This window comes from Pseudopipra pipra, chromosome 21 (assembly GCF_036250125.1).
Source record: "Pseudopipra pipra isolate bDixPip1 chromosome 21, bDixPip1.hap1, whole genome shotgun sequence".
NCBI lineage: Eukaryota > Metazoa > Chordata > Aves > Passeriformes > Pipridae > Pseudopipra > Pseudopipra pipra.
Window position 1 is genome coordinate 10,969,794 of NC_087569.1, and position 279,685 is coordinate 11,249,478.

The 279,685-nt window shown below is 48.8% G+C and overlaps 10 protein-coding genes and 3 long non-coding RNA genes across 35 annotated transcripts in view; 7 read left to right on the forward strand and 6 right to left on the reverse strand.

Annotated features, from left to right (window-relative positions):
• Positions 1–1,687: 1,687 nt before the first annotated feature.
• Positions 1,688–31,438, reverse strand: LYRM9 (LYR motif containing 9). 5 transcript variants are annotated; one of them, XM_064678167.1, is made up of 6 exons: positions 28,775–29,127; positions 17,588–17,660; positions 5,758–5,889; positions 5,008–5,100; positions 3,787–3,829; positions 1,688–1,767 (listed from the first exon to the last, which is right to left on the reverse strand). In XM_064678167.1, the coding sequence occupies exons 3-6, from the start codon at positions 5,881–5,883 to the stop codon at positions 1,688–1,690; spliced, it is 342 nt and encodes a 113-aa protein (XP_064534237.1). In that variant the 5' UTR covers positions 5,884–5,889; positions 17,588–17,660; positions 28,775–29,127. The 5 variants fall into 5 exon arrangements, with proteins under 5 accessions (XP_064534237.1, XP_064534236.1, XP_064534231.1 ...); XM_064678166.1 differs by lacking the exons at positions 1,688–1,767; positions 28,775–29,127 and adding an exon at positions 31,326–31,438 and having other exon boundaries at positions 2,884–3,829; XM_064678161.1 differs by lacking the exons at positions 1,688–1,767; positions 28,775–29,127 and adding an exon at positions 29,179–29,356 and having other exon boundaries at positions 2,884–3,829.
• NLK (nemo like kinase) lies at positions 29,504–67,033 on the forward strand. 4 transcript variants are annotated; one of them, XM_064678155.1, is made up of 12 exons: positions 29,504–29,599; positions 30,226–31,221; positions 52,071–52,200; positions 52,727–52,782; positions 56,612–56,718; positions 57,415–57,532; positions 58,391–58,577; positions 59,383–59,484; positions 62,389–62,475; positions 63,529–63,727; positions 64,347–64,440; positions 65,315–67,033. In XM_064678155.1, exons 2-12 carry the CDS (start codon positions 30,776–30,778, stop codon positions 65,367–65,369), a joined length of 1,581 nt encoding a protein of 526 aa, XP_064534225.1. In that variant the 5' UTR covers positions 29,504–29,599; positions 30,226–30,775; the 3' UTR covers positions 65,370–67,033. The 4 variants fall into 4 exon arrangements, with proteins under 4 accessions (XP_064534225.1, XP_064534223.1, XP_064534227.1 ...); XM_064678153.1 differs by lacking the exon at positions 29,504–29,599 and adding an exon at positions 29,791–29,875; XM_064678157.1 differs by lacking the exon at positions 29,504–29,599 and having other exon boundaries at positions 30,022–30,658; positions 30,798–31,221.
• Positions 67,034–68,902: 1,869 nt separating this feature from the next.
• TMEM97 (transmembrane protein 97) lies at positions 68,903–72,183 on the forward strand. Its single transcript, XM_064678159.1, has 3 exons — positions 68,903–69,061; positions 70,514–70,658; positions 71,225–72,183. Exons 1-3 carry the CDS (start codon positions 68,942–68,944, stop codon positions 71,473–71,475), a joined length of 516 nt encoding a protein of 171 aa, XP_064534229.1. The 5' UTR covers positions 68,903–68,941; the 3' UTR covers positions 71,476–72,183.
• Positions 72,184–72,916: 733 nt separating this feature from the next.
• Positions 72,917–75,230, reverse strand: IFT20 (intraflagellar transport 20). Its single transcript, XM_064678160.1, has 5 exons — positions 75,149–75,230; positions 74,885–75,072; positions 74,591–74,676; positions 73,951–74,054; positions 72,917–73,346 (listed from the first exon to the last, which is right to left on the reverse strand). Exons 2-5 carry the CDS (start codon positions 75,009–75,011, stop codon positions 73,265–73,267), a joined length of 399 nt encoding a protein of 132 aa, XP_064534230.1. The 5' UTR covers positions 75,012–75,072; positions 75,149–75,230; the 3' UTR covers positions 72,917–73,264.
• Positions 75,212–86,299, forward strand: TNFAIP1 (TNF alpha induced protein 1). The gene is made up of 7 exons (XM_064678158.1): positions 75,212–75,294; positions 77,158–77,477; positions 78,928–79,097; positions 80,411–80,500; positions 80,587–80,639; positions 81,150–81,345; positions 81,788–86,299. The coding sequence occupies exons 2-7, from the start codon at positions 77,267–77,269 to the stop codon at positions 82,004–82,006; spliced, it is 939 nt and encodes a 312-aa protein (XP_064534228.1). The 5' UTR covers positions 75,212–75,294; positions 77,158–77,266; the 3' UTR covers positions 82,007–86,299.
• Positions 86,300–87,255: 956 nt separating this feature from the next.
• SGSM2 (small G protein signaling modulator 2) lies at positions 87,256–128,459 on the forward strand. 10 transcript variants are annotated; one of them, XM_064678168.1, is made up of 24 exons: positions 87,256–87,394; positions 93,558–93,633; positions 103,988–104,150; positions 106,184–106,345; positions 108,527–108,594; positions 109,087–109,232; positions 109,851–109,985; positions 110,409–110,533; positions 111,140–111,207; positions 112,185–112,348; positions 112,856–112,985; positions 114,330–114,464; positions 117,286–117,436; positions 117,973–118,037; positions 118,433–118,578; positions 118,996–119,124; positions 120,079–120,261; positions 120,619–121,005; positions 121,680–121,804; positions 122,633–122,715; positions 123,156–123,265; positions 123,761–123,857; positions 124,634–124,801; positions 126,066–128,459. In XM_064678168.1, the coding sequence occupies exons 1-24, from the start codon at positions 87,338–87,340 to the stop codon at positions 126,152–126,154; spliced, it is 3,162 nt and encodes a 1,053-aa protein (XP_064534238.1). In that variant the 5' UTR covers positions 87,256–87,337; the 3' UTR covers positions 126,155–128,459. The 10 variants fall into 10 exon arrangements, with proteins under 10 accessions (XP_064534238.1, XP_064534242.1, XP_064534240.1 ...); XM_064678172.1 differs by having other exon boundaries at positions 124,727–124,801; XM_064678170.1 differs by having other exon boundaries at positions 114,354–114,464.
• On the reverse strand, positions 127,550–164,758 carry MNT (MAX network transcriptional repressor). Of its 2 annotated transcripts, XM_064678180.1 has the most exons (8): positions 164,640–164,758; positions 156,282–156,843; positions 154,154–154,195; positions 153,387–153,498; positions 137,981–138,173; positions 129,730–136,508; positions 129,478–129,556; positions 127,550–128,537 (listed from the first exon to the last, which is right to left on the reverse strand). In XM_064678180.1, the coding sequence occupies exons 1-6, from the start codon at positions 164,710–164,712 to the stop codon at positions 135,802–135,804; spliced, it is 1,689 nt and encodes a 562-aa protein (XP_064534250.1). In that variant the 5' UTR covers positions 164,713–164,758; the 3' UTR covers positions 127,550–128,537; positions 129,478–129,556; positions 129,730–135,801. The 2 variants fall into 2 exon arrangements, with proteins under 2 accessions (XP_064534250.1, XP_064534248.1); XM_064678178.1 differs by having other exon boundaries at positions 129,478–136,508.
• Positions 164,759–165,156: 398 nt separating this feature from the next.
• LOC135425659 (uncharacterized) lies at positions 165,157–172,817 on the forward strand. The gene is made up of 2 exons (XR_010435685.1): positions 165,157–167,377; positions 168,720–172,817. It is a non-coding gene; the product is annotated as an uncharacterized LOC135425659 (long non-coding RNA).
• A 5,493-nt stretch (positions 172,818–178,310) lies between these two features.
• Positions 178,311–184,744, forward strand: LOC135425660 (uncharacterized). Of its 2 annotated transcripts, none has more exons than XR_010435686.1 (3): positions 178,311–178,400; positions 180,124–180,243; positions 184,516–184,744. It is a non-coding gene; the product is annotated as an uncharacterized LOC135425660 (long non-coding RNA). The 2 variants fall into 2 exon arrangements; XR_010435687.1 differs by lacking the exon at positions 184,516–184,744 and adding an exon at positions 183,552–184,116.
• Positions 184,745–193,283: 8,539 nt separating this feature from the next.
• LOC135425661 (uncharacterized) lies at positions 193,284–204,614 on the reverse strand. The gene is made up of 2 exons (XR_010435688.1): positions 203,762–204,614; positions 193,284–199,451 (listed from the first exon to the last, which is right to left on the reverse strand). It is a non-coding gene; the product is annotated as an uncharacterized LOC135425661 (long non-coding RNA).
• A 115-nt stretch (positions 204,615–204,729) lies between these two features.
• Positions 204,730–234,095, forward strand: PAFAH1B1 (platelet activating factor acetylhydrolase 1b regulatory subunit 1). Its single transcript, XM_064678186.1, has 11 exons — positions 204,730–204,884; positions 220,349–220,559; positions 220,970–221,054; positions 222,547–222,621; positions 223,626–223,832; positions 225,083–225,251; positions 226,118–226,220; positions 226,925–227,153; positions 228,536–228,637; positions 229,253–229,409; positions 230,626–234,095. Exons 2-11 carry the CDS (start codon positions 220,528–220,530, stop codon positions 230,697–230,699), a joined length of 1,233 nt encoding a protein of 410 aa, XP_064534256.1. The 5' UTR covers positions 204,730–204,884; positions 220,349–220,527; the 3' UTR covers positions 230,700–234,095.
• A 1,927-nt stretch (positions 234,096–236,022) lies between these two features.
• On the reverse strand, positions 236,023–269,931 carry CLUH (clustered mitochondria homolog). Of its 5 annotated transcripts, XM_064678184.1 has the most exons (27): positions 269,773–269,856; positions 263,436–264,264; positions 258,364–258,560; positions 256,718–256,889; positions 256,414–256,557; positions 256,073–256,200; positions 255,298–255,452; positions 254,353–254,478; positions 252,822–252,969; positions 252,051–252,143; positions 251,115–251,809; positions 249,764–249,981; positions 249,066–249,170; positions 248,163–248,263; positions 246,643–246,795; positions 245,983–246,045; positions 245,050–245,294; positions 244,477–244,561; positions 243,741–243,894; positions 243,261–243,400; positions 243,075–243,155; positions 242,375–242,500; positions 241,748–241,869; positions 240,553–240,646; positions 239,627–239,761; positions 238,377–238,450; positions 236,023–237,824 (listed from the first exon to the last, which is right to left on the reverse strand). In XM_064678184.1, exons 2-27 carry the CDS (start codon positions 264,184–264,186, stop codon positions 237,656–237,658), a joined length of 4,674 nt encoding a protein of 1,557 aa, XP_064534254.1. In that variant the 5' UTR covers positions 264,187–264,264; positions 269,773–269,856; the 3' UTR covers positions 236,023–237,655. The 5 variants fall into 5 exon arrangements, with proteins under 5 accessions (XP_064534254.1, XP_064534255.1, XP_064534252.1 ...); XM_064678185.1 differs by lacking the exon at positions 263,436–264,264 and having other exon boundaries at positions 269,773–269,931; XM_064678182.1 differs by lacking the exon at positions 269,773–269,856 and having other exon boundaries at positions 256,414–256,549; positions 256,710–256,889; positions 263,436–264,966.
• A 520-nt stretch (positions 269,932–270,451) lies between these two features.
• Positions 270,452–279,685, reverse strand: part of CCDC92B (coiled-coil domain containing 92B) — a 14,966-nt gene continuing 5,732 nt past the window's right edge. The window contains exons 3-4 of the mRNA XM_064678187.1: positions 278,645–278,692; positions 270,452–277,031 (exon numbers count right to left, since the gene is read on the reverse strand). Coding sequence (XP_064534257.1) covers positions 276,382–277,031; positions 278,645–278,692 — 698 coding nt within the window. The 3' untranslated portion in view covers positions 270,452–276,381. The remainder of the gene's footprint in view (positions 277,032–278,644; positions 278,693–279,685) is intronic.

Below are 279,685 nucleotides of genomic sequence, written 5' to 3' on the forward strand. Positions count from 1 at the left end.
CAGGTTATTTCCACATAATTTCAGCTTTAGGTTCCCAAGGTCATGTATACACAGAACAGAAAGTGTAGCACCAGCTTTGGTTCTGGCCTTAGACTGGATGTTGATAAGTCTGTAACATGATCTAAATTATTTGTTTCTCCATACTGCAAGAATGTAAAGCATGATTTCCCCCTGTTAAACATGTCTCCCAACTGTCTTTCCTTGTTCTAATGTTTGTCTTGTATAACAAGCCTCCTGTGAAACTCTCTCTACCTCCTTAACCAAGAGTTGCCTGTACACAACCCTTGAAGAGTTAAGTCCACTCAACTCTGAATTGTAGAGTACTTAGGAGAAGTTATTGACTCAAGATCTTACTGTAACCAGCTGCAGAAGTGTTGTTAGCAGAATGTAGTTATTACATTTGTGTAAACACAATGCAAACCCTGGGCTAGGCAGGGGCACGGGATCCTATTCCACACTGAAACCGATGCTGGCATCACTCACTGCAGGAGCAGTCACCAGGGGGGCCACAAAAACGGGGCTTGGACACAAGACACAACCTTCTGACCAGCCCTTAATCATCCAGCTTCTGCAATCACCTATCAGCAGGCCATCACTTACCAGAACTCGGGCAGAAATGGGTTCCTCATTTCAGTAAGAGAAACTAAAGCTTCCAAATGGGTTTGTCTCCTTTTCCTGACATTATGCCTTGCCTTGTCAGCTTAATGAACACCAGGAGCTGGTTTAGCCTCTGCAATAGCAATTTCAGGGCACAACACAGTCTCTTTGATCCGCCAGCTTTATGCTCAGAGATTCTGGATGACTGAAAATGGAACCACAGATGCACCAATGTATTTGGGACTGATGTTTTGATCCCCATTGCCATGAGAGAAGCCAGGAGCAGCTGCCTGTGGCCACGTTCTGTCTCCCAGTGGGCCCCATTAGAGCCGCTGGCAGTGATCGCTGGCACTGGGAACAGGGAACATTCCTGAGGCTCAGCAGGGCTGGGTGGCAAAGAGGCAGAAAGCTGCTCAAACAAAGGTGAGGAGAACTCCAGTCACACAGGTCAGTGAGTGGTAAATTTGGCCAAGTCCAGGATTCAATGACTTCTGAGCAGAAGTTTTCTGAATAATAATTCTGGTCCAAAGTATTGAAGCTCTGCCCAAATCTCCTCTCAGAGTTCAGGTTCTCATCTACATCTGGGACATAACATCTTGGGACTCAACTTATGCTGCTGGAGAATGGAATTTGTATAATGTCTTGAAAACACAAAAGCCTGAGCTCTGCAGCTGAATGACTCTTCAGCCCAGTCATTACAGAGACATGTCTGAGACACGGGCATTACTTTCACTTTCAGGGAAGTAAATAGTTGTTTGCATCATTTCTCCTCACCACCAAGAAAATTATTTGTATATTGAGTAAGTAAAGTTATCTCCACACTTTCGCTCTATTAAAAGGTTACTATTTTGAAAACCAGATTATATTTGTACGAAAAAACCCCCAACAAAAATCCCTCAGACATATCCTCATGCCCTCCAGCTGAATCACTCCTATCAAAATATTTAGTCATGATGTCTCCTGCTCACCAACCATGTCCCTCCTCTGTGCCCTACCGAAACTGAAAGCTCCACCACTTTCCAAAACCTAAAATTCCCAGATCCTGGTCCTCCCATACCAGTTCTTCTATCATACCTTTGGTCTGATGTTCTCAGCTGGCACCTCGGACATTTGGAGCTGCAGACATGTCCCAGTTGCATCTTCTAGCTCCTTGGTGCTTTCCCTCTTGAACTAGCCATAAATTAAATAACAAGCATGTAAGAGTGATTTAAACACATGCAATTATCCTATTTTGTAACTGAACAAAATATTACGTCTCACACTACCAAAACTCAGGCAATTAAAGCCATAGAGGGTTGCTGAGCACTCTACATTTAAAGTTCAGGAAACTGCCATGTTTCCATACACTGCTAATCCCACTAAGGCTGTAATTTTCACTGTTGCAGTGATACAAAGTTCAATGCATCTCCAAGCTACAGACCAAACCCACAGCACAGACCTGGAGTACAGCAGGGGTCACCTGTGTGCTGTTCTGATCAGAGGCAGCACACTCAGACAGCTGCTATCAAAAATGCTGGAGCTTTTTTATTAGTGTTCAGTATCATACTGGATATTCCTTGTCGGGCAAGCTCTCTGTGCCTTGCCAAGGTTGAAGCTTTCTGTGTTCTACCTTGCACCAAATTATTTTTAAAGTTTAAACTAAAATGACTGCACTTTCAAAAAAAGTTACTTAAGAGGCTTTCCTAACATAAACACCTGCTCTGCTGAGAAACTCAGCAGAAACCTTCCTGCTTTACCTGAAATGCAGAAGGCCGGCCCCAGCATAACACCTGAGTATGTTCTGATGCACTTGACAGAAAAGGATTTGAAGAGAAGAAATAAGTGGGGTAGAGAGACAAGATGAGAACAGAATTGAGGACAAGGACAATAACAGTTAAGAGTGTATAAGGTGATGTGAAAGAAGTGGGAGCAGAGAGAGGAACAATAGTGGTGATGGCAGAGGGAAGAATAAGAGGACAGGAACTCTTGGAGAGGGGGGTTTAGTGCTAGCAGAGACAAAGGGTTTTTTGATACAACACAAACGTTCCCTTGCAGCCCCATTTCTGATACAGCGCTCCTCAGGCTCTGCTGCGCTGCCTGAGCCGCATTTACCTGTTTGCTGCCGGCCGAAGGACGAACCAGCGGCAGAGCCGTGCGGACACCGCCACCCGCCGGCGGAGCGCGGAACTGCAGCGGAGCGTGGCACTGCGGCGGGACCGGCCCGAGCTCCGCCCGGGGTACCGGGCTCTCACCCCAAAACACACCTGGCAGCGGAGAGACGGCCTTTGAAACGCACAGGGACTCCCATTTTGAAAGGACATTTATTCTGTGTTGCAAAGAGCCGTGCAGGCCTCTGAGCTGTACAGCATCGCACGGGCAGTGACTGCCCCGAGCACGAACCCGGGGGAGCAGGGGCTGTTCCCGACAGAGCAGGGGATGTTCCTGACCCTTCAGGGGCTGTTCCCGACAGAGCAGGGGATGTTCCTGACCCTTCAGGGGCTGTTCCCGACCCAGCAGGGGCTGTTCCCGTGGCAGCTCAGAGAGCAGTGACAGCCCCTGACTTTACTGAGACAGCCAGCAGTCCAACAGCCCCCAGAGCAGAGGGAAGATGTGGCCATAGCATGGACAGGCAAGTGGAAATTACTGTGGTTCAGCCTTCAGAAGGGGTGAAAGTTCTCGTGGCATGTTCTCCCCTCGGCAGCCCAGGCTTTTGAGTTTGCTGTTGGATCAAACCCAGCCCTGTGCTCTGGTCATACCTCTCTTCACTGTGAACACACCTCTGGTCCCCAGAGAGGATGATGTGACCTCTCAGAGTGACAGTGCCATCAGTGTCACACACACACAGCTGAACTGCTCAGCCACCAAAACCCACAGTGGCTGATGCAGGGGAGCCTTGTCACCAAAGAACCTGCAAAATGTGCCTCACACACTGCCAGGGTTGATCCAGGCCTAACATACAATGGAGGAAGTTACTCAAAGCTTAGACAAGTTTGGGCTTTAACTTAAAATTTGTGATTATACAAGGCAAGAGTTTTAACCTCGACTGTGCCTTTTCATTTACACACTTAAATAGCTTCAGAAATATTAATTTAGCTTCATGACATTCCAGTGAGATATAAATTACTGCATTTGTAGTATCTAAGAGAAAACTTCAGGCAATAATTCTAATACAGCACTGGGCTTGACTGCAAGTCCTCTAAGGATGTTTACCAGTGTCCTTGTCTTCATCCTTCCTCTTCTTCTGTTTTTCATACTGAAAAAAAAAATAACAAACCAAAATTTTTTTGTGGGAAAAAGCACATAACTAAGTAACAGTTCATGCTGACAAAGATTTACAACTCTCTTCATGATCCACATAAATTTACCTTCGTCTCCTTTAAGTTAGATTGAAATTTGACAGGTTTTCTCTCTGCAGTATAAAACAATGCTCCTTGGCAGGCACTGTGAGTGTGCCCCTCCTCTCACACCAGTCCATTACCAGTTCTCCCCAGAACCAGACTATAGCCTCTGTGGCTGAAGCAGAATGAGCCTATTCTCTTTCTTTCAGAATGAGCCTACAATTCTAATTGCAGGAGAATAAAATCAGATTCAGGCAGTTATTGACTAGGCTGTTACTGCTGGGATTTGGCTACTGCTATAATTTCATAATCTGTGACTAATCTCTGCTTGCTCCTGTAACAATTCTCATTTGGATTTCATGGACTGGCAGAGAGAAGGACTTAACAGTCACTTGGTAAATTAAAATCAATAGATATCTAGAGGAAGCTGAACTTTTGACTTGTTTCCTATACTCAATGTTAACATATCACACTCCCCAGCCAGACTCAAATCCCAGGAAGCACAGGAGACTCTCAGCTGTCTAACATAAACAATCCTCATTCTTTTATCTGACAAGCCAGCCTGAGTGGCATCTTCCAGTGCTGTGACAGCACAGGGGCAGATCCACTGGGTGAGAATTATGGCACAGGGGAGCCCAGCACCACAGCTTTGCCCCTGACCTCTGCAGCCACAGGCAAGATCTGAGAAAAAACAACAACAGTTCTGGAAGTTCATACAAAGTGCCTATGAGGAGTGAATCTGTTAGGAAGGCAGATGCTGCATATCAATTTATGGCTTTCAAAATGCTGTATTTGGGGGTTTTTTCCTCCTATAATAGGGTTATACAAGCCACCATTGCTGAAATTTAATAGAATTCTTCATGGAAACAAAGACTGACACAGGGACCAACTTAAATTGTTATTTGTTCTGAAAAAAACAATCTTTAGTTTATATTGATGAAGAGATTTTTTTAAACAAGAGCTGTCACAATCACAGATCCCTATTAGCATCCCAGGTTAACACAAAAATTGCCTGTTCAGAACTCACTTTCCAACGTTTTCTTCTTGTTTTGAACTGGGAGAAACCAAAACACAGACAATCTGAGGCACTTACTTTATTCATCACCCAGTCAGCATCTTCAATGGCTCTTTTAATGATCTGCTGGATTCGCTCAGGGTCATCTTCATCAGCATGAACTTTGAAACTCTGCAACATTCCAAGTGTCACAGGGACCAAGCAACACAACAGTTGTCAAAATAAGGATTGCTTTTAAATCTCAGAAAAATATTTGATGCTAAATAAACTGCTGGTCTGGAAAGGTAAAGATACACATTGTAGCACCTAGCCATGCTATTCCATAGCAAATCTGGTCATATGGAATTTCATGTGAAGTATTTTACTCTTTTCATACATCATCAACAAAAACTGAAATTGTCTGGTAGGTTAAAACTGGAGAGACATGGGACAACAGGTACAATCAAAGGCATGAAATCACTTCCATATGAAGTATGGAATATGAACAGTCAGATGAGATTTACCCAGCCAGAGGGGAAGGAGATATATATATATATATATATTAAAAAATGACTGACAAGGAACCAGTAAGTTTGGCCCTAAAAGATGAGTTTATGGAGTAAGGAATGATTGTTCATCCTCTTGACTAACAAAAGAATTAGAGATGAAAGCCAATAAAAATAGAAGGTTTCAGAAGTAGCAAACAAAGTAATGCTCCTTCACATACTCCCACTATAACCCTTGAAATCCACTCATGTCTCAAGCTTACAAAAGAATAGTCGGGTTTATTTTTGTCAAGCCCTACAAGGTTGGTGCAAGGAGCAGGAGAACCCCCAGCCCGTGACTGACCTGCCGGACGGTGTGCCGGTAGTGCTGGCGGACGCTCCCCTCGGGCAGGCGGCGGCAGCAGCGCAGCAGGTACCGGTAGAGCTGCACCGCGCTCCGCACCCGCTCGGCGCCCGGCAGCGGCGGCATCCTGGGCTGCGGGACAGACACAGCACCTCAGGGAGGCATCAAAGGCACGCGGGGACAGCGTAAATAACATTAAACGGCGAAAACAGGGCCGGGGGATCGAGGACCAGCAGCGGGACTCGCAGAAGCCTTTGAGGGGGGTTGGTTGTCACTGCCCAAGGGATTAAACACAGAGTGGAGCTCCTGCACTCAGACCACCTGTGATGGGAACAGTAACATCTATCCCAGCATTTTACAAACAGACCCCCCTGTAATTTTCTGCAGGCACACAGAGCTGTGTGACAGCCCACAGGAAGTTTCCAGGATCCTTTGAGTCCTTCAAATGCTTTCCTTGAGCATCCCTAAGAGTTCACCCACATGGTGACTTTCCAGAATGAGAACGCTCATAATTGCTACAAATGGTGCTGGAATTTAACAATATTTCCTATTATTGTCCTTCTGTAAAGAATGTCAAGGCTTCAGCTTGAAATAACATAGATAAGTAAAGGAGAAGACAGGCAAAAACATTGTCAGGTTTGAAATTTTCCGTTTTTTTGGTCACAGCAACAGGAAAAGAACAAATCTACCAAGTTTCACCTCCATAACTATACTTAAATATTGTAACAATAAGTTCATCCAAGCTCTATAAAGTGCTAATCAAAGACTGTAAATGCCTTGTCATTTAACAGATGGTTGCCATCTGCAGAGAACTAAATTAACATTTGGAAAAAAGCATTTTATATCATTACTTTTAAGAATAAAGATAATAAATAAGCAACTGAATAATGAAGTAGGTGTGTGGCATTATTTTAGTACCTGTTATGATACTTACTCATTATTTGGAACATTTTTTTCCTTTTTCTTAAGTAATTTAAGTTCTTCAGCCAAATTTATTTCAGAGTAGAACACCACAGCTATCACATGCCTGGGCTGTATATTTGCACAGACCAGATCTTGTTGCAGTGGATAAAATCTCCTCATTATGCCCCTATAAATACCCATTGCAATGGGATATGTACCACTGTAACCTGTATTCTCAGTAAATGCAATGTGCCTCGAGGAGGTCGCTTTGCTCCTGGCACAGACCCCCAGCAGTCACATCTGAGCACCCCTGTGCAGTTCATTTGTGCCTTCTCAAAATCCATTTAGCAACACCCTGAATAACCAAAGCCCTTTGCCAAAGAACCCGTGTGCAGCAGCCCCTGAGAGGTGAGTGATGTGCCAGCAAAGCTCCCTCATCCCACCTTGCTCTGGGACCTACACCTGACCACCACTCTGCACCTGGAGCTTCGGGAGGTGTGTCTGCTTTGGAACACTTGAGATGTTCTACCAGGAAAGTGTGAGGAATGAGGTAAGACTCCACAATGATCCCTCCTGAGAATTATTCACAGCCTAAATACGGTTTCCATTAGCTTTCATGAACAATTAGCAAACCAATCTTCCATCCTGAGGGCAATAAGTTGGCTCTATGATGCTGCTGCTGCTGCAATCTTCTCATTCTGCTTGTTTGATTCCAGTTCTGTTTTTCCTTATTTGTTTAATAAAAGCCATTTGGCTTCACACACTACAGGAATTGGATACTGTTCTAAAAAAAGCCCCATATGTAGGACAGAAAGATACTACAAAAATTGAGAAATACAGACCAAGAGCTGACTTTTCAAAATGGCTTCAGTCTGCCTACTTTGATGCTCCCTCACTTTCCAAGCACACAGGATGTGCTAATTGTGGCTTTAGCTAAAAAGTTCAGCTTAGAATACAGATCGAGATACCCCCAGGCTTTAACATGTTCATCTCTTGTTTTCTCCCCATGTTTTTTTCTCTGAAATATAATTTTCTCTCTGCAGTGAAACCTATGCTGGGTGTCAGCTCCATGCATTTTTGGTTTGGATTCATTTCACTTTGGCATTCAAGTACAGGAGGTGATTACACACCCAGTAGTCAGCAGAGATCCCTGCATTCCCCTCCAAGCAGCAGAAAGATAAGCAACTCCAAAATGTGACTCATAACACAGAGACTGAATTAATCCCTGCCCTTCTCTCCATCAAACACAGAAGGAGCAGCAAAACTAGATTCTGCAGTTACAAGCCTAAATTAGCTAGGATGATTCCAAGTCTGTGTCCTAGTTTGAAAATAGAAATGCAATCATGGAATGGTTTGGGTTGGGAGGGACCTTTAAAGTGGGTATTTGAAAATAATGTAGATTAATAACAATAAGACAAAAATAGACCCATTCCATAATCTGGAGTGTAGAAAAAGTTGGGATCTGGATACTATATCTCAAATTAAGCTTGCCTAAAATAAATAAAATATATGAGAAACATCAAAATCCACTCTTTTTTTAAATGAAAAGCATTTATGGAAGGAGAAAATTGCCCCAGTGGTAAGTCCTGCTGCTTGAAATGACAAAGCCACGTGCACATTAGAGACAGGAGGTGAAGAGATCCCTTGTGGAAGCTCAGGGCATTACCATCACCAACCAGGACTTACAGCATGGAAGGAGAGCTCCAAGTGAGCAGAACCCACAGCCCACCCGTGCACCTGGGGCTGAGTTAAGCCCTCACTCCACTCTGGCAGCTTAAAAGATGCCTCGGGTCCACATTCAACTCTGACCCCAGTGCAAATTAGGACTGGGCACAGGGTTCAACCAGCTACTTGCACAGGGAGTTCCTATGGGAACAGGGTGTTTATCATCCAACACAGAAATCTGGAATATACAGCTGGATTCGAGTTGACCTGAACCTCAATGTGACTTTACACACAGGTTTTCTGGGCTAGATGCTTAGCTGGTAAGAATGGCTATAGTCCCACCGACCCTAAGAACCTGACCCTGCATTTCACACATTCCCACTAAATGCAGTGAAACACCCCAAAATTCAATACAGATCCCAAAATACACTTTGGCACTAGAGCCAATTTGTGGACTTGTTTCTAGGCTTTGATGTGTAGACTCCTCATATGTCACTGTGCTCTAATTAAACCTAAGTGGTCCAATAGATTTCCTGTCACAAATGCAGAGATCCCTCATGTGCTGGGACTGCCCAGGACAGCTTGGCCCAGCAGAAAGAAAAGCAGCTCTGGGAGAGAGCAGTGAGCCAGGCACGGAAACATATGAATATGGAAAGATTAAACTGATCAATGGAATTGAAAATGTTGTTTCACTATAGATAACTGGGAATTTTCCACTGCAGTAATTTTTCACAGGAAAATGATGAGCTGTTGAATCCACATCACCTGACAAATACACTTGCAACGATGAATTTTGGGGGGAAAAAAATCCTTCACCTTCCCATAAGTACTGGACTTTCTAACAGATTTGAAGATGGAAATTTTCACCTCGTCTATTATCAAACCTAAACTGCATGAGACTCCCATACTCAAATTGAAAAAAATAAACCCTGAGTTCTGACAGATTCTCAGCTCCAAAAATGCTCCAAATGCTGTGAAATGGACAAGCTTCCTGGGGAAGTTTATCACCAAAGATCTATGTTTTGCTGAGAATGTCATTTCACTCCTGGCGATATCATACCACAGCACACAGAAAATTGATGGCTATTTTGGTAAAATGGCTGTTTAATAAGAAATGATCTCATGACCTGCCCCAGTTCTAGGATACTGGGGCCCTGCATGAGCTCCCCACAACAGAGACTAGACCCTGACAACAGGTAAGGCTCCACTCTGCCCTTGTACATCCCAAAGCACGGGAGAATTTGCACAGTTACTGCCGTAATTTGCCCCTTGCTTGACACAATGAAGCACTGTAAAAATCTGTACTGTTGCCTTTTGTTCTAAAAACATCGCCCCTTGAATCCCACAAATGTTACCATTTTTATCTGCCAAGTAAAAACCCTCGACCTCACAAAATCTGGCTATAATCCTGACTAATAATGTAAATCTCCTTCTGATAACTTAAATATCATGCACAGCACAACAAACAAACTATCTAAACCAAGAACTGTTGAGTCAGAAATAAAATAATCCGCTAATTGTGCTTTTCTGGAATGGATGACTGTATAATGTCCTAATCAGAAGGCTGAAATCACATTTGCATTTAGATAAAGCCCTGTTCAAAAAGAGACAAGTATAAAAGGAGACACTGAGACTATTGTGGCATTTCTCTGCATTGCATAATCATTTACATTCCTGATAATGATATTCAGATAGTGAAGCAAAGGCTGACCAAAGCCAATTAATCTTCACTCTGCATTAGCAGCTTGGCAATTGACCCTGTGCACAGCTGAACCTCAGTGATGCAGAGATGCTACCATGCCACTGCTCTCATTTCATTTCTTTTCTCTGCTATTGTGACTGTTTTTCAAGCAATTCCCCACAGTTCAACAGTTAGAGTCCTAATCCCTCCAGACTAGTTAAACAGCCACCTAAGCTGGGCTCCAGAGACTGGAAGCGTTAATTAAAGGACTGCCAGAGTTACCTGAGCTGTTGCTATTCACAGGTTGGCTCCCTCTTCCCTCTCTTCCTCCCTACACAGGCTGGAGATGTGTTTTATTACTTCGAAGTATTTCACTAGAAGCCTAACCCAGGACTTTAGGATTTCCTATCCTAGTCAGACTTCATGATCCCAGGAAAGTAATAATCAAACCACCAAAATAAGACCAAAATTGGAAGCCTCTTGAAACCTCTTTAACCACAAAACATCCTGGTTCATGTTTTGACATCAGCCCAGGAACACCCAAGTGAACTGCTGCTACCCAGAAGGATTCTTACTCTTTCCTCCCTTCCAGGTTTCCCAGGTTCCCAGCTGGTAAATGCAGTACAGGCCTGTGAGTGCAGGCTCTGACTGCCCTGAGCACAGCCAGCCCTCCCTGTGGCTCTGCCTCCTGTTCCCTCATTCCCCAGTAGGTCACGGAGCGTCTGGCGCGATGGGCTCTGCTGCCCCCGGCCAAGCAGCCCCGTCCTCCCACCCGGCACAGCCACTGGAGCCTCTGCACAGCCCTGGGCCAGGCCTGCCCTGCAGCTCAGCCCCCTCGTGTGTGGGTGAGCACGGACAATGCTGCAGTCACTTCCCCACAACCACGTCTCTCCGGCACGCTGGGCTTTTATTACGAGCTGCTGGTTTGATGTGATCGCTTCTGACGAGCTGTGGCCGGTCATTGTTGTGGATTCTGTCCTTTCTAAATATGATCTGCAAAGTCCCATTGCCTGAGTGATGATAGCCAGTCCTGTTCTGCTCACTTCTATTTCTGTTCTTCCCCCTTTATGCTTTGCTGGATGCATGAGGCAGGAGCAGTGTCAGGTGACAGTGCCAGGGCAGCACAGTCTGGGGGCACAGCCCTGCAGTATAGAGTTTGCTTTCCACAACATTCATAGAGCACACAGGGGATTAAGAACTGGCTAATGACATATCCCAAAGATCTGTTTGTTAACAAGGAATCACCACTGCTTGGACACTTCTACAGCATCAGAATCAGGCCTAATGCTATTCAACACTCACCAGTTGTCTCCCTGCAAATATGAAGCTGTAATTGGTAAAACTTGAGGATGGCAAAGATTGCTGGAGCTGGCCATAATGACCACTTGTATAAATTAACCAAAGCCACAGGGCAGATGTCTTCCCTTACACCCTGGTTTGGTATCACACAGCACAGACATGCAATACATCAAACTGCACATAAAACACAGGCTCCTGCAACCCAACACCAGTGAGGGAACACACTGCCCACACTGAGGCCAGATTACCCTGTTCTGGGTAATTAATAGGCATGTTCAGACTAATTAGAGTAATATTCTTTGGAGCATGCTCACTAGTGGGAGGATAGAAATCTCCCTCCTTTAGGTGCAATCCAAACTTCTCTACTTTTTTCTCCTGACAATTCCCATTATCCTTCACAGCAGCATCAGGAACAACTTGCTGTCTCATTATTCCAAATCCACACCTGCTAAAATTTACCATCTCCCAATCCTTCAGTCTCAGTCATAACAGTAATCTGAGCCAACCTCTTCCCTGGCATAAACCCTGTCTGTGGTTTACAACATTAAACCAGGGATGAATCTGACCCACCACTCTTGAGCAAGATCCATGTTGTTCCTGGGAGCAAGTTTATAGCAGCAGTATTACAGGCCATGTAAGCCTGGGAGCCTTTAGCCTCTTAGGGGGATTGTAACTGGCCCAGCTCCCTAAGCAGGGATTGTTTCCATACCAACAGCTCATGGGCCATGTCTCAGGGACAGGTCTGAGCTCTTAAAGCCATAGCTCAAGTTTGCCCAAAAACTTCACTGCCACTCTCCATGGCCTAGTCTAGCTTAAAGAGAGAGAAGACATCTTTTTCATAAGAAAAACAAAGGAAAAGTCTGGCTGGCAACCCCAGCAACCTACTGCAAATCTACACACACCTCCAGAACTCTGCAGAACCTTTGTTTTTGGCAGTACAGGGCTTGCTTTTAATGGATTAGACACAACACACCAACTCTACCGAGGACCTAAACTAATTTGTAGCTCCAGCTGAGATGAAGTTAAGGGGGAAAAAGTTTCTTTTATTGTCTATAGAGTTAAGTTCAAACCATATTCCCTCTTGATCCCAGTGTCCAGCTCAGAACTCTTGCTGTAAGAGATAAAAAAAAAGCGCAGCACAAGCAGAAAGAGACAATCCAGGGCTTTTGGTTTCCAAGAGAAAAAATATCTGAGAAAAGAAACTGTGCTCCAGAAAATGACGCAGCTTGTGCAAAGTCACACAGCAGCAGAGCTGGGAACAGGAACCTTCCGGTTCTCAAACTACCCCCTCACACCAGGAATCGTGCTGCTGACTGTATCTTACAGTGATCACAATTGCACCCCTGTTCAGAAAATCACCCTCAGAACCCTTGGAACCTAGGTCTTAATTCTTTCTGATGTATGTCAGCTAAATGAGGTTCAACATCCTCTCTACATATGAATTTTTATTCATGATTACTCTACATTTCTGGCTCTGGGATGATTAAAATATTTCCTTTGTTTCTAAAGCATTGGACACTGACACAGAATGCCAGAGTATTCTTTTCCCTTTGCAGCTCGTTTATCAACACCCCTCTGAGAGAAGGAGTGAGGCAGGACAGTTCTGAGTGGCAAAAACACTGGATGGAAAGGGAGCTGCCTTAAGTTTCACCCATGATTCAGATTTGTTTACATTTGGTGAAACCTCAGGAAAAGTGGGATAAAAGCTTTGGTTCAATTGAAGTCATGTTGATAACCCCCAGTGCTAATAATTAACTCAATTATGCTGAATTAATTTGATGTAATTACTGGTGATGGTGCAAAGGCAGCAGCCCAGAGAAAGTTTGAGAGACAGGAGGAACAGAAGTCTTAACAATACAAAATACCCCATAAATAGCATCTTTTTTTTTCCAGAATGAGTCAAAGACACAAAGTGAGTTCATTACAGTCATCTGGCTTCACTCAACCCTCCAAATTACCCCAGTACCCAGACAAATAGCTGTGAAATCCAGCAAGTGCACTAGAATTAGAGCAGGCCCTGACAAATTTGACACAGCACTCAGCACCAGTGTCTGTCCCCATCCTATTATCTAAACAATGCAGATTTAATAACATATCTAAGAGATCCACAATGCATTTCTTTTAACTGAAGACATTAATTAAGAACATTTTCCTGTTGTACTGTTGTCAGTTGAGTGGTTTTTTGAGGAACAATCTGGAGGATGCTTACGGAGTCTTTTCATTTGATCTGCAGTTTTTATCTAGTATTTTCAGACTTATTCAGCTCAAAACAAACAAACCCCAACTATAAAAACCAAACAACTACCTCTCTCCTTCCCCATTTAATATTTCTGTGATTTGCTTTGAAAAAGTATGACAGAAATGCTTTCCTGCTACAAAAATACACACATTTTACCGAGGCTTTTTTAATGCTTATATACAAAAAGGAAAAAGTAATTGGAGGCATAAATCAGATGTGGTTCTCTTAAGTCTTGGGAAGTTAAACAATGATGAAATAGAAGGAATTCTATTAATATCTATTAATGCTTGAAGAACCTACAGGACTGTGCCCTCCTCTCCTCACCCTGGAGGGAGCACACCCTGTCACACAGCCCTGAGGGGCAGGCCAGGGGATGCCCTTACCCACCCAAAGCCAGAGCAGGCAGAGCCCCAAACCCTGCAGCAGAGCAGAGCCCGGGCTCTCCGTGCTCCCTGTGCCCCCTGGACCCCTGCAGCCCCAGCACAGACCCCACACACTGCAGGTGGGGCCACAAAGCCTGGGGAGACCTGTCCTTGTCTGCATCCAGCTGCACTGAGGGCATGGATTCAGCACCACGGCTGTTGGGTGCCTGTTGTAAAGAATTCAACAACTGACAGCATCACCATATTCAGTGTTTTACAGCCCTGAAGGACTGGTGACACCTAACCATGGAGACCTGGGTGCCCCTGCTCTCTGGCTTCTGTCTGAAATGCTGCTCAACTTACATCTGTCAGTGCTCTAAATACACCAGCTTCTAAGCCTCTACTGCATTGTTATTGTCCTTGATGACAAGAACAAAAATATTACCTCTAACATCACCAACTGCTTCTGAGGAGAGATTCCAAGTGCTTAGCTGTAAGAAAGGAATAGTATTTTTCCAATTTGCTAAGTAGGTGCTGCTCGCATGCCCCCGGATCACATCCACACCAAGTTCTGCTGGTTCTCAAACACAGCTGATCTTTCAGAACTCAGTTTAACTGCCACCAGGCTCTGATCAGACTCATCAGTTCCAAGGAGGCTCCATTACATGCATAATTTATGCATTTGATTTCAACAGATCATTTTGTGCCCAGTTCCAAGAGGGCAAAAAGTGTTTTCCATGGGGAAGCTGCTAACACTTTCTGAAGAACAATTTTTAAAAAATATTATTTCTGAAGAGACACTACATTTTGAAGCAGTGCGAGGGATTGTTTGAAGTCTCCTACATTTGTCTGGACAGCTACTCAAATTTTCTCTGTGCCTACTTACCACAATCTCTGGTTTAGTGAGCTGAGTTACTGCTGGAAGGGGAGCCAAGGGGAGCCAAGCTCAGGGAAGGGGCAGGCCCAGGTACTTCAGCCTGCACAGGGGAACAAGGTGTGGGCTGACACATCCCAAACCCACTGCACAAGGATCTGACAGGGCAAGGGTGTTCATCAGCCTCTCCCTTCCACCGCCCCCTCCTCCCCCAGAACTCCCTCTGCCCACAGCCCGGCCCTCCTTTGCCATTCTGCCATCACTGCCTTGATTTTCCCTTTCATGGATTTTTGCTTGAAAAAGCATCACTGCCTCGATTGTCTATTTTCAGCCTATATTTAAGAAAACCCTTTGGTTCCATTTGTAGCCACATCCTGTCTCAGCCTCCCCCTCTTTTTGTTCCTAAATATAAGGCTGATGCAATTTGATGTGACATGACAAAATAGCACATTTGCATTGGCAGAAACTTTCTCTCAGCAGCAGTAATTAAAGGGAGTAGATGAGACATTGCTGAAATTGGTGTTTATTTAGCCTAGAAATAAAAGGCTTAAAGATGTCTTGAGAGGGATGTTCGAGTGTGTCATGACCATGAAAAGTCATCGATGAGTGTTGCCTTCTATGGGCTTCTTTTCTGCCGAGCAAACGGTCGCTCAAGCAATGGAATCGATTTAAAGAGAGTAAAAAAATAGATCACAGTTCTGTAGACCAGAGTCCTAACCAGGGAAAATGATTTAATGCGTTTCTTGGGATTATAAATAGTACCAGGACTCTTGTGGTTACACGTAAGACAAGGTCAGTCTACCTCCAACTTGAGAGCACAGGCTCTCTCAAAATGAGGAGAACTAAGTTCTCATTGAGAACCAGGTGCTTAAGCACTAGGTGCCACAGTGAGAATTAGGTGCTTCAGCACCTGAATTTTTGATCTGAGATGCAGCAGCAGAGGATGGGTACTCACCTCCACCTACAGCACAGATTTTGGTTAATTGTCAGACAGGAATCCAGAAATGGCAACCTGAATGCTGTGACTCCAACAGGATTCACACGACATTAAAACTCCCCATAGCTACAAAACTCCTGAAATAATTGCCTGTGCCTGGTTTTGCTGAGCGGATGCACTGCAAACACCTGACAGGATTTTGAAGCTGCCAGCTCCCCACACTCTGTTCCATTAGGCATGGCAGCAGGAGAAGGCAGTGGTGGAGGAAGAGCACTGTTTGGAAGCCGAAGGGTTTTTCTTGACTTTTAGAATGCAAGTTTAGAATTCAGTTAAAGGTCTGGTGGATGTTCCATAGCCCACAGGATTTAGCAGACATAATATGGTTCCAAGTGAAACTTCCTGCTCTCAGGAGCATCTCCCCTCTTTCCTTGTGCACACGAGGCTATTCTTCAACACCCATCTGTGAGCAGCTCAAACCGGCAGCCCACGTTTCGAGCAGGCTCGTTTCCATCCGAACACAGATGGCACCAAGAACAGGGTAGGCCAGAAAAAAATCAGTTTGCATATTATGCTTCAGCTTTTATGGGTCAGATTACCATTCAAAGCCATCAAAATGGCAACCCATATGGGATGTGTCTGCCATTGGAACTGAAGTGATACACCATCATAATCTTAACGGGGTTGGTTAGAAAAGGTTTGATTGACCGTTAATTAACCTCTGATATTTAAAAGGAAAGACATTTTCCTTCCCAACAAATTTTTGACTTTGACATATCAATAAAATAGCTTTAGTGAGTCAAAAAGGAAAAGACATTATCCCATCCCTACCCCTGAACAACTGCATGGACACGGCTCTTTGGCAGAAGGGAGTTCAGCCTCTGTGCCAAGCATTCGCCTCCTCAGTGAGCCAGGTGCAGATGTTGGCTCTGTCATCTGTTCAACTTCTTTGTTCTACAAGCCAGAAAATTGTTCCCACAGCTTTGGGGGGAAAATGGGGATATGAAGAGCTCTTTGCATGTTTTCACTGATGGAAGAATATCAGCTGTTTTAAAGGCAGTCTTGTAGAAATAAGAAACGTGTTGTTAACACCTGTAACTATTAACCAGCAGAGAGCTGTGTCCTAAGGACCCTCAAGGGATGCTGCCACAAGATCAGAGCCATGGCATTGTTTCCAGCCTCCTACCCACCCTGTCTCCCTGCAGTGCCAGCTACAGCTGACTCCCTGTTCCAGGAGCATTATCCCAGATGCTGCAGAAGCCACGGGGCTGCAGGGACAGACTTTCAGGTTGGCAGGTCTTTCCTGGGAGAGTCTGTTGAACAGTAAAAGGGATTTCACACCTCCTTTTATGCTATTGTGGCAGCCAGAACTCAAACAACTGCCATGCTAACTAAGAGCCAGGGCCACTGCCCTGTGTCATTGCCAATGGCAACATTCTTCAGTCACAAGTTTTTCCCCCCCTCTGACCTCTCCACGTGATACTTTGGTCAATGCTGATACCTGAGGTGTTTATTCTCAACCAGATACAATACACACAGCAACAGAGATTCCTTCCACCCTTCCAAGATTCCTGATCTAGTTGTAGTCCTGACAGAATACAAAAATATTGTTTCCCCTGGTATCTTTACTGGCAATTTGCAATTTGGGTTCTGCTACTGGATTCATCAGCATGGCTGGACTGCAGACAGGGTGTTCCTGAATACAGAAGGCTGTTCAGAAATATTTCCTGCAAACATGTATGGTCACATATATCAATTTTGCACCAACTTCATTTGTACCGTTTCTTTATGATTTGGCATTTTCACCTTTTTCCCTGTGTGAGGCAAATAGGCTCCTAATGATTTCCATAAAGCAAACAAAAAAATCACTTACAGCATCCAGAGCACAGGAACTTTAATTATCTTCACAGATTAGGTCTGTCCAAGTCCAAAAGTAAGCGAGAGACCTGTAGAGAAGAATCAATTTTCATTATCTGCTTCTCCTCAAATCACTACTTAAAGTGCCATCAATAAAGAAGTGCCAAGAAGCCCATCCAAAGCCCATTTTATCCCCATGGAAGCTTTCACTTTTGTCTGACCAGTTACCTCAGACATCAGTGCACTGCCTCGACACAAACAGGTTATTGCTTTCAGTCATCTACTCAGAGAAACTTTAATAATGATCCACTACAAAAAGATTAAAGTAGAGAGAAATTCCAAAGCACTGCAACTGAACCTTCAATATTTCCTGATAAGAGTTGCTAGAGGTAAAGCATTTCCCTCATTTAGAAAGGTAGTTATGGTTTCTAGCACTCAGAACTCTGTACAATGACACAGTAATTACTTTACAGTATTCTTTTGAACACATTTTAACTGCATGCCCACATTGTTTCAGAGTTGCACCCTGGTGTGGTTTTGGGAGGACTCTCATTTGGCTCATAACAGGAGAATTCAGGCTTCTGTTTCCCACCTGTCTGACCTTTCAGTGATCTGCACGAGTTTACCCCCTTTCCATTGGGTTTGGCCCAGAAAAAAACCTGCTTCAGACCCAGGAGACACCTGAGTGCACACAAGGAGCTCCTCTTTATGGAGCACTGACTGCACAGTGAGCAAAGGAAATCAGCCATTCTCTAAAGTCAACACTGATTTGTTTATTTAGAACCTCTCCTAAGTTTGTTGTAGTCAAGAGAACGGATTGCTCTGACTGTCCAAAGACATCTGGATCAGGTTTTTATCTCAACTCATCTTGCACAGACTTTGAAAAACTACTTGAAACAAAATCCTGGAAGATAACAATGACAGAGACTCCAAACTGATCTGTTCTGCCTCCCTTTAAAGATGCAAGTCTTTGAAAAATCCAAGGCAAAACTCCAAACTCCATTTACAAACACTGGATCAAAGGTAACTGTTGTCATGGGTGACATTTTTTTCTCCAGGTATTAATAGTATCATAACTTGGTGACACGTGATGACTGACAACAGCCTGGGATGTTCAAGTTTTGGATTCTAATTCCAGCACCTTTATTTGCCCTCTGAAGGCCATATCAAGATGCACACAGGCAGATTTCCTGTAACAGGCAATGTGAAACAAAGACCCAGAAGAACAGATGCAGCTTTAAAAGCTCATCCTGAGTCTACTGATGCTTTCTAGCTCTGGTACAAGAACTGAACACCAAAAGCTGCTTTATTTTCATCCATTGCCTAAATTTTCTTTTCTGAGAGCAGATAGGACACCTAGTAACTGCCTTGGCTCAGTCCTGCAGAAAACACCTCTTATTGAGCATTGTTAATTAACATTTAGCAGATCCACATTTAGCTCTCCCACCAGGACACTCAGGTGCCCTTTCAGAAGTGCCCTGTCCTTCACTGTTAACTTTTAGCCAATGTAATACCCAAAGAGCAATGCAATTAACTTCTCCTTAGGCTGATATTCAAACCAGCAGTTACTTTCATAATTCACTTAGCAGAGCATCAGGCACCTTGGCTCAGAAAGCTTTCCAAGTCTACTCCAAATATGCCCAGCTGAGCTTTGGGAATACCATAAAATGGTTGCTCTATTTCATTGTTCAGTGATAAACTGCTTAAGGTCTAACTTGAATTTCCACTTTGGAAGTAGAAAAGTCTTTTAAAGAAAAATTAGTTCAAACTGGAGGTTCCTTTGCACTGTCAAAGGGTATAAAGAGCACTGATGTAAATGTGAATTACACTCCTAACACAGTTACTAGCTGGTATAAGTTAGTTAAAGCCAATAATCCCCAACTTGCTGTGCTATTTTTATCTACTCAAAGCCCAGTGCCTTCTCTTGATCCCACAGTACAAAGCTGACCTGCACTCAATCCCTTCTGTGCATCAGCCTGGTGACAAGATTTCTGGATGTTTGTACACCACCACCCAACAGCTGCAGCCTGGAACAATGTCTGCACACTATGGTTTATTTAAGAATATAACCTTTACAAACAAACAATACATTTCTAGTGTGCCCCTAAAACACGTTGGAGAAAACCCAGGCCTGCTCACCATGTGCAGATGGACTTCCAAGCCAAATTTGGAGCCCTTCCTGTCTGTGATGGAACAACAGCATTGCTGTGCAACTTCATATTTATCCTTTATCACACATACTTGCCATATCCAAAAGGAATACACAAATGCTATATGTAAAATTTTAATAAAGGGATTGGTTATCATTTACTAAAGGTAAACAGGTATAAATCTGCTGTTCCTAACATGCCAAAACTTACTGATCAGTTCATCTTTATGGAAATCTGCTTCAGAGGGCAGACAGAGATCAAAGCCACACACACGTTATTTTTCAGAGGGTTGCCAGTGTTTGTTTGTGGAATGATGAGTTCCATGAATTGCAACATGCCCTTGTCTCTGTGTGCCACAACTCTGCTTCCCACTGGTGTGAGAAGAGGATCAGGGGCAGAATGGACTGACCTCCTGACACCTTTCTTCCCCAGCACGACCTGGTCAGCTTTTACAGGGAGAAACATTTCCATAATAATCTGGCCAGACTTCTCCCTCATTTGTTTGCAATGAAAGAGTTAATATCTGTGACCCAAATATAGAGACCCATTTTAAACTTGCTGAAAATTGCTTTTTAATCCTAGCTCTCGAGGATTTCCTTTGAAACCATCTGCCATGCACGCTGGGTACTCTTTGCCTGTATATGTGCAGGATTACTATAATATGGATTCTTTTGTGTAACTTAATACATTTCAGCATATTAAAAAATTAGTTGAAATTTCCATTCTTTTCTGATTTCAACTGTATGCCATAAAAATGACTGTAAAAGTCAAAACCACTGGCAAGTTCACGGCAAAGCCAACACCCATATTTATCTTATTTCCTGCAGTATTTACCTTGCAATTCTAATATTTAGTCAGTCTAACACTGTCTGGATTTAAGCAAGTAGTTATGGGTTATTTAACTAATGCAACTCATTCACGTGCTTAAAATTAAGCTCAAGCATTTTGCTGGACAGGAATGGATTTAAGCATGTGCTTTCCCATGCTTAAATTTCCCATCCTTACTTATAAGACTGGAAGACACAATTAACATCATAATAATAGGAGATCAGAAAATATTTCCAAATATTATTTCAAATCTATTGCCCAGCTTTTTCTATTTTCTTGCTATGAACCTTTATGCAACTATTTTTTTATAGCACAAATACTGAAGAGAAGGAAACAAGTCACGCTCCTAAAAAAATGAATCTTAAGCTTGGTACATACAACCATATCTATTTTAGCAAACACCCAAAACTTAAACCAAGGCAAGTAGATTGCTTCCTATCACAATAATCACAGCCAGAGTGATTGAAATAGCAAACATTCAGCAAACTGCATTTAGAATCAATTTACTGGATCAACCTATAAAGTAAAAAAAAATTAAATCCCAGCACAATTACGGAGCATCTTCGATGTGAAATACTTTTTAAAATTGTGATTTGCCTACAAATATTCGGAGAACAGAAAATAAGGAAAATTACCTATTTACACAGTTTTAATCACATACTGTGACACAAATATTTCGGGAGACAGACAGGCCACAGCCTGTGATCATCTTTGTTCCCTACAAACACACCTGAGTGCCCCAAACCTGTGCATTGGCTTCATGAGCCCCCCGAGCCCTCACTCACTTACACGACTCATTTCACAGCCAGTCACCCAATATCTGACACAAGGGAATGGCAGTGCAGGATCCCCCACCAAAACATTCCCCTCCCAGCCAAAGGGAGGATCCCATTCCCTCTGATGCCTTTTCCCTGGAAAGGAGCAGTGTTAGATGTGATTAATATACAGGACAGATCTGCACATGCAGATGTTGGAAGAATGTAGAGAGGAAAAAACAAGCAAATAATTTTGTTTCAGCAGTAACAGACGTTGAAGCATCATCCTGCAGACACTTTTAATACAATACTGCTCATAAAGTGAGGGGAGAGGACAGAATCAATGCCCAATTACCCAGTTCTTCCAGGTTTCCATTTTAATGAGCTTCCTGGATGATTTTGTTCTTTTAATTTTCCTCCTCTAATAACCCTATCAAATTAGTTTTGTTGAAAACATCAGCAAAAGGAAAATCAGCTGTCTAAAAAATCCTAGAACTGCAGGTTGCAGGTTCTTAAAAACGACACGTTACATGTCACTTCCTTCTGCACAAAGGCAGAGCACCCCCAAGATCCCACAGCACTGCTGGGATCAGACTGGAGTGACTGAAAACAGCTTCATGTCCCCACACATCTGCTAATGGCAAATGGACAGGAACAGACTAACAGGGCCATGGCCTTTGCAGTAGAGCAGTGCTGGAAAAACAACCACATGCAGAATAAATAGATTAAAGCCACCTTTCTGTGGCCAAGGGAGGGATTAGGAGAAGCCTGGCCCACATTCCAGCTGTGAAGTAACCTGCTTTCCTGCTGGACTGAATTTGCCACTCATGTAATGGACAGTGCCACAGTGACTCCCCACCTTCAGTTTGGTCAGGGATGTGAGGAGCTGGTGACACCAGGGATGGCAGTGGGGCCACTGCTGGAGCCACAGAGCTCAGCCCTCCCCAGATGTGCCTCTTGGCACACACAGGCCCCACCCCAGCCCAAAGCCAAAGGAGCCCTGCACAGCCCTGCAGGGAAGCAGTGCCAGGGCTGGCACCAAGGCAGGGCTGGCACCAAGGCAGGGCTGGCACCAAGGCAGGGCCAGCACGGGGGGAAGGCCAGCAGGCACTGCAGTGAGGACACCCCAGGGTCTCTGAACAGCAGGGACCCAGGACTGGCCACCTACAGAGCAGCAGCAATTCAGAGAGGCTGCCAGGAGATGGATGGGAAGATTTGGACACTGTACAGATCCTCCAGGATCTGCTGAGCAGCACAACATCACACTGCAAAACCAAGGCTTAGGGCACGTTGGAACAAGAGCCACCTCCTCTCCATCACTTACACTGGCACATAATGCTGCTACAGTGGCTTCTGAAAGGCTCCTGTCACCTCCTGCTCGCTCTCTCTGCAGACTGCACCCCCTTCTCCTCAATGCCAGGCTGCCACTAGGGCACCCCAGAGTCCCATGTACAGAATATTTACATCTCACTTCCCTTTACAGTGAATTAAACTGAATAGCACTAAGACCATAGGGCAAAAGAAAAGTTAGCAGCAGCCTTCAGGATGCCTGGAATTCTAACACACATTTGAGAGTGCTGTGACACACCACCAACAGCCACCAGAGTGATGCCCCAGCTCCAAGGCAGGGAGCCCTCAGAGCCCTGCACCTCTCACGTGACATCCTCCACCCCCAGTATTTTCTGAACCAATTTGCTCAGCTCTGTCTAACGTGGCCCCTCAATTAGCACTACGTGAAATCCATACACAATTAATATCCCAAAAGGAGCTAAAGCTGCCCACAGCTCTGCATGCCCATGTAAATCTGCAGGATTTCAATAACTGCCATGTAAAAAACATCTTTCACCACAAACAAAAATCCTCACCAAAAAAAGTAAAGACAAAACCCCAACAGCCATAACTGTTTACAGAGCAGCTTTCTTACAACTCACTGGTCCCCCAATACCACAGGAATTAGTGATGCAGAACTAATTGATACACATCTCCTGAGGGGAGTGTTGCTGCTGGTTATCTCGAGATGAGAAATTTAGTCCAGAAGGATAAATTGGACAGACAGCTGAAAAGCTTTAGTTCTCCTAGTAGAAAAGGAATTGATCTGGTAAAGAAAGCCCTTAAAGGGATATTATCATGTCAAAAAGCAGGACTAGGAAAAACATTAATAGCCTTAAAAAAACTGAGAGTACTCTGAAAACTTTGTGTTTCTATCAGTACAACTAATTATTTCCACCTTCACACAAAAGATGAAAAACTCAAGATGTTAAAATTTTAACATTTCTCCTAGTTAAACTTGTGATATGAATATACTTATGAAACTGTTTGCTATAAAAATCCCTGTTCCATAATTAGCATTTTCATTTTTTGCATCTAGCACTTATCAATTCCCCTTCCACCAAGAAAAATAAAAGTAGATATTCAGATATTTACAGACCTGTAGAAGATTCTCTTCGTGATTAGTTTTACTGCCCAATTCCTCTACTCCACTCATTACAATAATTTTTTGATAAACACAATAACAGCAGTTATCTCTGTCAAGAGATTTGTCCTCCCTGAGAACCCTTCTGACCTTTATCTCCGTGCCCCACGTGACACCCACACTTCAGAGCACAATAAACCAATAACTGTGCACGTGCACTCTGCACATCAAGCCACCCACTAATGTTCCAGGTATGCTGCACAAAACAAGTGACTGAAGCCCCCAGAGAATGCCCCCAGCCTGGCTCTCCCATCACATGTGCCAGAGGGGTCTGGTATCCAGGTGTGCCACATCCCACCAGCTGGCAATCTCTGCTCTCCAGAGAGGCTGCCCAGATCCTCAGCCAGGGTCATTCAGAGCATCTCTACTCATCTTGTGGCTTGGCATCACTTTTAGCTACTAGTTTATCCAGAAACAGTGGATCTTGGAGAAGAACAAGGTCACTCAACACGTGACATGTTTAAACAAGCAGCAAACAGTGATGCAACTCTTGGAAAATACATAAATGTACTGTCATACACAGATTAAAATCATGCAGTGCGTTTTGGAGAGGAGGAAAAGGAAGTATCCTCTCCCCACTCCTAAACCCATCATTTAGGGATGCTGCTCGCACAAGGACAAGTGGCTCATGGTGGTGTTTTCAATTCTCCACCTTCTAGGGAAGATAACACACTGCAGAGCTATTTTAAGAACATCTCATTCACAAAGGTCTCCAATTCAGTCTTCAGAGAGAGAGATGATTTTCTTGCTGCTTCAACATCTTTACTGGCATGACATTTGCTTCAGAGGGAATTCATTTGCTGTTCCAACATCAGAATGAAGCAAGAGCAGCTGCCAGGAGGGGGATAAAAGGAAACACTGGTGACAAAGAGCAGCAGGGTCATTTCTGGTGCAAAGAAATACAGAACAGAGAGGACTGCAGAACTGTCACTTTCTCCAGAAAGCAGTGGGGGATAAAGACTTCCCCTCTGTCTCCTGCAACTGGTGTTTAGCAGCAAGGAGGAAAACGAGACAGAAAGGACTAAACAATCCGGCTGAAGTCTTTAAATGACTAATTATTACAAACCAGCTGTAAGCACCTGAGCACTCCCAAGCTCATGTGTAAGTGCTGCAGGGAGCAAAGAATCCACTAGTCAGTCAGGACTCCCAAAAGAAAAGCCTTCTGGCTACAAAGCTGTGCAGAGCAGGAGCTGCTGTCTGGGAGCTGACAGCGCTGGGGCCGGTCTCAGGGCGCAGTGCCAATCCCGACCGTCACACGAGTCTGTGCAGCACACTGGACAGGCCCGGGGCAGGGCTGCCAGCCACCACAGCCACCTCAGACACTGCCCTGGAGAGCCACGGAGGGCTGACAGGGCAGGGGAGGAACAGAAGTGCCTGTAGAGTCTGATGTTCAACCTCAGAGAGATGCACGATCTTCCCTGACACCGCCTGTCACTCGGCAGCTGGCCCTGCCCCATCCCAGCAGTGCTGCCCTGCTGCAGGAGCACCGTTCCACCCTCTGACCCTGGCCAAGGCACAGTCCCACACTGCTGCTCAAAGGCTCTCTTGGCCAACGTGCCTTTGGGCCTGACCAACAACCTTACACTGGGCCACCTGCTTGCTTGGACTACTGGATTTTTGTCCCTCTATCTTATTAAAACATTGCCCTGAGAGGGCAGGGATTTATCCCTCATTCCACAAGATGAGCAGATCCTTGCCCTCTTCCTAGATGAAGACATACTGCCATCCTTGCAAGCATTAAGACAGAAACCTTTATAAATAACCAAAGTTAAATGAAAATATTCTTTCCCCTGCTCCTCACTGCATTTATTAATGGAGTAATTTATTCTTTTCCAGTTTCATAGAGAAAAGGCTTTAAAGACAAAAACTCTGGGAAATTATTCTTTGCAAAGAAAAGGAATAATAACATACTCCAACAGGAATTTTAATCCCATGATATTTTGTGTATATGTTTATTCTGCTGCATATTAGGATCACAGTTTATTTAGAGCATGGTATTTATCTGACTAACCAAACTCCCTCAGATTCACAGCCATCAGCACCATGCTTATGACACCTTAAGGGCTTCAGCATTAGGATTTATGAATTAAATATTTCCAGGGTGTTACAGAACACTGAGGACTGTATCTGCAGAGTGGTATATCAGGGTATGTGTGGGCTTGTCAAACACCCACATGATAAATTATCAATAGTGCAGCTCAGAGCACCCCCTTTTTGGATCAGAGACAAATCCATGCCTTTTATTATGCTTTGTTCCACTTGATGTAACTTTTTCTGCATTAAAGGATCACAAAAAGCCTACATGCCTAAATGCTGAAGGACATTCATACACAACTCACAATCAAAAGACTTATTCTAATATTCCAACTTCTGTTTTCACAGCTAGTTTGTGTGTGACAAGGGAAAAAAGCCCACAAGGTATGTCTGGAACTGAACCATTACATTTTATACTGTGCAAGATAATACAATCTTTCGTGGAGAATTTTAAGGTTACAACACTGCTAAGGACCAGAAACAGGACTGGCTGATTATGAACTGTCCTCCATCCCCGTGCACAGAGAGCTGTCAGAAAGATTATATCCCTGCAAAGCAAGTGTCAAATCCAAGGGGAAAACAAATCTCTCAAGAGTCAGAAAAGACTACACTTGATGCCGTGGATTTTTGAAAATGAACAAGTCTGTGCCCTGTGTTTCTCATGCACAGTATTGACTTTTCTATATAATTTTTACCTGAGTTTAGCACAGACAACCCCAGCCACAGCAGCATTCCCTCTCAGACAGCAGACTTGTACTGGTTACAGCACTTACTGTGAGCACAATGCTAAGAGACAGATGCATGTCCCCATGAATAACTGTCTTCAGCAGCAAGAGATTAGAATTGATCTGTCATGTTTCAGCAGCAGCAGTCACCAATCCTGTATCTCCAGGCCTCACTGGGGATGACAAATGAGCTGCCCTCAAACCAGGCTTTGGCAGGACCTCATGCAGTGTTTCTGCCTGCCCAGTTCCAATTACCAAGGTTGGCTTTTGCCAACTCGCCCATCAAGCAGCTCAGGCTCACTGAACTACTCCCAGAACACTCCTGCTCCAAGTTCCAGGAGCCAGCTCAGTGCTGAGCCCCCTCAGCAGCCTTCAGGGGCAGGAGTGACGAGGAAGGCCAGACTTACACCACTACACCCTTAATTCCCTCTGCTCTCACAGGGAACACGCTCCTGCACTGAGGAAACAAATGGTCTATCAGGTGAGCACTTTGTCAGCAAGTTCTGTGTTTCCTTAATATCCTTTCAAAAGCTTTTTCCTTACACATACCTCCGTACGAATCAACTGGATCTCCTCCTCCTTAAATTTCAGAGCATGAAGAGCCTAAAAAGCAGCTGAACTGACAGTGTTAAGCTTCACAGCTTGGTAGAGGCCAGGGACAACAATTAAAAGTGTTTATGGACCCAGTGTGGCAGGAAGATACACTGGTCAGGGTGGGTCACTCCAACGTTGGCACCTGACAGAGCTCCATATGGAGCCCGAGACAGCACAGTCCTCCTGCTGCCTCTCACCTCTCTGAGGGGCAAAGAAAACATGGGGAATATGGCTGTAGCATTTAGTCCAACCCAAATTAATAAAGTGGGTCCCAGATTTCACCCACACTTTCCAGAAGGAAGCTGGAAGGCACGGTTTGGAGTGTGGGGAAAACAGGTGCCAGTGCCAGGACTGCAACCCTGCTCTTCTGCTCACTGCTGAAAACCCAGGGACATGGCAGGGTCTGACCACACCTCAGGGTACTGCTAGGGCACTCACTGACCCAGTAAAGTACCCAACTGAACAAATATTTAAGATGACACTGTATTTGGACTTGAATAATGGCACTGACACAATGATCTGCAGGTACACCAAGAATCCAAGTTCCCACACAAGGATTATTAGGCCTCTGCTCCATTTTACTACTTGGAAAGGTATTGCAATAGCAGAGAAAGAAAAAAGTCCATAATGAAAAGGTGTGGGAGAGCTTTAAAAGCCTTCCAGTCCTGCCAACACAGCCCTATGGCCTTTGGTCCCTGCTTCCTTCTTCAGTCCCCCACCCACACCACCCCAGAGACCAGGAGAACCCTTGGTCTCTCCATATCCATACACACATTACCAGCCTGTTATCAACTCCAAGGAAAACGTCAACCAGACAGCTACAAATACAAGTTCTAAAGAAGTATTCTGTTTCTTCCAATAGGTAATACTAGAAAATGCCTGTAAACCAAGCCTAGTCTTGCCTGCTTTTCTTTTTTTTTTTTTAAGTAAAATCTCTGTTTTTAGAGACATGATGGCAAAAAAATCTCTGCTATCATGCTGGAATACAAGTAACAACATTTCAAAATGCAGCAGGAACAGCCTTAGCAAAGAAACCCATCTTCAGTCCTGCAAGGCTTTTCTTGTTCACATTGTTAAAGAGCAGGCAAAAAGGACCCAAACCCATTCTTACAAAGGTTTTGCACTCGAGTTTCAGGAACTGCAACAGGCTGTCGCATTTACGCTCTGCCCGCCGATGTCCAGAGACAGCGAGGGTGGGCGGCAGGGGCGATGCTGCAGCACCGGGGATGTGCCGGCACAGCCCAGCAGCGCAGCCGGCCCGTCCCAGCTCTGAGGCTCCTTCCCTCGCCCCAGCGGGGGCAGGGGCAGGTTCCCTGCCGGTCCCTCCCCTCCTCCGGAACCGCTCCCCGCGTTCCGTCACCCGAGGGAACCTCCTTGTCACCGCCACAGGTAATTTAGCTCTGCCCCACGGGCAAGGCTCTGATAAGCAGGGGGTTTTCTGAGGCAAAACTATTCATCAGGTATGATCAATATTCACATGCGAAAAACGGAAAGTGTTCGGACTGCGGGGTGTTCCCTCGCCCTGTGCCGGAGGGAACGCCGACGCCTCACACAAGGACACCGCGTTCCCCAGGCCGGCGGGTTCGTGGCGTGAGTGAACTGAAACAACGCACAGAGGGTGTTTTGGTGCTGGTTCACACGTACCTCGCACGGGGCCCCCTGAGCGTGTCCTGGGCACGCTGCGGGGGCCGGGAAGACACTGCTGGGAACGGCTGGAACCCGCCGTGAGCGGGGGATTTGCCTTGGTGAGAGCCGGTGCCACAGCCGTGCCACAGCCCCGGGCCCCGCTGCAGCCCCGCTCTGCAGCTCTGAGAGACTTGAGAAAAGACCCCTCAGCAGGCCCCACACCCCCCACCGGCCGCCCCCGGGCTCCAGGGAGCGGGGTCAGCGCGCATCGGGCGGGGGGAGAGCGGGCAGGGAGGGAGCCGCCGGCGGGCGAGCTCCCGAAGGCGAAGGAGGGCCCCACCCCGGCGCTGCCCCCTCAGCGCGGCCCCCGCCCCGCCGCCCCCTCAGAGCCCACAGCGGCCCCGCGCGCGCCGCGTCCTCACCTCACCCCGCCCCGCGCCGCCATTGGCCCCGCCCGCTGCCCGTCAGCGGAACCCCGCCGCCCATTGGCCGCCTGCCGCCTGTGGGCGGGCGCACCGGCCACTTCCGCGTCCGTCCCCCGGCGCCGCGCTCTGCGATTGGTGGAACGGCGGCTCCTTCACCGCCCATCGGCGCCGGCCACTGGCGAGGGGAGTTGTCAGTCATGCGGCCGCCCCGCCTCCCGGTGCCATTGGCCCAGTAACCCCTTTTCGGGCTCTCGTTTCTCTCCATTGGCTCATCGGATCGGACGGGCGGTCGCGATTGGGCGAGTGGCGGGTGCCGGGGGCGGGACTGCGCTCGGGAGCAGCGCCGATTGGCCGGCGGGCCCCCGTGATTGGCAGGAGGGCGCGGGGGCGGGGCCGCCCGGGGCGAGGGTTGTGTGAGGTGAGGGAATCTCGCGGGGTCTCGGCGGCTCCGGGCGCGGCGGCGCGCGCTGATTGGCCGGCGGGGTCACGGGGGCGGGGCCGCGCCGGGGGCGGGGGGGGGCTCCGCACGGCCGCGCGCGGGGGGCGGGGCGCGCCGGGCGCCGCGCACCGATTGGTCGGGGGCGGCTCTCGCGCAGCCCGGCGGGCCGGGCGCGATTGGCTGCGGGCGGCGTCGGGCGCGCGCCCCGCGGGGGGGTTGCGCGTGCCCGCGGCGCGGCGCGGGCGGCGGGACCAGGTGAGAGCGGGGCCGGGGCCGCGCGGGGGCACCGCCGCCCCCCGCGCCCCCGCAGCCCCGGCCGCGGGCCCCCTGCCCTCCGCCCCCGACCCACCCCCCCGGCCCCGCCCCGCCGCGGCCCGCGCTGTCAGGGGCCGCCGCGTCCTGCCCCGCGCCCCCTCCGCGGCCCCGGCCGCCCCGTCATTCATTTGCCGCTTTCCCCCCCTCCCTCGCCCCCTCTCCCACCCCGCCGCGGTTCCTGTCCTGCCCCGACCCTTCCCTTCCTCCCTCTGTTTTTATCTTCTTTTCGCCCCCCTCTCCTCGCCCCGCCGCCCCCCTTCACTTTCTTTTGGTCCTTGTGTGTGTTTCAGGCCTTCAAGGAAAAGTTACAAACTCCCGAGTTGTTGGTGCCGTGAGGGAGCAGGTGCCTGGAAGGAGGGAGCGATGTAGGAGGTGGCCGGGCTCAGGGAGGTTCGGGGGATCCATGGAGAGGGTGTGGGAATGGCAGGGCTAGGCTGGCCGGCCCTCGCGGGGTGTTCAGGGCAGAGGCTCCGAGCCCTCCCTCCGGAGGGAAGGGGGATTGATCACGGTGTTTAATTTCTATAACAAGAAAAACGACAAAAAAACCCAAAGTGAAGGAGAAAGCCCAGGCCGGCCCCAAGGCAGCTGCCCAAGGATGGAGTTGGAGTAGCCAAGCCCGGCCGGACGCTGGGGCAGGGGTTGGCGCTCGCACACATGAAGAGACTCCCCGAGTGGTTTGGCTTCGCCAGGAGATAAGGCCAGTGGAGCTCCATGTTTTTAAAGGTGGGCCGTGTACGATGAAACCCAACTTTTAAAGTGTAGCAGATTTTAATTTTTATGGCCAAACGACAGCTTGACCCAGTTGTCATCCAATCAAAGGGCATTTTTCTTTTTTGTTGAATGTCTCTTTGTGGCACAACAGCCAACGCAAAAATGATGGCGGCTTACAATGGCGGCACGTCTGCGGCAGCAGCGGGTCACCACCACCACCACCACCACCACCTTCCTCACCTCCCTCCTCCTCACCTGCACCACCACCACCACGCGCAGCACCACCTGCACGCGGGCTCGGCCGTGCACCCGGTGCAGCAGCAGCATGCCTCCTCTGCCGCCGCCGCCGCCGCCGCCGCCGCCGCCATGCTCAACCCGGGCCAGCAGCAGCCCTACTTCCCATCGCCGGCCCCGGGCCAGGCCCCCGGCCCGGCCGCCGCAGCCCCAGCTCAGGTACAGGCTGCAGCAGCCGCTGCGGTCAAAGCGCACCATCATCAGCACTCCCAGCACCCTCAGCAGCAGCTGGACGTGGAGCCGGACAGACCCATCGGATACGGAGCCTTTGGTGTTGTCTGGTGAGTAGAGGCAAGAACGGACCGATTCCTCCTTGTCCTTCTTTACCTGGTCATAACTCGTCCCTGGTCTTGTCACTGGAGTCAGAATACCAGAAAGCTGTTACCACTTCTTCTCCGTTCTTAGAAAGTTGCTTTGCCTGTTTGTGTTCGCAGAAGGAGGCTCGGAGTGGTGAGGAGCCACCTCTGACCAACAGCCCACCCCACTGTTCTCCTCTGAGACAAAGCAGCTTGTTTATGCCCTCTCTGTACCTTTAATCAGAGCGTGCATCTGTGCAGCTAAGCCGTGCTGCCTAAAATTTCAGGTTAACAGCTGAGTATCAGAATATTCATTTTGACCTGACTTAAGAGTCAGAAATGAAAAGCGTATGAAAATGTCTTCCTTGTGCAGTCACCTGTCAAGATCTTTGTCTCGGCGGCGGTTTGACCCGCGGTGGTGCTGGGTGCTACCAGAAACAGCACAGCTGAACTTTGCTCCCCTCTCAAAAATGGAAATGGGATTTCCTGCCTCGCTGGAGCGCTGCCTCCGGCCCTTTTATCCCCCAGCTGCGATTCAGAGGAGTCTGTCAGCAGAGTGGAATTCCTTCTCGTGCGTTTTGTGACCACCTTAGTGCCATGTATGTAATTACTGCCCTTCAGGAGCACCGACACAAAGCTGGCAGGAGTCTTTTATAGATGTGTGGTTTTGTTTCTAGCTGTTTGTCGGCTGGCCGTGCTCTGAGCTGTCCTTGGCAGCACGAAGGCACGGGGGTGTTCTGGGGAGCAGGCGCCCTGCGCTTCCTGCAGCACTGCGAAGTTTGCAGCTGTGTGTGTGTGGTGCCCGCGGGGCTGAGCCCCCGCCGTGCCCCGGGAGCTGGGCTGCGGGCACTGCCTGTGCTGCAGCTGCACGGGGCAGCCTCTCCTCGGCCAGGCCGGGCTGGGCAGGGCTGGGCAGGGCTCAGCAGGACAGGCCTCGGGAGAGCAAAGCCCGGGTCCCCATGGCACAGCCCTGCCAGCTGCCCACACACAGCCTGCCCAGCGTGGCACTGAGCTGGGGCTCTCCGGGGAGGCTGCAGGAGCTGCAGGTCAGTGCTGGGGCTGGGCTCGTGTCCCTCCCCTCGGAGCTGGGCAGTTCATCTGAACCCAGTGCTCCCGGTCCGAGGGGAGCTGTTGTGCAGTCGGTGCTGCCGTGCCCTGGCTGTGCTACAGCCTTAGAAAGTGGATGTAAAAGAATGAAAATTGACAAGGAATCTGCTGTAAAAAATTGCCTAAAAATATTTCCATCCGGTTTTTTTGTTTTTTATAAAGTCTGGAGTTTTTTAACTTAATTGTTAGAGGCTTTGCTTAAATTTGGGTTGTTATGTAAGATAAGACTTTATTACTGTTTAGTACCAGTGTTCTGTTTACCTCTGTGTTTCCCAGGGCTGTATTTTCTCAGTTCTGTTTGCTGAAAAATAAGGTGCAGAGAGAGATCTGCTTCTGTAATATTCAGTAGAATGAAAGGTCACGCTTGCATATTTAAATATAATATCATTAAGTGTGCCGAGGGGAAAAAGGAAGTGTAGAGAGAAGGGTCTGACTGGCACCAGGTAGGACAGTGCCATCCCAAGCCCCTGGCCAGGCACCTGCTGCCACCCAACAGGAACTGCCCCTGGGGGACCGTGCCTGCAGAGCTGCAACTACAGCTTTAATTTAAAGTAACAACAGCTTGGGAAAAAAAAAACCCAAAGGGGGAGGGTGTTTAATAAAAGCAGAAGCTGGGAGCTCAGATCCCTCTGGCAGAGCTGGGGCTGCACTGGCTCACTCATTGGTGCAAGTGAGTTCCTCTTTGCTCACGTGTGTTTAAATTCAGTGGTCACTACTTGGCTTTTGGCATTTCATGTTAACTTCTGCCAGTGAGTGCAGGCTGACTTTAGGAGTGTGTGAGCAATAATTAGACTGAATTTTAGTTTTGTTCCAAATGCAGAAGAATGCCCGTGTAATTGAATTTTAGCTATGTGAGATAATGCAGCTGAATGTAAACATTGACTTGGGAATTTGTCATTTGAGGTGACTTGGACACGAGAAGTGTACACTTGGGTCCAAGTGTGACACGGAATTCGTAAGGCCTGAGCTACTTTGGAATGAGGATTCTGTTGTTTGTTGGTATCTCTGAGTGTGTATTGGTGCTAATGGGCAACTTAAAAGTTCCTGTCAGTACTTCTGAGGGAAATGGATGTTATTCCACAGTTGGAGTATTTGCAAAAGTCTTTGGTCTTCTGGTCTGATGTGTCATTGCAGTGTCTGGAAGGCACAGGTGACCCTGCAGCTCAGTTCCAGGTCAGAGGAGCGATCAGTGTGTGTTGTTGTGCTTCCCGTTACCTCACCCAGGGAGATTTTCTCTTGGCAGTTGAATTAGCATTTGTCATTAGTTCATTTGTCTGCTACTCGATGATGTTTCAGGGGAGCTAATGTGCTGTTGGGGTTTTTCACTCGTGAAGAGCCAAAGCCTGGTGCTTCAGCACTTTCATTATTAACTCCTGGGGGCGGGTGCTGCTGTCGCTGTGTCTGTGCACAGGCCGTGTCCTCGCTCAGCTGGGCACCCTTTCCTTGCATGTCAGCTGCCCCTGGCATGGCATCTGTGGATTTTCAAGTGAATCTAACCCCAGCTGGCAAAGTAGAGAAGAATCTCTTGAACACTTGGCCTTGCCCCGCTGTGTTTGTCTGTCCCTCTCAGCTCTCCCTGTGCTGTGACGTGGTGCAAAGGTGTGCAGTGAGGGCAGTGCTGAGCTCGGGGTCCTGAGCTGGGCTGGGGGGCAGTTGCTGAAGCAGGGACAGGTGTGCAGGGACCTTCCCCCAGGTCCTGCAGCTTTGCCTCACCACACTCTGGTTTGGCAAATTGCCACAAACCAAGTCACGTTCCTCATTTGCCAAAACCAGATCAATTTGCTCTTGGAGTATTCCCTGCACACATGTTCCTAAGGTGCTGAAAAACTCTGGATGTTAGAGCCCGTGACAAGCTCTGTCTGCATCCCGTGTTTCAGACTGCAGGGCTGAGTTTGGGAAGTCTCGTGTCTGTTCCAAGAATAAGGAGCTGTCCTTTGGAGAAGTGCTCCCAGTTCTGCTGGGGAGACATGCTGCTGCCATCTGGTGGGATTCCTAAAAAAATGATAATAATGGTAATAGAAAAATATATCTGTGGAAGCTGTGAAGGCTGGTGGGTTTGGAGTGAGGGTAAAGCCTTGGTCCCTCTGCAAGAGGTGCTCCTGCTGTTCCCACGCAGGGTTCTGGGCCAGGGAAGAGGAACCCAGTTCTGGGCAGGGAGACACGAGTAATGACTGTTGTTGCTGATTCAAGCTGGTAACTGCTGCTGAGATGTTATGGAAGTGTCCTGTTGGTTGGGATATGTCCACTGCCTGGGACAGGAAACAGTGATCCCCTAAGGTGTGGGGAGGGTTCTATTTGTCTTACATGTGTGTCCTGCCTTTAAAAAGTTACTGTTGTTCATCAAAGACTGGAACTGAGCAATCTGTCTTAATGTCAAATCTGTGTTAAAAGGCATCTCTAAAGTAAAGCTGTTGCAAGTGACAACAGAAAAAAGTATCTGAATTTTTTTTTTTTAAATTCCTAGTTTACCCAGTTTTAAATTGCAGTGGAGTCTTTAATGTACTTGCTTCTAATCCTTTTTATTCGGGAAGTCACACAGCAGTACAATGTTTCAAACAGTTTGGCTGTTGGTGTTGCAACAGGACATTATGGACAGGCTGCTGTAACATTAAAATTCAAAAATAATTTAGCCTAAATCTGCTGTTCAGTCCTGGCCTTCAAAGGCCTGAAAACACTAAAGTCATTGCTCAGTAAAATCCAAAAGACTGTTGCATACAATGGATTGTTGCCTGGACCCTGGAACTATTTTAAGAGGGTTTTATCCCAGCACTGATACTAAGCACAGCAGCAGGAAAGACGTTTCCAGGATAAACCGATAATCTCCTGTTCCTTTAAAGGAACGTGTCCTGCTGAGCAAGGATGCAGGGGGGGTAATGTGTTTGGGACAAAACTGCTAGAATGTACACTGGGGGAAAAAAAGATGTTACGTGTTCAGAAAAGTCTGAGTAGTGGCAGGAGAAGTTCCCCTTCTGCTCTCTCAAACTGCTGCCAACCACAACGATGTTTTGCATAGTTAATGCAAATAAAGATGCAAAAGCCCAGGCTGGTAAAAAAGAAAAGTTTAGCAAAAGCTGAATTATGGGAATGTGTTCTGTGAGACCCATTAAGACTTTTGGTGGGAGAGGTTTTTTTCCTAAGTTAAAGCTGTTTGTATCGGGATCTTTTTCCAGTCCCTCAAACCTCACCTGTTAGCAGAAGACAGTACTTAACCATCAGGAAATGTCCCCTGTTAATTAACATTTAGGTGGGCAGTTGTTTGCTTTAAAGTATTTAATGTGATATTTTGTGACAGCCTGAAGTTACAAAAGTACTCAAGTCTATCCCAGAACTCTGGTTGTGAGACTGAGCAGAAATGGGGAACTGAGAGCAGGACTGGTACCTCCCATGGGTGGGACAGAATATCCACCAGAACTGGATAAAGAGGCTCTGGGAGGAGTAATCCATGCCAAGATCCCTACAAACATTCAAACTAAAGACCAATCAAAGAGCCTTTTGAAATACTGATGTTACAGCTGGCTAAGATGCAGCAAAAGTGTGAACCAGGAATATAACTCAGGGTTTTGCTTAGGAGTGGAAAACATCTACTGTTTGATGTGTTGATTTTTGGTGTGGAATTTGCTTTCAGTAATGGACAACAAAAATGGTAAGAAGTATTAAATAAAATGAACAGAAATAGTTTAAAAAAAAATCATTTGAGGTTATTTGGGGGAATTCAGCTGTCAGTATTGCTGTTGTGTTTAGTGCTGCTGGGAACCTTCACTGATCCAGGTAAATATGAAGCTTTCCCATTCAAATGACAAGTCTGCTTTGTGTACATAGACTGTAACAGAAAATGGGAGCAGAGATTTCCAGCTGGAAAGGATTCCCCCTGGGTGGTTGTTCTAGTCCAGCATGCAAACGTGGTCAGTAGGAGCTGTGGTAGGAATGTTGTTCTCACTGCTGTGGCACCACTCAGCAGCACTGCTCTCCCCACTGGCTTCTGGGGGTTTGTGCTGGTTTTGGTGGGGTGGAGTTAATTTTCTTCCTAGGATCTGGTATGGGGCTGTGTTTTGGATCTGTGCTGAAAACAGGGTTCCTAACCCGGGGCTGTTTTCGTTATTGCTGAGACTGCTGCTGCTGTTCTGCTCCTCAGCCCACCGTGAGGAGGCTGGGGAGGGGATCCCTCAGGCCCCAGGGGTGTTCCAGGCCATGGTCCATCCTGCTCAGTGTGTACAGCTGGGGAAGCAGGAGGAAGGGGACGTTTGGGGTGTTTGTCTCCCCGTTGCCGCTGTGCAGCTCTGTGGGGCTGAGCTGCTGGCTGGGGTTAAACCACAACAGTTTTTCACTTCTTGTGTTCTACTTCAGTGAGTTTTTCTGTTGTCTTGGGTGTCTGATGCAGATAGACAGTGATTTCATAAGAAAGAGACTGAGTCGTTTTTATCCAGTTACTTCTTGGAGGAAACCACGAGGATGCCCCAGGCAAAGGAGGCAGCAGTGGCCTTGGGCTGGCTCAGAGCAGAGCAGGGATTGGGTTTCACACTCAGCAGCACAGTGGAAGGAGCTGCAGGTGATTATCTTGGATCGCCATGTCAGTAGTTTTTACAGGATTGCTTTATCTAAATTGGTTTCTGACTCTATTTGTGAAGAAATGTAGTAGAACAATGACCTGATTCAATTTTTTTTTTAATATGGGAAATTTTGCAAAGCTTATATGTTTATGTTGGGTGGGTGTTTTTTTCAAATTTCCTGAAAAGAAAAATTCTGTTAACATTTAAATGGCCGTTCCCCAAATGGAGTGAATTAAATGAAATGGATATAATAACTCCTTGCACTGAAATTAGACGTTGGGATTAGGTGAAATTCTACCCAAGTTATATACAAGGTTGTTCATTTTTGTCTTGTAAGATGATGCAAGAAGGAAGGAATGTGGATAACTTTTTTTTTTTTCCTCAAAGTTGGGCAAGGACCATTTGGGATAAATTAGTTCACTGTAAATTATGCCAAGGTCAGCATTTCACAGGTCACTTGAAATGCAAGTTGCTTTGCAGCACCTGCAGACCTTGATGTTGTTTGTATCCACACGGGACTGGGTGCTGATAATCCAGTTAGATCCTGGTAGCATTTGCTGGTTTCTCCTTTTGCCTCTGAATTCTGCAAATGTAGCAGCTTGTGACTGGCTCTCAGTCTAATATTGATTTTCCAGAAGACATATTTCAGATGTTCTTTCCCTCCCCCCCCCTTCATCTCTCTGTAGAGGGGGTTTAAGTTGTGGGTTTCCCTGATCCAAACACGGAACCCTTGGTGTCTGTGGAGGGCTGGAGGTGTGAGGTGGGGTGTGATGGAAGGTGTGAGGTGGGCTGTGATGGGGGGTGTGATGGGAGGTGCAGCCCAGCCTGGGGATCCCCCTGAGCAGGAGATAAGGCAGGAACAGGGGAGTGTGAGGAGGCTGCTGGATGTGCCTGGGCTGCTTCATTTCTTGGGGAACAACGGCATTGAAAGAGAAAATAGCTTTGGGCAGGTGAAGTAGAGGAGCTTTGGGCAGGTAAAGCAGAGGAAGCCTCTGGGATATGTTTGTTTTTTGATGATGTAATGGTTGTTTATGGTTGTAATTTATGTTTGTAATGGTTGTATATGGGTCTCATGTATCTTTAATCCTCCAGAAAGTTCTGCCTTCTGGTCTGGAGTAGGTAACGTGCAGCTGTTCTTGTGGGAGAAGCTGGCTCAAAGGTGTGGAGAGCTTGCTTAAGCAGAGTTTGTGTGCATTAATATAATCAGTAATTGTTTTTAAAAGGCATATTAAAAATCCACAAAGAACTTTATTTGAGTGCTATAAAATCCCGTGGTAGATGCTGTAAGTTTTGCTGTGTGGGGACTCAGAGTAACTGTTGCACCCAGCTTTGTGAAAGCAGACCTCTGAGTGAGGTAGAGATGCTGACATGGAAGTGGCTTGTGACAGGCAGTACAAACATGTATGGAAAGAACAGAGCCTTCTGGGGTTAATGCATTTATTTATTGGTAATAGTATTTGACCAAACCCAGCAGAAAACTGCAGGGGAGGGGCTACAGACAGAGACCAAAATGCTGCTCAAACACCAAACCCACCAGAATAATCTGGACTTCATTTTAGTATTTAAAGCTGCATCTTCTGTTATATGAGAGTGATGGATAAATGAAGGCAGACTTATACCATCAGCCCTGATATGAAACAACTTCCATGGCTACAGCTGGCTCTGGAATATGGCCATGTCTTTAAAAGTGCTTAGTAAGAATCTGAGCCTTAGTCTTGAGGGCTGTGGCAGAATCAGGGTGTCCTGGTACTATTGTTCTTTAATTTCCTGATATGGTGGGTTTTTATAAAGGCTTGGAAGCATTTGTGTGTGAGTGGAATTTTTATGCTCTTTATGCTGTTGGATAGAACACCAGAATGGTTATAGCAGAATCATTTTGTAGAACACATCTTCTCTTATTTCTTTAATTGTCTTAGAACATGTTATGATGGTATTTATTGGGGAAAAAAAATTAAAAAATCAGAGCTTTCTGTTCAAGAACTCTTACAGGAAATTTTTGTGGAAAAGTAGAATATACTGGGAACTGTAGGAATCCTTGGACTCAAGAGAAGGATTTTCCTTCCCCATTCTCTTTCATATGCAAATACATTTTAATAGGTGAAAAAAATTGCTCCCCAGAGAAACCAATGCAATTTCCTTGTCATTTTGGAATGATGCTATTCCAAATTTTAATCCTAAATCTGTTCCTGGTTCCTGGCAGTTTGTCTCCATTATCTGGGTACCACCAGGAGGTGCTCTCAGAGTTTTCTTCATTGCACAACGTGAAAGTGGTGTCAGGACAGAGCCTTTGCTAAATGGCACCAGTAAAGCTGGGCATGGTATTTAACTGGTGGCCAAGTAGTTATTCAGGCTTTGATCTAAATTATTATGTTTTCTCTGAAGAGCACCTGGCTCTCCCTTCTCCCTTGGCAGTGTGCATGGGGTTTGTTACTGCAGATAATGCATGTTACTGTTTTATTTAATATAAATTCCTGTGACTATTGAAGAGTATTTGTCTATGAATAGCAAAACTTGTTGCATAAAGGCAGTAACAATTTTCAGCCCTGAGCAATGTTCTTCCCCTGCAGCATTGCTGGGGTCTGTGCTGGCACTCGTGTAGGTGAGGGAGCAGAGTCTGGTGGTGCTCTGGGGCAGGGGGCTTTGCTGCACTGAAAACCATTTTAGTCACCTTTAGCTGTTTTGGTTCCTAATTGATGGGTTACAGTATATTAGAGGAAATACAGAAAAGTCCATTTTGAAGCCTTTGATTGATGTAGGGCACTTCTGTGTGGAGTAGAGCTCACAGGTCACTGACTTCTGAGCACAAGAGTGTGTCTCTGCCTTTTCACTGAGTACGTATTTGGCTTCCTCCTGCCTTTGTTTTTGAAGGCCCTTGGAGGCCCATGCAAGACTATTTGAAAGCCCTAAATATGAGCTTTTTCCCCCCAGAGACTGGACAGTGACAGAACAAAGGCATTGTTCTAAAGGCTGTTTCCATCCAGCAATACAAGTTCTCTTTGGGTGTTTCTGTGAGCTCTCCTTGGCTCATGTACTCCAGAGCATTGCTTTGGAGTGAGGAGTTCTTGCAGGGAGGGTTTTTGGGACAAGGAATAGGATGTATCATTATTCCCAGACTGTTGGCAATCCATCTTCCTTAATTTTATCCATTCCTAGGCTAGTGTTTTTTGGTTAAGTGAAGAAGAGAATTTCCATTCCTAGGCTAGTGTTTTTTGGTTAAATGAAGAAGAGAATTTCCTGAATCTCCCAGTGCTTTGTGACTCTCCTGTGTTCTCCCTGGTGTGTTTGAAGTCCTTTAGGCCAGACCTCCTTGGTGCTGATTTGTAGCTTGTGGGTATGTTGATGAAGCAAGATTATTCTTTTTGTTATTGTTCTGACTGAGGGAAAGGACGTGGATCAAGTAGGTCATGGAAAACTGTGATATTCCTCAGATGGATGTGGATAATGCAGGACTGCCCAGGGTCACACACGGATTGTCCTCAGTCACTGCTGTGGGCAAGGCTTGGAAAGGGGCAGCTGCAAACCTGCTCTGGACTCTTCATGGACATAAAAAAAATAAAAGAGTCAAAACAATGTGAGAAGATTTGAGATGCTATTTTTGTTTGTTTGTTTGTTTGTTTGTTTTAAACAAGAGTGGGGAGTCTCCTGTTCAATTCACGTTTTTCAAGTCAGGAGTCCTGTTTCTGTGGCAAGGACATATCAGAACAAACAGGAACAGACCTGAAAATGAACATCTGCCAATAGTTTTGTTGAGGGCACGTGTCCTCCAAGCCAGCATTCTCAAAGCTGCTGCTGTTCACAGGATGTGCAGGCAGAGGACAGTGGAGGTTAGTGGGTTATGTTTTCCTCTAGTTCAGCATATGGAAATGAAAAAAACACCCCAACTACCAAACACAGAACCAACCAAGGGCTGTTTAAAAAAACCTACTCAGCCCTTAAAGTGAAATAGCCAGAGTGAGTAATAACTAGCATCTACTTTATTTTTATGTCTAAATTCAAATTGTGGTAATTGCTGTTAAAGGGACAGTGTCCTGTGTCATTACTGCTCTGGCTGCACCAGGGAATGTTCATATCATCAACTGCAGCAAAGGAGTGGGAAATGAAGACCTGCTAGAATCCTTTCCAGGTTTAAATCTTAAAGCCATTAAAAGTTGCCATTTATGATTTGCCAGAGCAAGAAGTTTATGTAGCTCTGGACTATCTGTGGAGAGGGAGAGTCTGTGTGTGCTGGGAAATCCTTCTGTGTCAGTGGCTAAAGCAAGACCAGCCCAGATCCCTTGTGCTGCCAGTCTTTGTGCACCACTGTTCTAACAGAGAATGTCCTACAGCAGCACTGAGAGGCAAAAATAAATTAAAAAAAAATCTATTTTACCCTGGGTCACCTGATTTAATTGAAGAGAGTAAGAGTTCAGCCTAACAGCTTAACTAAAAGCAGTTTTTAATTATGAAGTGGAAAGCAGCTTTTATTTGTTTTTTCAATTATTATAGATACCTCAAGGTATCAAAGTGCTTTTCTGAACATATTTGCTCATTGATTGCACTTGAAAAATCAGGATTAAGGACTTCCACTGGGCTTTTGCTGGCAGGGCACTGACATCCTCACCCAGGCCCATAAGCTGAGCTGCAGCTTCCCTTCTGCTCCTGCTGAAGGAGCAGAGCATTTATGTTCTTTAGGTTTGGATTGCTTATTGTTTTCTGAAGCAGTTGAAGAAAAGTAGGTGAATGTTGACAGAATCAGGACCAGCTTTGACCTACTTGTGGCTTTTTCTCTGATCTCTGTCTTGGGCATGTCACCTTATAATTTTTAAACTACTGTTTATTCATCTGAAACTTCATCTGAAACATTGAGAACTGACAGGTGTTTGGTAATTTGAATATTAAATGTATATATCATCACTCCCACAGTTGTTCCCAAGGAGATTTTGTCACCTATCATATGACCCAATAAAGGGAATCCTTCTGTAATCATTTTTATTTCATCCTGAACTCCTGTTTAAACTTTGGGTTTGAAGTGTTTTAGAGCCATTAATGTCATTTACCTGGAATTTCACCCATGGTAGTGATTCCATCTGTTATCACAAGGTTTTTGGCAGACTTGGAATAGAGAAGCATATATTAGGATTTTCAGGTCAGTTCATGGAGATGACAGAATCCAGCTGTGGAATGAGGGGGTCAGACAGGAGCCCTGCAGGTCAGACCTCAGCATTTCTCTGGGTGGGATTGTGAGACCAAGTCAGTGGCATTGTAGGATGTCAGTGGGTTTGGCTTGTAACAACTCAGGTTGGGTTTTGTTGGGGTTTTTTGGGGAGGGAAGAGGGAGAAACACACTTTCCTTGAAGATCTCGTAGTGTTTTAAAGAGGTCTCTGAGGTGGCCCATTGTGGGTGAGTTTTAAAGGAGAGGGAAGGGCCGAGGAGCCCTGACCCTGTGCTGCCTCCTCGGGTGCTCCAGGGCTGCTCCAGCACCTCGGGTCCCCTGGCCCTGGCACCACCACAGGAACAGTGTTGGGTCGTTTGCCTGAGGTGTAAATGTGCAGATTTTACAGTATTTCAGGTGTTTGAGTAGTAACCAAAGGACCTCATGGAAATCCATTGGTTACACGCTCTGCTCCTACAGACATGAGGGAGTTTTAAACATCTCTCCTGCCCTCAGCAGGCTGGTCACTCAGGGGTGCTGCTCACCCTCACTTGGGGGTGTCACTGATGTCCTCGTGCTGGTCACTCAGGGGTGCTGCTCACCCTCACTTGGGGGTGTCACTGATGTCCTCGTGCTGGTCACTCAGGGGTGCTGCTCACCCTCACTTGGGGGTGTCACTCTGATGTCCTCCTGCTTCTCAAACTGCCTTTGAGAAGGAGTGGCTGTGGCTCCCGTGGAATTGAGACTGTCAAGGAGATAGGTGGAATTTTCCCAGCCCGGTGAGATTTGATGGGATGTGACAGGGTTGTTCACTGGCCCGTGGCAGTGGGGAGCTGCTGTGTCTTTAAACTCCCCGGGAATAATGAGAAGCCTGATTTTGTAAAAATTTTTTTACCTCTTCTTTGTGATGTTGTGGGTCTTTCTTAAATCCTCGTTACCATTAACTGAGATAAAAAGCACTTCTTTCATGTTCCAAAAGTATCCTGTAACCCTAGAGCATCTTGTAGACTTTTGGGCTGTAAAGGTTATGGATTTATTTATTTCACACCTATGTTTTGACTTGTCCATTCTGTTCCACTGTAATTCAGAGAACAAATGACTGGGCAGGGTTGATTACATAGAAATCTTTCCATAGGAAAAAAAATGAGGGAATTGAGACATCTCTAGTTAGTGTTTACTTTGGCCATTGGGAAGTGTTGGGGTTGGGAATTACAGTATCTGATAGGCTTAATGTGTATTTTAAATATTTTAAAGTTCTGTGGTTCTAATATCCGTTCCTGTGCAAGACAGATAAATGAAATACTGTTGTCTAAAGTAATTCCTGGCAAAGGAGATGGAAGAGAGAGTGTCAGTTATGAAGCATTCTGAGTTGCAATTCTGTGTTCTGTATTATTGCATTTAACAGAATAAAGAATGGGCAGGATAAATTGAAACTTTAAAGATCAGTAAATAAGATTTGCCTCTTCCAGGTAAAAATCTTGATGAATGTTCCTAGATTTATCATCACTACAGAATTTGGAGAGATGAATATGAATAGCAGTAATTCATGAAATTAAAAGGTACTATGGGCCTCAAACATATATACCTATATATTTGTGCATATACAGATCCATCAAAGTCCTGAGGCTTAGTCCTGAACCAGCAGATGCAGCTGTTGCCCTTGGTGGGAGCACTGGAGTGGGATTACTGAAGTGCTGGTTTTCTGTGTGCTGGGAAAGGCCCCAGTGACTGTGGGAGAAAGGAATGGCTGGAGTAGGACAGGTGTCACTGGGGGGAGTGGGGGGATCCCCTGCGGGGCTGAGCTGCTCCAGGGGGTGATTGTGGGGGGGTTATTGGGGGGCTTCACTGCAGCCAGGGGGCAAAAAGGAGTTCAGTGCCTGTTCTGTGGGTTTCTGTGTCCGTGTCCCCCACACTGGGGAGGGGGTGGTGGGAGGATGGGGGGGGAGGGAAAGCTGCTGGTGGAACCTCAGGGGCTGGGGGGGGTTCCTGCAGGAAACGAGGTGTCTGAGAGGATGTGACCAGAGACCTTATTAACCTACTTTGCTCTGGAGGTGCAGAAATACTCCAGGAACTGTGCCAAGGCCTGGAGGCTTGTTGGACGTGGAGAAGAAGGTTTCTCATTTGGGTTTCTCTGGGTTTGCTGGTGGGAATGGGAATAGAGGTCAGGGAATGGGGGCAGGAGTGTGCATGTAACTGTGGTATATGCTTTAAAAATGAAGAAGTACAAAAATACATGGAGCTTTATGTGTTTATTGGGCATATTATTTATTTATGAACACTGCAGACCTTACAGAGCTATGCCATTGACTGAAAAAAAAAAAAGAATTGTTTTTATGGAATTAAAAAATGTATCTGAATAAATGTCATATGTGGTGTAGTAACCTACTGTAACTGTGGCTCATAAAGGCAGTTGAGAAGTGATAAAAAGGTCTCAAGCATAGCCAGAAAATTTTGTGTAAATGGTGAAATAAACTTGAATTGGAAAGCAGGTTCAATTTTAAGCTTCCATGAAGGAAGACAAATTAAACATTTTAAAAGATATTAACCATAACAGTATCCCTCTAATTTTCTCTCCTTTCTTTTAAGTAAGATACTCTGAATCACTTTTTGTTCAAGGAGACAGATTTCTTGCAGTAATCAGTTTTGCTTTTAGCTCTGATTTGTAAAGAATAAGTGATAATGGTGCACATGCTGGAGGGTGTGATTAGACCAGACATTAAAAGGCTTTTTTAGGACATGGATGGTTGGAAAAGGAGCTCTGGAGGGGTCTGGTTTGGCAGCTGAGCAGGAGTGGATGAAGCATACCTTTGAAGTGTGCTGGGGAAAACAAGGTGCTTAACCCTTTCCCATAAAATACCTTTTAGTGGAAATGGAATCTGGATGTTTTCTTCAGTGTCCATGAGAGTTCTCTGTGAGATCTGTGAGCTTACATTCAGGCAGCTCTTTCCCTGGACAGATCCTGTACCTCTAAAAAGCCCAGCTCTCGAGAGCATGTGTTAGAAAGACTTGAATATTTGGAGTAACTTACAGGTTTTTTGAAGTGCTTTTGGGTATTTTTTGATTACTTTACAGTATTCCATGGAGTGTGTTGAGAAAACTTAATGAAATGCTGAGAATGCACATTGGTAGTAGTTAATTAAATTGCCTTTTTTTGTAATCTTCTTAAGTAACATATTTTCTGTTCAGTATCTTTACAACACACACGAACTGTTCAAACACAAATTCCTGCATGCAAAACCTACTTTACTTCCCTAAATATTAAGAAAATATTTAGCAGGTGGAATATATTTTTATAGATTCCAGATGTCTAAAAGCTTAAGAAGTTTTTACTTTTGTCTGTGAACACCTTCACCCAACTTTTATCAATCCATATCAGTTTGCCAGTGACTTCTTGTGTGTTTAATATCAAGTGGTCAGTTGTGGGAGCGAGTGCTGGAGCTGGAGCCAAACTCCTGCAGCTGATCCCCAAGGGTGGGTGAAATGGGGGAGATGATCTGTTGAGCTCTCCCCTCTGTCCCTACACTCTGTGTCACCCCAACTCAACTTGGCTGTCTGTGCCTCAAAGTTAAATCCAAGTGAAATCAAAGTTTTGCTCAGTAGTATCTCTTCAGCTCTCTTCTTCAGTTTGCTTTCATATCCTATCTCTCAAAATAAAGATTTTTTTTTTTTTTACCCACTGTTAATATTTCTTTTTAGGATCTTTGAAGTATTGCCAGCTGGAGGCTGCTGCAGAGCAGTAGTGACCTGAAAATCATTAACAGCACATCCAGTGCTTAAATAGCTTGAAAAATAACAGCTGTTCTTTTTGATAATGTCTTCTAACAATGAAACCTTATTTTCCCATGCTTGTGTGCTAAAAATTCTGCTGTCAATACCAACTCTGCCCCAGTGGTTCATACTCTTCTATGGTGCAGCTACTGGGGCTTTTTGTAGGCAGTGGTTTGATGCAGTGGTTTGGAATTGAAGTCCCCAGACTGCTGGTGTGAATAGGTGGTTACTCTTTGTCCATGCCAGTGTTTGTGTTACATGTGCCTCCTGGGCCCGGAATAGCTCCCTGGGGGAGGCAGATATTTAATGTAGCTCACAGGGAAGATAAGAAGAAATATCCCTAAAGTTGTGTCTCTGGCCACTGGGTGGGTGCAGGATCCACCTTTGGTCAGTGCTGTTCCTCACTTGGGTGGGGAGTCATCCTTGGATTTGGTGCTCATCCTTGGGTTTGGTGCTCATCCTTGGATTCAGTGTTCATCCTTGGATCCAGTGTTCATCCTTGGATCCAGTGTTCATCCTTGGATCCAGTGTTCATCCTTGGATTTGGTGTTATCCTTGGATTCAGTGTTCATCCTTGGATCCAGTGTGCTTCTCTGACTCCTGCTTCTCCTTCAGCACCCATGATGCTGTGAATATCTGAGCTGTTATTCCCATTTTTATTCTTCCTCAGTGGGGAAAGGCCTTGTGCTGTAAGTTTAGAGCAGCTTTCCAGAGAGCAATAAAGTGAAGAGGCCTGGGCACTACTTTACTGTAATATTTTCCTCCTTTTAGTAAGGTATCTGTGGGTGGCTTTTCCTTTAAAAATTATAGCTGAAGTGACTATGAATATCTCCCTTAAATGGGATTGTATCAGCTTTTGCATCTCTCAGACAATGCATGTACAGCCAGAGGGTAAAACCCATTATAATGCCAGGCTAATTGCATGAGTGTGTGTGCTAAAACTCTGTTGTTGAGAGAAATCCAACCAAAACAAAGCCTCACTCCCTCCTGATGATCCAGTTCTGATGCTCCTGGAGGGGAGCCCAGGTCAGCTCCCTGCCAGGACAGGGCACAGTGGGCTCTGCCACACGGTGGGCTCTGACACACAGTGGGCTCTGGCACACAGTGGGCTCTGCCACACGGTGGGCTCTGACACACAGTGGGCTCTGGCACACAGTGGGCTCTGCCACACGGTGGGCTCTGGCAGACAGTGGGCTCTGACACACAGCACACTCTGGCTGGGCACAGGGAGGGAAGCCTGGAGTGACATTCCAAAGACAGGGTCCTCAAATCAGGACACTGGTTGTGTGCAGGGAGGCTCCACTTTGAGCTGGTTCTCTGCATTCACTGCTGGGGTGAGGCACCTCTAGAGAAGCAGTTCATGTGTTATCCAAAAGCCCTTGAAAAGAGATTAATTCCACCTCTCCCTCTCCTTATTCACTCTGCAGAGCTGGTGGGGCTGACTTAGATCCTCTTTGACATATGCTTAGGCTGCCATTGTTCCTGAACAAGCATCTGTCTGTCCTCCCTTTGTCTCAGGGCCTTGTTCCCTGCTCCCTGTGTCCCTGTGCCAGCCCAGCTGTTTGCAGGCTGGAGCTGGCAGCAGCCATTCTCCAGGTCAGGGAGCCACACTTGGAGCTTTGGGCTGGAAAACTGACAGGCTGCTGAAGTCAGACAAAACCATTTAGCATTTGAATAATTTAACTTCCATTAGGAATTGCCACAGAGCCTTAAAATGTGTTTTATGTGTGCTGGTGAACACTAGTGGGTCACGAACCAGTGTGGGATGGTTCCAGATGGACTGTCCAGTCTGTGATCTGACACAGTGCTGCTGTTAATAGGCAGGGTCATTGGAGAGTCTGGAACATCACCTTTGTCCTGTCTCAGTGGTGTGTGAGTCTCTATAATAGCAAACTGGTAAAGCAGCTGCTTTCCTTTGCTTAAAAATTCAGTCTATGTGCTTTTTCCCTTCAGTAAGAAATCCACTGTTAAATTGTATACATACACTCTTTTATTTTCTTAATGATTTCACACTTGTGTGCTTGCTTTCCTCACCTCTGCCTCTGCTACCCAATAGCCCACTAAATGTTGTAGATCAGTTTTTGTCATGTTCTGGTAGGGCTCAGTGCCTGGCAGTGATTCTACAGAGAATAAGGTTCTGGGTGTCATGGCCTATTCCATGTGCAAATTTTATGTACCCAATCAAGCATTTCCCAGATAAGAGATTTGATAACTGCACACCCTTTCTGTGCCTTTCTGCTTTAGCCTTGGGAGTCTTTTGGGTTTGTGAATGTTCCTAAGATTTTTAATGTCATCCCATATTTTGAGATATGCCAAGCTGTGATTGATTGCAGCACCGTGTACTGAAGAAATGCTGTGTTGGTGTCACATGCCCTTGAGTATGAGCTGTGTTATTTGTTCAGAAGTGGTGTGTCAAACATGCCTGGGTGAGCAGCTGAAATGCTGGTGGGACCAGGGCGGTTACATATCTCAGAGTAAGGCTTTCTGGAAAAGCCTGGCTGATTAAGAGTCAAGCAACTGAGGAAAAAAGTTCACTGACTAATAAGAAAAACTTGCAGAGTAATCCTGTTAAATCCCCCTCCTTCTGGTAAGTCCTGATGTAAGTTTATAGGTGTTCCATATGTGAAGGCAGGCTCGCTTCCCCTGCAGAACAAACTCCCAGCAGTTTCCCACACCGCCCCTGAGAACATTCTTTCATTATCTCACTCCTGTGTAATAATTGCATGGAGCAGTCACAAACTTGTTTTTCTACCAGTTGAAACTACAGAACAATGTGTATGCCTTGACCTGGATTCGGGGAGAGAAAAAGTCACTGTTGGCGAAGTCTCCACCTTGAAAATTTGCCATCAGCAGGGCAGAGAGTTGCTAAAGGCTTGTAATGCGTAATTGAAACGCCTGAATGCCCACAAGGACTCTCTGAGATAAGGATTGTCTTTGAAAACATTTAACTAGAGGTCTGGATTGTGTCATTAATCCCTTCTATAGTCCTATTACTTTTTAAAATTGTATTATTTCTGGCACGATTAGCCTGCAATGTAGGTAGAAGCTGCAGGTTTTGTAAAGCATCTTTTTCCCTGGTATGTTTCATGTCAGACTATTTTATAAACTTTTACTGTAGTTCTTAGATAAGACATGTATATGTATATTATGTATAATCAGCAAAACAAGAGGTTTCTGATGGCAGAAGAGAGGCCCTTCTGCACAGGGCACCCAGCTGCAGTTCAGGGGCTGCATTGGCAGGACCCAGGGCCTGCTCTGCTGCTGTGCTTGTGACCTGCTCCCCAGAGCTCTCCGTGTGGCCCTTTGCCCCAGCCCTGTGCTGGCCCAGCCCTGTCACCTCGAGGATGGGGGGCTCTCAGGGGGCTCTGGGGTGACTCCACTCGTGGTGTTTGGTGCCAGATCTGCCAGCTCTGGGTCGCTGTTCTGTGTCACTCCTAAAGGCTTGGTGACAGCTGAACTGTCTGCCTTCATATTCCCCCACGCTTCCAAATTCTATTTGTTAACTTATTTTTTGCCCCGTATCTATATATAATTTTTGCTAAGTTATTTTTGGTTCAAATCTTGGTCTCTGATCTCCTTATCCCCAGCTACAGTTGGTGCTTAATAAGCAAACCCTTTGAGCCTTCAGCAGTACCTTGAAAGGCCAGGCTGTGCTGGGTGATGGCTCACTCCTGCCTGCTGGGCCCTCTGCTGCAGGATTCACCCGGGCTGGACTGTCCTCACAGAGCAGAGGAGGGAATTGAAATGTGTTCTTCTGAGAGCAGCAGTAAGTAAAGCTGCCTTTCTAGCTGTTCTCTCAATTAGCTCCTGGGAGATTTTCCTGCTTTTCTAGTTTCTCTTGGGGATGTGTGACCCGATAGCATATTGCTATAAATAATGATTTTGCTGGTATCAAAGTAAGTACTGTACACAAACACAAAGCAACGTTTTCAGCATCTTTTTTTGGATGCTGTAAATACCAGGTTTTCAAACAGGCTATTTTCTTTCTTCCTTTCTTGTTTCTGTTTTTGGAATTCAGGCCTGACAGTTCTGATCTTCAGAACTTGGGCTGTTAGTTTTGTGCTGCCCCTTGAAGTGAAATTGCTGGTGAATGGTACAAAGCTCCCAAGGCAGGGAGGTGAGGGGCAGGGTGACATTGCTGCAGCTACTGGGGGAAAGAGGAGAGGAATTTCTTCTCAGCTGGATACTGCAGGTGAGCATCACTTGTCTGTAGAAGTGGGTTATTTAAGAGAAAGAGAAATTGGCCTTAAATGCAAATAATGTATTAAGTTTCGGACCCTGCCTGGAAATGCAGATTGTGCCCGAAACATGCCATAATACAGCATAAAATAAATGCTGAAGAGTTTGAGTGTCGTGTTTTTATAGCCAAGATAGTCCTTCAGCTCTTGTGACTGTGCTGTCAAATAGAACATGCTGGTGTTCTGCCTGGGCATTACCAGTCCTTTGTGAGGAAGTGTCATGTTGTCAAAGGCCTCGGGCCTCACACCTGTGTGATACCTCAGTGTGTGATCACTGGGATCCTCTCCTGGAATTCTGCCCATCCAGGAATATCCTCCTGGCAGCAGCTGTGTGTGTGTGTGTGGTCAGCAACAGTGTGAGAGCTCCAATGGGAAAGAGAGTAAATCAGTGCCATCTGCAGTGTCTTCAGGGAGGAGCTTTATGGATGAAATTTTACACCTTTGATTTTGGAGCAAATATATCTATTTAATGATATCTTGTTTAATTCCCAGGACTCAGCACCTTTTACCTTGACTTTAGCAGGTTAGAGGTTTGATGTCTTGCTGCCCTTTTTTTTTTCCCTTTAAAGCTGGTAAAACTTGGTGGGGGCCAGAAATCCTACCTCCTAAAGAGAAAATGCCACTAATTAGCTGATCAGTGGTGCCTGACCTTGTGAGCTGTGGGAGCTCTGAGCTCCTGCTGGGATCACATTGATGTGAATTTGTGAGCCACTGCCTGGCCTGGCCCCTGTGTGTGTGTGTCCTTCAGACTCTGCCTCTGCTGGACCCTGAAGCCACAGGCCAGCCCAGAGTGTGCTAAATGGTGCTGAATAATAACCTGGTTTGCAGGTGTGTTCCCGAGGTCCCTGTGCCCTCTGGCTGCAGTCCCTGGGTGGTGTGAGGGGTGTTTCAGTGTGGCCTGTGGGAGTGCAGAGCTGTGTGAGCAGAGGCAAAGGTCCTGGAGAACATAGGGAATATATCATGGAATAGAAGACCTTTTCAGATTCCTTTTAGCCATTTCCCACCGTACAAATAGTCTGACACCACCTTTCCCAAGTCCCCTCTGCCCCTTGGTTAAAACAGGAATGTTAACATCTAACAGGTTAACAGGTGTCTGGACGAGGTGTTGGGACTGAGCTGGTTTGTGGTTTGGAATCAGATGTGGCACTGGGAGCCAAGGGGACTGGTTGAACACTCCAGTCTCATTTTTTACTGAGATATTTAAGACAACACGGATGTGAGACAGAAGAAGCCGCCTTGGGTGTCCACTGTAGAGGAACTGCATGAGAGAGAAAAGCCAGGAACTTTTTGAGGACAGTGTAGTCATCAGGATACACAGCTGGGTGTAGATTCTTCTGTGGGTTCAGCATTGCACTGAGATTAAAGTTATTTTGGTCATCCCAGTAAAAATATGCATATACTTTGTTCTGTAGTGAGGTTTGAGAAGCTCACCTTAAAAACTGGGATTGGGAATTGAGGCACCATAATCTCCTTGCTCTAGTTTTATGGTTCTTATTATAAAATTCTATTTTCAGAATCTAATTATTTTAAATTAAAATACTTGCCATGTGCAAAGCACCTTATAATTTCTGAGCTACTATACTTGCATCCCATAAGTTCTGTGGGAGAAAGACCAGTATTACACCTGTTTTACATGTGTGAAAACTTAGATACCATGTGCTGTTGCTTCTCCAGATGTGAGGTGATTTGGTGATAACTAGTCTTCCACTTGCCAATGTTCTGTCAGAATGGGATTGTTACGTGTTTTTCCCTTGTAGGAGAGGAAGAATAAAGCAATGGACACTGGTGTGTGACCACTGGAGAGCCTCTGGGGTGGCTGGGGGGTGTGGGCTCTGAGCAAGGAGGGATCCCAGTGGTGGCACACAGGCTCTGGGGACAGTGCTTAATGCCCTTGGATTAATGCTTTTTTCTCTAGACTTGTCTTCACCCTGTTTTGACTCCCCGTCTGAGTTGAGAATGACAAGAACTCTAAAATATTCTTTTCTTATTTAGAAAAATTGTCTAGCAGGAGTATGTGATGTTCTAAATCTTTTATTCTGTAGGTCAGTAACAGATCCACGGGATGGAAAGAGAGTTGCACTCAAAAAGATGCCCAACGTCTTCCAAAATTTGGTCTCTTGTAAAAGGGTCTTCCGGGAGTTGAAGATGTTGTGTTTTTTTAAGCATGACAATGTAAGTAAATTCAAAGTGATTTTAAAATCTTTGATAAAACCTGAATGTAAAATGGAGCTCTCTGTAACTGAAATGTGTTTTCTTTTAAGTTGCAGAGTATCTAAAATGCTTTAAGAGCTCTCTAATTTTACAGTTATCAGCTTTTCTGGAAACTCAGATGTTACTGTTACTGTAAAAATGAAATTATAAAGAATCGAAGGATATTCATAATTACCCTTCCAAAATGTTTGCAAATGGACTGAATACAATTCTGCCCAATCTTATTTCAGGCCTTAGATAACAGTCAGGCTGCCCAGAGCTGTGCCAGCTGGGCACACTTTCAGTGCTGAGCTTTTTTATACTCCATCGCCCTCTGCCCTGTGTTGGAGTTTATTGCTCTCTCACACCTGGTGAGACAGAACGTTGGTCTGTCTGTGGGGCAGAATAAAGCAAAGTCATGTCAGGAAGGTGCAGTCTGACTGTCTTTTTGAAAGGGATTTATTTTGTTTGACTGGAATAGGCCTTGACCTTGTGTGGTGTTTCCTAGGTACTCTCTGCCCTCGACATCCTCCAGCCTCCACACATTGACTATTTTGAAGAAATGTATCCTAAATATAAAAATAGAGCATCTTATTGAGGTACGTGTGATTTTCATTAGCTCAGAAACTGCCAGGGGTTGGTGGAACCTGTGGAGTGGAACTGCAACCCCCCTGAGCCTGTATCTGAACAGGTTTGTGTGAAGAGGTGAACCTGTATGGTGCAGAACTCTGAGCTACTGTTGATTTTGGGGGTGAAATGGGGCAGGGCTGAACCCAAAGCTTTGACTCTGGAGGAGCCAGTCCATGCAGGGACTGTGGGATTTACAGCAGCTCCTGCTGCTCCCAGTGGGGATTCCCCCCAAATGTTTTTTGAGAACGATATCCAGTAATTAACCTCCTGTCAGTTATTAGTACCTTAAAATACTCTGTGGTGTTTTCAGAGAGCCCCACCTCCCCAGGCTTTGGAACCAGGACTTTTCAGAGAGGTTTCAGGGGCCAGCAGGGCTGTGGCTCCTCTGGGTCAGCCCCTGCCCTGGCCAAGGAAAGCTGTCCCAGAGCTGTCTGTGCTGTGTGACGTGTCCTGTGCACATGGACCTGCTGCCTGGGGGGAACTGTATTCCAACACTGAACTTGGGTAAAAAGCTTGACACGGGAACGTCACGTTTTGGTTTGGTTTTTTTCCTTTTTCAAACTTTGGGTTGTTTTCTATTTGTGGGGGTGGGAATTTCTGCTTTCTAAAATACTGAAAAGCGAGTGCTTGAGCTGGGTGGGCTCTGACTCTGGTGGGAAGAGAAGTTCTCTCCTACTCCTGTGGTTAGACTTGGGCATGTTGGTTTTAATTACTTGTGGGTCTTACCTCCTTTTTTGTATGACCTACTTTAAAATTAATGGGTGGGAAATTGTCATTATTTTTAGATAACCTGAACTTTGTGAAATATGGTTTGATCTATTTATATAATACCTTGAATTGATTGGTGAAGAAAGTAGGTATAATCAACCTGATGATTTTAACCAAAGTACAGCATGATTTACTGGTGGAGAAACACATCAATTGGTTGAAAGTATTACTGTGCTGTACAGGGGCTTTTTCATATGAATTTAGGTAAAGCTTTTAAATTTTTCTTTGATATTTCTTTCACGTGAAGAGCACATAAGTAGTGTTCAAAAACTGGAGTTTGGTTATGTGCACTAGTTCAATGCCCTCATTTAGAACAAGTCATATGAGTTATAAATCAGATCTAGGTTAAGGATTACTCCTTCCGTGTAATTGTACAATCAAGAATATTTAACTGGGATAAGCTTCCACAGATTGTAATACTGAATTTAGCAACTGCAGATCCATGGATGTTATTCAAAATTTCCATAGTAACTTTTGGAAAACTTTTCCCAATAAAGTGAGTATCAGAAGCAGCTGAAAAGACACCCCTTTTATCAGTCTGTTAGACTGACTGGGAAAGATTTTAATACCAGTAAGAGCAAAGATGTGCAGCAATTCCTGCCCATTGATCTCGTGAAGAGGTGAAAGAACTATTTTCTGATGGATTAGGGAGTAAATCCCTTATATTTGTAGGGTGGAGGAGGGCAGAGAGGAACAGGGAGGGTTTGGTTCCTCCAGGCAGTGACAGGGACAGGGACAGCACTGCTCAGCCTGGGGAGGTTCCCCTGCTCCAGCACAGACCAGCTGAACAGGGTTAGTTTGTGAGGCTGGAGAATTGAGTTCTGAGGTGTGCAGAGGTGGAACAAAGAGGGGTCCAAGCCATGCAGAGAGCATCCCATCACCGAGGGCACTTCATCCCTTTCCAGAATGGTTCTGTGGCTTTATAACATTTACCAACTCAGCAGGTCCCAGCCAGCAGAGCAGGTGAAGTCCTTTTGTGCCATGCTTTGATAATCACTCTGAAGCAAACCGGTACCTTTGTAGTTCTAATTTTATGCAGCCACTTAACTAATTACTGCTGTCAGGAGCAATCTCTCCCTGGCAGTGACACCTGTGTGTCCCAGCTCCAGGGGCCACCCCAGCGCTGGTGTTGGGTGGGTGGGCTGAGCACAGGGACCTGTGGGAGCAGGGGCTGGAGCCCCACTGGGGCTGGGGGTTTGTGCTGCAGCAGGGGCTGGGTGAAACCCCACCAGGGTTGGTGGTTTGTGCTGCAGCAGGGGCTGGGTGAAGCCCCCCTGGGGTTGGTGGGTTTTGCTGCAGCAGGGGCTGGGTGAAGCCCCCCTGGGGTTGGTGGGTTTTGCTGCAGCAGGGGCTGGAGTCCCACTGGGGTTGGTGGTTTGTGCTGCAGCAGGGGCTGGGTGAAGCCCCCTGGGGTTGGTGGTTTGTGCTGCAGCAGGGGCTGGGTGAAGCCCCCTGGGGTTGGTGGTTTGTGCTGCAGCAGGGGCTGGGTGAAGCCCCCTGGGGTTGGTGGTTTGTGCTGCAGCAGGGGCTGGGTGAAGCCCCCTGGGGTTGGTGGGTTTTGCTGCAGCAGGGGCTGGGTGAAGCCCCGGCCCCCTCTGTCACAGCAGAACATCCCGGGCGCTGCTCAGGCAGCTCCTCAGAGCCCTCATCAAATTATCCCCAGACAATAATCAGGTCGCTGCTCGGGGTTAATGGCACCTCGGAGCCCTGTCAAGGGCTTTATTTAATGCGCCCCAGACCTGGAGTGGTGCAGGTGCCATTTCAGGCCCTCATTTAATTTAAGCTGCTTTAGTTGGCATGGCAACTAGTTGAGACATCTGGGAGACATTATGCTCGGGATTGAGATTTAGGAGGATTTGTGGCGTGGCAAAACAAAAATCTTATCGTCATAAAGTGCAGAGTAATGCTTTTGGGTTTTTTAAAATATTTTGCATTAAATTGAATGTAAGGATTTGTTGCAGCTGTAAGGTAAACCCCGAATTTTAAAAGCCTGGTATAAATATTTAAGAGGGTCTTTGCTACAGGAAAAGAAAAATTAGAGGATTACAAATTATGGCGCTGCAGGGATGGTTTTTTTCTTTATGAATTCTTTATGAATGCAATTTTAATTTTTTCTCCCTCAAAAAGTTGGCAATATTTAATTTATAAAATGAATTTTTGTGTGGTGTGCTGATGGCAGCTGAACTGTTTGGCCAATGGGGATTTGGCTGGAGAGGGTTGGCAGAGCAACAGATGGAAGTGGAACATTGACTAGGTAGAAATGAAAGAAAATTTGATACCTTGCTGTAGAGTTTAACACTTTACCTCCTTCAGCCACAAATGTAATAATATCAGAGACTCTTGTTTGAAATATGACTGCTGAACTAAGCTTTTAAAGCAGGAATTATTTTAATTAATGCATGTAGTGCCCCAGTATTTATTGTGATGATTTCTGTTACAACTCCCAGCAGTTCTGGTTGGGATTTGTGGGCAGGTGTGTACAATGCTTGGGCAGTGACAGGGTGGGCACTGAGTACATGTAGGGAAGGGGGTGGATTTTCAAAACTCCACATTCCTGCCTGGGACCCTCCTGAAGGTGCTTGGGATGAGGACTGGCACCTGCTCCTTGGGCTGCTGGAACTGTGTCCACTGTGAGGATGGTCCTGCAGTTGTGTGGAATTTGTGGCTTACCAACCTTAAGGAAAAATTTAAAGGTTTCCAGATGCCATTAATTATATTAACTTCTTTTGTTCTGTTTTCTGAGCTGTAGTTTGGCTTTGGAATAACTTTGTACAACCACCTTAATGCAAACACTGTGACTGACTAACCTGTCTTCTTCCACAACTCCTTTTTTATTTTCGTTCTTGTAAGAGTTTGGAGGCTTGAGCTCTGAAGCAGCTTTTATTCTCTTTAACTCAATAGTTCTGACCTGTAAGAGCTCAAATAAGTAGGAGTCAGTAAATGTTTCAGGAGCTTCTGTGCTGGATGTTCTGCTTTCCTTGACCAATGGCTGCAGATATGTTGTCACTGAGTTGATGCAGAGCGACCTCCATAAGATTATCGTCTCTCCTCAGCCACTCAGCTCGGATCATGTCAAAGTTTTTCTTTACCAGATTTTAAGAGGTAACTTTTCTTCTTGTAAATGTAAAGAAAAGTCCATAGTAGTAGTATCTTTTCTGTTTCTTAATGTTTATTCTCAAGGCATCCTCGTCTTGAATGAGTTTCCCGTGGAAACTTCTTTTAATTTCATATTTGAATAAATAGCAAGCATGCATCACTGTAGCTACAAGAGCATGGCAGCCCTGCTGCTTTCCAGCATAGTCAGGGGGAAAGAATCAAGGCTTTTAGAATCAAGGCACAGAAAGGACACCTGGGCTGAGCCAAGTCAGTAAATATGTGTGACTGTACCCACCTAAGGTCAAAATTGTTTCTGAAAACCAGAGCAGTAAGAGGTGTGTGCCAAAATTCCAGTGTGAGGATTAGCAGAGTATTCATGCCACCACCAGGGAGATGATGTTTTGCTTTTGATTTGTTTTTTGTTGGGGTTTTTTTGGGGGGGGAGGAGGTGGTTTGGGTTTGAGTTTTTTTTTTAAAAAAAGGATACATAAATTCCTTGCTCTATCTAGTTTATATACTCCAAAATTTTACCCTCTCATTGAGTGACTGAGTGTGCACTAGAGACTAGAAGTTAGAGTCATATAAAAACTGAGCCACAGGCAAAGTCTTTGCTGATGAGGAGTTGCCAGGAAACTGTTGGCAGCCTTAAACTTCTTTTAAAAGGAAAATAATTATTTATGTTAATTTGCTTTAATATTTCAGGTCTGAAATATCTACATTCTGCTGGCATTTTACATCGAGACATTAAACCAGGGAACCTACTTGTGAACAGCAACTGTGTCCTTAAGGTGCTACTTACGTTTATTGAAGATGTCCCTGTGTATGTGCTGGTTGTTAGGGAGCAGTTGTTAATTTTTGAACAAAAACATTCGATGTGAACACTTACCCTGAAAGTCAATTTAAAAGGAAAAAATCCCACAGATTCTTAAAAAATTCTAAGCAAACATCTTCCTTTCTGCCTTTCTCCGTAAATCTCTGAAAGCAGGAGAGGCTTGTGTGGGATCTCCTGTGCTGGTGGCTGGGAGGGGCAGGGGCTCTGGGGGTGTTTGTGTCCGTGTTCTCCTCAGAGGAAGATGACACTGAAAGCCCGAGACACTTCCATTAACTTCTCAGGCATAAGGAATTTTGGAGGACTCAGGTGTGTTGTACAGCTGTGCCAAACGGAAAAATTCAGTGTTGTTCACAGGGATTTGCTCAGCATTCTAATTGGGGAATTTTGGTCTCTTTTCTTAACCACTCTGGTTCAAGGAATTTTTTACAATTCTCCAAGCCAGAGTCAGTAGAAGGCTGAATCTTTAACATTTAGAGGCATATCATGAACAAATGAAGTTTGTTTGGGTTGAAATGCTCTGTAGCCAGAGGTTGGTATTTTATAGTGCAAAAACACTATTATAAATAGTATTTATAAATACTGTATGCCAACCTAAAATGAACTGTGATTTCACATCAAACTGTAGGCAGGTTAAATGGCTGTGGAATAAAGTGAGATCATGTCCTGCTGTCCCCCTGTCCCCTGGCTCGTGCAGTGACAGCAGGTTATCTGCTGGGTGTGAGTGCTGCTTGGGATTCCCTGCCTCGTCCCCAGAAGGTTGCCTATTTGAACTGCAGAAAGTGTTTTGGTTATTTTAATTTTTTTATTTGCCTTCTCAATTTAGATTTGTGATTTTGGATTGGCCAGGGTGGAAGAATTAGACGAATCCCGGCACATGACTCAGGAAGTTGTCACTCAGTATTACCGCGCTCCGGAGATCCTGATGGGCAGCCGCCACTACAGCAATGCCATCGACATCTGGTCTGTTGGCTGCATCTTTGCAGAGTTGCTTGGCCGAAGGATATTGTTCCAGGCACAGAGTCCCATCCAGCAGGTATCCTCGTGTTCCCTTCCAGCGTTTTTCCACTGTCATTTCCTGGAGTCAGCTGGGCTGATGCTCTTCAGGGAAGGCACTGAGGGGCTGGAGCGAGTGCAGAGAAGGGCAGTGGAGCTGGGGAAGGGGCTGGAGCACAAGTCTGGTGAGAGGGAACTGGGGGGGCTCAGCCTGGAGAAAAGGAGGCTCAGGGGGAACCTTCTGGCTCTGCAACTCCCTGACAGGAGGGGGGGTCGGGCTCTGCTCCCAGGGAACAAGGGACAGGAGGAGAGGGAACGGCCTCCAGCTGTGCCATGGCACGGCCATGCACTGACATGTGTCCTGTGTTACCTGAGCAGTGTGCCATGGCAGGGCCATGCACTGACATGTGTCCTGTGTTACCTGAGCAGTGTGCCATGGCAGGGCCATGCACTGACATGTGTGTCCTGTGTTACCTGAGCAGTGTGCCATGGCAGGGCCATGCACTGACATGTGTCCTGTGTTACCTGAGCAGTGTGCCATGGCAGGGCCATGCACTGACATGTGTGTCCTGTGTTACCTGGGCAGTGTGCAGTGGCAGGGCCATGCACTGACATGTGTGTCCTGTGTTACCTGGGCAGTGTGCAGTGGCAGGGCCATGCACTGACATGTGTGTCCTGTGTTACCTGAGCAGTGTTCAGTGGTAGGACCATGCACTGACATGTGTGTCCTGTGTTACCTGGGCAGTGTGCCATGGTGGGCAGTGCACTGACATGTGTGTCCTGTGTTACCTGGGCAGTGTGCCATGGCAGGACCATGCACTGACCCCCGTGTCTCTGCCCTGCAGCTGGACCTGATCACAGACCTGCTGGGCACGCCGTCGCTGGAGGCCATGAGGACGGCGTGTGAAGGCGCCAAGGCACACATACTCAGGGGTCCTCATAAACAGGTACCTGGAGGGGCTGGGCACTGGGCCAGGGCACCCTTCACCAGCCCCACGAGTCACATTCCCTGTGGGCAGGGCTCCTGCTGCAGCATCACAGCGTTTCACAGCTTGGTTAAATTCTCAGGGCCCGTTTGCTGTAAATGCTTCGTTTGGACATTCAGTCCCAGAGCTGTCTCTGCCTGTTAACCAGGGTTAAACTACCAGCAGTGGTTGTGGTGCTGCAGTGACGGGGGTTAGTGGTGTAATTGGTCCAACTGCTGTGAAGACAGGGTGGGTTTTCACTAGTGAAGTGCATTTCTGGGTTCTGCCTTCAGTGTATTGTTTGACACAGGTGAAAGTCTCCCTTTCTGAAGTGACAGTGTTTTGATAGCTATTTTGAATGAAGATGTTAAATTTAAGTGATAGTATTGTCAAGAGATGTAAATGAAAATAAATGAAAATTGACAGCATAACCAGAAAGCCCTGAGGGGTCCTGCACTGCCAGGATCAGGAGTGTTAGAGCTGGAACTTGTCCGTGTCCCAGAGCTGAGGGCAGAACCCCAACCCCAGAGGGTCCCTGCACACCTGTGTGCTGACCTGAGCTGCTCAGGAAGGGTCAACAAGAGACTGAAAGCTGAGATAGAGCATACAACACAACTGAAGTAAAAGTTAGTTTAAAAAAAGACAATAAGCAAACCAGGGAAAAAAAGGCAGGATGGTGTCATTGTTCTGACTGGGCAATAAAAAGTGCAAATGCTGTTACTATAACAAAGAAATGCTTGTGCAGGCATCCCTGGTGCAGAAATAGAGCTGTGTGGCCATCCAATATGGTCATTTTTATGATTGTTAGTAAAAATTACAAAATCATTGACCTGTACATCAGATCTTTCCAGTGGTTAAGTTTGCATGTTTATTTTCTGCATGTTGAAGTAATTTCTCACATGTCTGTTCACCACAATAGTAGTTACCATAGAAATGATCATTGCATGTATATTCTCCTTTATTATTGACATGTGGGAGTTCTGCCTCCTTGGCAGTTTGCATTCATTACATCGAGTTGTCTCTATTCCATTTCATGACAGGATTTTTTTCTTTGAGCATTAATAATAGGAGGATTTCCTACAGGCTTTCTCTACCAGTTTTAAAACAAATCAAGTATGTTTTTCTGCTACCATGTGCTAGAAGAGTTGTACCTCTGAAACCCAGTGTCTCATGACCCACAGAATGATGGGAATACTAAAAAGCAAGTGAGGTGAAATGGTATAAAAAGCTTCCAGTACAGACATAATGTCCTTTAGGCACGAAGTTGTAGGAAATTCACTCTAAGAGTTAGTTCTGTGTCAGCTGGGGAAAACAAGGTTCATTTTCCATGGATTGCCACAGGAGCTGAGCAGTCTCTGGAGCTGGTGTGCTCATTGCAACTTGGAACTAGGGGATACAGAGCATCCAGGTGATTAATGGTATTTCTCTGGTTTCAGCTTGAAGCAAACTTCATGTTGGAATGCAAATTCCTGGCTTTTCATATTCTGAAATGGACCTTTCTGTGGTTATAAACAGTTAAAGTTACCAGTTTCTTAATTGGACTAATAGGGAGAGAAACCAAGTTAGATACAGGCGATTACTTTGTCACACCAACTATTTTTACTCGCCGTAGGTGAGTGCAGTGGGAGGGGAGGGTGAAGCATTTTGCTGCTCTGTGTAAAAATAGATTAATGCAGGAAGGTTCTGATTAACCCCCCAGCACTGTGTGCTGGCAGAGTGGGCACTGCCATGCTCCAGAGGCCTCTTTGTCACCTGGTGTTTGGAAGTTTCCCTTCAGGCTCAGTTCCAGTGAGTTGATGCAGCAGCCCCAGGGTGACGGGCTGTCCCCCCCGGCTCCGCTCACCCCCTTCCCAAGGAAAGCCTTTGGAATCCATGGAGTCTGTCGTGCTCCTGCCCTCTGGGAGAAGCCAGGAGGAGGGTGCTCCTTCCTTGCTGACAGGCTGACCACTGATTCCATGGCAATCAAATCCCAGTGCAATTCCATTTTCCCAGTTCCCAATGCCCGGGCAGTGCTCCTGCAGGACTGCTCCCAGCTCTGGCTGAGGGAGTGCTGTCCCCAAGAACTGTCTCTAGCCAGGTGCTTCTGAGGTGGCAGGACAAGCTGCTGTCAAGGGCCATAAATGTAGCCAAAAAAAAGGGAGTCCTTCATTTCTGTTGGATGCAACAGCTTCCATAAGTAAGGAATGTAATACTGTTTTTCTGCTCCGGCATAGGGATGAAACCTGTGTAATCACAGTGCTTGGCCCACAGTGCTTTTGTGTGTGGATGGTACTTAGGAGTTAGAAAAATGAGATGAAGTTACCGAATATTACAGCTTCATATTCCATAGGCTGCCCTGAGAAACCAAGTCTGAGAAGTGCTCAGGGCTGCATGTGGTAGTTCAGGGTTAACTTGGGCTGATGTCACTGTGGAGGTGTAATTCTTATTTATACTGGGAAATTTACAGCAACTGTGACATCCAGTACAGTCCTTCTGTCACTGTCAGTCAGCTGTGGATTGCCTGGGCAAGGAAAAGCAAAGTAATTTATAATTTGGGAGTGATTGGGATCAGAGGAATGAACTGGAAATGAAGGGTTAATCAAACCCCTGAGCAGCTACAGCTGGGAGTGATGAGTGGTGTCTGTGTAGAAAAATAAATAAAATATAAGTTTGTCCAGGGATTACATCTGAACTAAGGGAAAAAATGATCCATTAGATCTTTATTGCAGTTGCTGAGTTCTGTAATGGTGGTTATTGTCGGGCTGGGAAGGGTTGGGTACCCTGTGTCCTCTTTAACAAGGAGTTTGTCCTTGATGACTGCGGAATAGCGTGTGCTGGAACAGGGTTTTCCTGCTGATGGATCTGACAGGACACTCTGTGCTTCTCTTCCTCCCATTCCCCCTACAGCCATCCCTTCCTGTCCTATATACACTCTCCAGTCAAGCTACACATGAAGCAGTTCATCTCCTTTGCAGGATGTTGGTCTTTGATCCAGTAAGTATGACTGAAAATTATCTCAAGTACTTTTGGTTTGAACAGTTTTTGTTGTCTGGTATCTAAATGAGTGTCTTAAGTCAATTCTACATGGCATTGCAGTACTTTGGGTCTGTAAAAGACGTAAAAATGTCATAATGGGCCAATGAATTCCCCCTGGAGTGGGGGTTCCACATTTAAAGCTGAGTGTGGTCTTGTGAAGGAAGCTGCTGACGGGGGAGGGGGTGTGACTCATGCTCTTTTCCGAGCTGGGTGTAGGTAGCAGAACATCAGCTACTTTGATGCAGTTCTAATTAGGGACACGGGGGTGTTCCCGGTCTTGCGACACACAGAAAATTCCTCCTGCATCCCCAGTCACAGAACAGGATCATTTTTCCACTGTTTTTATAATAAAAATGTGGTTCTGTGAATTTTGGATTTCATCTCTAGGGACACTATAGAGAACTGTCATTAGAAAATCTGATACCAGAATTGATAATTTTAATTATTTCATTCTCACAGACCTCCCCCCAGTATTGCAAATAAAAACCAGGCAGTGACTGCAGTGCAAAGGAGGAGGCCAGGGGCTGATGAAGCACTCAGAAGGCACTGGCTTTGGGGTTTATTTTTTTAAAACCTTAAGATTGCTTTGCTGAACAGAACCATGGAAATGTTAAATTATAACTTCCGTATAAAAAACCTTAAAGTTTTCCTTTCTGACTCCCTCAACACTTAGAATGCTGTTATTCCCGGCTTGGTTTGATTTATTGTAGGGGTCATAATCGTGAGGTTATCTGCAGAAAGTAGCTATTGGAAAAGGTTTCCAGCCCTCCCTTAGCAGCCGTTCCGGTGGCTGTGGCACAGGAGGGTCGGTGCCGTCCCAGCCGGGCTGGTTCCTGAGCCACAGCTCCCCTCTAGTGGCAGCTCCTGCAGCTCCCAGGCAGCGGGACATGAACTGGCTCCTTCACAGGACTGGGGGTTAAGAAACCACTGGCAATGAATCGATGAGTAGTTTCACTACCCCTGGCAGTGTCCTCACTGTTCCTTTCCTTTCCTGTCCCGTGTTCTCTGCAGTCCAAGAGGATATCTGCTAAGGATGCCTTAGCTCACCCCTATCTCGACGAGGGGCGGTTGCGGTACCACACCTGTATGTGTAAATGTTGTTTTTCCACATCCACTGGAAGAGTTTATACGAGTGATTTTGAACCCATCACTAATCCCAAATTTGATGACACTTTTGAAAAGAACCTCAGTTCTGTTCGGCAGGTCAAAGGTGAGTAGGGGTTAGGGTTGGATGTGCAGTTGTCCTGCTGCTCCCCCCTCAGCAGGGTGGAACTGGGATGGAGCTGGGATGTGTGCTCTGGGTCTGTGTGGTGGTTTGAGACCCCCAGAAATCCAATTTCCGAGTCCAAGCCCCCCTCCCACAACTTACCCCAGTGTGCACTAACCCCAGGGCTGGTTTCTTTCAAGTATTTTTCCATAGTAGACACTGGAAACAATTTCTTTTCACTAAAAGAACAGAATTGTCAATGTTCTGACATAACAGTGGCACAAGCACAGGCTGACATGCAGAGGTCTGTGGGTTTCAGACCTTACCAGCACTGTCCCCAGTGCCCTGTTCCTCGTCCTTTTCCTGAGTGGTGGCACTGGGGGAAGGGGAATCAGTGGTGTGGCCTTTTTGGGGTACAAGCTGTGACCTCCACAGCTGTGCTGCAGAAAGAGGCAGCAGCTTCCAGGAGCTGAAGCTGAGATTTAGGGAAGCTGGAGCTCTTTTATCCTCACTAAAATGCGCTCTCAGTAAGGAAACCTTTATTCCCCCCCATCTTCATTGCATTTTACTGAAGCCAGAAATGTTAATGCTGTGGTGTTTTGTATTTTTCTCCTGTGTACAGAAATAATTCATCAGTTCATTTTGGAACAGCAGAAAGGAAACAGAGTGCCTCTCTGCATCAACCCTCAGTCTGCTGCTTTTAAGAGCTTTATTAGGTAACTGTATGTAATCACATCTGATATTAATTCCCATTTATTAGTAGTACAGAATTTGCACATCCAGAATGTTTTACATTTTCAGTTTTCCCTGAGAGTAGGAAAGACCCGTGGATAAAACCCTGGTACACTATTTATATGAACTCTTCTAGAATTTAAATAAAACGTGCAAAAGTTTCAAATACTATTATTGTGTAAAAGAAGAGAAGTCAGACTGAAAATGAGAATAGGAAGGTCAGCCAGTTGGGTCCTGATTGCAGAATTAGCAGTAGAAGGAATGCTAAAGGCAGATAGAGGGTGGGGCAGGGTTTGCTGTGGGTGTTGGTCACTGGTGCAGGGTTTGCTGTGTTGGTCACTGGTGCAGGGTTTGCTGTGGGTGTAGGTCACTGTTGCAGGGTTTGCTGTGGGTGTAGGTCACTGTTGCAGGGTTTGCTGTGGGTGTAGGTCACTGATGCAGGGTTTGCTGTGGGTGTTGGTCACTGGTGCAGGGTTTGCTGTGGGTGTAGGTCACTGGTGCAGGGTTTGCTGTGTTGGTCACTGGTGCAGGGTTTGCTGTGGGTGTTGGTCACTGGTGCAGGGTTTGCTGTGGGTGTTGGTCACTGGTGCAGGGTTTGCTGTGTTGGTCACTGGTGCAGGGTTTGCTGTGTTGGTCACTGGTGCAGGGTTTGCTGTGGGTGTTGGTCACTGGTGCAGGGTTTGCTGTGGGTGTAGGTCACTGGTGCAGGGTTTGCTGTGGGTGTAGGTCACTGGTGCAGGGTTTGCTGTGGGTGTTGGTCACTGTTGCTCTGGGGGGTCTGTTCTGGCTGGCCTCCAGCCCAGCCCTGGGGTTCTGGCTGTGGGCTCCTGCCAATGCCCTGTCTGTCCTGCCCTGCAGCTCCACGGTCGCCCAGCCCTCCGAGATGCCGCCGTCTCCGCTGGTGTGGGAGTGACGTGGGGCTCACCTACTACTGAAGATGTAATGTAGCTTTCCACTGGAGCCTGGGATTTGCAATTCTGGAGGTTAATCATGCTTGTACTGTAATTTTACTAATGAAGTTTTAAAATAACAACCACTACTTGTACAATATGAATAATATTTAGAAATGTACTAGACTTTTAATCTTGTAAAGTGGTTGTGCTTTTAGAAGAAAATATTTTACCCAGAGTTGCACGTGTTTTATGAATTCTAGTGCAGCTGTGATGGCTCAGCTCAGAACAAACAGAATTGAACCAAATTCGGGGAGGTTTTTTCTTTTTTTCTTTTTCCTTTTTCTTTTTTTTTTTTTAATTGAAGTGAGATTGTACAAACAGATAGACATACATTTTGATATTGAGCCATTCCTGGAGATTTTGGGTTTTCTAAAACTAAGGAATACAGAAAACTTGACTGCGACCAATCATGAAGTCCCTTTGGGGGGCTGTGACCACGGGAAGTGGCCACGTCCCCTGATGCCCAAACCCTATAAATAGCTTCTCACTAGAGCTGTGATGGTGATGTGTGCTGTTCTAAAATCAAATGTTGTGAGTAGAGAGAATGAGTTTGTGACTAGGAGAGATGAAACTTCTGTTTCCTTACCCAGTATAAATATATATATATATTTAATCTATTTTTATTAGAAGTTTTTCTGCTCTTTCTTACATAAAACCCCCCAGCATGCATCTTCTATGTGTGTAAATAATTCCATTTATGAGCTAATTTCAGAGATCCCTGACATCATTGCTGTATAGAGAGAAACTAGCTTGCACATTTTAGGTCTGTGAAATTTTGTGAGAACTTTTTCCTGCACTGGACAGTTGAGAGAAAAAAAAAAGAGAAAAGGACAAAAAAAAGCACATAGGGAATTCTGTTAATTGTGTTTGTGTCTTTAGGCAAAGCTGTGGAAGTCTTGAAATGTCACAGTAGTAAATAACTTTTATTACTTTTTGGCTAATTCTTTTTCTGTTGGAACACTGAATTCTGTGCATATGTATATATGAACACAAATTGAAGGCCTCTACCTCCTGGAGTATACAACTTGGTTTGTTTACCTCCACATGATTTTTTTTTTTTTAAGTTCAGTGTGGAGACTTGAAACTTGAATGTCCCTTCCAACTTTTGTATTTAAAACAAGACTAGAAAATTGAAGACTGTTTTTCACCTGTACAAAGGAATACTAAAGGGTGGTCTTAAAATTTGAGCCTTGGTCTGGAGAGAAACCGTGGTGTTTGTTATGGACAATTAACTGTTAAAGTTATTGTAAGTTATCTGTATTTAGCAGAGTATTTTCAACAAGAGTGATCTGAGCTGGAATTGGAGACTATTAGTAAGTTATGTTTGGAAGTTTTAACTTCAATGAAGTAATTATTTGCTGTGAAAGAGACAAACATTGAATAACTGAACAAAGATGGTGCAATATCTTTGTTTTTTATGAGGCTCCTGAGAATAAAACCAACAGAAGCATTTCAATTCACTTGAATGAGAAACGTGTTTAATTAACGAGCCCCAGAAGACACTGGTATGAAAGGTAAAATCTCAGAGGTTGGTCAGTTAATGTGGCACACTTGCTGGTCACTTTGTAAAATGTAGATTTGGAGTACAGTGGTGAAAACATTAAATGTGACATTTGAAACCGCAGCGGTGGCTGTTGTTATTTCTGCCTGATCCCCCCCTGCATTTGAGAGTAGATTGTTACAATCTTGATTTAAGAATACCAGTAAAAAGACTTTGTAACATCATGGTTTGGGCATGGTGCTCACTTTTACACCCAGGTGCACACCCACGTGTATGTGTACACATATATGGCTTACTAGACACAAGACTCACCTGCTCTCTCAGCCTGATCCTGGGTAAGGGCTGAACTTGCTGATAAATCAAATTAGTGATTGGCTTGAACTGTCCTGGGAGGGGGTCAGACCTCCAGGCAGCTCTGGGTTTGTTTAATTTGCAAAGCACCAGTTACTTTTTGAGCACAACCCCCTTTCCCTGTTCTCTGCAGTGCTGCTGCACAGGGTGCAGTGCAGTGGAGCTGCAGAACACAGCTGCAGTCCCTGGGCCGTGGTGTGTCAGGGCAGGGACAAGCTGGGGCTGGCAGGCTGTGAGCACCTGCCACACGTGGCACAGACACTTTGGGCAGAGGGGATTTTTTGGAGCCAATTGCTTGAGGTCTCTGGGTGAATCTTGCCCATAAACATAAAAAGAATAAAAGGTCTTTGGGACCTTTACCTTGCAAGGTGTCTGGGCAGGATGTGGAATAACACTGGCACAAGGTGTAACTTAAACTGTATGTACAAATATATGCAAACCACAATGCTGGGAGTGTTTTCTGTAGCCTGACCTGCCTTTGCTGTGCTTGCTGTGAGTCAGTGACAGTGGAGGGAGTGCTCCCTGAGCCCTTGGATGGACACAGTTCCATTGCCAGGGAGCACACAGGGCAACACGATGGCCATGGGAGGCATCCCGAGAGCTGCTTTCCTTCCCAGCCGGGGTAAAACCTGCCCTGAGGTTTATCAGAGTTGCATTTTAATCAGTTTTAAGCTTTGCTGATCTCAATGTCAAACGAATTACAGTTGTCATCAGACGTTTTAAGCTCTGTCACTCCAGTGCTGTGTCTCCTTGTATGGCCTGTGCCTTGGGAAGGGACCAGGCGTGCTGAGGGCAAAGGAGAGCTCGGAGCTGCTCACAGACTGTCAGAGGAACATTGGAGGGGGAGAAGGCCCAACCCTGTGTGTGCACTGGGACACCGAGCAAAGGAGCTGTCGAGGCCAGTCCTGGAACAGTAAGTGGCTAAAATCCATCTCCTGGTGAAGTGTCAGTGACTGATCCGAAGCAATCTGTGGAAGCTGTTTTCTCCTCCAGCCTGTTCATCAGCAGGGATGTGGGATCTGCTGTTTCCCGGGGGGAGGGAGCCCCAAGTGGTCGTTTGGGGATTTCCTGGGGGGCAAGTTTTCTAATTGTTTTACCCTGGATTTTTTTCAGTAACGGAATCGCGAGACCTGGGACCGTTTGGTCTCCGTAATCTTAAATATTCTTCTGTCAGGTATAACCTGACGGGAGCTTCTGTTCCATGTGCTCCACATCCTCCAGAGCCGTGTGATCCATGGGCACCGGCAGTGCAGGCAGGTGATTGATCCCCGATCCGCGTGTGCTGCGGGACCCGGCTGGGCTGTGACGGGACGGGGGGAGCGTGTGAGCTCTGTAGGGCGAGAGCGCGGGGAAGGATGCGTTGGATGCGGGAAGAAGTGGTTTTATCTCTGGCTTGGCCCGAGGTGCGGGGGCACGAGGAACAGCCTCTGGATCCGGCCCCGGGGGGCGGCGGGGGCACGGTGAGGGGTGGGGGGTGTCGGTACCGGCAGCGCTGCGATCCCGCCCCGGGAAACCGGGGAAATGGGAAACGGGGAAACGGGGAGGGGAAGCCGGGGGGCGTGGGCGTGGCCCGGGGGCGTGGCCCGGTAAAGACGGGCGTGTCCCTGCATCAAGGGGCGTGTCCCCAGCCGTGGGCGTGCCCCTGTCTCCAGGGGGCGTGTCCGCGGGCGTGTCCCGGCGATGGCGGCGGCTCCGCGGTGGCGGGAGCGGCTCTTCGCCCTTTACTTCCTCTCGCACATCCCGATCACGGCCCTGATCGACCTCCAGCCGCTGCTGCCCGCCGGGATCCCCCCGCGGGCCGTGAGTGGGGCCGGGGGGCCGCGCCGGGGCTCGTTCCGCGAACGCGCGCGGAGCATCCGCGGGTTTGGTGGGGCCGGGGGCGGCTTTGGGCGAACCGCGTCTGTGGAGACGCGAGGGGGGAGAGGAACTGCAGTAAATGTGCGTGAGGGAGCGGCTGGAACGCGGCGGGGCTGCTGCCCACGGGATGAATCACAGCCGGGTCATCCATGGGGAGGAGCGGGAGCACGGGCGGGAGCGGCGGCGGGGACGGGGCGCTCCATCGGCGCCTCGGGCGCTGCGAGCGGGGCCGCTGCCCGGAGCTGGGCCCGGGACGTGTCCGCAGGGCCGGGGGTCACTGATCCCCCCGGGAACCGGCGCTGGGAACGTTCCTCTCCCCAGGCGGGCGGGGGGTGTCTTACAGCTGCCAGCACCCGTCCTGTCCCCGCAGTGCCCCCCTGGCCCCGCAGTGCCCCCCTGGCCCCGCAGTGCCCCCCTGGCCCCGCAGTGCCCCCCTGGCCCCGGCGCTGCTGCCACGTGCCCGGGCGGGGCTGATGCCGGGCGCTCTCTGATCCTGAGCATTCCCTACCAGGGAGTTGTTGCCGCTGCAGCAGCGGGTATCCCAGCGACACCGAATTTATTAGTTAAAATCTCTGGTTTGCTGGATTTTGAGCAAAATCGTAAAAGACAATAAGCATCATTTAGTTAATTCAAACCACAGCTGGATGGCTGATAATTAGCTCAGCCCTCATGTCAGGGTGAAGTCGGCTGTCACCTGCTGTTTGAGCCTCACAATTGGTTGACGTGGTTTTTGCCATCAGAATTGCTGGAGAATTACTCCAATGTAGAGGCACCACTTTCAATTAATATTTAACCAGCAGATCCCAATGCATATCCCCCTGTTCAAAGTCCAGCATAGAGCCATGATGGAGTTTACATTTCTGTGGTGGAAACTCGTTGCAACTCCCTGAGCCAAATCCTTGGATGGAGCTGTTCCATGGCAGCAGCCAGGCTCCAGCCCTGGGGGAGCAGCCCCCAGAACCCACTGGGCTGGGCAGGACCTGAGGGGGGCTGGGGGCTCACCCCTCACTCAGACAGAGAGCCCCCCTGGGCTGGCACCAGCAGAGCTCGGCAGAGAGAGGGAAATCATAGCTATGAGTGTCAAGGGGCAGATTTTTGTGGTTTGGGTTTTTTCTGATAGGAAATCATATTTCAGGAGTAGTTTTTGGAAACTGTACTTAGTGCAGAAGTAATCCTAAAATTGCCTGTAGTGCAAATTTAATACAGACTTAATGCAAAGGGTTCATTGCCATAAACATAGTCCCTGTTTAAACTACAGTACAAATCCTCAAGTGCCAAGGTTGGATCACTCTGTTTTCCCATTGCACTGGTGGCTTCATGCAGTTGAGAATCACAGTCTTTGCCGTGCTGAGGTTGCTGTTCAGTGACAGAATGTGTTGGTTTGGTTTCCCTAAGCTGACAGACCTGTTGCAGCAGTATGCAACTTCCTTCAGGGACCCCATGATGCTGCAGCCCCCGGAGTGGTTCAAGGCCTTCATCTACTGTGAAGCCTTTCTCCAGCTGCCGTTCTTCCCCGTCGCCGCCTACGCCTTCCTCAAGGGTGGGTATGAAACAGAGCAGGGGCACGTCCTGGGAGCTCTTCTGCACAACTCCTGCTTTTGGAACAGCAGAGAAGGTTTCTGCATCAGTCTCAGCAGTCTGAGGGACGTACCCTGTGGAGGGCTGGGCTGTCACAGCCCTCACAAGGAGTGTGCCACGAGCACTGGGCCACTCTCATGGTGGATTTTACCTGGGAAAGCAGCACAGAATAAAGTCTGTTAGACACAAAACTTTGTGACTACAGGCCCTTGTCAGGTGCAGCCATTTGTGTAATCAGTATTTGACATCTGGCACACTTCCAGGGTAGATAAAAGTCTGGGTCAAGCCTGTGTACTCGTTTTGTTACTTTAAAATTTTCAGGATCACCCCTTTGTTCTGAATTTCCATCAAGGGAGAGAAATTTCTGGGTTCTACTAGTACTTAGGTTTTTTTGTGCTACCTATTCAGTCTGACTGATGGCTGACCCTGGCAGAGAGGCAGCAGTCAATGTTCTGTTAAGTTAAAAGCCTCGGAATTCTGCTTGTTTCAAAAATACTTCAATACATTTTCCTTTCTGTTTCTGTGCAGGTGGTTGCAGATGGATCAGGACTCCTGCCATTATCTACTCCACCCACGTAGCCACCACTCTGTTTGCCATCCTGGCCCATATCCTATTCCACGACTTCTCCAAGTCCGAGCACGTGGGCCCTCAGACGCTGCGTGAGCGCCTCGTTCTGCTCTCCATATACCTGCCCTACCTGCTGATCCCCCTCCTCATCCTGTTCACCATGCTCTGCAACCCCCACTACAAACACGTGGAGAAGAGAAAAAGGAAGTAGCCCCCTCTGGAAGTCGTACCCACCACTCCTGTCCTGGATTTGGTTCCAACCCTGTGCTCACAGAGTCCTCTGGGACAAACATCCCTCTCGTGTTGGCTGCAACAGCTCCTGCCAGGGCACTGCAAGGAAAAATGGAATTGGTTTGAGTGCACAGCTCTGCTTCCACACAAACAGCTCTGCCAGAGGCTGGGCCAGCAACCCCCGGGGCCTCTGGGCTCGGGTCTGTGCGGGGCCTCTCCAACAGGAAAATGGACTCGTAACCCTTGATGTGTAACTGTGAGGGCACACACTCACACTGCAGCTGGTATTGTTCTTCCAAGTTCCCTTTTTCCAAGATGACTGTTTGGAAACCACTTAAGTAGGAAATCTGTCTTCCAACAGCATATTCTGCAGACTCCCCAAGTGATTACACCCAGATTTGCAAAGCTGTGCTTCTGAAACGTTTCCAATCATATCCTGATTCTTAACTTCCTCACCCCTTCCTTTGAAATTTCCCTGCCTTTGCTTTGCTTCATTTTGATTAATTAATGTCTGATCAGTGGTAAATGTGCCAAACTCTGGATTTATGATACTTAAAGTTACCTTTGAAAATGAGGAATATTGCCTAGAGGATTTTGAGGTACTTCAGGAATTGTAAACAAGGAATTGCAAATTTCTTGCTTCCCTGAAATCATTTATAGTATGGAAATAAATAACTACCTGCAATAATCTGCATTTAATCTTCTTCATGGAAAGGCTGAGAGGAACTTATAGTGACCATGAGATGGTAGAGAATTCAAAGAGTAAATCTATGCATAAAATACAACAACTGATAGAAATTCTGGGGTGGTTGGGGGTTTTTTAAGTTTTCCATTGATCTGCAAGAACACTTGGAGCCTGGTGAGAGGTGACAGGGCCCTGTGAAGCTGCTCAGGTGCTGCCCTTGTATTTCAGGACTTCACTCTGTAAGGTAAGCCTTCCCCAGGCTTTGGAACGAGCCACATTTCCATTCTGGGTTCCCTAAAGACAGACACAAAACACATCTGTTTGCACTTCCAGCAGGAGGCCTGAGTTCACATTTGTGTTTGTAGTTTATAGTTATGTACTCCTGGTGTCACTGACACTTGGAATGGTTCCCATCCTAATAATGCCCATGAAAGGATTCAGCTCTCATGTTATGACATTCCTGAATGGACATTCCTCAGGAACAGTTCAAAGTTCTTAATTCTCACGTAATTTCTGGTTTTTTGTGTGTCTGTAATTGATGTGTTCTGGCAATCATAAATTTCTGTAGGTTTTTTATAATTCTACAGAGAGTAATGTGGGCAACGTAGATCCAAGTTACTGCTGCTTGTGTGTGGTGTCTTTACAGACACAAAGAAAGTGGAAAACCACTCAGAGTGCCCAGGGAGTTGTAAAGCTTTAAGCTGAAAAATAACAGAGCAGGAGCAACTACTTCTGGTACAGCCAGAAAGTCTGAGAACAATAATTTATTTCCCAATTTCTTTGAAAGAGCTGTAAAGTTCAAAAAGAGACACAACAGAGCACCAGTAGCATTAATTCAACTGTAATTTGAATTTGAACTACTGACTGTACAAAACTGGTATAAAATCAAAGGCCAGAGCAGTGTGTGCAGCTGTGAGCTGTCAGCCCTCCTTATTGCCACGGCTGGGACATTCACACCAAGGTAAAGCCCCTCATTGCACAAACCATCTGCACTCCTGCACAGTGGAAATTGCATATTTCTGAAATTCTCAAGATTCTGGAATGGTCAAGTTTCCAAGTGAGCTGGTTTTTATCTTAAAATCCTCTATTTCTGGAAAATGAACTGGTCAATGAATTCATTCTGGTCCGCTTCGATTTTGCAAAGAGTCTCGTACTCGATCCGGTACCTGCAAGAGAAAAATGGTCAAAGGCCCCCAGCTGTGGGAGGGGGGTCAGTGCAGCCCCCCAGGCTGTGGGAGGGGGGTCAGTGCAGCCCCCCAGGCTGTGGGAGGGGGGTCAGTGCAGCCCCCCAGGCTGTGGGAGGGGGGTCAGTGCAGCCCCCCAGGCTGTGGGAGGGGGGTCAGTGCAGCCCCCCAGGCTGTGGGAGGGGGGTCAGTGCAGCCCCCCAGGCTGTGGGAGGGCAGCTGGGCTACCTGTGTGACCTGTCACTGGAAGCAGCAGCTGCACTGTCACACTGTGCAGCTCTCAAGGCCCTTCAGCAGCCAGACACAAGGCTGTTACAGATGTGCTGGGTTCTGCACTGCCCACCTCGTGCTGCCTCCCCTTGTTCAGCCCCCAAGGCCCCAGGGAGGAACCTGCTTTGGTTCCCTGCAGGGCCTGAAGGTGAGTCCAGGCCTGTGGCACATTTCCAGGCGTGCTCTGGGCAGGACACACCTTCGCTGCAGGTGGGACTGTCTGAACCAACTGAGGGTCCCACGGGGGTCAGCCCTGGGTCAGCCCTGAGCCCTCCCAGCCTGCACAGCTCCCCACAGTGCTGAGCACAAACCTCACCTTTCCAGCTGCATCTTTTTCTCGGCTATCAAAGCCTGGAGCTGCTGCTCCTGAGCCTCTCTCTGCTTTGCGATCGACTTCAGCAGGTTCCGTGCCCCGATGGCCTGGCAGGACAGGGTGGGATGTGCTGAGGGGGTTTTGTTAATTTTTTTAGCTCCTTTCCCTCCCAGCAGGTTGATTCTGAGGTGTTTCAGCCGTGCCAGCAATAAGGGAGGGTGACACTGTGATCCTGGGCAGGTGAGGCCTTTGGGGCCTCCCTCAGACACAGGGAACAAAGTCCCTGACTCCTCTGGACACACAGGGGCACTGGTCCAGACAAGCTCTGGCTACCAGAGGCTTCTCCTGCCTCCTGAGGACTAAGTTCTACCAGTAAAAGGAGCGATTTAAAAATACAGGTTCTGTTTAAGTGCAGAAATATTGACAAGCAGGAAGAGCAGAACTGTGACATGCAGGAGTAATGTGACAATGTCACAGGCTTCTAGACATTAATGTCAACTAAAAAGGCCCAGTTAGTCCCACGGGAATGCCAGCAGGACGCTGACAGGGAAACGCTGCTTCTGCTGTAAAGGGAGGGAGGGACAGAGCTGGTTTTTTACACAGGGCAGAGCACACGAGAACCCAGGAACTGACTGCACAGTACCTTCATCTTCTCACTTTCTGCAGCTTTGGCCAGTTGGTCAACGAGCTCGATCAAGCTGCCCACTATTTTCTGAAATTCTGCTGTTTCTGCAAAGAAGAAGAGATTGGCAAGTGATACCCACAACAGCCCTAAAGAGGAGCAACGCTCCTGCTTCGTGGTATAGCTTTTAGATGCAGCTTTATGTTTATAGAGTTTACTGTAAACAGCCACGTTTTAAGATTTTCCTCGGGGTCAGATAAAAGGGGCAAGAGAAGAGGGAAGCCCTGGAGGGCCCGGGGGCCGTGCGGGACTCACTGTCCACGAAGGCCCGACACTCCTCGCGGAGCTGCGCCGTCTGCGCCGCCACCTCGGGCTCCAGCACCCGCAGCTTGTTCAGCTCGTCGAAGTGCAGCCCCGCCGAGCCCAGCGCCGCCTGCGCCATCGGGGCCGAGCGGCCCGAGCCCCGCACCGCCGGGCGCGGCCCCTCCGAGCGGCCCAGGACGGTCCTCCCGACACCTCCCGACACCTCCCGGCCCCTCCGAGCGGCCCAGGACAGCTCAGGGCAGCTCCTCAGGACAGCTCCTCAGGACAGACCCTCCACCACCCCGGCCCGGCCCCGCCTCCGCCGCGCGGGGCCCGCCGGGAGCCGCGGAAGCGCTTCCGGGCCGGCGCTTCCCGGGGCGGGACGGGGCTCGGCCGGGCCGGGGCTGAGGGGCGGCCGCGGGGTGAGCGCGGGGCCGGGGCTGAGGGGCGGGTGCGGGTGCGGGTGCGGGTGCGGGTGCGGGTGCGGGTGCGGGTGCGGGGGCCGGGCTGGGGCCGGGGCCGGGCCGGGCTCCCGCTGCCGGGCCCTGCCGTGTTCCCCGCCCGGCCGGGCGGGTGAGCGGCCCCGGTGCGAGCGGCCCCGCTGTGCCCAGCCGGGTTCGGGGTGTTCCTCTCCCGGCGGTGCCGAGCGGGGGCTGTTCCCTGTTCCCTGTTTTAAAAACCAAGGGTGGTTTTTAAAAGGAGGGAGGGACGTGGGGAGCTTTCCGTCGTGTCCGAGCGGGTAATGAAAGGTCTCGCGGCTGTTCGCAGCCAAGGCCCCACAGCTCACTAACAGACATCACTTGTAGCGTTTGCTTAGTTGTAATAAGGGAGTTATTAATTAGGAACTGCGGAATAACGTTGTGTTTTAGGTCTAAGTGCAGCAGTTCTTCCAGTCTCGGGCAGTTTTAAGACACTATTGTAGCTGCCAGGTAATTAACTGTACTGATGGGTGGTTGTGGGGCTTTTCTCTGTTGAAAGCTGAGGTGGAAGTTAACAGGTGGTGTATTTGTTTATAAAGGTCACTCATGTGCCATAAGCACAGAACAGAGAGAGGGAGGTATTTGTAGTCTGAAAGAGTTTAAGAAAAAACAATAAAGAAAAAACAACAGAAAAAAAAACCAAAGAAAAGCAACAGCAAAAACCTTTTGAGACAATAAGTACTAGCGGAAAGATAGGTGAGAAACTTGTATTTGCACTTTTCTGGTTAGAGAACTTCAGGTGTGGCCTGGCAGAGTTTCATTCTTTTATTTGTTTCCATTTTGAGCTTATTGTGGATGAGAAGGTAAATGTGAGACTGGGGAGAGGAAGAGGTGATATGTGGCTGGCTGTTTATTTGAGGCAGGTACTCCAGAGAGTGGATGTACTTGATGGGGAGTGGTGTTAATTTTTTTTTTTTTTTTAATTAAAACTACATTGACTGTTCAGGGTTTCAGGATGGAGGAAGGAGAGTTTTGAATGAAAGGAGTTACTGGGAAGTGGAATGTTAATGATCCAGCCTTTCAGTGTTGAGGCATTTGAAGAGACATTTGTGTCTCCAGTTAAAAGTCAAACCAACATCAGCAAACCCTGCTCAGGGAGATGCACACACAGCCCAGCTGAAGGAGGGGCAGGAAGCTCTTCCAGCGTTTCAGCTCTGCCCAGAGAGTTGTGTTCTTTTGGGAAGCTGGGGGGAGCTGGATTCCAGCAGGGTTTAGGCCTGGCCTCCAGTGGTGTGTGGTGTTTGCAGTGTTGGTGAAGAGGAAGTTGCAGGAAGTCGGGGGAGTTTCACGTGGCTCAGAAATGTGGCACAGCCATGACTTGGCTGGTTATGTCACTGCAGGAATTGTCTGGAAAGTGGCTCGATGTTGTTTTGTCACAGCGTGTGTGGCTGTGTCCTCGGCAGTCTCTGGCTGTGCCCGTGGGTTGTGTGCCCACCCCGCTGACTGCCCGCAGGTGATGAGTGCTCTGTGCCCACCCTGTGATGAGTGCTCCGTGCCCACCCCACTGACCGCCCGCTCTGCCCACAGGTGATGAGTGCTCTGTGCCCACCCTGTGGCAGTGCTGACCGCCCGCTCTGCCCACAGGTGATGAGTGCTCTGTGCCCACCCCACTGACTGCCTGCTCTGCCCACAGGTGATGAGTGCTCTGTGCCCACCCCACTGACTGCCTGCTCTGCCCGCAGGTGATGAGTGCTCTGTGCCCACCCTGTGATGAGTGCTCTGTGCCCACCCTGTGATGAGTGCTCTGTGCCCACCCTGTGATGAGTGCTCTGTGCCCACCCCGCTGACTGCCCGCTCTGCCCGCAGGTGATGAGCGCTCCGTGCCCGTCCCCGCCGGGACACGCGTGACCGCAGCACCACGGCGGGGCCCGCCCGGCCCACGCGCTGCAGGGTCGTCATCTACCTCCAGAAGGACATGTCTGGGGACACGTGCCTCGCCCTGTGCCCCGGCACGGGGCCCAAGCCCAAGGCTGGCAGCTTCAAGGGGGGCAGCCTGGGCAACAAGTACGTGCGGCTCAACGTGGGCGGCTCCCTGTACTACACCACGGTGCAGGTGCTCACCAGGCACGACACCATGCTCAAGGCCATGTTCAGCGGCAGGATGGAGGTGCTCACGGACAAGGAAGGTAAGGGAGGGGCTGCTGCTGTTGACAGTTTTGTAGAACAACTGGGTTTTGGTGGTGGTTTTTAAAATATCTTGACTACACTCTGTTTAGGATGTAGGGAAAGATGTGTTCCAAAAATGACTTGGAACACTAGGCAGCCAGCTCCCATTGATGCCAGCAGTCCTCTGGCTTTATAGAAATGTGCTCTTTTGTTACCAAAATTAACCAGGGAAGGACTGGGCCTCTTTCCTGCCCTCACAGCGTCTGAGCAGATTGGTGGTGGTGTTGTAAACACCGAACAGACAGTCTGTGGGTTGTCATTTCTGTCAGTGGCATCATTCAAACTGCGCACATGGGGAGGGATGTCAGTTTTCAGCTTTAAGGCTCAGAATAACCTGGCTTGCTGTGTTGAAAATTCCTTTTTTCCTCCTGCCAGCAGCATGTCTCACTCGTGGCTCATGGTGCTGTGACGGTGTTTGGGGGTCAGTCAGGCAGTGTGTCACCTCCAGCTGGACACAGGATATTGGCATCACAGGTCCCAGATACATTATAGAGAGCAGAACAAGCAGTTTTGTATAAGAGCCTCAGCCTGAATGGAAAACAGGGGTCATATTCTCCAGTTGGAGCTGTGAGAATCCAGCAGGGGTTTAGCTTACTTTCCTAGGTTGTTTTCTGTACCTAGATCCCAAAATAACACTTTTTTTATCTGCTTTCCACATGATGGGAAAGGGTTTGGCACTGCATTAAGTCCTCTGCCTGCGTGCATTCTGCGTTTGGCAGCAGTCAGACATCCTGTTTCCTGGGGAATGTGACTTCAGGGATGTAAAATTGCAAGAACTGTCTGTCTGCTACTGTTTCCTGTGCTGCATCCCCTCCGTGCTCCCTCCTGATGTGTCTGTCGTGTTCTTTGCTCCTCTTTGGGGACCAGAACAGCTTTTTTCCTACACTGTGTTTTCTGGGCTGGTCTGCCTTTTAGCATCTTCAGGACACTTCTCTCTCTTTAACAACAAACAGCAGCAGAAGATGTGTTTGGAAAAGTGCCAAATCCTCCTTGTTAGGCCACAGAACTTATCTCGAATCTACTTGTTACAAACATTTGTGAATTCTCTCCTCTGGTCCTTCCTTGGTGTGCAGTTTCTGCCTGTCCAGCAGCACAGTGCAGCACTGCAGGTCGGTTCCTGCAGCAAGCTTTGTGTCTTGTGCTGGAAACTGAGTATTTTTATCTCGAGGCTTTGCTTTTGGGATGCTGGAAAGCAGTGGGAACATCCAGACAGTACCAAAGGGGTCCCACTGTCAGGTTCTGTTCTGGAACAAGCTTCAGTTTGCTCACAGTCAGTAGAGACTTCTACTGGGGGAAATGGGAGAAGTGTTCTTTGTGGTTTCAGGAAACCTGAGGCTTATTTAAGCTCTGCAAGGAGCTTTTTCTTACCTCTAGTGTTGAGGTGACTGAAATGTGTTGGTTGTTTTTCAGGCTGGATCCTTATAGACCGTTGTGGGAAGCACTTTGGAACAATTTTAAACTACCTGCGAGATGACACAATTGCACTTCCAAAGCACAGGCAGGAGATCAAAGAGTTGATGGCAGAAGCCAAATACTATCTCATCCAGGGCTTAGTGGACATGTGCCAAGCAGCCTTGCAGGTAAGAACAGAAGTAGCCTGTGAAGTGTTTTGTGGGTGATTTGCCTATAAAATGTAGTTAAGATAACTTTAGAGATTATTTTGTGGCCTCAGAGATGGCAGCAAGTCTGAGATGTGTAAGATATTTCCTCTGGTGTGAAATAAAAGAGCAGAAAATATTACCCAGGCACCCCCCTCCCCTCAGGTTAAAACACACCCTGGAGGGCTGGTGTGGGTCTGGCTGAGCACCTGGCAGAGTCCACGATGCTCTGGCTGGCAGAGCACCAGCTGCAGAGAGGGCAGCTCTGGCTCGTGCCTGCTCTTCAGCTCCTGTCCCCCAGGACAGAGAGATCCTATCCCTGTCTCCTGAATTCTCGGGATGCTCCACTCCAGGGCCCCACCTTTCCAGCAGGTCCCGAGACTCCAGGGACAGCCTTCCCCTGATCCAGCTCTGAGTTACCTGGGGGTGTGAAACAGTCATCGCTGAAAATCCTGCCCATTTAACTCAAACTACAACAGATGACATTTGTCTAAATTTCCTCCAAGTTACATCACTTCTAATTAGATAATAATTATAGGCAGAATGGATTTGAACCTCCAACTTTTTAATAAGCTTAGCCCAGAGACAGTATATATAATTTAGTCTTAAAATTGTGAAATGAATGTTTCTTGCAGGACATAATTCAGTAACTACTGAACACCTCCCATACTGGGTTCAGCACACTGCCGGTGTCACTGAAAGAAGTGCAAAGCCACACTGACAGTTTTCCTTCTGGCTTAGAATTCAAAACCTGGCTTCTACAAACAGAATGTTCTGAGGCTTCCATGTTAGCTATGGAGCTTTTCTGAGTTTGCTGCCAGAGGGATCCGAGGGCACAGCTTGTCCTGCACACACTTGGTTGTGGCTTTTGTGTCCCAAGGGCTGAGCCGTGTTGGTGACACCCTGTTCTGCCAAGTGTTCAGTGGCTGATGTTCTGTACTGCAGTGGTTTGAGTTGATTAAAACTAGTGCAAACTCCCTCTATCTTTTTCTTCAAGAAAGGATGGAATAATAAACCCACTTAAACCAAATATGACTAGAGATTGTCCTTGCTATAGCTGAGGACATCCACCTGCATCTCAGTATTTCAATTACTGCTGCCTTCTGGGGATAAGGAATCTCTGCTGTGATTCTGGGTTGCAGATCAAGGTAAGCTATGTGGTTACTATAGCAACCCAGAGATTTTTTTTTTCCTGTGCATCACAGCATTTGAGAACATGGCTGGAGGAGACAGGAGCAGCAGTGTTAGCTTTAGCATTTCTCTCTTATTTCCTCTTTCTTCTTTTTTTGAAACAGGACAAGAAAGACCTGTATGAGCCAGTCTGCAGCATCCCTATTATCACCTCTCCGAAGGAGGAAGAGAGACTGATAGAGTCATCACTGAAAGTAACTGCTCCCAGCAACTATGAAGTTATGCTAATTGTACCCAAACACAGAACTTACATTTTCTGCTTTTCTCTCTCTCCCAACAGCCTGTTGTTAAGCTGCTTTATAATAGAAGCAACAATAAATACTCCTACACCAGGTATGTCTGGTTGTTTTCCCTGCTGTATTGTGAAAGTTTCCCTTTGGCTATAGGAGTGGAGTAAGATGATGGATGACCTAACTTGGCTTCTTTTGGTTTGGGTGGGGTTTGGGTTTTTTGCTTACAGCAGTGTTCTTCCAGCACACACTGACTCTGGGCTTTTGCTGTGATCAAGCCAGAGAACTGCAGTGAGCCTGGGGTTTGATCACCTCGAGTGTCAGTCAGGAGAGTGGTGAATAGTTGATGTAATTGTTTGGGACATTGTGCTGCCGTTATTAATTATATAGCTTGACCCTGAAGGCTGGTGTGTTTGCTCACAGGGGTCAGAGCAGTGTATTTGTATCTGAAATGGGCTGTTACCCCTCTTTTCTTGGCAGCATATGACAATGAGTCACTACTTATTTGCATTCTGCAGTTAGATCAGCACTCACAGCTGGTGGAGCAGAGTATAAAATGGGCAGAGATGGCCAGTTGAAAAATCCTCTTCCTGCTTCTGGTGCTGTGTTTCAGTAACTCAGATGACAACCTGCTGAAGAACATCGAGCTGTTTGACAAGCTCTCTCTGCGGTTCAACGGCAGGGTCCTGTTCATCAAGGACGTGATCGGGGATGAGATCTGCTGCTGGTCCTTCTACGGGCAGGGCCGCAAGCTGGCCGAGGTGTGCTGCACCTCCATCGTCTACGCCACCGAGAAGAAGCAAACCAAGGTAACGGAGCTCCCCCACCTGTCTGTTACGGGACAGAAATCACGGAATCCCGGAGAAACAGAGTGTTCTGAGCTGGGAGGGACCCACAAGGATCATCAAGTCCAGCTCTTAAGTGAATGGCTAGCATGGTGAATCCACAGAGTTTCCCTAAATTTAGGAGTTAACTTCTGATTTCTGTTAGCGCGGGCAAGGTGACCAGGGTTCAGTGTTAAGAAGCAGAGATACTGTTTTCCCTTCTAGAACAATCTAAAAGAAGAGGTGAGGGAGGTGGCCTCGTGGTGGGAGTGATCCTCTACCAGGAATTAGTCTGCTTTGTTCATTTCTGTTTCCCTCTTTGTACCATGTGTCTCTTTATGGCTCAAGTGCCTCTTCACGTGCGGGTTTGTGTTCCAGTCCCGTTGGCCTGGGCGGGTCAGAACAGGACGTGTGCTGTCTGTTGTAGGTTGAATTCCCCGAGGCTCGGATTTATGAGGAAACACTAAATGTCTTACTGTATGAAACCCCCCGGGTTCCTGATAACTCCCTGCTGGAGGCCACGAGCCGGAGCCGGAGCCAGGCGTCGCACAGCGAGGACGACGAGGGCTTCGAGCTGCGCGACCGCGTGCGCCGCATCCACGTGAAGAGATACAGCACCTACGACGACCGCCAGCTCGGCCACTAGTGCTGGGCCAGGGCAAGCCTTGGTCAGGCTGGGCTCGGTGTGCTTGGAGCAGGATCAGGCAGCAGGGAGGGATCACTCGGGCTCTGGGGACTGATCTTCGTTTGGCGTCTTGGCTCCCTGGACGGGCCAATGGGCGTTTGTGCACACAGAGCAACACTGAGGGCTTGGAGAACTGAGGTGTGAGTTCTGCACCACGGGCTTTGCCTACAGACTGTCCCCTCTGCCTGCCAGGGAGGGTGAGATTTGTAACACTGGTTCTCAGTTTGGGGTTGCTTTCCTCTCTAACAGCTCGCCGGTTTCCCACTTCTGCGAGCAGTGAGGTGGCGCGGTTTGAAAAGCTTTCTCCAGACCCCTGCCCCTTCAGGGCCCTGCGTGATGGAACGTGCAGGTTTTAAATCGAGACACTGAAGAGAGAACTTGAACGTGGCTACTCTTGGCAGACACTACATGTGATAGCCCCCAGGAGAAATGGTTGGCCAGCCAGCTGCCAGCAGTCAGGTGCACTGCACGTGTGCTTTCTCCCACCCCTTTCCTCAGTACACCTGCAAAGGTTTGTGTTCCAGGACTGCTCCCTTTAAAAGTCATCGAGTCCAAGGCAAGCTCTCCCAAAGTGACAAGAGCCAAGTCATCAAGCAACCTCCCCTTGTGAAAAATGAGAAGTCTTTGAAAATTTAAATATGTATGTAATGACTTGTCCTGGGAGATGGAGAGATGGGTATGGAGAGGGAAGAAGCTTCAAGTCAGCAAACTTGAGCAGATTGTGGTAGGGTTGCCCTTGTTGAGGCTTGTGACAGTGAAATCCTGTTTATATAAACAAGGACAATCCATGGAATCGCTCTTCCATTAGTTTCCTCCTGCAGCAGGGGAAAAATTGCAGTGGCTGGGGAGGTACAGGCTAAGCTGTTTTATAAGGCTACATCATGTGAATTCAAGTTCTGTGTTTTAAATCCCTTTTAGAGCATAGAACTTGAAGTGGAAAGAGAAGAACAGCCATGAAAATCTTGTTCTAGCATGAAACTGCAAGGGGCCTTGGGCACAAGAGAGAGGTGGCTTATAGTGGATTTTAAACTGAAATACTCACTTTTATCCTGAGTGCTTGGCTGGGTGCTAATTGTACAGGGCACTTCAGGGGTTGGAGTCAAGTCTGCTCTGCAAATTGGGTCTCTGGAAACAGCCTCAAGTTTAGTATGAAAAGCCATTACTGTATTTTTAAATGTTTGCTTGTATGTTTGAGCTCTGGGTTGCATATTCCAGTTTCTCCACTGTCATTAATGGTTATTCCTGCTGGCTGTCCACTGGCAGCAGTGGATATGTTGGATATGCTGCTTTTGTGTTCCCATATTGTACTTGGTCATGGAAGCTCCAGATTCCATGAGGGTTGGTCCTGAACTGCTTTGACCAGTGCCAAATCCACCTGTAAGATTTAAAGAAAATTGCTGCAAAAACCTACAGGAAAAAATTCTCAAATTAATGCAGTGAGGTCATAAGTGAGATTGAGATGTAAATGGTTTGGGAGTACTGGAAGCAGGGGAGGGAACAAAAAGATTCTTTGCACTCATTTAGGTTTTTGAAAACAGAATTGCTGGGGGTTAATAAGAAAACACTAATGGCTATAGAGTTTCAGGATTTTCTTGCCTGGCCAGGCCTCTACACATGGCAGGATTCAGTTCTTTCTCCTCACATTCAGGAAGCAGCACTGCACAGAGATGCACCTGCCTTGTCGTGAAAGGCCTCTTGAAAACTCTAATAACCTCTTCTCTTTTGTATTGCTCTCTGTAAGTTTTTGTTTTCCAGCTGTTATTCTGTTGTGCCAGGGAAAATACAGCGGCTGAGATGAGTTTTGACGAAGATTTTTGTGGTATTTCTCTCTAATTCTGCTAGAGTGTGATGTGGATTTTTAAAATTTTTTCCCTCCACTGATGGTATTTAATTTGAAGCCACCAGCAAAGGCTGCAGTGATGGAGTCTTTGTGCTGCACTTAATAGGTTCAGTTTATTCCCTTGTGCTTTTTTCATCTTGTAACAAAGGCTGCTGCCATTTAAAATCCATGTGTGGCACTTGTTTCTTGAAAATGATTTGTATTATTTTTTTCTTGCTACTATCATAGTGAATGTTAGCAGATTAAGTGATGCTGGTAGCCTTGCAAAACTGTGTTAAAAAAGTTATAAGCATAAAAATGTCATATTTGCATTTATTTCCTCTGGGGAGGACAGGTATGGGAAGGAGGGTGTGAAAAAGAATGAGTGTCAGATCCATGTGCTGCTCCAGAGGCTTTCTGTGCTCCCAGGGGTCATTAATGAAATGGATCCAACTTGTGAATTATTACACTGTAAGAAGCAGAGAAAAGCTTGTGTTTTGGTTTAGTTGGTTTTCTGTCCCTGTCTCCCATAGCAAACAAGTAGTATTAATTTCTGATTTGAATTTAGATTAAATTAACCTTGAAAACAAAATGTTTTGAGAACCATCTGGGTTGTGAGAATCTTCTGCCAAGTGCAAAGGAACTTCTTGGTGTTTGTGGAATGTGGAATCTCAGTAAGAAGTGTCAGCAGTTATGTGTGTGCTTAAAAATGTGCAGATATCCTTTTCATTTCACTGTAGTTTCTCTTGAGAGTCCTGCTTGTCTGGAACTGCTCCAGCACAGGGTGTTACTGAGTGTTCCTCACACCAAAATCATGGCCTGGGGATGTGGTGTCTCTGACCACCAGGTTCTGATAATTCTGTGATGTCACACATGCTTTGTATTCTCATCTTAATCAGCCTTTTTGTGACTGAAGGCTGTGAATTATTTTGAGAGGAACGTTCTGGTTGTTCTAGAACATGTTTTTACGACCTGGTGTAAAGGAGAAGCAGCAGCACTGAGCAGGATGATGCAGTTTAAAGGCAGCATTGGTGGGTTTGCAGTGGCTGCCCATTGCTCGAGGGAACACTGGCTGTGCTGCCTGAGGGTCCTCTGCTGGCTCTAGAGAGACAAAGAAGGACAATACTGGTTTCTAATTTATGCATTTGTCTGCAAGTTGAGACTTGTAGTGGCTTCCCATGTAGACCATCACCAATAGGTGTGTTAATGAGGTGCCTGGGAATTTGGGGTAGCCTTTGGGAGGAAGGAGAGGCCTTTTTGCCTCATTTGTAGGGTGTGAATTCTGACTGCATGAGCTGGCATTCTTCCAGGACTCCCTGTCCTCTTCACTCCTGAATTTCAGCAAACCTTTGAGCACTCAGGCAGACTGAGGCAATGAATGGAAACTGTTCCCTGCCATCTGTGCCCAGTCCTGTGCTAAAGGCTGCAGTGCCAACAGCCTTGGTCCTTCTCCAGGGAAGGGGTCTCTGACTGGGGAGCAGATATTCAGGATGGGGGTTAATTAGGCAGCAGTGTTAGAGGGGAGAGCTCTGCAGGCCAGCAGCTCCAGCCGCTGATGAACGCCGAGACAAAGCTCACTGCTTAACCTTCACCTTGACATTTAGTTTTTGGAACAGCAGACATTTATCCTGCCATGATGTTCCACTCCAGCGACTTTTATCTTTTGCGGTTCTTGGTTAAAATGGAGAATAACTGGCTGGGACTGGAAGGCGTTGCAGGGGCCAGTGGTGTCACTGAGAGCTGTGTTGGAATGGGCAGTACTTACCGTGGGCTTGGTTTGACTTTTATTTTATTTTTTTTCCCTTGGGGGTTTTTAATTTTCAGACCCAGTTCCCTCGAGGCAACCCTGATGAACATAGCTGAGCTGAACTGGATGGGTCTGGCCCAGCAGGCCCTGCCCTACACAACTGGATTGTATCTTCTGACAATCCTTGGCATTCGACCTTCTCAGCCAAATTCCACCCCCGGTGCTGTTGGCAGAGCCGAGGTGTCTGTGGGAGGGGAGTGGGCACCAGTCCCACTCCAGCTCTGTCACTGCCTCGGGCACACACGGCAGGATGTGTTTTCTGTATATGTGTAATTTCTCCTCATCTAATAAAGTGGTGAAAAGACCCTCCCCTACCTCAGAGGGATGTTGTATTAATTTGTTTAATAGTAGTAAAGGATTCTTTTGGATTTCTATAATATTTTGTATCCAGAGTACAGCAAGTATGACTGCTGATCTTGTTTAAACTGACATTCTGTGATCGAGTTGTTTTCTTAAAGCATCAGTCTTTGTTTTATTTTTATGTCTAACTTTTTTAGGGTCAGTCTTACTGATAAATTTCTTAGTTAATGCAGTAATTAATTAGGTGTTGATTAAAGTGTTTTATCAGTGCATTAAATGGAAATGGAACACTAATTTTTAATAAAGTGTTATATTTTGTCTTCTGTGATTTGATCCCCGCCTGTGACTTGGGATTCCTAAAGCACAAAAGTGCTGTGGGATCACAGGGACACCTGTGTGTGTCCAGGTGCTGTGATCAGCTCCAGGCTGGGATTACAGGACAGGGACGGGCCAGGGTGGATCTGTGTCCCGGGGAATAGCTCCCGTGCCCTGGGATCACTCCCATCCTGGGATCTCTCTCCCATCCCTTGGATCTCCCTCATCCCTTGGATCTCCCTCATCCCTTGGATCTCTCCCATCCCTTGGATCATTCCCATCCCTTGGATCATTCCCATCCCTTGGATCATTCCCATCCCTTGGATCTCACCCATCCTTTGGATCTCTCCCATCCCTCGGATCTCACCCATCCCTTGGATCATTCCATCCCGGGATCTCTCCCATCCCTCGGATCTCACCCATCCCTTGGATCATTCCATCCCGGGATCTCTCCCATCCCTCGGATCTCACCCATCCCTTGGATCATTCCATCCCGGGATCTCTCCCATCCCTCGGATCTCACCCATCCCTTGGATCATTCCCATCCCTCGGATCATTCCATCCCTCGGATCATTCCATCCCGGGATCTCTCCATCCCTCGGATCATTCCATCCCGGGATCTCTCCATCCCTCGGATCATTCCATCCCGGGATCTCTCCATCCCTCGGATCATTCCATCCCGGGATCTCTCCATCCCTCGGATCATTCCATCCCGGGATCTCACCCATCCCTCGGATCATTCCATCCCGGGATCTCTCCATCCCTCGGATCATTCCATCCCGGGATCTCACCCATCCCTCGGATCATTCCCATCCCTTGGATCTCACCCATCCCTCGGATCATTCCCATCCCTCGGATCTCTCCCATCCCTCGGATCATTCCCATCCCGGGATCTCTCCATCCCGGGTCCCCTCACGCGGTCCCGCCCGTCGCTCAGCGCCCCCCCGCGGCCGTGCGGCGCGGCCCCGCCCCCGGTGACGTCAGGCCGCGGTGAAGATGGCGGCGGGCCCGGGCCGGTGTCGCCGCCCGCGCTGAGGCCGGAGCCGCCACCATGAGCGGCTCTGCGGACGCCGCGAAGGAGAAGCTGCTGTGGAACGTGAAGAAGGAGGTGAGGGCGGGGGCGGCCGGGGCTGCGCGGCGGGCACAGCCCCGCGCTCGGTGGGTCCCTGCAGGGAGCGGGCTCGGGGCGGGCGGACGCGGCCGGTCCCCGCGGGACGTGATGGGGTGTCCGTGCCACCCTCCCCGGGCTGTCCGTGCCACCCTCCCCGGGCTGTCCGTGCCACCCTTCCCGGGCTGTCCGTGCCACCCTTCCCGGGCTGTCGGGGCGGTGCTGCCCCGGGAGCGCCTGAGGGGCTCTGCAGCTGCAGGAGCTGCCACCGACCCCTGCTCCCGGCTCCCTTTCCCGGAGGGTGCGTTCCCCGTAGTACTCGGTTTTTAGGACCTTTCCGTAGCTGTGAGCTCTAGAGGAGAAAGGGGGGAATCGGCGGTAAGGAAACGTGTTCCCGAGGTCGCCGTGGGCGAGCCGAGCCGGCTCCCAGCAGAGCCCTGGCAGAGGTGCCTGTGTGGCGCTGCCCCGGGCAGGGTGCGTTCGGCGGTGCCCGCGCACTCCTGTGGGGCCGGGCCGGGCAGTGTGAGCCGCGAGTGCTCGAGGGACGGGGACCGAGGGGTCGGTCACAGTCACACTTGGGCTCCCTCGCGAGGTGCCCCTCACCGGGTGCTCGGCAGGACGGACGGACAGACAGACGGACAGACGGAGGTCCTGCGCTGGCACCGGGCGGGAGCAGCTCCTGCGCAGGGTCCCGAGTGCCGTGGCAGGAGGTGCCTGTGCCGTGCACATGCCTGGGACCACGGGCACCTCTGTTCCAGCGGGGACTCCCCGCCGGGAGAGCGGCCCCGCTCCCTTTCCCCCGGTGCCGTGTCCGGCACTGGCCGTGTCACGGCCGTGTGGTGCCTGTTCTTACACGGCAGGGAAGTGGAGCTGTGATGTTTATCCGTCACAGCGAGAGCAAGTATTTCGAGCAGGTACCTGCCCTCCTGCTCCTTCCCCTCCCCGGGTGCGGCAGCAGGGGAGCAGGACTGAGCAAAGCTCAGCTCAAAAGTTGTTGCAGTGGCCGAGGTTCCTGAGCCCCACTCCGCTGTCCTGACCTTCGTTAGTGCTGAAACCAGAACACATCGGGTGTCTCAGTCGGCGTGGGGAGATGGAAGGGGTAGAGCAGGGACAGGCATGTATGATATGTATGCAGAGCAGCAGGACCATGTCCTGGAATGACCAAGCCAGCCCCTGGATCTGGGGCGGGTGGTACCTGCTGCTCACCTGCTGAATGCAGCCAGGAACCTGCCACTTGGATTAGAAATTTTAGCTTAAACTATGACTTTTGAGCCAAGACAGTGTAAGGTTTTATTTAGAAGTGAGTGTGCTTGCTCTCCTGGGTAACGTTTAAATATATAAATAAACCTGAGAAATGTTTTCCAAATCTGAACGTTACAATCTTGTGCTAATGTACGAGATGGAAAGTGAAATGGATTTTTGTGATCCAAGCCAGCTCGAGCTGAGAAGAACAAGTGGTATGTAATTAAAAAATCTGAGGCTAATTTGTTTTTAAAGTCTCTAAAATGTTTTTAATTGGACTTTGGCTTTTAAATTACTTGAATAATGCTTAAAAGTGTTATTTGTATCTTCTGTGTCATCTGCATTTTTGTTTTGTCATTGATCTGTTTTTTCCATCTCCAAATCCTCACAAATGCTCTTTTAGAACATGAATAGTGGCTTGGCTTTTTGGGGTTGGCCAGAGCTTTCCAGCCTGAAATAGCCATGAGAGCTTTTGGTGTTTGTAAGCAGGTTGAGGTAACACCTCTCACCTGTGCCCTCACAACGTGTGGCCCCTGTCTGTGCTCACAGTAAGAAAATGGGCTCAGGAGGCAGTTGGAGACACTGAGATGGAGATTTTATTTGTCTTAAGTAATCAATTGATGGAGGCAGGAATTGAACACAAGCCACTTGTAACCACCCACCAGATGATGGTGCCCTTAATGACTGTAATTAACTTTTTCCGATAGAATTTTCAGCCTCATTTTTTATGCTCTGTGACTTTTCACACAGCCACTTCTGCCTGCCTGCCTGCTGTGTGCTGGTGGGCTTGCTGGGAAAACCTGACTCATCCATGGCCATTCTCATTGCCATCGTTCCCTTCTTTTGTCCTCTAAATCCAGGCTCTGCTTCCCATTAAATTATATTCCCATAACCTCAATATCCAAAGGAGTTCAGAGGCCACAGATTGTTTCTGTGTGCTGTTCCACCAAACCAGTTAAAATTCAGTTGTCTTTGCAAAACATATAACTGCTGTCTCCAAAGTCACTCAGTGCAAAGTGTTTAGTTTGTTTTGCCTCACTCTCAGCTAAAATTTCTGCGTTTTTCCTTTGGGAAATTTAATGCTGTTTGCTTTTTCTCAGATGGACTTTCAGTTCCCACTGGTAGGGAATGTATTTTGTTGGCTCTCACAGAAAGGAAGACATGTAATGTGTTTTGAAAATGTAACTCTGCTGGGATTCATGCTGAGGCTGCTTGGAAGTTCACGTTTCAAACATTTATCTCTCTCTGCAGGAAAATCTGTTGTGACAAGCAGAGTCATAAAACAGGCTTTTCTCTGGCCATTTCCTTCTGCCTCCTGAAATGGAGGTTTTGCCATTTCTGGATTTAAACAGAGCACTTCCTAGCTGTGAAACAAACAGGGTAACAATAACCTTAGCAGTTCCACCCTGAAAGATTTCAGAGTGCTTCAGAAACAGTGTCCCAACTTGCACCTGAAGTGCAACCAAATCTGAGCAGAAATACAGTAGTTATTGAACAGCTTCTTTTTGCACCAACCAGTCCTTCATCAGGAGTAAGAAGGAGTCAGTGCAGCAGGAGTATTGATAAAGGAGATAAGCAGTGGCTGTACAACCTGAAGGAGGCACAGGTGCTGGACATGAGGTTTTCTCCTTTGAGGAGAAAACACTGTGGGCTTTAACTGTGGTCCTGTAACTTTATGAGCACTATTCCTTGCCATTTGTAAAGCTTCCTTGTAGCAAAACTTAAAAAATTAAACATAAAGGCATTTCTCTTGTGTACTTTTTTGGTGACACTTACTAAATAATTCATGTAGTGGGATGTATGTCTGGTGTTTGACTGCTTCTGAAAGTTTTGGCCATTGTAGGATGTGGGAGGTCAGAGCAGTGATCCATGAAAACATGGTGCAAATGCTGAGCAGCTTCTCTTCAGGGAGCTTGCTGTGCTTTACCTGGATAAATCCTGCCACGAGGATCTTCCTTCCTCCTCAAGTGCTGAGATCTTTCCCTGGGTGGGCAGAGCTGTCCCTGCTCTGCAGTGGTGGGCAGCGTGGTGCCCATGGAGTCCCGTTTCCAGGGGGAGCAGGGTGTCCCTGAGGCTGGTGTGGTTCCCTGGGGCTGCCTCTGTGCTAGTGCCACCTGGCAGTGCAGGTAACAGCCTGGTTACTCTGTGTGGCTCCTGTACTGACTTGCAGGGGAGGCACAGAGAGCAGGAGGGATGTTTCCAGGGCAGTGCAGGGAGCTGGTGTCACACCTCAGCCCAGGCTCTCCCTCCCAGGGGCACAGGCTCCTCTCCAGGCTCTGGCTGGAGGCTGCAGCCCTCCCTGCATCCTTTGCACCAGCAGCAGCTCCATAGGCTTGCTGGATTTCCTGACCTGTGCAGGTGCATGGGTGACTGAGGGGGCAGGTAGTGATGTTTCTGTTAATGAGATTAATTTGCAGTTTGGTCAGGTCTGCTGGTAACTGCCAGTGGGTGTGTGTGGAGGCTTGTGCTCAGAAGGCTCCATTGACAAGTGCCTCCCCAGAACAGAGGCACAGCAATCCCTACAAAGAGCCAGGCAAAATTGCAAGGGAATAAAAGAAAAAAATAAAGGCTTGTGTTCCATTTGATGAGAAACATTTGCTTTAGCTCCCTGCCTGGAGCATCCATGAATTACGTGGCAGTGAGGGATGACGTGGGATTGATCAACACTGCATTCCAGCTTTTGAATCCTCTCATCTCCTGTCTATGCCTTGAAAATGTTTTCTAATAACATTCACTCACTCTCCAGAAAATGCACGGAGCTTGCTTGGATCCAGTGGCAGTTGGGAACACACCAAGTGCCTGCTCTGTGCTCTCAGCTCTGGCATCTTGGCTTTGACATCTGCTGGGAGGCACCGGATGGTGCATCTGAAACCATTTTCCTTTTCAGTTTTTGTACACTTTAAATTTTTTGTTGGCTGGAATTGAAACAGGCAGAGCTGTGCTGTCCTGTCCCCAGGGCTGTGCTCTGCCCCCCTGCTGTCATTCCTCTAAGTGGTTTCAAACCTCTGCATGAGGTTTGAGACAAGTGCTGTTGGGTTCCTGCCAAGGCAAGCAGTCACCAAGCCTGTCCCTCAGTGTTGCCAAGGGCAGTGCTGAATACCCAGGATAATCTGGATGTGAGTGCCCATCCACGAGACCTCCTCACACCTGTGCTTCATCCTTCATACCCTCTTACTCCTCCACCTCCTGCTACTTCACTGTGAGGTCCCGAGTTCTAACAGCCATGTCATAAATGCTGCAGGAGAGAAACAAATTGCCTTGCTCAGAGTTTATATTGCCAGGCCTCAGGTGTGAGCAGCGAGCCAGGTTTTATAAAGTGCAAAGCACTTGCTTTGAAGTCCTCAGCTATAAAACATGTTCTACTTTCAAAGCCTCTTACTTGTTTGCTTTTTCCCCTCCAATGTTTTCTTTGCAACTCAGAGGGCTCCTGTTTGATAAGGAGCACAAATTCTGGAGGATCCACTTGATCCAGAATGTGGGGCAAGGCGAATGCCATGTGCTGAAAGGCTCGTGCAGCAAGTGCTGGAGCTGCAGCCTTCTGGCAGCCGGGCTGGGGGTGTGCGAGTGGGCACGGAGGCCTCAACATGATTGCTGGGGGAAGGGATGCTTGGTTACAGCATCCACAATTGGCCTTGCAGAGGAGGAGGAAGCCCCTCCAAACTGGAGAAAGCATCTCCATAGGCAGCTGCAGAGCCCAGCTGTCGGTGGAGCACTGCACCTTCTGCACCTTCCCACTGCACCTTCTGCTGCTCCAGTGCTGAGTGGGAAGGCTCCAAACCTCGGGACCTGTCAGTGCTGTGGAGGAGTGGGACCCAGCTAGCCCTAAATGTTGGAAGAAGAGAGTGTCTGGTTGTCTTCTGCCATGGTACCCCTTACTTTCATGTCCTGAAAGTGAATTGACATTTCTTTAGGCAGAGTGTCCTAGCCCTGTCATTATAGCTCACAAATGAGAGAAACCAAAAATGATGGTGGATTTGTATATGGAAGAGAGCAAGCCCTCTGTGGCCAGGAGGAAATGAGTGTCTGATAAATGAGTTGGTGGAGGCAAGTAGTTTTCATTTGGTGTCAGGCTGAGGAAGCCTTTGGGGAGGAATAAGGTAGCAGATGAATGGAGGGTGAGTGCAGCCTCTCACCAAGAGCCTCATTGTAAGATTTGTCTGTTTCTTCCTTAATTTTTGAAAGTTGGTAATTTACCCTGATTTCCCTCTGGAGCTTGACACATCAGCCCTGAAACTGGAAAAGAGCTTTGTTTTAAATCGTTAAGAAGTGCGATAAATGTAATTTTATTTGCTGTAATTGTTAAATCGTGTCTTGAAGCAAAAACGGAAGGCACTGCCTTCTCTGTAGGTTCTGTAATAATTTTGTACAGTGTTTGGTGCAGCAGAGCTTTGAGAGCATAAGTTGTAATTGCTGTGGCATGTGAAGTCCCCAGGCAGGAGGAAGGTGGCCGTAAAGCCCTCTAGGGCTGTGTGCCTGTGTAGCTCAGGGATGTTTTGTGCTTGAAAAAGAGCAGAAGGGCACAAGTAGAGAGGGGACATGGCAACACATAATCTGGTTTCATGAGCAGAAGGAACTGTGCCAAGGGTGAATCATGAAGTTTTGCACAGCCCTTTGGAACTTGTTCTGGAGAAGTTCTTCAGAGGGTATGCTGGGCATGCTGCAATAATCCAGCCTTTTATGGGGCACACCCCAAAGAGACCTGTCCTTGTTCTGCCAGAGGTTCCCTCATCCCATGATAAGCTGCTCAGGTTTGTCTGTCCTTTCCCTCCTTAAATCCATGCTTCCCTGCAAAATGTGAGGTGTGTGAGTTGTGAGTCTGTTGGTGATGGGGAAAAGGCAAGCAGTGATTGAAACTGAAACTCCCAAATGCTGTGCTGGTTTGTGTGGAGATCATACAATCCTTTCTCTCTGTTCCTTTCAGGTAAAGCAGATCATGGAAGAAGCTGTGACACGGAAGTTTGTCCATGAAGACAGCAGTCACATCATCGCCCTGTGTGGTAAATGTCACATGGCACAGCTAACACTGCCTAACCTCACTTTTCCTCTAGAAATGTATTTTCTCTGCTGTCAGAGGTAAAGGCAGGGATTTAGACGTTAGAAATCACGGTGTTCAGGCCCATGCCACCTTTTTATATTTGCTACATGTGTGTGTACATTCCAAATCATAAAGTAACTCCTACTAAAATGTCATTATCCAAGTACCAGGCCAAAATGACAGGTGATTTACCAGGAAGCACTAGTACATTAAATAATGTGTATTTGGGGGTAAGAGCTGTTGTCTGCTTAAGCAGAAAACAATGAAAATCTCAGTGAGTTTTCCAGCCAGCATTGTGCCACTGGCTGGTTGGCCAGTGTTTCAGATCTTCACAACACTTCTGCTCTCCCCTTGCTCCAAATGCTGCACTGCATAAACGGTGCACTCGAGGCCTGGGCTCTCTTTGTGGAGATTCCAGTATATTTTTAATATAATCAGTGAGCCACTGGGGACTTTTCCTTAAATGGTATTTTGGAAGTGGCATTACCAAGAATTAGAAAGAAAATAAGATAGATAGATAGTAGAAATAGTGTTCTACATTATGTACACCAAGAGCAGCTGGTATTCAGAAGTCTGTGAATCGATCTAAGTCTGAATAAATTCTAGAATTTGGTGGTGGTTTGCCTGTTCCCTGCAGACTTAGACTGATGTGTGTGTGGTGGTGATGGAGTGATACACTGTGGGTGGGTGGATAAAGGATGGTCCAGTGGTGGGTTCTCAGTAGAGGTCAGCTTCAGAAAGCTCACACCCACTGCTCCTTTGGAGACTAAGCCACTGCTTTCAGTGCCCGAGAAGGAATTGTTGAATGGAGGTTCAACAGTCTGAAATCTAACCCATAATTTACTAGGGCCAACAAAAATGTAACACTATTAACCAGACTTAGTGTGTGGAGAAACATCACAGCAAGATCCTGCTGAGAATGAAAGCTCTGTACAACTGTAAATATGTGTGTTGGCCTGGGGATTCTTGGCTGCTTTCTCTCTGTGCTTCAAAGGGAAGACAACTGGGAGTGATTGGAGAACAGCCATAATCCCAGCACTGCTGAATCTCCAGAGCAGAGCATTTGCAGCCTGCCAGCTCCCCAGTTAGGTGTGATGCCAGTGCAGAGGTTAAGCAGAGGGGAAGTTAGATTTGGCTTTGGCTGGAAGTGGACCATTCAGACAAGGAAGGATTGACACACATTACTGACAGCCAAAGTCAGAGAATAGTAACCTTTCCTGAAAGTGATATTCCAAAACCACTGGAATTCCAGTTTGCTCTGCTGTGCTTCACCAGCCTGTTGCTGTTGGCAAGTTGGCTTTGACTTACAGCTCAGGAGCATTGATCCATCCTGCATGCTCAGTGCAGGAATGGCAGCTTTGACCACGTTTTCTGGCTGAGGTTTTGCTGCCATTGGTGCAGACTGTAGCTGTTCCCTCCATCGAGTTTGTGGTTGTGTTAAACATTCCCCTTTTATCTACTGCATATATGTACTACACAGAGGAGAAAAAGTAACTGTGGGAAGTGGTCCCAGGACAGGAGGAGGTGCAGGATCCCTGAGCCAGTGGCCTTGCTGCAGATTGCCTGTGTGATCCAGAGAGCTCCCAGTGTGGTCTGTCTGGTCCCCGTTCCCGAAATCCTGTTCTGGAAGCCGTGCTTGGTGTCAGGCAGCTATTTCTGTTAGACTCTACTTGGCCAAAATTAGGAATACTGTAAAGTGTTCTTCACGTGTCTCTCTTCCTCCCACTGTGATTCCAGTTGGTTTTGTGTTCTGGATTCTTCAGCATCTGAAGAACTAATAACTCCATGAGCTGACTCATCATTGCCCAGCCCGATGCTGCTTTGAACGTAGACCTTGATTAACTCTAAACCAGAAGCAGGTGAAGCTGAATGTTCTGTTTTCTCTTTGGCTGATTGAATGGAGAAACCCCTTCCAGCAGATTTGGCTAGCAGCTCCTGGCTGGGGCTCTCCTGTGTGTGCAGTTCTCTTCCCTCCCCCACTCCAGTTTCATGTGCCTCTTCAAGAGGTTTTTCCCTTCTGTTTAAAATAAGACTGCCTCAGAACATGAGTCATTTTCAGTGAATCTTTGTTATAAATATAGAATTCTTGTGAATCATTTTACTCTCCTGCAAGGCTGAGTTTAGCAAGAGTCTCTTAAATACATGATAGTTGATTTTCAGGGTCTGTCTGCATCAGTAACTGAACATTTCCTAGCTGCCCCAGGTCCTAGATGGCTGAAAGCAGTGCCAACGTTTTCATCCTTATGAGAAGTGCAGGGGGTTCTGTATTTGTTCTCAGCCCAGTTTATAACCCAGTTATGTCCCAGGGGCTCTTTCATCCCCCCAGTTTCTAGAAGATGCAGCTCTGTGGTTTGGAGCTGTAGCAGCTCCGTTTGGCCTCTGCAGCGTGGCTGGTGTGTGCCATGGTGGGACAGAACTCCCCCTTGCCTTGGGCTGGGGTTGCTGTGGGGTGTGGTGGGACAGAATTCCCCCTTGCCTTGGGCTGGGGTTGCTGTGGGGTGTGGTGGGACAGAACTCCCCCTTGCCTTGGGCTGGGGTTGCTGTGGGGTGTGTTCTCTGGAGGTGTGTGCTCGGCCAGGCTGCAGTGACACAGGGCTGTTCGTGGCATCTTCAGTGGCTGGTGCTTCTGGGGGAAGCTGGATGTGGATGTTTCCAGCCTGGGTTCTGTGGAGACGTTTCCTTGGGAACGGCAGCTGCCATCCCTGACGTGGGGCCTGGCTGAGCTGAGCTGGCTCTGCAGTGCTGAGCCCTCCTCCTGCAGCCCTGCTCCCCCGGTGCCCAAAGCTCCCATGGCTGCAGGTGTTCTCACCAGGAACACCAGCCCTTCCCAGCTGCTGCACTTCTGAGGGAAGGAGGAAGAAAAAGGAAGCTTTTCTCTGTCTCTCCAGCTACCTGAAGTGTATTTACAGGGTTTCCAGTTCAGTGCATTACACTTGCTGTGTTCATCCAAAAACTCCCTGCACTTTGCTGAGCCTTTTCTGTGTAGTTGTCCATCTTCAGGTCTGACAGTAACGTGCTGCTTTAAGCAATTAAAAAACTTCAGTCAGCTTCATACAGCAAATGCACTGGAACATGCTTTATTCCTGAATGTCCAAGACACTGTTACCTGAATGACAGTCTTTATGTTTTTAATATATAGTTTGAAATGAGTCTCGGTAGTTTGTTGTCTTTGAACAACAATATATATTTTGAGTGCATTAAATGAAATAATCCTGAATTCCCATGCTGTAAGCTAATTGCCATAGACTTCAGGTGGCTTATTGAGGGCTGGGATGTGTTACAATCAAAATATATGTTGTTTAGATGTAAATCCAACATGCCTGCTTGGCAAAGGGAATGTACTTACTTGGGGGAAGGTTGGCACTAACCATGAGTGAAAATAGTAACTTGGGCACTGTCAAACATGCAGAACTTGGCTTTTCAATCAGATTTCAATTCAAATTAAGGAAGGGATGAACTGCACTAAGAGCTTTTTTTGGCCTGAATAATAAATCTGCTGCCAGTAATTAAACCTGCTAATTAAAATGTACAGAATCCCTTTGTGGCTGAACTGAGAAGGCCAGTTCTGATTTGGAGCTGCAGAATGGTATTTAATGTTGTGCTTGGGGCTTCTTGTAAACCTTCTTTGAGGATGGCAGGTCTGCATGGCACGTGTCCCTTGGGATGTGAGTGGGTGACTTGCCCAGCTGCCAGTCCAGTCTGCTCTGGAAGAGCTGCCTGTGAAACCTTTGGGAGTTGCTGGACACGGTGGTTGAGGAGGGTGTGTGAGGAGGTGAATGGATGGGTGAGGAGGTGAATGGATGGATGGATGGATAGATACATGCATGGAGAGGTGGGAGGGTGTGTGAGGAGGTAAATGGATGGGTGAGGAGATGGATGGATACATGGATGGATGGATAGATACATGCATGGAGAGGTGGGAGGGTGTGTGAGGAGGTCCATGCATGAGGAGGTCCACACAGCAGCTCTGCAGTGCTGTGAGTGCCCCGGCCAGCTCTGCAGGGTCCATCCTTTCCTTTGTGGGTGACTTCCACATCTATAAGCACAATGTGCCAGGTAGTAGGTGAATATCATCATACTGCTTCTTCTCAGTACAGTTTCTCTCCTGTGCTCCTGTTGGTTGTGCAGCAGCTCCTTCAGCTTCCCTGTGTTTCCTTCAGTCAGTGAGACTCGAATAGGTCTTGACTTGGGCCAGGTTGTGGCAGGTCAGAGCTGGACTCCAGGCTGGGGATGAAAATGGCTGCATCTGTGAAGCACTCCTGAGCTGGCATTATTGCTCTCATGTTGGTGCTCTTGCTCTGAAGCTCCTACGGTGTCTGTGTACATGAGGACTGCACAAGCATTTGTTGTTCTTGGAAGCAGAGCGAGGACAACTGTCACCCACAACTGCTTCTGAGATGTCTGTGCCTCAGGCAGAGAGTCAAGTTCCACACTCAAGACCTGATGTGTGGGCCATCCATTGCAGTTTCCTTTCACAAGCCCTGGGGCACTTACACTTGGATAATCATCTGTGTAAGATGCTTCCTTCTTGGAAAATAAGTAGAGGGAATTGTTATTTGGAATAGCTCTGAGTCAGTCAGGATCTGTTCACAGCAAAAGGACTGGTGTGTTCTGAGAAACAGAACACACTCTTGGGTCCTCTTCACATTTTAGCACCAATTCAGTGTATAACAGGATTGCAGTTAATGTGCAAAACACTGAGACTGGACTTTCTATCCAACAGTTTAACAGTTACTCCCCAGCTTCCTAAAGCAGAGGAGTACTCCACTCATTCTGGAGGTGGGAGGCAGTAGGAAAGCAATTGTGTGGCTGCATTTTCTGGAGCCACGTGCTTAGCTGGGATCTTCAGGGCCTGTAAATGTTTGTAGAACACAGTCAAAGAGCATCGCCTGGAGTCATGGGTGAGTCTGTCAAAGCTGGCAGTGGAAAATTGGGAATCCTTTGAACATGAGCATGGCTGGTGACTCCTGGAGGTATTTTGGGGATGGAATGATGTGTGAGCTGCAGGAGTGCCCGGCAGTGCTGGTTAACAACCTGCACTGCCCACAGAGACAAGGGTTAACCACAGCAACGTGTTAGTTGTGCGACTGTTGCCTTCACTGGTCGTGTGATGACTTGTTATCCCATTTTGCACAAAGTTAATTGTGTTTGAAAGAGAAGATCTAATTAGGAACCCATGACTGCATGATGCTGGAGCTCATGTTCTGTTCTCGTTCAGGACCTGAAATCCAGGCAATTATCAGAGTCACCAAACGTCACGATCGCCAGCCCCAAGCCATGAAAAATCATGAGTCAGAAATCTTTCCCTTCATGGCCCTAAATTACAAGGCTGGATTAAAGTTCATGACAGGAAAATAAAATCAGCTGGGGAATAGAAATGTATCTCTTAAGGACATTTCTTACCCAGAGGTCCTTATCCAGTGGCTCGCTTCAAGAGGGTACAGCTTCCAGAAGAATATCCAATAGCCACAACTTGCAGTAAAATTGTGGAAGGCAGCAATGTGGGAAACTGTTGGTTTTTAAGGCAAGAAGTAAATTCCTGATAGAAGCCCTTTTCCTGCCTCCTGTTTAAAATATGGCACCAAAGTGTTGACAGATGAAAGGAACTGGAGATTGACACAGAGCTGTTCTGGACTTCATTTATGGAGTGACCTGAGTGTCCACACAACGAGCTGGTCCCTTCATTTTCAGTTGGAGTGGCAGCTTTCCACTTCTTCTGAAAATCAGCCCCATTAGGAAGAGATGTCTTATGCTTTGGGGTTTTTAGGTGATTCTCTTGAGGCTTCTAAATAGCACCATGGTCATAGGTTTGACAGAAAATTCAGTTTTCTCTCTTTTTTTTTCCTTAGCTCACAGAAATGTAACTTCTGTAGAAACAGATGTAAATAACCATTATTCAACCTGACAGTTTATCATCTTAATTCTTTGGCTTTCTAACCTCAGCACGGATATTTTAAAAAAATGTAGTTAATCTGCTATGGAAATGCAAGTCTCTCACAAACAAAACACAACCCTCACTGTATTACTGCTCCTATTTGGAAAACAAACATTTTTGGTGATGAATAATGCTTAAAAAACAGTGTACAGAGATTCTGCCTCACTTGATAAACACATTAGCCCAAAGAGAGTACCAGAGATGATCATAATCAGGGGGAGGCAAATATTTTTTCACACAAATTTAAAAGGTTTTTGATTGTGCTCCAAAGCTGATGCTTAAAGTAATGAGTGGTGTTCTGTAGAGGGGAGAAGAGAGAGTGAATACTAGCTTTGATGTGAAATGAAGCAGTTTTTTAACTGCACGTGTTTTTAGTCTGAGAAGTGAAACATAGTCTGTCGTGCTTTTTAGAGAACTCTGCTAAGTTTTTTGCTTTGATCCTGGGCCATTAATTGGATCACATTCAATACTTAGAGGAAGCTCAGTAATTTTGATTTACCCTTAACAGTGTTTAATGGAAACGCTTCCATTTCCTGAAGGTTATTGAGATCCTTGAAGCTTAATGGTCAAGGTTTGAAAGGGGAGCAGTCACCAGCTTCCAGCCCTGGTGTTTCCTGGCCAGAGCTATCTTTAGAAGTGAGGATTGTCCATTTGGAGACTTTCCTATTTTCCAGGGAATGACTGAACATAGGATGTTGTGTGGCAGAACCAAACAGGAGAGGGTGAATGAGGGCAGAGGAGCACCTCTGGGTGTCTCCTCTGCAGTCCTTTGCTGCTGGGCTGACACAGGCACAGCTGAGTCTCCCCTGCCCTGCTCAGTGACACTGTGCTGGGACTGGGCAGTGACACTGCTCAGACTGGGCAGGTCTGGGGTTACCTGGGTAAAGCAACAGGAGCTGGAGATCGTGAGCATCTGATGTCTTCTTTATCATCCTCCTCTTTTCACTTGTTCTTAATTTCTTCAGCCTCAAGAATTCGATTCCCCGTGCACAGTTTCCATGAAAACAAGGTATTTAGCTGCAGTATTTCTTCCTGTCTAAAGAAAATCTCATCTGCTAAATATACCCCATAAATTATCCTTCCACAGGCCTTCTTTTCTCTGCTCACCACCCTTCCAGCCTCAGAGCTCTCATTTCACACTCCATTAAGTCATGTCAAGATTTTTCTAGAGGCAAAAAAGGAGAAAACTGACCTTGCTCACCTGACTCTGCGAGAAGTAGCCGTGGTGAAGTCATGAAAAAGTGACATTTTCCAAAGCTTGGTGGGCACCGTGATTATTTGAACTGTAAATCAATAATATATCTGCACTTAATTAAATTCAGCAGTGGATACTGCAGGGAATGTTCCTCAAAACTGGCTGGAGTTAATGGATTTTTAGATGGGTGCTGTCAGTGGAACCATACAAGGGAATTACCTGAGCTGTGCTGGTTTATTCCCAGTGCAGTGCTGCTCTTCCAATCTGTGTGTAATGAGTTGCTGCCTTTTTCTGTGATGAGTTTTTGGCTGTGTTTGTTGGAGGTGCAGTGACTGTAGGCAGGCTCAGATCACATTGGGCTGTGCCCAGAGAGCTCACAGTAGTTATTGACCTGTGTGCACACACCTGTATCCAACAGCATGTGTATGTGTGTGTGCACAAGACCCCCTGTTGATGCCTTTCTGGTGTCAGTTAGTGTCTTTTTAGAGTGTCAGATTCCAAAGAGGGGAAAATGGTTCATTTTCTTTGGAATAGGTAAATAACTTCATTTCCCTGTCCCATGGGTACAACCCCTCGGAGTGTTCGCGTGTTATGTCTTTAGGCAGCAAGCTGAGCTTTGCACTTTGGGACTCCAGGGCGTTGCCTATTTTTGGTTTATCAAAAAGCCCCATTGCCAAGGTCCTCTCCTGTCTTTTAAAAGATTCTGCAGCTTGAGGTGACTCTTCTCCCAGTGTGTTCAGGATGTGTTGAGTTTGCTTTCCAGCTGAGCTTGGCTGTGGGCAGTGTTGGCAAGGTGCAGCGAGCTCAGTGCCTGCCTTGGACACAGAGCCAAGGGAAAGCCCTGTGGGCTCTGCCAGGCAGCTTGTCCCTGGCTGCTGTGCTGTGCCACTCTCGTGCTGCTCACTGTGCTGGAGAGATGCCTTCCTGCTGTCCTGTGCTGCCAGGGTGACATCCCCACAGTCCCCTGGGCTGGGCTGGGCTGGCACCTCTGTGGCAAGGTCTGCTGCCCTCCTTGGATGTTCTGTAGTTACCTGGATACAAGACAGGGTGTGTTTGGAAGCGTGTTCAGATCCAGTCAGGTGTCAGTGTAAAGTCAGCTGTCCTGGAGTAGTTCCTGTAGAAAGCAGCCTGGACAGAAGAACTGGAGACAACCAGTGCTGTAAGTCTCAGTCAGGGGGTGAAGTGGAGGAGAATGAAGTGCCCTGAGGGTCACAGCAGCAGGGCTGTAACCTGCACCCTGATCTGAGGGTGCCTTACATGCAGAACTGGCCATGCATTAGTCTCTCACATACATTTTGAGGCAATCCAGCAGTGAAGTCCAGTGTCTCTCCCCTCACAAAAAATCCCTACGTGTGTGCTACGGGCAGCTGGGGACTGATGTTACCCAAGTCCTTGTGATGAGAAATGTCACAATGGACTAATTAAATATTGGGGCTTTAGAGACAGTCACTGTGGAAATTGCCCTCAGTGGCAGCTGCAGCATTTATTAATAATTAAAACTGTGCCTGCTGTGCTTTTCACTGAATTTGTTTCATTAATATTTTATTGTTTTAAAGAAATAAAAAAAAAGCAGTGGAGGTGGGAAGAGACCCTGTTTCCTAAGCAACAACAATGCACTTCTTTGCAGTTATTTTTAAAGGCAGGTTGCTTCGTTTAGGGTTTGGAACCAATTGTTGCTGCATTGCTCCGGGCATTTGGAAAGCAGCTTCTCTTTTTTCTTATTCTTTATTTCTGATTGAAGGGCAGAGCAGAACAGTTGCTGGGTTAAGAGCTGTTGTGATGGTTGCTAGAGAGGAGGTAGGACTGTGATGTGCAGAAGGTCCCATGCTGCCATCCCTGGGCAGCTCTGTCCTGCACTGTTCCATCCCTGGGCAGCTCTGTCCTGCACTGTTCCATCCCCGGGCAGCTCTGTCCTGTCCCGGGCTGTTCCATCCCCGGGCAGTGCTGTTCCATCCCCGGGCAGCTCTGTCCTGTCCCAGGTTGTTCCATCCCCGGGCAGTGCTGTTCCATCCCCGGGCAGCTCTGTCCTGTCCCGGGCTGTTCCGGCTCGGATGCTCCTTGGCTCGGATGCTCCTTGGCTCGGAGCGGAGCCAGCCTGGCCGCGGGGATGGTGCCGGGCTCCTGCTCTCCTGCTCGTGTCAGACAGGCACTGCTCTGCCCCCGCAGATATCCTGTGATGGCAGAGCACGATTCTGCCATGAGCTGATTGCTCACAGGGTCACACGGGGATGTGCCCGGGAGTCCTGGTCCTCTCTCCAGGCTGTTGTGCCTATGGGGTGGTTGTGTTCTGGGGCAGTAGTGCTGGCTGGAAGTGCACCAGCATGGGAAGCAGTGTTAGACCTGCTGCTCAGTGGCACTCGGGATAGTTCCAGGGCCTGAGCAGTGCAGACAGGGGTTTTTCAGATGCAGGCATTCAAGTGTTGTGGGATTTGGAGTACAATAAGGAGAGGAGTCTTCAAGAAGTGCTCAGCACCTGCCAGTGTTGGGCATGAAGTGCAACAACAAAAGGCTGCCTTCTCTCAAAATGAGCCACTGAGTGCTGGGTGAGAGGCAGAGAGTATCGGAGCAGATGGAGAGGCATGTGTTCCCGTGAGGAACATTTCATGTGCAGTTGGAGCTGTGGTTTCCCCCGGGGCTGCCCTGCTGTCAGGCAGTGCAGGAGAGCTGGGTGCTCACGCAGACCCTGTGAGGGCTGCCCTGCTGCGTGGGCACACCTGGCACTACAGCTGGCTCCTCTCTTCCCTGTGAATGAATCCTTCACCCCTTCACATGGGCAGTGTTGGCTCTGTGACTCATCTGCAGTCTAACTTTAAAAGCTGATAGACAGGGAAGGCTTATTTTTTGTTTTGGTTTGTTGTTTGGTTTTTTTTTAATTTATATTTCTTTTGTTTCTCTTTCCTGCAGCAGGTTACACGAGAGCTGGATAGATTTCTGCTGCAGTCTTGCAAGGCTGACATAGTGCAGTGCAGTGCTTTGCTGGTGCCATCAGGGTGTGTTACAGAGTGGTTCTGTGAGTCTGTGATGTGCATAGTGGGGTGACATTACTGGGAGATTTCAGTTTGGTTTTGTACTGCCGTTATCTGTACCTTACAAGGTGCTTGTAGTTGCAGGTTAGGCACGTGCTGGCATGATCTGGTTTGGAGCTGCAGTGTGTCTGCCTGTCCCCTGACTGTCCCTGTCCCGCAGGCGTGGTGGAGGCGTGTCTGCTGCACATGCTGAGGCGCAGGGCCGCCGGCTTCCTGCGCTCCGACAAGGTGGCCGCGCTCTTCACCAAGGTGGGCAAGACCTGTCCCATCGCTGGGGACGTGTGCAAGAAGGTGCAGGAGCTGCAGCAGCAGGTGGAGAGCAGGTGAGGCCGGGGTGTGTTTGTCAGCAGAGTTCCTGCAGAGTGTGTGTGTGTGTGTGTGTGCAGCGGGCTGGGCACACACAGACTGCTCCGGGAATCCAGGGCCTGCCTGGGCCACGTGTCTCGGTCGTGGCTGTAACAACGAGGCAGATGGTTGTGTTTGATCAGGCTGGCAGCAAGCAAAGGGGCAGAGGTGGGGAACTGGGCCTCTGGTGTTTCATTGTGCTGCTCAGTCCAGCAGAGCAGCACGTCCAGCCCACACACAGCACCAGAAGTGACTAATTGCTGGTGATTTCAGAGGGCTCACAGTTGGGGTATGGTGGACCAGCTGGGTGGGAAGGGAGTGGGTGGAAAGAGGAACCAAAGAACAGACTTAGTGGCAAAGCTGTTTTGGCATGCTTCTGTCAAACCAGTGACAGATTTGTGGGTATCATGGTAGGAATAGTTAAGTTAATGGATACAAACTGATGGGAGGAAGGATGATATAGGAAAGCTGTTAAGTACATACTGGACTTGAGCACAACAGAATTTGTCCTGGAGTCAAGGACTAGAGATTACAGAAAGTCTTAAATTTCTTGGTGCTGGTGAGTAGTGCAATTAAAATTTTCCATGTGGTTCTGCTAATGGAGTCACAGTGCCTGAGCCTGTGGGAGGAGTGTCTTGTCCTGTAAGCTGAGGACAGGACTGTTTTTTCTTCTGTGTGTAGGCACTGCTGAGCCCTGAGAGCTCTTTGTACATCATCTGAACTTTTAGCCTCTGATTAACTTGCTGTAAGAAGGGCTTTGCCAAGAGAGCTTAACTTCTTGTTCTGTTGAAGTCTTCAATTATTGACAGTTGTTTAAATTAGCATTTATATTTCTGTGTCATTTTCTGGCATTTATCTTTATTAGACTTGTAGTTATCAGGCTTTGTTATGTAGCTTTTAGCAGGTATGTACCTATTTTTGATATATTTTTAATTGTGTGCCTACTGATACAGACTGGCATTTTATTCATTTTATTTCTTAAAATATTGGGAAGAAGGATGCTTTCTGCTGAAAATTCAGCAGCTTCTCCTGGTTACGAGCCCACTCAACCCCCCCTCTAACTACTAGAGATCTTTGACTGTGTCCTCTGACAGAAGGGAGCAAATGACTTAAATTCTGTGGTTTCTCTTGGAATTCTGTGGTTTTCAACTATTAACAGCCACAAAATTTAAGTGCTGTGGAAAATGTGCACAGTAAAGAGACTAATGGGAGTCTGTAGGGGGTGGACTCGCTTTGCTGGGTGTGTGAAATGAGACAGCAGGGCTGTAGCTGCCTCACTGGTCCCGAGGCTGTGGCTCAAGAAAGCCCCTGTTTAGGATGCAGCTAAACACAATGGAATTGCTCAGCTCTCAGTGCTGGCATGTATTTCTTGCCTTGTAGAGGTGCTGTCATGGCCTCCTGGAGGACCAGGGACCGTGTAAATGCAGAGAGAAGTTACAGATCTCACCCCAAAGAGCCCCAAACAAATGCATTTACACTTTGTAACTGAACAGTTTCCTGAAAGGGAACCCGAGTGCTGGCAAAGAACAGCATTGTTTGAGAACATGGATTTTCTCCTGCAGATTGTATCAGGATGTCACAGTTTCTTTCCTCATTGAGTCAAAACTGAACTTTCTGCTATTTTAAGGGGAAAATTTTCTGGGAAAGAGATTAAGAGGGTTGCTGTTCCCCTCTCAGCCCAATGCAGAGAGCCAAGGCAATGTGCAGTGCTGGGCAGCAGGAAGCTGTCCCTGTGAACTGGATACTCTTTACAGATTCCTCCTGTAAATAACTCAGAACTGAGGCATCCTGAATCCTCAGAGCCATGGTTTTCAGCAGATCCCTGGTGGTGTCTGACTAGAGCTGCACACCCCAGAGGCAGTGAGTGCTCCCCCAGGGGAGCAGACAGCTCGTGTACAGCCCTGCACTGGTCAGACACACAGGGGGTGTTCCAGCCCCTCCCCACGGGGAGAGCTCTCGGGGAGAAGAGCAGTAGGAATTCTGACTACTTTTACTTTATCACCTTCTGCAGGAAAAACCAGCCCAGTGGGCAGGAACCCCTCAAGAGACAGGGATCAACCACGAGCAAGACTCCTGTCCTGACCCCTCAGGCCATCAAACACATCTGGGTCCGGACAGCCTTGATTGAGAAGGTGCTCGACAGGATCGTGCAGTACATTGTTGACAACTGCAGGTAAGAAAAGAAGCAGAAACAGGGATTTGTTGGGCTGATGCTGAGTTTAGGTATCTGCAACAAGGGATTTCATCAAAAGTCTTCAAACCTCTGTGATGCAGAGTTCTGGTCGGATGGAAACCAGTTGCACAGACATTTAAAAAAAATGTACTTTTGTTTTTAAACAATGATGGTGTTTCAGGCTTACAAAAACTGTTACAGACATTCAGCTTTCCAGAAATCAGCTGAAAACCCTAACTTCAAGTATATTAGGTGCCCAGATTCTAATGGGACCTAGATTTTAGTGGAATAGGAATGTCTTCTAATAGGTCATGAGTTGAAAATAATCCTTTGGAACTTTAATATGTCAGGGAGGAAGATGCCCTTTGTAGATGAAAGAAGGGAAAATTAAAACAGGAGGAGTTAATGACATAAAACCTTAGGGTTGTGAAAACAGGTTCTTTGAATTATGTTTCCTTTTTATAAAAGTCAAGCTCTGTGTAAAATGAATCTTCCCTTGCAAAACCAGAGAAGAGCATCAATGCTTTATGGATGTATTCCACAGGGACTCCTTAAGAGGAAAAGACAAGTTCTCTCTGTTCTGTCATTGCTTCCTGCTGCCCAGGATCAGCTGTGGTTTCCCAAGGGGTGGCTCTTAACTCTTACCCTTCCTGCCCTCCCATTACTGATGATACAGAAGACTTATGGGGCACACTGGGGACAGTTTCCCATAAAAAGATAAAGGGAGGGACCCTAAAGCTTAATGTGGTCCCAGAAAGGTACATCTGCTGCCACTGCAGTTTGTTTGCAGGGGTCCTCTTGTCAGTGCACACTGGGGACACATTCTTTCCCATCAAAGCCCAGGACGAGAGCTGGGGCAGAGCAACTTATTTTTACAGTATTTTCCAAGTTTGCATTACTGTTTTCCTTGTCATCAGCTTTATTTTCATGATGTATCTTCCCACTAAAAAGCAAGAGAATGGAAGAAGGGTTTTTGTGCTGTTCAAGCAAACTGTTGCTCTGGGACATGTAACAGCAGCTTGGTTTATGAGCTGTGTGCAGCAGAGGCAGAGGGAGGCTTGGCTGTGTCGCAGAGCCAGAGCTAATGGAAGCACTTCAGTCGCTGTCTCAGTGTCTGTGGGTACACGGCACAAGGTTTTTGTCATTTCTTTGCCATGTAATCCACCAGGAGACAAGTTAAGAGAGTTTGCTCTCAATTTTTCCATTACTGTGTGCTGGAGGTGTTCACCTTCCTGCCTTCCCCATCCTTTGGATGAGTTAGGATCAGGTCCTTAATTGCAGGTGTGTGATTTTGAGAACCTGATTTGGTGAATAGAACAAACCTCTTCCTAAGGCTTGTTGCCATGCATTTTTGACATTACTGCTCCAATGCTCCATGTTCCCATCCTTCAGCTGTTCTGTCCTAGAGGAGGAGCAGGTGCTTTAGAGTTTGAGCCCCACCTAGTGAACAGACCACAGAGGACAGTGGCATTCCAGAAATGTGGGTGTTTGGATTTTTTGGCTGTGTGGTTTGGTAAGGCAGCTTTGCCTGCTGTAATGGCAAGACTTTGGGGTCACTGCAGGAGCTACTATTTGTAGCAGTTCATTGTTCTTGACAGTGTTTCGAGGTGATTCCTCACAGATGAAAGAGGTGTTTAAGAACGTGTGGATTGTTTGGTCTCTGTGGAAAATGGACAAAATTGCTTGCAGAGAGTTATTGTTTGTCTCCATATTGCAATAGTGCCCAAAGCCCCAGATCAAATATACTGGGTAAACACATTGAGCACAAGGCAAGCTCTTACCTCTCAAGAGCTCAGTTAAAAAATAGATGAAGCAGAATGAGCATATTGAGAGGAGGTGACTTGCCTGGGATTATCACAGCTGATCATGGGCAGAATGTGCATCCAAAGGAGGGATGGTGGTCAACTGGTTAAAGGTAGAAATCTGGGGTGTAGTTTTATTGAATTAGTGGTTCCAGGCTCCTTTTATGCTCCGTGGAGATCTAGTCAATGTTATTGATATAGTTTAGGAAATTATCTGCTTCTAAAGCAGATGTCTAAAATAAACTGAATTAATTTCTCCATAGCATTCTTACAATATGTTTTAATGATCTTTAAACACAGTTCGGGACACGCTGTGTTGTAAAAGGCTTCTTTAGCTGCAAACCCAACTTTTAATTGGGCTCTGATCTTTTATTCCTAGTAAATATTATGAGAAAGAAGCTTTACTCGCAGATCCTGTTTGTGGCCCAATACTGGCTTCTCTTCTGGGTGAGTTCTTGCAAAGTTACTTCTTATGCTGAAGAAAATAAATTGTTTCTTAAAACATTTTGTATTATAACACTGTTACAAGAGATGATTTTTATCTCTCACATGTAGTTTAGCTATTTATAACAGAGCCACTCAGAAGATGTTGTTTTGTTGCTTACAAGCCCAGTACAGACTGGTCATCTGTTTTTATTATTAATTTTTGGTTGGATCAGAAAACAGAAAGGGAATGGCTTTTTACTGAATGCTTGCTGGCAGACTGTAACTGCTAATGCTGCTGTGGCAGGGTGTTGTGGCCTACAGGAGTACTTTGACACAGCCCTAGGTAACAGGACCTGCTATGTGTTGTCTGTATTATGGGCTGATCCTGTAGGATCAGAGATCATTCATATTCACTTGGCTGGAGAAGGAGATCCCACCTTCAGTGCTCAGCCAGCAGGATGGGACTGTGTGTTTGTGACCAGGCTCAGGTTTCTCTGCTGGCTGTTTTCCCAGTTGGTCCCTGTGCTCTGGAGTACACCAAGCTGAAGACAGCTGATCACTACTGGACAGACCCTTCTGCCGACGAGCTGGTGCAGCGGCACCGCATCCAGGGCGTGCACGGCCGCCAGGACTCGCCCTCCAAGCGCCCAGCCCTGGGAGTAGGTATTTACTGGGTGGCTGTTTCTGAGTTAAGGTACAGGTTGATAATAAAAACAACCCTATGAGGGAGAGATCTGAATCTGGAACACCCTTTCTGTTCTGTAATGGGGCCTTTATCACAGATTAGAAGTCCATTTGGGCCCCAGCGTCCTCTTTGTCTCAATGTAGAAAAGTTTGAGATCCAGCACTAAATTCTGTGGCTGTTGACAGTTGTGATCTGGCCAAGTAACTCACAAGAGATCCTGAGCTGCTGTGCTCAGGGCTGAGTAAGAGTTCAGGTGATTTCTCTGCAAAGTCTCCTGGCTCCACAAGAAGTTCCACTCTGTGGAGATTGGTCTGAATGGCACAGTTCCTGGGTTACTGCCCTGCCAGTGCAGCCATCCCTGTCCCCCTGCCCTGCCAGTGCAGCCATCCCTGTCCCCCTGCCCTGCCCTCAGTACAGCCATCCCTGTGCCCTGCCCTGCCCTCAGTACAGCCATCCCTGTGCCCCTGCCCTGCCCTCAGTACAGCCATCCCTGTCCCCCTGCCCTGCCCTCAGTACAGCCATCCCTGTCCCCCTGCCCTCAGTACAGCCATCCCTGTGCCCCTGACGTGCCCTGGCCGTGTGTCTGTGCCAGATCCGGAAGCGCCATTCCAGCGGGAGCACGTCCGAAGATCCCTTTGCTGCCTCAGCCAGGGAGTACGTGGAGTCCCTGCACCAGAACTCCCGGACACACCTCCTGTACGGCAAGAACAACGTCCTGGTGCAGCCGGTGAGCCTGGGCAGGTTGGGGCCGTTGGCTTGGGAAGTCGGTGGGGTAGGAGAGGGTGCAGCTCAGATTTGTCAGGGGCTCAGGACAGGGCTGCCTTCCTGCCTGACTCTGTTGTGCTGAGGGAGATTAGCACATGACAGATGCTTTCACTGCCTGCCCAGTGTGAGTGTGAAGTGGGCCTGTAGGCAGGAACAAACATACTGGACCATATTTCATAAACCCAGTGATTCTATTGTGATTTCCCCCTCTTTCTAGTAGTAATATTAAATACCAGTACTTTTGTTGTTAAGGTTTCCCTCAGCAGTTCCCAGATAATGCACCCCTGGAATTTATGGGGCATAGGAACACTGGAACATATAACTTCTAGAGGTACTTTGTGCACTTTAGTCACCTGGGTTGTCTGTTTGTTGCTTCTGTGAACAGAAAGATGACCTGGAAGCAATTCCTGGGTATCTCTCCCTTCATCAGTCAGCAGATAATTTGACATTAAAATGGACTCCAAACCAGTTGATGAATGGAACCCTTGGAGATTCAGAGCTGGAGAAAAGGTATTCATTACACTCAGGAAAGATGGGAAGCATTCACAGTGTTTATTCCTTGTATACTTGACACCATGACATAAGTGAAACAAGGCTGATTTAATGGAAGGACTTCTGAATAGTGCCTGAGTTGAGGTGTTGGACAGCTTGGGTTCTGTTCCTGTTTTGTCACAGATGAAGCAACTTTCCAAGGGTCCTGTCCTGCATTTGGATATAAGACCTTTTCTAAGGGAAAACAAAAGCCTGCTCTTCCACGTGTTCAGGAGAAAAGGCTCAACACAACCTTCTGTCATTAGAATTCTTGTACATCCTTTCAGAAGGTCCCAAATCACTTGGCACCTGTGGCTGATCTCAGCCTCAGAAGAGAGACCTGCAATGTCATTGTCTTTCCTTAGATCAGTTATTCATTGGATTTGGGATTTTGCTTCAGTAGGAAGACAGGTAGTCTTGCACCAGGCAGGTATGTCTCCTCAGGGAATGCTTCTTCAACCCCAGAACCATGCTCTCAGATGCTTAATCCACACCATTCTTTTTCTAAAACTTCATGTGTATTTTTCATAGCACATTAATGAATATGGAAAAACCAATGTTTCCTGCACTTTCCTTCCCTCTTAGTGTTTACTGGGACTACGCACTGATAGTGCCACTGAGCCAGATTGTCTGCATCCACTGCCACCAGCAACGTAAGCATGACCCGTCCTCTCCTGTGTCCCCCAGAGCCCTCCCTGCCAGGGAATGGTAATGCTGCTGCCAGTTTATGTGGTGCCTCTTAGGGGTTGTTATGAACAAACGCTTTTTCATCTTCAGCTGCCTTCACTGAAGGGCCCAGTGAGGCTCCTGTGCCAGCACTCCAGTGTCAGCTGATTTCTGTGCTTTGGCTTTTCTGTGTGTTGGGCTTTTCTGGATGTCTGTGCAGAACTGCACTTACAGGAAGCTGTCAGATGTTAAACATGGAAGCTTTGGCTTTGTAAGCACAGACCCCCATCCACTGAGCATTTCAAGAAAGGAAGGGGGGAAAAGCAGGCCTGTCAGCCTTGTCCACAGTGGGATCATCAGCCTGTAGAAAGAGCATGTGTGTAACCAGGCCACCCTCTGTCACCCTCGGACCACCCAGAGCTCACGAGCCCATTCTGCTCAGTGGAGGGAGAATCTGGAATGCCACTTCTCTCCCACTGCTCTCCTGACCACAAGCCTCAAGTCAGAATCACAGAGCAAAGACATAGAACATTTAGAAATTTTATTTGAGTCATATTTGAGTTACAATTGGACTGAAGGACTTCTTGAACTAAGAGCCTGTTTTAGAAGACAGTTTAAATATTTTGCTTTAAAATACATAAGCAGGAGAGCCACTTGAACTATGTCTTTTTCTCTCTCAGTGTCAGGAACACCTCTGACTCGTTATGGATGTGTGGGAATGAGTGTTAAAACCTGCAATCCCAGCTGATAGAGGCTGACAACTGCAGGAGGCCTGTCACAGCTTGCTTGTATCTTGAGATTCTTTGAGACTAAAGGGCTGAGATCATCCCTAGATCACACTGTGTCTTACAGAGGTTTAGTGAACTACTTAGAGATGATCACCAAAAAAATCCATTTAGAAAGTAAGAGTAGAAAATAGAGGTTCTAGTGTAACAGTCTGGACTCCCCTTGTCCTTCTTTGCAGCAGAAAGCAGATGGACATTAGTCTTGGTGAGCCAGGATGGAACTCAGAAGCCTCCACTGCACTTCCCCCAAGGAGGGCACCTCCTCGCCTTCCTGTCCTGTCTGGAAAATGGTCTCCTGCCTCGTGGTCAGCTGGAGCCACCACTGTGGTCCCAGCAGGGCAAGGTACTGTCTTTTCTGGTGGGCTGTTGGAGTAGGTGGGGCTGGTCTTAATGTGCCTGATCCACAAGGTCTGGGCATTCATTTCCAGCTGCTTTATAGTAAAGTGGGAGGCAAAATAACTCCATTTAGTCAAATTTGATTCTTATACAGATAGTCTATAAAAATTGTTCATACCTTCATTGCCCCATTGAGCAATGAACTGGAGTCTGCTGTTGTATCAAAACACAGCCAGGTGGGAGGAACCAGACTGGGATGGACTGGGACAGAGCTGCTGCTGGAGGCTTGGGGTGCCCAGCTCCCACAGATTACAAGAAAAGGCTGGTTTACAGTGCACAGAAAATCATGTCCGTGCCCCTGAGCCACTTGCTGTGTATGACTCCACATTTTCTCCCTCACCTCCTCCCATCATTGAAAGTTTGAAGGCTTATAATGCTAGAGGTCTGCAGTACTAGTTTGTTGTACTCTGTCAGTCACTCGTAGCTGAATGCATGGAATCATTCTTTTCTCTAGGGTAAGGTATTTCCAAAGCTTCGAAAGCGGAACAGCAATAAATCCGTGGACATGGAGGAGGGGCCAGCTGAGGACACGTCCACAGACTACGTGTTCAGAATTATCTATCCCGGACACAAACACGACAACAGTGAGTGCCTTTGTTCAGCTTTGTTTAAAACAAACAAACAAAAACCCAAATGAAACATCTGATAAACCTGGGAAGTACCTGGAGGTAACAGACAAGGCAGGTTTTTGGGGGGTGGAGGGGGAAACCCTATCACAGAATTGCACTGAGGAGATAATTGTGATCAACACGTACAGCTTAGGTTTCCTTAATGCAGTGGGACTTGTTATCTTAGGAATGGAGTCGAGGTGGGGAATTTTATTTATATTTACTCTGTATTTTGCAGAGGAAGTTTTCAAAATACTCCCCTGGGCTTGCAAACTAAAACCAAAAAGATTGCTTGACTAGCCAAGAGCAGCTTTGCTCCCCAAGTGAGGATATTTTTACTGGCCACACTGCTTGCTTATATTGTTGTATTAGGAAAAAAACCCCATAAAACTTAACTCCTACAGTACTCCAAGAACCCCTTGGGCTGAGTTTTCCTGGCTTAGAAGCAAGAACTTCTAAGTTTAACAATGGATAAATAAAGGCCCTTCCAAGGAAATTAATGAATTCCCAAGCACCAAACCACCTCATGTCATCAGTGAATACAAATTCCTTACATGCAAGAAGGCATTTGAGTTAGTTCTCAAACAGCATGTTTGGTTTTATTCCCCTTGACAAAGGAGCAAGAATTTCCCCAGAAGATCAGACCCTAAAGTTTACAGGGGATTTGGAGTTACTGCTCCTGTTGGGACTTAGTGCAGCTGAAAAACCAGGAATCTCCACTGTACCCTCCTCACCCCGGGGACTGGACCACAGTGGTGGCCAGGCTGTGCTGGGGCTTCTGGGCTGGCACAGAGAAGTCCATGCACACACCAGCAGAGCATGTTCTGCCTTTGCCTGGATGGAGAGGACTGCAGAGTCCAGGGGCACACTGGGCACAGACCTGTGGGTCCTGTGCCAGGCAGAGGGGCTGGCCCTGCTGCGGGGTCCCACGTGTCTGCAGGACCAGGCAGAGCTGGGGAGCCAAGGTTTGCTGCCCATGAGGGCAGGGTGAAGGACAGGAGCTAGTTGGAGCCAAGAACTCTTGCAGAGCTTTGCTGAAAAGCACACTCAGCTGCTGCAGGCACTGGGAGCTTTCTCCCTTGCCATGATGTGACACGTGTGCTCTCACAGCCTGTGCACACTCAAAGGCTGCCCTGAGTTTGGTGGAGCTGCTTTTTTCTGTAAGAAACTCATTTTTCATACCTGTTTACAGGAGCTTGTACCCTCGAGAAGAGGGCAGGATTCAGGTCCTTTATCTTTGCTGACCATGTCCTTTTGAGCTTTCCCACAGAATGGAGTTCTCTCTTCTTATGCTCCTCTTTCACTATTTTCTTTGAGCAGTAACTATTAACTACCACCACTTAGCTGCCAGCCGCTCTACCTCTGTTGACGATGATGAGGAGGAGGAAGATAAGCTACACGCAATGCTATCAATGATCTGCTCTCGGAACCTCACAGCTCCTAATAGGATGAAAGGTTTTTATCCTCCTCCCCTGTGTCCCAGAGCTCCCTTGCAGCTCCTTCCACTGATGCATACAACAGTGTTGGCATTATTGCAGGGAAGAACATTTCACGTACACCGTGGGCTCTGGAGATGGAGGGGACTGTGCAGAGAGGCTGGGAATGTGCTCACAGCCTGTGGGAGTGGGAGCAGCATCCTCCCTCTCCTTTGACGTGTGTGCTGCTGAACAGGCAAACCCCTTCTCTTTCCAGAGGTTTCCTTTCCTAAAGGCTGGACACTAGAGCAGGTTCTCCTATGGAGGGAGTGTAACAGCTCTCTGTGTTCTCCCTCCAGGAGCTGGTCATGCACAGAGTGGGGAGGGCAGCCTTGGGTTGCAGCACTGGGGCAGAACCAGTGCAGCAGGAGCAGTGACGTGCTGGGCAGGGCCAGGAATGGATGTGCCTGCGTGGGCAGGAGAGGGCAGGAGTGTGGGGAGGGACAGTGTCAGCCCAGGGGTGGTTTGGGTACACGAGGCCACTCTGGACACCTCTGAGAGGCAGCAGAGGTGTGAGAGAAGGTTGTATGGAGATGCAATGCCTTTCTGGGGTCAGTGCTTTCATTTCACTTGCATCCATAGGCTGGATGGGCTTCAGGAGGTGAGACTCTCCACCACCCTCCACAAATCTGTCACCTATTTATTTTCCTAAAACAATCCATAACAGATTATTTAAGTTGGTATTCTCAAGAAGTGTGTGCATTTGTGGTCCAGTAGTGTAGTTCTGGATTCTGAGAAGTCCTTGCTTTCTCTTACACCTTTAAATAGTGGAGCAGTGATTTTGGTTCCAAGTGATGTTGGCCCTGGGCTGGTGGGACTGACTGCAGGAGATGCTGATTGCCCTGCATCTCTGTACAGTGCTGAAGTTCTGCTTAGACAAGGCATGAACAGGTGTTCAAGGAGATCCTCCTCAATTCCTCTAGGCTGCCCACACACTTATCCCAAGGGAGCAGCCCCTGGAAACTGATAAAACCCAGACCAAGTTAATGAAGAGTTCTTGGAAAGCATGGATGGAAAGAAGGTCTGAAAATAGAGTGTTCCCCCTGAAAAAAGATGCTGTTTTAGGAAGTTTCAGTGTGTCCTAACTGATCATGCCTGGATAGGGCAGTAATGGGAAGGAAGAACATTTAACTCTGCCACGTACACCTTAAGAGCCAACTGGTCTAAAGCATAAGAACACAATTTAGTCAGATGATGGAAACTTTAAGTTATCCCACTAGAGTGGCTGTCAGGTGTCTGCTTTTGCTTATTTAATCTTGAAGGGGATGGCAGAGTTAGGGATGTGTCTGCTGGACTAGCCTGCCTGGCCAGCAGCCCTGTTCCATAATGACAACACTGTTGTAGCAGGTTTGCAGCCATTTGCTTTGACATTTTGCAACATGCTCGACTTTTGCATGTAGCTGAAGTTACAGATAATACCACTATAATTAAATAAAAGATGCTGTTCACTCTAATTCTTCACTAATTCAGGTACCTTTCATCTGAATCTTTAGGTTCTGTGGGGTTCTTTCCTTTTTTCTCTAAAAAACGGAATAAAAAATTAAAACTGAAAAACCCACTTTTCCTGTCTGTAGAGGGGAGGCAAAAATGATCTAAAAATGTTTATCCAGTGGTTTTTATTTGAACCCAATAAGAAACTGCAATAAATACTGGGTCATTCAGCTCCTTCCTGAAGAATTAAGGTGAAGAGCATTTTTGCATCACACTTTGTTTTGTGTAGTGGAACACACATTGCTTCCGCATGAGCCTGTGCTTTTTCTGTTAACAAATGGTTTTACTCCACTCCTTCCTCACCTCTGCCCATTTTCTAATAGACACTCCAAAAATGCTTTGTGCTACCTTGATTTAAAATGCATGAGATGGTTTGGAATTGCCCCCCCTCCCAATAAATGTCTGTTTGAAAAGCACGGCCCAGGGGACTGGATTTTGCTTATAAATGTTAATTTAGTGACATACTTTATGACATAAATCATGGTATTTGCCTTAATTTTAATCATGGGTGAGCTGAAAGGCCAGTTATTTATTATAAACCAAAAAGCCCACGTGCTCAAATGGCAGTTGGAAAGGCTGAAGAACTGAAGCCAAGCTTTCTGAAGGAAACTGCTGATTTTTTGAGTTGCCTTCTTGAAGCTGGTTAAAAAGGCAAATAGATTTGGTGGAGCAGGGATAGCTCAGGAAGCTGCATTGTACTGTTGGATCCCATATTCCTGCAGAGTATCCTTTTATCAACTTGGTGTGGACTTTAGCAGGACTGGAACTGTCCTTTTGTGCTGAATATTTTATAGGATCTGGTTCTGAGGGGGAAAGAAGCATCTTCTGAAAGTAACTGACTTGGTTTGTCTTAATTCTTTCATGCTTCAACTTTCACTCCAGCTGGACCAGCAGTTCCATGGCTGATTCCAGGAACTGCAAAATGAAATTCTGAGGCCTGAATTAAATAGAAGGTTGGGCTAGATGATCTCTTCTGGCCATAAATACCATTTCCATAGCATTACACAAGAGCCAGCTCAGTTGTCACTGCAGCACCCTTTTCTCTTTTGAAACATGAACTGGGATGTGCATGGGCAAGAGAGGGGGAAATGGTGAAGGGATTTGGCTTCCTGGGAAGGGCCCCTGCTCAGCATGCAGCAGGTCCAGCTGTGCCCAGAGCAGTGATTCTGAGGATGCTGCTCTCCTGTTTCTGGAATCAAGGTTCAGAGCCTGCTGAGAAGTAAAGCATGAACCCTCAGAATGCACAGAAGGAAGAGGAGGAAAGAAGGGAAAAGGCTGATGTGCTGCTGTCTTGTTTGGTTTTTCTGCAGACAGTGGTGAGATGATAGAGATGCAAGGCTTTGGGGCAAACCTGCTCTCCTGGCAGCTGGAGCACTGCAGCCAGGGCTCCTCCTGTGTGTCCTGCTCCACAGGCAGCTCTCCCTACGACATTCCCAGCTGCTGCAACTGCATCCACGACCGGTGAGCAAGCTGTGCAGAGAGCTTTCCCAGGGGACTGTGTGCATGCCACAGGTAAAACCAGGAAGGTTTGAGTGGTTGCAGCACCAGAGTAACAATTTTCAAGTAGTTTCTAACGTAAAAAGATGGACTTAAAAGCAATAAATTTAATTTATAGAACTAACCTATTAATCTACTCTCCAGTTGCATTTTGATAGAAAAATTGCATCTGGTTCTTTTGTCTAGTGTAACAACTTCAGCTCTGGAAGCATTATCTGTAACAAGTCATTAACAATTACAATGAAGGACAACAGTTCACCTCATTTGACCTGGACCTTTACAGTGTACCTGCAGCAGTGGCTGCATGTGCCAGGGGAATCTGTTTGGGGCCAAAATGTTGGTGGGGAAAATGCTTTAAAAAGTGGAATTTGCGTCCTTTAACTAAATAAATCTTGGTGCAGAGAAAGAATTGCTGTGTGTAGGACATAGGGATCAGCATGAAATTCCTGATGCTCTCTCTCCTCACAACCTGCCATTGTCCTGTTGATGCCTCTCCACAGAACTCCACTAAAGATGTTGTGTGAAAGCATGAAGAGGCAGATCATTTCCAGAGCCTTTTATGGATGTGAGTGAAGCTTCTTATATCCGGTATCTTTATGCTTATCTAAACAACATGGGATGTTTGGTTTAGAAAGCAGCCCCACCCCAACTTCATTGCTGTGAGTCAGAAAAGCTCCAGGCAGTAGGGTGGATGTGACTCCAGTGTCACAGCTTCATAATGCCAGTATCTTGTGGGTTCTGCAGATGGCAGTGGGTGAAGGGATGTGCAGACAGAATGCAGTTTGCCATGGCAGCGTAACGGCTCCTTGGATTTTACTGGTCTGTGTAGGATCTGTTTCATCTTCGGCTCTGTTGTAATTCCCCGCTGTGACACCGTGCAGTGTTCAGTTCACACAGGATGGTGGTGGCAGGGTTACTGTCCCAGGGGCTGGGCACTGCTCACAGATGACCATTCCCCAGGGCTGGCCCACTGCCGGCACTTGTCGACGGTGCGGACCCACCTCTCGGCCCTGGTGAACCACAACATCGTCCCCCCGGACCGGCCCTGCAGCGCCGCAGGGGGCCTCACCAAGGAGGTCTGGAGCAAGTACCAGAAGGACAAGAAGGTCAGTAACGCAACACCTTTATGTTCAGCTCCATACACAACTGCCCTGGGCATGGAAGCACTTGGAATGGGCCCCAAGAAATATTAGAGGTGTTTTCTGCCCTCCACAGGACCACTTCTCTGTCTTGTAAGAATGAGTTGATTCTTAAAATCTCTCCTTTGCTTCTCTGATGATGGCAAAGATCTGAATTAACTTCAAAGCAACTGATCTCATGATGACTCCAGTCTATTCCAAGTTAGATTATTTTCATGGGATATTTCACTGGATTTGAGCTAAGGCTTGAATCAAGCTGCAAAATCTGTCTAGTGCCCTGCCTGTGTTTCACTGTCTGTGTACTCGGTGTGAAGTGTCTTTGAGTGTGCCTGAGGAAAATACAGATATATTGCCTTCAACACCTCTTTCTCCTGGCTGCTGTAGAACTACAAGGAACTGGAATTACTGAGGAGAGTTTACTATGGCGGGGTGCAGCACGAGATTCGGAAGGAAGTGTGGCCGTTCTTGTTGGGTCACTACAAATTCGGGATGGCCAAGAAAGAGATGGACCAGGTGAGCACAGCTTCCCAGGAATGGGAATCACCTTTGCAGAGAGTAGGTTTTGTTTTCTCAATAGCAAGGGTTGGTCTTTGTTACATGTGTACAGCTGGAACACAGCAGATTGGCAAGAAGACATAAATAATGGAGCCTGTTTGTATGTCAGGAATTACAGTAAATTCATAAAGAGATGATGCAAGATAGAAAAGATCTGATCTGCAGAATTCAGGCTGCTATAGAGGATTTTCTTCCCTGTGTTTGTACCATACTAACACAGGGATGCTCCAAACTTACCTGGAATTCTAAGGAGCTACTCAACACCAGTAGTGAACAACAGTAATAACTGACTCCTCAAAGGAATGGGCTGTGGGGACTGAAGCTTACACTGGATGTAAGAGTCTGTTAAATGAATGACATGAAAACAGTCATAACACCTGCATGTACAGGGAACTCCTCGTGTCCTTAACTGAAGTCATCACAGGTGATTTATCATCTTTGCCTTCTGATGGTATTTTTGCAGTTGTCCATCAGTATCTGGGGTGCTCCCAGACATGGCTGTTCTCCAGCCCTCCACTAACTTGTATTTTATGATTTATGACTCGACAGCTACCTCAAGTGACAAATAGCCTGCAGCTCTTAGCATGAACACTTGGGTAGCAGCTCAGCCAGCAGAGTCCAGAGCCTGGAGCCATCTCACAATTGTGGTTTCTCTTCAGCTCTTGACAAGTGACAGAGTAATAAAATTACTGCATGTCCCTTAATAGCTCTAGGGGAGTTTCTGTGTCTGTCTTTCAACAGAGAAAGCCACTGAAAGCAAAGATCTGTTTTATTACTGTGGGACCAGCGCAGGTGGGTCTGGCCATGCACAGTGCAGCACTTGCCTTAGACCTCTCCCTCCTGGCTTCCTCCCGGTGCTAATGCCTTCTCTCCAGGGCAGCAGCAGCTCAGGACGTGTCTGTGTGCCTGCAGGTGGACGCAGACATCGCTCTGCAGTACCAGAAGGTGATGGCAGAGTGGAAGGCCTGCGAGGTCGTTGTGAAGCAGCGAGAGAAGGAGTCGCACTCGGCCACGCTGGCCAAGTTCTCGTCGGGCAGCAGCATCGACAGCCACGTCCAGCGGCTCATCCACAGGGACTCCACCATCAGCAACGATGTAGGTACTCCCTTCCCACTCACCATCTGCTGTGGGCAGCACTGGGCATTCGCAGAGCTGCAGCCCCGGGAAGCAGAGATGGAGGTTAGCACAGCTCCATCAGCCTGGATCCTGTGCAGAGATTGGAGCTGTAGTGCCTCTAGGATAGAGTGAAGGCTAGGTTGGAATTTTGGGAAGGCTGTAGCTGTTCTTAAGCAGGACCTGCCTAAGGGGCTTTCAGGTTCACCCTCTTAGGAAGATCCTCTCTCACAGAGGATTAGCTCCGCAGGTCTCTCCCTTGCAGGTCCCTCAGTCAAGCCCAGCACAGAGCAAACGATCGCTACTCTGAGAGCGTGTTTCTGGTTTTGCATGTCCCAGGTGTTCATATCTGTGGATGAAACGGACTCAGTGGAGCAGGAGCCCAAAGGGCAGGACGAGCCCCCGTTCCCGGCGGTGCCGCCCGACACGCCCGCGCCCGTGGCCGTGGAGTTCGACTCCCCCGACTCAGGGCTCCCCTCCTCCAGGAACTACTCGGTGGCCTCGGGCATCCTGTCCAGCATTGACGACGGGCAGAGCGGCTCCTTCGAGGAAGGGGCTGAAGAAGAAGGCAGTGCTGAGGTGGGGAGGACTGACCCCGGCACACCACGGGTGCAGAGAGCCAAGGCAGTGGTGCTGCAGTCTCAAGACTCTGTCTCAGAGGAGCAGCTGTGTTCCCAGGTGGATTATTTAATGGATGTGGCTTCTGTCTGTGCTGCATCCTACACAGTAAGTCACAACTGCAGTACCAACAGCTCTCTGCACAGAATTGCTTTTTTAGCAAAGACTTGTACTTTTTCAGATAGGATTTAATGAGAGACAATGCCCAACTAGAACTACAGCTGGTGGGATGATAACTGAGGGTTTTTGCATCCAAATCTTTTCATCTGGATTTTGAGCTAGATTTGAAATAAGACAGCAAGAAAAATTTGTCATTTTTTAAGTGAGAGGGCAAGACAAACAAGTGGCACATTTCTAGCAATTAAAATTTTCCAGGGGCTGGGGGTGTGGACAACACACCAGTTGTAAGACTCCAGTGTCATTTAATTCAAGCTAAACCCCACATTTAATCAAACTGAACCACAACTTAAATCTATATTCAAGATGCCACCACCTCTATTACTGTTGCAGTCAACAGATTAGCAGCTCAGTCTTTGCCTCTCTCTGCTGAAGTTGTTTAGCTGGATATAACCATCTGGAAGTAGGACAGGCTTGGCACATTTTTCAGTGAAAACAAATGTGTTTTGCTTGGCATTTTTGACAGTAATCGAGCATTTTGATGTCCTCATCTGCCCAGAGTGTAATTGTACTGGTTTTGGTTTGGTGATTCTCAGAGCAAATCTGCACAAAGTCCTGAGAGTGCTCTAAGCTCAGCAGATCTAACTAAAACTTCTCTTTTCTAGATAGAGTTATTGGACACTGTTGCCTTAAATTTGCACAGAATTGATAAAGATGTCCAGAGATGTGACCGGAATTACTGGTATTTTACTGCCGAGAACCTGGAGAAGCTCCGAAATGTCATGTGCAGGTAATGAACTTGTAAACCCACCACTTTCACATTTATGTCACAATCCATAAAATCATCTATAAACTATAATAATATGCAAATAACAGTCTACAAAAATTTTCACTAATGAACTTAAAAGAACTTGTAAGAAGGAGGAATGGCAGCTTAGAGCACAGGTCCAAGTCTGGAATGCAAGCTTGAGAAGATTCTCCCCAGAGGCAGACCCTGTTTTAGAGAACTATCCTCTGAATGTCCTAAGAGGTTTGGGTTTCTCCTGACCAGGATAATACATCCATGCTCTGAGGGTGTGCTGTGAAGGTGACAGTAACTGTGCCCAGATCCATACAGTGCTAAGGGACGTGTGTAAGTAGACAGAAAGCCCAGCTCTACAAATCCAACCAGTCAAACCACTGTCTGACCACTGACAGCAGCTGGAAACAACAGAAAGTTGTTTTCCCTTCTGGGAGTACAAATTGCAGTGAAGGTGGTTCAGCTACACACCCTTAAAGCAGAAAGTGTCATAGACTTTAGCAGTCAGAAAAGAGAGCAAAATTCCACTTAGTGGAAAAAAGAAAAAAAAAAAAGCAAAAGCCCAGGTACCTTTAACAAATCTGGGCTTTTTCCATAGACTGTTGAGCCTTTGTCAGCTGTTTTTTCCCAAACCACTGAGATGCAGGGTGTGTGTGTGAGGGTTGACCCCTCTATCGAGGCAGCAAACAGTAAAGGGCTGTGAAATGCTCTGGGATGGAGCTGTCAGAAAGTTCTGGGACTCACATGTTCAGCAGCTCCTTAGGATTTGATCTCACATATAGAATCATCCTTCAATACAAGGATTTCTTCTTTCCACAGCTATGTCTGGGAGCACCTAGAAGTTGGTTATGTCCAAGGCATGTGTGACCTCCTGGCTCCTTTGATGGTTATCCTTGACAATGGTAGGAAGGCTTTTCCTTTGGGACATGCTGGTATCCTTAGTGAGGTCTTCCCTTAGAAATGCTGTTTCAGAAGGAGTTTCTGCCTTAACCAGGGCTGTTTTCTCTGTTTTGTCTTTTCTCCACCTGTGGCTGTTGTTGAGATGGCTGACATTAGTATCTCGGGGCTGCCCTGTTCACTTACTGACTTCCAGATTAAATATTACTCAATTTAGTAAAATTACTGTGTTCTGGCAGTTGCTGAAGCTGAAAAGTCAACTGCAGGCTGGGTTCTTTGAAACTTAATGAGTAAAAATGGTCCAGAGTCAGGTACCAACCTCTGTTTCATCTAAATCCTGGGATTAGGGAACAGCAAAGGGGAAGATCCTGTTTTTCCCAGGCCCTGCAGTTTGTTATTTTGGTTCAAGTCCCTGCAGCACTGAGTGTCTGTGTTGTCCCTGCAGATCAGCTGGCCTACAGCTGCTTCAGCCACCTGATGAAGAGGATGAGCCAGAACTTTCCCAATGGAGGTGCTATGGACACCCACTTTGCCAACATGCGCTCCCTGATCCAGGTGAGTGGTTGGATTGGTTTTGAAAGAGGACAAGGCTGTGGCAGAGGCTCGGGACTCACCTGATGCCATGGTGAAGGCCAGGAGCTCCAGTGACTGGGATTCCATCTAGGACTTCAGAGCTGGGGAGGAGGAGAGTTGTGGTAAATGGGTTTGCAGAGTTACAGCCAGAGAGCAGAAGTGGGGAGGGGGAGATGAAAGTTTGGCATTTGTTAAAAATTTGTAGGATCTTCATGTTGCTGCTTGGACCTTTAAAGTGATGGTGAGGATTGACTTTGTCACCCCATCTGTGCACAGCAGGGACTCCTCACCTCAGCCCTGCCCAGGCACCCCAGTCACAGGTTGGCACACTCAGGAACAGGCTGTGCCTGTGCCAGCAGCTGTTCTGACCACAGGGCAGGGCATGAAGAGCAGGGCAGGAGTTTTAACCAGAGTCCAGCACCTCTGACCTTGGCTACTTTCAGACCAGATCCTGACAGCTGATGTTTTCCATTCTAGATTCTGGACTCAGAGCTTTTTGAACTGATGCACCAAAATGGAGATTACACTCACTTTTACTTCTGCTATCGCTGGTTCCTGCTTGACTTTAAAAGAGGTAATAATGTTCTGTGCCTGTAATTTAGAGTTGTATAGAACTGTAACAGCTCTGGGTTTTGGTGTGAGTGTCTGTTGGGGTGGTGAGTGACAGCTGGGATCACAGGGGAGTTTGTAGCCAGGAAAGCTAATGCAGCTCTGGGATGAAACAGCACTGGAATGGAGTCCAGGCTTAGAAAGGGGTGCTGAAAATTCCTGATGATGTGATTAAAGCCACATTTCTGCCCAGTGCAAATGCCTGTTTGCTCAAGGTGATCCCACTGCTCTGTAAGCTTTGATACCTCCTGTCTAATCCTTGTGCTGAAAAGGAGCAGCTCAGCTGTAGCTCAAGAGCTGTTGTACTTCGAGTGAGGTGCTCTGTATCCTGTGGGAGCACCCTTGGATCCCATGATCCCTGCACAGGCACACTCCAGCAGAGTGTTAGTGCTGACAGCCCTGCTGCACAGCTGAGATGTGCCTGGATACACGTTGACAGCTGCAGCCTGTCCTGTGACCCAGGAGAGCTCCTGGGCTGCTCTCACATGGTCACTGTGGTTTAAGCACCTTTCTGGGCTTGGCTCTGCACCACCACACCTCCAGGCTTTGGGATTTGTACTTTTAACCCAGTTCTGTGCCTTATGTGCACAAGTGCCAGGAGTTGGCTGGAGGAGGGGGGAGAGGAGCAGGAGGAGTCATAGGGTCTTTTCTGTCTGCCTGAGGCCTGTAGAAATTAGTGAGAGAGGGGGCCATGGTCAGTGTGAATAATCAGATGCTCTTGTAATGTTTATTCCCATTCAGAATTGTTGTACGAGGATGTATTTACAGTGTGGGAAGTTATTTGGGCAGCAAAGCACATCTCTTCAGAACATTTTGTCCTTTTCATTGCCTTAGCACTTGTGGAAGTTTATCGAGAGATTATCCGTGATAACAACATGGACTTCACTGATATCATCAAGTTTTTTAATGGTAAGAGCCATTTTGATAAAAAATAACAAGCCTTTGCTCCTTCTCCCTTTCTCAGACTGTCATGGTGCATTCTTGCTGTTGTGACAAGCCCCTGCTCATTTTAAGCTCTGAATCTCTCACTCCTTTGTGTAAATGTTGAGCCCAAGTGTTCCTGTGCTTCCTGAAGCTCTGCCTTGACACAAACACCAGTGTTTTCAGACCTACCTGGGCCATGGCTGGTGGTCGCTTCTTCAGTGGCAGTGGGGATTTTTACCACAAAACAAACCTCACAATTTCTGTTCAGAAGTTTTGCTGTGATGACTCTTCACTCTTGGCTTCACAGGAGGTGCTGAAACGTTGCTTCATTTTTTTGTAAAGTCTCTCCAAGGTTTTAGGCTTGCCAGAGTGGTTTGTGTTGGCAGGGCTTGACCCTGCTGAAGCTGGAACATGTGAACAACTATTCATGGAGAACATCCCAAGCCACTGCCATGGGTGTTCCCTGCCGGAGCAGCCACCATCCACTGCCAGAGCAGGAAATGTTCTGCCAGAGCAAGGTCTCTTCCTGGCTGAGAATGGAAGTTGGTCCTAAACCAGGGCTTCCTATTAGGGTTTCTAAACCTTTTCAAAGGTTTGGAAACAACTGTGTAATCACAGTAATTTACTGTATTATCAGTGCTGTGGCTTTCAGCCATCTGTTGCAGAAGCCCCAAATTTGGTTTTGTTTTTGCCTCAGCCACTCTTATTCCAAAGCTTTCCTCAAAATCCCCCCCAAACACCCCCCTCCCAGTGCTTCCTTAAGCTGAATGAAATGTTTATTGTGGAGCTGAGGATTCAGGGCTGTCAAGAACTGCTTTGTGACCACTGCAGTGGCCATGTCTGCATGTGGAACTCTGGCCCTTGCTCCAGGGACACACAGCCCTTCTTACTTGCCTTTATCATCAGAGTCCCAGCCACCCCAGCAATAGTCCTGCCTGGAGAGGTGCCCTGATCCCGTTGAGTGCAGCTGTACATTCCTCAGCTCCCTGTTCCTCAGCTCCTGGGCCGGGCACGGGCACTGGGATTTCTGCAGGGAGAGAACTGACACTGGAGGGATCAGATCTCTGTGCCAGGACCTGCAACACCAGGGATTCATCCACTTCTTCTGTCTTAAACTCTCCCAACCCCCTACAATGCTTTGTGGTTGTTTCTCATTATGCTAATTAATTAATGCTAATGCAACACAACTATCAGTGGCAGGGCAGGAAGGTTGTGCTGCTGCCAGCTCAGATCTGTGTGTGTGTTGCAGAGATGGCCGAGCACCACGATGCTGCAGAGATCCTGAGGATAGCCAGAGACCTGGTCTACAAAGTGCAGACACTGATTGAGAACAAGTGACCGTGGACAGACTGTTCCTGTGAGCCATCAGAGGGAGCATTCCTTGCACTGTAATTCCAAATGGTGTTTTAATTGCATCTTCCATGTAATGTAATAAATAGCGAGGAGATTTGTAACAGACTTTTAAAACCAGAACTTTCCCTTCACCAGATGAGGTTGGTGTTTGATAGTCCTTGTTACACCCACTTTGTATTTCTAGACAAAATCTTTTTGCATTCTCTGTTTCCCTCTCCACAAGACATCTATCTACATCTCTGTGATGTTAAGAGCGGGGATCTGACATTCTGGAACATTTTTATTTTGACTTACTGCACCTTTAAGGCCTGGATGCACGTCTTGTGCTCTGCCAGGAGCTTCCATGGAGGCAGGGCTGGATCCAGTGTCACAGGTGTTGAATTGGGTCCTGGGAGGAGCATGGTCCTGGACTCACTGTCTTTGCCTTGAACGTGGATGAGAATGTGTCTGAGCTCATGTTGCTAAAACATTTGAGTTTGTACTGAAGTCGATAAGATTCCTAGCTGGGAGAATGGCCTTAAACTAAGTAACAGTTCATGGGAGCAGTGATGAGCTCATTAGCTAAAACACCAGTTTAGCCTTGGCTGACTGGCTCACACTGCTCAGTCTTCATGGCCCACACAGCCCTGCCTTCATTTTGCTTTGCAAACTGACCTTGCCCCCATTTCCAGCTGCCAGGACCTGCCTCCTGTTGTTCAGGTGAGCAGGTTCAGCCCACAGACAGGTCCCTGCTCACCTTGGCAGCTCCTGCTCTGTGCTGTGCAGAGCCATGGATTCAGCTCCCATGGTACAGAGCCTCCTCCAGATCACTTACTGCACACTCCTCCTCCTCCTCTTCCTCCCTGCTCTGCAGAGCTTTCTGGGAGGAATCTCCATGGGATTCTGTGAACACAGACCAGGTGCTGGTGTCCATGAGCAGGATGACCCTTGCCAGGTGAAGGGGCTCTGATGCTGTGCCAGCCCTGTGCTGGGGTGGAGCTCCTGCTGTCTGTGTGCCCTGGATGGTCTGTGCCCGTCCCTCCGGCCGGGCCTCGTGCCCAGGGAGCAGGTCCTGGCTCTGGGGCCTCCTCTTCATCACACTGTACAATTCACCTGTGCTCTGCCTGCCCTCCCCAGCTGCATGTTGTTGCCAAGTGAAAGTGGATCCTGGTCAGCCAGAGGGAGGGAGCAGGTTCTTGCTGCAGGTTCCATGGATGTATGTGACCCTGCTCCCAGAACTTGGGACTTAGCTTAAGCACTTCAAGTATTCCAAAGTGTTCCCCCCTTTGCCATTAGAACCTTTGAAAAAAAAAAATAACCACGACTTTGAATCTGAATTTTTGTGTTTCTGCTTTTTTGGTTTTTTTTTTTTTTTTTTTTTTTTTTTATCCTTCAGAGCAGCCAGTTACACAGCTGTGTTTCCATGAGCAACTCTGTGCTCTTCATGGCACAGTTTGGGCTGGTCCCAGTCAAACCCCCTGCCATGGGCAGGGACACCCTCTCCAGGCCAGGTTGCTCAGTTTACATGACTTACACCTGCTCACAGGAGCTTTTAAAAATCAGATTTTAGCAAAAAGGGGGGGTAGGGATTAAAATTATTTTTTGATGATTCAAATATCGATGGGAAGGATTTGCTCCAGTAACCCTGCTCTGGGGGCACCCTTGTGCTCTGCTGGACCTGAAAATGGTCAATAATGGTCTGCAAAGGGAAAAACAGACCCCCAGTGCTGAGCTCAGGAGCCAAGGCCTCCCTTAAACTGGTCTTGCAGAATTTGAGGGGAAGGTGAAGAACCCCCAGCCCAAGGCCCCCTCCCTGGTGTTGGCACGTGGCCAGGGCTCTGTGCCAGGCACTGCTGAGGCTGCAGGGCAGGAACCCCCCGGGCACCACCCCTGGCAGTCACAGCAGGAGAAGGTCCTGAGGGTCTGTGGTGGGGCTGAGCCCCCTGAGCTCCAGCTGTGCCCAACCACGGCCCCGACAACGCTTCAGGTGTCTGAAGGATTCAGTCTGTTCACCTGAAAACTGAAAGAGTATTTTTTAAGAGTGAGAAAACCTCCAACTCCCAGAGCCTGAGGAGTGATGGATGTACAGATAAAACTGCACTATTTTCCTTTGGTACGTTGGGAATGTTCTGTACAGCTGTTTCACACAAACCCAGTCTGCAACTTCACTGTATTTGTTACAACATTCTGTTTGATTGGATTTTATCAATGTTGTGTATTATTTATTTTTGTTGGGAGCAGACTATTCTCTTTATCGCTCAATTATTTATGTTTAAATGTAACATATGAATAAATACTTATCATCAAGGCATCCTGGTGGAGCTCTTTGGAAGCACTGCTCTCCCCCAAGGAGATTTCAGCTACAGAACAGGGAGTCCTAAGAACAAGGCTGGGAAGAGAGGGAGAGATGTAATTAACATTTCTCTGACGAGCTGCATGGGCTGTAGTGCTAAAGGCAGCAAGTAGGTCACACCAAGTGGACTCCTGAGGTCCCTTAGATGACTTTAAGGGCAGCTTTAAGTGACACACAGCACCCACCAGCACCAGCCAAGCCTGAGGCACCCCAGCCCAGGGGCAGAACCAGCCCTACTGCAAGTGTTAAAAAGTTCCATCCTGCAGTTTTAGGCCTGATTGTGCTGCAGCTGCTGGGCTGCCAGGAGAGAACGTCCTCCATCACTGCCAGTCCCCCGTCAAACCTCTGAAGCTCCTCCTCCTGTGTCTCTGCAGCAGGGACAGTCCCTCAGGCTCACCTGCCTGCTTTGCTGCTACTGGCAGTTTTTGCAGCAATTTTTCAGGGTTTTTTTTTTCTTTTTTAGGCTGGATAGCTCTGTCTGGAGGTGGGTCCCTGGGGAATAATGGAGTGTTTCCCCATTCCTGTATAAAGAAAGCCCAACAAATGCAGGGTGGGTGCAGCCATCCCTCAGCCACTGCTCGTTACAGCTGCTAATCAGGTATTTATCCCTATAAACGAGGATCAGCCCTTTATGAAGTGCATCCAAAGACATGTTGGCCTAAATAATCTTCCAGTGCCTTTGTGTCCTCTGCCTTCACCTGTCTGCATGGTGTGACTGGGGTGGGCAGGGGACACGGGCACCACAGCTGGGGTTACTGCTGGCTCCTGTCTACAGAACATTCTTCCTTCTTACTGTCCCCCACCGTTCCCTTTGCAAAGTCTCAGTAGCTTTTAAAGCTGTTTAGACCCGTGGTGGTCCTGCCCCCTCCCCAGCCCCTCTGCCCCACCCGGGGGGACCAACCCAGCCCCACCACCCCACCCCCCTGACCCGCTGCCCCCCAGTGCCCCCCAGTGCCACCGGGAGGGTTTGACTCACCCTGCTCTGCCTGACCAGGCACCGCATCCATGTCCTGGAGACAAGGGACTGGGAAAACCTGGGACTCCACCTTCAGCATCTGCAGGAGAGAGTAGTTACAGTGAGGCAGCTCAGGCCATCCCTGGCCCCCCAGGTCCCCCACCCACCACAGAGAACGGACACCCCAACCAGGGCCTGGCTGCCCACGGGGCTGGGACAGTCCCACTGTGGTGGTGGGTGCCCAGCACAGTCCCCGGGGGGAGGGAGCCTCACCTGACAGCCACGGGCACGACGCTGCTCCAACGGGTGTTCAGGGCTCTGGAGGGACCCACGGCAGGGCTGGGATGGGCTCCAGCTGGGCCCAAGTCCTCCTGGCTCAGCAGGAGAAGGGCAGGTGTCTGGGCACAATTTCCCAAGTTTTTACAGGTTCCAGAGGCTGCAAAGACTTTGCTTCCCCCCAGCCTGATCCAGACACACCCCCCGGAGCTCCAGCCCATGGATCAGTGACACACACCTGGAGTGGCAGCGATGGCTCCAGAGGGAGGGAAGGCTTTGCTCTTGGGAAATTACAAACAAGGTGTGCATCTGCATGCAAAGCACAGGGAGGCAAATGCAGAATCCTGTTTCGGATTTCAGTGCATGTTTATTTTAGTTTTATATTTATTTCAGGCAAGTGCTTATTACATGGATATCATTCATGTTGGATACCTAAATTCTGGAGCATGAAGAGCCAGTATTGTACAGCTGAATAGTAAAAATACAATATGTACAAAATTAGTTGCTTTTTCACATAGCAGATGTATCCAAACACATAAAAATCTTTACAGTCTAGTTTGTCAATATTCAGTCAGTAAATTGGTAACACAGTGACTCGTCCTCACTGTAAACACAGACTGCACCTGCCCAGGTGAGCACGACACTGGGGCTCCTGTGAGGGGCAGGGGAGGGACGGGGCTCTGGGCCAGCAATGGCAGCAACTGGGCTCACAGTCAGCAGCTCCAGTGACACATTCCAGCAGGAGAAAATAAATAAATAAATGCTTTAGCCAGGAGGGAGGGAGGTCACATGCAGTGACAGAGTGGGGGGACCTGCTCCCACCATGGCTCCTCACCCAGCCATGCCCAGGCTGGAGGCCTGACCAGACACCAATAAATCGTTGGATGGTGCAGTCAGTCCCTGAATTTCTCACTCTGTCAAGCACCCCCACACTTTTGGCTCAGGTTGTTAAGGCGTATCTGTAAGGCATTGGCAGCAGGGTCCCACTGGCAGCACACTGGGGTCCCACTGGCAGCACACTGGGATCCTGCTGGCAGCACACTGGGATCCTGCTGGCAGCACACTGGGGTCCCACTGGCTGGCACGGAGCAGCAGCACTGCCAGCACAGCCCGTGCCTGCCACAGCAACACAGACAGGAGGACATTCCTGCCAGCCAGCCAGGGAAAATCCCAGCACAGAGATGACATAGGTGAGCCACCATCCCCAGCCAGCCCTGGTGGCTCTGCATCCCACACCTGTGCTCCTTCATACTCAAATTCCTCTTCACAGCACAAGGAAAGGGGTGAAAGACAGGCCCCATCCAGAGCTACAGCAGGACCAGCCCCGCAGTCCTGATGAGGAGCACAATGGCATCCCATGGCCAGTTGCCAGCAAACCCCAGCACAGAACAGCCCTGTCCCTGTGCCACTGGCACAGGATGGATGCCACCAGGGCCTTCCTTTGCTGTTCAGCAGCCCCGGGTGAGGAGTGAGCTGGTGTGGGAAAAGCCAAACACAACCTTTGCCAAGACTGTGCCCACCCAGTGCTGGGCTCTGGCTGGTATTTTAATAGTTCAAATTTGGATTATGAAATTCTGTATAACTGGGACAGAAAGAAGCCATGACTGACTCTATCCACAGAGCATTTTCCTTCTGCTCCTAATAACTGATGCTTGACTCAGGAAGGAAATAACCTAAAGACAGTGATATAAACCATTTTAATCTGTCCAAAATGGTAACAAGGAATGGAAACCAGGCCATAAGTATGAACTTTTTCCTCTCCTGATCCCAACAGTTTTTAGAACCAAAATAATAACTGTTCAGAAAGAAACAGATGCCAAGTCTTGGAGGAGCCTCACCTGCAAGCACTCAGAGCTCACCTCCACACCAGTTCCAAGAGCTGTACAGCAGCCAAGTCCCAGCTCAGGGCAGCCACTTATCTAATTAAGCTAATTAAGGAAGTGCCTAAATGCCGACAGGCCGAGACAACGTCCTGCCCAGGTGAGCAGAGGTCACCTGGTTCATCTGGCCGAGGCCACTCACCCCGCTGGGGACACCCCACACGTCACAGAAAGCAAAGGGGTCAAACAAGCACCAGGCAAGGAACCTCCCCTGCCCCCGGCACACAGGGGCCCCTCATACCCACCCAACCCCCAACAGTTCCCACTCTTTTTTTCTTTAAATGCAAAAAACTTCCTCAGGATGCAAACCAGTCCAAGGAGACACAGGCCACACACAAAACCAGACACGATAAGCCTTGCATTGCATGTCTACAGGAATCTACCAGGCGTGCACAGGACAACCACACCGACACCGACACCCACCTCACCTAAGCCAACCAAAGGCATTTTTTTGTTTCTTTTGTTCTTTTGTTACAGAAGGCCACTTTGAAGTTAAACAAAGAAAAGGAGACAAGGAGCCCAACAGCAGCAGCAGCCCAGGCTGGCCCCGTTTGTGAGATGAGAAATGCTCCTCCCTGGACACACCACATGCCACTGCCAGAGAGCAGAAGCCTCTGCAAGGGCCATCCCCTCTGTCCAGCTCTGCCCAAGAAACCAAAACCCGACCATGCCACTGGCCAGGAGCCCAGTGGTGACACCGGAGCCCTTCTGGCCTTCAACACCCAGCACCCAGCCCCAGCACGGACAGACACACGGACACTCACACACACATACATGTGCAGAAAAAGGCCCCACAGCAGCAGTTTGGCTCCAGCCCTGATTGCCCAATGTGCCACCAGCTGCCCCCTTCCCCCCGTGCCCCAGGGACACACAACCTGCTGCTTCTCAGATCCCACTCAAGTGACTGCAGAGAACGTGGGAAATGGGGTCATTTCCCTTCCTAAGCTAAACTACAGAGTTCTGGCTAATTGTTCTTGGTGACGTCAGGAATACATTCCTGTATCTAAAGTGTCAGCATTAAGAGCTCTTTTCAAGAGCATTTTCAAGTAGCAGTTTGGGTTCATTCCCCTCTGCCTGCAGTTCCTTGGGAGGTGAGATGGAAAGTGGCTTTGGCAGCCGTGGGGCTCCCGCTACTTATATATAGCTTTCTCCATAGGGAAAACATATATCAAAGGAGGAGAGACATTCTTTAAGTGCCCCTTGTCATACAGTACTGAACAGGACTTCTAAGAGCATCAGTGTAAATCTGAATTTTCTGAGCAGGAATGACAGAGGTGGGGAAAGGAAGGGTTGTGGCTGCTCTTTTTCACAGAGAAGAGAAAGAAATTTGCTGACTTTAAAAAAAAAAAAAAAAAAAAGAAAAAACCCCAAAGAAATGTTTCTGGTAGCCCTGAAAAAGGCAGATGAGAATGGGAGGACCCAAGACATCCAAAGCAGCTCATGGGCTGACCAAGGGGGACAGGCTGTTCCTGAAGGGGAGCTCAACACCCATGAAGGGGATCAGACACACAGCATGGCACAACTCCAAGGGGAGAGAAAAACTGGCCGAGATGCAGGACTGGGCTGGGCTGGGCAGGGCAGGGCCACTCCTCCCTCTAAACCACAAGGGAGCAGGAGATGAGGTTCAGCAGCACCCCCTGTCCCTGCAGCACAGGCCATTCCATCACCCAGCAGAAAGCTCATCTCCCTGGGGCTCTCAGCCAACTCCTGCACTCAGCCCTGTTCCCAACCCTGCTCCTTCTCCTTCAATAACGAGATTTTGTTATTTTGTGATGTCAGAACAGTGAAGAAAGGCAGAAAGGCATGTCCTCACTCCCAACACCACTGCAGAAGGCAAAGCCACACAGTCCCCTGAGAAGGGAGATGACCCTGCTGCAAACACTCGAGTTTCTGATGAGGAGCAACTGCCCCGATACCCAACACTCACCTTCCAAACACTGGCACACAACAGCCTCTGTGGGAAAGCACCTGCATGGACAAGGGATGACCAAACCCTGGCGACTGCGGGAACCTCCCAGTGTTAACAGTGCACTGGAATGAGAACAAATCATCTGCTTAGATGTGGTTTCAGGATAAGAAATCCTTTAAGATTTGTCCATTCTGCAGGAGCTGTGCTGGCAGCACAGCTAAGAGCTTCCTGGACTCAAGGATGCAAGAAAAAATAAAACAAGAGGTAACTGTGGAGCAACTGGGGCTTCACAAACAGAGGTCATGCAATTCCCAGCCAGACCTGCTCAGAAGGCACAATGACCCCTGACCTCTGCAGTCATTTCTCCTGCCTCCAGACCAGTTTCAACCAGGGAGGTTGTTTCAACCAGGCAAGTGTTCTCACTTTAACCCCTTTCACACCAGTCCTCAACAAGGCAAAAGTGCTGCTGGAGTCAACATGTCTTTGGGCAGACTATGGGTCCTGCTTTCCTAGAGAGGACCTGACCCACACACTGCAGGCAGCAGAGTGAGGTGTGAGGGCTCAGCCCTCCTCACCTCCTCCCCTCCCAAAGCTCCTGGGCAGATGCTGGGACCACCCTCCCATCCTGTCCCAAGGAGAACAGTCACTGGCTGCAGCAGGAATTTTGCCTGCAGTAAGGACTGTGGAACACTTACTTTAAAAAGAGAGGAAGACAGAATGGAGATCATGGTGACTACACACACGGTGCAAGGACCAGAACATTCAGCCAGCAACAAAACACATCCTAAGCAGCCTCCCGGGCAGGCTGGCAGGTACCAGCAGAGCATTCCTCCTCTCCTGGCTCCACAGGATTTGCCACTGACCTCAGAGAGGCCTTGCCCCATCACCAGGAAGGGGCAACAGGAGGGTCCCAACGGACGAGGGTTCTTTGGTGCACATCTCACTGTCAGGCACGAGCTCTCACACTGATCTCCTGCAGCAAACCCTTATCCTGCACAAGGAGAGATTGTTTACCCCCAAAAAGGAACAAAGCTGCCAAAGCTGCCTGCGCTCTGGAAGGGAACCACATCCCCATTTATCCCTTTCTGAACCCACTGACCCCAACAGCAAAGCGTGGTCAGGTCAGAACAAACTAACAAACAACATTAACCCACACAGCAAATCCACGACATTTCTCTTGGTCTTCTTGTCCCAGGTTCCACCCAGCAGGCCACAGGAACACCCAGCAAGCTGCCAGCACAAAGTATCTGCCTCTGCCCAACAACGAACCCGAGAAACCTGGGGGGCTTGGACTGGCAGGAGAGACCCCGACCAGGGCTGTGCCGTGCAGAGATCTCCAAAATCAATTACTGCATCAGCAAACCAAGCCAGACAAAAACCAAAACCCCCCAAAACATCCAAACAAAGCACTGTCAACCATTAAAATAATAAAAAACAGGGTTTTTTTGACATAGCTATAAAAATCAAGTCATTTATAAAACGGCAACAAATGAAATCCGGTTGTGTATTCTTTTTCCTTTTATTAGACAGGACAGAGAATTTCCTTAAAATGCCATAACAAGTCACAGTGATTTTAGATGGTTTTTGAAATGTAATATATTGATGGGAAATACCTTTAAAATGGTTTGACTTGTGGTTTGTTGTTGGGGTTTTTTTGTCACTATAGAGGTACCCTGGTCCACCAAACCATCTATCTTAAAGTTTCTTGTTTAGAGAGGACACTATCTTCTTCCTCCAAAAATGAATTTTGTCTCATAATCCTGCAAAATAATCAACCTTACAAAAGGCCTTCAAAATGTTATATTTATATATATATGTATGTACATATATATACACACACATACACACATATATATAAATATAGACTTCTATGATTTTTTTTCCCATTCTACGCAATGTCTCGATAAAGAGATCAGCAATTTTTATTCTACAAAGAAGCAACACATAAGAGGGCAAAATTAAAGTCTTAAGAACATCATATCCATAGTTCACTCAGTACACATAAAAGGAAAAAAAATCACCATGAACAACTGTCTCTGCAGTTTCTCAGATCAGCCAATCCGAGCGCGGAGCAGCCCCGTCCCCGTCGGCAGGCTGGGCACTGTCCCCAGGCTGGGCACTGTCCCCAGGCTGGGCACTGTCCCCAGGATGGGCGCTGGGCAGCTGAGCCCAGCCCAGCCCGGCCCGGCCCGGCCCGGCATTCCTGTGCCTCCCTCCCGCCGAGCCGGACGTGGTTGGAATGTATGGAGTTTCCTTAGGAAAGGTTCCCACCAGAGCCCTCTAGGCCAGCTTCAGCGTGCTCACCGGGAACGACGGCATGGTCACCATAGTCACGGGGTTCAGGACCGTCTGCCCCACCAGCTGCGGGTGATGCACGACCTGGGTGCCCACGGCCGGCTTGGCCATCACCGCCGGCGGGGCCAGGCCCGCCGTGCCGTTCACTTGCTGGTGCGAGATGGTGTGAGCGATGTGGCTCACCACGGGCTGGCTGACGGCCACGGGCTGGGGGTAGAGGGGCAGCTGCGGGCCCAGGTGGGCCATGTGGTTGATGGTGGCGGGGTGCACAGTGATGTGGCCGATGGGCTGAGCAGCAGTGGTGAGTTGCACGGGGCTGGACGTGGAAGGTGCAATGTGAGCAATGTGCTTGGTCTGTGGCCCCTGAATCACGTGGTTGACAGTCTGGATGACCGAGGCGTGGGTGGTGGCCGTGTGGGCGATAACAGTCGATTGCACGGTCGAGGCCGCCACGATGTGAGTCTGTGCAGGGACGATCGCCTGCGGCGGGACCAGCGCCTGCGTCTGCAGGGGGGGCTGGGCGTGGGGCTTCTGCTGGATGGAGAGGTGAGGGGGCAGGACCGCGGGCAGGGGGGGAGCAGCATTCGGGGGGACAGCTTTCAGCAGCTCTGGGTGCTGGCGCTGGGTAAGTTTTGGTAATGAGTTCACTGGCCTGTCATCTTCCATGTCTTCATCGATGTTGTCTTCACCCTCTGGAAAACACGAGAGGAAACTCCCATAAAAAAGCAAGCAGAGCACGAACTGGACCAACAAGCCTCCCTAAAGGGCAGCACAATGGCACAGCATGGCACGGCCTCTTCTCACTGCTGTGGGCCAAGGACCTGGAGCCAAGCAGGCACGACAGCCCCAAGCTCCAGCTAGAGCGCGGTGCTCCCAACAGGCCAAGAGGTCTCGCCGGGCAGGCACGGGGACCACCGTGAGTAGAGGCTGACAAAAAACACCTGGCTGACCTCTGTCTGGGCTGAAGTGGCTCCTTCTGGGAAGAGGAACAGGGTTTCCTTTCTTGGCCAGTTGTTCCACTGATTGGCACCACCCTTTCTGCTCCCAGAGCAAGAAGGAAACAGCAATGGAGAAGTATGGTAGCAAGTCCCTCATGTAGTTCTGGGAAATGGACTTTTGTCCAGTGAAGGAACTAATGAAGCAAAGCAGGAACATGCTGGCCCTGCAGAGCCAGCACAAACACCCTGCACTGCCTGCTCTAGAGCCAGCCATGCTGCAGAGAAAAAAAATCCCAGAAGATACAGAAGCAGCAGGAACCAGGGAAGATAATTCCCCTTCACAAGCTCTGGTTTGCAGCAACTTGACACGGTGGCTTTCAGCACTGGCCACTGCACAGGGAACGGCCAACACTCCTAACGACAAAGCCCTGCTACTCCTGACTTCCACCAGCCTACACCTGGAGCCTGTCTGTGTGTTCAGAGGTGATAATCCTGAAAACAAGCCTGAACAAACCAGAAACCTCAGATTTTCCCTTCCTGGAACCCATGGTATCATGTGCCTGCAGGGCCAAGAGCAAATGCTGGTTTGAAGGAGCTGCTGTGAACGGTTCCGCAGCGCTACAGCCTCCACATCTCTGCAAAGCTCTACATCCACAGACTGCCTCCTCCTCCTGCTGCAGATCCCTGGTGTGGAGGAAAGCATGCACTCTCCTATCTCACAGAACTTCTCACTGGGAACTGCACGGCAGATATCCATTAGTGTCATTTCATCTTCACTATGAATCCTTCTCATGCAACATGAAGGCTCCTTCAGTTGTTTAAGTGCTCTGGTACCAAATCCTTCTTCTCTATGTGCTGAACACCCTCCCATATCCACACAAATACATCAGGATGCCCACTTCTAATGAGCAGGGCTGCAAAGCTGTGTAAGAGGAAATCTAAGTTTGGAAAACAGGGATTTATCTCCACGTGAGGAAGTGGCAGGTCGGAAGCGCAAACCTGCACTTTGTATCTACTTGACATTGATGCACAAATTTCAGTTTTACTTCACACGAGCAGCAATGTGTTATTAACCAATATCAATCACTAGCAACACTCCAAAGCCTTTTACTTTATTCTGAATGCAAAGAAACCCTGATGCTGCCAAAGGAAGATCCCCACCACCCCTACGTAACTGTGTCAGTGACCTTCCGTGGTGATTACAGGGAGAGAAAAGCTATGGGTACCTGATGCTGTCGAGGTAGATGCCTGGTCATCCTCTGGCTGAACTGTCTGTCGAACAATTCTGTCAATCTCCAAGATGTCCATCCACTGGCTCAACTCGTTCTTCAGCTCTGCCAGTCGCTGCTGGGTAGCGATCTTCTCTCTCGCCAGCCGCTCCATCTCATGTTCATATTCTTTTTCCTTCCTCTTTAAAGTCTAAAAACAGCAGGAAGAAAAAGAAATATAACATGAACAAAGACAAGAGTAATCTACACTAACCTGGTCACTCCCAGGCCCACAGCTAATTTTCTTACACTGCCAGTTATGCTGGTGTAAAACGTGTCCAGCTACATTTACACCTGCCAAATTCAGGCAGAAAGAGAAGGACAAGAGCTGGCACCCGAAGGGTTGCTCTGGCCAAATGCTTTCTGCCTGCTGAGGGAAAACTGATGAGCCTCAAAAACTGAAACACTTAGAAGGAAAGGAAAAGCAAATGATGAGCTTCTGAGCAACACACATCACACCAAGAGCTCCTGACCTAGGAGAGATGGTGAAGAGCCAACAACCCCCTGCATCACAGAGAAATCCCGAGGTCAGACACAAAGGAACTGTGTATGTTCTCCTTTCCTGCTAATGCATTGAAGTGTCTGTCGGCAGGGGAGCTGCTCGTCAGTCAGCACAGTACAGAGAGATGCCCCACAGTACTTCTGGGAAATATAAACCACACAGACTGGAGGGGGATCAGCCAGGGAGAAGGCAGCAGAAAGCAACAGCTCGTCTTCACCAAAGTACACGTTGGTGAGTTCAGCCAGCGGTGTGGCACTGCAGTCACAGCACAGAGAACCAGCCCCCAGCCCAGGGCAGCACTGACTGTATGCATAAAACAGACAAAATAAGTGAAATCTGTAAAACCACATATAGACTGTCCATTTTCAGAAGTTAAGTTTCACCACTGGGAATTTAAATCCCACACACGCTCCTGAAAATACCAGCCACGCAGAGCCTGCACAGATGCTCCTGTTCCCTCCCTGCTGGCAAGCACTGAGCTCAAAAGCAAACCCCACAGCTGGCAGAGGACCAGGCTCACGGTCCTCTGAACACGTGCTCTTTATTTCTATCTAAGGTTCTCCAGGACAAGTGCAATCAGAACGTGACCTCATGCCTTTCAGTGGTTCTGCTGACGTTGTAGATCAGAAGGTTGCTGGGAAGGACTTTAAAGCCTGTTCAGCCAGGCCTTTAATGCAGCCTAAGCTGACACACAGACTAGGGCAGCTCCTGTCGCTACCTTTGTCCTGGTAATAACAATAAAGGAAGTATTTTTAAAACAGCCAAGCAAAGTGTGTTAGCAGGGCACAACCACTGCAGGTGTGTCAATAGAGACAGTTCCTCTGCCTCCCGGCCTGGTTGCCTTCAGCTCAGCTAAAAGCCCCTCAAAACAGAGGGTTTTCAGGCAAAGGGGGCAGTTCTCTCCCTCACGCTGCTTTCCAAACCAAAGCAAGCAGCAGAAGCCAACTCACACAGTCCTGTCCTGGGCAAGCCCAGCAGACCTGCAGCCCACCACAGGGTGGTGGGATGGCAGGGAAGGGGGGACGGGGACTCCTGGCATCCTGGCTCTGCACCAGCCCTGACCTGTAGCCCAGAGATTCCCACATGGCTGAGGCCCAAATCCACAGACTAGTTTTAAAGTCTCTTTTCCAATCAAGTGCAGCCAAAGTGTTTTGCCTGACCCAGAAAACACTCATGTGCTCTGATCCCCTGGGAAAGGGGTGTGGGTGGGACACAGAGCAATGAGGAAAGTGCACACTCTTGCTCAGGTTTAAATATGCAAGAAGATAACTTGTCTGAATGTCTTCCCCCTCACTGTGTGATTGGGAAAGAGGCAAGTAGGAGAAAGGCTGAGGCTAAACCTGCGGTGCAGACATGAGCCCAACCCCACTCTGCAGCATCTCCCCACAGCTGCAGGGCACAGGAGGACAGACCAGGAACAGCTCTCCAGGAGGAGTGAGCACAAAACCCCCGCAGCCTGCAGCGGGCACAGCACACGCATATTCAAGCAGATCAGATTTGGCTTCACTCCCTGCTGCGAGAGGAGACTCCCAGCATGGGGAAAGCATAACTACGAGATATGAGCGGGGCAGCTGGTAATTAGTTATAAACTTTTAATTACTGGGAAGGCGGGCAAACCCTTAGGAAGCACCAGGAGGAGTCTCCCAGCAAACAGAGCCAGGGAGCTCACTCTGTTGCTCTCCAGGCACTCCACAGGCATTGGGATGTGGCTCTGGTCCAAGCCTGGCCCCACGGGCTCTGCCTCCCTCAGCAGGGGCAGCCCCAGCCCTGAGCAGGCACCGGATCCCAGCTGCCCCTCCCTCCTCCCAGGGCTCACTCCTGGCTGGGAGCTCTCCAAGGGGAGCTGCCAGGGAGGCTGGAGGAGCAGATGGGCTGGAATCCCTGCTGGCACCGGTAATCTTTCAAAAACTATTCTGGGATGCAATTCACTGGGGCTCACTTGGTAAAGACGGATCTCCAGGCTGAGCTGCTCTGGCCTAATAATGAACTGGGTGTGATTAACCAGAGCCTTCCTGCCCCTCCTGCAGCTCCCTCCGAGCACTGCCCTGCTCTCTGCGGGTACACGTGGATGCAGCCCCTTCCCACACCACAGGGACTGGGTGTGTGCCTGCACTGGGAGCTGAGTCTGGGAGCAGGAATGGCCCTGGCCTCTCTGCAGAAATGGGCACTCACTGAGGGACAGGGAGCAGAGACCCTCCTGCTTTGTATTTCTTCCCACTGCAGCCAGTATGGAGAGGGCGGCTGAGCGTCTCCCGTGTCCCTCTGACTGGCAGCCCCGGGAACAGATGCTCTCTGGCATTTCCCTCACCACAGATTATCTTCTGCAAATCATCCTGCCCACATCAGGTGCCAGGATTTCCCATCAGTCAGTAAAGTCCACAGCGACAGCCAAACTTTGCTCATTGGGACTGCGGTCACCGACCTGCCCCGGCACAACAAACACATTTAGAGACACCCACTGACCCCCAGGATGTTTTTTCTAAAACAAGAATTTCTGTCAGCACCATCACCGTGGATCCTATGCAACACAAACACAGCAGTTTTGAAATAAGAAGTAATCACACATCGTTTTCTGAGATACAAGCCTTTGGGATTTTCCAACAGAAAGGGCACATAACATTAGTGCTGAAATGGGCAGAGGGGTCCCTGAAACTACAAACAACACAATCACTGAGAGCTACATTTTGATAAAAGGAATTCTTACAAATGCCCGACCACCTGTCCTACAAGGTGTGAAACTTCACTAAGGCAGAGAGCAGCTGGAGCTGGAGCAGCTGCAGGGCAGGAGCTGCTGTCCAACCTGCCTCCACAGCCACCAGGAAGGGCCATGGTGAGGGGTCAGGTCTGGTGCTGGCACCTGGGATGACACTTAAGCTGCCTGCTAAGATCCTGAAGGACACACGCTTAACCTGGCTCATGAAATACTGACCCTGTTTCTTCATGGTGGAAAGGTCACCTAAGTTACCTGCATTTGTGTTTTCCCACTTCTCTGGAGTGGCGAGGCCAGGCTGGCCCCGGGAGCTGCGGAGCCCGAGGAAGGCCAGGCGTGCCCCTGGCAGCTCTGTGCTGCTGGCACAGGGCAGTGGGGTGACACCTGACTGAGCACAGCTCACGTGCACCACGGCAGTGCCAGTTCTGTGGAGCAGAGGAGCCCAGCCCACCCCAGACTGCTCTCTGCAAGCACCGGGCTCCAGCACAGACCCTCCTCCTCACGGCTGTGCCGCAATCATTGTGACATTTCTCTTTTTCCTGTTAAGCAATTGGGAACCCCAGTTGTCCAGGCAACTCTTACTCTTACAGTCATTTGTCACTGCAAAGAATTCTCCATTTTATAGCTGTCTGTAATTAAATGGCTCAGTCTTATGTCAAGATTGGAAATAATGCCTCTAAACACCTTCCCTGTGCCTGCCCCAGGAATGCTGCTGGCCCTGTGGTTGGCATTAGTGAAATTTAAAAGGCCTTATTACAAAGCTCCCCTCATAAACATTATATTAGCAATTTAAGAATGCACTTTCAATTACGAGCTTTTCCAAAGCATATTTCAGTTGTTACCTTTTCCTACACAGCATTCACTGACTGAAAACCCCTCATCAATGAGAGATCAGGAGAGTGATTTGTGATTTCAAGCCAGATTGTTTAACTCTTTGCTCTGGGGATCACAGCTGGTGCCACAGAGTGGAGCTGCTGGACCAGGAGGGTTCCTGAGCTGCCATCCCACCTGCAGGACCTCCAGCACGGACCACACCCAGCCAGGCAGGTTCTCCACTGCCACATGGAGCTTTGATTCCTATATGCAATGGGAAAAAATCTAAACACTAAGAAAAAGATCTTATCTTTGCAGGGACTGTCACGGTGCAGGAGATCCACAGCAGGAGCATCCACCAGCCTGACTCCACAAACATTCCAATCAGGACCAGTGGGATGCTGGAACAGGCCATCCCCACACAGCCCCAGCTGCCAAGACACCACAGTCACCTGTAGGACCAGGGGTTTGCCACTGGTTCTATCTGTTTTGAATCGTACTAAACTGTCTGTGGAGTTCCTACAACAACCACTCGCCCCAACCCCATCTGACCTGCCGCGATGGAGCGGAGCCCAGGAAAGTGGGAAAACCAGGAGCCAGTTTCCCTGGCATCAGGCTGGTGTCCCCACCCTCTGCAGCGACTGCCTGCACTTGCCAAGGTGACACATCTGCCAGACTCTGCCTGCACAGGACCCGCTCCTGCACCGCAGACCTCCCAGACCCCTGGCCCCCTGTTCCTGCTGATGCCAACCAGCCCCTTGGTCTGCAGGAAGCAGCCATGAGGAACCCCGGCTGGTTGCCACAGGAACCAAAGCCATGGTTTCCATGGTAACTGCTTCACTTGGCTAGCTCTCCCAGCCGAGATCCCGCAGCAGTGCCAGATGTGCTGGTCTGGTACCACTGACAATGGGAAAACACAGGTTGGACACAGGGGCAGCACCGCAGAGCGACATCACCGCCCCGCCAGCCACCACCTGCAGCTACAGCCCACTGCAGCCTCTGCTGCACCACAGGACCATGGTCTGGCACTCCCCAGACACGAGGCAAAATCATGAGGGGCTCAACCCAAAGCCCCAAGTCATGGTGGGACCGCGCTCAGCACTGGGGGAACGGGGCGAGGTCCTGCCGTGACCAGCCCCCAGTGAACCAGGAGAGGGGACAGTCTGTGTGCTGAGGGGAGGTGCAGACAAGGACTTCAGGCTCCTGCTGTTCATGCCCTGGTTTCAGCCTCCTAAGATCTCAAATTTCACACCAGCACCAAAACCAAAACAAAGCCTGCAAGGTGAAACACAGCTCCTCGTTCCCTGTCCATACAACGCCCAGCACCCGCAGCGGGGCCAGGGGTGTTTGCCAGGACCTCGTGACCCGGCTCTTCCATGTGCTCAGCCAAGGAGCTGCTGTGTTCCGGGAGGGGAGCTCACCCCACGCAGGCGTGGGCAGTGCAGGGAACATCTGAGTTCCCCCCACGCAGGCATGGGCAGTGCAGGGAACATCTGAGCTCCCCCCACGCAGGCATGGGCAGTGCAGGGAACATCTGAGCTCCCCCCACGCAGGCATGGGCAGTGCAGGGAACATCACCTGCTGCAGGTGCTGCACCCACTGCCAGCAGGTCCCAGGGGAGTGGGGCTGGGCACCACCCACCACTGCTCAACCTGGTGGCAAGGGCAGGGATGAACACCCAGACAGAAACACCTCCCAGAACAGGAAATGTGCCTGGAGCAGAGCGATCACGGGAAATGAGAACACGTGTTGGTATTTACATTTATCATTTCACTCTGAGAAATGCACTTCAGGCCCCTGATAAAAAGAGACAGTGGGCCATAATCTGTGATCAGAACTAGAGCTGGAACGTGGCTGTTTGCATGGCCTGGCAGAACCTGCCTCCTGACGCACCACGCTCCGGACAAAGTACAAACAGTCACTGGGGCAGAGGGGAGGAAGAATCCAAACGAGGAAGATAAAGAATAAATTCAGAATAAAAATAACCAACAAAAGAAAGGCAGCAACCAACTGGAACACACGATACAACAAAGCAGGGAGAAGCAGAGCCATGCCCAGGCCAGTCACTGGACCCACACTGGCTGCCAGCAGTTCAGCAGATCTGTTCTATTCCTTAATATGACTACCAAGGATAGAGGAAATTCAAATAAAAAGAATTGAAGTATGATTTGCAATGACTTGGTGTTAAGTTTGATCGTGTGTTTTACTTTTCTTATTTTTATTTTTTTAACCAGTCTCTGTCATGCAGGAAACAAGCAAGACAATTTTAATGATTCTAGCAGATTCTGGATGCTCCAAAGACCCTGAAATACCATGGTGTTTGTTATTCAGAAAACAATCCCAAACAAATTAAAATAACTGGGGAATTAAGAATTTGGAATTAATAATTCCAAATTTAATTCTGCAGCACTCAAATGAAAAAAAATTAAAAATTAAAATAATTTATGGGAAATACGCCTCTGTCATCATTTTCTACAAACAGAAATGAAGCGTGCTGCATCTCAAGGAGGGATTATTATTAATGACACAACTGCTGGATGCAGGGCATTTGGAAGCTCTTCCCAACCCTCCACGATGGCACATGGACATCAGCTCCAGAGGGCAATAGGCAGTTTTATGCCTCGGAGCCACAGCCAGGGCTTTCTCTGCCAGGGATGAGGAGACTTCTGTGCAGACACATTATCACAACACTGATTTGCTGCTGTGCTTCTGTATTTTCCTTGGAGGCATCTGAGCAGCCCTCATGGGAGCCAAGGCAGAGTTTTGGATGGGTCCCGGGCACGACTCCCTTTGTTCGTGTTCCTGCCCTTTGGCTCAGCCCACAGGCACGAGGCACAGCTGAGCTGCACACCCCAACAGTGCTCTCCTAGGAGAGCAGGACACCTCCCAAAACACAGTTCTGGCAGGTGATGGCAGTGCCAACAGCCACGGGCTCTGAAGAACGACCCTCCCCAGCAGAAGAGAACCACCCCACACCACAGCAGCGGGTCTGAGCCCTGGGGACTCTGAGAAGGTGCCATCCTCCTGCACCACTTCTCCTCCCAGTTCCCCCACCTGTGTAAGGAGGTCAGTGCCAGTTATTCACATCCCAGTGGCTCCACCCACGGCCCATGGAGCAGATCTGGGTCACCAGAGGATTTCTCTCCACCCACCTCCCTCACTGTCATGGCCACGGTGGCAGTGGGAGGATGCAAAGCCCAGCTGTTAAACATAAACCAACACCTGTGTGAGACCACGAGGCAAAGCTGTGCCCCTGAGTGCAAACTGCCCTCTGTGCTGGACGGGTTGGGGCACAGCAGCTGCAGTGCCCACTGCCCAGACTGCCACCACTGCTCACAGAGGGGCTCCCAAGGCTGAAGCTCCTCCACTGGGCTGGGGGGTTACCTTAGAAAGGTGAAGTCCTGTGAAATTCCTAAACATGAAGGGACAAGAAGGTGGCAGCTGCTGGGGACCCAGAGCTCTGATCAGCACACACTGCTCTGAAGGCACAGCTCTGTGCAAACCCACCCAACCTGCAATGCCAGCTCTGCGGGTGTGTGCAGAGTGAGACCCATCCTTTCACACTGTCCTCTCAGCCTTTTGGGAAGAGGGGCAAAATATAAGTTGTTCTTTCTAATGCTGCAGGAAACTGCCCAATCACCCTCAGTGAGCTGTTCCTGCTCCCCTAAGAACAAATACAATGAATGATCAGGTCCCTGCCCATGAGGTGGCAGGACAGGACAACAGCTCACCTGCCAGCTACCCAGCTCTTTCAATCAGAGCCAGAATTCTCAAAGACATAATTTCCCCTAAATGCTGTCTCCAGATGGCCTAAGCAGCCTCATTATTCAGATCAAGATGAGTCTCAGCACAACAGGACCAAGAGTCCCTACCTGACACCCTCATTATTAAATGGGGATTGTGATTTCTCCTCTGGGTACCACGCAGGCTGTCCCTGGATGAGCAGTGTATCCCCAGGAGGGATTCAAGAAAACAGTACGAAGCCCATGGTGAAAGGGATCTTTTAAACCTCAGATTGATATTTCAACTCATAATGGCATAAAACATGAGCAAGACAGATAGAAGCAAAATAAATTTGAAAACCAGTTGATCCATTTTTTCCTGGTTTGTTTACAGTGTTAACTACCACCCTGTGCAGAAGCAGCTTTGCTGTTTCCCAAGGTCACCCAGCTCCCCATGGCCTGCCCAGGCCCGACAGTGAAGAGAAATGGACAATAAAGCAACTACAGCCACACACAGGGAAGTGTTCAGATGGAACCACAGAACTGGCAGGGCAAGGCCAAGGCACAGGCAGCATCAGAGTCCTATTAATTTTTTATAACTAACAACTGGGACAAGGAGCCTTGCAAAAATTTTACTCATATTTCCACACTCTCCAGAGCACGTGGTATCAGGATTCCTGTCACGTCAGAGTAACACCGACACGACAACGGGAGATTCAGCTGACACCAACTTCCTGCTGCTGCATGACAGTGTCAGAATCCCCCTCACTGATTATTCTGTGGCTGACAACGTTGGCTGCCACAACATCACAGCTGCAGAGTTCGGACAACACAGCTGAACTCCGCTGCACTCTGTGCACCGTGGTTACTGCTTCCTTAAAACTGTTTGTTTGGGCTTCCAGTCGGGCACCAATTCACGGGAACTTCAGAGAGTATCAACACACACCTTTGCTACGGACCAGAACAGGAACCCAAACTGCCCTGTCAGCTGTGCCATGGAGCCCAGACCTTGTCCCAGTCAGGCTCTCTGTGAAAAGCAAACCCACAACCCAAGCCACACAGTTGTGACGTCAGTGAGTTTAAAGGCAGGTGACTTCTGCAATGTCACACATAAAAACCAGCCTGTGCAATCAAGCTGTAATTATCACTGCTCAGGGGCCATGCCCTTTCTCCCCTCCTGTGCCAGCTCTGACTGCAGGTGACAACCAGAACAAGCAACAGCCCCCAAACACAACCCCCACCAGCTCCCACACACCAGCATTTCTAAACCCTGTGCTGTGCCCCACTTACACGTTGTTTTGGTTTTTATAACCCCAAGTGCTTCCTCAAACTACCACTTAAATGACAGCAGTGGGACAGGTGTGGATTCTCTGACCATTACAGAGACACCTATGGGTTCACAACTCCATTAACCCTTTCCAAACTCTTGTGTTCGAGTCACGAGTGAGGCATTAAGAAAGTCACCATCCCTCTTGGCAAAGGCTAAGAAACACCTTCCAAAACAAGGTCAAAACACTGGGCATTTTTAAGAACTACTGCAGGACATGTTTTGTGACCAATCCTGCAAATAAAAACGCCCCGATGGCTCCCTGGATGAGCCTCCCTGAGGTCCTGCTGCAGCTGCAGGGACAGAGGGGGATTCTGTTTCCCATTTTTAAGCACGCTCCAACTTGCTTCACGTTACTAAACAATAGTTTTTTAAAGGTCTTATTACTCATCACTTTCTGAAGTCTACAGATGACATGCTGCATGACTACAGCCTATGGATGCTGGAAGCCTTCATTACTGGCAATGAGATTCAGGCTAATTAGACAAGATATAATCAATGGATCAGGTCAGGTAAACACCATTGAGCAGCACAGCTTGGCACGTGAGTGCTGCTCACATGAGGCAGTACTGATGGACCCAACTCTTACTAGACAAGTTTTACAGAAGGTGAGTATATTCACCTCATAGCTGGCACAGAATAAAGAATAACAGTAAAGAACAGTTACAGCCACCCTCTTCAAGGTGGGGAACTTAACTGGATTCAGCAGAAGAGTTTGGTTTATGCATTTTCATCAATAATCCAACCATGACAGTGCCTGAAGGTAAATGAGACCTGATCTTTAACCACATCGACATCAGACATGTGGGTTTGTGTCTGCACCTTCCTGCACCAGGATCCTGCAGTGCCCTTCAGCACCCACCAACACTCAAACCCCATCTCCAGCACTGCCACTGCTCTTGTTCTGGTCACCTATGTGCAGACAGAGATGAATTACTGTGCTCAGGCACTGATGAAGTGACCGAGAAATAAAACAAACCAAAAGATGAAGAGATGCTGTGGTCATTAACAGGAAAATTTAACCAATGTATCTGGTCTGTTCACAAGTCCACGAGATCAGCTTCAAAAGGATTTTTACACGCACTGCTTAGGCATCCTTGGACAGTATTTTGTATTCATTCTGCCCTAAAGGGAGTCAATTAAGTTGATTATTGTTGGCACGGATGGGCAACTGCATCATTTTCAGGTGCACAACATGTTGCTTCAGGCAGTTTGAGAAGCCAAAAGAGACGAGGTGAGGATTAACAAGTTAAACATCATAAACAACTGAGGATTAACAAGTTAAACATCATAAACAACTGCCAGCACCAGTGAGCACAGGTAAATCAGTTCCCAAGGGGCCTCTACCCCTGGCAGGAGATCAGGCATCAGCTCTGTCATTTACTGTTTGAGTTTGCTGAACCCATTTTCTCAATGATCTGAGACCCTGCTTTAACTTCAACCCAGAGTAGTTACACATGACAAGGCAAATGCCATCATTCTGGCAGTGGTGACAGAGCCACAGGTCAGCTGAGGCCACGGCCCAGGCAGGTGGAGAGAGCTCTGCTGAGGAAGCCACACCTGTAATCAGAGGAGGAAATCAGGCACACTTCCCCCAAAATGAACAATGCAGCAATTTACTTGGGAATCTAGAGAGATGTCCGTTTCCTTGAGTCCAGAACGCCAGGACTATTTCTTAGCCTGAACATTTTTTTTTAGCTCCTAAGGAAGGAATCAGGCCACAGAAACTGTCAGGGGCTGCTACCATCACCTGCGAGGAGCTGCGAGGCTGCTGCAGCCCAGTTGTCTGCCTTTGGAAAGGGCAGGTTTCCATCAGGAAGATGTAGACTACTTCACTTTGCTAAAATATTTCCCTGGCCAGCTGGGCTGCAGTTCAAGTGGCAGCAAGACTGTTTGCACAAGCAGCCTTCTGACTTTTAAATGGTTTTGCTGTTCATTTATACATCTCTCTAAGTGCAACCAACCAGAAAAATCAAAAGACTGATTTGCATCAAAAATTTATCTGGATGATTCCTGGGAGGACTGGTCCCAGAGGCAGGTTTTCAGCCCGTGCCAGTCCACGGCCTTGCTCCAGTACTCATCCCATCAGCAGGAAGGCAAACCCCAGCTCCTTGGGAAGAAAGAAATTCCACCCTTCCTACCCCTTCCCGAGGCAATAATGACAAACTGGCCACCCTATAAATTCTCAGTTCCCCACAGGTACATTCTGTCTCTAACATCACAAACAAGGCTGGCAGATGACTTACGGGAATTTGTAAGCAAAGTCCATTTCACAGCCAGAGCCAACACAGCTCTGTGGGACCACGACTCAACCTCTGTCACCACAGCAGCCTCCCAACACCTCTGCCATACCCGAGCAGCCCACACAGGGTTTGGAACACATGGTGCCCCGCTTCACTACCTTCCAAGGATTTTGCTCTTTGCCTTTTGCACACCCTGAGAAGCTCAGCTGTGTCTCAGATTTTGGAAGCACATTGTTATTTAGTCAGTGTTTGAGTTATACTGGGGAAACTGGCCAACAAGCAGGACCTGCAGCATGACCTGAGACTGCTGGGCTGGGCTGCCTCATGTCAGTGTCACCTGGTGTCACCTGGTGAGCAAATCACCTGGATGTCATGTCACACGAAATGTGCAAGACAAAATAACCCCCAGAACTGGAGGGTGCTCAGGTACCACAGTGACAGGCACAGAGGAGCAGTCTTGCTTAAGGCTTTTTCAGCTAGCTTCCCAAGATGATGATTACAACATTTCCTAGGGGGCAAGGAATCCTTCAAGGAGAATCACATCAGGGCCCAGCTGCACGGGCTGTGAGCTGTGTCTGATGCCAGCTGGGCTGGGCTGGGCCCCTCTGCAGTGGGGCTCTCTGAGGAGGACAGGCCTGTCCTGCCTGGGCTCTGCCAGGGGACACTGCTCCAGGACAGCCAAGGGGACAGGGCTCTGCTCTCTCAAAGCAAACAGCATTTTATTCCCCCTGTGCTTTTAGCCAAATCACTCCATGCATCTTACAGACTCCTCAGAGGTCTCCAGCATTTTCTCTCAAGTTTTGCAGGGAGGAGAGTGAAGAACAAGGGCTGAGGTGGCCCGTGCAACAAATGGGCTTGGTCAGAGGCTTTGTGCTGGTGTCTGGAGCCCACCCTGCTGTCAGACCCGCTGGGAAACCCCCTGAGCCAGAGCCACAGAACAACAGCCCACACGACTTTAAGCTGAATCACCAGCTAAGGGATTATTAACTTCCAGCTGCGTTCAGCCCCATTTCCTTTGTGCAACAGTGTGTTTAATTGCAGATTCTAATTTACTGTTGCAGAGCACAAGCCCAGGTCCAAGGATAAATTAAAATGACAGCTCCATGGGAAGTTCGGAATTTAACTTCCTGACTTATCTGATTTGATGCAGATACAAATATTTAAATCCAGCCAAGGAAACAAACCGCCTGTTTCTAAGAAGTTACAGCTGGAATGGGGAAAATGGATTTTGTAGGAAGAGAGGCTGCAGCAATCAGTGCACTGCCACAATGCCCAGGGGCATGGAGCAGCCACTGCACTGTGCTCCTCCCCTGCGAGGCTCATTTGGGTTTGGGTTTTTTGGTGGATTTTTCCCTTTAGTGAAAAACTGCTTCACTATCCTGGGAGTAAGAGGTTCTAGTTTTAAATCTCCTTTGCACAATTTCCCTGTTCTCTTCTCAAGGGAAGCAACGAGCCTGTGAGTGAAACAAATGGAGCTTGGCGTACGATCAGTGCCCATCCCCACACTGATGCACGTTAGTTTTGTTGAAACAGATCACAGCTAAATTCAAACTGCATTAAAAACCCAATATATATAAAAAAACCCAGCGCTTAAGTTTTTAGCACAGCCGAATCCTGTGACAGAGGTGCAGACGCACGGCGAAGGCGCTGCCAGGGAAAACTGCACGCGGGATACTCCCTGCTGCCTGGGATACTCCCTGCTGCCTGGGATACTCCCTGCTGCTCTGAGCTCAGGCAAGCAGCTGCCAGAGAGGCTCTGGCTGCCCGGCAAGAGGAGGAGGAGGTGATGCAGCAGTTGCACAACGTCACAGCCAGGCCATGTCACTGCCCAGGGCAGCGGGCCAGCCGCCGGTGTGGGTCAGTGCCCGCCCACGGGCAGCCCCACCGTGCCTGGCTGGCACTCCATGTGCTCCCCGCACACGTGGAGGTGGACACTGGCACAGGAGCACTGGCCGCTGGGGAGGGAGAGTGGCTGGGACAGGCCTGAGGTCACTGTGACTTTCTCCTCCTGCACCACGAGGCAGGCTGGCTGACCACTGCTCCCACCGCCAGCCCAGCGCTGCCACACTGACCTACGGACACCCGGACGGCCAGCCCTGTGCCAGTGCTGCACACCCCAGACTCGTCACTGCAGAGGCTCCTCTTGCAAGCTACAACATCTGTGGTGCACAGGCAGCAGAGCTGGTAAAGCAGAGCCGTGCAGACACAGCTCCTGCTGGCGAGACAGTCCCACACCAGGAGGGAATAGTGAGCATAAGCCCTCCCAACCTCTGCATTTTCACTCCACTGACTGACTGAACACATTGCAATTACACCACCCCAAGACCTCAGTCAGTCCCAGATGGTGGGCACACACAACAGCATGGGAGAAATCACAGCAGAGCAGCCAGGTCGACAGACCCGATCCCAGCCATCCTGATTCCCAGAATGGATCCATGCTGGGAAAAACAATTCAAAGGCGGCACTCAAACAGACCTGAGCAGAAACTTACAGGAAACAAAAGGTGGTTCTGAATCTGTGAATGCCTTCTGGACCATCAAAAAGCACCTTACACCCCTGAACAGGACCTGCTGAGGGTTTCACTCCCAGTGATTTACGGAGCTGTTGGTCCATACGCCCGCAGGCAGCACAGAACTGCACCACACCAGACTCAAACACTGCACAAGGGAGCCAGGGAGGAGGGAGAGGCAGGATCAGCCATCTCCACTGACAGTCTCAAACAGAATTTTAAGGTGCTTCCCAAAAGCACAGAGTAAAAACACTGCCAGAGCAGTCTCTTCACAGAGAAGTCTGCACGTGCATCAGCATTCCCAGGGTGTCAGCCACGACACCAGACACGGCTCCTGACACCCTGACTCTGGAGAGCAGTGATGGGATCACTCTGCTCCCTTTCTGCTGATGGAGGCTCATCCCCACAAACATCAGCCAGCCAAAATCCAAAGAAAGGCTCAGACCTTCTCTAATGCCCATTAGGCTGCAATACAACCACGCCCCCAAAAATACCTTTTTGAGCAACACAAACAGTGGATAGGTACCATCAGAATTTGCCCCAACCAAAGGCTCTCTGAGGGAAGTGGCTGATGAAGACTAACGAGAAGGGCAGAGCTGATCTCACTCTGAGGCATTACTGACTCTCCAAAGTGAAGCTGAAGCAAGTAATCAATGTCCAGCACTTCTGAACACCGGAGGGAAATGATGTGTGAGAGGGACTAAGGAAAATGGGAAGAAAGTGAGGAAGAGACAACATTTTACTGTGGAAAAGCCCATTGTGATCAGTCCTCAGCATCCTTTATTCTAGTTAGAAAGTACGAGGCGTACTGGCTTTCTTCATTTGCACCATAAATGCAGCAACTCTTCCAGTTTCCGGATAAATTTTAATTGCATTACATGCTATTAATTTCACTCACACTCACAGAGGACATCTACAATTTCTTTTGTGCTACCATTAACCACTTTCACAAACATTAAACAAGCAAACACAAACACTAACTTCCCTCCAGCTGCAAACACAACTGAATTTTACCTGTACTTTCCCCCAGACTCATTCCTGGTACCCTACCCACCTGCAGCTTCATGCTGCAACCCCAAATTCCAGGCCTTCCCTGCTTCCAAGCAAATGACCTGTACTCCCATATCCATCTCATCAAATATTCGAGACATACCAAACCTTCATGGAAATCCAACTGTTTTAGTTAAGCAAACAGAAAACCTCCCCAAATCATACAGATTAAAATTCACCTGAATCCAAAAGTAGCAGCTGAAGTTCACTCAGCCTGGATCTCTATGATCATCTGAATATCTGCTCCCTGTGTCACCACTGCTGGTAAGGATGTTTTGTGGTTAATTTGGAACTTCTAGAATAAGGAGACTGCATGAAGCAAGTGTTCCCAGAAGATCCAAATGCTCTGGAAACCTGGAGTTTATAAATGACCACATCCTGTGGGAGGAGGAGGAGGAAGGGGACTGTCTCTCCTGTTTTCCTTTGCACTGCCAGGTGAGCTGCAGCCCCTGCCCAGCCCAGCCCGAGCCCCCGAGCACTGCACATACCTGGATGTATCGCAAGGCACTCCTGAGGACACTGAGGTTTGAGGTCTTCTTGTCATCTACGTTGGGGATGTTGCGCTTTAAAGTCTCAAAGCACTCTTTCAAATGTGCACGTCTAAAGAAAACACAGGTGGGTCGTCAGCTCGTGGGACACACACCAGAAACCAATTCCACACAGGGGAGAGCCTAACTGGGGCCTTAATCCAGCAAAGCACCTACACCTGTGCATAGCAGACCCCCAGCCCAGCCCAGCCCAGCCACCACAGGGCTGTGTGCCTGGATTCTATTCCAGCTTTGTTAGGAACACTGTGCAGCCTTAAATGAAACATCTCCCTGTGCTTCCACTGTCACCGTATTTCTGATTTAGCTAGTCAGGCTTGTAAGAGTTTTGGGTCAGGAACTGGTTTTTCTCTTGTATTCACACTGTGCACTGACCCCTGATTTTGGTTCACTGCTTTAAAGGAGTCACACTGTTATGCACATGGGGGTTTGCTTTGCGGGATGAGGGCTTTGCAGGGTGATGGGACGCAGTGGTGCAGTTAAACAGAACATACTGGGAAGCCAGAAATGCAGAACTGAGCTGTAAGAAAGCAAAGCAATGGTGCAAGATTCAGTAAAAGCCACTAAGAATTTTGTTCAGGTTCTTTGTTTAAAAACAAACAAACAACAAACAAAACCCCGCCAAAGCCAAACAAATATTGACAGACTATAGGCCAAAAAAAGAACGTGAATTACAATTAAAAAAACCAAACCCCTGGCTTTCTACGCACCTGTTCTTCTCCAATTTATTATGTACTTCCCTGGTCCCAACCCTGTAACCCAAACAGAACAAAGATCAGCTCAGTGTCAGGTTGAAAACTCCTGCATTGCACCTGTGCTTGCAGCAGTGTCTGTGTGCCAAGGAGATACAGGTCAAGATTCAAAAGCAACAGAGGTGTTCAGATATCACTGGTGTAACATTAGGCACATATATATTTCTGCCTATGCTGTTTCAAGATAAACTACATACTTTACACGTGCATTAGATGGACACATTGTGCATATAATGCACACAAGGTACAAACAGGTGTAACCTACACCTACGCTCCAGTGGGACAAGGTTTATGCAGTTTTAAATTCAAATGTACAATACTGGGCAAACACTTCCAACTGCTTCAGGTTTTTACTGTGCCTGAAACTGAGGATAAGCTGAGGATAAACATGGAATGAAGCAATCCAGGAATCCTCCAGTCACCATTCAAGGAAGAACCAGAGTGAGCTTCTGGTTTTGGGGTTTGAATTCATCCCCACCCTCCAAACCAGAGGAGTGTTTTTAGGAAAAGTTAAACAAATAAATGTTCTCAGTTTTTCAGCTACAGTGGTGTTTAGGTACATTAGTAGACGTGTAGATTTCAAGTATTTTCAATACACTGTGCAAAGTAATTATTTGCCTTTATCTGAAAATACAGGACATTGAGATAATCATAATCAATAAACTGTCAGGTATTTGAAAACAAACATTTGTCAGCATTTTCCCATGAAACATTTCCAGGCTGAAAAAGACACCTTTTCTGTGCTTATGTCTAATGGAGTAGTTCTAGGGGGACACAGTGGTGAGCTGGGCTCCACATTGGGAGCACAGCCCTCCCAGCCCCCCAGAAGCAAAGCTCAGTGTGATGGCACAGGAGCAGTTTGTGGGTGCACCTGCAGCCACCCCCCTCAGACTCGTTCTGCCCTGGTACCCCCGTGCCAGCAGAAACTGGCTCCACAGCCATCTGAACCCACACAAGGGCAGTGACAGGGTTGCTTGACCAAAGCATAGGCTGATGGACCTTTCCCACAGTGGGTGTTTTACACACAGGCTCTCAAGATCCCAGTTTTCCACAGAGAAATCACACTGGCATTTTACCAAAGCCTTTATCTTCACAAACTCTTATCTGCATTACTTACATTGTTTCCTTCTATGCATTTTGGGATCTCTATATCCCAACGGACACTGTGAACCCTTTTTCTGTCCACTACATGTTTCATCTCCTCCAGCCCCCCTGGGACTTGCACACCATCTCCAACACCACTGCCAGGAGTCATCCCCCTGCTGCAGAACAGTCCCAGGCCCAGGCAGCACAGCCCAGGAGGGAAGACTGAACAGATCCAGGTCACTTATCCTGCAGGAAAACTAAAGGGCCAAGGGAAACAGGTAAAACTGCTGCAAAGAAGGGAATGGTTTGTTCTCCCATTCCACAGGCAGTAATACTAGACAGTACTGGGATGCTGTGGTCTGGAAACAGCCACCTACAGAGAAGGCAGAGTCACCACCAGCCAAAGTCCTCAGGAACAAGTCAGATAAACATTACCCTGGAACAACATCAGAGCCACAAGTCCTGTCTGAGGGTGAGGGCAGATTAAACAGCCTTCAGCCCCTTCCAGCTGCAGGATTCTGGGTGAGCAGGAGGCTCTCAGCACTTACAGCACTGAGAAACTGAAACAGCAGCTAAGATGATCCCTGTCCTGGGAATGACATCTCCCAGATCACATCCCAGTTTTCAACAAAGCTCCTGCAAGCAGCAGTGCCATGTGATTTCCCTGACCAGTACAAGCAGAGATCTTTTGTCAAACATAACACCAGATGCCACCTGAGATCAGACAGGCAGGGCTGGGACTTGCTTCCTAACACCGTTCTGGCTTGGAAAAAAAAGTCCTGGTACAGAATATTACAGTGTGGAGTCAGGGAGGAAAATAAAATCCCATCAAGTTGAAAAACCCTGCTCTCAGCAATCCAAACGGACATCAAATATCCACAGGTGTTGGTATTTCTGATCTGACAACGCTTTGCACAACCAGGAGCTGCCCCAGAGTGATGCAGGTTTTGGTACCATCTTGGACACCTGTTGGACACCTCCACACACACAGTGCACTCACCCTCCAATTCTCTTCTTGAGCTCGATGGGTTTCAGGTCGTCTGCCGGGGCCAGCTTCAGGGCGCCGAGGGGCGCGGGCGCGGCCGGGTGCTGCAGGGGCTGGATGGGCTGTGGGACCACGTGGTGCTGGGAGATGGCCAGGACCGGCGCCGGGTAATGCTGGAGCTGCTTGGGGCTGCCCGACGGCGGGGTGGCAGCTTTCCCATCCGGCAGGTGTGGGCCCGGCGGCCTCTGGATCACCGGAGCCACCGACGAGGACTCCTTGGGGACACTGGGAGTGCTTACGAGGGGCTGGTGGCGTTGCACGAGCGGCGGGGACAGGGCGGTTTGGGCCGCTTGCTGGGGGGAACTGGTGACAACAGGGATGGGAATGACTGAGATGGGGGCTGCCAGGGGCGGGGGCGGCGGGGGCACCGGGGCCGGGGGGGAGACGGGCACCAGCAGTTCGCTTCGGGGCTCCTCCGGGGAGAGGGCACTGTTGGCCCGTGGCACGCTGGCCTTGCTGGCCTTCTTCTGCTCCTGCTCCCTCTCCAGGCGGAGCTTCTCATGCTTCTCATTCTCCTCTGAAAGAGAAACACTCACAGTGAGCACTGGTGCTTCCCTGACCTTCCCCAGCCGCAGCCTTGAACCAACACAAGGCAGGCTCCTTAAATTAAAATACCCCATGCTTTGTACTACCCTGAGTAAATCCCAGCTCAGTGGACACTGCACTGATACAAACCCGCCAGGGCACCTCTTTTACTGCTGTGGCTTTTATTCAAGCTCCTAAACTTGGCTTTGATGTGTGTACGTTCCTATATGTTTTTATAACACCATACAAAGTAAATGAAATCTGTGTGGCCTGACCAGCAAAATAAACCTCCTCAAATGCGATCCGGGGCTCCGGCTTTAATTGCGTGAACATGGCACAAGGAAAATTTATTTATACAAGTCCTGTGGCGCCAGTGGCCCTGGCATCTAGACATCACACAGCCTTAATCAAATATCTCCAAACCCACTGTCCATGAGGCTCAGCAGATCCTGCTCTTGACAGCCGCAACTAAAAGTGCTGCACCAACCTCTTCAAAGTAATATACAAATATTTGGAAAATAAACCCTTACTTCATCAAGGAAGGATCATATGGTTGGGTGTCCTCTCATATGGTTGCCAGTATCAAGAGGAAGCTCCAAGAAACATCCCAACAGAGCCTGTTCCCAGGAGAAGCTTGGGCTCAACTGAAACACTGAAGCTGGGGTGTATGTTTAGGAAATTTGATAGAAGAGAGTGAATCCTGCAACCTGGAATTACCAGGTTATGTTCAACCTCGCAGTGATCTTCAAGAAGAAGCTGCACTGAACACAACAAGCAGAACAAGGGGAAAAGGGCCCCCCCAGGCACAGAGCTGCCCAGCCCTCACCACGCCTGAGGGGCCCTGCCACTGCTGGGATAATTTCTTACCTGCCTTTTAATTTTGAGGGGTGCTAGTGCAAAAGCTACAGAGAGAATAAAGGGAACAAAACTCTTATTCCTGATTCTGAATGCCCTTTGGTACGTGTGACTGCACAGTGACACTGCCCCAGATTCAGTCGACATGATTTCCTGAAGTTCAGCTGCAGCAACAGCCCAAACACACCCCACTCACCTCAGGAGCCCATGAGCAGGGTCAGGCACCCATCTGACCGGGTAAACACTGTCCAGCAACCACATGGGGAGAAACCACCCCTGGACTGAGCTCCAGCACCAGGGCTGCAGCCCCAGTCCTTGACTCCACAGCACTTGGAAAGGCACCCACGAAACTCCATGAGCAGGAAGGATTTCACATCCATACACCACTCCTCCCAGGGCTGCCCGAGACTCAAATCCAAAGTTTTAATTCAACTGCTGCAGCACAAGGAGAGGTAAGTGAGCAAAAGATCTGACTGACTCCAAAAGAGGAGGCAGGATGTTTAAGCAGCAGCTGAGGCTGAAAGCAGCATTGCTCTGTATTTTCTCAAAATATTTCAGGGTAATTATCAATATTTCCTTAAAGGAAGAAGCAAAGCAGTACAGGGTGGCAAAAACCCCAGCAGGAATCTCCTGATGTAAACACAAATTTTAACTACCTACAATTTCTGAGTGGCTCAAATGAACAACATTAATAACCAATACAGAAAAGCCCTTTGTCTGCAGATCTTTTGCTCCACTTTGCTGCTGGTTCGCAGCCAGAGCCAACGCGCCGGCCCTGGCACAGGGCACACGAGGAAACCCAACCCTGGGGAGCTGCTGACTCACAGTGTTCCCTGCGCGTGTCCGGCCACGCTGCAGCTCCGGGGCAGCTCCGGGCACCCGGCTGGGCACGGGGAGAGCGGCGGGGACTGAGTGGCACCAGCGCTCCGGGCACACGCCGGACCACAGACCACACAACTTCCACCCAGACTGCAAACTGCACCGGGACGGAGAGGAGGGAGCAGCAAGGCAGCCCATTAATGGGAAGCCCTGGCGGGGTCTGGTGAGGGGAGTGGGACCTGCCTGGGCTGCACTGGCAGGTGACGCTGGAGGTGACGCTGCCACAGCAGAGCAGAGGATCCAGCCAGGAGAGCCAAGGGCTGCGCTGGCAGCGCTGCCAGGCGGGAGCAGGAGTGGGCACGAAACTCCTACAACGGCAGCGTCCCTTCCTCGGGGATGCAGGAGAACAGGGAGCAAGGTTAAAGCACGCCTTACTGATCAGAAATATTTATGTAAATGTCTCTGGAAGCAGGTGCAGCCCTCGGGCTGCTGACAAGCTGCCAGCAAGGCCTTTGGTGTTGCAAATCTTGAGCTCCCTTAAGCTAAAGAGTTTATTTCAAGGATTTTTTTCAGCCAAAATCTGACACCAGTGAGCCCCTGTCCTTTTGTGTCTGACTCATCCACAGGCAGAAAGGATCCACACTGCCAACCCCTCCCCAGCAAGAGGACTGGAGGGTCCCTGAGTCACCTCTTAGGATAGAAACCCTTCCATTGGGTGATAAAATCCTGTCTCCTGCTCACTTTGTACTCACACCTTGCATACAAACCAAAGACACCCTTTGAAAGAAACCCCCTCGAGCTCTATGTTTTCCCATATGAAGGAAGTTCACCCACGTTCAGTCACAGGTACATGTCAGGGATGAGTGACCAGCACACCGTGTGCTCAGACACATGTGAGGTTCATTCCTTCCTGTGCAGTGCACTCAGCACAGCAACTCCTGCAGGCCCTGACACAGAAAGAAGCCAAGGCTCAGGGCATCCCCTTGGGTTACGAGGACAGCTGAACCCAAAGGTGCACCCCAAAATTATGCATGATTTCCACTCATTCTTGACACTCTTATCAAGGGGACTGAGGATGAGACAAACCAAGTGAGCGAACCAGCTCTGAGAACCCTGCAGGGGTCTGAACTACAGGCCAGGCACGAAGGGACCAGGAATCCCACCCTGCCCACACCACTGTCTGCCATCATGCCCTCGTGCTGAGAGCAGGGACCTCAGTTCCCTGGCCATGCCACCCAGACAGCGACAGCAACACCAGCAGCCACGGGACAGAACAGCAAATCCTGTCCTAGGAGGACACAGAAACAGGGTCAGCACTTCTGACCGGTGGCCTGGTGCTATTTTAAGGCCCTGATGGTCCAGGAATACACAGCACCAAGGCACTCAACTTTGTTACCTAATAATCTGCTGCGTTTAAATATATCTCCTCCCTTTTGCCTGCCCTGGAAACACCACCCACCTGTCACAGCCAGGGCTGCAGACACACAGAGCAGTGTGGGGCAGAGCTACACGTGCCCCACGCCCCAGGGCACAGCCTGAGCCTCCCGGGGCAGTGCTGGAGGAGCAGGCCTTAAGGAATGTCAGTGCCCTTTTAATGCTCCTGTTTTTCACTAGGGACACTATCAGAACTCAGAATTTATCAAGGGTGTGTGCCTTTGCATAGCCAGTCATCCTACTTCTGTGCTCTGTGTGTGCTCAGTGGTCCCTCCCCAGCACATGGACATCCCTAACTCCGGAACAGGGAGCCAGTTCTGTGGTGTCATTTTCTGAATGGTCTGAACTGTTTTTCTGAACCATTCAATGCTTCTGGGAGCTTATTCAGCACACCCTGAACAGCTACATCCCCAGAGAGGAGTGGCCTGGGTGTCACTGACACAGGATCTGGAGCAGGGTCACCTGCAGCAGTCGCCCCAGTTCCTACCAGGAAAGTGCTGGGGACAGAAAGAATCTCCAGGTATTTCCTCCTCCCAGGGCCAGCCTGGAGGGGGACAGCCATGCCAAGAGGAAGGGCAGGCTGGAGCCTGAAGGTTTGTTTCTGTTTCTGCAGGTCCCTGGCTCTGCAGAGGAGAACCAGGAAAGGGAAGATAAGAACAGTCAGCAGAACTGGAGCTCAGCAAAGCTCAGCCTGAGCCAGGCAAGCTCTGAGTCATAGTGAATGCTGCTGACACCAGAGGCTGCAGCAACCAGCCACGGGTGCTTCCAGGCCCAGGAACATGCTGTAGGACTGAGACCCCTTTGAAATTGGGACCCCTTTCTCTGAGCCCCTCTGAATCCTGGAGGACAACAGCACAACACAAGCCCCACTTTTCTCTACCATCTTTGCTAAAGTCTCACTGTTTGGTGTCCCTTTGCACCACTGCTTCCCCACACAGCCCTGCTTCCCAAACCCCTCCAGGCCATGCCCACAGCGCCGGGTTGGCTGCCGGGCACCTGGTGACACTTCAAGCCTGGTACCAAACCAAGCCTGATACCTCCTGGAATGCAGCAGGGAAAGACCCTCAAGAAATCTTGTCATTCATCTCCCAAGCCCCAAAGAGGAATCAACCATAACCAAATAAATACCTGGCAGACGTTTCTCACATTAACAGCTTTTCCAGCCCCTATGGATAATTTACATTGTGCTTTAATATGCTGTTCCAGCACTTAACTGAAACCCTGAATCAGCTCCAGAGAATCATTTTAGCTGCATTTTAGTTATAACTAACTCTTAGTGGACAAAAGAAAGAAATAAAGCACCAGGATTTAGCTGCACTACAAAGGAAAAGAAACCAGATCAAAACTGCTAAAAAACCAAAACCATCATGGAGAGTCTTATCTGTACACAGACACCCCAGGGCCAGCAGGTCACCAAGGGGCCAAGCATGTCATGTGCTGTCGTGGCTGCAGCACCACACTTTGGTGGGCTGGAGGGATGCAAAATTCCTGTTAGGTACCACATATCTCCTGTCTGCTGGACTTGGGATGAAGTGCAGGAAAGCACTGGCTCTGACAGGTGGAATGGGCACGTGCTGACTGCTTCAGTGTCCAAGGAGCCTCCCCTGGGCAGCCAACCAGGTGAGCTGTCCTACACAAGATGGGCCTCAGTGCTTTTCCACCATGCCTTGGCATTCTTAAGAGACAGAGAGACAAGGTAATGTGCTCTGATAAGCATGTATTTGTCAGCTGAACAGCTTCTGTGTCGCAGTTCAGAGCAAAAAGATGCATCTCAACATCAGATTGACAAGACCTGTTGAGAGACACCAGTGGGAGACCTCACTGAGCACAGCACCGAGCCAGTGCCCGACCACAGACGCTGGGTGTGAGCAGGTTCTCTTCCTCACCCATCAGCAGGAGGCAGGCAGCACCACAGCCAAAGGAAACCTTTCTGGTCACCACACACCTTGTTATCACTGCCAGGCAATTAAGAAGAGTGCCCAAATGGCAGTCTGTGAGAAGGAAAAGCCCATAACTGTGCTTGCTGCAGGGTCACTGCCCGTGCTCGCTCTGCCCGGGGCAGGAACGGTGTGAAGGAACTGCAGCACCGGGAGAGCAGCGAGCGCAAGCTGAGCACTCACAGATGAGCATCTGTGGGAAAAACCCTAAGAAAACAAATATTAGTTACTTGCAATTATAAAGAAATTTGTTTTTCTTAGATCACAAAACATTCTTGGATTAACCTAAAGTCAAAGAAATCAGCCACCCTGTAATTCAAGTCCAGTGTCTCTGGAGCTTGCACGTAACAGAGGGAGGACCCTGGGCTGTGGGTCTGTGCTGTGTAAATACGAGTTTATGTGCCTGGGAGCCACGTGCTTACAGCAAACAGCAGCAGCAGCATTGTGAAGCATGAACACAGGTGGGGACAAGAGTGCTTCAGCATCCTGACCCCCAAACCCACCAGAAACGCTGGTGTGTGGCCCCCACAGTGTGTGTCGCTGTCTGCATCCTCACGGTGTTCACAGTATAGAAATGCATCACATCAGCTGTTCCCTTCACCTCCCCACAGCTGTTGGTTTGTTTCCCACAAATTAATGACATCCAAATAACGATATTACTGGTACCATCATTTACAGAACATTTGTCACCATGCAGGAGAATGGGTTTGCTGAGCACACACACACAGTACAGACGAGGAGCCAAACCACTGCAGTTTCATTTCTGTTACATTTCTCTGCAAATCTACAGAAAATTCGTCCAGTTGTAAGAAACTCTCCAAGTCACACAGGCCCAGCAGGAAGCATCCAGCAAACCCCAGCACACACACGGGATCACACTGGGGTGTGCAATGAGCACACAAGAGAAAGAGCCTCAAAACCTACTATTTTAAGTCAGTCAATGTTTATGTTGTAGAAGTGTCGGGTGAAGATTCTGTAGATGTATATGGGCAGCTGTGTCACTACAAAGCAAACCATTCCCCCTAACCCAGCCTGTCACCTGCATTTTTCCTCCCAGCTCATTGGAAGACAACAACCAACCACTTGTGCTGCATCCTTCCGTTTCCCACCCTTTATTCCCAGGTATGGAAAACCAAAAGTGTAGGTATTGTGGGTGTGATACCCCCAGCAACCTTAGATCAGCTCAGGTTTACATCATTTAATGCTGTTCCCAACATGCATTGATTTTCAGGCCAGACTGGACCCCTGGAGTTCTGCAGGGTAACTGGGGGTGCAATGCAGACCATAACACTTCTCAGAACACAGATTTGAAGGGGCAGGAGAGGAAGAAGGCAAGGGAAGGAAGCCAACCCCAAACACTTCATTGCTTCCCAGTCTTTCCCAGCTACTCCTCTGCTTGTGCTCTACCCTGACATCTTCCTGCCACCCAAAGGTCACACGCCGGGCTCCTCCCTCCCGTGCCACACATCTTCCTGGTGCTCTGACTTCCCTGATGTGGCCACATTTTCACTGATGCTGCTACTCCTGCAGCCAGCTCAGACCTGACATGTCTGTGCAGCAGGCACGGGGCCTGTGCCCCCCAGCAGTGCCTGAGAGAGCCATGCCAGGCTCCACACGCTCACCCTGGCAGCTCCTGCCTGCAGCGGGCTCTGGTGTAACACCACATCCTTACCCATCCCTGTGAGCTTCTCCTGGAGCTGGGAAACCTGCATGATGTCTTTTCCTTGGAGTGTTGCCTCGCCCATGTCCCACTCAGCAAATATTCTTGCCTCAGAGGCTGCCCAGCACGATGAGCCAGATCCCTCCTGCTCCTCTGTATCCCAGGCCCTCACTTGTGCACCCACTCACAGGATGTTCCCACAGTGCAGGGCAGCCGGATCGCAGTGGGAATCTCTCCGGCAGCAGGAGCCACCACTCACGGCCCTGCAGAGCACGAACCCCGGGCACAGCCACCCGGTGTGAGCCCGGAGGTGGTACCGGCACGGGGCTGGCGGGGCCGAGGGGGCTGTCCCGGGCCGGGGGCAGCGCCGGAGCTGTCACCGCCGGAGCGGCCCCAAATCCCGGGTTTGTTCCGGGCTCGGGAATCCTGCCGGCCCTGCGCGGCCCCGCATCCCCCGTCTGCTGCGTGACTCATCACCGACACAATGGGCGGCGGCGGCGGCACAAAGCGCCGCTCCCGCAGGTCCACCCGAGTCCCCGCGCCGGGGCCGCCGCGGGAGCGCGGCCGGGGCTGTTCTCCCGCAGCCACGCGCGGGCGGCGGCCCAGGGGCACGGCCGCGGCTCGCGGAGGGCCCGAGCCCGCCGGGCCGACAGAGCAGTGCGGGGGTTCCCCCGTCCCGTCCCGGGGTCCCGGGCGGGTCCCGCAGCCCCGGGGGGGCCGCGCGGGGCGGGGCCGCGCGCACGTGGTGGGGGGCGGAGCCTGGCGCGTCACGGCCCCGCCCCCCCGCCGGCCGGGGACACGCAGCGCGCGGGGCGGGGGCGGCGGCGCCCCCGGCGGGAGCGGGGCCGGTCGGGGCCGCCCCCCCGCACGGAGCCCCCGAAGGGCCGCGCCGCGCTGCCCCCGAGCCCCCCGTGCCCTGTCACCGCCCCGCCCGCCCCCGGCTTCCCCCGCCGCCGCCGCCCCGGCCGGGCCCCGCCGGCAGCGCAAAGCCCGCGCCGGTGCCCCCCCGCCCCGGTACCCGCGCCCGTGCCGGCCCGGCCGGCCGGGGCTGTCAGGCGCGGCCCCGCGCGGGCGGCCCCTCACCACGTGCGGTCTGCTGCTGCTGCGCTTGCCACTCCAGGAACCGCGCCGCCTCCAGCAGCGTCTCGATGCTCATGGCGCGGGCCCGGCCGCCACCGCCGCCGCCGCCGCCCGGAGCGCGGGCCCGCCCCGCCCGCTCGCCCCGGGCTCGCCCCGCCGGCCGCAGCGCTGGCGACAAGATGGCGGGTGGCAACAGAAACACAACAGGCGGGCGCTGGCGCGGCCCCGCTACTACGCGGCGGGCGGCGCCAAGACGTGGAGCGGAGCGCGGGGCGCCGCCCGGACGGGACGGGGCGGGCCGCGACGCGGGGGCTGGCCCAGCCCGGGGCGCGCGGGGGCGGCCCCGCGGCTCCGCCGGCGGCGCGGGGCGGGCGCGGCCCCGGGCGGCCCCGGAGCGGACGCGAGGCGCGGGGCGCGGAGGGCGCCGGCCCGATCCGGCGGCGGCGCGATCCGGGCTCCGCGTTTTGCGGGCGGCGCTCCCCCCGCAGTGCGCTCGCGGCCCGGGCCGCGCTGTCAGCGCGCGCGAGCCAATGGGCGCGCAGCACAACACGCGTGCTGCCCTCCACATGGGCGCCCCGCGCCGCCGCGCGCCTTAAAGGGGCCGCGCCCGCCGCGCCCGCCCCGCGCACGTGCGGGCCCCGCACCCGCCGCGCCCGCCCCGCGCGCCCCCGGCCGGGACGAATAACGGCGCCGCGTTAAACGCCCGTCCTTGCGGAGCCGCCCGTGCGGGAGCTGTGCCCCCCCGGCACCGCGCTCGGATCCCCGCGGGAGGGGCTCGGCCCGGCTCTGCCCCCGCAGGGCTCCCGAGTTCTGTCCCGTTCCTGCAGAACCGTCCCGAGCCGCCCCGAGTCACAGGCTGTGGCTGCGTGTGACTGGGAGCTCCGGCGTGTCCTGTGCCGCACCTGGTGGGCGGCTGCACGGGAGGGAACGGCCAAGCCCTTTCTGTGGATAAAGGCGAGGAAAGAAGGGAGCACGTTGGGAAAGGTCAGCGCGCTCCTTTGGAAACACCTTCCAGTGCAGCACTTATGCGTAACTTGAGCAACGTTTTCCTTTGTAGAGCCCCTTTGTCATTAGCGTGCAAAACTAAATTGAACTTCAATTATCCACACAGAAATTTTCCATTCCAAGTATCTGTCTCTGATTGACTTCAAGACACTGAAGTAAAGGTTAAGAAACTGATTAGAAAAAACAATTCTTCTCGTGGAAGGAATGGGATTGAAAAAAACCCAATTTTCACATGAGAATTTTTACTCTACTTAAAAACATTAAGGAATTCACAACCCAAAAACTACCCTGAGGAATGGCCTTGGAAGGTGACAAACCCAAACCCTCATGAGCTGGGCCGTACTGGGCTTGTGGAGCTTGGGGCTGACTCTAAAGTGCTCCTGTTCCCCAGTCAGGGTGATATCTTGTCCTTGCTCAGCGTGTGGCTGGTGGCCTCACGTACTGCACGCTCATCAGATCCTCCTCTGCACATGGAAGGAGTCATTTCCTCCTGGGCTTTGCCATGAACTCATTCCTGTGTTATCTGAATTCCTCACCACATAATGAGGGTATCATCACCATGCATGAGCAGGAGAGGTAGATAAGATGTAGATGTGGATAAAGCCTGGCCACAGTAACTCACCTGGCACCTTCAGGCAGGAGTAGCTCATGGAGGGACGAGCTTCATTTCTCACGGAATTTCTCAGCTGCTTTCCACTCATCCATCTTCTCTGCAAACCACCTCACTCATTCCTGCAATGAATGAAGAAGTTTTAGCAGCAGGAATGGCTTCCATCAGCCAGCCTGGTTCCCCAGAGCACTGCCCGGGCTGTGTGCTGAGCTCAGCCCGTGGAACAGCACCGTGGGCACCGTGAATCACACAATGCACGTGGCCTTAGGGAGCTCAGACAGAGCTCTTTGGGGCAGACCAAACCTGACATCTCACAAGTTCTTCCCTTTGTAACCTGGATGTGTTCAGGTATAATTTGCATGTGTTGTGTGTGCGTGTATATGTTACATCCAAAAATCATGCTGATCCCAGCAGAGGAGGCAAGGATGGCTCAGCACCTGGCAAACACAGCTGGAGAGCAGCAGCAGAGCCCCTGTGCTGGCTGGGCTGTGCCTGCTGCAGGGCTGTCACTCTGCAGGGCTTACACTGGGCAGCTGGCACTTCAAAAGGCAGGACATCCCCACAACAAGGTGATGTGATGCGTGGCTGGGGGAGATCACCTTCCAGCCAGGTACAGTGACATTTGCAGTGCTTATCTGATCACAGAACCACAGAATATCCTGAGCTGGAAGGGACTCACAAGGGTCATGGAGTCCATACCTTAGCCCTGCAGTGCCTGGGAGTATCATCCAAATGCTTCTTGAACTCTGTCAGTGCTGTGACCACTGCCCTGGGGAGCCTGTTCGTTCCTTCTCCAACCACCTCTCTCTGTGTGTAATCCTACAAACCACTTGGGCTTACTGTGCTCTCCAGACGGACTGACTGAAGGAGGAATTGCTATTCTGTCATCAAACCTGCTGTACAAACTGCACTGCTTACCACGGGACCTGCCCAGGACATTACAGCCCAGCAGAGACCTCCTGGCTCTGTGCCCCTGCAGGGACCAGAGACTCTCGGGTTTTAGTGGGTGAGACAAAACAACAGAAAGAAAAAAGGAGTCACTGGAGGAGTATATGGGCCATACAAGAGGCAGTGCTCTAATGGAGGGTACTTGATCAAACACAGCTTTTGAAAGAAACGTTTTCAGGTACATTTGAATAGCTTAGCAGGAGGCAAAACATTCCTTTTCCTGCCTGCTTGCATCTTTTGCAACACTAATCTCCAAGGAGAGTTGCTTGTTTTGAAACCTTGAGCTCTGTGGGCTCTCAACTGCTAAGCTGGCTCCTGCTTTGGCAGCTCAAAGTATAAATCAGTGCCATTAAACATTCATATCAGAGTGATATTTCCTGATTAAATTTATTTATTGCAAGATTTTGGACCTGGCCAATGCAGCAGCTTGGGTACACATCCAAAATCCATCAACTGTGTATTCATCTACCTCTGTAGGATTACATGGAAAGGTTTTTGCTGAATCATTTGACCCTGTTACTGGGGACAGCGATAAACCAGAACACTCAGATTGCCTGGGTTGACTTCGTGAACATTTTAGGGACAGCGTTTAAAACTTTGCACATGTGCCATAAGTACCAAGAGGTCCAATTTCTATCCTGTTAAGCCCACAGGAGGGAAGAGCAGGCACTGGGCTACCTCCACAACCCTGGCAGACACAGCCCTCAGGGGCTGGGGGCACCGAGGGGCACAGGGGCTGGTTCTGAAGTCAGAGCTGTCCTTCCCCTCAGGCCACCCAGCCTCGGGGACTCTGCTGGGGTTACACTGCTCTTCCTCACCTGGGCTACTCCTGACAACAACCCACAGGCAGGAGTCGCTGCCCAGGGAGAGCAGGCTCCTGTGGCTCCTGAGCAGATGGCACTGCAGGTGGCACTCTGGTGGCACTGCTGGAGCTGCCCACGTCCAGCCCTGTGCTGGGGGGCCAGGAGCCTCTTCAGTTTCCATCTGTGGTTCTAAAACTTTCAGTCAAATCCTGACTAATGTTTTTTTCATCTTTTCTAAAGATTAGATGTAACTTATAAGAATTCATACCTTTTGTCTCCTCACAAGCATATATAGGTTGAGAGGTGAGTCTTTTTACCTGTTTTGAGGAAATGCCAAGGGTATTTTATCTTCTTATCTGTGTATTATTTCCTGTTTAGTCAGTCCTTTAGATGGCATTGGATGATATTCAGATGGTACAGATATTGATCTCTACTATTTTGTGGCTGTAGTTGAGTCCAAAGGAAATCCCTCTGAAACACTCCTAGCGGTGAATTTGGATAGTACCTTAATCACAGAGCTGGGCTGTTGTACTCAGTAAATGCCTTTCTTTGTTTTCAGGGTTATTGATGGCATTTTATAAAGTTTGAATGGGCTTAGATTTATTTATATAAAATGATGATGATGATATTCATATATAGACAGTGCAGGAAAAACCAGCAGTGGTTATGGCACTCATCATCTTTCCTTATATCTGCCCTTCTCCCCCCAAAAAACAGACAAGATTTGAAAGGAGATGAAAATTGCCATTTGAGGATGATCCTGTCTTACAACGCCCCAAGGATCACCTAATATCCTACACATATCCTATAACAGGGATGTGATGGATGTTTAAGCAAAACCCACTTCAGCTGTGCAGATGTGGAAGAATAACTGCAGTAGTGCTGGAGACCTGACAATCCCTTCCTGCTCTCCTCTTGTTTCCTTTCTGGCTGTGCAGCAAACAGCTCCTCCGTGCTCCAACCATCCTCGGGGTTTCTGCGGCCCTCGGCCGGCAGTGGGTTCAGCTGTCTGGCAATATTCATCTCTGTGACTTTCCCCAGCTCAGAAATGACTCTCATTCATTTCCTGACTTTGGGTCACAAAGTCCCTGTGAACCAGGGATCCCCACCAGCGCTGGGGGACTGAGCTCTGTGTTCTGTACCCCGGATCAGAAACTCCCAGTATCCGTCTGCCCCAGTTGGGATCCACGACTCGGCTTCCAGCACATGGGAATTTTGCACTTCCCCTACTCTGAATAAACAACTTTTCACTTCAGGCCACTGAATAATCCATCTGGAGTCACTGGAATACGTGACTGCCTAAATTTGTATCTCCTGCTTAAATGCTTTGTTGCTCAGGGCCTAAATTATGACTGAATGTAAATGATTAAATGAGTGTTAATTTTCCCTTTTCAAGCTTCACACCAAATAAGAAATCCCCCCAACTGTGCTAACATGAAAGCGGGAGTTTATCTCAATATTTTCATTTTGAAATTCAAGTACTGAATGCAGAAAAACCCACAAGGGTGAAAATAATTAGTGCTGTTTCCTACTGAACTATTCTGACTTTCTCTGTAATCCTTTTATTTAGGGTTTTAATGATGAAGAAATTCTTATTGTAAATATTTAATCATGGAGAGTGGTTAAGCAGGACGTGTGTGATGAATGGGTCCCACAGATCTGCTGATATGGCTGAAAACTCCCGTTTCTCTGCAGCAGCACCTGACACCCACCCTCGGGGATGCTGACACTAGAATCACAAGGCCTCTAACTCTCCAGGTTCCTCCTGGTTTTACCCACTAATCCCTGGACTGGTCCAGTAACTTCAGCATGACATTAGGACAGTTTTTACTATGCCAATAATTCATAATTCATTCTATTTCTACTAGGAGGGCACATGCTGCTACAGACGAGCCTTAGAGAGATGGGCCCAGGGAAGGTGACTGAAGAGCTCCCCTGGGATTCCCAAACGCTTGTTGGGCTCCTGGGGCTCACACCTCGGGCTGGCTTTTCAGGGCACGCTGCAGAATCCTGTGGTCTTCACATGTGCAACCCAAGCATGTGCTCAGGTCCGGGCTGAGTTCTGGATGTGGCCCACGTGGAAGTGCCAGGCGGTATCAGCCGTGCTGCTCTCTCAGCAGGTAAGAACCTGCCCCTGTGTTGTTTGCAGCGGTGCAGGGAACCTCCTGCCACGGGAATGGACTGCAGTCAGCTGCAGAATGTCCTGCTGGAACTGCTGAGGAACGGGGGAGGGAAAGGTCCATCCAAAGTCCATAGGCTGCGTGCTGAGGTCTCCCAGGTTTGGAGCAATGGCTGACCCAGACATGAACACTGAACACATCATCCCAGCCCGCTGCAAATGATGGTCTGTGAAAAAATATCTGCTCGGAACGAGAGAATTTAATCCACAAAATACGCAGAGAAACCCGAGTCTTGTCCGCGGAGAACTGGATTGGCCTCTGCGTGGCTTCGAGTCACCCTTTACCTGCACTAAAACCCGTGCCAAGTGATGAACCCGGGACACGACAGCTGCCGAGCGCTTCGATCCGAGCGGGCTCTGCTGCGCAGGCGAACCCTCGGGATCGCTCTGTTCCCCCGCCCGCGGGTCGGGGTCCGGGGTCGGTGTTTGGGGTCGGTATCTGGGGTCTGTGTCCGGGGTCGGTGTCCGGGATCGGTGTCCGGGGTCGGTGTCCGGGGTCTGTGTCCGGGGTCGGTGTCCGGGGGCGCCGCTCGCCCCGAGCCCCGGGGCCGCCGAGCCCGGCAGGTCCGGCAGCCGCCGGCAGAGGGGGCTCCGCGCCGCCGCATCCCGGCCCCGATCCCGCAGCGATCCCGCAGCGATCCCGCCGCATCCCGGCCCCGATCCCGCAGCGATCCCGCAGCACTCCCGGCCCCGATCCCGCAGCGATGCCCCCGCGATCCCGCAGCAGCGGCACAGCTGGAGTGCGCAAACCGCGTGGGGTGTTTGCGGAGCTTCCCAAAACGCCGGTATTAAACTCGCAGCCCAGCGAGCCGGCGATAATTAGCTGCAACAGCTAATGAGCAATGGCAATGAGCGTCATGAAAGAAAGGGGTTCTGCTGTTTCTGTTTCAAAGAACAATATCATTTCAATCCAGCAAACATTTCTAGATGGATCCTCCAGCCCGGCGATCACTTTTGGTGCTGTCCTGACCTTCCTGCAGCAATTCCTGCAGGGTTTGATGGGATATTTGGAAGAAATTCTTCCCTCTAAGGATGGTGAGGCCCTGGCACAGGTTGTCCACAGAAGCTGTGGCTGCCTGGGAGTGTCCAAGACCAGGTTGGACAGAGTTTGGAGCAACCTGGGATAGTGGAAGGTGTCTTTGCCCATGGCAGAGGGTGGAACTGGATGAGCTTTGAGGTCCCTCCCAGCCCAAACCCATCTCTGGAGGGAGAGCAGTTTCTGTCTCATGCAGCATTTGCGAGATCTGTACACATCACACCAGTCCTTGTCTTTAATGCAGCCCCACTAAGAGCTGTGCAAGTCTGCAACTAAAATAAAACCAACCCAACCAAAACAGAACACGCTGGAGAAACAGCCAAGTTAAGGATGTGAGAGTTTGGATGGGTGAACCTCATCCACCTGGACCATGGAGAGGGATGTGCAATGTAAAACAGGCCTGGATTTTCTAAGCTAGGCACCCACACCCAGAGCTGGTGCTGCTGCTGGACAGGATGCCCCGTGGTTCCCCTCGGTGAAGAGGCTGACCTCGCTCGAGGCCCTGTGCTGCAGAGCTGTGGCCTCAGCCTGGCCCTGCCATCCCTGCCCAGGATCCCTGTCTCCATCTCTGTGCACCCAAGGGCAAGCAGGGCTGCTGGGGGCAGGGTGCAAAGCACCACGAGCAGCCATCCATCCCCAGCCCTGAGCAATCCCTGTCAAAAACCCCACTGCAAACAGCCTCAGCCATGGGGTCAATACCTGACTGTGGGAGGAGAATGCACTGCCTTGATGAAGGCACGGAGCAGTTTGGTACCAGCATGGTGTGATTCCAGTTCCTGAGGGGTTTCATACAGAGGATCAACCATTTGATGGATGGAGGCTGGTGTATTTAGGGGAGATTATTACAGGGCTATTATAATTACAGTGGCATTTGGACTTGTCTGGAGCAGTGTTCCTCAGCTGTCAGGCTGCTCTCTGGGGTAGCTGCGACCTCTGAGGAACTGGGCTATAGAAAATGGGAGAAAAATATTTGCTGCTCCCTGCAAGTTCATTCAAATTGAGGACTCAGCAAAAGAACACTTAATAGATGTTTCTTGCCTTTGATGAGTTAACGAAAGCTGACCCAGCTCAAGAGGAAAATTGACGCATTCCACTCTGTTTGCTACAGTCAGTAAAGATGCAGAATATTAAAAATAAAATGAAGTTGTTAGAGAAATTACAAACCTATCATCAACATCTGAACAAGTCTTAAATTCACACAAGAGTGTATTAAGCTCTTCAGAGGTGGAGTGCAAACACCAGCTAAATAACTTCTGTGCCAACATGCTCTTTTATTTTTAAATGTATTCTACAATACACATGTGTGACAATAGGTGTTTGGATGGCACAAGCCAATTCAATTTGACAAAAGTTCTGAAAAAGAGTTTTATTTAGATTTATGATAAACAGCTGCATGGTTCATAAAAAGACAATTTTCCCTTTCTTTCTCTGTGTACTCATGCTTGTATCGAACATTTCAATATCATAATATATGGCCATATTAAAATGGAAGGATAGCAAAAGCTGGTTTTAAGGAACAGCAGCTCTACAATAAAGCTTTGTGCTTACAGTGGGATAGCACTACTGGACACTATAAAATAAAACCTCAATAACAAAACAATGTTAGAATCAATCCCCTTTTTTTAAAGCAGACACTGAAAAGTAAGAGAGTTGGAAGTTTGGCTATATCCTACCACTGCCATTGTCTGGGTCTGCTGTAGGAAGGGCCAGAGCCATCAAACAGCCACAGTCTGGGTTAGAAGGCAATGTGCATATAAATTATTCAGCACTCTCAAATCTAAAAATCAATGGTCTATGCCACGTAATCCAGCTTAATGTAACAGCCAGAAAACCCATTTCTGAGTAATTTCAGATTAGGTTTTACCACAAACCTCAAGGACTGAATAGCAACAGGGAACAAGAGGCAGGAGCCTTGGCCCCCTCACGTTACCCCACGTACCCACACACCGTTCTGTGGGTGACAAGCTGGGGTGACAGCGGGCCCTGTGCCTCAGAGCTGGCTGCTCTGACCTGTATTAATTAATTAACCAATGAGGAGCTCTACATCAAATGCTGACAAAGGTTTTCATTCCATTCTTACTCCCTGGAGCAGCAGCACTGTTGCTGCTGGGGCCCTCCCACACCTCTCAGTGGTGCAGGGCCCGGGGTCTCACTGGTGGCTGCAGCCCCGTGACCGACGGACGTGCGGCACAAACAGACACGGAGAGTAAATTCATCTGCATTCCCTCCAGCACCACTATCAGGGCTTCAATAATTAATACTCTGGCTTATGATGTACCTTTCACCCCAGGATCTCAAAGCACTCTGCAGTGTGTAGGGATGGATTTTTATATTGCTGGAGTAAATAGGGTAGAGAAAGATTAACTGATTGACCAAGGTCATGCTGCGTTAACGTTTTATTTCTGCCCTAGCGTTTAACTGGATAGCTGCTGTGACCTTGGAAAGCTGGAAGAAAGCTGCATTTTCAAGCTAACAATGTAAGGATAATCTCCCCTAAAGTGTACCATATGTTTGTGATTAGGCAAAAGAAAAAGCTTCAGAAGAATTGCTGGTCGTGCGAGTGCTTGCAGTGTTCTCCAGGGTATAATAGCTGGAATTTTCAGCGGAGCCTGAGAGAAGTGGTTACAAAGCTCCCCCTTCATTTTAAGGAGAAATGGTTACTCAGCATCCCTGAGCTCTGCTGGAAAATCGAGCTTGCTTACCCAGGAAAGTTTCCCAATTAGAAAAGCTGAGGTGATGAGGTGAGACCATGGAAGGCCTGTACATGCTGCCCTTTTCCCATGGAAGGTTTGATATGGGGAGCTCAAGATGCCACCACGAAACCAAAAATGAAATATTTTAGCAATGGACACTGGTGTGCAAGGATGTAGAGCTGTTAAAGCAAGGCTGACAATCGAATAAGTCAAAATGGACTAGTAGATTAAAAAAAATAGGCCGATCACTACAAAGGTGCTCAGGATCAAATGTGTTCTGCCCTGCCTGACTCTGGGCTCTGCACATGAGTCCACTCCTCCCGCTGAGCTGTGTCCCCTCCAGCTGATTCCCCCCACAAAAACTGCCCTCAGACACAGCTGCTTCGGGCCTCTCTGATCATTTTGTGCCATCAGCACTCACAAGCTCACCCAGGGTGTGTGCTCCAGCCACCCCATGGCACAGGCCTGTGCCAGGAGCCCCCGTGCTGCCCTCCTGCACAGCCCGCGCTGCCAGCAGCGCCAGCCCGGCCGTCCCAGGGTGTCAGCTGGGCTGGGGGCCTCTTGTGACACAGGGAAACTCAACTCGTGGCCAAGGATTCCCCAAGGGGATGAGGATGTTGTCACGTTCAACTGTCTTGTCTTGTGGCCCTAAACTGATGCTGCAAAGCCACACCAGCCACAAATCCCGACCAGAAGCCCTCAGATGAGAGCTCTGGGCTGCAGGAAAGGAGCCACTTGACTTGGCAGGGAAAGAAAACAAATCTTTTTTCTCCACGGCTCCCCCAGAAGTGAGTCAGTAGGCCTGACGAACAGAAAACACAAGTTGCCATAGAAACTCACATGCCTTCCACCAGGCAGAGAAAAAAATGTAGGCCAATATTTCTGCTTAGCTGGCTCCTGCTCTGGCTGCTGCTGCCCACTGCGTCCCAGGGCTCCATCAGCAACTTGCAGTCATTTTGCCCCCAGTTGTGACAGGCCCTTGCCCCGCTGTGCCCTTCCACACATGGACACAGGGGCACACGCAGGGACAGGGACACCACAGTCACTGAACCAGCACCAGGCTGTTGTTGGGGAACCCTGGACAAGGAGCCCACTGACCACAGCAGTGATGGGAAGAGCCCCTGGCATGGCAGCCCAAACCCACCATGAGCAGCACCTTCCCTGGCCCTCTGCTGGCAGGGAGGGCTGGAAGAAGAGTGGGAGTCATGGCTTTGAAATGGAATGTTTGTGCTGGATTGTTGCAGTCACTTTTGATTTAAACAAATGCCTGTTTCTCCTCCGCAGAACAAGGGTGAGCCCCTGGCAGGGTGTAACCCTGTGTGGGTCACCCATGTGGGCAGTGATGCTCCCAGAGTTAGGGATGCCTGCGATCACCACTGAAGCAGCCTTTGCTCTATTGTGTTCCCTGAGCACATGCTATTGTTGGGGTTCACTTTTATTTGTGCCACAGGGCAAGTTGCTTTCCTTCTTCCCTTGCTCCTTTGCTTGTGGATTGCATTTTCTTGTAGATTGCCCAGCGGCCTCCTGGATATTCAGCAAGCTGTTATGCTGTAACTGGGCCATAAATAAAACCAGTGTAGCAAAGGGAAGAAAATCCACTTTCCCCCTATTTTTACCCGTAATTTTTTGTGACTCACTTCTAAGTTAAAAAAAACTCCAGACAGAATAGACCTTTGAAACTTTGTATTTGGGCACAGACCAGTGCAAACCCAGTACTCAGCTTTCCCAGGATGGCCCAATGGGTTCTCAGAGCCCAGGGTGACACAGCCATGAGGTGACAGACAGCTGGCCCCACGCCAGCCCTGTGCCCTGTGCCAGGTGCTGGTTCCATCACGGACAGTTAAAGGAACGTGACCAAAATGGTGGAGAAAGCCTTCTCCCCCAGAGCAGGGCCCATCACCCAGCCACCAGCACAGAGAGGATATTTGTCAGCTCAGCTCAATAGTCTCCAGAAAATGTACGATCAGGGGCAGAATTTTAAAGAGCTGCCTGTGGTTAATGAATGGACTCACGATCTTGACAGCTGGAGAGACAGGTGGTGCGTGGTAACACCTTTCCTCTGAAAGGACTTTTGGTTTGGGGGAAAAGGGAGGATCTCAGTCTGGAAATGATCTGTCATTTGGGCAGTTATGTGACTGTTGGGTTTAACATGATTTTCAAACCTCTCCAGGTAAAGACAGTTTAATGCAATTATCTACTGATTGTGAATGAAGACATATCCATAAAAAACAAATTCCTACAACATATTTACTTTAAGACATCCTAGCAGGAAAAGGCTTCTTTTGTAAAATAACAAGTGAAAGAAAAATAAAGAACAAATGGAACTGTTTTATTCTTTTTAAAAATGGCAGAAGAGGACAGTTCAGCCATGCTTCTCCCCAGCTGCTGAGCTCCAGCAGCCCCTCATACCCAGGCAGCCCCACAGAGCTGGCAGGGCATCCACAGAGCTCCACAGGGCATGAGGAACCCACTTCCTTAGTGGCACTGGGCATTCCTGGATTTGCTAAGAAAGGCCTTAGGAAAGGGACTTCTCACCCTCCTCTGTTTACCCTGACACCACTTGTTTTGGGCTGTTTTGTTTTTACTACCTCAAGAGCTTTTTTTCCATGACAAGATCTGCCTGTTTCAGTGGTGACACCAATATCTCCCCTGTTTTTTAGTAGTTACTGTAACATAGCAAGCTAATGATCACTGGGTTTATTTTAGATATCTGCTTTGGGAGGGCAAGAGTCAGTAAAACTTATTTTACAGTTAAAAATCATTGCATGGGTTTAACAAAAGTAGAACAAAATTCAAGAGAAACTTTGCAATGTTTTCACAGGGGAAGTGAGAGTCTAATTCTGTGGCTGCCACTGCTGGATTCAGTATGTGGGGCACTTCCCACTGGGAAGGAGTAAGTAAGACAATGTAGAGTTAAAAAAATAAAAGTCCTAAACTTACTACAAGATGAGAACTTGAGAACATGCTAAAACTCAACAATAGTTTATAGAAGGTCAAACTTTTGCAAACACCAAACCTGACCCTACAAACAGGATCACTTGGTGAGCCCCACCCCAGCTCAGGGCAAGGGGCCTTCAGTCCCTTGTGTGTTGGCTGAAGCCACACTGACACTCAGCCTTAAAAATAGAGTTTCCCATTTGGAAAGTATCATTAAATCTTTAGAAATATAAAAATTGTGCAGAATTACAACTGAAAAACCCTTCATTCAAAAGGAAAGCAAATCTTTCTCTTTGCAGTTGTGAAAATGCAGGAGGAATGTGATCCCTGAGAGCATGGGCTGCAGCCAAGCACGGGGCCAGCCATGCCATTTCAGTCTTTGTAAGATGGAGAAAGTACCAGTATTCATATGTACACACTGGGGTTGTGTTGACATTGAAAGCAACACTATAAAAGAAGAGCCACAGAGGAAATTTTCAGTTCAGGAACAAGTAACAGGTAACCAACCTCCCAATGTGCTGAATTCAAATGTTAACTCTCCATACTGAAGCCACCAGAGCTCCCTCATACAGAGCTTTTCATGTTGGAAGGAAGGGAGCTAATTGGTGACTGATCAAAGATTTCTGCCTGGTAATTTACAATCATTTGGGGTCAGGATTCCTGTGGAGAGGAAAAGTGAGCATCAGTAGGATGCTAAATGATGAAAGTCTCCTATGGAGGCAGTTATATATTCACCCAAATCTCCTGTAAAAATGCAGCAATCTCCTAAGGATTATAAATCTGCTGTTCTGCAGAGGAGCCCCAGGGTCAGCTCTGTGCATCCTCTGTACTGCAGAAAGGGAAAGTAACAAAGGCTTCTATCTCCTTTCTGCACTTTCCCTGCCAGACATGGTGTCTCTTTTCCCAGGCTGTAGAGCCTCTGTATTGGCCATCACCAGGTGATTGATTTTAATAGCATGAGTTGCATAAGCAAAGCTGCTTACACACAGCAACCTGCACAGAATCCCCCCTGAGCCCACCACCAGAGCCCTCCCATCCCCAGGCACACACTGCCATGGTCACCAGCCCCTACAACTACAGAAACACTGCTCCCTGAAAGGACTCAGGAAAGGCATTTTAATCCTGCAGATACTCATTTCTCACAACGGTTATTTTTCCAACAGCAACACGATTAATGAAGATTGGTGATTTACCTAAATTGTTCACACTGGAAGGGTCAGGGGGTGGTTGGGTGCTGGAACAGCCTCCCCAGGGAAGTGGTCACAGCACCAAGGCTGACAGAGCTCAAGAAGCATCTGGATGATACTCTCAGGCACATGGTGTGACTCTTGGGGATGGTCCTGGGCAGGGCTGATCCTTGTGAGTCCCTTCCAGCTCAGGATATTCTGTGATTCCATGATTCTGTGACTCTGTGACTCTGTGGTTCTGTGTTTCTGTGACTCTGTGGCTCTGTGATCAGATAAGCACTGCAAATGTCACTGTACCTTGCTGGAAGGTGATCTCCCCCCAGCCACACATCACATGGGGAGAGGAGGGGAGGCTCCTACCAGCTGGTGGGTTGTGAGATTTGTGGGCCTCTGGGTAGTTCTGCAGACCTGACCCAAGGCTGAGCTTTTACACCCCATTCCACTTGGGACAAAACCCGACAGAGCATCTTCACAGCTCTAACTGTGACTCCACACGTGCATCTCCACATCATGGGGAGGAGCAGCTGCTGCCTTCATTGATTGCCATGGCCTGGGTGATCCAGGCACAGCCAGCAGGAGATATACCCACTGATGGAGCTCCCACCCCTCTCGGCTGTGCACAGAAAGCAGCTCTGCTCCTGCACAGTGTCACAGCTCACCCCGGGCAGGCCTCGGGTGGACGGAGCCCTGCTGGTGCTGGGCACTGTCTGAACACTCCAACAGCCCCTGCCAGGGCCAGGCTCTGCTCTCTCTCCCCACACCCTGCTGAAAGCAGTGTCAGTATGGCTGCATGTACTGGGCTGGATTTAACTGTCAGTGTTCTGGGTACCAAATTGTCTTTATACTATTAAGAGTTGAAAGGGAATGTTTCATACTACTGTAAAGTGTGCTGTGCTGGCAATTTCAACTGCTTTTAATAATCCTAGATAATTTTTTCTCCCACTTTGTCCCGATTTGAAAGCTCAATTAATTTTGAGCTACAACTCTGTCTATCATTTCAACCACATGTGGCAGAGCGAGAATTCATGTGAGATAGTGGTTAATTTTTGGTATCTTCTGCGGCCTAATGACAGGTGTGCTGTCCTAAATAATTATCTTTCGAAAAGGGATCCCCTTAACCCTTCTCTGAAACTGAGTAGTGATCTCTGTTTTACTTCATTAAGCTCTTGACAGCTCAATGTACTCACATCTGTTACTGTTTGGTAGTTTGATTCCAAGAACACAAATCGCTTCAAGAACTGGCAACAAATTCATTCAGGCTCATGATGCAGATCAAAATCCATCTGTTTACTAATCAAAAGCCATATTTTAATCGCAGTACAGCAGTGGTGTCAGCAATATCCTAACTTAGACCTTCTCTCTGCCCTAAACATGATAGGTAGAACTCTTCCTGTAAGCTGCATTTATTTGAATTGGATGTTTAAAATGCATCCAAGGATTCTGGAGTCTGATACTTCAGCCCTTGCCTACCAGATTTGATCAATCTGCTCACCCTGGACTAGGCCATCAGTTTGTAACTACAAGATGAACCTCGAAGTCTATTACATCAGTCACTTCTGATATGATTCTAAATTATATCAAGAGAGGAAAACAATGTGATGAATCAAATTCTAACTTGATTTTCCAATTATTTGTTTATGGAGTAAAATCTTTTGCCTGATAAAGATGACTAATGTCTACGAAAGTCCACCTGTGCTCAGGTGTCCCAGAAGGACAAAATAAGAAATAACAGTTTGCACTGGGAGAGCACTACAGGAGTGCTCATCAGCACTTGGGTGGGTAACACTCCAACCTGACACGGGCTGAGCCTGGCCTGGCACGTGAGGCACTGCCTGGGATCCACCTCAGATCCAGAGCAGGGGCAAACAGTCCTGCCAAAGGGACAATGGCATGGGAGCAGCTCATGGGAGAACACGGCCCACAGAGCCCTCCCAGGAAGGGTGGGGACCACCAAGGCCATCAGCTCTGCCCTCTGTCACTCGGGAGGGAAGAGGACGCAGATGAGCCACTGAGTATTCCAGTTCCTTTGGGATGAGAGATGGATGTGAGTACAATGCAAGACTGACTTTTTGGTTCTTCATCTTCTCAGAAAAATACAGGAGCAGATCAAAACAGACAAGGCACATTGGGAGTCAGAGAGAGGAAAACAGTAAGTGAGGCTGTAAGGACTCTGCTGACTGGCTGCAGCTCCTGTGGAGAGTCTGCTCAGGTGAGGGAATCTGTAGATTTACCTTCAAAAATGCAAATCCTAGAGAAAGGCTTACATTGCACTTTGAGACAGATCAGCATATGGCTGTAGGTGTCAGCTGCTCACTGCAAGGGCAGTTTGATTTTAGAAGAGTGAGTGAGATGATGTAAAATTATGCCATATCATTTAACTGGGAGTCCTGCAGCACTGTCAGTGGATGGCAAATGTGGAGTGGTTGGAGACTGTTATAGGATAATCACCTCTTCAAATGAGAAAGTCTGCACACATAATTTCCCATGGAATTCATTCTTCTGCTGTCCTTGTAGCAGTTTAGCTAATAAGGGAGTTAAAAGTTACCAAAGTGGTCCTCTGGAAAGAAGACCAGAGGAGGAGGGAAAGGGGAAGGAATAATTCGAAACTAAAAGAGAACTAGGTCAGGTAGGAGGTCAGAAGAGAATGACAAAATCTTTATTGATTTTTGGATGCATAAAAAAATTGAAATAAGGCTCTGCATTAAGTTCCTCCAGGTTTCTATATGTTTATCTATCATGTCTGTTATCTGGGCTGTTAGCACATAAATGTGCTGCTGCTCTCCACTGTTGGTGCATCAGAGCAAACAGTGAAGGAAAAGGTGCAGAGTTGTGAAATAATAATTGAGTGTATTCAATAGCTGTTATGAAAGATTTAGAGAGCAAGGACTCATGACAGTGCCTGAGCAACCAGGCTGTGCAGCTCCTGCTGCCAGCAGTGGTGTCAGACACTTGGTTTGCATCTGGAGGCTCGAGGAGGGGCCGGAGCCAGCCCCAGCCAGCCCCGCTCCTGTGCCGACTCAGCGCCCAGGAACGTGCGGGACACGAGGTCGGCACTGGGAGCAGCAGTTTAGCAGGCAGCTGTCGGGAGGGAGATAATCCCAGATTAGATCTGGGCATGCCCTGGGAGCAGCAGAGCACACTCCTAGCAGGGGTTTTCATAATGAAATTTTCTTTCTGCACACACTAGCTGAAAATGTGAAATGGAAACAAGTGTGTGTGTGATGGGCAATGAAAAGGAGCAGTTGAAATTTAGGAAGAAAGTACAATGGAATTTTGATTAATCTGAAAACACTTGCATCTTTCAAATGGTAGATTTGCATTTCAGTGCAGAACAAGTACACCTGGAACTGCCAAGCAGCCTTAAAGGAATATTTCATTGATTCAAAGCCGAATTTGCTGATTTCTTGCCCCTGTGTTCTAGTTGTGGAGTAGCAGTTTCCCACTGACCTCATACACAAACAGCTTCTATGCCTCAGCTCAGGATACTTATTGGGGAATAGCAGTTGCTGAAGAAATTCATCTTACACCAGCCAAAAGCACAACCTACAGGCTCTTATGATGGAAGTTAGGGGACCAGAAACTTTCTGCACATGACAATAGTCTCATGCCAAGGGTTCTGGTGGGTTTTTTGGTTGAATTCACTACCAAAATTAGATCTACAACCTACTACAAGTTTAGTTCTGAAAAGGACACTAAGAATTATGCTTGTCCACAAGTGTCCACCACATTTACAATTCTTCATGACAGTTAATAGGAAAAAATGTCGATGGTATCAAACACTGGCTCATTAGTACTCTCCTACAGAAAATACCAAATGCTTTAACAAATTTGCTGTAAGATTGAGGCAAACTGTACTTTCCAGGGTTTGCTAGCCAACACTTCAAAACAATTATCTTCTTGTAGCATGAATATTTAAATGTGCATTAGGATGAATTGGACTGTACTGTATTGCTTCAGCCTGTGTCACAATCAACTCTGTTCTGAGATAATTTCCAAACTGTTGAGTAATACTAAATATCTGCAAGTCAATGCCACAGTTATTTTTGTGTGAATTACAATAAATTGTGCAGTTAAGGATACAAAAGGATATAAAAGTATAGTTTAAAAAAATCAACAGTTCAATAAAGGCCTTAATTATGGGTTTGATGTCTGAGAACTCCAGCTGTTCTGGGATCAAGTCCAGGTGACCAAATCTGTCAGGTGAGCTCCTGGACCTGCAGGTTGCAGTGCTGGCTGGAGTTCTGCTGAAGCCACTCCAGAGCTCTGTGGGTGCAATGAATTGCAGCAGTGAAAGCATCAGTGAATTCCTGACCCTACGAAAATCCACAGAGTTTTTACACTAATTATAGATTTCACCCGTTATTTTCCTTGATACACGGTAAATCAGTAAGATCCCAGTCTATTCCTACCTGGAAAGAAAATCCCATGGGATTTTACAAGCTGGTTAACCCATGACCACTACATTAAGGCTCCAAAACAAATGTAGCCCATTTGCTCAGGGATGACAGATTAATAAATTGTTCCACCTCATTATCCCTGTAATTCCTGACAGCATCGCTTGGAGGAAGTCTAGCAAATGACACCAGCCAAAGGTCACTGCTCCTTTTTCAAAAACAGGATTATAAACCTTAATACAAATATAAATGATTCAGTGGATTTATGAAAAGGCAGTAGAAATCCTGGTTTGGGTTCAAACAACACCAATCAGTGTGATGATGGGCACAGGGAACAGCCACCCAGGTGTGGGGCAGTGCTGGGCACACAGGGCTGGGCACACAGGGCTGGCACAGGGAACAGCCACCCAGGTGTGGGGCAGTGCATATGAGGTAGATAAAACATTCAAAGTTTCTGTAAATAAAGATGCCAAGCAGAAACAAACGTGAATTCTGTTTAGCAGTGAACACTCTGCCACCAAAGCACCTCACATTTCAAATGCTGATGTTTGTATCTTTCTCTCTGAATATTTTAAGCAGGAAGAACTGCTCTGGAGAAAGGATTACAGTAGGAAAGGAACTGTAACTGTCAACCTCGGCCATGTTAGAGATTAATTCATAATGTCACTTCACTGAAAAATTACTCATATTTCACCTCTCTTTTTCCAAAGGTCTTTAATTCTCCCTCTGTAAAGGAATGTTATTTTTGCTGTTCAATTACATTTCAACCATTCAATCAGACCCAGTTCTATATAAATGTACAGGTCCTTGTTTCAGATTCCCTTGCTCAGCTTTTACTTCATGAAGAGAAGAGCTGTGTGCCAAGGTCACAACTGATTAATCTTGACCCATGAACCTTGAAAGAATAAAGTCTTACTATAAATGTATTACTCTGCATAGTGAAGGCAAATGTACTCTGTATCCATGAAAAACAATGAACTGATTTTTTCTGGCTTTACTCTTTAGTTGCTAATTAAACACTTAGATACAAAATCTGTTAACTTTTTTGATGAATGATGTGCCTGTAAAAAGAGTGAAATACTTTGGGCCTTGAGCATGTGTGGTGAAGGTATCTTCTCATCAGGGATTTTGGGGAGGATGCTTTGCCAGCCCCTGTGGATGCTCAGGGAGGAGCTGCCATAGGCACACTGCACCCTGTGACACGGACAGAATTTACAGGTGTGTGTGTTTAAGGCTCCCAGTGATGTTGTGGCAATATTTCTGTATTACTGGTGCTATGAATATTTTAACATATATATCTGATACATTTGTTAGAAATCAGGCCACAAGACAGAGACAAGTGACATGGAGTTATTTTAGGAGGAAAATTTTCCGAAATGGATACTGTCTTCAAAAGTTCAATTATACAGTAAATAAACAAAACCACTAAACTAAACAAAGGTTTGTGGGGAAAACAAACAGAAAAAGACAACATCTACGTTCAGATCAGCCTTACAAAGCACATTTGTCATTGTGTGTGCAGTTCACTGGCAGGTTCTTGGGAGAAAATGAAGTATAGCACAGAACAGGCCTTACATCCCCTGCACTTTCACGTTAACCAGGAGACAGCAAAGTCAGAACAAATTTACCAGGTGCTTCTTTAACTGCAATCAGGATGGGAATGTCTCCAGTTGTGACAATGCAATTAGCTGTGCTCAGTGGACACTGTGGAATCATTTCCAGAGTGCATTAGGGCAGGCTCACATGGGTGTTTGCAGCAGGTGATTCCATATTGCCCACAGAGCTGAGGCCCAGTGCAAGGGAAAACATGATAAATCTATTTTTATCTTTAATCATTCATTTGGAAGCACCGACAGGCACATTAGGGACTCCTGTCTAAAATTAGCTCTGTTCATGCTGGAAGCAACCATTTATTCTCTCAAGCTATTTGTACTCTTAATGTCAGAAGGCTTCTGGGAGCTGTTGGTGCTCTGGGCGAGGTTCCTCTGAAATACCCAGGCTTGTTCCTAGAACGTGGCACTGCTGTCATCGTTACCACCCTACAGCTCTGTGAATTCTATGTCATTAAGCTCTCCCTTAACTTGCAGACCACAAACAAAACACAAATGGCTCTCAAGAAGCTGAGCAGTAAGAGGAGGATGGATGTTTGCCATCAGGAGAGGTGCAGCAGCCACCCCAAAGAGAAATGGATTATCCCTCACCTGTGATGTGCCCAGGGCTGCAAGGGTCCCATTTGGCAAGAGTGGCTCCAGCTGCTGCCTTTGGGCCCAAGGCCAGTAATGAATCCCCTCTCAGTAATAAATAAACTTTCCACTCTGCATGTACTCTGATCAGATGCTCCAGGGGCTCAGAGAAACCCCAGCAGTGTTTATGACACTGCACTATCAGTTCTAGTTGCCTTTTCTGAATATATTTTCCTTCTAAAGGCTTTGGAGCACTCAGGAGCACATCAAACAATCTTCCACATCTTGGACTAGCACTGCTGCTGCAGCCCTGCGTGTTCCCCAGTGCTCAGGCAGCTCTCAGAACAGCCATCAGCTCTGCTCGTGCCCAAAGTGCTCACGGACTCAGTGAGACTGGTCTGGAGAGATGAAAGGAGATTCTTAAACCCGGAGTCAATTGTGCCCAAAGTCTCCACCACTGCAGGAGACTCACAGTGATCCCTCCTCTAGACACTGCACCTTCACCACCGTCTTCCCAAGAGAACAAGTGTGAAGGTGAGAGTGGTTTGGCTGTCACACGAGTCCCGAGGATGGCATGTTACATATTCACTATAAACTCCATCCGATCTAAATCACCGTAAACATCCCTTCGGCCGCTCCACCCGCAGTGCCTGTTCCCGTGGTTGGGTCGCTCAGCCACTGGATGTCACTGTTAGTCTGAGCACATAAACCCGAACGGCATTTGTTTGGCATTAGAAAATGTTTAAAGACACTGCAGAGGCATCATCTCTTCAGATGCTGAAAGCGTTTGCCCAGGTCTCACACCTCTGACAAGTTGATGGTGTAAGAAGAGCCTGATTTAATACGGGTTTTTTTCTCTCTTTTGGTGACTCATTTACGAAGCTGATAGCAACTCGTGTGTTCCCAGTTTCACTCCTCTTCTGGCAGTAATTAATGTCCTGGTAATTCCCAGGCAGAGCCCTGCCCAGCGCTCCGGGGCCCGCGCTGGCCGTGGTTTCCCGGGATGAAGAGCCCCCCCTGTCCCAAAGTCTGATGTGCACAATATCACTGTGACACTGCCACGAGGTGAGTCTGGCTGCACCTGAGAGTCACTGAGAGACAACGAGAGGAGGCCTCATAATATCAATACATCAAAGAGGAGAGGAAAAGTATTTGAAGAAAAGATATTTAAAAGGCTGACCAATTAGTTTTACAATTATTTAAAATAACCGTTTAAAACAATGCATTGCTTTGGACCAATACTGTAATTTTAACACAGGTATAATCACTGTAAATGACATTAAGAGCTTGTCTACAGGCAAATTGCATTGCTTTGGTTATAATGGGATTGTTGAAGCTCAGCAAATCCCCAAGTCCAGATACGGTTGAAATCACAGAAAAGGAGGGGAAAGAAGTTATTCCCAAACCCTAAACCATCTTGGGCTTACACTGACATGGCTTCTTCAGTCAAAAGAACTCCTAGCTAACCAAAAGGTTTGGACTTGAAGGGGAGCAAGGGATACACCACCCCAAAACATGGAACTGTGAAGGCAGCAATGCTGAAACTTTGGTACATTTAAGCTTGCAAGAGAATCTTGAGCCAGTGCCATTAGTGTTGCCTTTTAACAGTCCTTCCACAAGGCTGTCCAGCAGCTTGGGAAGAGGAGACTGGAACACACCAAAGTGCAAGGGGTGGCTTTGCACCATTCAGACTCCTGACACCTGCCCCAGCAGAGCTCCAGAGGGTGTCTGTGCCAAGTGACATGGCCAGCAGGGACCTGCAGCAGTGACACTCCAGACTTGCTGAAGACCTTTTAATAATAGCTTACAAAACCAATGGAGAGAAACCTCTCACCTTGAAAAGTTACAAGAACTTCTAAGCTGACAATCCAGAACCCGTGTTTGTTCCCCACCGAAGCTCATGGCAGAATTCTCAATTATTTAAGTGGGAACAGAAGAGAGTACTACCTGCACCAGGTTCTGTCTCCAAAGGTGAAAACTAGAAATGAGAAGTGACCTAAATATTCAGAAATTACTTAGTGACTGTTAGCAAGTCTATTTTTGAGTGGGTAACTGCAAACTCCTCAAAGAAACTTGATCACCAGAGATGAAGCTTTAACAAGGCAGCACCTTTTAATGGATTTCAGTTAGAGGCACATAGAACCACTAATCACATCAGTGAAAAATTGGGTCAAAGTTAGCCCCATCTTCCCCAAAGTGCTGTAAAGCTAGATTTGTGTATATATATATTTAAATTAATATTTAATTATACATTTATATATAATTTTATATTCTACTTAACAGAGATGGCAAAATACAGTAGTGCTGAGACCCTTTTGAATGGTAGTCACTAAGAGACAACAGTAAAAACACCATTTACGGGGCATTTTTTGGTGAGTCCACTTTCAGCCCTGTTCTCAATAGATAAAAAAATCTATATTAATCAGTGAGTCAAAAACTCTTCTACAATTCCTAGAACACTGGGCAGAGACAGGGATATTTTGTACCTGTTAATAAACAGATATAAGATGCAACATGGATGTAAGCAAACACATTGATCTGTTATTTGTGGCTGCACAGATCTGTAAACAAGAAAATAGGGATAAATAAAGATGTATTATTTTCCACTGATATTTCCAGACTGCATCGTTGTATTTCACCACATGCTCACACGTGGAGCCTTAAATCCAGGCAGTTGGCACAGGGTGCCATGGGGGTGGCCCCTCGCCGGCCGTGGAGCCCCGTTCTCTGGGGGCTGTGCCCTCGTGCTGCTCAGCCAGCAGCTGGGGAAGGTTCCATTTTCAGATGTTGTTCACCACCAGTGCCTAAAGGTGACATGCTCACTAAACAGGCCTGCTGCAAACAATACCAGATAAGACATAAAAGCCATATTGGATTCCCCAGTCCACATCTCCCAGTGCTACAAAGAGAAATGCCAAACGCTGGGGGGTTTGTCGCTTGCAGCATTCAGCAGCCTTTCCATTATGCACTGCCTGATCCTTTGCCAGATTTCTTGAGGAAAACCAAGAGCTAGGATGAATAGGAAGAGCTTGTCTGGAGGTCACACTGCAGGAGCTGGGAAGGCAGAGGCTGCTGTTCCACTTGCCCTAACGCCTCACTTGGCCCTTCCTTCCTCACTCTGCCCACTTTTCAATATGAGCCTCCTGCTCATGCAAGTCTTACAGATAACAATGATATCAGTGTTATTATGTTTATTAACTAACCTTAATGCTAGAAGTAAATCCAGGCCCCCAAAAGTGGATCAGGACTTCTACTGTCGTGTGGCACAGACGAAGAGTTTAAATTCTAAATCATGTAAGTGTTCAAATACAAGTTATAGGACCTGAAGTAACTTCATACTGTAATTTTAAATTTTAAATGCTTTAATAGCGATTGCTGCTGTTTCACAGAAGTTTACTTCTCATCTTACAGCAAATCTGAGCTGCACTCCTTTCTCAGTTTGTCTCCTCATTCCTGCTCACCCCCTCACCAGGTGTACTCCTCCTACTCACCTGCAGATTTCCCGTTTTCCTCTGGACTGGCTTCCTGGAGCAGGACTTTACAACTGACACAAATCGTAAGTTGTTTACACAAGCATGGACCTGAGTGTGGAGCTGAGCTCCTGTTGGTGAGGAATTACTCTTTACAGTTCCACTACACAACTCCACGTGTTGGCTTTGAGCTGCCAGCTCCTCAGGGCAAGGTTTAAATTAGGTTCTCTTCTGCTTTTTTCTTTTTTTTTTTAAACCAGGAAACTATTTATATTCATTTCAAGCTTTGTAATCTGCTCCAACCCACTGTTCAAAAATAACAAACAAAAGAATACCCAAAGCTAAATGTTTGCTCTAAACCCCCTTTGTCAGCCTCCTATTTAATCAGCCTTGTGGCACATTGGAAAACAGAGCATTTAGTTCCACTTCATTATTATGGAGGTGAAAAAAATCTTACACTCAGGCTTAAAGCACCCAAATACCTAAAGCCATGTTCTAATCTGCACAGCACACGGGTGTAGAACAGGCAGGCAATTTTCATTTCCTTGGGGCAACACTGTTCATGGTGACTGGCAGGGGCTCTCTGTGTCCCATCAGCCCTTCCTGAGCAGCTCCCAGGTGTGTTCAGCTGCCCTTGCTGAGGCAGGGAGCACATTGTGTGCAGCCATACGTCAGGTCATTGGACACGTGGGTGTCAGGGAGGGCATCAGAGGGACTAGGGCAAGGAAATTTGAAATTAGAAATACCTAGAGCTTAGGTGAAATTAGCAGGAATTTAGCAGTGCTGCAGTGACAGGCACCCACAACCAAAGCAAAGAGTTTTACCCTTAATATGTGTTGCAAACCCCTCCCTTATGGCCTGCCCAGGGGCCTGCTCACAGCATGGATTTGGGACACTGGAGAAAAGAGGGCCAGGAGAGGTTCTGATCCGGAGATGACTCTCATCTCATCCTCTTGTGGTAAAAATCCCCACAAAATTCTGTGGTGTAACAGACATTTAGGAACAGGATTCCATGACCTCTGAGATGGCATCTGAGAATGCGAGATTGTTGATAAATGAGCCCCAAATTACATTAATGACAAAGTGATATCATCTTTGAACTCATTTGGGTTTGGTTCTTTCACATGTTGTCCATCAACATTCTAATACAAAAACAAACAAATGTAAATACTGCCTGATGATGCTGGTAAAAATCATCAATAGAGATTGAAGAATTAATTAAAGTGGGAAAAAAAATCTCTGGAGAAGAAACCTATCTGGAACTTTCAGTTTTGAAATATGTAAAGCTGACCATTCCTTTCTCTGTCTTTTCTCTCTGACTGGGCACTGCCTTCATCAATGTACACAACTACATTAATTCCCGCCCTTAGGAAGCTGATATAAAATCACCCTTCTGCTGGGCCAAAAAGATGGAGGTATTCTAAAAGCAGTCATGTTAAAATATAAGAAAAAAAGACAAAATCATCATTTCTTTATATTTCACAAAAAAATTGAAGACAAGATAATGAAGCAATTCTGGACAAGCAAGCAAAACCTTGTTATTTTAAGTTGTTTCTCAAAATAAATAAATTTCAGGAACTAGAATTGCTCAGCTTGTTCACTGTGTACTGGTCAGAGATAAGAGGCAACCTTGGGGTGCTGGCGTAGCTGTGTAAGCACGTCCCAGTAAGGGCAGAGCGTCCCAGTAAGGGCAGAGCTGATGCCAGCGTGGGGCTCCTCCACGTGAGCAGGGTCAGTCGGGGATTACCGTGCCCGCTACCGGGCGTCTGTCCTCTCACTCATAACCAAAAGCTTGGCCTAATAACGCTTTTTCTCTCTCCAAGTTGCCTTGAACCGGGAGAGCCTCTGTCCCTCTCCCGGGCGCGGCCGAAGGGCCGGGGAGGGGAGATGCCCGCGGGGCGCTCGGGGGGCGAGCAGGGGGTGTCTGGGGTCGGATCGCTGTGCAGCTGCGGGCGGTCTGCCAGCCACAAGTTGTTCTCGCCTGCTGCAGCCCCTGTGTGCAGGGCTCAGAGGGGCACGCTGGCTGCAGCTGCCCAGGGAGAGGCTGATCTGAAACACAGACACGTAAGCACGGCAGAAACCCCTCCTCCGTGGGACGGTCTGCGAGGGATCCAACGGGCAGGAGCGCCCGGACAGACACGCTCCTCCCAGCGCAACTGCGACTATCGCGGCTGTGGCGGAGACAGGGGGAGGAGGGCGGATGATGCAAGGGCTTGGCATCGCGCTCAGCGATCGCCAGACTGCCGAGAGAGGCAGCGCTGGGACCCACCGACCGCCCGGCCCTGGCAGCGGCTGCGGGGCTGGGACCGCACAGCGCCTCGGGCTGTGTGCGGGGCTGGGACCACAGACAGAGCCCTCGGGCTGTGTGCGGGGCTGGGACCACAGACAGAGCCCTCGGGGTGTGTGCGGGGCTGGGAGCACAGACAGAGCCCTCGGGGTGTGTGCGGGGCTGGGAGCACAGACAGAGCCCTCGGGGTGTGTGCGGGGCTGGGAGCACAGACAGAGCCCTCGGGGTGTGTGCGGGGCTGGGAGCACAGACAGAGCCCTCGGGGTGTGTGTGCGGGGCTGGGAGCACAGACAGAGCCCTTGGTGTGTGTGTGCAGGGCTGGGACCACAGACAGAGCCCTTGGTGTGTGTGTGCGGGGCTGGGAGCACAGACAGAGCCCTCGGGGTCTGTGTGCGGGGCTGGGAGCACAGACAGAGCCCTTGGTGTGTGTGCGGGACTGGGACCACAGAGCCCGCAGGGACGCAGGACTCTCAGCATCGGCATCTGGCGCAGCCCCGGGCACACTCGGCCTCCCACCCTCCCACACTCGGCCTCCCACCCTACCAGCACAGTTTATCCAGCAGCTGTGAGATTTACTCCACCACCACCGGCTCTTAGTCACTTCTCTTCAGAGCTCATTACAAAGAGTAATTAAATGGTCATAACGTCCCCAGTCTTAACCCTATTTAGTAGATAAAGTGGATAATTAAGCACTGTTAGCTCTGTTTTGCCATGGAAACTGGTGAGAGAGGCTAACACAAGGTCACAGGACCAGTCTGAGTCAACTCAGGATTATAGTACATCACTTACTGTCTCATTCATCCAAAAATGCCAAGATTTTCCTTGACTTTAAGGAGTTATAGATCAAAACTGCTGAGAAATCTAACACAAAGAAGTATTACATGATTTAATGAAGAGAGTATCTGAGAACTTGAAATGAGCACTGGTATGTATTCCATCTGCCAGGTGAGACAACACCATCTCTTTGAAACACACTGCCTGATGTAGCTAATTGTCTCATATGCATATCCTGGTACTCACATATGACGAAGCAATGAGATGTGACCAGTCTGATACCCGGCCTCTGAAAATGAGTTTTAAATGTCCTTATTTGTAGTTGCCCAGGTAGAACCACAACCCCCTGACAGTTGTTCTCTGTCACGTGTGTAGCTGCAGTGACAGCTCTGAGATGCTGACCAGGCCTCTCCCCTGAGAGCACCTTCCCCACGCTGCCCGTGAGTCACTGGGCTGTCTCTGAACCACTGTATCCTGCAGGCTATAAATAGCTCCAGTCCTATAAACTATTATCTCACTTTCAGCCAGTCCCTTTGCTTCATTCTGAAGTGTTTATTTTGCCCTAACTGCCAGCCTGAAGGTGGAATGCTATTTTCAGCCTATGAGATGCCTAAAGAGAGATGAATTTTGAAATACTCCCCTTCCCCTCTTTTTTTTAATACCTCAGTACTTAACACAAGATGCTACAAATGAAAGACCTCCATTTATTCACAACATGTGAATAAAACTGACACATTTTCTCTACTTACAAGTCTCGACCTGATTTCTGTGGAGCGGAAAAGACTTCAAACCTCTTTGGCTTTGCTCCCATGGCAGACCAGTAAGGCTCAAGAGGAGACCACGTTCACTGTGTGTAGGGGCCTCCAGAGAGCCACCACGGTGGGCAACGACTGCCCAACAATGTCTGGGGTAATTTCAACAAGCAGCTTCACTGGGCCATCCCAGCTCCCTGATCCAGATTGTCTTCCAAAGCTTTCTTAGGAAATCCATGATTATACCCACATAATCACAACAAACTTTGAATCTCATACTTCCATTTAAACCTATGGAAAATTTGTACAGAGGCAAAGAGTGGGAAAAGCAGACCCATTAAATAATGTGTAGATAATGAAGAACACCTTACACAACGCACTGAGGTGAAAAAGCCTTTAAAAGACAATTGCCTTTACAGAATGTGGAATCAGTGTAAAAAGCAGAGTTTGAAAACTGCCTTTATATGTAAAATTCTTGATGAGAACTGAGTGGAGGGTCATTTCTTGCCAAGTAATTCAGGTATAACCAGGCTTGATGCACCTGTGCCATGATCCCAGTACCAAACACGGGCTAACATTCCCTAAATTGGGTCCACACTCCAATGCAGTTCAGAAGTTAAATGACTTGGGTGGCTTCTTTCTCATGTGGACAGACCCATTGCTCACAGTGCAGCACAGCTCTGTCTGAGGGCACGGAGGAGGTGCCAGAGAAGAATAACTGAAGATACACAAAAGATTTAGACAGTTTTACTGCTTAAAAACCACCCCCAAACCCACCCAACCAAAACAACACAAAGCAAGGTCTCAAAAAGGCCAAACTTTCTAGAGAAATGGAAGGCAGCTGGACCTGCTGCAGGGACTGGAGTGGTGATCCAGGGATGTCCCTCTCCTGGCTGCAGAGCCGCCGTCCCGCTTGGCTCCAAACCAGTGTCACTGTTAATTGGATGCTGAGTGAGGGATCTGGCCACCTGGCACTCTGTCTGGCTCCAAGCTGATGATCAACTCACTTGGCAGGCTAAGTGGGGAACTGGCCACCTGGCTAAGAGGGGGCTACAGACCCTGTGCCGAGCCGGCCACCACCCTGCTCTGAGATTTGTGATCGTGGGTGCCAACAGCCCCTTCTCTCTTCTGCTGTGCTCTCCTCTCCCATCACAGCTGGGATGCTCACAGACAAACTCATGATCCCCTCCTCTCTTTCTTTCCTTCTGTCTGCTATGACGGATGAAGACGGAATCCTGCCTTAATTGCTAAATGGAATAAAATGAGCTTCTTGCCTTCTCCTGCAATTTCTTTAAATTATTCCAAGTTCCCTACCCCCACTCCATCCTGTTTTGCTTCTCACCATCATTCTCAACACTCCAGATTTAAAAATGTGTATTAGCTGCTGGGTTTAACAATATTTTTTGAATGGAGTAGTTTACTGAGTATTTTTTTAATTAGTAAAAATACTGATAAATTAAAAATAACATCAAAACAAAGAACTGGATAAGAATGCTATGAAATCAGACTCATGCCTGAAGGCAAGATTCTCCACTTGCTTTGCACCCTGTTCTATTATTAGCACTTCTCACCTTAGTGAGAAAGGTCATGATTTTTATTTGATTTTTTTAACATTCATTTTGCATATATGTAAATTACTCCACAAGAAACAAGGCAATCAAAAATGAAGAATGAAATGCACAAAAATAAATCAGTACAGGATTCTAGAGTGCTGTCAGTGGCACTCAGTGAAATGACTTAAGTTCTGCTACGAAAATTAATTTTACTACAAGACCTTAAAGGACTCAATACAAGTCCTCAAATTTTCTACTCCATTTCCAACGTGCCATGAGGAGGTTCTGCAGTGGTTTTAAGCTGGTCTTGGGGTACAGTAAGTAGATAATGTCAAGCTCTTACATCCATTACGAATGATCTGAAAAGAATGTACTTTGCTAATTGCAATCTTTGCACAGAAATGCCATCACTGGTTGAACAGGGCTGTGTTCACTGTTTGACTGCCTTCTTTAAACTGAAGGACCTGCTCCAGGTGACTTCAGGGAGGACTTTCCATAAGCTTATAGAAGGTGGAAGAAAGTATACTAGATATTCATTAAGGCAGGAATGAATGCTAAACTATTCAAATTGCTGTCTTCACATTATTTTTAACTTTTTTTCAGCTGAACAACTGATTTTCCTGCATCCATGCTGGAGAAGGTTTCAGGAAACTCTTACTGCTTTTTAGGGAGCCCTTACCAGCACGAGCACCACCTCTGACTACCCCTGAGCAGCCTTTACTCCCCTTTACCTAGTGAGCCTCCACCAATCCATTTACTGCCAATCTCCATGTGAATTTATGGGTGAGTCAGGAACCCACACACCAAACCACAACCACCACCAGCCACTGCAGGGAATTCCTTGCCCTCCAGAAGCCTCCTCCTGCAGAGCAGCATCACTCCCCTCCACAGTCCCCCTCTGATTGTCTCTCAGATCACCCCACTGCTCCCTTGGGACAAAAGGCTTTGCCATGGCCCTGGCACTTAGTGCCCCTGCTGACCTGCCTGCATTGCCAGCACCCTCCATGTGCTGCTGGTACCTGCTCCTGGGAGCAGGGGCTCACCACTGCTGCACTGCAGAGCCCTCACCACTCAAGGTTCACACTAGAGAGGCTCCTGCTTGCTTATTTGACTCCACTTATCCATTCTGGCTTTACAGCCATGTGTAACTCCACTTGGCTCCCTTTTATGTCTCAGAGTTCACATAAACACCAGACTACTAATATTAAAATAGAAAATCCAGCAATTTTAGCTGATTTTTAGTTTCAGGACTCTAAATGCTGGGCTACAAGAGGCTCCCTTGTGCTCCCTGACTGTATCAGAGCTTGAATTACCAAGTCATTAGGTGACAGCTCGTTTGCACAGGCTCCTGCCAGTGCATTCAGCGGGCTCAGCTCTCCCTGAGCTCAGTGCTTCCCGTTTTTCTGCCTGGCCATGCATCCCCCCAGCAAGGACCCACATTATGTTTTAATCTGCAGCAGGTAAAGGGCTGCTGAACACGGACGATTGCCATTTCCAAGCGTGACATTTAGCACTGCTGGGGGTTTATTTTCCCCATCTCAGGCGTCAGTGGAACACTTGTTGCTGTTTGCTAACAGGCTTTGAAGACTTCCAGGTGTGTACAGGGATGATGGAAATTGAGGGGCAAGGGATTTACTACAAAAGCTCAGTATTCAGTGTTATCTTAGGGAAGCGTGTGTCCCTCTCTGTTATGGCTGTCCCTGCTGATACCAACCCAGCTGGAGCCCAGTGCCTGTGAGCATCTCAGTTTTAGTGCCCTGGAAAAGGTGGTTTTTCCTTAACTGGTCTGGCAGCCCCAGAATATCTCTGTGCACTCTAATTCATGCAGTATTGTAAGTAATGACAGATAATGCTATCAAGGTCTGTTCCTAGAATATAGGGATTAACTCACCTCATTAAAATGTATACATTCTGCACAGCATAATACAGGACTACTTCAGGACAACTATTTTAGTCAGCCCAGAGATATTATGTTCCATGAGAATGTTGTGGTTTAGGAATGATATTAAAAATTAACCCTCTCCTGGCCAAAACCAGGACAGAGAACTAGGATGATCTCTAGCTGTCCTCTACTTCCCTGTATTCAGATTTTTGTAATCTTTTTTAGATGAGTATATAGTCATCATAGCACTGAGCACTTTTAAAAACCTAAAATAGACTACATTAGCTTAAATTTCTAGGTAGTAAAGAAACTCGAGAGGAGAGAAACATAATTAACTTGGAGCATGGAAAGATTCCCTTGGGGGAAAACCACCCTGAACTAAAAAAAGTGGTTTGTACCAAGTACATAATGGTGAACACACAGAACCTGCCAGGTTACACACGCTGAAGGCTGATGTCTCAGGTTGAAGGTGGAAATGTTTTTGGTTTATTTTCCCCTGAGAATCTGTTTCTAGACATTTAAAACTTACTTGATTTTTTGGTTATTAAAATGCAATCATCACTGTTTTCAGTGTTTGGTCTTTTTCTGTCACGAAAAGGAAAATAAAAGCTGTGTTTCTGGAATTGCCTACAGGCATCTCTCTGCATTCAAAAAATGCTACTGAAAGCTCTGCTGGCACGTGGAGCCCAGCTCTGCTCACCTGAAAATAAAAGGTGAAGGTCTCCTGAGCATCAGCAGACAGACAGGTAGGGGATGGAGAATGCAGCAGTCTGTACAGGAGTACCAGGCCCTCCAAAAAAGAAGCCACTTTTCCCAAATTATTCCATTTTTCCCTTGTAACTTACTTTTTCTTTTAAACTCAGTACAGTAACTCTTAGCAGTTTCTGGGATGCTTAATTTCTTCCTGCTTCTGCACCAGAAGCTCTGTGATCAGTGAGAATTGCACACACAGCTGCTCAGGACCAGGCTCCTGGGCCAGCATTCCCCAGCTGTGGACATGCCTGTTCCTACAGATGTGCAAGTGGCTGCACAAAGGTGAATTTTATAGAACTGACTGTTACAGCTGAAAATTTTATAGTCCAGACTCCCATAGTAGTCATTACTGTCTTATCATAATTCAACTGCTTTTTACCAGCCCTACCTAATGCCATTGTTCTGGCACATTGTCAGTGCCCTTCCAACACCGCCCGTTTTGGTTTGGGTTTGGTTTTTTTTAATCATGGTTACACTGGCAACTTAAAAGAAAACAAAAAGTATTTTCTTCAGATGCATTATATACCATCAGGCCTCTGAATTCTAAGTCCTAAGACATAAGAATCCTAGGAAATATTGCTATGGGAAGAAACAACTTTGCAAACTCAAGCTCCCTATTTATGCACTTCTCAGTCTCTGGTGGGTCAGCACCCCTGGCTGTGTTACATCCTCCTGCACAAGTCCTTAAAGGAGGCAAATTGGTTGGTTGGTTAGTTTTGAAAAATTCCAGAGTAGCTTTGCAAATACAATGTGCCAGAAGACTGTACAGATCAGATATGTTCCATAGAGTTCCTATCAATAAATCTGCTTTGTCAGTATGTCAGAAATGTTAGGAGATACTTTGTATTGTCTTGTGCCATAAGATGACAAAACTGTTCTAATCCAATCTCTCCTTCTCAGACCCTGCTTAATAATGAAGAAGCTGCCATAGGAGATAAAACAGTGAATACAGATAATGCAACGAAGCCTGAAAACGGGGACAGAGAAAACTCTCCAGGCCAAATGGAAACCTACTGGGACTCTCTAAATGAACCAAAGAGGAGTTTATTCCCATGTTTTTAAGAATTACTAAATCATTCTTAATTAGAAATCCTTCTCAATTCCAAATAAGGATTGTCATTATTTATTAACACCATTTCTAACCAAGGATATCACTATGGTTTAAAATGAGAACAAACTGAACCTCACAACTGTAATTTTTATAATTCCAGTCTCACATCTTGTTCCTAGTTACAGCTGTGGATCATTCCTGGCTAAGCCAGAAGGAGTACAGGTGTAAAATAAAGGGTAAACCCTCTGAAAATTATGTCCTGTCATCTGCTGAGCCCACTCTGCCCCACGTCTCTTTCAGTCATATAATAATTTATTGAACTGTGAAACTATTCACTAAAACATTCTATTATGTAACTATAATCTCCTTTCAGTGCAGCTCTAACTGGCACCAGTGGAAGTTTTGCCTGCAAATTCTTATGTCATGGTTGGATGCTGATTTTTCACCTTCAGGTAAAGTTCTACTCCCTTTTTCATAGAGAGCTCTTAAAAATCACAGAACTCAGTCTTTTATAAATTTTTAAGGTAGTACATATTAGTTTAATGAAATTTGTTTAGAGTTGCCTATTTGGAAAGAATACAGAAAATCCAGTGGAGAGTGAGGGACAGTGTATCCTTTCCAAAGCAATTTTAATCAAGTGCGCTTTCTAACCTAGCCAAAAATGTCACAGCCTAAAATGTATCTTTTTCTAATTATAGATATAAACATAATGAGGTCACTGAGGGCACTAAATGATGCTTAGAACAAATAACAGAAGTACACAAAAGGTCTGAGGGAGCACTGCAGCCAGCAGAGTGTGGAGGCACACTCACTGTCTGCTATAAACACTGCAGAGCAGTTGGGTGGTTAATTCCACCACAGTCACCAAGAGCTTCACCACTGGTTTGGGAAGAGATTTTTTCCAATACTTGATAGTATTATTTTTGTGGTGACATTTACTGAAGCACAAATATAAACAGACTTCATAAACATGAATGAATAATGCTGGCATTGGAAATGTTTTAAGGGGTATTCAAGAGACATGAAATGATTTGCCCCAAAGAAGAGGAGTTCCCAAGAGAACAAAGCACAGGACATCACAGTGTATCAGTGTTAAGAATAAAACAGACAGATGTTCCTTCTTTCTTCCCCTTGCCTCCCTATTCAGAATTACAGCTCCAGCCAGAGGGGATTGACTAAAGCAGTGTTTGTGTTTGTGTACCACAGAACAAACCCTTTCACTGCCTCTGTCCTTTATAGTTCCCAAAGCTGCACTTCCCTGGGCAGCAGCTGCAGCTCCCCAAAAGCCACAGCAAGCTCTGCCTCATGCTGTATCTGTGGCTTTGTTGTCTGACAAAAGTTTTAAATCTCAGACTTTTTCTTCCATTTACAATTTTCAGTAAATTTACTAGAAAATACCTACTGTGACAGGTGATATCTCTAAGTTGTCCTTCTTCACAATCACTTAAGATAAAATAGCATTAATTATAGCTGTTCTCTGGAGGCAAAGCAGTGCTAACGAGGCAGGCTGAGGTTCCTGTTCCCTGGTGCCATGTGCCACGAGGAGCAGCCCTGCAGGGTTTCATCACCAGCCAGCACCACACTGAATCACAGCATCACTAACGTGAGTAATTGCTTGCCAGAAGTTTCAGTTCCAGAATGTGTCAAATGTATAATTTGACTGGGGTGTGTATCTGTGCATGGGCTGTGGTGGTGCATTCTTATGGCCGTGAATCACACGGCATCTGAGCCACCTACCTCCTGCTTGTGGGGAACCTGCAACATTCCAATTGGAAAGAAACCTGGACCTTTTCAGGGGCTCTCAGCACACACCTATTTCAACTCCTCAGCCTTCTAGTTAGACCAATAACATCCATGATGTCGCTGAGAAACAATAGTTTCTAATCTAAAAGAGAATTTTCATTTTCCGGTAATAATAACTATTCTAAAATTTAAAAAATGAAACATCGGTATGGCATTTACACTTTTGAATAGTTCTATTTGTTAGTAAATGGTAAATGTTGCTGGTTTTAATGGGGGAATAGACTGTCAGTTTACTAAAGCTGGTACAGGTTTGTTAGCTAACCAGATTGTACACTAGGAAAAGAGCATTAATTTTGCCTGTAAGAGGAAGTGTTTCTGTTCAGGACTATACTGCTGTTTAGAAGACATGTAAGATTTAAAGTCATCTTGCCAGCAGGCATTGACCAGGCTCCCTGCATACCTCAGCCTGTAGCTCCAAACTCCTCTGCAGTGTGTGAGTGACCTCAGCAGTGCAGTCCATCCTCCTGCGGGAGAAGCAGCACCAGGGGCTGGAGTGGGCTCTGCTGCCACGGGCCCTGTGGAGCACAGGAGGGTTGGTCACACAGGAGGGTTGGTCACACAGGAGGGTTGGTCACACAGGAGGGTTGGTCACACACACACAGGAGGGTTGGTCACACACAGGAGGGTTGGTCACACACACACAGGAGGGTTGGTCACACAGGAGGGTTGGTCAGCACAGGAGGGTTGGTCACAGGGCACAGCCCCAGGGCAGTCACACTGCAGCACTCCCTCTGGGACAGCCCCCTGACAGGTCCCACACCGCCCTTCCCATTTCCCACATCTCTAATGGAATGACATTATGAGTAACATCTTTCTCCAATATTCATGGCCTGACTACATGAAGATGCATGTCCCATGAAGTTGGGTCTGGAATGCTGCAGCACCCCTTGGGCAGAGGCCACACTTGTTGAACAACAGATCTGTGCTGTAAAAGCAGAACTTTAAAGAGCTGCTCATGACTCTGCAATAGTAAAGCAATACCTATGGCTGAAATAACTTGGAGGGAAGAAACTCTTCACTTAGAAGCAAATTCCAGAATCCTATGTGTTATATATAAACAGTGAAATTATAAAAGCATGAAGAATAACACAAGAACACCTTTTAACATTAGGTTGAGTGCAATAAAAACACCCTTTGATGATGATTATATAGAAGTCTATATACACTCTCTCTCTATACCCTATGATGATTCTATAAAATGCAAGCAGTGTCACTTAGCATTGCTGGCAGGGCTTTATTACTGCAAGTGGAAAGGAATATAGTGAAAGGAATTTAGAAGAGGGGTGGATAGTGTCAGCAGTAACAACATACATGATTACACATCACTATAATTAGCAATGGAATTTGAAGAATTAAAAAAGCATCACATTTGCTTTGTTTTCAACTGTGCTTTTGACTCAGCAGCACTGCCAGTGATACACAGGGCAGAAATGTTTATCTCATCCTTTTCAAAACATAAACCCACAAGAAGGAGAAATGCTTCCAGTGACCAAGGGTAAAGACCTCAATGTGAAAAGGTCCCTGGAAACCCCTCCAGAAGGCAGTTTAATCCAAATCTGGGATAACTATGGATTAAGAGTACATGGATGTTAGTTTGTGCTCCCCTCTTTTAACACTACTGCCTCATGCTCACGTGCTTTGGCCTATTTTCCCAATCTTAGGTTATATCTGCTTGTTCTACTTTGATACAAATTTGGGAAGCAACCTTACATTGCTGCCTCTAACAACAGTAGTTTGTTTTATTTCACCTGAAGTGTGGCTCCTACAGGTACAGGTGAGTGGACAGGGGGTGTGAGGTGTGACAGGGCCTGTGCTGGAGTCCATCCAACGGCTGACCTGCAGCTGTGCAGCACATCTGGGGCAGCCAGCAGCAATTAATCCCATCCCAGATACCAGCATGGGCCTTTGCAGCAGTTTTCTATGCAAATCAGGTACTTATGCACAAATTATTCTGGTTAGCTGCAGGAGCCATGATGACCTAATGTGCATGTTCAGCTGCAGCACTAGCATGAGACCTGTGTGCAGCTTTTGCAGGCAAAAGTGCATGCCCAATTAGATTAAAAGGTGGATCCTTTATTATCTCTGCACTGCTTTATCATCCTTTTTATTAGGAATGTGTATGTTACTGGTCTTCACTGTAACTCAGAAAAACATTTTGAAGATATAAAAAATAATTTGTTGAAACTGTTAAGTAAAAGCTTTTAAAATAAGTATATTTGTCCTTGAATAAGTGTAATTCTCATAAATTTTAAGATTTTGGGAACAGAAAACGTCTTCTTGTATGGCAATAAATACCTGCAATTAATACTCTTGTTAAAAACTTTAACAAGCCTAAAGTTTTAAAGGTTAAAGTTGTTACATGCAACACCTGCTTTCCCAGCCTCACAAAAAAAAGGATATTTTTAACATCCCACTGTATGGGGACAGAGAGGGTGAACATGAGGCCAAGCAGACATTGGTTACAGCTTCAAAAATCACAGAAGAACTAGCAGATAAACTGGGACGACCAGAGGAGCCAGGCCCAGGGCAGTCAGGGCCTCGAGAGTGAGCACCTCAAGGGTGAGCAGCCAGGCCTGTGTCAGGGCCTCTGTCAGAATACACCAGTGAAAACACAACTGATAAGCAGCTGAAATGCTACTTGTACCTGGACTTTCATCCTTTGCCTCTAGGAAAAGCAGTTTCTGAACTAACATGTGAGTTTAAAGAAGGAAGCACGTGAAAGTAATATCTATCAGAATACTATTGAACTATCAAAGGCTAACCAAAGACTACTGAATCAAGATACAGAAATACATTGTCACTGACAGTAACACAAACTCCTTATAAAGTGTACATGATCAGCTGTCCAGATGAGAAGTAAAACGGAACAAACACAGGCATAGGAACTTCTAGCAGTAAAACCAGAACACATGCTGAAAATCTAATTTTCATTTTCTTCATACTTAACTAGAAAAGAGGTTCACTTCAATGAAAAATTCTACTGCAACAGGTGAAGACTTTGCACAGGGACAAGGTTCCCAACACTGAGATACCTCAGAGACAGGATTTGTTTATCTTTTCTTTTTAATGCTATTAAGAATGTTGGGTAGAGAAGGACACACAGATTGCCCTCTTCCTTACATTCCTAATGTAGAAGAAAGACTACATGAGTACTGGAAGTGGGATTGCTAAAACTTTTGCATGTATGTAAACAATAAAGTGGACACTTAGCAGTTCTAGAGCCAAGTCTTGCTTGAGCCACAGAGAAGTCATTATTCACTAGTGAACAAAAAGAAGAAAATAATCCTAATTTCTTGTGATTTATCCCAGTGACAGGGTTAATGACACAGGTAGACATGCCCATTGACTCATTAAATTGAACAAGACACAGCTAGAAGTTAATTTTCTTTTGGTATGTGCTTAGGCACCTTGTAATAACTGTATTTGTGTCAGTAGAATTCAGTCCCGACCTAAAACCACACTGTTCTTTCAGCTCAAATCTGTGGAGGCGTTTTTGTGCAACTCTTTCTCTTCCAGAGGTCTGTGGCTGTAAGAGCTCGTGCCCTTTGTAGGTCAGGCACCGCTCAGATGTGAACTGTGCATGAGTTGGTTGCAGTGGTGCCGTCGCTGCGGGTGCTTTGCTACACAAATACGGACACGGGTGGAATATTAATGACAACGTTCATTCAGAGGCAGCATATGAATTATCAATGACTGCAGTTTCCGTGTGCAGCAGGAAGTGTGTGGGAAGGGCTGAGGCACCGTTTGGAACCACGATCTCGGCTGTAGCAGCCATCTCTGTGTGTGCCACCCCGGACAGCAAAACTCCCCTGAAGAAGCCTGGCTCCCACTGCAGAGGGGCGGTGCAAGCTGCCAGTGGTCAGCATAGAGATTTAGAAATACTGGGTGGAAAAAACCCCAAAAGAGTATGGCCAGATCCAATTCTCTTTTTGGAACATATCTGAATGCGTCTTTGACATGTTGGTGCAGGATGCTGACGTGTGCTGCTCTGGTTTGTTTTTCATTAACAAAAGGGGCAGATGGACACTGCATTGGCTCCTCACTGGAAATGTAGCCTGCTGACTTGTCAACTGTCTCATCACTAATTAATTATATTAATCATAGAATCATAAAGGTTGGAAAAGACTTCCCAGACCATCGAGTCCACCCTGTGCCTGATCCCCACCTTGTCACCCATCCCAGAGCACTGAGTGCCATGTCCACTTGTTCCTTGGACACCTTCAGGGATGGGGACTCCACCACCTCCTTGGGCAGCCCCTTCCAAAGGTGACTACCTTTTTGGTGAAGAAATTCATCACTGAAAAGTTTCAATATATCGAAGAAATCACTATATGGAAACTGAATTACCCTTCACTTTTAGTCCATTTTGCATGTCACCAGTGTATTTGGGAATATCTGCAATATCACCATCTCTAGGTGTGAACAGTGAGAATTTTTCAAGTTTTAAATGGATCTAAAACTTGGAATGTAGTCAATTAAAAAATGAGTAAAACCTTTCCCCTGGCTGCTGTGGCAGCCCTGCATTGTGTCACCTGCATTGTGTGGGGTTTGCACAGCCCTCTCTTGTCCATTGTGGTATAAAATAACACAAACAAGAGCAATTGAGGGCCCATGGCCCAGCCCAGGCGATGCTGACACCAGCACCCTCAGGTGCCCTGGGCACCCACATGGAGATCCATTACATGATGGTTACATTTGTAATCTCTGCTGCTACTTCTACCAGTAACAGACAAGACTGTACAGCTTTTGATAACGAAATTTCCAGTGTCCCTTGAAGTTTCTCACAGAGTTTTTGCTCTCTAGATAATGTTACACGTGGAATTACCTCTTCCCTCGGGTCAGCATTTCAGACCGGTCCCTGTCCTGGAGCTGCAGGGCTCCCGCTGCTCCACTCCAGGATTCCCGGCCAGCATCAGGGGCTGGGCTGGCGCCTCTGTCAGGGCATCTCTGTGTGGGCACTGCTATCCCTGACGCTCCAACCCCCAGAGACCGCAGGGATTCAGCTGGCAGACTGAGGGGAGGACTCGGATGGACGCGGGTGCTTGGCCGTGCTGCTGGACGGCAGCGCCCGGTTCTCCAGGGCTGTCCTGGCAGCGCCCCTGGTGAGCACGAGGGTCGAACCCCGGCGGGAACAGTGCTCCACGAAACCAGAACGCTTGGAGATGCAGCTCGGTGGGGTTTGTAGGTAATGCAAACGTTCAGCTGCAGGTGCAGAGCGGGACTGATCCCACGCCCACCCTGTGGAGGTGCCCGGGGAGACGCGCAGGGACGCGGCGGGTTCGCGGCGCTCCCGACACACGGACACGGGCGGTCCCGCTGACTCCAGGTGTGTGGGACAAGGTCACTCCTGCAGCAGGGCTGTCCCGGGAGCGGGGCGTGGGAGGGACACCTGCAAAACGCTACAGTGCCTGTGCCCGCGGGAGGCCGGGGCTGGAGGGACTGGACGTGGTGCCCGCTTTTCCCGGTGTGTGCCCGGTATTCCCGGTGTCCCCACTATTCCCAGTATGTGCCCGGTATCGGCGGTGTCCCCGGTATTCGCGGTGTGTGCCCGGCGCCCCCCGTACTCCTGGTATAGGACCCGTATTCCCGGTATACGCCCGGTATTCCCGGTGTGTTCCCGGCACGCTCCCGCTGCGCTCCCGGCCCCCTCAGACGGGCGGGCGCGCGGGGCACGCCGGGAGGCGCGCGCGGGGCACGCCGGGACACGCACCCGCGCCTCGGCCGCCCAAGATGGCGGCGGGCGGCCGTCCCCGCCCCCGGCCGCGCATGCGCAGCGCCGCGGCGGCCGCGCCGCTCCCGCCCTCCCTCCCGGCGGCCGCGGCGCCTCTGACAGCGCGGAGCGAGCGGAGCGCCCGCCCAGCGCCGGCACCGCGCACCGGGACCCCCGCGCCGGCACCGCCACCCCGCACCGGCACCGCCACCCCGCACCGGGACCCCGCGCCGCGCCGGTGAGTGGGACGGGCGGGCGGCGCCGGCCCCGCGCGGCGCAGCGAGGCGGCGGCGCCGGTGGGGCTCGGTAAGGCCGGGCCCGCCGCCCCCCCCGGCCCCACGGGGCCGTCCCGGCCCGCGGCCCCAGCGGCCGGCGCTCTCGGCTCCGCTCTCCCCCTCCCCTGCGCTCCCCGCCCTCGCCCCGCTCCCCCTCCCTCTCTCTGCTCGCTCTCAAAATGGCGGCCGCGCCCGTTGGTGAGGAGGGACCGGGCGGGGCGGGGGTCGGGGGGGCCGGCCCGGTGTCCCCCCCGCCGGACCGGGCTCAGGGGGGCTCTGGGGGCCGGGGCGCGGCCTCCCCGCTGCCCGCGGGCCCGGGCCCCGCTCCCGCCGTGACTCTGCAGGAAAACAGGGCCCGGCGGGAGCGGCGGGGCGGGCGCGGAGCCCCCGCCGGGCCCGTGTCCCCCCCGCGGGCCGCGCCGCTCCTCCCGTGACTTAGCAAATACCGGGAGAAGGGCACGGGCCGGGGCGAACAGCCGTAAAAAAGCCGTCGGGGCGATGGGCCCGGCGTGTGCGCCGAGGGGACCCCGAGCATCCCTCCCCGGTTCCTCCCGGGGGTTCCCCCGTCCCCCTGTGCCGGGGCAGGGCCGGGGGTCGGGCGATGGCCCAGTTCGCCAGCGCGGCCGCGGCACCGACAGCAGGGCGAGAATTGATAATCCGGGGGAAGGAGTAGGTGTTGTTTCAGAATTTGCCTCGCATCCCCCGTTTTCCTGCAGTGCTCAGCAGGGCAGCAGCGATAGGAGGTGGCTCATGCCTTCAGAACCAGCTGCAGTAAAACGGGCGAGGGAGGTCTGATCTCCTTCTGGGGGTCATACCGCTGCCTGGACGGCTGGAGGTGCACGGGCTTCCCTCGGAAACCTTTTCGTAGCAATCGAGTTTGCTAAAATCTTGTATTTATTGTTACTCCCGAGGTTTTGTTTCGGCAGGAGGTTATACGCAGGCAGGGCTTTGATGGAAGTTGGGGGGTGGGAGTGGTGCCTCCCTTGGAAAGTTTGGGGTTTGCTCAGTTCTGTGGGCATGAGATTTTTTTTTTATTGTTTTCTGTTTAAGGTGGAGGCAATTAAACTTGACCTTTAATACCAATAATAATGTGACACCTTCCCTTTCTTTGCCGTGGTATCACTGGAACCATTTCCTCGCCGGCAGTGCTGCAGCAGTGGGCTTGGTTGGTGCAGGTCAAGTCCTTTTATAATGAATTACTTACCAGGGAGGGGGGAAGGTTAATCTAAGCTGTATTAAAAATCTTTAATAAGCACTATTTTACTATAAATAAATGTTTGGGCATACTGACCTGGCTGAATTACGTATTTTTGTGGTGATTCTTTTAATTGTATGTTCCTATGACAGTATTGTTCATGCCATTAGGAGGTGGTGGTTAAAGAACCTCCGTTCAGTGATGATCATTTTGTAAATGATTGTGCAGCATTCGGCTGGTTTTCGGGAGAGGGAGGGTCTGCTGTCAGAATGTTATTTTCCCATAGAGTCATTTTGTTAAATAGGAAAATTATGTTAGGGAACTAAACAAAGAAAATATTTTTAAACTGGAAGATGCGTTGCAAATTTCCGGCTTGTTCTCGGGGATCTCGTTTTTCTGTGTTTCTGTTGCTGTTCCTATGTTTGTGGATGCTGTGAGCAGCCATTGAGCAGGGAAGAGACTGGGTGGAGTAAGGAGGCAAAGCTGCGAAATGGCTCGATTACCCTTTCAGAGCTTTTTTTTTTTCCTCCCTTTGCCGGGGTGGAGGAATACTAATTGCCGTAACAATGAAGTCTCTTCTTTAGGGAGGAATCTAATGGTGCAGGAACCTTCGGAAATGAAACAAATCTCGCGTTCTGTTTTGAGGCTGGTTTTTCTGCAGGGTGGATCTTGATTTGTCTGGCAGTGAGAAGTGACCAGTCACTGTTGCAAAGCCGGATTTTTTTTGTCTGATAACTGCTTCAATTTATCCACTTATTCACTTGTTGAATTTATTTTATTTACGCTTTAGATAAGAATTATAATTTTTGTGCGGGTGTTTTGGACACAAGATTCTCTGAAATCTAGAGAAACCCCTGTATTGTGGCTTCTTGCTGTTATTTTTCCATGGAACTTCTTGGACAGACCAGATTATGGGTGGGCACACAGGAAGAGACAATCCCTGGTATCTCTGGTGACTACAGTGGAGTGACTGCTGTCAGTGTACAGACTGGATTGCATTGCCCTTCTCCATGTGCCAAGTTCCTGTAAAATAACATCTCAGGATTTTGGAAGCCCTTTTGAGCACTGTGGCTCTGTAAGAGCATTGCTGTCCCCCTGCTGCATCGTGGGGGTGACACTGCTGCTGAAAGTTGTGTAGGAAAGGCATTAGAACAAAGGGTTTGGGGAATACAATAGGGATGGGAGGAAGCACCTAGGAAGGGCTGCTTGTGGAACTGCTCTCCTGTTCCACATGTTCCCCATGTTCCCCATGGCATTCCCACCTGAATTCAGTGTTGATTGGAGCAAGTACAACACCGAATATGGATGATTCTGAAGCAGGTTGAGTTTTTGCTTTTTCATGGGGGTCTCGGTTCTGGAGTCCAGTTTGTGGTGGGAGATGGCCACAGAGGAGACTGTGTTTGGTTTAATATGCCCAGAATTAAAATAAGGGGCAGTGGCTTCTGTGTAAGCTCTGTCTAGTTCATTCACCTGGAGCAGATGTTCCAGGATTCAGTGGATGTGTGTGCCAAATGTCCGAGTCAACACGGATCCAGGCTAAGACCAGTGAAGAACTCAATAAAACACTTGCCTCCTTATGGTTTTGGGTGATTTTTGCCCTTGAAATGATGGCAGTCCCTTTCTGTACAGGAGTAACTTGTTCATTTGGGTTCTACAGAAGCAAAAGGCATCAACACTTCCCCTTCTGACTGCATGCAAGCTCTGCCCTGTGTGTCCTGCTGACTCCTGTGCCTGTCCTGTCTCCTGTGCTCCTCCCAGCCTGGGGGCTCAGGTTGTGTCCTTTGTCTGCTCACCAACTTGCTGTCTATCCAGCTTGCTGTGGATGGGACAGCTCTTGAATCAGCATCTGCTGATTGCCTTGTCCAGTTGGAGTAACTGTGTCTTCCATCAAGAACTCCATAACCAGTTTCCATCATTAATTATAATGTGTTTGTACCCTCTTGTAGAATATTATGGGCAGACAATAACTGGTCCATGCTACCTCAGGGTAGCTCAGTATGTTTATAAGTTTATTTACAACCCTCTGTATCTGCCCTGTATTCCTGAACCAGAGGGCTGGAATTACTGTGGTACAAAGGGGAGCAGCACTGGAATAGTTCAGGTTCAGGCAGCTCTCTCCTACTTTGGTGAACTTCAGGCCCATTTTCTAAACTAAAGGCAAAGATTGGGAGGGCAGCTGAAACGTCCATGAAGTGAGCATTGAAATACTTCTCAGGCTGAAAATAAGAGCTGCTTAGGCCTAAATTTAGGAAATCAAGAGGACAATAGAAATTGCTAATTATTCTTAATAGATAATAGTTTCAGATTTCCTGTAGGGTGTGGGGGAATTTCCAGCCTGTAACATGTGATTTGTGGTGGCAGTTGAAGATTTTTCCCAAGGATCAGAACCGTGTGTGTTGATCAGAATGATTCTGGGGTTCTCCTGCAGGGGTTGTTACAGAGAAGTAGTAAGTTACACATTGTCCATACTCCCCGATCTGTCAGTGACGTTACAACTGGGCTCCTCTTTCTCCTTTTATAAGAGCTGTAATATCATTGGCAGATGACTACTAAAAACATATTGCATTGGTGAAGCCTCGCAGGGTGCAGGGACTTTCTCGGGAGCTGACACAAGGGAATGGTGCTCCCAGTGTGGTTTGGGGGAGTTTTATTCATGGGTGATGTTGCTTTGTCTTTTCATCTGCCTGACAGAATAGGCTACACTTCAATTTAAGTTTTTAAAAATAAGCGTTTACAGTAGGATACAATTGTGACCTGTTTAAAATGAATTTTCAAGTACATAAAGGTGTTCAGAATCCCTTCTGTGACTGCTGTCCACGCTGGCGGAGCGCACGTGGCAGCACCGTGGGCAGCACTGTGGGCAGGACTGTGCCACACTGAGGTGCAGAGCGGGGCATGGCAGCTGAGTGCTGGGGTCCCCAGCTCAGGTTGTGTTAGATGGCTGGGTTTGTGTATTACAGTAATTTCAGAACAAAGCTTTTCCTCGTTCCTACCATGTTTTGAGACCTGCAGATGAATATTACATCTTAGAAACATTGGCAAGAAGCAGGATTTGGTGAGCAGTTGAGTTGCAGTTTTACCCTGGCGATGCTGGGTGCTGCAGGTTGGCCCAACAGATGTGTATTGCTAACTTGTATCTTAGTAGTTTAAAGAAGGGCCTTTTCTTCTCAATACTCCTTGAGGTAGGACTTGGATGAGGCAATGCTTGTCTCATTCAGCCAATTTAGAAGCTTCTTTTTTTTTTTTTTTTTTTACCTTCTGCTCTCTCTTTTAGGGATTAGATAGGTGTGACTTAGGCTCTCTTGCTTTTAGTTCAGTGTCATGGAAGCCACCTATCGTTTCACTTGGTGCTGGCATGTACTGCCAGGAAATTTCAAAGAAAAAATGTTACTTAGAAAATAAGTGTCTGCTGAGCTCCATTTCCTCAGGAATATAAGCATACAGTCCTTTCAAAGCTAATCATGTGCACAGCATTGTCACACTGAACAGTACCTAGAGCACTGATGCATGTATAACTGTATAAAAAAATCAACATTATTAATTCAAAGTACCTGTTAGTTAACACATTTAGAAGTATTTTCATCATTTCCTCCTTACTGGTACTGCTTCTGAGTGAGCCCTGCAGCTTGGCTTGGCTTGGCTGCTTGTGGACTTAGGATAAGGACTGTGATTAAATAAATGTAATAAATACATCTTTGTCATTGTGATTGTGTTGATTCTGGAAGACTTACCTGATGTTTTTAATGCTGCAGCCTTGAGAAGGTATTTCCAGTGGTGGGCAGTGTGGTAGTTGAGGTTTGCAGGTGGTGCTGCAGCCATGGCTGGCCTGTAATTTCCGTGGATCCGTTGTTAAGTAGGTCTCTGCTGAGGGAGTTGGTCGAAGGGCTGTTCAGAGGCACCTCTTGTTCTCGGGGCTGGAGGGTGACTCAGCTGTCACACCTCCTGTGAGGTAAGGCTGGGGGTGACAGGCTCTATGGCATGATGCTGTACTGGTTTGCATCTGGGATGGCACAGGGGCCTTCATGACTGAGATTATTTACGCCCTCTTCTTGTATGTGTGTTAATTGTTCCTGTTGTGCTCCACAAACCATAAGTTCTTCTGGTTTAATTAGACAAGTGGTCCCCCGTCTCTCCCCCCGAGATTGCCTCTGCCTTGTTTTTCTGCTTAATGCTAAAGCAAAGGTGTTAAGTTTATCCTTCTTTAAGACTAGAGGAAAATCAGCTGGAAGCATTTAGCCTGTTTGCTGCTGATAAATGACTGGTTCTTCCATAAAGAAACAACCTTGGCAGTTTGTCTTGTGCTGTATTCACCTGCTTTTTGGGGTGAAGAAAGAGATTAGATAAAGAATTTGGTGTGTTTAAGTGCTTGTGTCTTTGTAGTCTATTAAAAGGATGTCATTAATGTGTGTATGTATTTTAAACAGATGGTGTCTATTAAATCAGCATTGGTAGAAGGTTCTCTCTCACCTTCAGCTCTGTTTTAGAGACAGGAGTGTAGTAGGTGAAGGTGGGTCATAAGAAAAACAGACATCTTCTACCAGAACCCTGATTTCATTACTTTTGTGTGTCATGAAAGGTTGAGTTCCGTTCCCTGTAGCAGAGTAAGATATTATATATGACAACTATGATTAGCTTTTAGGTTTTGGGTTGGATTTTTTTTCCTCTGGGCAAGTGAAGCCATTTTTGGTCAAGGAGCTTTGAAAATGGCTAAGGGACTAACAGTGTTCTCAGGATTGACAAGCAGAAGTTCTGTCGGAGTTCTTGTTTGGATTTCTTTTGTGGTTTTGACCTTCTTCTGTTTCTAAGGTGTTAACAGAAGTGTTCCTTTAAGTTTCCTTCCAGATATTTTTCGTATATAAATTTAATCAGTTTACAGTCATTTTTGTTAATATCACATTTTCAGTATTACAAGTGGTTTAATGATTGAATTATTTAAATTTGGATATAGTCCTGTGACCTCCTTTACATGTGTAAGTCTATTACTTAATTCTTCAAGCCAGAGAGGTATAGGGGGAAGAACTGAGAAGAACAAAGTTCAAATCCAGTGTGTGGCTGGTGACCAGCACAAGTGAGTACAGGCACTCTTCTTAGTGGCCAAGAGAAAGTAGCTTAAATAAGTGGTCTAGAATTGCTACCCCAAAATGTGTATGTGTTGTTTGCCCTAGCAGTAATGATACTGAAAAAGGCCCTGCTGCAGTCGTGCAGCTGACCCTGCTGTGCTTCCTCTGAGCAGGTCAGGAGCAGTGTATAACACCGAGCCTGTAACACTAACCCTGCTCGCTGGCCTAGCCTGGCACAGCACACTGAGCAGCGAAAACCTTCTCACACACATTAGAGGTTTGTTTTCTACTGCAGTTTGCATTTTTCCAGGCTGTTCCTTCATTGGTAGCTAAATGTACTTGCATTTTCACACAGAACTGAACAGGCAGGTTAGAAGAAGGATGTTTTCCCTTGTTTTCTACCAAAGCCTGCATGTAGACTGCACTGCTAACTGGAGTTCTGACCTGGAGGAAGCTCAAAGGCTCTAAAATGAAATGATGTGATTGTGCTCGAGATGTTCCTCCTGAGAATTACTCTATCAGAATTGCAAAACCAAAGTGATACACGGAGGACAAATGTCAAGACTGAATTCATTTAAAGACTTCTTTTCCCCCAAAAAAATATTTTCCAAGCAAATTTGGTCCAGATGCCTCAAAGTCATGTAGTGTTGGTGCCTGGGAGGGTAATGAGACCAGAAATGCCTTTTGTTGTTTTATAATCCTGAAGATGGGTAGTGACTGCCAGTGATGTGCTAAATGCTGATGACAGCTTGAACTGATGTGGAAACGTAGGCAGGCACAGGAGTGGATGTGGAAACACACAGGTGTTTCTTTGGGCAGCATGCAAGTGGAGCAGCCAACTTGCTCCTGGTTGGTGACATTCCTTAGCTTTACATTTTAGATACAATTACATTTTAGATACAATTACAATTCCAAGTGTTCAGAACACAGGCACTATATCTGGTCTGCCTATGGCTTGCTTTCTAGTTCCCCGTGGATTTGGTGTTGAATTATTTTCAGAACTAAACTACTGTATCAGCTTTGTAGCAAAAGCTGTAAAAGTAGGTGAAATGGAGAAGAAAACAGGCGTAGAATTCTTCACCTTTTTTGTGTTAAAATTATATTTCCTTTGATAAGCCTTTGACTGGGAAATCTTTTTGGTGAGTTGTTACAAACACTGCACAGAATGGTGTCCTCTGGATGCTACATTGATACATCAGGCAAAGCGTTGACCTGCAGGCATTTTGAGACTTCCTTAATTGCAGAATAAAAGGCTTACTAAACATATGAATTAAAAATAAGGCTCAGAGTTGTAATTCAGATCAGATTTGCTTCTTGTTTTGTTTTTCCTGAATCAGATAGTTGTTGGAGCTCACTCTGTCGTAATCCCTCAGCCAGCTTTACTGATGTAGGCTGAAAAGTGGAAAAAAGATTAACCCAGCTCATAAATGAGTAGCTTTCTTGTATTCTCCGACTCATCCCTGCCGGCTTAGCAGGTGATGGATTCCAATATTTTCTAGGATAAGGTCTGTTTGCTGCACTAAGAGCAGCTGCCTGGCTGTGCCCTGCTGATTGTGCTGTGGATGAGCTTTACTGCTGTACTGGGGGGGCGAGATGGAGGCGGGAAAGGAAAGGAACTTGATGTTTTATTTTACTTGTTACTGTTTTTCTTTCCTATCGACAGATAGAGACAGATTTCTAGGAACCTTTTTGGGTCTAATAGTTTTGCCCAAGAAGCATGGATATTACTTCAGTCCTGTGGAATCTGGTTTTGAGTACATCTGTGCCAAGAGCTGTCCTATTCTGTGTCTTGAGTTTGATAAAGCAGCTTTTTGCTTATGGGGTTTAAAACAAAATCAGACCATTAAAAATTAGTTTAAATTAAAAGGACATGTTATTATATACTTGCTAGAATTTAGCAACATAATCCATAGGTGTAAGAGAACAATTCTTGCAGTCTAGTTCATCCATAAGGACTGTAAGCTCTTACTGCCTGGGAATACTCCGAAATAACCACTTTAAGTCCTCTTGTTAATATGTTATGAAACAAGATACACTGTCAAAGAACTTTGTAAGGATCTCCTGTGCCAGCCATGTAGCAAGAGACAATGCAACAAGAGTTTCTCCTTTATTAATGCACAAATGGATCTTCTCAGCTTTAAAAATTGTGGAATTTAATTCTGATTGTATCAGTTCAGTTGGTCTTTCTGGTGGCCTTGGTCTTAATAAGTGACAGGCCTTTCACTGGGTTTGTAAAGTTACCTGAAGAGAGGGAGCTAATTGAAGTAGGATTTTGGATTTATTAACAATTCATAAGTAAACTCGAGGAGTTTTCTTTCAGGCTAAAAGCCCTTTAAGGTCAGTAGAATGTGTTAGACAATCCGCTTGAAAGGTGGTAGCGTGTGCTGGACACTCCAAAAGCTCTTGAGTTTTACACGAGTTGTTGAAATTTTAAATGATTGCAAATTAAGATTTAAGTTTGAACCTAAATGCGAGTAATCCAAAACTAATTGATTTCCCAAATGTGAACTTGCTCGTGTGTTTCTGGTGTTGATGATGGCTCACGTGCTCTCTTAAGGCCCAGGTGCCTCATATTAGGTGTGCCTGAGCTGGCAGTCTGAGAATGTGACCTCAGGTTTTGTCTCCTTCAATAAATGTTCTTGTATAATATTATTTAGAATGTTGTTGCGATAATACTTAGGAAAAAAATGGTCTTGTAGCTGAGTTTATTAAAAGTATTAGGATTCTGCAAAAAAAGGCAAAAATGTACAGTTCCTGAAGCACAGCAGTTCACAGCTCTGCTGAGCTTTCAGAGCTGCATGGTGCTGGTGTGTTCTGTATCTGCTGATGCATTGGCTCTGTAATTGATGCCATGTATCTCTTCTAATTTTGAATATAATTAGCTACAGTTACGTGTTTAGTGTACGTAGTTTGTGTTTTTGTAGGGAAGACTGTTTATGGAGCCTAAGCAACGGTGGTAAAAACTGCAGAAATTGAATTAATTCACTGTTAAGTTCCTGGAGGAGCCATGGATGTATTTGAGATGTGCACTACCAGATGTGGTTGCTGGACAACAGCAGCAGAGTGAAGCCAGGCTGGTGGTGCTGGTGTGTGGAGCAGTTCACTGCTGTTTCAGTGGAGAACCTTGAACCAAGGAATGAGGTTGAAACTGATTTTCTTTGTTTAACTCATAAAAATTCAAAAGGTAAGAGAAAAATAATTAAATACAGGAGGGACAGATGTGCTTGTGAGACTTATGGGAGGTAGGAAAAGTGCTTAAGGACATACTAAGGCTGACTGACAGTTTTTTGTAATAGCTGGTAAGCAAATGTTTCTGTAGGTTTGAGGACTGAAATTACTGGAATGATGAAGATTTTGAACCTGGAGTTCCAGTGGTGAGACACTCTCATTGTGGTGCTGATGAGGATTTTCTTGGTGAAAGGAGCCCAGGCTGTGAGAAGCCTGTGAAATGGAACTTCTGAAATTTATGAAGGTCTTACAATGTAACACATCTTCATATTTCTCTGCAGCTTTACTGAGGTGACTTGAAAACTCTGGTTAGAACCAGCACATGTCTGTGAGGAGCAGTGGTTCCCCATGACCTTGCAGTGGCTTTGTGCTCTCTGTGTGGCACTGCAGTGGTGCTTGTGTTGGTTTTCTTACACTTCTTTGCTGTGGTAGCAGAGCACAGCCAGTGACTGAGGCATTGGCACAGCTGGATTTGCTGTGCTGCTGTCACTCCTGAGGGAAGGGGAGCAGGGATCTCACTGCAGGTCGGGTGGATCATAGCTCACTTGGGAGTGGCTTTTACTGGGACTTCTTCTGAAGAGCACAAATGGGCGTTGTCAGTCACTTGAGCCATTTCAGGGGTTTGTTTATGGTGTTGGTCCCTAAGAGTATTTTTGACACACTTGATGGGAGCAAAGGAGAGACAGTGGAGAACCTCGAACCGAACTTACTGATCAAATCCTGCAGAAGATGCATAGGTTGGTTGTGATGGCAGAGTTTGGTACCTTGGGATACATTTATGAAAATGCTTGGATTTGGAGGGGCGTCATAAGAACTTTATGTGAAACAGCCTCCTGATGGCTCATGCTGAGTGGAGAAGTTCAAATGCTGAGTTGGTGGGTGCTGGCAGCTGGTCAGCACCGAGTGCGGTGCCTTCCCCTGCTGCGACCCCCGGAAGGTGTTTGAAGGGCAAAAGCCCTCATTCCTTCTGGGAGCTAATCCCTGACCAAACCAATTCCTTGCAGGGACAAATGTAGCATCTCACTGAAGGTATAATTTATACCATGAGTTAGTAACTAGTAGTTAATGGTTTACTTGGACCTCCGTGTTTATGGCTTCAGTTATGTGCCAGTGCAGTGTGTGTGTTTCTTGGAAGCAGCTGGGTGGTGGTGGCCCTGCTACGTAAAGCTGGAGCACTGAGTTACTACAGCTGCCAAACAAAGCCATGGCAATAGGAAATTAAGGGCTTTGGGGAATCTGGCAAAATAACAACTCTCATCCTGCTCTGATATATTTGGGTGAGCTGTGATATCTGTGGGTGTTTCTGCAGTAATTAACAACAGGAGTCAATAAGTCAAGGGTTATGTCCAGATACACTACTTTAGCAGTTAGACACTATTTTAGCAGTTAGAACTAAGAAAATGGGCTGGGTTTGATTCTAAAAACTTCTGGCCTCAAGTGTGTTTAGTCTTAAGGTAGTTTTGCAGGGTAGATGATTTGCTTGAAATAAATAAAAGCTAAATGTCCAATTCAGGGCCCAGTGTCTTTGCCAGACATGGGTATTCAAACCAAATTTTGGTGCTGTTTACTATCCAGTGTACTCTGCTAAGTAAAACCATAAGGAACTCTGAAGGAATTTACAGGCTAGATTTATTTTTTAATGTGTACAGAATGGGCACTTTTAGGAATTTTAATTTGAGTAACTTTGCTCTTGCTTGGTGCCAATTCAGGTAAATGAACAGGTATTTTTGGCAAGTTGGTAGTAAAATGCTCATGAGTTAATTTGATTCCATAATCTGCTTCTCAATTATATTTGGTGAATACTTATGGAAAGTAGTGTTTAAATGTCTCCTGAAGCAATATGAACACTGTCGTAGAAGTACCTGCAGGCCAAGTTGTATCATTTATTGGCATGATATATCATGAACTGAAGGAAATTCTGACAATCTCTTGCCTCAAAGTGATTATTTTTTCGCTACCTCATTGCTGTGACTGTGTGTGTAGCTATTGTGCTTGGATACCTCCTGTAGAGCTGTCTCAGCTAACAAATGGAGCTGAACCTGTTCCAATTTGCTGTTGGTGCATTTATGAATGGTTAGCAGGTCTCTCATTAAGTTATTGCGAAGTTTTCCAGTGATCTAGGAAGCACTTCAGCCACACTGATCCCCATCACTGGAAGGACCCAGTGTTTGGAGCCAGGAGGCAGCAGCTGTCTGTCAGATCCTCTCTCTTAGTCACCCTCAGGAAGAGGCTGTTCCTGCCCACACCAGGGCAGCGATGCCCACTGCCAGCGTGCTGTGGGGCTGGCTGGGTGCCCTGCCAGCAGCTGGCTGCACAAGGGGGGTGTGTGGGGTGGGGGGGTGTGGGGTGTGGGTGTGTGGGGTGTGGGGGTGTGCTTCCCAGGTGGGACTGGCTGTGGGGCAGGACCAGCACAGGCTCGGAGCGCTGCAGTGGCAGTGAGCCAGTGAGCCATGTCCTCAGTGGGGCGAGGCTTGTGGCCAGGGCAGCTGGTTCCAGTGACAGGCTGGTGCAGTGAAGCTCAGGAATCTCTGAATCCCAGTTTAGGAAGATGGGAGGGGATGGTTAGATGTAAAGAGACAGAGGGCCTTGTTTTTTTTGGTTGTTGTTTTTTTTTTTTTCCAGTGAGATCAGAAGAACCTGCACTGTGCTGTTTCCATCTTCCCTTACAGGAGAGGATTCTTCAGCTTTTTGAGTATTTCTGCTCAGTTTGTTGCTCTTCATCAATACTTCTGTGTGTTTCAGAAGCTTGTGCAGCAAAAAATTCTGGCCTGTGATGATTTTTGGCTGTCTCTTTTTAAATGAATCTTTTTTTTAGATTATGCTTTAGTATGCCACTCTTCAGTCCTGCAGCACTTAAGGATGAAGTAGGTCTTGTATCCTTATTGTTTAGACATTTCTACCAGTCCTAAGTATAAAAGCTGATCTGTAGCTGAGTGGACAGGTGGGCAGTTGGGATGAGGTGCAGTTGTCTGTTGAGGATCTGCTGCTGCTGGTGGAGCTGAGGAGGATATTGTGTTTAGGTCAGAAAGTGTTGTTAGAAAACTGTGCAGGTCCTGTGCTGCCGGGAGGAGTGAGAGGTGACAGTTGGATGTGTTGTACCTATTCTGGTGTCAGACATTCAGCCAGGTCTAGCTCCCAATTTTAAACAGCTTACAAAGACACCTGATCTTGCTGAAAACACCTGTAGCCCTCTATTGTTGCAAGATTGTCCCTATGCAGAGGTTTGCCACTCAGTGCTTTATATGTGCAGACTATTGATAGGGAATCAAACAGGTTTTAAGTTAGAAACTACAGCTTGGAGGAGTGTAAGTGGATCTATTAATAAAAGGCACGTTCTGGTTTACACTTAATTAGTAGCTGTTATTCATGGATAGCTCTATGTAAGTTCAGTCTGCTTTCTCCTGTATTTAATACAGAACAAAGTAAAATTTTCATGCAAAGACATCTTTTCTTTCAAAAAAGATGTGACACTCTTGACACTGCCTCAGTCACAATAAGCTGCTGATACTAAAGTAACCGGTTTCGGGCAGGATGTAATGAACAGGTGGTGGTTTCAGTGAGCTGGTTTTGTTCCCCTTGCTGCCTCTGGTGGCTGAGCAGTGTGTGGGGAATGCACCGGGGACTGGGAGCCCTGACAGGTGATGGAGGAGAACTGGTTAGTCTTGCTCTGCTGAAGTCTGTATGTCACAAAGTCTGCTGCAGCTAAAGAAAAGGCAGTACACATGATGGCACATGTGTGTAATTAATGTTGGTCCTTTTGGGCTTTTGGGGTTTGGACATTTTTGCTTGAGTGGGGTTTTTTTTTGTTTGTGATTGGTTTTGTTTGTTTTCATTCTGTTCTGTTTTTATCTGGGGTGTGTATGAAGGAGACTGCCCTAAAAATACTTGGCCTTCTTTTCAGGTGGCTTTGTAGTTAAAAAGTCAGGAATACTAAGCAGGGTGCTTGGAACAGCCACTTTTCAGAGGAGTGAGATAGTGTAGATCAAGTGATTGGTGTCTTGTGGCTCAGCTATAATTTGCTAATAGCAGGAGTAGCTGCTTTGCCCTGTAGCTGTTGCAATTTATCTAGTACTAAGATTGATTCTCACTGACAATTCAGTTAGAACGTGGAGCAGCCCAGGTTTGGGAAGTGTCAGGGATACTGGAGAAATTTGGGGTTACTTTATATTTGAGAGGGAAAATGTATTTCTCACTAGGTGACATGTCAAGGATGGCCTTACAAACACAGTTGCTGTTATTTTTAGACAAGTGCTATAGTTGCATCTCCTAGATACCACATCAAAATTGATGAGATACTGAGATTTTTACCGGAGTCAGTGCACTGGATTTACTGGCCATCCACTGCATAGTGGTGATTCCTAATACAAACCCCCCCTTCAGGTTTTCCCCTGGCGGTACGAGAGGCGGGTTTTGGCAGTTGCTGTCTGTGTTCTGCTCTCTGGCACTCCCGGCAGTGCTGCTGTGTCTGAAGAAGTGCCTGGGCTCGTTCCCTGCCCGTGCCCGTTTCCGCGGGGTGTCCGCCAGCAGCGCTCTCTGCAGGGCACTTCTCAGCACTGCGGGATGGGATCCTTTTAGATGAACTAAAGTTCCATTAATTGCTGTGTGATACTCTGAGTGTGTGCTGAGCACGGGGCATCTGTGGAAAAACAGTTGTCTCTTTAGCTGGCAGGAATTAGGTACGAGGCAAGAGTAAGTGAAATGTTTGCTTCTGTTCTCTGAAAGGATGCAGCCTGTGCTCTAGTTTTCATCTGAATTGTTTCTGAAATAGCTGTTGGGGAAGAGGTTAGACTGATTAAGTAAGGTTTTGCCTGTTTAGAGTGCTCCTGTCCTAACTAGCTTGCAGGGGAGTATTATGGTATGCAGCATTTGATGTGGAAAATCCACCAGCAGAGTGGAATACAAGCAACTTTCAGCTTAAGCTCATTTTGAAGCAGACATCAGAGCCTAGATAGGTTTAGAAACAAGCCTCTGATCCCCTGTGATGGATAAGTAGTCATTAATGATACAAGCTCAGTATTTTCTTTATTTTTTTCAGAAAGGCTATTGTTTAAGAGAGGCTCCTGACCAAAGCTGTTATTGAGCTGTGCTGGTGAGCTCTGTGTCCTGTGTGTGTAGGGAGGGGCAGAGGTGAGAGGCAGTGGGAGCACTGGGTGGGGAGTTACAGACCCACCTGCTCTCTCTGAGCCTCTGCATGTGTCCTGTTCAGTTTGTCTCGCTGCTGAAGGATGGAGTGAATGATGAGTTCTGTACAGGCACCTGCCAGGTGTGCAAGAAGTGCCATGTCAGCACTTCCCGTGGTGCTCACACAAGGTCCCTGCAGTGTGGGGAGCAAAGGCAGTGCTGCCAGTGTGTGTTTGATGTTGCTGTGGCGGAGGTTGAAGCTGCCAAGTTGAAGCAGGTTGTGCACTGAGAATGCTGCATTCATGTTACTGAATCACAGGATACTAAGGAGTGTGTGTGGGAAAAATGAGTCTGTTGTGAAAGCCACAACACAACACTTGAACTATCTCAAACATGCTGGATTTCAGCCACATCCCAAATTAGCCAGATGTGTTGTGATCGCACCACTGCCTTGGCCCAGCTGCAGTAATGGGCCCGTGGTAATGGTGCCACTCTGATAAGACTGAAGAGCTGTTTAAAAATTTGCTGTGCCCTAAATGTGGGCGAGATGAAAGATTAACTGTAGGTAAACCATGTTAACATGTGACTGAAAAAAAGGCAAGTACCATCTCTTAGTACGTGGTTCTTTTAACTTCCTCAGGTGGTGTTACTGGAGTGGGTAAAGTCATTTGTCTGCTATAATTGTGCAGCACTGTACCTGCAAGGGCCCCGTGCTGGATTAGAGACCTGATCTTTAAAGCCACTGCTTGGGGAAATCCGAGAGAGCTGCCTGCTGAATGCTTGTTTCAAGGAAATGAATGCTCTCTCTTTCTCCTCCTTGTAGATGGATTGAATCTTCTGTGTTGAATGCCTCTGGATTTCCTATTGGATTTCACACCTGGAAAAACACGTGTGATTTAAGCCACTTTGTGGCAGACTGAACTGTGGATCCCGGGTTCCTAAGACTTCAGCTCTTGAGGAGAAGCCGCTGCTCGATCACGTTAACCTGACATCTCCGCCACGATGGTGCTGTCACAAAGGCAACGAGATGAACTGTAAGGGATCATGGCTTTTCTGTTGCATTTCTGTTAAATTTCACTTATTAACTTGTTTCCCGATACATTTTAGAGTTGCTTTGTTCATGTGCTCATCACGTACTGTGTATTGTGGTTTAGATCTCTCTAGTCTTTATTTTTGATAGAACTGCTGGTATTTGATAATAGAATTGGGAAATGATGAAAATATATTTTCAAAGTTATTGATGGCATAAAAAGTGAATTCCTCAATTTACCACAAGCACATGCTGCAAACTGATCTGTGAATTCTACTTTTTTCTTGAGTAAATTATGACAGTTTTTTGCTATTTCACTTCAGAACGCAGACAAGGATCTGACCAGAATGTGCTACATTGTGATGACAATCTTTCTTTGCCTCCTTACATTGCACTTCCAATGTTGTTTTGCAGAAATCGAGCGATAGCAGATTACCTCCGTTCCAATGGCTACGAGGAGGCCTATTCGGTGTTTAAAAAGGAAGCTGAGTTAGATGTGGTGAGTTCAAACAAGGTTCTTCATCTGTATTTTAATTTCAGAGTTTGTCAGTTTTATGGCATTTGCATCTGTTTCGAACATGTTTGTCCATTACCTGTTTGCTTGGGCAGTTTTAAAACTGGAGCTGATGAACTTGTACAGTTTATTGCCTTGCCAGAAAAGGGAAAAATAACCATTGGGTGACTTGGCCATTTCTGAGAGAATGGTTTTGTAACCAGATTTGAAATGGTCTGAGACTGTGCAGCTCTGAAGACTGATTTCACCCGGGAATGTTTAAGAAACAGGAAGACAAAACTGGATTGGTTTTGTGCTCTCCGTTTATCAAACGGAGCAAATCTTTTGAGATTGGAATTGCATCAGGAGTTAAGTCGTTGCCTGAGTCTCTTGTGTACCCTTTGGGTCACTGCAGTAGGAGGGCAGGCCACAAACAGTTCATAGAAGTTGATCAGCCAACAAGGCCAGATTGGACGGGGCTTGGAGCAGCCTGGCCTAGTGGAAGGTGTCCCTGCCCATGGCAGTGGGGCAGAACAAAATGAGCCTTAAGGTCACTTCCAACCCAAAGCAGCCTGTGACTGTGTGACTGATGAGGGCTCTGGTCAGGCTGTGTGGGTGCCAGTGACTCAGAGCACTCATTTCTCCCAGCTTCATTCTGTTGGCTTGCTTTGTCACAGATGATTGTTGGTATCATTTGTAACCTGCTGCCTGTTAGCACAGGAGGTGTGCATTTCATCTGGCTACAGCTAGACTGAGCAGTAAACTTCTGTGTGCTGACTCTGGAAAAATCCTTGCCTTTTCTCTATTACAAATCTTGCATTGCTCTTGTCCCAAAATGCGTGGTTGAAGTTGACTTAATTTCTCTACTCTGTTTCCAGTGTCTAATAAATAAGTAGAACTGACAAATTGAAATACCATACTTATAATTGAAAATCCTAATACCACTCCCCTATCTGCCTTATCTATCAACCTAATTAAGTTTCCTCTTCCCAAAGGTTAGAAAGACAATCTAAATAGGCTAGATGGTCCTGAGGGAAAGAGGAAATGCTGTTGCTAAAGTTTCACATGGCTTTTTTTGCAAGAAAATCTGAATTGGAGGGGGCTGTACTAAAATGAAAAAAAAAAGTTAAAGGCTGAAATTTGAGTAATTTGGAAGGATTCAAGTGTAGCTCTGCAAAGAGGGATTTAATTTTTTGTATAGATTATTCATGCAGATAACTCCAGCTTTTACAAGCACTTCTAAAGTAGTAGGTTAACATCTGGCTTCTGACCAAGGTAGCCAGTCCTCAGAGCTTTTATCTTTCATGGAATAAACCGTGGCATTGCTATTTCCCCATGCCTGTGTTATTCTGCATCTAATTTAGGATTATTCTAGTATGAGATTGTCATTTTGTACATGGAAAGAAAGTGCAGCATTTAGTTACTCTTCTGTGCCTTTGATGTTTGTTTTTATGTATTGCTTTTCTTCCTCTTTCTTTATTTAAATGTATCTCCTCAGAATGAAGAGTTAGATAAGAAGTATGCTGGACTTCTGGAAAAAAAATGGACATCTGTTATAAGATTACAAAAGAAGGTACGTGGAGGTCTGATGGATTTATTTGTATAAAAAGTTAGCTCTGAACAGAATGTTCCATATTTTCCTTGTCAGACAAATGCAGTGGTAAGACAATGATGCCTCGAAGATGAATGTTTAGGGCTTGAGTAGGCAAAATAGCTAAATCCATGTTGTAGGAAATGTTTTGTCTGTCTCAGTGCTGGCAGAGCCATCCTCTCAGTGTCTTTGTAAAAATTCCTGGGCTTCAGTTTATGGATTGCATGTGCAGTCCTGAAGCTGAAAAGGCAAGAGGTGCCTGGAGGCAGGTGGTGAGTGGGGAGCTGGAATAGCTGTGTACAGGGTTAGCACAGAGGGATCAGTGCTGCCCCTTGTCTTTGGCCATGGCCCCAGAGGGAAGGAGCCATTAGCTCCAGTGCATTAGAGTGGGGGATTCTGCTGCAAGTGGACAGTACAAAGCTCTTTTTAATCGTGCTTCATTGGCTTGAGAGTGTATTAAAAGCAAAAACCCCCTGAAATCAGTGTGTTAACAATGCAGACCTGTCTCGTGTGCAGATAATACAGCGAGGGTCTATTAGCCCTCCAGTGCCTCTGTTGTTGGTTAATGGCCATGCCAGCACCATGGGGGTCACAGCTCCTGCAGCAGGAGCATTCCTTTCTCTTAGCACAACCTCCTTTGGTAGTTTGGCACAATAGTAATTCAAACGTATTTGTACAGGGGATTTTGTAGAACTTTTTTTTCCTGTGAAAATATTTGGGAATTTGAGAAGAATAAATGATTAATGATTAAATTATTAAAGAATGAGCTATAAATTATTAAAGAATAAACTATAAAGGATTAATTTAGGTTTGATTTTTAAAAACACCAGTGCTGCTGAATGTTGGTAGTCATGTTGGGTCCATGCAGTCTTTACTTTACTGTGAGTTTAGGAGTCAGTTGTGATTTGGATTATTAATGCAAGAATGTGAATTAGATCTTGTATAAACCCAGAAATGAACAGTCTCTTTAAAATTCATGCACTTAGGTGATGGAATTAGAATCGAAGCTGAATGAAGCTAAGGAAGAATTTACATCAGGTGGACCTCTTGGTCAGAAACGAGACCCTAAGGAGTGGATTCCTCGTCCTCCAGAGAAGTATGCACTGAGTGGGCACAGGAGTCCTGTCACTCGAGTCATTTTCCATCCAGTTTTCAGTGTTATGGTCTCTGCTTCAGAGGATGCCACAATAAAGGTAAGTGTGTATTCTGGAGAAATGAACTAAGCAAGTCAGAGCTGTGTAATAGGTGACATCAGTGTGTCAGGCTGGACGTGTTGGACTGGTGGAAGGTTGTTTGTTCCTGGTTCTGCTTCAGTAGGGACAGTTCTTTCAAGTGTGGTGCCCTCTATAATCTACAAGTTTTAGTTGTGTGCCGGCCCAATTAATGTCTTCAAGAGTATATTACTATCCTTTGGCTTGAAGGAAAAATGAAGCTAATGTGGATTTAGAGACCTTTAGCCTGTTCCTGTTTCTGCAGCAAACAAACAGGGCCAGCTGAAACAGCGACAGCTCCGTGTGCAGTGAATGCTGCGGAGGGGCCTAACCAGCTTTGTTTTCACTCTGTTATGGGTGAAATACCCACTTTGTTGGGTGTTTTTGGTGGTTTGTTTTTTGTTTGTTTAGGATATAATTTAAAATGAAATACCTCAGTTTTGTGCTTGAGAGACACAGTAAAATCTGGAAGAGCTCGTTTTGTTTTGAAGGCCTTGTTTGTGGTTAGATGATAGGCAACTGACTTAATTAGGAGGTGAGAACGGGACTTCATGCTCTCCTGCAGTTATTAACTGCAAATATTTGTTTAATTTCTCAGCAATGTGAATGTCTGCATGTGTGTGTATCAAGCTCTTCAGAGGGGGTTGGATTATCACCCCTAACCCAAAGCATTCTGAGTACTGCTCTGTGGTATGCAGGATATTTGCTGTTCTGTTCTGAAGAAAGCCAGTGAATGCTGGAGCCACAGTAAAGCTTGGCAATGGTGAGGGGGATATTAAAGAGGATCCTTTCCCCACGACTGAAAGTGGGATGTATGGCTGGAGTTAGGTAGCTGGTGCAAAAAGAGATGGAGAAAAACAGTGAAGAAAAACAAAGTGGATTGTTCTGTCCAATGTTTTTGAAATTGATCTTCTTGATTTTTAAGGGTACTGGTTGTTAAGACTTCCATATACAATGGAACTTGTTCTCCTGCTGGGTTTATAGTGCTTTAAGGTTAACTGAAAAGCAGTTTTCAAAATGCATGAATTCATTTAATTTATAAGTAACAAAATCACATAAAAAGAATGCTTATTTTTCTGTGCTGTTAAGCTTTTTTAGGGCTGTCTGTCTTTGTCTCTTGCTCAATTAATTATTGAACAAGGTGTCAGACTGGCCTGCAGAGTGCAAATGTGAGGCTGGAGAATACAGAGAGTACTGGACTGCTGCTAACAGATCCTCTGTTCCCTTGGCAGGTGTGGGATTACGAGACAGGAGACTTTGAGCGAACCCTGAAGGGGCACACAGACTCTGTGCAAGATATTTCCTTTGACCACACTGGCAAACTCTTGGCCTCCTGTTCTGCTGATATGACCATTAAGCTATGGGATTTCCAGGGCTTTGAGTGCATCAGAACTATGCATGGTAAGGTATAAAGGGATTGATTTAGCAGTCTGTAAAGTGAGATTTTTTATTTTTTTTTTTTAATCCAGGAAAACTGCTGATGTGGAAAGGGGTTGTAGACCAGATATTGTCCAAAAGAAAGAGGGGGGATATTTTGATGCTTTGAGTGCTCTGTAAATTAGGGATACATGTAGGACCTGTGGAATGAAATAGCATCTCAGATCTGCTATGCATGATGCTGTGGGAAGCATTCCATAATGGTACTGAAATGAAATCGCAGTTAGAGGGATTTTAGCACTAAAGATTAAATGCTTACTAGACAATGAAGCTGCCTTCAAATCAGTGAAAGATTGCCTCCTTCAGCCTCTGTGTCCCTGCTGCAGGGCTGCAGGAGGGGAGCCATCTGTGCCACAGGAGCTGTGGCTGCTGTGTGTGTCTGATCACATGGGAAACTACCCTTTGCACTGGGTTCAAAAACCATAGGAAAAATGGCAAGGTGCAACAACCACACCTGTAAGATTCTAATATTGACAGCAAATGTTTATTTTATACTCTTATGTAAAAGCATTTTTCGTGCTTTTAGTATCATCTTGGAGGAGTGGTGAGTAGGAATAGAGAATGTTTGAGACTTACAAAATTAAACACCCACGCATAGATGTACCCAAGTAAACAGAAAGCAACTTTAAAGGATGCTCAGTGTTTGGACTGTGTGGATTCTAAAAATACAGATAGTTATTTCATAAAACCCCAAGTTTACATGTAAAGATTATTCCATAAAACATGCACTGCTGCTGTAGCTACTTTCCCAAGATAAAGAAATGACAAGTCCTGTGTGCTCTGTGAAAACTCTACCAGTGTCACTTATAAAGGTTTTATTTTGTTTTTAGGTCATGACCATAATGTTTCTTCAGTAGCCATCATGCCCAACGGAGATCATATAGTTTCTGCCTCGAGGGATAAAACTATCAAAATGTGGGAAGTCCAGACAGGGTAAGTGCACTTCTGGGCAAACAGCAACACCGGAACAAAGCGAGCAGAAAGCACTTTGTGTAGGAATGGGCCACAGGAATCCCAATGTCAGCAGACATTATTGGAATTAAGGAATAATGATGTGCCCTTTAGAGTAATTCAGTGAAGGATTCTGCCTCAGTCGTTGGGCACAGGTGTTTAGGTGTTAGTACTGACTCATTAAAACTAACTAGGTTTGTCTTTCTGGGAGCTATGAGTATAGAACTCAGGACCAGTTAGGAAAACAAATTCTCTGGTTAACCACGAGTTTAGAGGGAGCATCTCTTACCTTTCTGGACACACATCAAGGTGTATCCTGATTATTTTTTTGTTGTCTTGCTTGTTTCATTCATCAGTTGTCTCTTTAATATCTGAGTGACCTGTAAATCTCTTCTTGTTCTTAAAATACCTATTTAATGCAAGTAGTTGTGTCAACTTCGTTTTTCCCTGAGCTTCCTGCTTTCTGCCTTAACAAGGATTTGTCATCTCTTAGCTATCACTTCTCTCTCATGTCAGTTTTCTCTCCATGAACTGTTTATGACGTTGTCCATCACCAGCCAGAACAGACACGTGTGTACTAAAATATTTTATCTTAACTGCTAAGAGTTAAGTGTCCTGAAATATGTAAGGCACGTGTAATGGGTTACTGATGGTGGCTGAGTCGTGCTGTGGGGTTTCTCTCGCAGTTACTGCGTGAAGACCTTCACGGGGCACAGAGAATGGGTGCGCATGGTGCGGCCCAACCAGGACGGCACCCTGATTGCCAGCTGCTCCAACGACCAGACCGTGCGCGTGTGGGTGGTAGCGACGAAGGAATGCAAAGCTGAGCTCCGAGAGCACGAGCATGTGGTAGAATGCATTTCCTGGGCTCCCGAGAGCTCCTACTCCACCATATCAGAAGCTACGGGATCAGAGGTAACGTTCACACGGGGAGATGTTTGTCCCTGCTCTGTGTAGCGCTGGCAGTGACTGAGCTTTGGGCCCAAAGGGCTGGAGGCACAGCAGGTGTATGGGCACTTTTGGCTGAGCATCTTGGTGTGCAGTTAATCCCCTTCTTGGCGTGACAGGATCCAGCTTTTGTGTTTATCAGTAGGACCTACCTTTGTGCTAGTGAAAGTGAACTTTAGAGAGATGTTCTGTTCTGGGAAGGGTGAGAATGGGAACACTATTATATTGCAGCAAAAAAATGTGGAAGGCAGCTGCTCTGGCAGAATGTGAACATTATAAGGATGCTTAGCAATTGGAAGCTGGCAGGAGGAAGGAGTCAGAAATGCAGAATGAAGCTGCCTTGGGTGCACTGTGCTGGAATCAAACTGGCTGCTGTGTCCTGCTGCACAGTTATTGATGGGAGAAAGCATTCCATAACTAATGAATCCCCATTTGTGTGACCACAGATACCTCTTCTGGTGAGCCTTAAGGAAGGCTTGCTAAAGGCCAGCAAAACTTTCCTCCTAAGGATGCCAAAGTATAGAAGAAATGAACTAGACATTAATTCCCATTTCTAGTCAGGTCCCCTGGCATTGCAGTCCCACCCTGCACCTCCAAAGGGCATGGACACCCCAAGGGAGAAGTAGCTACACTGAACACAGGGACTTGTCTAGTGATGAGGTTTTAGAGGTTATTTCAGTCAAATTTTACTTGAATCCTTAAAAGATCCTTATGATCTTTTAATTATAAGTGATTCAAACAAAATCCCGCGTGTCCGTCCCTGTTGCCGGGAGGGCTCTGTGGTGGAGCCTCCCCTGCCACCTGCTGGTGGGAGCGGGCACAGCCCGCGCGGGAGCGCCGTCCCCGCACACCTGGGGCAGGTGTGGCCCCGAGCTCGGCCTGGGACACGCCGGGCGTGGGCACAGAAATGACTTGGCAGTAGGAGGTTCTCAGAAGTTCTTCATCCTGCCTCGTTGCAGGATGTTCTATGAGGACTCTGAATACAGAGGTGTGCATGAGCTGTGTCCTCGCTTGTCCCGAGATGTGGGACTTAAGCTGTGCCTACTGTGAACACAGGATGTCTTCAGTGGGCAAGTGTGTATTCAAAGTGTTACCTGGCTTGTGGCATCAGCAGGATGTACAACCATTTCTTTTAGCAGATTGTTTAATTCCTGTTTTTGTGTAAATCTCCTAGCATTAGTACCAATGCCTGTGACCCAGCTTTGGCAGTGTGGGTTTATTCACTATAAGCTGTTGTACAGTCTGATTTTGGTACTAAGCAATACCACTGAGAAAGGGATCTTCTTGCTTCCTCCATGTCCCCCCATCCATCCCATGTATGCCATAACTTAAACCATAATTTTCTGTAGACTAAGAAGAGTGGCAAGCCTGGGCCTTTTCTGCTGTCTGGATCCAGAGACAAGACCATTAAGATGTGGGACATTAGCACTGGCATGTGCCTTATGACACTTGTAAGTCCATTGGTGTTTTTGTGGCAGTTATAGCAGCGTACGTAAAACCAGTTTTAATGAAATGTACTATCTTGCATGTTATGTTTTGAAGAGAAGCCAGAGTTATGGAAATAAGGCAAATGCTGGAAATACAGTTTTAATGGCTTCTATAGTTCAGATGTTGTTGCTAAGAAATACTGAGTATCTCCAAACCCACAGTGTGAATGCAGTACTGAGGTGTAGGTTCTGTGGTGTTGGTTTGTCTGCAGAAATGCTGATAATGGTCTGAATTTTGTCTTCTGTAAAATGTTATGTTGTTCCCATGTGTGGGACTTCCCGCAGGCCACAGCCTGCTGTTTGCAGCCGGGATTCTGGGGGGTGGTGCTGGGAGTGGAGAGCGGAATTGGTGCAGATCACATGAGGACTGCTGTTTGTTTGCCTTCAAGGACAGGAACACACATTGTTGAGAGAGCTGATAGAGGTGTAATAATAGAAAACAGAGATAAACTCTGAGTAGTAACGGGCTCCGGGAGCTCAGTGCTGTCCTTGCGGGGCCGGGTGGGGTCCCGTGGTGTGAGCTGGGGGATGCTCAGCTCTCAGCCTGCACCTGCTCACTGATCTCTCCTTGTGCACAAGGTGGGCCATGATAACTGGGTACGTGGTGTCCTGTTCCATTCTGGGGGCAAGTTTATTTTGAGCTGTGCTGATGACAAGACTCTCCGTGTCTGGGACTTCAAGAACAAGCGATGCATGAAAACTCTGAATGCGCACGAACACTTTGTTACCTCTTTGGGTACGTATTGCTCCCCGTGCTCACTGCCAGGGCAGAGCCAGAGCTGCAGCTGAGCACCAGGCTGGCATTCACCTCTGAGCTCTAGTGGTGCCTTGTGCTCTGTATGTGTTAATCAAATAAGGAAAGAGAGGAGTTGGACTGTGCTGGATTTTTCCACTTCTGCTGCCAGTGTTGCACATGGATAAGGATGTTAACTGCCAGGGAGTTCTGGAACCTGTCACCAGAGCGTGCAGGGGTCTGGGGAGTGCTCTACTGCCAGTGCTTGCCCAGCAAAAGGAAAACAGGGTGTGTGTGCACAAAACAGAAAAAAATTGCTTTGAATTCCTGGGCATTCCTGGTTGGTGTTATCAGATCTTGGTAGACATTAGTTCCCCCTTGCCCTGGCGAAGCCAGAACAAACCAACCCCTCTCTTGTTCAGCAAAGCTGCCTTTGCCCTGAAGTCTTCTCTGGTTTTTTTCCTGTGTTCCCCTGGCAGTTTGTAGCTCCTTCAGCAGAGCTGGGTGAGTTTGGTCAGCAGGGAGCCTGGAGCTGGCTGCTGAGGTTCCCTGACCAAACTGGCAAGTCTAATTAAATGCAGGACTTGACTCCCCCCTGAAATGGCTGAGGACAGCTGATGAGAATGGGGTGAGGAACAGTGTTGAGTTGAAGAACATCAGACCCTTAGCAGGGCCTGGTTAAATCTGGAACAAGCTGCCTCAGTTAGAGCCGAGCCTTCCTACAGTGAGGCTGATTCCTCTTGCTTAAATTTCCCTGTCCTGACTCTGAGCTAGCCCTATGTTGATTTCTATATACAAAATACTTGGGGATCTCCTGAGGAACAGTACACTGTACATTTTTAAATACTAGCTCACAGACTGTACTGTCTGCAGCAAAAAGAAAAACTCAAGTTTCCTGATTCTTGGAACACCTCTTATTAAATACCTGAAGTGCTGTCTCTGGATAGGACTGAAGGGTTTTATCAGTGTGAGATATTTTGTGTCTTTATCTTGATTTCTTTTGCATGAAAGCTCCTTTATAGCTGAACTGAAAGTAGATTTTCACACTTTACAAAGTTACAGCATGAGAGAATTTGCCTGCAGAAGTACGGCCACAATGAGCTTTGGAGTTTGGCCTTTAGCTGGTGGAATTATTTTGAAAAATCAGTGCCATTCAGTAAGAGTGGGAAATGCTGAAGTTTTGGGTTGGTTGGTAATGTGAGCTTTTGTCTCCTGGCAGATTTCCACAAGACAGCCCCGTACGTGGTGACTGGGAGTGTAGATCAAACAGTAAAAGTGTGGGAGTGCCGCTGATGGAGTTCACAGTGACCCCTTTTCCTCTGGATGCACTCAGATACCATGGTTACCCATTGAGCTCTGTTTAAATAAATATTGTCCTTTCATGTAAATTATTCTGGATGTAGATTGAGCTTATTAAATGTTACACACAAAGTATTCATGCATGGTGAATCCAAATTGTATACTGTAAATTTACATACGTTGTCTAGAAGTACCATAGGTTTAAGAACATGGGCTGGCATTGGTCACATCAGACCTGAGAAGGCAGAAGTGGGATGATTGGAATAGGGCACTTAACTGAATAGTTGACAGTGTCATTATGTTGGATAATTTACCTGTTTTTCTTTCTGCTGTCTGTTGGTGCCTGAATTGGTGACCTCATTTGGGAAAAGTTTTGTAGGGCTCTTTCAGAAATGTGTATCTATGTAACATCACTTAAGTGTGCTTAATAAATCTTCTCTAAGAATACTAGATAATAAGGCTGCAATTCAGAATCTTCTGAACCTTATATGTAATTAATGGAAATAAATTAAACTCTGGAATATTTGTCATGAAACATTTGCCAAATCAACAGAGAACATTTGTTTTGGCCTCCTATCACGCAAGGGTTGGTATATTTATAGAACTGACTGTAAACCTGAAATAAGACAACAAATCTTAGCAGCTGATGTGATAAATGTATTTATTTTTTATTTGGTCATTGGTTAAGCTGTGCTGTTAAACTAAGTTTAAATGGTTATTTTGTTTGGTTTTTTTTATGCTAGACAAACTTCCAGGAGGAGTTGTCCATCCCACTAGAGTTTAGTGATCCAGTTTCCAGTAGAGCTTCCTCTCCCAAATGACTGCCATGGTCCAACTTGCTGTTTGCTTTCCATGTTTGTTAGAGATGTGCAATTCCTATTACACAGCAGGATCAAAGGACTCTTCCCTCATTCACTGGCAGGAAGTTGGGGTATACAAAAGTTTCCTTAATGCCTCCTTGAAAACCCTTTGACAATGAGGTGATCCTCACCTTGGCAATGTGGCTCCAATAAAAACATCCTGGGGTTTGCATATGGAGAAACACCTTGGGCTGCCACATTTAAATGCTTTGAAGGAAGCACTAAATACCTTGAGAATCAGCTAACAATGGCAGGTCAGATCCACACAGGCCTCTAAAAGAAAAACACCTGAACAAAGCCCACTCCCATCTGTGGGAATGATGCTAAACACTAAAACCAAACCCAAATCCTATCAGCAAAACCAGCCCAGCTCGGTTATTAGTATTTATGTTGTTTGGTGTACACAATTTTTGATTTACATATCCCTAAAGTTACATATTTTGATCTGAAGTGAATGAAAATATTATAAATTAATATTTTAATCAGCATTTTTGTGACAGATTCCATTGTAGATAACAAAGAATTACAATACTTATCAAACTAACCAGGTCTTTTTAAAAATCCACTTTAAAATTGACAATACAATGAAGAACCAGGCTGATGTTTTAACAGGTGAATTTGTGCTTTATTTTATTCCTTTGATTTAATCCGTGGCTTTTAAACTGTCCCTTTTAAAGCTGAGAGTCCCTGACCAGTTTAAAGTGGGCTGGAGGGCAAACACACTGCACTGGTGGGGGAAGAACTTCCACAGTTGCCCCAGAAGGACCTGGATGGGGGTGTGGAATCCTCTGGGAAGGGGTGGAGGAACCAGGGTTCTGATGTGGGGGTTTTCAGAGCCAGTTTAAGATCCAGGCTAATCTCTTAAATCCAGTGGTTTCTGTCATTCTTGGTGTGTGTTGCTGCAGTTAAGCATGCACGAATAAAGTCTGTTTTGTTTGTTAGCTGCTTGGACTGGAAACATTTGCTGCTTTTTGTCCTATTAGAGAATTCCAGATACACAAGTAGTGCATCTTAAATCCCTCCATGCATCTGCAACTGTAAATTAATAACATCTGTTTAATTCCTGGTAGGACCTAGAAACTTTATTTAAGTCTAAAGTAAACCACCCTCATGTACATAACTCAAACCTGAATGAGAAATTAAAGGTACCTGTGATGTGGAAGTTGTCTACTGCATTTTTTCCCTGTAGCAAGCAAGCATTTACCAGGACAACCAGCCCCAGTGTCACTGTTGCTGTGCAGAGTGAGCCTTCTCCTGGGGCTGCAGGGAATGATCTCAGGGATGGTCCCCACTGGACCAGAGCTGAAGCCCTGGTTGGAAGGGAGAGCCAGAGGCAGGGGGTGAGGGTTCCCGGCTCGCTCTGGGACCCCGCTGTTCACTGTCCCCACTGCTTCTGCCGGCTCGTGCTGTGCCTTTGCTGTGATCAGAACTACAACAGTGAGCTTACTGGGTCAGTTAGGAACTAAATGTATTGGAGGGCTCAAGAGGTTCACTGCTTGTCTGGCACTTCTGACTAAAGTGAGCAACACTTCCCAGGACCCACCTCTGGCCTGTGTTACCAGGGAGCCGCTGCAGACCCCTGGGCTTAACCCAGCCTGGGCCGTGCCACATGGGCTGAAAAGTGCAACATTTATTGTGGTTTAGGCGGAATCTGGCAGTTGATGGTTTATAGCATCTTGCACTTTAGAAGGTGAAACAAACCCGTCCTGTTTTTGTGTGTGGTGTGACCAATGTGTGCCTGGGGCACTGAGGAAAGGAAAACAACCCCCAGTTGGTAGGGAGTGGGGGCTGTGGGCATGGGGCCCCTGCCTGCCCTCTGCCTCCTCCTGTCCATGTAACTGCCTGAGAAATCACTTAAGAAGCTCCTGACTCACCTGAGAGCTGTTTAAAAGGAAATATACTTTGTTTTTGTAGACAGTGGTGGCTTGGTAATCCTTTAATGATTTGAATATTGCAAATGCTGAGTTGAGTGAAGGAAAAGCGCCCTTGGAGTGAGCTGTTGTGTCCAGCTGTACATAATGTCCGTGTATTAAATCAATACCGAGAGTCCTGTAGCAAGAGCACGTGCATAGAGGGGTGGGATGGCCGGGGGGGAGCGGGGAGATCGCGTTGGATTTGCAAGTCACAACTGGATTTAATTGGCCTTTTTATCTTTCCACTGTGTCATGTAAGTAGCTGCTTTCCTGTCCTGCCTGTCCCTCAGGCTTCCCCAAGTTCATTCTGAAGAGAAGTTAGCAAAATCCTCACAATGTAGAGTTGATTCCAACATGGAGAAGGCAAACGTCAGATGTTTGTTCGAGCACTGTTAGAGGTTGCAATTGGAGAGAACAGTTCCTAGCTGTAGGAGTTAACTGAAGCTATTGACACAATTAAAACAAAATTGGTAAAGGAATGTATATAATACTGCTCTGTGTTTTACAGTAAGATTTGTTGCTCTCAGACTGTGTAAAACAAAATTTATTCATGTTTTCTGCATATTAAAAAAATCTTATTGTACCAATTGGTAAACTATTAAATGCATATAAAACTAGATGTGGTTTTGTTTCCTTGGATGCAAGAATTAAAACTACTTTGAGAAAAGCTATTGGTGTTTCACCCTCAGATTTTGCTCCACACCTGCTTTGCCTTTGCTCTAATTTTAATTTAACTTGAGGAGCTCACCTGAGGACAAGGGAAGCAGTTTTGAGGTGGTTGGTGGCAGTTGGAGTGGTGAGAGGTTTTGTTGTTTGATGTGGTGCAGTGAGGTGCCATGGGAAGTGCTCTGTGTGGGCTAAGCTGGTCTCACAGGTGGTCAGGAGAGCCTTGTGGGACCACAGCTTGCCTGTGCCACGAGGGACCCCCCTTGGGGCTGTCCCAGCACTGCCCTTCTGTGGTTGGGTTGGGTTTGGTTGGGTTTCTCCCTTACCTTGACCCTCTGTTTACTGCAGAGCCAACAGGAGCTGCCTCTGAGTGCTCTGCACTGGCTGTTGGAGCTGCTGAGGCTGGTGGTCGTGCACTGCCGCGAATCCTCGGAGCGATCCCTCGGCTTTCCTGAGGCAGCACAGGTCCGGCACAGGGGAGGTGGGTACCTGGAAAGCCAAGGCACTGGGTAGTTCTGGAAACATTTGTTCTGCTGTTGGGGTCTTGCAGCTGGTGTGTGCTTTGGTTTGATTTTTTTCGCTGTGATTTGGCCTTAATTGTCCCAAGTGCTGCTTAGAGATGGGTCAGTGACCTGAACTGGAATGGGCACATCTTCTTTGATGGAAGAGCACAGATGTGCCCTTGGGCTTGATGTGGGGAGAAAACGAAAGGGCACTCCCACCAGTTGAGGTCTGTGGAAGCAGCTTGTATGGTGGTACTTGTCAGTGGGAACAGGCCCAAGATGGACAGCTGGAGGACAGCCACTTGCATTTGGGAAAACAACTGAACTGGGGCTCTGCCAGAGCCAGCGTGTGCATGAGCCATCCCTGCTGGGGTGATGGGGGGCACAGGTGGGTTTTGGGAAGAGGGATAGAAGGAAGGCCTTGTGTGTCTGCAAGCACAGGGAGCCCCAGGGAGGTTCAGGTGTGAGTTACCAAGAGCAATCTGGGCAGTTGAAGAATTTCCCCCCTCAGCTCGGTGAGTTGTTGCTCATGCAGTGTGACAGCAGCTCTGTGGGTGTGTGAGGTTGTTTTCACCTGCTGTTTCCAGTCCTGATACAACTCTGATGGGCATTAAAACATTCTCCAGCTGACAGGGTTGAATATGAAATGACACATGTAGAAGTTTGGGGCATTGGTGGGTGTGATGTGGTTGGGTGCACAGGCTTCTCCCCAGATTGTGACCAGTGAAGGCCTGGGCTGGACCTGAGTGAGGTGGGCTACACGTGCCTGTACCAACTAGGAGCGAGCTTAGGTGAGTTGTTCTAGGGCTGAACATCTGCCCACCTCTGGGCCAGCTGTGGCCCAGGCTCATTTGAGCCAGATTTTACATTTGTTTAAGAACTTGTGAACAGAGTAATGAGAACACCCAGACCCCCAAAGAGGTAAAGAGAGGTACAGACATGTTGGTAAACGCAGTTATTTACCAGCCTGCACCGCTCTTGGAGCTCTTGGCCCTGGAGCCTCAGTAGCCAGGACTTGTGTCCTCTGGCTTCATTTTGTATGGCCACAACATCCCCAGAGCCCCCTTCTCCCCTGGAGCAGGAGGGAGAAGTGACTTCTCTCTGTGAACACAGATAGATTCTGACAGCAGAGGGTGGGTCCTGCCCCTCGGGGCTGGGGGTGCTGGGGCTGTGACTCGGGTACCAATTTACAGGTTTTAAAGCCTCCAGCTCACCTGGACCTGTTCTCTCCCCCAGCTTCTGCTCAAAGGGAACAGGAGTGGTGGCTCCAGTGCTGGTACCAATACCTTGCACCAGATTGTAAAGAAACAATAAAGTACCTACTATAGTTTAAAAAGCTTTTAATGGACTGAAAGACACTAGTAAAAGAAAAATCTTGTAGGAAAGATGCACTGTAGTCATTTATTGATTGCTTTCCAGGAAATTCAGAATTTTTCTAATAGGAGCAAGTTCATTTGCAGTGAAGACTGTTGCCTCCAACACCTCAGAGGCTGCTCCCTTCTTCCCCCCCGCCCCGAGTTACAAACACCTGCAAGGTCGGACAGGAACCCGAGGGTACAGAGCACAGGGACAGCACTTGGCTCCCAAGGTCAGTAAAAGCAGCAGCGCGGGTTAGCACGGGGCACGACCCAGGACAGACAACGCCAGGGAGGGACAGGCTGGGCACCGGCAGCGCCGGGCCCACCTTCTTCTGCAGCTTCAGCTGCTTGGAAAACAGGACATTCAACTGTCGGCACCCAGGGCCTGCAGCGGCCAGTCTTCTTGCTTGGGGACAGTGACAGCCCCACGGGATATGTGTGAGGGGAGGGGAGAGGAGGGTTTCCTTAGTGGCACCTTGCCATTCAGTACCATCCATTGCCAGCAATGGAAGCTCCTGGTGCCAGTCCCAAAACCAGTGTGCAAAAAACTCCAGAGAAGGAGGTATTTGCCAGAGGTTTCAGTGCTGGGGGAACTTCAGGTTTTATTTAAATCCCCTCCCTAAAGCCTGGTACTTTCTGGTGGTTATTCATCAGGTTCGGGGCCCTCATCTCTGTCACAGCTGCTGTTGCAAGTGAGACCAAGTCTCTTTATTTCTGACTTTTCCTCCCCTCTCCCCCCGCCCCGTAATAGAGCCACACTTCCCTCCTCATCCCCTTAGCTCAGCCCTCATTTGCTGCATTCCCACCTCTCCGAGGCACTGGGGTTTCCACTGCAATGGAATTTTGTGCGCTTTTTTAAACATCAAGCCCTCACTCTTTGAATAAAGTATCCCAAGGTACTCAGCGGCAAGCAGAGCAGAGGTGGAACGGTGAATATCATATATATATATATCTATATATATCTATGTATATATCTATCTGTATCTTTACCTTGAAAATTAGAATGTGAATGTTACAAAATCCCACTGAATTGCTAAACTGCCAACCAAATGTAGAAAAAAATGGTTAAAGGAATCCCATGGCTATATCCTGATGTAGAAAATGCTGTACATTCCCCACTTCCACACGTCACAAGCTTCAGTCATCTGAGTGACACAAATATGGCTGTTCTTAGCACAAACTGGGATAGTGACTGGTGGGGAATCAATCTTTTGGCTTGGAATCACGTTTTACAAGAACGCGGAGCAATAATGGGGCTGGTTCTGTACTGGTTTAGCAAAGCAGTGTCCTTAGTCAACATAAAAATGACCTGAGAAATGTTACATCCCTCCAGACAGTTCATTTGGAATCCATATGTACAAAGTAGAAATAACTGCTGCACACACACGACACGGACACACACACGGCAGGACGGCCCCGCGCGCGCCAGGACGGGTCTGTGCTGCCTCCGGCCACTGCCCTCGCGTGGCACACACAAGCTCGGGCAGACAGATTACATTGCTCAGATTAGTTCTTTGCATTGTGTATTAATTGTACCAGTGCAATAACATTGTCAAAAAGGAGGAGCTGCTCCAGGGGCAGCTGAAGCCCCAGGCCAGATTCAGAAAAGGGTGGTTTAAACTTTTTTTTTTTTTTAAAGCGAGGTACATGTTAAGCAGAGCTCTGTGTTAAGGGGATGGCAACAGAAGGCATGCTCGGCTCAGCCTCCTTTTCCTCCACAGCTTTATCCTCTGCTTCCAGCTGTTCCCCACTTTTCATGCTTTCCTGGAGCTGCTGGCGTCGCTGCACCTCGGCTTTAAGGTTCTCCAAGTCTTTTTGGCTGAAGGGGAAAGCAGGAAGGGGAGCAGACATTAGACTGGCCTTGGAAATGGTGAAGCACAGGGACAAGGTCATGTTCAACGAGGAGGAAATGCTCCTTGCACCTGCCCTCCCCCACAGCTCAGCCATACCTGAGCACGGCCAGGACTCAGTTTGGTGATTGGGTTTGATCCAAGAGGCACCAGGATGTACCCCATCAATGGGGCTGGGGCAGAGCAGGGGGTTCATGGCCAGGCAGCCTCCTGCTGCTGCATTTTTACCATCAGTGATTATTTACAGCCTTAGAACAACACAGTCTCAGCTCAGGTCATCTATTTCCACCACCACCCCAATCAAATTTTTAACTAGAAGTCTATGAGACAATTTATAATAATTAAACAAAAATAATCTAAGAGTCCTGCTATTTATAGTGTTTTGATGATGCTAATCAGGGCCTGCATTGTGATCTTGGCTAGAATAAATCCTGTGAAGCTGGTTTCTGCTCTCTCATGAACAAAGACAATACAAAAAAAGGCTTGATTTCTAACAGCACAACCCAGAAGAATCGCTGTACCTTAGTGGAATGAAGAGAATTCCATTGATAATGTTGAGCTGCTCCAGGACACTGGCCATACTGGGAGCTGTGAACTACACCACAAGAGAAAAGAAGTTTTAGGAGTCAGAATCCAGAAAGGACTCTGAGCAAGTCCAGACAGCATTTACCAACAGCTGAGAAGAACCTCAGGCTCATATGACACCCGAATAGCTGCAAAGTGGCATCATTTGTATTATCTACCTCTTTACATCAGTAAGCTGAATAGCAGGAGCTAGAGCTCCCCACCAGTCCCTGCAGGAGCCTCCCGCTGAACCCTGCATGACTTCAGTTCAATACAGTGCCACTTCCAAAGTGTGCTGGGTTTTCTACCCTCCCTCAGGTACTGTAACAAGGGGAAAACCATTAGTGCTGTTTTTATGGGTTTGAGCCTCTTTGCTGGCCCCCATTCCCTGGACTTGACTCTTTGCTCAATTCGAGGTCCTTGTGCTCCCTTCACTGCCATGAACCCCTCAAGTCTGTTCAGTTCTCCACAGGGAGAAGAAAACCTACCCACAGAGCACTGTCCCACTCTGCCCTTTGGGCGGGAGGGAGGCTCTGTAGCTGGAACCTTCTTTCCCAACCTGCTGGAGTACAGCCTGGCAGGGAGAGCGCCCATTGCACAGGTCAGCACGTATTCCAGGGCTGGGGTGCTCTGCCAGCTGCACAGGCAGGTAGGAGCAGCTGGATTTCGCCCAGGAGGGCCAGTCACTCCTGCTCCACGTAAGGCAAGGCAGCCCCCACAGCCCCTCCACCCCCACGCTCCCTGCCCAGCCTCCCCAGCCACAACATCCCTGGAAGGAGAACAAAGCACCCGCTGAAGGATGACAGCATTTCTTAGCATGAGGAAACTGAAGTTCTTCTGCATTGAGCAACCTGCCCCCAGGCAGTGAGTCAGCAGCGGGGCAGGGTTGTGTGGAGCTGTGCCAGGCTCTCGCCCCAGATCCCTGCATCCCCACCACTTCCCGGGGCACCCTGTGATGGCATCACCTGCATCCGACTGCCCGAGCTCAGGAGAAGGAGCCCGAGCTCAGGAACGTGCCCTCAGAGGGGACAGATGCTCCGTCCACACCGCTGGTACCGCACTGTGTCCGAGCTGCTGCCCTGGCAGGGACCTCCTGCCCAGGAATGATCTGACCTGGCACAGCCACTGCACCCTCCTGATGCTCCGTGTCACTCAGGAGCAGCTGGACACAAACCCCTGCTGGCACTGCCCACTGCTCCCAGGTTACCTTCAGTGGCATGATGTTGGCGTTGGAGCCGTTCTTGTAGATCTCGTTCATTGTGCGCTGCAGAGCGACCGCTTGCTGCGTCAGGTATTTCAAGTACTCGGAGCTCTCTTTGGTCTTTTCATGGTGTTCACCAAGCTGACGGGAAAGGAGGGAAAAAAAAAGAGTTCAACATCATAAATGAGAGCAGGACCCTTCCCAAGGCACATTCCTGGGCGCTGCCAGCTCAGCAACCCTACAGGAACTCAGCGTAACAGGATTTCACCTGTCTTGACATTCAGAATTCAACCAAACAGTTCTGGGAGCCTTATTATCACCATTCCAGATTTCCATCAAGTGGGAGCACAGTTGCTGGGTAAGCAGCATTCCCGGCACGGAGCTGTGCTTCCAGGAGCAGTATTCCAGCATTCCCCACACCAGGCTGTGCCTTCAGCCAGCTGAGCAGCGCTGAGTCACCACGTGCAGCCACAGACATGCTCAGACAGCCCTGGGCTGGGCGGCAGTTTCGCTGAGCAGCAGCTGGGCTGTGAGTGGGAGCAGGCTCTGCCCATGAGACAGCTCCACCACCAAACCAGTTTGGAGCTGGTATTTTAAAAGACTGGTGGTGCAAAACATGAGAAGAACAGGCCAGTTCTTTCCAAGCGCCACCAGAATGTGAGGCTGTGCCATGACAGAAGTGTCTGTCCTATGACAGGTACAGCACAGACACACTTGCAGAAGCTGGGCAAAGACTCCTGGCATAGCAGCAGGCAGTTACTGCACAGGGCAGCAGTTCTGCCCCTGCCCTACAAGGATTCCTACAAACAACTCTGAGCAGATGCCAGGGAAAGGCCTCCCTGAGGCCCAGCTGGGAACTGGTTTTCAGTGGAACTGCTCGATTCTGGCCCTGCAGTGACAGGACTCAAGTGCACGGCGTGGCCACTCATCACCTGGTTCTTGTAGATGGTGTAGCCTTCCTTCTCGTGCTGCAGAGCCGACCGGAATTCCGCCTTGCTCTCATACACTCGGGCAACCAAGTGGTGGCTGAGGGAAGGAAAAGGGTTGAAAGGCACTTCCATGAAGGAGAAACATTTCTGTGCTGCAGCAAGCATGACTGTAACATCACCGTGTTTGGGCTAAAAGTCTTAACCCAAGTGTGAAAAGAGACTGAATGTAGCACCCTGGGAGATACGTCTCCCCACTCCAGCTAGGGATTCATATGCTACACTCATTTGGGTTGGATTTTCCTTGGAATGCTGAGGAGTGACCTACAGAGGTAAAGACTGAACTGGGGATCTTTCCTCCTGCACCCAGGAAAGCTGAAGGCCACAGCAGTGAACCAAAGGGAGAGGCACATCCATGGGAACACCTCAGGGCTGGATTTGTTAGCTGGAGAGGAAGGCTGCAGCCCTAAGCCCTCACCCTTCCAAAGGGGTCTTTCTGCTTCTTAGAAAGTAGATGTCTGCATTGCTTAATTATTCACAGACAAAATTTAAACCCTTCCAGCACAGCAATACACAGCAAAGCTGGGGCAGAGCTGGGACTAAGTCCCCTGGGCTCTCTCCAGGTGGGAGAGCTGACTTGGCTTGGACTGTTGGCCTTGGTACTTCTGGAATGAAAAAGATTGCTGGTTTTGGCAGTGTTACTCTGTGGGAGGGGATGAATCTCTTCAAGCATCCCAGTGCCACTGAGGGACCACAGGATGCTCTCTCCAGTCTGGACATCCATCAGGGCTTTGTGGCAAAGGACAAAAGCACATTAAGTGCTTCTCAAAAGATCCCTCCCCGAGGGCTGGAACAATTAAACACTAACATTTATTGTAGTGTCCCTGGCTCCTGGTGTAATTCCCTTAGCCTGGCTTCCCAACCTTCACTACTCACATGTTTTTCTACTGGGAGTCCTCAAGGACCAGGGTCATCTTGACAGATTTTGGGGCAAGCAGTATCACAGCAGATGCCACAATTAACCTTAAGAACAAGGGACCTCCATCTTTCAAAACTACAGACTTGGATGCTGCACCATGGCCTTGGCTCTGGGATGAGACTGAATCTCCAATTTACAGGCTCAGACCCTCCCACGTGTGCACTCAGTGACTGTGCTCACTCTGACAGCAGTGACCCAGCCCAGCACCCCACCCTGCCTCACCTTAGTGCAACCTTCAAAGACTTGGAGCCGTGATACTTGGAGCTGATGGCCAGTGCGTTCTCCAGGAAGCGGAGGGACAGGTCATATTCCATGACCCCGTGGAGCACCAGGCCAATGTTGTTCTGTGCAGAGAAGCCAAGCAGGCATTGGGAAAGGCACGTTCACACTACAGTTCCTGCTCTGGGAACAGCAGGACCACCCAGGTATGTCACTGCAAGAAGTGCTGCAGCCCCCAGCAATGTCCCTACAGCAGTAACACATGACAGGGACCACCCATCCCCATGGGAACTCCACCCAAGCAAGCCAGGCACAAGGGAGGTAAGGAACCCCCCAGTTTATGCCAGGGCAACAAGAACATATTAAATTAAGGAATTTTCCCGAGGATTACAGGTGCTGAAACCCCCATCTGCAGTATCCCAGTGCAGAGCTCCAGCAACAGAAGCTGACCCTTCCAGCTAAAGGGCCAAATTCCATTTTTTCCTTCATCTGATGGAACCAACTGGTAACAACTCTGGGAGGAAAAGCACTGCCTGAATGTTTGCTTTGAAAAGCCATCATGTGGACATCTTAAAGACCAAGAGGTTTCTTAAAGATTAGGAACTTGAAGACTATTAACAGATTACTTACATCCAAGAGTGCCATTTCTGGGTGATCCTCCCCAAATACCAACAGCATGAGGTAGCGTGCACGGTACAGCAGGTTCAGTGCTGTTGAGAGTTGGCTGTTTGCAAAGCAGTACAGAGCCAGGTGCATCTAGGACAAGAGAAGGGCCCCAGCATTAATGTCAAGGAAACTAATGTCTCCTTTCCACTCCTTTCCTCAGCCGCACAGGAATAAAAAGACTTCAGCCAGTTCAAAAAGTCCAAGTCTGCTGGCTGACCCACAGCCCCACTGAGGTGTCACAAGCACTGAGGAAGCTATCTATTGAGTGTTTTATTTCAATTTCTCTTAACACCCCTTGTGGAATATTTCCAACCTGACCTGTATCTATGTGATATTCTGACTGTGCTTTTGGGGGGATTCTTTCTCATTTTTTTGACATAAGCCCAGGGCCAAAGCCAGCAGAATTAATGAATCTAAATAAACATTCAGCAGACAAACACTAAACCCCAGGTTCAGCAGGACAATTACTGAGCATACAGGATGTTTATAATGCACACGCTCAGCTATTCAGTCTGCAGGATCCTAAGAGATGATGGAAGTGGAGGATTCTGGGAAGAATGCTGCAGAAGGGAGAACTGCATCTGTTTTCCAGCTGCAGACACGAGGCTCACAGACTGCAGCCAGCCCCCTGAGGTACTGCTGCTCCCCAGCTCCCCATACTCACGTATTCTTGAATGGTGTTGGGGTGTTCGATGCCCAGGACCCTCTCGCTCATTAGCACCGCTTTCTGCTGATTGCTTAAGGCCTGAACAGAACAGAACCCAGAGCAGGTCACACTGTGCCATGAGCTTGAGCGAGCATAGGGAAGGAATGAGAGGACTAAGGAGACTCTCTTGGAGCCCCTGCTTACCTCTGAGTAATCTCCCATGATATAGTTGAGCCGAGCTAGCAGCCTCAGGCAGGCACAGATTTCTACATGCATAGCACCATACACATTGTTGAACAGGTTTAAGGCTTCGTTGATGAGCTCACAGCCCTCCTTTAAGAAACCTGAAAGAAGGTGTACCCACATAGATATGTATGTTAAACAACCCCTAACACTGCTGGAGACCTGCTGCCCATGAAGTGAGACCAGCAGTGGGATACACAGCCATGGGTCACTGCCTGTGCAAGGGCCAGAACCTGGGGGAAGGAGGTCACTGCCCTGACCTATCCTTGCTCACTGCTGGGGGCTTTACAGCAAGAGCCTTCCAGATGGTCTTGGAGACCAGGATTCTCTACCAAACTGGGGTGGGCAGGGGTGTACTGGTGGCCATGCCTCACACATCCTGCTCCCCCCCATTATCAGTGGCTGCCCTGAGAGGCAGAGACACATGGGGTCTGTGTGTACCTTGCTGAACCTTTGCTTGCCCGCTCTGGAAGAAGTGGAAAGCATCGGAGGCTTTGGGGTTTACGTGTTTCACTACGGGGAAGATGTTGAGAATATCTTCTTCTGTGAAGGTGGGCTTGTGCCTGTTGTCGAAGTTGTACTCCTTCAGCAGGATCTGGAGCAAGCAAAAAGAGGGGAGGGCACCGTCACCACTTCCATAGGCACTTGGCAAGAAAAGAAGGCAATTCTGCATGTGGATTCACAAGCAACACATCTGCACCACGACCTGGGGCAGAGCTCTCAAAGGTGCAGTGTGACCACCGTGTGTGCAGGGCAAAATGGCACTGCAGCACCAGTGCTGGAGCCCTGACAGGAGAGCTCCATCCCGCTGTTCCCCACAGAGCAGTGAAAAGCAGTGCTATGGGGAAGGAAACCCTTGTTCTCCAAGCAAGGCCCCAAAGTCCTGCTCTGCTCAGCCAAAGAGCTGCTTCTCTCTGGGGATACGTGGAACCTGTGTGTGCATGAACTGAAGCTGAGCCAGCCAGAGCAAGCTACAGCAGTTCTTCCAAGGGAGATGCCAGCAACCTTACCCTAAGAGGGAGCTGGATTGGAAATCTCTTTCCCAGGGCTGGGACCTGTATTCTACCATGAGCACCAGAAAGACCTTTCGGGGCTCACACTGTGCCTGCAAGCACAGTCTCTCTTCGTGTTCCTCATTACAGAACATGATGGGAAGGAGGGGGGATGTGGATCTTACCTGGACTCCAGTTTTGAGGGAGATTTCACGGAGCAGGGTGATTTTCTGTAGATTATACACTTCAGCTGCTTGGTCAGCATTCTCACTGCAGAAAGCACATACAAGCTTCAGCTTTTGGGTGTTTCTGCTCAAGTACATCCCTCCACCATGGGTACCTGAGGCACAGGTCCCTCTACAGCCAGGTGCTAACTGAAACCAATGACTAACACTGCAGAGCTTGCCCATGGTCTCTGAAAGCCTACAGAGCACAGCAGTGCTTTTACTGAAATCCCCCCCATGTTCTCCTCAAAGCTCACTGCAGCGTTTGGGCTGAATGCCTTCAGCTCTTTGTGAGGAGTGAGCTGTTTTTCCCAGCTGCCTTTGTGTCATAGGTTTCATCTCATTCCAAATTTCACTTACACTTGCCCCTCCTGCTCTTTGCCCAATTTCTTTCCATTAAAACCCCATAAAAGTCTCTCAAGAGTACAGATTTTATTCAAATAGAAAACAAGTCAGAAAGGGAGGTCCTGTTAAAGAACAACAAGAGCTACAGGTGTTTGGTGAGTCCAGGCACAAGCCAGGGTCACTGCTTACCATTCAAGACTGAAATCAAAGTAGTTCTTTGCTTCTGAACAAATATTCTTCCATAGCTCCTGAGGGGTCATGCTGGCCCATGCAGTGTTATCAGCATTTCCAAGGTTCCTGTTTTTCCTTTTCTTATTCTTTTTCTTGGAGACCAGCTCATCAGCTGGAAGATGGGCAATGGGATTTGGGAAGGAGCTCAGAAAGCAATTGAGGAAGTGGCTGATGGCGGCGGATAAACCCGACAGCTCCACACCCTGCAGTGAGACACCAGAGTCAGGCATGGGGACACCTGCCATCACACAGGCACTGCTCTGACCCTGAGCCTCACACACACCCAGTCCTACCAGAAACAGGCACATCTTCCAGGAGAGGGAGAGTAAGGCAGTATTTGCAAGTGGAACTAGCACAGACAGAATTACATGGATGTAAGAGTAACTATATGCCTACACACACAAATGTGTAGTTCCATTTTGGACTGCTACCTGGGACAGAAAGAGCAGAGAGTGTAAAGAAGATTTGGCACTGGAACCAAGCCAGGGGCATTGCTGTGCTGTGTGTGGACAGGTACGAGGACAAGATATGTAGTGCTCAGCCAAGTAAAAAGGCTTCTTAGAAGGGAAAAAGCAACACTGTTTAAGAGGAAAAGGTATTACAAGGAAAACAAGCTGTGATTTCACTTTTAAAAGCCTCCAACATAATGAGTGAGGATCTGGGGAGGAAAAGCATGAATGATTACTCTCTGGGAAAGCTTCCTTCAAGTGAGAACTTGTTTTCTCTTGGACACAGGCCTGTACCTATTTCAGCGCTAATGAGCTTGTACCTCCCGTTGCCACGCAACCCCCAGGAACTGCCTAATGAGAGGAGAGCCCCAAACAGCTCTGTTTGTGGAAAAAAGTAATTAGAGAGGACACAGGAGGCAAGAGGTCAGACTGCAGGTCATACCTGGAGGTACGTCTTGAAGATGTGTTTGGCTGATCGAGTGATCAATTCACTGATTCCAATTTTCTACCCAAAGGAATAAAGAACAGACCAAGTCAGTTGGCAAGAACATGAAAAAACACACTGGGCTTTTGAAATGGCCTTTTATCAAGATCTGCAGGAGACACACTACTCTCCCTGCAGCACAGAAGTGTTTGGCATTTGACAGCCCTCCTGGAGCCAGCGAGGAGCCCCTGGCACCTCTGTGCCCACAAGCCAGCAGTGCAGCACAGCACAGCTCCAGCAGTGCTTCCAGGGGCTGCACTGGCCCAGCCCTCACCTGTTCCCAGGCAGCCATGCTCACACTTCACAGTTTGATCCAAAGCCCAGATGGATCTTAGAGGCTTGAAAAAATGCATGGCCTAAAATCCAGCTGTTACCCACTATTACTCTTGGGAATCCCTGAAGCACTTCTCTACCCCAAAGGAGCCTTATACTCCCTAACATTATGAAAGCCATTAAGGATTTGGAAACAAAACTCCCCATCCACCACTTACGGGTTCTTCTCCCTCCTCCCCTGTTTTTGAAGCTGTTTATTTTTACACAGCGAAAACAAGTGGCCAAGTGGGAATCTCCTCAGGGCAAACGCCACCAGAGGTGGTTTGAGCCGAGCCTGATGCTTACAAAGATGTGATCCAGCTGTGCACGGCCGGGGGTCTTGCTGATGAAGTTGATCACCTTGCCCAGGTAACGCATGTTGATGCCCCTCTGGTGCATGGCCTCGGCCAAGGTCGCCCCATCCATCGGGAGCACCGTGTGATCCAGGCAGTCCTTGACCTGCAGGGTAGGTACAGACTTTGGTTGCTGAGGGCAAGTGTGAAGGAAAGAATTTCAATTTAAAAAGAATTTAGAAAGCAAACCAGGGAGCGGGACTGGGGTTCCACAGTGTCACTGCACACACCTCGTTACCTGGGTCGCCCCAAAGGCTGACACTGATCCCAAGCAAGGCTCTTTGGGTGGGTAGAGTGCTGTAACACCAGAGACCACCATGGAGTGTGGGCAGTGGACGCTCACAGCAGCCAGCCCAGTCTGGGCAAGCTCCTTGCCACTGGGGCCAGTTTTACTCTTCTGTCTTGGTGGGGAAGGAGCAGCACTACGCACTCACGACAGGCAGAGGCAAAACAACTCCTGCTTGTGGAACTAGCAGGCTGACCCTTTTTTAGGGCCTCACAGTCACCAAGTAAAAACTTTTCCAATTAAATGAGTACGTGGAGCTGTGCACACACAGCTGATAAGGCACTTACATTTTCAGCTGTGTTGCAGTGCTGATAAACAGTCGTTTAATTCACATCATGGAGTAACACCAGTCCCTCTCTGATATGCAGAGGACTACCTGCTACAACAGCTGGTCTGCAACCTCCCCTCCCACAGGCCTGTGCAGTGTTTTGAGTTTATATACTGGAATATCAACTACCTTGTAATCAACAATCACCAAGCCTTTTTCTAATTCTCTCACCCTCTTTTTTATTTAAAGATTGAATAGGCAATTCTAAAGGTTATGCTGTCTACAAAACTAGTGAATTTAGAGTTCAGAAGAAACATTCCAACAAGGAAAACCCTCTCCTACACAAGACCAATAACTCCTGGACCTCTTAGACTGGAGCTCATGAGCTCTCCCCTCCCAGTTCCAGTGCCTGCTCCAACAGGCACGTTAGCTGTCAATTTGGTGAGTGTCTGCAGAAGGGAGAAACTGGGATTTCTTATCTGGCCAGGTTCACAGGTGATATCCAAAATGCTTAAGACTTACAGAGGGAGTTTTTATGACAGCTATTAGTGAGAACAATTTCCCAGTTCACTTCAAATTATTAGTCACCGATTGAGTCACAACCAGGGTCAGTAAAACAATAAGTTGTGCAGGATGCCCAGGGCTAGGGAGGATGGCTTACATGGTCTCTATTGTCCCAAACTCTTAGCAATAGCTGTTAAATACTGGTGCCAAAAATTATTTGTTTAATTGAGGTGGGAAAATTGTGCCATGATGTAAGATGAGAAACAGAAACTCCTCATGCCTTGCACGAGACGCTTGCACTGCTCTCTGTGCTCCCCCACTGCTGTCCCAGAGGTCACCAGTGTCACTGCTCAGAGCAGTCAGGCTCAGGCTGAGCTTTCAGAGGGCACATCACTGCTGGCCCTCAGTTCCTTACCAAGCCTGGGATCTGGCATGACAGCAGGAATGCAGCAGCATCCTTCAGCAGCTGCTTCTGATCCTGCACCTCCTCTTTGCTTGACTCAGGGAAACGAACACCTGGGGGAGGAAAAGAGAAAAAACATCAACCACAGCAACTCACAGAAACAAATCCTCTACATAAAGTGTATAGGAAGAGCAGGTAGAAAGTTTAAGTAATTCTGTCTCCCTGGAATTAAAGATGCTTCAAAAACTCATCTCAAACTCTACAACATGTTCTGATGGGAAGAGCAGTGGCTGCTGTGCTGTGGTAGCAGCTGGGCTGTCTGAGCTCAGCAGTATGACCATTCCCCTGCAGTGTGCCTGCCCACCGCCCTGATATTCACCCCCAGAAACACTCTGGAATCTTTTCTCTATTTCCAAATAAAAAATATGCTCCTAGCTGTGGAAAGCCACTTTGCCCAATTGTGAAAGGGCACAATTTTGCCTGCTTACCAAAATGCTACTAAAACAAACTCTGCCCTTCACTGAGGGCCCAACATCAGTTGTTCAACTGCAACTGTTTGTTGTGTAAACTACTACATTGGGATCAAATTTAATTTTTTTCCCTGCCTCTGCTTCTCTTCAAGTGGTCTAGCAGCTGGGATGCTGGAGAATCACAGGAAGATTCTTGGCAACAAGCTGCAGCCCTCCCCCGAGCGCAGTGGTGGGAGACACTCACTGCCTGCACTTGGCAGCTCCAGCACTGCAATCCATTACACTGCTCTCTCTCTTCTCTTTGTGCTTCCCAGAGAGCCCTGCACCGTGCCCAGCGAGCCAAAAGCCAGCAATATTCTTGGCTACAGAACACAATTTTCGTCTGCAGCTGGCAGGACACAGTGTCCTCTGAAGGAGGGCTGAGCCCAGCTCTGGGTGCACGTACCTGGTGAGAAAATATCTGGGTTAAACCGGATGTCAAACGACGTGTCACTGATGGAGCCCACAGCCTTGCAAGCATTCCGAATCACTTCTCTGCTTTTGGGATCCACTGGAGCAGGGAGAAAAACAGACTACAAATGAGTGTGGAGTTCAGAAATTACAAACCTAGCTATAAAGATAAGATTAAAAGTTTTGCTACTAGAAACAGCAATGATGGTCCATTCTGCAGAAATCCATTATAAAAACAATCAATTGTAAGGTATTTGGAAAGGAGAACGGCTGCAAAGTCTGAACAAGAGCATGTAAAATAACCCAAAAAAACCCCATGGACCTCTCCACCTCCAAGCACAGACACTCAGAATTCCAAGCTCAGGGTTCCCAAAGGTGCCCATCTGCTGCTTGCCTCCTGCCTGGCCCAGCACTCTCCTGCAGCCCCACAGGCCAGCCTGGCCAGGCTTTTTCTCTGGGGCAGAGCTGAGGGGCTGATGGGCTTGCTGGGTTCACTCACCCAGCCCCCCGGGGCCAGTCATCCATCAGGGTGTGAGCAGATCTAACAAAGAGTTCAGGCACTACTGACAGGCAGCCAGTGCTTGTCCTGTTTAACAATCATCAATCACCCCCCGCCTGGCGCTGCTCCCACCAGTGACAGCTCAGCAGCCAGGGCAGGAGGCCTGGGCTGAGCTGGTGCTGAGGATGAAATACCTGTTCCATCGTCAGACGCGATGGTCTCAGCGAGCTCCTTCACCTGATCGAGCCCCGTCACGTTATCCTCTATTTTGCCATCCTCTGACTCAGACCTCTCGCTGTTTGCGGCGCCGTTCTCTGGAGAGGCACCATTTTCCAGTGCACCTGAGCTCTCCTGCTTGTTGGCTTTCTGCTGCATCAGCTGCAGTGCAGCCAGCTTCATAAATAAGAGATACCTGCAGCAAAGGGAAAGGGAAATTCAGCTCAGCAGAAGAATCCCCGAGGATCACTACTGCTCTGCAGGGAAAAACCTCACCAAGTTAGCATTACAGACCACACAGTTTCCCTGTGGAAATGCAGGGTATATACCCTCTTCCCATCAGCTTTCCAAAAATCCAAGGAATGCACATTATCAGAAGAAGCACAAAACTGGCTTTTCGTTCCCCACCCGAATGGGAAGTGATCTCCTTGCTGTGTCCATAGGCAGCACTCGCAGCCAGCTCAGGAAGACTCACTGCCAGATGCACGGGACCAGTCACACACAAACCAGCAGCAGTTTGGCCAGGAGAGCTCAGAAGAGAGAGGTCCAGGCTCTGCCAGCCACGGAGCAGCAACAGCGCCCTACAGCCACAGTCCTGCAGGCTGCTGGTCTGGAGGCTGTCCTGGGGCCAGCAGAGCTGGCCTGCGGGCACAGGGCAGAGCTGGGGCAGGCACTGGAGGCAGAACCAGCCGCTCAGTGGACACGGCTCCTCTGCCAGCAGTGGGAGGGCTCATCTTCCCGGCAGGCAGAGCACAGGCTCTGGTCACCTGTGACAGCAGAGCACCCACAGCCCTTCCCATCAGGAGCAGGAGAGTCAACATCGCAGCAACCCAGGGCTGCACCACGTGACTGCGACATGTCCCACTCCCCAGGCTCCCACTGCCTCACCAGCACGGAGCAACCCACACATCCCACCACAAACGTGCCTACAGCACTTCCCACGGGATTTTTTTCAGCCTCTAGGAAACAAAGGTAACATTCAGGACATCTGGAGAGCCTTACAAAAAGTATAAATCCTTCCCATTCCCTAGCAGTCAGGTGCACAGGATACCTGCAGGGAAAGCAGAACTACTGAATGTTTGGAGAAGGACCAAAAAAATAGATCTGGAGACTAAAACACAAACCCTGGTTCCCTGGACCCCTGTCCAAATCCTTACTGTTCTCACCTCTCGTTAATTAAGTTTCTAGAATTGCACTTGCACGGCCAAGCAATGGGGCAATTACTGCCCACTTCTGGGAGCTCTGCTGGGATGTTCCCGGGACAGTGCAGCATGGTCCTGACTTGGACCGTGACCAGTGGCAGGTGGAGGAAGGGGGAGCTCTGCTCACCTGTGTTCTACAAAGGCATCAACAAGCTCTTGCCGGAGACAGCAAAGCTTGTGTCTGTGCTGCTTGGGGAACCCCATTTTCTTACATTCCTCTGGCATCTCCTCCCCTTCAACAGGCAAGAAGTTTAGATCTGGAGGGAAAGTGCGGAGCAGGTCCAGGATGTAGTGACGCCCGTCGTTGCCAATAATGCCTTTGCACTCCACCGAGGAGCACAGCTCCACCTCCTCGTTCTTGTCATTGAGAACTTTGTGCTTCTGGATCTTCAGCGGCCTGCTGGTCTTCTCCAGCAGCTCCAGGTACTTGGGGTGTGAGACAACTGTCTTGCCAAAGTCTATTGACCCATAGATGACACTCTGTTCCTGCTCCCGCTCCAAGATGCCCGGAATAATTGACTGAGCTGTCACCCTGTACCCTCTGTAATCCACCACGACAGTCCCCAGCGTGTACAGCCCTTCCACATCCACAGCATTGTAGGTCCGCACACCATTGAGGTCATTGGTAGGAGCCACGTAAGCAGCCACATCTCCTCCGAAGTCCTTGTAGTGGTCACGGACGTCAAAGCCCAGGCTGAAGAAAATGTTGTTCCAGATGAACATCTGCATCTTGGTCTCCTCACTAGGGTTGATGGCCATGACATTGCCATCGATGACGGCCATAGCACCTCGTGTTGCTGCTGCAGTGAAGTCACTGTGAACCTGGAGGCAGGTGGAGAGAGAGATGGATCAGGATGGGCTCCCACCACCCTGCTCTCAAAGATCCTTGCAAATTTTTCCTTTGCTCCTCTGCTCCTGTCCTGATAGCCTTCCAGCTGGCAGGCAGGTCCACTGGCTTTTACTTCTGAGCCTGGTTAGTGGCTTGGATACAAGCCCCAGGAGCCAGCACACAGGCAGGAGAGATGGGGATGTGTGAGGAGCTGTCTGCACATCCCAAAGTTACCTTGAAAATAGCTCGTTCTCTCAGCAGCCTCTCAGGCAGGTTCTTGCGTGGCAGCTCCCGTGTGGTCTGCAGCTCCTCGTTCCAGTCTCTGGTCTGAAAAAGGGAAGAAAAGCCTTTGGGGAAGCAATGCATTGTGTGGGAAGGGGTTGGCAAGGCAGCATTCTCACTTCACAAGGCATTTTGGGAGAGAAAGGGGCAAGAATTCAGGCTGCAGTGGAGCTCAGAGGAAATGAATTAGCAGCAGGAATGAACACACCTCCACAGTGCACTTTATTCAACAGCAGTCTAGGACAGACCTTTCATTGGCCCAGCTAATGCAGGGCAGTACCACTGAAGGAGCAGCCATGCCACTGTCACCAGCACTGCGCTCACGCTGCAGGCACACACCTGCCAAGGCAGCCCTGCACCATTCTGTGATACAAAGCTGCAACTGGAGCATTTGGAATAGTCTCTCAGAGACACAAGAGCCGTTCCACGCCTGGCTGGCACGGAGGAGTGCTCTGCCTCCTGTGCAGTGACCCCCATCGGAGCAGGGACGGGCAATTTATAAACACCCAAGACGAAGCTGCTCCTCTCAGACCCTTCCATGCTCAAGGAGCTGCAGCCTGAGCAGCACAGCCCCTGTAGTCAAGGGCCCTGTGAATAAGTTTCCCCTTGATGAGCAAGACCATTCCACAAATACCAGAGGTTACTTGTTGAAAGCTAACTGGTTCCCAGCACAGCTGGCAGCAAAACTCTTGCCAGCATTGTCAGGTAAAGCAAGACCAATACCTGCCCAGGTATGTGCTCCTCATAGCCCAGTCTAGAAGTGTAAGCGTCCTCGGCCCGGACACAGTCCATGGCATGCTCTGCTTGTGGAGCCGTCCAGCTGTACACTTGGAAAGGAGTGGCTATCCTCTCAAAAGGGTGTCTCTGAACCCTAGTTTGGGAGGGAAAACAATTAGACATTTTTCAAAGAAAGATTTCTTTCTATTCTAAGAGAATTTTCCCTGTGCTTTCACACTAGTCCAAACGGGTCACGGTGTAACAGCAGCCCACAGTGGAAACTCAAGCGTTGCTGAGAGGCCTCTTGTGTAATCTGCCTGCTCTCAGCAGGGGCTGGGGGCTCATCTGTAGTTACTTCTGGCCCAAGAAGCAATACAGTATAATCATTTTTAAATGGCCAGATAGTGGCAGTGGTGGCTGGAGGCCACTGCTAATTTCAGCCCTCGTCTGGTGTCACTTTCATCTCCTTAATGAAGCAGGAGCAGAGCTCCCAGAGCCACACAATGTGCCTGTCAATCCACACCCTGCTGAGCTGAGGCAGTTCATTAAGTGACTCTGAAGAATGACAGGCTTTTGCACAGGACCCACTGTCCTGGAGCAGAACAAATGGTCCCTGCAGCAAGGACGGGAGAATCAAACAATGCCTTATTGTTGGTTTATTATTATAGGAGCTAGAGGAAATTAAGAGAAAATTAACATGCACAGGCATGTTTAAAATAACCATTCTCTTTCTACCATAAGCCTACACAAAGCCCTCGTGTGTTACTTTCACTGATATTTATGCTTCAGTCTCTTTTTTGGACCAGAGAAGAAGTACCTACTGATCAGGTTACCAGTGCTGCTGCAGCCCATGGCCGTGCTCCACACTAACACTCTGCTGCCTGGGTAACTGGGCAGTCACCAAGCCTCCCACCTCCCACAGGGCATGTGGCCAACAGAGCCTTGGGGAGGAGACCCACCCCTCAGGAGCTGGTCAATGCACCGCCGTGTCCATTGTATGAACACTGCAGTCACTCCAGGCTCGCTCTCCCACTGTGCAAATTGTCCTGTGTGTTCAGTTTCCCAGCAGGGACAGAGCACCTGAATTCCAGATAAGCCCCACAAGTGATATTCCCATGGCAACAGAATGCTGTCATACCCCCACCCTTTGCTTCAGGCAGAACTGAAATAGTAAATCAACATGCTGGAAGCAAGAGTCACTGGAGAGCTACAGCAGAGAGGAACACCCAGTGCACACGGATGGGGACTCTGGGCTGAACACCACAGACAGGCCCATCAGCTCTGACAGCTCGTGTTTCAAGTGAGGGAAAGCAGCAACCTCAGGGAGCTGCCATGACATTGGGTCAGGTGCTCTGTGGTCCTTGCAGCTTACAGTCATGTGTCCCAACCACCCACCACTCCGTGAGCTCAGAGCAGCAGGCACTGCAAATCCTGCTGCACCAGTGGCATCCAGCTCCCCAGGACCAGCCACACAGCTGAGCCTCCCCAACTTCACACCAGACTGCTCAAGGAACTAGAGAGGAAAAAGCACTGCTACCGTTTCTTCTGCAGGGCAGAGAAGTTTTTTTTGAAGGTAGGGCTGATCTGGTTAAGTAGTTCCACCAAGGAATGACTGAGAAAGCTGGGGTTTGCAGGTTTGGGATTGAAGCTGTATGCAGTAGACCTGCAAGAAAAAAAAGAAACAGTCACAAGCCACTGTCATACCTGATAGTTCCCATTCCCTGGAATGTGGAACATGACCAAGAGCTCTCCATACATGCACAGTATAAAAGGCTGCCCCATGTGCCCTTGCCTGCAAGAAGGAGACCATGGGGCACACACGGGTAGATGGGCTGCAAGGGCCCTCTCCAGTCTCCCCACGTGAGACACAGCCAGTAACCCTGTACCTAGCCCTGATGGGCCCTGATGGGTTATTTAATTTAGACTGTCTTCAGCCACCCTCAGGCTCAAGAGAGGCTTCTATTTTTATAGCTGGGAAGGACTGATTTCATAGAGCTTCTCAAACACACCAAAAGAGCCTTTGCTTAACCGAGAACCCCCTCAGCACAGCCACTCCAACAGGCACAGCCACAACAGTCTCTCACAGTCATCATTAAAAAAATAATAATTTCTAGTCAAATTTGTGCCCAGCTCAGGGAGTTATGACAGGCTGTGCTTTTGCTTTAGGGCAAAATGAGATAGTTGCAATGGTCGGGAAGGAATTTCCTCCCGACTCAAAATGCTCTAATTAGTTGATGACATTATGGGATGTTTAAACTTTCCCTAAAGCACCAGGCACTTAGCCACTGTGGAGAAGTGGTACCAGGCATAACTGAACAGCCCAATCCAGTACAGCAACTCCCACAAACCCATGTGAGCAGCAAATTAAAATAGGCTGCTTCCCGCCAAAGAAAAAAAAAAAAAGAGGCAGCAACTGTTTGTTTGTGGGTTCTTTTCCAGCTGGCTGCTGCAGGGCAGGACAGGAAGAATCTCAGTTACTCACTGATTCAAGTAGAACCCCCGGGTGGACGCAGTGATGCTGACGTGCCGATCCTCCACCGTGATGACGTACAAGTACATGAGGTCCCCGTGCATCTTGCGGTTACCGGGCGGAGGGTTCCAGCCACTCATTGTCAATACCTTTAGGCACTGCAAAGGCTACAGAAGAACACAACAGAAGCGACTCCTGTCAGCGGGAATTAATGTCTTTGAGTTCGAGTCATTCAATGTACAAGACAGATCCCTTTTACCTGCTTGATTCCAGAAACGGAGCTTACAAACCCACCTGGTCTCCAGAGCACAGCCTTCCTGAGCCCTCTGCAGTCCACCAGTTTGCCTTTCACACCGCAAGACACGGGTGAAAACAGACACCCTGGGCCTCTGGGCTGCACAGGGCATGGATTTCTTGCTGTACTGGTTTTCAAATGGCAGCTTCTAAACTGGAATCCAAGTGGGAGGGGATGGGAAAGCTAAGGGCAATCTGTGGTGATCTGCAGATCCTGTCTCCAGGACTTTGCAGAGAATTCTACCTTCCCTGCCACCCCTCCCAGCAAGCCTGGCCCTTCCACACTGCACATTTGTCCAGACTCCATGTCCAAGGTGTCGCACACCAGCTCCTGGACTTTTTTCTTTTAGCTAAGCAGTGCTATCCCAGCATTTGTGAAGCACGAAGCAGAGCAAATCCCAAAGTCCACTTCAGCTCAGCTTTCAATCCCTAACCACCAGTTTGCTGCGAGGAATGTGCCAACAGCTGTTTCAATGACACAGGAGAACTCTACCTTCCAGTCTCTGTTCTGGGGCTGAAGGGCACACAGGGGCCTCTCTTTGCTACCTGGCAGGATATGTTCAGGAGGGGTGCAGTCAATTTGTTCCATTTCAGTACCTTTCTTCTTCCGTTTTCCACTGTCTGGAATGGACAGAGACAGAAAGTCAGTTCTGGAAAGTGCAGCATTCCCTCCTCCAGTCATCATTCAAGGAGGGATGCAGAAGTGCTCCGAGTGTTCCTCTGCACTCCCGAATGACACGGGACAGGTGACTGTCACTCACTGTGTGTTTAACTAAGCAAGGAGTCAGGGAATGAAAGCCCAGACCACACCAGAGAAGTCTTTTTGCCCCATACCTCCCAGGTCTCCTTCAGTGAAGACACTCAGGAAGGACAGTGAGTTACAGTCCACACCATTGAAAGCATCTGATGGGTCAAGACTCTTCAGAAGGTCCCGAATGTGACGCACGTGTATCCTGGCTTCTCGCACTGTGTATGGCTCTGACGAGCAAAAAGTGAGGAAAAAAACTGGAATTACACATTTGCTTAATCCTTCGGCACACAGGTCTCAAAACACAACCACGTAAAGGGCTGCTGGGTGGCCAAAACCACTCCCTATAAAACCCCTCATTCATTCCCTCACAAGTCTGAAGGAACTTGCCTTCCACCACTTTCAGCAGCGAGCCCTCCTGCAGTCCTTCAATAGTTTTCAGCTCAGCAAAGTTATCGAGGACGTTGCCGTCCAGCTGCAGGGAGAAGCAAGTCCGATGGCAAGTATCCTCCCGGTCCATCAAAACTTGGTGGATCTCTTGCACCATCTCTTGAGGAGAAACCTTAAGAAGGGAAGAACCCTGTTATTTTTTAACCTCACACATGCTCTTGCCAAAACTTTGTCCCTCTACTGCAGAATCAAACAACTCTTGACCTGTCCAAGCTCAGAAAAGCAGACTCTACCTCCCTTCCAGAAGATCACTTCTGCCCCTGCTGGGAGGGCCTGCCACCTCTGGCAGGGTCAGCCACCCCAGCTCCATCCCACAAGCACTAGACATGGGACAGAGGTGACAGAGGGCAGTGCAAAAATAGAAGGTGGTGCGGGAAACTGGGGGTTCCTCCCTTATCCCTTCACACTGTACATTTGTGGTGAGGTCTTGTATGATGCACGTGGCAAACACGCCCTTTCCTCCTCTCCATCGGCCGCGGTGCCCACGGGAGCTGTGGTGTGTCTGTGCCAGTGCCACACCTCCACACACTGCTCAGGCTGGTGCACTGGGGCTGCTCTCCCACCTCCTTGCTTTGTGCCAGCACCCTAACACTGCTCACAAGCTCAGAAGACTCAGGGTAGTTTACATAAGTTGCTGTAAAAAAGGCAGCCTGCTATTATTAGCCTATTAAAACTAATAGCCAAGGGGATTTAAAGGAGAAAAAAAGCCAGGCTGAGACACAGCTACTTCCACGGGGGATGGCATTTCACTGCAACCTCTGCAGGTCTTGGGGAGATAAGACTTCCCACTTGGTTTAGATTCTAGATCCCTCTTCCCAAGAGATATTTCACTCAAATAGTTTTTGGTGAGGTATCAAGCTAAATGGGACTATCAGCCAGGCATGTCAGAGACCATCCTGATCTGGCAGCACGTGCCACTGTCCACATGACACAGGCAGAGCTCTCTGTGCAGAACAAAGTGGAGATTGCATTGTTCCCTTGGTCTTCAGGCCGGTGCTTGAGCTCCCTGAGCTGTGCTACCACCTGCCACTGCACCAAACCCAGGCTGGCCCAAAGCAGCATCATGCCAAAACTGCTGAGCAAGAAAGGGATTTTCCCTTCCTGAGAGCCAGGCCCAGAAATCATGTTTTCACAACCCTTCTTTAGAAAAGCCCAGAAGTAGGAAGGTCATTCTCCCTGTGCTCAGCTCCACATCCAAGCCCCTCTGCAGTGGACAAGGAGCTCCACCTCAGCGACTTCTCCTCCCCTTGCTCCACACCTGGGATCCAGAACAAAACACCTCCCTGTCCTTGCAATGTCCAGGCAGGCCTGGGCCAGACAGCCTCTTGCTCACATCATCTCTTCCTTCCTTTTTCTCTCAAAGGCACTGGCCAGGCAGCCTCTCTCCTGCACCCTCCATTCTTTGCTGCCTTCTTTCCCACTTAGTCCCATCAGGTCAGGGAGCTGTAAGCAGCCTGAAGGTACTGCCAGACTGTGGGGGCTACCAGGGGCCTTCCTGGGCACAGTCCTCCGCTCCCTTCCCTGCCTGCCTGGCTGAAATGCTTCCCACTGCCTCCTTCCCCTTCCCAGCTAGCAAGGGCAGGTACCTGCAGGGAAAAGGGCTCTATCCCTGGTGCACAGATCTTGACAGTAAATCCCGTGTCCTGGATGACGATGACCTCCTGGTCGTTCCCATCTTCTCCCGGGTCAGCCTCCTCGTGGCCGTTCTGCCTGGCATCCTTCTCGCCCTTGAGGCTGTCGTGCAGGCCGCTGCCATTCATCAGTGCCACACCAGATGGGTGCTCTGGATGAGAAGAGAGGGATTTAGACAAGGTCTGAGCTAAGGGACATTCCTCTCTGAGTGGCTGCAGAGACTGGCTTGGACACCACCACTGTCCTCTGGCCAGCCCGAGCAAACCAGGGGTTAAAAGGCAGGAAGGGTTTTATTCTGCACTTGCTGTTTACTAGACAGAGGTGTGCCAGGCCCTTCCCTCCCTTCCCCTCACAGCATAATTAACGTGCTCTCACTTGCCTGTGGGGTTTGCATCTTCCACAAACTGTGTGAAGAGAGGAGGGAAGGAGGGCAGGAAGGATGGGTCAGTGTACACCACACTGAGCTGTCTTAAGAAGCCTCTTAATTAAAAGAAATGGGTGTGTGGTGCTTTGCGGCCCGGAGGCAGCTGTAACCTGTGCACCAACATGTTAAACAGCTCCCCACAGCCCTGCTGGGACTGCAGGGAGAGGGAGGCAGGAGCTGCAGTGGCACCACTCTGCTGCACCTCACGTGGGAGCCTGGTTACTCCACCACCACACAAACAGCTCCCACACCCCTGCCCGCATCTGGCCACTCTCTGCATTGCCAGAATACTTCACAGAGATCCCATGGTGCCAGGGTGAGGCTTTGTCTAAGCAATTTTATTCAAGAAAAAGGTGACGACATTTAAAGTGCCCGCTTAGGTGGATGCATCACAGGGCTGGGGAGCTCTCTGCACCTACCTCACCGCTCGGCAATGGTTTGTTTTCCCTTCCAATAAGGTGGAGAGTGTCATAGAGCTGATAAGATCTAGGAGGCTGCCAGTCTCCTAGAGCTGCCTACACCCTGTGAACCAGGCTGGGGACCACACTGAAGAGGACCTAGGTGCTGCCAGGAGAAGCTGGAAGAGCCACTGACAGCAACTTTGGGATAGGGCAGAGTGCCCCTGGTGCTCCAGGGCACCACACTGGCCCTCAATGGAGGGGAGCAGGCATTGTGCCCTTCATGGTGTGTTCCCAGCAGGGCTGTCCTGGCACACTCAGCTGGACCCCCAAGGTCACACATGGCTGTTCCAGCTTGGTGCTCCCAGACACCCACTTGCAGGCAGCACAGATGGAGCAGGGGGAGGTCTTTTCCAGGCAGCAGAAACAGCCTTTCTGAAAGGCTGCACAGGGTCAGGGCAGCTCCAAGCCAGGCTTGGAGCCCCCCAGCCAGCTCCATGTGGCAGGTCTCTCTCCTCCTCCTCACCTCCCAGCAAGGCACCCATCTCCAGGGGAGATGGCAGCTCAACCTCCCTCACCTCAGACTGGCACTGTGGCTTGACACCTACAGGTGTCACAGACAGTTCCTCCCCATCAGCCCCAAGTGCTCCTGCAGCCCAGAGAAGTCATCCAGCCTTCACCATGACCCAGAACAGGAATGGAAATGCCACAGCCCCCTGTGCACCCCTGGAGCACAACACGAGGCTGCAGCAACAGGCCCTGCTGGAGTGTCCCCAGAGGGTCACACCCCCACTTCAGACTGCAGAAAACCCTCAGAGACAACTGTCAGGGCTGAATTAGGACATGGTGAAAGGGCAAGAAATGCAATGAGAGCACATCCTTTCCAAAAGGCAGCAGGTAGCAGAGCTACCTCAGGCAGTCTCTGCTGCCTTCAGCAGCTTGGCAGCTGCTGCTCATGTTCCCTGTCACCATGCGTATGTCCCCAGCACAAGCTGCTCATTTCTTTGACAGATGAAGCCAAGGGCGAGTCAAACAAGAGGCCTGGCTCTGGCTCCAGCAAGCTGCAGTCATGCTAGAAAGGAGGAAGAAAAGCTCCACACACGAGTGCCTCAAGAGATGTGGTTTCAGAAAAACCACACTATGCCCAGAGGGCTGGGGAGAGCCCCTTGTCACACCCTACAGCCAGCACAGCCATGCTCCTGGACTGCCTCAACACGTGGGGACCTGGATAGAGCACAGAAAAGCCATCACAGAAATGCTGCACCTGGGGCTACCAGTACTGCAGAGAGGGTGACCCGCCAGGCACCCGAGCCAGACTGGCCCAGCCCCTGCCCACCCAAGCAGGGCAGGACCACTGAACTCCTGCTCCTGCTGTGGCAGCCAGGAAGGGGAGGCAGAATGTGGCTAAGAGGAAGGTTGGCATTACAACCATGCATATGCTGGTGTGGAGCACAATACCTTCAGTGGCAAAGCAAAGTGAGACAGAGAATTCTGCATGCAGCAAGAGAAGGTCACCAGCCAGGACCACGCTTGTGCTTTTCACTGTTCAGTGGTGTCAGATCCCCAAACTACTGAGTGTTTCAGAAATCAGAAGATTGTTTATTGACTGCAGAAATACAAGATATTTGGCCTTTCCATCCCTATTTCCCTACTCAAGTGAAGACAGGGCCAGCACAGCTCTGCACTTTGTGACAAGAAACATGTATAGGCAACACCTTCACGTCTCCTTACGCCAGAGGATCCAGCTCCAGCCAATACTGTCTTAAGTTTAGAAACAAAAGCCTGGACTGAGAAAGACCTGCTGTGCAGCAGGTTAACCCTTGGATGTGAGCCAGCCAGGGCTTTCCAGTGGGGTCTGTTCACAGTGGGTATGTTTAAACAAAGCACAAGCTGGCCTGGAGGCCGTGCTGTCTCCTGGGTGCTGACTCACCACATGTGCTCCCCAAGGGAAGCAGAGCTGCACCCACCTGCCTTAAAGTGGGTCACTGCTTCCTCCCACCCACTGCAGCGCTGCTGCCACAGCCTCCGCAGCACCAGCGCCGAGAGGGAGGCAGATCTCGGGGCACTGGATTTCAGCCTACGTGAGACAGCAGAAGGAGCAACAGGGACACCTGAAAGACACCTGCAGAGACCTCTCTCCTGTTCCTCACTCACTTGGAGCCCCAAACTGGCCAGCAGCTGTTTGGCTGCTGGCTCTCACTGCCGGGTGCTGCAGCCCTGGGCTCACAGGTGTCTGAGTCATGGGTAAGCGGAACCACCCGCTCTGGGGGCAAACCCGGCCGCTCCTCCTGCTCACCGCCCTGCTCACTGCTGGAGACAGAGCAAGGAGATCTTGACTGTGACCTCTGATATCCCCTGTCATTCCAAGGGATGTGCCAGTGTCCCAGCAAGGACCCCCCTCCTCCTCTCGGCCCACAGTTTGTACCCACGGGCGCGGTGGAGGCTGCTGAGCTCTGGCTGGCGCTGGCTGGTGGCCGAGCCGTGACAGGATGTTCTCATTGCTGTGAGCACGAATGAGCCTCACACACGGAGCACCAGGACAGCAGCAGGAGGCAGGACAGCAGCAGGAGGCAGGACAGCGGGCAGGAGGCAGGACAGCGGGCAGGAGGCAGGACAGCGGGCAGGAGGCACCAGGCACCACCTCACGGGAATCGACCCGCGCTCGCCCGTCTGCGGTCACGCCTGGCAGACAGGATCAGACTGAGGATTAGGTTTCATCTCTGCACCTGGACAAGGAGTTCACACGCCAAGGTGACAGGCCCTGCTGTAATCCCGCCTCCTGTTTACAGCCAGGCTGCAGCCGTGGCGGGCACCTGGCAAACCCAAGCAGACAGGATCCTGGCCTGATGGAAGGTGCACACCTGAGCCTGAATGTTGCTGGCTGCACACAGCCATTGACAGCACAGATCCTGGGAAGTGTTAGTTAATAACTAATTATTGTTCAAGCAAATCTTCTAAACCAAAGGTAGTCACTAATCCTTTTCTAAGATTATCAGATCAAAAAGTCAGCGACACTACACTTCTGTGAGCTAGCCTGGTCTGCACAGACTGCTCTGTTGGTGAGGAGTTTCCTTCTCTACATTTAGTAACCACAGAGATTGTCAGAGGCACAAACCCGTAAATTAAACCCCTACCTTTTCCAGCACTGAGTTTTGGAATGCATTCCTTACCAGCTCCAGTGCCATTCTGAGGGGCCAAATTCTGCCTTCCCCTCCTCAAAGGTATTTCAAATTCCAAGCAACATGACACAGTTTCTGCAGTTTCCCAAGAAGCTGCAGCCTCAACACCTGCCACCGGCATGCCAGTGGGCACAGGGAAAGCCAAACCACAAACTAAGCCACCAGCTCAGGTCAATCACACTACACATCCCCTCATGCCAGTGGGTGCACCACAAAACAGCACTTGAGACCAAAATTCAGTCACTGCACAGGGCCCGAACAAAAAATAAAATGATAGGCAAAATTTGACCTTGAGACTTAAAAAATAATCTGTTTCTCATATCCTAGAAGTCCTGGCAAGGACAAAAGCCTGAGTTACCACTTGGTGCCACACTGGACTCCAACTGTGCTGTGCCAGTTTGTGGAAAAGTGGGAAAGGAGGAGAGCCAGATGTGGCCAAGTGGGTGGCTGCTCCCCTCCCACGCTGCAACAACTGGCTGGAGCCTGCTGTCCCCACAGCACTGGAATGATGCACCAGGTGAAGGAGGAGAAGGAACATCTCCTCCTCAGCACAGCTGCAGAGCTGCTCCATCCCTGCAGGTCAGGCCACTCCTCTACCCACATGCAGCTCAGGGGAGCCAAAGTCCCCCAGTGCTGGTCCCTTGTGGTCCCACACTCCCATCTGTGCTGCTGCAGGCTGGGCCAGAGAGATCCACTCCCATCCTTCACAAGGACCATGTTTGCAGGCACAAACAAAAGAGGGATTTGCCTTATGAATTAAAAAGATAAGCAAAATGCTTTTATGTTTGCTTTGCTCACACGGACAAGGCACAGACAGGCCCTCCATGGTACACACCCAGGTGGGATATCTCACCACCTTCCTCCTCCACCTTCTGCCGTGAAGTTAAAATGTCACCTCTGCTTCCCTCCCCTCTTCTTTGTGCTACCCCATCTCACAGGCACAGGCAGCCACCCACCCCCATTAGGGGCATATAGTGTTTTGGCTCCACACAGCATGACAGAGCCCCTGGGACAGAGCTGAGCACCTGGGAGAGGGAGCTTCTTTTTCTTCCTCTTCTTCTTCTGCTGGTTTGAGGGCAGAACCTGTCCCTGCGAGTCAGGATCACAGCTTGACCTGCCACCAGGGCAGGCAGTGGGCTCTGTCACTACAAAACCAGCACTTGTGTCCCAAGCCTCAGGTGACACCTTGCCAGGGGGTACAGGCAGCACAACTGTGCTTTGGGCCCGTGGGGTTTTCCCCACACTTGCTGGCAGAGCAGAGGATGCTGTCCCAGGGCTCCCCCGGGAGGGAGCAGGAGCTCTGTGCTTCAGCCTGGAGTCCAGACCCGCCACGGCTGTGTCCGAGCGCACGGCTGTCCGTCCCTCACTGTGGCTCTGGCCAGCGGGATGTGCTCCAGGGCCTGCATCCCCCCCCTCAGCTGCTGCCACGTGCTCCTCCCGGCGGCAGGATCTGTGGGCTAAGCCGCTGTCCTCAAGTTTCACGCAGCTCTGGCAGGCCCCGAGCGACTGAGCATGATCAACCAGCCCCGCCGGGCCGGCCCCAAGGTCGGCTGGAAGGACAGTCACCTCGGGGGATGCCTCTGCCCACTGGAGCAGGCCAGCAGTGCCAACACCGGGTCTCAAACCCCTCCTATCACAAACTGTCACCGTTCCTTCTTCGTCCTCGGTCTCGGATGGGTCTTGGATGTATTCAGTGCCCTTCTGCAGGTCTCCAGTCACCGCTTCACTGGGGATGATGTCTGGGTATAGCCCAGCACACTGGGCAGCTTCTGGCATCTCTGGGCAGACAGCACAGCTTGTGGGAGACTTTGGCAAGAGGGGAGACCTCTCGTCCGGCGAGTCAGAGCCGCGTGGCTGGAAGAGGAGATCGGTGACTTGCCTGCAGCAGTTTGCAAAAAGGCCGTTCCCCATGATCAGTGGCAGCGTGGCTCATGCAGCACCAGATCACAGCAGTCAGCTGTGTTTCACACGTACACTGAAGTCAAGTCCCCACAAGGCACACGCCCAGGCCCAGCCCGTGCCCTCTGCTGCCTTCTCACACAGCCAGCCGCTTCTCCAAAGAGGATTCCTACTTGGCCCCCGGGAGCAGGATGCAGAGGACCAGCAGGATCCCCGCACAGGATCCCACGTGCTTGTGGAATTGGATGTTGGACTCGCAGCAGTTCTCCCGAAGCGCTGCCCAGCGACCTTCACCCGCGGGCACGGGCACGGCCTCGCCCCTCTCCCCACCTGCCGCTCACACCACGGTACCAGCAGGCCTGGAGCAGCTCCCGCGCCGGCGGCTCCCCTTTCCTTTCCTCTCCTTTCCGTTCCTCTCCTCTCCCCGCCGAGCTGCAGCACAGCTGGGCTCTGACAGGTTCTCCAGGCACTCCCGGGGGGATGCCGGCCCAGCCTGGCCCGGAGAGGTTATAAATAGCCCGATCTCGAGAGCACACCAGTGCAGCATGGGATGAGTGCTTGTGCCCCGCTGCCAAACCGGAGCCAGTGAGATGCATTGAATTACAAGGCGAGGGCAGTTACTATGGCACACCCGGGCCCAGCACAGCCATCCATACTAAGCAGGCGAGCACAAAGCAGCCAGGCAGTGAACCAGTAAGTAGTTTCCAGACAAGTTTTCTCTCCTCTCACCCTGCTCTGCCATATCAAACACAAACAAACCACAAAACCACACACACAACCCCCTAACACCTCTCCTCTCTCCATGCTACGTTAAGAAAATCACAGAACTGAAGCAGGGATTATGGAGCTGGAGACTTCTCCAAGCACCAGGTGCCCTGGGGAGGCTGTGGCCAAGCAGGCCATCACACTGCCAGTGAGGCCACGCTGCAAACGCCTGCTCCTCGCCCTCCCTCCACAGCATCTGCCAGGCATCACAGCCCCTCTGCACACATCCTGTGCTGGCAGGCACACTGCCCCACGCTCAGCTACGTGGTCCAGGTTTCCTGCGACACATGCAAAGAGCCAGATCTTTCAAACACGTGATGTGACGTGCAAGAGCTGCAGCCTAAACCTTGGAGCTGCCTGGGAAAGCTTTCACAAGCACTGGACATGGCTACACGGACAGGAAGGGACACAACTCTGCACCAAGCAGAAGAAAAATACATGCCACACCTCTAGCACAAAAACATCAGAACTAGAACAAAGCCAGGAGCACAGGTCACGTGGTCCCTGCTCAAGGCCAACACAACACACACAGAGGCAGGGCAATCCCCTCTGCAACAGCGGCCCTGGGAAGGGCAGGAGCAGCCCCTCTGTGCCAGCCAGCCACCTGCCAGGAGAAAGGGGCTGAAAAACACACCAGCAGCTCTCCACAAAAGACCCAGCCAGTTTCTGTTGTCCTTTTAAAAGGAAGAGGAATCAGAAGAGAAGTCTCTCCAATCCAACTTGTTTCAACTCCTGTAAGCAGTAAGCAAGGAGCCCTCAGGACCTCCACAGCTGCTCCTTCAGTGCAGGAGCTGATGGGCCTTGGAGCCCCAGGACTGGGTACCCCTCAGCCTCGTGAGCCAGCACCAACTTTCAGATCACATCAGTATTGCTAACTCATGTTTTTCTGATGAGTTTTGAAGAAGTTAAGATGTACTGACAGCTTCAACTCTTCTTCCTTACCGAGAGACCTTTGGGAAGAAAAATCTCCCCCCTGGAGAAGTACCTGGTCAGGTCCCACAAAGCTGGAGCCACATTTCTTTGACTCCAGCCAAAGCAAGCTCAAGAGCAGCATGATGTGTGTCAGCTTTAACATACGAAGGCTGGTGTCAGTACAGCAAATGCAAATTATATTTTAGCTGAATAAGTAATTAAACTAAATAAAGTTTAATGAATCTAAATAAATTGACTAAATGAACAGGCATTAGCTCCAGAGATGGCCCTAATGGAAATGTGACTGCAGGACATCCCGTCAGGGGAGGTAGGAGACATGCAGAGGTGCCTCCATCTGCCTCCCCTGTGGAAACCACAGCTTCACAGGAACTTCCCGCACTTTGGGTGCAACAAGGACTTCTTTTAAAAAGAGCCCACAGTAAAACATTAGAGCTGCTCTATTGCCATCATTAAACTCAAATTGGTTCTCCACATCTGGGAACTACATTTAAACCCATTTGTAAACTTTCCATCTGGCCAAAACTTTGGAAACTTAGCCCTGAAACTGGCTCTTTGGGTGACCCTGCAACAACAATGTGCAATTCAAACATCACAGAAATCAGGAGCAAAGACTAAGGCAAAGTGCAAAGATCAGCACCAAGAAAAACATCAACTGTGTCAGGGAGAGCATGATTCTCAAATTTCAAGAGAGCTGAAGGAAGGAATCGCATTTCAGACAGATACCGGGAAACAGCCGATAATTCTTCAAGTCTCTGTGCTTAACTCTGGCACATGCCTTAGCTTCAGAAAGCTACTGGGACAACAAGAGCCCAAGGCATGGAATGAACCTGCTGGTCTCTGTGTGCAGCGGGACCAGCAGAGCATCAGGCCTGCAGACAAAAGCAGCAGTGCTGGGAGGCAACAGCTACAGCTCCACAGTGTTGCAGGGAGGACCAGCCAGCAGTGATCTCTTCAGCTGGAGAAAAGAGCCTGCACTTCTGTGAGCACACATCTACTTTCCCACCCAAAGAGGGAAGGTTTGTCCCCTGTGTAAGTGCCTCTATGCCAAACTGTCAGGAAAATGTCCTGGACTCAATAATCTTAGAGAGGTAGAATGCAACAGAAGGCTCCACAGGCAAAGGGGAATGATGAGCTCTGCTGCATCAACCAGGTGCTTGCAGGAGGCGAGAACCAGAGGCTAACCCTGGGACAGCCTTGCTACTACGGCAAAAATCTGACCTGCTGCCAAAAGTGACAGCCACTGCCACCATGGCAGGAGCCACATGTTGGTTTTCATCTCTGGCATGCTGTCCCAGCACTGCCCCACGGACTGGCTTTGCTTCTCAAATGCAAATAAAAAAATGCATGAACTTGAGACCTGTAAAGCTTCTAGAAATAACAACTTTCCAGCACAACCAACGGAGCACGACGCAGGAAAGCAAAGCGGGTGCTGGGAAGCTGTGCCAGGAGAGGGGTGTGCTGCCAAGTTTAGTCATGTACAGACGACGAAGGCAAACACAGGACTCTGCAACACGGCGCTGGTTTTACTGTGCACGAGGCAGTTCTGTGTCTGCAGGTGGATTTATCTCAGTGCATGCTCCTGACCTACTTATTTCCACTTTTCAGCTGGGAAACCCAGAAGCAAGGCAGCTCAAGCAGTGTAGCAACCTTCTAGTAGGAGCTCAGCTCTTATCCCACCGGCAGAACTGCCCTGAACATGATCCCCTCAGGTTCCCATCCCTCACCTCGCCGCACAGATGCTGTGTTACTGTGCTCCTTTCCTCTTCTTATCCTTGTAGTGGTGATCAGATTTCTCTTGCACAACTTTTCTCTGACTCTCCCCCCGAAGTCTGTTAGAGCTGCATATTAAAAAACCCCGAGTGCCAGCAATTCAGCCCTTTCTGAAACACCAGTGAACCTCCAAGGTCGGGTGACAGACAGCGATAGCAGATCCCAAGATTAAGAATCAGCCTTCTGACCTTGTTGCTAATGCACAGCAACACTTGCTTCCACAGCAGTTTTCGATTAACACCTGCATTCTCTGCTGCTCTAACAGAAGAGGTGGGTGAAGGCATGGGTGGCTGGGACACTGAGAGATGGAGGGACTGAGCTAGAAAAAAACACATCTGGGCAAGGCAAGGTTGAAAGGCATTTTATGGTAGCATTAACAAACTTGCACATGAGAGACTTATTCTATGGACAGTGAAAACCATAGGCACAAAAATAATCCAAGAAACACTGCAAACAGTGACTGTCTATGACCTCACGCTAGCTTATAAGAAAGGTAATTTAAACCAAAACAGGCCCCAACTCCCTGACAAGACCTTCCCCTACTCCTCCCCAGATCCAAGAGGCACCTGAGCAATTGTGCAGTGCTGAAACACGTGGAAGATTTTTCCACCTTCCGAGCTCCCTCAGCAATCGATTGCACCCGAGGAGGCAGGGATTACACCACGTAACTTTTTAACCCAGTTGCTGGCACTGCAGGCGTGATGCCTGCTTCAAAATCTGACACGTGGGGGAGAGGGGGAGGCTCTCAGCACTGAGCTCCCCACTCCTGAACTGCATCCAACTTGCTCCACCACCAAATGCCAGTGAACTTTGCTTTAGGTGACAAACTTCAAAAATCCACCTCCACACCATAAAATTGGGGGGCTGGGGGGGTAGGGGAAGGAAGTGGCAGGGAGGTCACTCAGAGGATTCATGTGCCTCAGGACGAAGGCCAGCCACAAGCCATGCCTGTATGCCATCTGCTTGTACTTTAGAGATCAGAGAAAAAAGCCAAGCCTGAGATCAGTGCTCAGGGCTGTAAGTTCTTGAAAATATAACACACCAAACCGAGCAAACCCAGGGCAGGGGGAAGCAGGGGCTGTGCCAGCCCTGCAGCTGGCACTGAGGACAGTCAGGACATGGGGCTGCACCTCGTCCCCAGCCTGAGCCACTCAGGCTCCGATACAAATCAAGAACAGCCAGCAAATATCTAGTTAAAATCCACAATTTCCAGCTGTCGTCTCGAACAAGCCTCCTCCCAGAACAATTCTTGCTTCTGAGCGCTTCTGAGCATTTCCTAACGTGTCAGTGGCTCCCGCATCCCGAATTTCCAGGAGGACCCAGCTCTCTCCTGCCCACCACCTGCGGGACACCCATGTCGGTGCGCGGGCAGCCCCACGCGGTCCCGGAGCAAACTCCGCGCCCGCAGCGCCCGGCGGTGCCCCCGGCCCGGGGGAACGGGGCCGCTCCGGGCCGGGCCCCCCCGCGGCCGCGCGGTGGAGCGGCCCCTTGAAGGTGACCTTCACCGGGCCCGGGGCTCCCGCTCCGCCGGGACGGGCCCGTCCGGGCCGGGGGCACCGCCCGCCCCCGGGGCTGCCCCGGGCCCCGGCCCGGCCCCGCCGCGCCACGGGCCGGCTCCGCGAACCGCGCGGCCCGGCCCCGCTGCGGCCTCGGGCCCCGGCAGCCAGCGCGGCCCCGGGGCTGCGCGGAGCCTCCCGAGACACGGCGGGGCCGCCGGGCCCGGCACGGCTTCCCCGCTAAACGGAGCCCCCCGGGCCGGGGGCTGGGGGCGCCCGGGCCGCTCCGCCGGGGTGTCCCCGGGCGGGACGAGCCGCCCGGGGCCGCAGAACCGCCCCGGGTCCCCAGCGCGATCCCGGCCCCCCGCGACCTTCCCGGCGGGCCCCGGGAGCCCCGGCGCCGGAGAGGAGATAGTGGGTTCGCACCGCCGGCACGGGCACCGCCGGCCCCGCGGGGCCGGCCCGCGCTCCCGCCGCAGGCCCCGGCCCGGGCCCTTACCGGGGCGCTGCTGCGTGTCCGCGGGCCGGCTGGCGCAGGGTGCCGCGTGCTGCTGGTCGGCGCCCTGCGCGGCCGGCACGGCGGCCGGCGGCATCTCGCCCGCTCGGATGACCATGGGCCCGCGAAGGACAGCGCCGTCCGCCCGCCCCACGTGGTGCGGCCCCGCCGCCGCTACGGCGCCCGCCACGGCCCAACCCCCGCGCCCGCAGCGCCTTAAAGGGGCCGCGCGCCCCGCGCCGGGACCGGCCCCGCACGGCTTCGGACAGACCCGCACGGGCCCCGCACAGACCCGCACAGCCCCCGCACGGCCCCGCCTCCTGGCTCCCGGCCAGGGAGGCCCCGCAGCCCCCCCGGTGAAGGTCACCGGCTGCCTGCGACCTTCCCGGAGGCCGCCGGGGGTCACGGGGGTGACACCGCGCCCAGCCGGGCCCGGGGAGCCGCGGGTGTCCCGGCCTCGTGTGCCCGCAGCTCGGGGCCGGCCCTGTCACTCCAGGCCCTGACAATGATCCCCCCCATGGACCTGCAGGCCCCCTGTAAGGACTGGGGGGCCACTCTAAGTTCTCCCCAGAGCTCTGAAGGGGCTGGTGGTGAGGTAGGAGCCGGGCCTGGGACGGAGGCAGAGATGCTCATGGTTTGTGGCTGGAGGTCCTGGGTGCTGGGGCAGGACAGTACAAACCTCTGCAGATTTCAATCTCTTTATTAAGAAAAAGGCATATTACAACAATTCCTAAAGTACAGCTCCATACTCTAGTTTCTGATGTTAACACATTTTGAAAAGCACTTGGTTAAAAAGCAAAGTCAACATGAACATCATCCTCCTGGCAAATAATGGTGACATGTAGCAAAATGAACATTCAAATAAAGCAGAGCAGTGTCAAACCTTTGGCATCTGTCCCTCCACGGCGCTCCCCAGCATGAGGCACAGGCGTTTATTGTTCTCACTGAGCTTTGCAAACTCAGCCAAGGACAATATTTTTGCTCCAATGAAACTGCAGCTGCTCTGGGACCAGGGGAGCAGGTACCATGGGTGCTGCCCTCCTCCTTCCTCTGCCAGAGGCCTCCCCACGGTCCCAGCACAGCTCTGGCCAGGAAGGGGTGATGTCCCCACACTGTGAGGGTTAGACCCTCTGCACAGACTGGGGTGACAGTGACTCTGAAACATACAGATAGTGCTCATCCCCACAGGGCTGCAGAAAGAGTCTGCTGCTTCAGACATGCAAAGATTTTGGGTATTTCCATGGCCCAATGGTCTAAGTCCTGCAATAATTGTAATGACGGGAAAGGGGAGCTTTTTTTGGAAGTCACAAGATCAGGGAAATCTATCAGGAAGAGCCAGGAGGCATCACCACACCCTGTCCAGGGAGGACCAGGCACCACTTGGGTGTGGGTTGGGTGCACCTCTCACACACTGGCAGCTTCGTGCTCCTGTTCCTGCCCAAAGGGGCGAGGGGAGGGAGGGTGAGAGGAAGGGGTTGGATGTGGTGGCAGTACCGAGTGTGCCCCTCCAGGTGCTTCTGTCCAGGGGCACTGTCCCTTCATGTGGCTGGGACAGCAGCATCCCTGCAGGGCAGGAGGAGAGGAGACAGAGGCAGAAACAGGGCCCTGGGGAGCAAAGGGCAGCTCTGACAGCAAGGGGGACACGGCGCTTTGATCTTTGTGCTTTTACAGGCCACAGTGTCTGGCAGCTCCTCCGCGGCCGCTGTGCTCATCGATCCCAGGCTGCTCCTGCTCACCCAGCCTGGCACACTGGCACTCCTGATCTTATCCACAGCATGAGGCAATCTGTGGGCATAAGGGAGTTCTCTCTCCTCCTGTTGCATTCCCTGTAGGACTTGGCAGCCAGGCACTGACAGTGCAGGAGAGTGACAAGAACAGGCGTGCACCGAGGCAGCTGCGGCATCAGTACAGTGAGACTGGCTCGTCACGGCTGCTGGGACATGAGGGCTGCTGTTCTAGGAAAAGGCAGGTCATGGGGCTTCACTGGGGCAGCAGGAGCCAGTTCACAAGGCTGCACACGAGGACTCAGAAAGGTTCACCTAAGCCCTGTAAATGGAAGTCCCTTGTCATGCTGCTGATTTACCTTCCCAGTGGGGAGAGCTTGAGGAGAACTTGGGAAGTGCTGGCCAGAGCTGCAGTGCTGCTGCTCCTCTGCCTTCTGGGAGCTCGTTTTAGGGAACTTGTGCATGGAGATGCACTGTGCAGAGCAGAGCACTCCCTGCACACCACCGGCTCCAGCCAGTTCATGCTGTGTCACTACCAGCTTTCCTGGGCACCTGAGAGACCACCCCTCAGCCCTCCAGAGCACCCATCAGCTGGGCCCTGAACCCAGCTTCACTTGCCATAAGGCGGTTCACAGAAAGCCTTGGGCTCTGCCTCGGGCAAAGCTTCCCCAAGCAGTGGGGCCTGTCCCCAGTGCAGACAGTCTCTGCACAGAGCCATGCAGCAGTGGGAAGGTTAGGAGGCTAGCGGGGATAGGAAGGATGCAGCCGGAAGCACTTAGATTAGTCCCAGCAAACACATTCAGAAAATATGGCTTTTTAGTTAACAGGGTCAAGAGAACTTCCTGACTAATCTGTACGGGTCTGAAATAAGTCCAGGGGAGTGCACACCCCTCGCCAGAACCGCCTCTGCTGCAGCAAGTGCGGCAGGCACATCTCACCCACCCTCCACTCACCCCACACCTGCCGCAAGGTGCATGTGCAACATCACTTTCTCAGACAGCATTAGGAACAGTAATAATAATAATAATAATAATAATAATAATAATAATAATAATAATAATAATAATAATAATAATAATAATAATGAAAAGAGATTAGCAAACCCAACACATCAAATGCATGAGCCTTGGCAGAGCTGCAGAATAAAAGGGGGAGCAGAGGAGAGGAGCCCGGCTGTTAGTCAGTAGACGGCTCTCAGCACGTGATGGTTTACACACAAGACGTTTAACAACCGAGCGTTATTGCTATGCTTCCATTTCCAGTCTAATCATTAAACTTTACAAGTCAACATCAAACACTGCCTGTTCCATACAGAGCACGTAGGTGTTGGCGGTTGCACTCCTTGGTCTGTGCTCTCAGGTGTGTGGTGCAGGTCAAAGCTGTGTGCACCCTTTAGATTCTCAAGGAGTCCAGAGCACAGACTAAATGCACCTACAGATGCCTGTTACACCTTACAGGCTAAGGGCTCACTTACAGTGTGAGTGGGGGGTGGGTCTGTTAGAGCCCCTGGCACAAGGAGGGGAGGGCAGGCCCTGCCTGTGCTCTGGCAGCTCCTGGGCTTGCAGTATCTCCAGCAGCCTTCTCAGCAAAAAATAGGAACAGTGTCTTTTTGATCTTTTTTTTTTCATGATCTCTTTGATCATTTTATATAAATACAAAGATTAAAATAATTTATCTCAACATCATTTCTATTACAATCATACAGTGTATTCCCTTCAAAACAAGTGCCTGTATGTGTGTGTATATATATATATATATATATGTGTATATATAGTATCTCTAGAGCTATCCTCTCCCCCAGAAAAGCAGCAGTGACTGAAGCAGGTACAGCACGCAGGAGCTGATCCTTCCTGCTCTGAGGCAAATGCACCCAGGGAAAAGCACAGGCCTCACCCTGACAACTCATTTCCAAGCACATTACGTTGGCATGAAGGGGGAACTGGGGTGCTCCCTCTCCATCCCCTTGGGAAACACTCCCCTTGCTGCAGGTGGCTCTGCCTGCCCGGCCGTGGGCTCTGGGGCTCTGGGGCTCCGGGCCTGCCCAGCTGCCCACCCGCACTGGGAGCACTGGGAGGGGGAAGAGGCATTGGGGGACTGGGAATGGGATCGACTCCTTGAGCAAGCTGCTAATTAGTGGTGGAGAGGAAAGGATCCTGCAGCTCAGACAGGGCTGCTTCATTTACATACTAGGCACTATGGATGATGATTGTTAGGAAGGTATTTACATAGAAGAAGGATCATACCTCTCCCTCCCCTTTTCAATGCTCAGGTCAGTCATGAACTCCATGATCTCATCAAGGAGTTTTTAATAAAAATGCATCATATTGTGTCTATCAGGATTGTCTAGGAAGGACGGGAGAAGCAGCTGTGCACACCACAGCTGCAGGAACAGCTGAGCACGCAGGGACACACATTGCCCTCCTTCACCTTAACAGAGAGACAAACCCTCAGCAGAACCTCTCAGAACCTGAGAGAAACAGCAATTTCCAGAGGCCAAGGGCACCTCATGGAAATGGCATCCCTGGAACCACGATGCTGCAGCCCTGGGGATGCTCCTGCAATGCCTGACAAACCCCTCTCGCTGCCCCTGTGGGTGGGTGACAGCAGGGCCCCCAGCACAGCCAGCTCACCCCAGAGCTGGGGCATGGCAGAGCTTGCCTTAGATCACTGTGCAAAGGGAAACAGGTGGGAAGCATCCCACAGCCTTGCCAGGAGCCAGGCTCTGGGGTGTTCTCTCTTGTGCAACTGCAGCCAGCGCTCATAGCCCAGCGGGGTGTTACCAGTGCCCCCCTGTGCCCTGCACCCCGCCAGCCCCAGGCAGGCAGCCTGGGCATGCAGTGCTCTGCCAGGGCCTGTGAGTGCCCTGGCCATCTTCTGTGCAGCCTCCTGCAGGGGTGACAGTCTGGGAGGGCCAGTGGTGGCTGGTGGGGGCTCTGTGCTCCTGAGGCAGCAGTTCCAGACACGTCAGGGGCTTCAAAAATTTCCTGCTAGAGCTTTTGTGCCCCAGGAGCTGCACACCTTGGCCGGCCTTCAGCCAGGGCAGCTGCTGCCTGGGTCCTGCAAGGAGGGTCCAGCATGGCTTTGCTGCACTTCTTCCCAAACCCAGGGATGTGTTAGGGACCATGGGAGCAGCTGGGGAGTGCGGGGTCCAAGCCCTCAGGGGTGCCCTGGGGGAGCAAGAGGGGTCTTGCCTTCCAAAGCCTGACTATTCACATCACAGCCAAAGAAAATGTACAAAAGCTGCTAATTTCTGCCCTGCTAGTGCAGCTCACATGCTTCAGGGTTCATTTTTACCAAAGAGCTGGCCTGGGCACTGCTGCTGCAAATCTCATAAAAGCATTTTAATAGAGTATATAAATATTGAACTACAAAAATAGACAGCTCTGACTGTACGGGCACACTGTGGCTGAGCAGGGGCAGGCCAAGCCTCACTAGTCTATGATGGTGATGTCTTTGAAGAGGTTTCAAACCGAACTGGAAGGAAATGGGGTCTGATTGCCCCCTGCAGCTCCCTCCTGCCTGTGCCAGCCGTGGAGGCAGCGAGGGTCCCGGGGGAGGCTGCTGCCCACCACCCAGGCAGGGCACTGGCTGCGGGCAGGGGTCGGGGCCTGGCTGGGTGTCGCTGCCCCAGCACAGCTGGGCCAGCCAGGGCTGGCAGCCCACGTGCTGGGGTGAAACCTGCCCCTTGGATTGCCCCAAGCAGCACAGGCCCTGAGCAGCGAGACCTTTGCCCTGCCTGGCCACCGGAGCCCTCCCCTCCTAGGGGTGTTTCACAACACCCATGGAATGGATTGTAAAGCTGACAGTTTGGTTGGAGACCGGGCAAGGCTGCCCCAGCAGGGTGAAGGCAGCTGCCTATGGCTGCTGTGCTGGGAGGGACGGGAGGTGGTGAGGGAGGACTGGGGGGCTGCTCAGCCCTTGGTGGCAAACCCGGACCTGGCTCTTAGATGTGACTAAGAACCGAAATGCTGGTGCTGAGAGCCCTGTGCAGGGGGCACAGGGAACAGCCCTGCTCCAGCAGCACATGGAGCCCAGCTGTGGCAGGCAAGGAGCCACGGGGGACTGGTGGGACGGGTGCTTCCAGCTCTTGTGCAGCCACCTTGTCTGAGTCCTGTGTGTGAATGTAATGTGGGGGAAATCCGTGTGGAGACACGGTTTGGAGACAGCCAAACTGCTGCACAGGAGAGTGCGGGATGGGACCTGGCCGGCACGGCAGCACTGTCCCTGTGGAAGGGGATCCTTCTGTCACCCACAGGATGGACTGTTGTTCAGCTTCCTGCATCCTGGAGAACCTTCCTGGTGATGTCCTGGGCCCTCTCCAGGCCAGCCCAGTGTCGGTGATGCCCGGGGTTGGAGGCCTGGCTGAGCTCATCCCACTGTGCCAAGCCACACGCTGCACAGCCCCTTGCTGCTGCACACACACCTCCTGGCACCCCTGGCTAGAGAAGACACATCTGGTGCCCACTCTGAGGGCAGCAGCAGCAGGAAGATCTCCTCATTACAAAAATGCTTGCTTGCTTCTTTCTTTTTCTTTCTCTTTCTTTCTTTTCTTTCTTTCTTCTCTCTCTCTCTTTCTCTTTTTCTTTCTCTCTCTCCTTCTTTCCTTGGAAGCTCTGGACAGGCGCTGGACCATGTCCCCTCCACAGCCCAGGTGGTGGGTGCTCCCCTGTCCCGCAGCTCTGCCGGTGCCACCCTCGGCTCAGACCCTTCGGGCAGAGGAGTCCCGCCGGTGTCCTGTGGGTGGGAGGTGCATGCAGGGCGGCCGCTTTCTGCTGCCCCTTACCCCCCGAGGGGATGGGGGAAAAGAACCTTGGCCGGAGCCCGCCCCGGTGCTGCCAGGCTCAGGCCTTCCCGGCCGGTCGGGCCACGCTGTCCCCTATTCCTGAGCCTATTCCTGGGCCCGGGGGGCACCGTGGGCACCGGCCCCCTGCCTCTTTCCGGGCTCGCCCTTGGCCGACCGGGCCCTGGCCGCCGGGTCCTGCGGGGGCTGCCGGGGCGGCCTCTGCCCGCGGGCGGTGCCGGCCGGGCCGCGGGGCTGGGCCGGGGGCTCGGGGGGCTCCGGGGACAGGCGCTGCGGGGCGCGGGGCCGCGACGTGTAGAGGAAGAGGGCCGGGTCGGGCATGGCATCGTGCTCCTCCGGCACCGGGTCCCTGGGCCGGCCGCCGTCCCCGGGCAGGCGCCGGGCGGGCGCTCTGTGGCCGCGGCGCCGGGGCCTGCCCTCGGCCGGGGGCTGCTCGGGGGGCCCGCCCGCCCGGGGGCCCGGCAGGCGCTGGGCCGTGGCGTGCAGCTGCAGGGACAGGTAGGCGGCCGCCTCCGTCTGCTTCTGCAGCTCCGTGTCGAGGATGGTGACGCGGTGGCTCCGGCGCTTCAGCTCCTCCAGGAACCGGCGCTCCTTGCTGCGGAGGCTGGAGCGCAGCGCAGCCACCAGCGTCTCCTTGTGCTGCAGCTCCTTGCGCAGCTCCAGGTTGTCCTTCTCCTTCTCCTGCAGCTGGGCCTCCATCGCCCGGCACTTCTCCTCCAGCTCTCGGTCCAGGACATCTGCGAGTCAAAGCACAGAGAGGGGTCAGGAGAGGCAGCAGTGGCTCAGTGCACTGCTCCTGCCGGGTGCTCCCAACGTGGATGTGCCTACTGACCACTCCGGGGTACCAGCATGTCCCACCGGTGCCATTGAGGCTGTGCGGGTTCTTCATGGAGCTGGGGCTCCAAAACTTCCCATGAGCTGCCCGAGCATGGGCTTGCTGCCAGCACAGGCGCAGGAACCCTGTCAGCCCTGAGCCACGGTGCCGCTGGCACAGTGCCACGTGTAACACCCAAATGTGGGGTGACAGCAAAGGCAGTTTCAGTGGAGGACGTCATTGCCGTGGAACCTGCCACCTTTACCTTTAAAACCAGAGTTTTAAAATTTCCCTAAGTAACTAGGTTTTCACCCTAAAAGTGATTTTGAGTGTGTGCAGAGGACATGGGGGAATACATGGACTGGGAGAGAAAAGGAAGTAGTTCAGGGAAACCATCAGCTCAACTTTGGCCTCAAGCCTTGGGACTCCACAGCCTGGTTAACAAGGATGGAGATGTTAATCCAAGATTACAGAGGAGCTGGGCTGTGCTCAGCAGAGAAGGAGCTGATATGCCAGGAGGGAAGACTGGGCTCTGGGCAACCCCATCCTGGCACAGGATGGCCAGGCAGCCAGGGGGATTTCCACCTGGGGTGGAAGGGCTGAGCTCAGCGGGCAGCAGGAGGGCTGGGCTGGGCTCCTGCCCCCAGCAGCCCCAGCCACCCACTCCGACACCCAGCCCTTGGCAGGGCGCTGGCTGGCACCCGCCCACGCTCCCCGGCCTGCCCAGGCCTGCTCCCGTCCTCTGCAATACTCTGCTTTTTACTATACAATTGGCAGTCCCTTACAGCCTCAGCTCCTCAGTGCTGCTGCAGAGGGAAAATGCTTTACAATGAGGTCCCAGGGAGGCAGTTGCAGGCAGTAATTATTCCATGAATGGCATTAGAAAAGCAATCATGGTGCTGCCCCATAAATGTGGCAAAATGATCGTGCTCTTTGTCAGCTCTAAAAGGCTAAAGGACGGGCAGGGACCATGGGTGGGACACCTGGTGGGCTGGGTGCCAGACCCTGCACCATCAGGGAGCCCACTGGTGCAGGGAGGGGCCCCTGGCTCCACAGGAGGGGCTGGGAGAGTAGAATCCCACTGGAGCCAGCCATGGCACTGTGTGAGGGTGCCAAGGGCAAGGACCCCAACAGCCCCAGCGAAAGCGGCCCCCACCCACCCTGGCACAGCCAGCCCTGGTGCTGAGGACACAGCGCAGGCTGGGGCTTAGTGCCAGGGACTGTGCCCAGGCAGCACCAGGGAGGAGTTTCAGCTTTGTCCCTGGGATGGAGGAGGGAGAGGAGCCAGGCTGCTCACAGAGCATCCACTGCCAGCTGTGGGGTTCCTGGGTGACACCAGCATTTATTGGGCTACCAGCAGCCTGTGAACTGCATGCTGCCTTCCCAGCCCTGCCCTCAGCCCCTCTGTCCCCTCAGCCAAGGTCCACGTCCCCTCCCTGGGCAGCCCCAATGGGTCCCCTCTGGCCCAGGCTTTTCAGGTGGCCCCCACACCCACACACGCTCCCCCTTACCTCATGCCCAAAGCTGTGCTCTTACCTTGCTGGCGAGCCTCCAGCTCTTTCATTTCCAGGTCATGGGTGAGCTCTGGAAGAGAAATGGAACAGGACTGAGGAGGGGCATCCCACCCATGCTGCACTCCGTGTCTTCCTCTGCTCCCTGCGGGGCACTGGACATCACTGAGGCTGCAGCGCTGCCTCTGCCGGCCCATGTGGGAGCGTGGCCATCAGGCTGAGCTAAAAATAGACAATTCTGGCAATTTATGTTATTAAGCAGCCTGGTGGCCAAGGCAGCATCCTTGGGTCCTATCCCACAGCAGAGTGGGAGGCTCCATTCCTCTGGCAATGCCTTTCCTTTTTCTAAGAGAGCTGCTAAACCATTTTCAGTGCTTTAAATCAGGGCAAAGAGCAGAGCAATGGACTGAAAATAGATCAAAGTGTAAGTTGCCACCCGAAGCATTTCATAATTTACTGCTCCGGGCCGATCGCTGCCTCTGCGAGTGACGCAAGCGGGACTGCCTCATCCCAGCACAGCGTGCCTGCAGAAGGATGCTGCCCTGCTCCAGTGCAACGTGGAGCTTCCAAATCCCTTCCAAATCCCACCAGCTGCAGCCCCTTCCTGCCTGCTCAGCCCTGACATGCTGCCTTCTCTCTGCCTGCTTTCTGCTTAGTCCTGGGCTACAATACCAGCTCACAAAGGGCAGCTCAGGGACCTTCTGGAGTTCACTTTACTCTGCACACTCTTGCAGACAATCCCTTTTGAATTAATTATCACAGCCCACCCAACCACCAACAGCCCTGAGCAGAGGAGGAGGGGGGCAGCAGCAGCATTCAGCTGTTTGAGGGCTTTTTTTCCCCCTGAAAATGAGTTCAAATGGTTAATCTTTGCCCTACATTTTTCTTTTAATCTGCTTTCATGTTGACTCTAATCCTCATCACTGCCATCCTCCTGAAATGGAACACTTGGCTCAGGCTGCTCTGCCTGTCTGTCTTGGAAAACAAATCTGTAGTGAGAAGGCAGAAGTACCTGAGAACATAATGCAGTTTCTGGAAAGCATTCAGTGCTCCTGACTGCCCCAGT

What these genes read in the sequence shown, in the direction of transcription:
- PAFAH1B1 (XM_064678186.1), top strand. Translation starts at nt 220,528, where the DNA reads ATGGTGCTGTCACAAAGGCAACGAGATGAACT. An exon ending in GCATGTGCCTTATGACACTT is followed by an intron (nt 228,638 to 229,252) that starts GTAAGTCCATTG and finishes CTTGTGCACAAG; the next exon opens with GTGGGCCATGATAACTGGGT. An exon ending in ACACTTTGTTACCTCTTTGG is followed by an intron (nt 229,410 to 230,625) that starts GTACGTATTGCT and finishes GTCTCCTGGCAG; the next exon opens with ATTTCCACAAGACAGCCCCG.
- SGSM2 (XM_064678168.1), top strand. Translation starts at nt 87,338, where the DNA reads ATGAGCGGCTCTGCGGACGCCGCGAAGGAGAAGCTGCTGTGGAACGTG. An exon ending in CGGACACAAACACGACAACA is followed by an intron (nt 112,986 to 114,329) that starts GTGAGTGCCTTT and finishes TTCTTTGAGCAG; the next exon opens with TAACTATTAACTACCACCAC. An exon ending in TCTGTGCTGCATCCTACACA is followed by an intron (nt 121,006 to 121,679) that starts GTAAGTCACAAC and finishes TCTCTTTTCTAG; the next exon opens with ATAGAGTTATTGGACACTGT.
- TNFAIP1 (XM_064678158.1), top strand. Translation starts at nt 77,267, where the DNA reads ATGTCTGGGGACACGTGCCTCGCCCTGTGCCCCGGCACGGGGCCCAAG. An exon ending in AATAAATACTCCTACACCAG is followed by an intron (nt 80,640 to 81,149) that starts GTATGTCTGGTT and finishes GCTGTGTTTCAG; the next exon opens with TAACTCAGATGACAACCTGC. An exon ending in CCGAGAAGAAGCAAACCAAG is followed by an intron (nt 81,346 to 81,787) that starts GTAACGGAGCTC and finishes TGTCTGTTGTAG; the next exon opens with GTTGAATTCCCCGAGGCTCG.
- NLK (XM_064678155.1), top strand. Translation starts at nt 30,776, where the DNA reads ATGTCTCTTTGTGGCACAACAGCCAACGCAAAAATGATGGCGGCTTAC. An exon ending in GTTTTTTTAAGCATGACAAT is followed by an intron (nt 52,201 to 52,726) that starts GTAAGTAAATTC and finishes GGTGTTTCCTAG; the next exon opens with GTACTCTCTGCCCTCGACAT. An exon ending in TCTTTACCAGATTTTAAGAG is followed by an intron (nt 56,719 to 57,414) that starts GTAACTTTTCTT and finishes TTAATATTTCAG; the next exon opens with GTCTGAAATATCTACATTCT.
- MNT (XM_064678180.1), bottom strand. Translation starts at nt 164,712, where the DNA reads ATGAGCATCGAGACGCTGCTGGAGGCGGCGCGGTTCCTGGAGTGGCAA. An exon ending in CTCAAGAAGAGAATTGGAGG is followed by an intron (nt 154,196 to 156,281) that starts GTGAGTGCACTG and finishes TTTGGGTTACAG; the next exon opens with GGTTGGGACCAGGGAAGTAC. An exon ending in ATCTACCTCGACAGCATCAG is followed by an intron (nt 136,509 to 137,980) that starts GTACCCATAGCT and finishes CGTGTTTTCCAG; the next exon opens with AGGGTGAAGACAACATCGAT.
- IFT20 (XM_064678160.1), bottom strand. Translation starts at nt 75,011, where the DNA reads ATGGCGCAGGCGGCGCTGGGCTCGGCGGGGCTGCACTTCGACGAGCTG. An exon ending in GTGTCGGGCCTTCGTGGACA is followed by an intron (nt 74,677 to 74,884) that starts GTGAGTCCCGCA and finishes TCTTCTTTGCAG; the next exon opens with AAACAGCAGAATTTCAGAAA. An exon ending in AAAAAGATGCAGCTGGAAAG is followed by an intron (nt 73,347 to 73,950) that starts GTGAGGTTTGTG and finishes TTTCTCTTGCAG; the next exon opens with GTACCGGATCGAGTACGAGA.
- LYRM9 (XM_064678167.1), bottom strand. Translation starts at nt 5,883, where the DNA reads ATGCCGCCGCTGCCGGGCGCCGAGCGGGTGCGGAGCGCGGTGCAGCTC. An exon ending in CTGACTGGGTGATGAATAAA is followed by an intron (nt 3,830 to 5,007) that starts GTAAGTGCCTCA and finishes TTTTTTTTTCAG; the next exon opens with TATGAAAAACAGAAGAAGAG. An exon ending in GGATGAAGACAAGGACACTG is followed by an intron (nt 1,768 to 3,786) that starts GTAAACATCCTT and finishes ATTTATGGCTAG; the next exon opens with TTCAAGAGGGAAAGCACCAA.
- CLUH (XM_064678182.1), bottom strand. Translation starts at nt 264,321, where the DNA reads ATGGGGAACGGCCTTTTTGCAAACTGCTGCAGGCAAGTCACCGATCTC. An exon ending in GATGCCTTTGTAGAACACAG is followed by an intron (nt 249,982 to 251,114) that starts GTGAGCAGAGCT and finishes CCTTTGCTGCAG; the next exon opens with GTATCTCTTATTTATGAAGC. An exon ending in CGCGTCTGACGATGGAACAG is followed by an intron (nt 249,171 to 249,763) that starts GTATTTCATCCT and finishes TCCCTGCTCCAG; the next exon opens with TGGATCCCAAAAGCAGAGAA.
- TMEM97 (XM_064678159.1), top strand. Translation starts at nt 68,942, where the DNA reads ATGGCGGCGGCTCCGCGGTGGCGGGAGCGGCTCTTCGCCCTTTACTTC. An exon ending in CCGGGATCCCCCCGCGGGCC is followed by an intron (nt 69,062 to 70,513) that starts GTGAGTGGGGCC and finishes GGTTTCCCTAAG; the next exon opens with CTGACAGACCTGTTGCAGCA. An exon ending in CGCCTACGCCTTCCTCAAGG is followed by an intron (nt 70,659 to 71,224) that starts GTGGGTATGAAA and finishes GTTTCTGTGCAG; the next exon opens with GTGGTTGCAGATGGATCAGG.